At 35.7% G+C, this 225,549-nt stretch overlaps 5 protein-coding genes and 1 pseudogene across 9 annotated transcripts; 3 read left to right on the forward strand and 3 right to left on the reverse strand.

Annotated features, from left to right (window-relative positions):
* Window positions 1–14,238: 14,238 nt before the first annotated feature.
* LOC121322720 (nucleoporin NUP35-like) lies at window positions 14,239–20,578 on the reverse strand. Its single transcript, XM_041262964.1, has 9 exons — window positions 20,433–20,578; window positions 19,342–19,512; window positions 16,798–16,925; window positions 16,653–16,713; window positions 16,117–16,255; window positions 15,846–15,915; window positions 15,177–15,305; window positions 14,811–14,975; window positions 14,239–14,642 (listed from the first exon to the last, which is right to left on the reverse strand). The coding sequence occupies exons 1-9, from the start codon at window positions 20,443–20,445 to the stop codon at window positions 14,562–14,564; spliced, it is 957 nt and encodes a 318-aa protein (XP_041118898.1). The 5' UTR covers window positions 20,446–20,578; the 3' UTR covers window positions 14,239–14,561.
* Window positions 20,579–21,543: 965 nt separating this feature from the next.
* LOC121323580 (dnaJ homolog subfamily C member 10-like) lies at window positions 21,544–39,271 on the forward strand. Its single transcript, XM_041264718.1, has 23 exons — window positions 21,544–21,627; window positions 22,683–23,074; window positions 24,576–24,741; window positions 25,235–25,285; window positions 25,389–25,471; window positions 25,783–25,914; window positions 26,229–26,322; window positions 26,732–26,809; window positions 28,556–28,599; window positions 29,536–29,661; window positions 29,908–29,997; window positions 30,094–30,204; window positions 30,506–30,620; window positions 30,780–30,907; window positions 31,163–31,279; window positions 31,516–31,617; window positions 31,987–32,142; window positions 32,245–32,378; window positions 32,745–32,798; window positions 33,242–33,389; window positions 36,357–36,479; window positions 36,744–36,857; window positions 37,476–39,271. The coding sequence occupies exons 2-23, from the start codon at window positions 22,856–22,858 to the stop codon at window positions 37,485–37,487; spliced, it is 2,397 nt and encodes a 798-aa protein (XP_041120652.1). The 5' UTR covers window positions 21,544–21,627; window positions 22,683–22,855; the 3' UTR covers window positions 37,488–39,271.
* Window positions 39,272–62,699: 23,428 nt separating this feature from the next.
* On the reverse strand, window positions 62,700–68,035 carry LOC121323708 (secreted frizzled-related protein 3-like). The gene is made up of 7 exons (XM_041264919.1): window positions 67,778–68,035; window positions 67,190–67,671; window positions 66,467–66,526; window positions 65,494–65,559; window positions 64,673–64,877; window positions 64,487–64,550; window positions 62,700–64,145 (listed from the first exon to the last, which is right to left on the reverse strand). Exons 2-7 carry the CDS (start codon window positions 67,641–67,643, stop codon window positions 64,059–64,061), a joined length of 936 nt encoding a protein of 311 aa, XP_041120853.1. The 5' UTR covers window positions 67,644–67,671; window positions 67,778–68,035; the 3' UTR covers window positions 62,700–64,058.
* A 5,965-nt stretch (window positions 68,036–74,000) lies between these two features.
* Window positions 74,001–123,224, reverse strand: LOC121322962 (nck-associated protein 1). 4 transcript variants are annotated; one of them, XM_041263622.1, is made up of 32 exons: window positions 122,918–123,224; window positions 113,401–113,418; window positions 111,681–111,791; window positions 107,114–107,206; window positions 105,036–105,092; window positions 104,806–104,948; window positions 104,548–104,638; window positions 104,164–104,301; window positions 103,161–103,209; window positions 102,592–102,748; window positions 102,202–102,258; window positions 100,300–100,396; window positions 99,912–100,018; window positions 99,416–99,548; window positions 92,414–92,495; window positions 92,133–92,191; window positions 87,952–88,097; window positions 87,578–87,701; window positions 85,585–85,704; window positions 84,825–84,964; window positions 82,560–82,691; window positions 81,772–81,990; window positions 80,738–80,868; window positions 80,328–80,425; window positions 79,562–79,655; window positions 79,062–79,144; window positions 78,757–78,837; window positions 78,271–78,364; window positions 77,122–77,238; window positions 76,584–76,693; window positions 75,439–75,528; window positions 74,001–74,850 (listed from the first exon to the last, which is right to left on the reverse strand). In XM_041263622.1, the coding sequence occupies exons 1-32, from the start codon at window positions 123,023–123,025 to the stop codon at window positions 74,734–74,736; spliced, it is 3,396 nt and encodes a 1,131-aa protein (XP_041119556.1). In that variant the 5' UTR covers window positions 123,026–123,224; the 3' UTR covers window positions 74,001–74,733. The 4 variants fall into 4 exon arrangements, with proteins under 4 accessions (XP_041119556.1, XP_041119555.1, XP_041119553.1 ...); XM_041263621.1 differs by having other exon boundaries at window positions 79,062–79,141; window positions 87,578–87,710; XM_041263619.1 differs by having other exon boundaries at window positions 87,578–87,710.
* Window positions 123,225–124,367: 1,143 nt separating this feature from the next.
* LOC121322679 lies at window positions 124,368–130,005 on the forward strand (annotated as a pseudogene).
* Window positions 130,006–131,350: 1,345 nt separating this feature from the next.
* LOC121323547 (calcium/calmodulin-dependent 3',5'-cyclic nucleotide phosphodiesterase 1A-like) lies at window positions 131,351–223,591 on the forward strand. Of its 2 annotated transcripts, XM_041264662.1 has the most exons (18): window positions 131,351–131,590; window positions 160,906–161,050; window positions 171,628–171,738; window positions 176,027–176,053; window positions 211,327–211,440; window positions 212,920–213,102; window positions 214,408–214,474; window positions 214,708–214,821; window positions 215,220–215,360; window positions 216,220–216,320; window positions 217,174–217,299; window positions 217,889–217,990; window positions 218,091–218,211; window positions 219,342–219,423; window positions 219,938–220,058; window positions 220,373–220,560; window positions 220,888–221,163; window positions 223,455–223,591. In XM_041264662.1, the coding sequence occupies exons 1-18, from the start codon at window positions 131,413–131,415 to the stop codon at window positions 223,502–223,504; spliced, it is 2,247 nt and encodes a 748-aa protein (XP_041120596.1). In that variant the 5' UTR covers window positions 131,351–131,412; the 3' UTR covers window positions 223,505–223,591. The 2 variants fall into 2 exon arrangements, with proteins under 2 accessions (XP_041120596.1, XP_041120597.1); XM_041264663.1 differs by lacking the exons at window positions 131,351–131,590; window positions 160,906–161,050; window positions 171,628–171,738; window positions 176,027–176,053 and adding an exon at window positions 193,952–194,221.
* The last annotated feature ends 1,958 nt before the right edge of the window (window positions 223,592–225,549 follow it).

Below are 225,549 nucleotides of genomic sequence, written 5' to 3' on the forward strand. Positions count from 1 at the left end.
GAAGAAACCTAAAACCCAGGTGGAATTACCTATTCACCAACTGGACGGGGTTATTGGTCCGGTTGGTTTACATCAGCAATTTTGCTTTGGTGATTTGGTTTTTTGTTTGAAACCTTGTTTGAACTGTTTATTTTCTTTTGGACATTGCAATATAAGAGCCAGCTGTATAGAATACTGGAATAAAGACTTGCTTTGTTTTGGAAACTACTGCCTGTTTTCTTCGTGTGCACCTACCCGCCCACAATACGAATAATATCCTAATAAATTCTGAATATTCTATTGTGGTTGGTCACTAATGAAATTTTGTTTTGTGAGATTGCTAATGAGAATTTTGCTTGTTAATGAGATATCTTTGTTTGTTATTAAAGCACATATGCCTCAAAGCAAAATGCACTTCTGAAAATGAACAATCTGTGTAATATTACCTCTAATTAATGATTTTATTAAGTCTCCTTCTGTATAGTATAGTATTACAGTGTGTCACTAAATCAAGGTTGGCATATTTTAGACATTAAAGCTTTTGATTGTATTCTGTTTTAATTCACTTACCATACATTTGTAAACAGGGTAAGTATCCTGACATATTGACAGCAGATTTACAACAAGACCTTGCTCCAATAAAGCCCAACATAAAATGTTAAAGCATAATTAAAAGAAGCTGTGTAGATTGAAGGTACAACTCAATGAAAGACAACAAAGACACAACATATATACAAAGCACAGCCATTTCTGTCTCAGGGCAAGCAATTACAGGACCAGCAAATGAAATAAGACTGTGGGCTTTGATGAATATATGATTTTTTAAACTGATACTTGTACAATATAAAATCACAAGGCGATTAACATTTAAAAAAAAAAAAAAAACCTCCAAGACAGGTCAGCCATATACCATGTGATTTACTATGCTTAGTTTGAATAACTCAATTCCTTCTATACTTGTTCAGGTCAGACACAAAATCAAGTTTGGTAAATTTAAGGAAATTGCTAGTGAGCATCCTATAGAACAGGGGTGGGTAATCCTGGTCCTGGAACAAAAAACAGGAAGGATACCAGCCCTCCAGGAGCAGGATTGCCCACCCCTGGTATAGAGCCTCTTTTCAGCTGATTCACCCAGGGGAATAAAGTGCATTTACCAGTCTTGACCACGTTAGACATGGTTCTTCTGTCAGTATTACCCCCTAGGGAACTAAATCCACATGCAGTCAACAGATATGGTTGGGCTAAAGTGTTCATTGCTGACTCAGGAACATGCAATGACAGGCTTTTTATTTACAAAGAAGCTATTTTTTCAATCCCCCACATCCTTTCAAAGGAATTACTGCAGGCAATACTGAATAATAAAACTCCTACTTTTTCCCCTACTGAACAACCAAAACACTTCTTGGAGCAAAACATTTACAAAACACAATCTTGAAATCTGCCTAACAGTGCATGAAAGTTAGAAGGATTTACTGTATAACAGTATGAGCCATAATGGAGACAGAGATATTGCTGTGTAAGAAGCCTCTTCTATTATATTTCAGTGACAGTAGAGAGAAATTGGTACAAAAACAGCAAATAAAAGATAGACTTCGCCAAGCCTGGTATGTCAGTTTTTGTGACAGTTATCATGTCATACATAGTTATAGGTATGGGGTTAAATCCACTGCAATTGTTTAATCATAAACTGCAGGTACTAAACCCACAGAGTAGCACTGCAGTTTACCAACACCAGTATGTAATGCAAAGAAAACTAACAAGAAATATATCATTAGATCATCTAAAACCCAGTCAAAATACAAGTAAGGAATTACTTTTGCTCTGCACCCTGTCCTGCTACTTGAACTACCTTTTAAAGGTTTTACCAGAACAACAGAATTGAAACCTTATTCACAAGATCTATGTAGTAGGCAATCAGTATGCTTTGAAAATGTGATTGTGAAAGGCAGCCATGTTGTTACAGAACATATTATTTAGGTAGTGTGGATAGGGTTAAAGATATCTCTTTTTTTCTGCAGCAATTAGGTAATGACAATTTAAACGTACAGTATATGTGTATATAACAATATCACAAGGCTTTCATTGTGTTTCACAATAACAATCTTTGATCTGACTTGCATTTAACTGTTTTTGAGAGTCTTTGTAGAATTGCTAATGATGCAATTGTGGTAAATTACAAATTCGTAAAATAGTCCAAAAAGTCCTGCCTCCCTAAAGAAAGCTCAAGCTGCATCCCTAACAACAGAAACCCATATTTCTAATTATACTCTGGCTTCTCCTGAAAACCTTTATAGCTCTGAAAATAATCAATTGAACTTTCCTTCTGGATCAAGAATACCTCCATGTGCAAAAATAAACAATTTACATGTTCTTTTCTTGTACTAAACATAATGAGATTCATATGCAAGACTTAATGTAAAATGATAAAAAAAGGGACCCTGTGGAAGGGTGGTAGGCAGTTCACTGACATAGAGACAGAACTTTACTTGTAACGCCACTCACGCGCACTGATTTATTTTAACCCGCAGAGGGCACTGTTGTCCATGGCCTGAATACAGGCAACAGTAGACAGGACCACAGAGTTACCAATGTTGGTATGCAGTCCAGCACACATGCAAGTTCTCAGAAATAATAATGAAAACAAAAGGCGAAAGAAAAAGTGAAAATAAAACACAGTAATAAAACTACATAATAAAGTTGCTGCACTCGGCAGCGTTACCCCGACCGTCGCTATCCGCACGGCCCGGGTCTCCATCCTACGCTTACCTGTTCCCTCAACCTGCAGATCCTGTTCGGTTTCTGCCCAAGTTTTTCCCCCGTTACTAAAAAATTCCTTTTTTTTTTTTAATTAGTCTATGGTTGTGCTCGTTCTTCTCCGGCCATGCTCGGTCCAGCAGCAGAGCTTCCGCCTATGCTGGCTCGTTTGTCTTAAAAGGGCAGAGCTGAGGGAACAGCAGGACGTTATTTTATAGGGCCAGCAATCCCCCCAAGGCCCACCTCTCAGCCACTCAGAGAGAGGGAAAGCTTCACACACCCTCTCTCCCACCTCTCCGTGTCACTGCCATGACCGACAGACGGATATTGTAAGGCTGCAGCCCTCTTCCTGCAGCACTATGAATGCACCAGAAGTCAGCACAGATTTCCTCCTGTTATAGACCCTTTAAAGGTAAAATCATGCTAGATCACACCGTCTATGAAGTGTGAACCTCTGAAATGAGCAGATGAAAATTAGGTCTAGATTTAATCTTTAAATCAAGAGACAGGACAAGAACACAGCACGATAACTTAAGAAAAACAGAAGCCTTCACAACATTGCATTAACTCTAACAACATCTGTATAAAAATACTAGTTTTAGTCTCTCTTACGTACCTTGATATTTTATATTGACAACATTTACCTTCTCTCCTGCCCTCATCTGCTAAGGTTGTAGGTTATTTTTATTGTTCTGATTTTCAAATAACTCGAACTATGTCAGATGCAATAGGATTTACCTAATCCCCAATGTGGAATTGACTTAAAATAAGTATTTCTGGCTGTGTCTGATAAACCCATTTCTAGATTCTGTATAACTTGGATAAATACTAAATGTATCAGGGCTGTGTATTTGCAGGATACAAGAGTGCTCGAAAGCCCATTTTTAAGCATCAAAGATAAGCACAGTAGTCTGAGAAATTAAATTGCCTCTCAAATTCGGAAGGCAGAAGTTAATTTTTTTTTTTTTTCTATAGAATAACTGAATACTGGAATAAACACTCCCTAGAAACTGAGAAACCAAACCAATTAGTGTGGTTAAAACAAATTACTTTAAATATTCTTAATTGTGTGAAAATTACAGTATGTAAGTTTCTGTTCTGTCAGATGCTCATACTGTAGAGCAAAATATTATTATTATTATTATTATTATTATTATTATTATTATTATTATTATTATTTAAACTAGTATACTTGTTAAATTGTTACAAGTTTGAACACTTGGCCTCAAATTCTACTAAATATTTTATTTCATAGTATTATAGTAGTCTAGATACTAAAGAATTGGGGCAACACTTTTTTTTTTTTTTTTAGTACAGTAATTACTTTGTAACAAATTAGTAATCACAATTAAAACCAATAGCTGCTGTATACTAATCAGAGTTTGATATATAAAAAAAGAATGTAAGTGGAAACAATGTAACAGTTTATATGTAATACCACTGGGTTAGCATGTGTACTGGAAATGGTGTTTGAGCTCCAGGCTGTGCATCTCTGTTTTTTAGTATTTTATGCGCACCGTTTTATTTAGATCATGCTACTTTAAAACTGTGTGTGATTAGAGGGTAGCAGAGGTCAATGTGCCCATTGTGTATCTTTATTGTACCACAAAAAATCCAAAAGTTCAGTCCCATGGCTCCTTCCAAAGTCAATACTGATGCCTTAAGTAATACAGTACAAACCCACTGAGACTCAACATACGGTAATGCTAAGCTGCAATACCCCAAGGCAATTTGGGAACAGACTGACAGATATGCCTGAGATTGCAGCGCTAATTTCCTCACCCCAAAACTCAGCACCATACTGAACTTTCCCCATCACTGCTGCTCAGCATTCTACTGCTACTGTTATTATTTGGATAGGCATTATTTATTATATTTTTTTATCATTTGTTTATTTAAAGAGCCCCCACGAGATCAACCATTTCATTTTATCAGTAGGTCTCATGAGAGGCAATCATTAACATTACATATGCATATTGAAATATATTATATATTTTGCATTAGCTGTGTATTCAAGGGCAAGATACAAAGTATATAAGAGTAGTAGAATATATATATATATATATATATATATATATATATATATATATATATATATATATATTATTCTATCTAATATATATAAAAACGCTGAGACCGCCAAGCTGAGACCGCCAAGATGCCACAAGCTCGATGGCTCTATATACTTGTCCTCTATAGGGATGTGCAATGCAACCGATCCCAAGACCTTAGCAGCAATGGCTGCCAACCAGTGGTGTTGCTTAGATGCTGGTTGGTGGGGTAACATATTACAATACAGTCACTCCTCCAGCAGTGGTTTACTTCACAGGTATAAACCCCACAAAACAGTTGTCTTAGCAGCGTCACTGTGGAAGGTCCTGGTCAACCAACAAATGCTGATCGGAAGAAAAATGCATAGATACAGTAAGGGAGCAATAATCCAGCAGCAGCGAGTGGAATTTGTAGAAGTGTCTTGATGAAATGAATAAAACAGAAGAACACTTTTTATCAACAGGGTAAACATTGTACACTCTGAAGAGTGGAGACTTAAGTGGTGTCACACTTATAGGAAGTAAAGCAGGTCTATAGCAGGTCAAACGTTTTGTCTCCCTGCATGCTCAAAAGTGCTCTGTTTACTTTAGGTATGACCCAGTCTTGACATGATTAGCTGTTTGCTATCAGATTATACAATTCAGTACAGTAGCCTACGTGCTTGGAGCTTTGCCCAGAATGACTGTTTCACCTGAACAGTCTTTGTTTTTATCAAAGGGATGTATCCGTTTTTTTAATAGCAAGGCTGTAGGCTCCATCTGTTCAAAAACACAGAGGTTATTTATATAGATCGAGGGTGAGTGCACATTTGATTGATCAGTGAGAGATAGACTTCTGGCAGTTTCCCATTCTTTGGTCAATTCTGAGATAACAAGTTCCCAGGAGTAAAAGGGAAAGATATTGTAATATCTAGGCTCCGGCATAATTCTGTACGTGCTTTAAAGTCTGTCACCATTTTTTCAAACAACTTCACCACTTAGGACTCTAGCCCTTCCCTGCTGATCTTATCTTTTTTCCTGCCAGCTAATAATTCTTGCTTCAATATGTTTATGATTGCACTCACTTACCTGTCTTTTGAAGTGTCAGGTCATACGAAATGAATGTTTTTTTTTTTTTTTCAAATGGACACTGTGTACCCATTAGGTGTTCCATAAGTGTCTGCTGAAATGATTTGAGCAATGCCCCATGCCTTGCACAGTACTCTCCACTGTGCGTCAGTGAATAGCCCTTTCTTAAATCGTTCATATAAAATGTGAGGTTTCAAGAAATAGGGGGTGCCCAGTACATGCTGTTGCTAAAAGTAGAGATGCATTGATTGGATTTTTAGTAAAAAAAAAAAAAAATAGTAATTCCATCCCCCGGTTACATATTGCACATAACAGAAACTGACAAATAAAGACTTGCAAGCAAGGAACAGGGGCTTGAAATAAAGCTTCATGAAAAGACCCTGTAATTGTTCCATAGCACTCTTTTTTGTTGCACAAACAGCGAATTTGTTGGCGGCATTGCTTTTAAGGGTCCGGGGTTGTCCAAAAAAATACTGCATGGAGTTTTGCAATGAAAGTTCACTCACTTTTTGTTTAAATCATACCAGAGTTGCATACAACTAATGTGAGCTTTAAGTCCAAGCTTGAACACCAAACTTTATTGTCAGATGTTGGTTGCATCAGATTTTGGATTCACAAAATTACTTCGACACAGAAGCACTGTGCAGCAATTTGGTACAACAGGGTGGTTTGATGTGCTGTGATATCACAAAGGCTGTTGTTTGAGGCCCCCGGCCTTACTCAAAAACAGTGCCTCAATAGTTTCATTTAGTTTATTTTTTATTTATTTTAGCACCAAATGGAAATCTAGAAAAATAAAATCAAAAATCGACAGTATTCCAACATTTTAACAAACAGTGATGAAGTCATTAGCCAAAATGTTTGTCCCTTGACTATAATTCCTTCAAGCTCTGTTTCTGATCTTGTCTCCAAAATAGTAGTACATTTTTGCTTCTGTTTATCATTGCAGAACAAAAAGTTTAATTAGTCTACACTACAATATATAAGGTTGAATACCAAGATGGTGCTGGTCAATGTATGTGAAATTAAATTAGTTATATCACACTATATTAAATACACAGGAACAGCATTTTTAAATCTACATTAATGTACATGTTCATGCATTTGGGAAGATTCAGTATACTCATTAAATTAATACAGGCATATATTGTAAGAATGAACAGAATAGGCAATGTATTCTTTCCTCATAGCATAGTATATATATATATCTTATCTTATCTTATTTATTTAAAAAGGGAAGCGTGAACCTTAATGATTGTAATCACCAGATAGTATTATTGACTGACTTGCCTTTTCCATTGCATTCTAAACAAAGCATCTTCCTGCCCACTGTACCTTAACCAGCTTAAATAAATTAACTTTACTCATGATTGGAAATCAAGCAGTTGTAACTATTTTTTATTTTGGGTCTGTTGACATGTTCAGGACATGCACATTCAAGTCTAAATTGATTAAACAATAGGTTTATGCATTCTGCTGCTGTTCGCTTGGGTTTAATTCAATTTATATTAATAAACTCATAGGTTCTTTCAGATTTGCAATTGCACACCAGTCCATAAATTCTGACTCAATCTATTTAATATTAAATTATACTTAAATCAGCAGAAGGGCTGCATCCTTCTCTTTCTTGGATTTGTTGTGTCTGCTTAGCATTCTCAATCTATTTTGTACATTGCTTCACCCTGTATTTCCCATTTATTGACATTAACCGTAGTTTGAGTTAGTTTGTTGTACGTACTTAATTGTATTATGATAGCTGTGAACATATGAAATAATTGATTCTTACCGTATATACAGTTTTTTGTGGGCTGGTTATGTACAGTATATCCCTCAAAGGAAACTTTTCATTCCTTTATTGTGAACAGTGACCAGAGGACTCTCTAGAGTCACAGAAGCAGATTGACAAGGAAATAACAATATGCTAATGTAACATTCAAAGCATTGCACTGTATAAAACACAATATTTTCAAATGCCATATTCATGACATATTACAACTTGGAACTGACAATCTATGTATTTGTTAATTTATTATTTGATTTTGCTGCTGTCTAGTAAAATTAATACATAATACATATATTATTAATAATACAAATACTTATTATTATACTTTGCATTTACAAGAAGTAAAGTTAAAAATGTGCATTTATTTAATTGGAGTGCTTTTAGTTGTGTTTGCATGGTTACTAGGCTAACCTTTTCAAAACCAAAGCTGTTTAGGCAATCTACAGTACAAGTTTCACAAGCAATTTGAATTAGAACACCCAACAAAACATTGTTACATACTGTACTGTGTGTCCAATATAAAATTTTGTTTGATAAATCCTAACCCTCTCTATAATCCATTAAAATGTTAATGTTAATACATTTTTCAAGAACTCATTGTATCTTCACAAATCACTCTGCTATGCATCATGGATATAATTTGTTTAATTGCTCATCTTTCTAATAGTTTATGTTGTCAAAATTAAATCTGCAGTTTTAGCCATGCTTTGTGAGTCTGTAATTATCTGTGTCTTTAATTATATGCCCCTAGTCACTAGGCTGATTACAACCGAATCCTTGCACTATGTAATGTTTGAAAAATAATTTTAAGTTAATGTTATTAAATCTTTAATGCATGGTAGGTAATTGGAAAGCAAAATGGTTTCTATCCTAATATGGGATTTCGATTCAAATCCAGTCCATGCTGAGTTGGCCTGCAATGTTAAGTTGGTTGTTGTAGGGATTTCAAGCATTAGTTATACTGTGGCAATTTTCTTACTCTACTGGCTTTTCATATAAAAATAAACAAGTAAAATAAGAACAGGTTTACTATGCTTTCTCTGATGTGCAACACTTGTTTAAAACATTAAAATAAATATAAATTATGTTCATCCCATTGCTGCTACAGTACAGTATATGCAGGTATTTCATCGTTTTCATGATTATTCACTGGACCCCTGCAGGATGCAGACCATTTCCCATTGGCACAGACTCCACATGTTGAACTGGAATTAAACAGAAGCGGAGGGGGGTGATGCCACCTTGTGGATACACTGCTAGCTGCAATACATTAAATGGAACACGAATATAATTGAAATCTGTATACTTCTACACTTTGCAGTCTAGACTTCACAACAGAGGGGGAAATAAGTGATAATTTCCTAACTCCTTATACAGACAAAACGGACATAATGATCTTTAGATCATATTGCGAGATAAAACAGCATAGTGAGCAATTAAAAAAATCAAGGAACTGGTCGAAATAATGTATTGTAATGGAATAGCTAAAGCAGAGTGCAGTATGGTACATGTGAAACAGATGAATGTCAGCTGGTGATGTTTTAGATTGAGGATATCATAAAATGGGTCACACAATATATAACAGATGCGGTGAAGACAGTAAATAATATTCAGATATTTTTCTGAAAAGTTGCTAAAGTTGCATGCGCTGAATAAGAGGGTGCATGAGGCATTGTGGAAAAGAAACAATAATATTGTTTATAAGGTTGTTGACAGAACAGCCCCCCCACCCCCCAAATAAAACAACCAGTTAATCAAGAAGTATTATACTTTTACAATTCCAGAAAAATGTGCACACATCAATGATCCTATTACTGTGATCTGACACTTCACATCGGTTTCAAAGAAATTAATTCATGTTTCACCTCTGGTGACCAGAAACCTGTCACCTTCGGCACTGAAGCTCTCTCAAAGTTCCTTGCAGATGCTCACACATGTCTGCACCAGAGCTGTAAGTAGTTGCCTTGGGACCCACCTGATTCTGACCTTTCAAACAAAAACATGCTTATTACCATAAAGTATGTCTCAATTGTATACATTCACTCATTCAGATGGGGAAGTCAATAAAATAGGTCACCTTTACATTCTAAAAAAATATATTACTTTACTGATCCACCCCTGTAAATGCAGGCATATTCTTTCAAAGCAGAAAATGAACTGTTCCAAATATGAACTATACTACATCATTGGAATGATTCTTAGCCTCACAGAAGAAAAAAAAGATATATTTACCTGTAGCTGTGTGCGTGTTTAGTAAAACACATATTTACTTAGTATGGCGTAAAATCACGAAGGCATGGTTCACCTAACAATGCTGCAACGAGCCCTACTAAAAAAAAAAAAAACAAGGCCATATTAAATATGAGGTAATATGTGGTACAGACCTGTATACTTTAATTAACTTTTAACAAAAAGCATTTTGGCATTTGATACTTTTAACATTGGGTTACTGAGACCCTCTTTATAGTGAATAAAACAGAACAGAAGTTTATAACTTGTATAACCAACTACATGTTTAACTTCAGGGTTCCCTATCTTAACTTAGTGACAGCTAGATTTCATGGTTTATGACATATTTGCTATTGCTGCTTCAGTATAATCCGTCACATGTCCACCTTAACAATAAAAACGATATCAGAAAATCATGGCATGTATCAAGAGTTCATGCTGACAATTGAAAATCCGTAAAATGGGTTCTTCATATCAGAATCCAACTGATAGGATAAAGCAGCTCAGTACACAAAAGAAAACCCCTTTTTGCTTTTACAGCGCTTTTCATCACCTTTTCGTGTTCGGTCCACTGTGATTAAACCCATCACTCTAATAATTCATATTTTAGAGGGTTGTGACTTATACCCCCGATATTGTGTGCTATAACCTAACCTATACAGTTTGTGTCACCTGTAAAATAGTATCACCACTTGGTTAAAAAAAAAAAAAAAGAACCTCATTTTTAAATTTCTGTTTTGCCTTCCGAGTTATACAAACCTTGAAGGTGCCATATAAATACACAGACTTCAAAGATTTCTCCAGTGTAATCCGATAGTTCTGGGGGGGAAACAATATACTGCATATATTACAAGTAGAGGCAGACAGACAGCACATATTTAGTGTACTTCTTATCTATCACACTTAACTGTCATGGGGTTAAGGATTATTGTATACAATCAGCACAACCGACAGCAATACAGGTCTTGGTTTGACAAGGCAATAAATGAACAATCTAGAAACTAAAACTAGGATTCAAGTAGGATAATAAATGGGTATGGATTTCCATTTTAGGTTAAAAGAGTGAAGCATAATTATTAGTTATAGATTTTTATGTCAAAAAGACAAACAGCCTAAATGTACAGGTAGAGCCGGTCTTTTTACTTAGCATTTTACCTGATGGTTCACATCAGCACCTTAATTAAAATAATGGGTGCTGAACTTCATGAAGACAACGAGCTCAAAGCAATGTCTAATGTCTCGTATTTAAAAAATATGGAAATGTGGGGATTTCATATAGGTGGCGGTAATAATAGCAATGACTTAGTAGTCAAAAACTTAAAATAATGAATTGGATACGTATTTTATTTCCCCCTAACTGCACATACAATGTCAAAAATGTATAATGTTCTGTGTAATATGCTGCATTATACACCAAAATTAGTTTGACAACACCAGCTTTCATTGGCAAGGCAACAATCCACACCAAAGATCATTAGATAACCCCAGATCTGTGACCCAGTGAATAGTAAATTAGGAAAACTAAATGGCATTAAATCAATAAACATTCACAATCACAGAAATAAATCATCCCAATCTGTTTTCTAAGATGTTCATTTAATAACCACTGTACCTGGTTTGAAACGGACATAGTGCTTCTTTGTTTTTTAAATAATGAATTAACTCAATACTTGCTACTTTCCTGTTACAGGTTTGCAGCAATACAGTCTGAGCAGTCCAGACTCCAGAGGACACATTATAAATGCCAGCATGTACATGTCTACAGCTAACATCGAGGCAATTACAGCAGAAAAGGTGCGTTCTCCTTGATCCACCGTATTCCAACAAAATTAATTACGTCAAGTTTGTTTCAGGTTTATTGAAACATTCTATACTATTGACTTCTTAAAACCAAGGTAAATAGGAATGGATTTCAGAAACCAAATACCAGTAATTACCAACCTACATGAATCTTTCTTGAAATTGGGGCTAGTCCCTGACTGCCACTACCCTGGAGTATGGGTTGGCAGTGAACTGACTCATGTATAATATATATGCTTCAATTTTTTTTTTATTTATTTTTTTATTATTATTAGTTCTGCATGTCAGTGTGGAAGGGCAGAAGTAAACTATTTTCATATTCATATTTTAGTTGGGATTGGTAGAAAAGGGTTAACAAAACCCTCTCTGCCTAAAAACCATGTGAGAAAGTCCTCAAGCTTGCTTGACCACATATATAAAGGAAGAGCAGAACAACAGCTCCTCAGTGATTAGTTTTGAACACAGCAGCAGATGCTCTTCAGGCCCTTCAACAAGCTAGCATTGTTTCGTACTTTGTTGTTATTAAATTTGTTATGCTTGACTCCTGCCTTTGCTACTCCCATTGCTGGCCTGCCTGACCAAAATGCTACCTTTCCACAGGCAGTTAAAAGCTCCCTAAGTGTGTTTATTCATTTGGAGAAAAAAAAAAAAAAAAAAAAAAAAAAAAAAATGTTAATCGTTTTTTTCCCTACAAAAATAGTAACACTTAATGCTATGCTGAATTCATTAAGAATGTTGCATTTGTTTCAATAACACATGTAATTTCCATGGCAACAGTAACTACTTTTCATATACAGCTAGCAGTCTAGCCTTTGAAATCCAATTTGCCCAGTGATCCACTTCATTTTTTTACTGCCACCATATTATTGGTATGTTTAAAGTAGGGGTGTCGAATCATGGTCCTGGAGGGTCATTCCACTGTAGGTTTAACAGGTAAAATTATATAATTAACTCATTCAGGGTCTGAATGAGGGTTTCATTGGTTCAATTAAAGTTTAGAACAGGGTTGAAACAAAGATTGGAGGGGCCAACTTCAGACACCCATGGTTTAATTTTTTTTGCATTATGCAAAGGAACAAAAATAAAAAGGTGCAAAATAAAAATAAGACTTACAACAGGTTTGCTTGAAAGACCTGTGCCTTTGAGGGAAATTGTCAAAACAATTCCAAGAGAGCTTCAAGCTTATAATATACACTGGACTTTAAGGAGTGTAAAATATATTCACAATTGCGCCCAGCTTGTTCTAATCCTAAAATATCAAAATACACTAGGATTTCTTTACTTTGAAAACAGGAACCTGGTTTAATGTTATTTATTGATTACAAAATGGCCCTAACAATACTGAGAAAATTAATAATTTATTAATCAAAAAATACTTAGCTTTAATATATTCCACTGGTAAAAGTACAGGCTGTTAAAAAACCTTGCTCTTTTTGCAACTGCAAGATGCCGACAAGCAAATAAAGGTGATCACATAAGTTGACAAGCGACTTTGTAGTTTAGCGCCATCATAATAAAAAAGATGGTTATACACAACCCCCAAAAAAGCTTATATAACCAGCTCTCTCGTGTTAATCCAGTACAAATGTTGTTTAATTATGGTTAGTTAAGGTATTTACCATTTAAGCATTATATTTACATTCAACTGCACATGGAAGAATCATTTGTTTTGGGAACTATGGGATTCCAATGTTCTGATTAGGTTTAGAAGCAAGATCTTTAGAGTACTCATTCCTTACTAAGAGTTATGTGCAGCACATAATGTAAACAGGAAACCCATGCAGGGTTCTAATACCTGCAGCACAGGAGACTCGCTGTGTACCCAATACAGCTTTTTACAGTACAGTGTCAATCGAGGTGGGGACTTCAAGACGCTTGCTGGACATCCTGGTTTTTAAAAATGATTTCCTTAATAATTCTATGTGATTAAATAATTCAAACAAAAACAAGACCACCATTTACTTATGTAGCCCACAATTTATTATAAATCTTATAAAACAAATTTAAAAAAATGGAAAACTAGAGATAAGGCACATAGAAATAGAAAGAAAAACAACGCATATAGAAATAGAAAGAAAAACAACACAAAACAGAAAGTTATTTTACAGGGGGAATTCATCCCAGTAATGTGTAGCAAAAAAACAAGTTGCACAAAGATGCTCCTTCTTTTAAAATGTACTCAATCACACTGACAAATAGGCAGTTTAAAATACAAACACACACCTTTCACCTGCATTTGTTACTCACTTCTGGTCTTAATAGTAGCAATTTGTATTTTCTGTTTTTTTTTTTTTTTTTTTTTTTTTTACTAGAGTGATGCTGTTTCTTTAAAACTTATCTGTTTCATAGTTCACTATCAACGATGCTACGCAGATCGAAAGACCTTTCTGATTTTTTCCAGAAAGTAAAGGTCTTTTTTGTACCAAAAAATGTTATACCAATTATGTGGATACACCTTTACTTAAAATGGCTACTTATATTTGTCTACTGGTCACCTTAAAAAAAAAAAAAAAAAAATAATAATATATATATATATATATATATATATATATATATATATATATATATACACACACACACACACACACACACATACATACACACGACCAAATGTAAGTTTGCATTGATTTTAGCATGTTTTGTCAATTTCAGAAACAATGTACAGCCCAATTAAATACTTAAATTCTTAACAGTGTAAAGTTCATACAACTCTGTACAATCCAAACTAATTGCATGTAGTCTGTATCAGAAAGGCTTCAACATGTATTTAAACTGTCAATAGTGGTTATATAACTAACCAAGTACATGAGAACAAACCAGAGAAGTCTATAATGCAATTATCTCCATCTCTGCTGTACTCTGTTTTGGACCAAGGAACAATCAAGGGCTTTTTCTTATCAATACCAACCAAACATATATTCCATGGCTTTCGATACTAAACTCTCATCTTTCCTTGGGGTCTGTCTGTCAGTAACCACCTAAAAAGATACATTAAAAAAAAAAGCTAATTACGTTACAAGTAATCAATCTGTCATGTAAACAAATGTTTTTGCCAATACCTTTAGGATCAGAGTATTCTTTGCACTCAAAACAATTTGAAAATTATGTAATGTTAAATTAATCATACGTGTAGTAGTGTTATATACCTGATAGTCACTGCTGGAGGCTTTGTATGCAGCAGCCAGAGGCCTCATGGAGGTCGATCGAGGTGTATTTGCAGGATGGGACGGAGTCGCAATCATTTTAATGGGAGGAGTATACACTACTGAGGAGCCAGATGTTGAACCTTTATCAGAACTCTCCATGACACACTGAAGGAAAAGCAAAAACAATCAACTTGTTTATCACTGCAAAAACAAATGATAGTACTTTTGTTATTACACATTTTATACATATTTAAATGAACAGCAAATACAGTTTTGACATATTTAAAAGGCTAACTGGTTGTGGAATACTCTTGCATTATGCACAGATGGATTTCATGAATATAAAAAAAAATCATAACTGCTCACCTTGTCAATGCATGGCTTAACCCCAATCATGATAGCTTCTCCAAAGACCTTTCCATCTTTACTGAGTGCTTTTCTAGCTTGGAGTTTTGACTGATATTGCATGTGCATCCAATTTCCATTGTTAGACATCTACAGACATTTCAAATAAGAATGTTGTATAATTCAGCAGCGGCATGAATGTGTAAACGTGTGAGAAATCGACTGTATTATTTTAAAAGGAAAATAAACACTTTTTATATTTTAGAATGTTCTTGCTAATCATGCTGGTGGAGCCAAAAAGAAGTGGTTTCTTCTTGCACTAAGAAACATTGTCTACTTAAACAGAAGCCTCCCAATGATCAAATGTCAAACATTCAGGATCTTTGCTCACATTTACCACAATCCAATCAATGACACGTTTAAAATGTATCCTGTTTGAACACTAAGTTCATGCTACCTGTACCTGAACATTTTTACCTAGAATTCTTAGAGGATTACCTGAATTAAGCCCTGTGCAGTGAGATGGAAAACAATGTATACAGTTTGCTATGGAAAACTGATTCCCAGAACAGCATTCAGGAAATGGAAATGCAACTTCATATTTCAAATAGGGTTTCATTTTTTGCATGTACCGATTCAATAATTTCAATGTACAGGTTACATGCATTAAGAACAAATAATTGCACCTACCACATGTTTTAATATGTTTCCATACTGTGCAAACTGTAGCAGGATATAAGAAGCAGATGCTGGAGGAAACCTACAAAATAAAAAACGGGTGGAGTTGTTATTATATTATTGTGCTCTCTCTAAATTATACTGCCTTTTCCTGATAAAGAAAGTAAGTTATTTCACACACTCAATATTTTTTGTATGGAGTCTTTTCGAATAAACAAGCAGTAAAGGTGAAATATCCTAAATAAAAAGCTGCATAAGAGTTTACCAACAAAGCAATACCAACCCAAAAACTGTAACCCATTTGTCATCTAGATGGTCATCTGAAGAAAGAGCATCTCCTTGAGTGTAGAAAGGATCGACCTGAGCTGGAGAGAGGGTGGCTTTCCTCTGCTGCCCAATAGTAGGACTAAACACACTTGAAGCTAAAAAGACAAATTAATTAACCAATTATAAAAGCAAATCACAAATCTAAACAGCCACAGCATATCATCTTAGACATATTTTTTTAATAAAGTTACAACCCATATCAAGAAGGATCCCCAGTACTTCCATTGGTTTGAATATGGCACAGCATTTAACATATTGCCAAAGCTGATGGTTGTCTGTCTTGACTAGAATGCTGACTAGGTGTGTGATATGAATAATTAGTTTCAAGTATATGCAACAAATACATGCAATTTTACTGTGGCAGCATATGCTGAAACATGATCAATTATGCATGCAGTCACAATGAAGGTTAAAATAAGGATACAGAAATACATAATTTATGAAAAAAAAAAAAAAGTTATGAACCACCTATAACTTATTTTTAAGATTTACCTGTTCCTGGGGTGGTTGGAGTCATCCCAGACAATGGGGTCTGCATAATTGAATAGGCAGGCTGTGGGATAAGAGAGAATTAATTGCACCAAAATCAGGAGATAAACAGAATATAAACTCTAAAGTAAAATGATCAATTACTTACTTGTTTTCTTGAACTTATTGGTGTTAGACCAACCCCTGGACTTGCAAGTTCATCATAAATACTTCTAACTGGGGGTGCTCCACTCTTGTCTTTAGGAGTAGGGACAACTGGCTGAGGAGGGGAGATACCTGAATAGATTTTAAGGGTAAAAACAAAAGCCAATAAACAAACAAACAAACAATTCCATAATAGTATTACTAATACTAATACTATTTTAAATTAAACTACAGCTTGGAGGAGGGGGAAGATGTCCTTTCTTTATCCAATGACTTTCATCTCTCAGGCCAGAGTGAGAACTGGGTTTGTGTGTAGCACTACTTGTGAACACACAGGGCTCTGACATTAATCAACTCTACCTGGCTTCATCTTGTTCATGCTTTGTAAAATGCTTCAGGATACATGAGGTACTGTAAACATACTATATATGCAGCAGATTAATTTTATCAAGCCATGTCAAGTGTTACAGAACACCGATATTGTTGCAAAATAATCCCAATTGTTTTAATGTTTTTATTAAAATCTGCAGGAAACAGATCAAAATATAGTCCATCTCCTGAGTAAAAAAATATCAGTATAATAAAAGTAATAATACGCCACCCACTCGACAGAGGGTGTCAGGGTCCTCTATAAATCAAGGAACGCAATATAGCGAGACCCATAGATAAACAAATAGGCTAACAAATATTTTAGAACCACTCTCGTTTTATCGGGGGCGGCAGGGTCCAATATAAATCCTCTATGTTATAATGAGGGCAGCGATACATCGAGATACAGATAGTGTAACTGGAATACGCATTAAAATGCACTTTATTGTTTATCAATCAAGCTTTATTTTATATAGCGCTTTTCACAGTGGACCACCATCACAAAGCAATTTACAAGATACAGTAAAGAAGATCCATAATACTTTAAATAGAGGAATGCACAATACATGCTATACAGTAAAAACATTAAATAAAACACACAGAAAACAGGCAATCACTGTATGCTGCATGGCAAATGGTAAAAGTAATATGTACATGCTGCACCAGTATTGCTAAACAAAATTACATGAGCAAATCAAAAGGGCAGCTAAATGACCACAATTTCCCATTTAAATGTTCCATGACATTTTTTGTTTTCCCAATTACAGATTAAACAACAACTACATGAAATCAAAAGCTCTTTTTTTGCCACTATCTTCACAATACTAGTTATCCAGGACTCCAAAGCAGATGCTATACAAAGTTAACCATTACTGAATGCAGGGAAAATAAGAGAAATTAAAAGAAAAATTAGGTTTGTGTGCAAAAATGGATTTTCCATTTTCTCTGGTGAGCTTGAATTTTCAATCTCTTACTTTTCAGGATAATCCCAATGAACGACGATGTGAAGAGGAGGTGTTCAGCATATAACAGAAAATGCTTATTCGCAAGGCGATCATTATCAGCCATGAAGCAGGGGGTCCAAATGAATGTGGAGTGATGATAGTGTCAGTGACGATATACTATCAAATGACACAAACAGTGACATAGAACTGGATGATACCAGGGTCGAGCCGAATGTTGAAGATGTAATAGGTAATTTCAGCGAGGGACAGATATGGGTCAACACTGAAAATCATGACATCATATCTTCAGACTCCTGCCCTAAGCGACTGCTGCTCCCTTGCCACAGAGATTGCCTCTATATTATTCCCCCTTACCATCCTCCCCTGCCCAGTTGTCCTGTATCGATGTTAATTGTTGTCCATGTCTCAGATTCCTACATGTACCTTACTGTGTGTTGAGTGCGAGTTTCCCCTGAGCGAGCTGGCTTGTTGCCGTGTCTCCCCCCTCCCACTTACCTCTTGTTCTCCAGTCATTCTGTCTCTGACTGATAGCTAGCAACTGTAAGGGAAACAGTTCAGTCCCTGCTGACGTTTGGGCCAGACAATAAAATAACATTTCATTTGGCACCCTGTCTCTGTCATCTCTAGAACTCACAAGACTGGATTGTCATAATATTTTTTAGTTTATGCACCGCACCACACTATTTATTTATTATTCCTTTTTTTGTTCAGTTTTTTTTTTTTTTTTTTTTTTTACGAAATATAAAATCAATTCACTCGAATACAGCTTTTAAAAGTTTTATAGCTAACTATTTTAAAAAGAAAAGCAATGTATACAGCAGCTAACATTAATGCTACACTACATTAATTTGAACCATTTTTATTTTTTCATTTGTACTCTAATCATTGTGAGTAGAAATAACTTTTAATATCATAATGTGCATTTCTTTCATAGTGAATTGTTCTTAAAAGGTTGTAGAAATGTAAAAGCACATCGTTATTTTATGACATTATGGCAATGTTTTCACAATGTTCTGACAAGGTTTCCCCAACAACGTAATTCTCCAACTTTATGGCAAAGTTTTTCAAACCATACAAATTAACATTGCTGCAACATTGAATTCCAACGTTACCATAACGCAACATTCTCACAACGTTGATAAAAACGTAGAATTGTTAGCTGGGAAGTTATTGATGGTCCACAAAAGTAAGTTAAACTATGCCAGGAGGCTCACCTGACATAAGTGGTGACCTCAGTTCCATTCCACCGGCAATGGAGCCGCCGAAGGTACGAGGCTGAGGAGATGCAGGGGCTGGCAGGTCTCCCATTAGAAAACCAGGCAAGAACTGAGCACCTGTTCCGGGCTTCGGGGAGGTGGGGGATCCGAGTGCCATTGGTTCTGCACCTATTACAGCATAACAATGTAATCATAACAAGTCTTAACAACACGTCTACTTGCATTTCCTTCATAATAAATGTACCAATACAGCAGTAGAATGGAACCGGAGCACTTTTTATTCAAGTAAGAAAACAAAAACATATCCGTGTAAATTTAAAGAAAAAACAAAGAGAAAGTGTTTCCACATTCCAGTATGGCGATACTCAGGTATGTCTGTTAAACAAGCAAGAAAAGTTGTTTCCAACTGCAGACCTGTTTCAAAGTAGAACCCCGAAGCCTCTGTTAAAGGGCACATAGGAGTAACGATAATATATATTGGCTAAAAGTTATATGGGTGCGCGCTCACTTCTTGCACTGGGAATATCCAAAATTCCTCAGAACTTTATGAATGATCAACAGTTTGCTCGAAGATAAACGTTTCCAGAACAATGTTTGGGCATTACAACTATAACCAATCCCACTGCATTATATAAATCCAACTACATTAACTATTAACTAAAAGGTGATGGCTGGGATTGCAAGCCTCGGTCTGCGGTAGCAAGTTATTACCTATCCCCTTTCCTCCACAGAAATACGTATTTTAAACTTCAGGCTAGACCTAACACGTCTTCTAAAACCAACACAATATATTGCAGCCATAATTACACACACACACACACACACACATAGTAATCGCTCAACTTAAATTGTCCCCAGGCTCTACAGACGTCAATATTCAATTACATGTATGATTACTTTTCAAAAATATTGTAATGTTACATAAGATTGTCGTGACAATATGCATAAGGTTAAATACACGTACTTATGTAACAACTGGTCTTAAAATGAAACAGCGAGCAAGTGGGAATACTTTTGTATTACAACAATAGCAGTGACAGTGAGAGTTCCATGGTGTAATAATAAAGAAGACGAGACAAGAAACTCACCTTGAAATTCCATAGCGAGAAAATACAGATTATCTGAAGACTCATATACACGTGGAGAAACAATAGTACAATAAAAAAACTAGTCAGTTTTAGACTCAATTCAAAATTTCAAATAATGGCGGAAACAGAATGTGCTTTTCACTAACAGCGATGCATTGTGGGTTTTACGTCACTTTTATGGGGAAAGCAGCAGTGCAGTGGGGACGAAGCATCCGTTCTCTGCCTTGTTAGTGTAATAATAACTTTAAATGCACTCTGCTCAGTAAGTCTGCATCACTGCCATGCTGATTTCAAATTTCACACACACACATATATATATATATATATAATATATATATATATATATATATATATTATATATCATGTCATACAGTATTTCTTAAATTTAGATTTACATACGTCGGTTCAATATGTAAAAAAAGGAAGAACAAAAAACAGCGCTTCTCCATAGCAACTGGAATAGACGGCAGACATATCACACCTTGACACATAGTGAAAAAAAAAAAAACTTATCAAATTTGTATTTAACTGCTAATTTAAATGTCTTGTTCAAATGTTGCGTCATACTGATAGCTATAATTTTGTATTTATAGTGTAGTGGGGGTGTACTGTGATATAATAATTATTCAATATGGTATAACTACAGTCAAATAACCTGGTGCGGTGGACGGTGGTAGAAAATGTATTTTAAAAAGCTGGGTTTATTGCACATTTAATTAAAGCACTACGTATATTGTTGAAATGTTAAATGACCAATGTTGACTGAATCGCTAAAATAACTATGTTTTGCAGAACCGGTCGTGTGGCAAAACTTGTGAGGTCAGTTAGCAAGGCAAGTCTGAGCGTAACCAGGCGGGATAACGAGATAACACTTTCTCAGAAAAAACAAAAAAAAAAAAAAAAAACCTTTTATTTATATATACTTTATAACTCGTGTCTTCCAATGTATACTTTGTTAGGCCAAAAGGTGTCGCCAGTATTATTAAATTCCAGCTTGCTAGGTAAAGGGAAACTTCCTTCTGCAAATATCTTAGTCGCTTTCCTATTGGCTACTGCAACGGGGTTTGTAATCAACGTGGCGCTCAGAAAACGTACTGACGTCATGTCAACACTTTTTTTCAGTCAGTAATTCCCAGGCTGAAGTGGTAGTGTGACATCGGCATTGGAACAGGAATCAGGATCTGCATCCGGTTAGGTGTGTAAAAATTGTAATAGCTATGAACTGGTACAATAGTTTAACATTTCATTTTTAAGTTAAACGTAGGTCTGCAGGTGCAGAAAAATGCATGCTATGTGTTTCTTTTACCGTGTCATAATTCTATGGCATTGGATCCGGTACACGACTGGATGGGTACCGGTAACGCAGCATCCTCAATTGTCCAAGTAATGCGGTTAAGTTATTGTGTTGTTTTAAACGAGTGTCCTTTTAAGAATTTAAAAGTGTACCACTCAATATCACAACGCTGAGGGTGTTGCCTGAGGTTTATCAACAAAGATGTGCTTGATGTTTTGCCTTCATATTTCAAGTTTATGTAGATAGCAACAAACCAATAAATAAATAAAATAATGAAATTATGCTCGCTAACATCTCTTTAAAAAAAAAAAAAAAAAAGTTCTTTCTGACTGCTGAACAGAAGTGTGTTTTTTTTTTGTTTGTTTTTTTTGTCTCAAACGTTTAATGATGATTTTTATGTGTGCGTTGCTGCAGATAATGATCTTGTTTGATTTGCAAACATTGTGGATAAAATCTTAAAAAAAAAAAAATACTAATTTTGAACACTTACCAACTTTTTATTTCCTGTAGAAATGGTGCGATTGGGTTTCCTGTGTGGATGTGATGGTTTGCATGGGGGGTAGAGGAAATAAACTCATCTTAAAGGCCTTTGCAGGTTTCACTGTACTTAAGTAACAGGTTTTTCTTTTAAATTATTTTTTGGATTGTTTACATAACATTAAACTCCTCTAACAAAGTAGAAAAAGCACATCTATACTTATAAATGTAGTTTATTCACACGTCTTGTCTTGGTTAGCAATCAGTAGTCAGTATGTTTCAAGAAGCTGGCGTACTTGTTTTTATTGTAGAGCAATTGATAACTCTTGATAGATTTTTTAGCATCAGAGTAGTGAGATCAAAGGGTGATCATTATCCATTGAAGGTATTGAATTGAGCAATTCATTTTCCAAAGTATTATTGTTTATAAATGAACTGCATGTACTAATATGTAATCATTATTTTTGGTTTTTCTACAGATAGCAGACTGCAGGAAACCAGTTCATCTTAAAAGCTTGAAAACAAAGCCTAACAAGTCATTGTAAATGAGGAACTTGTATGCTGCTTGCCAATAAAAATAAATAAATAAATAAATAAAATTGAACTACCAACATCCTGAAGACTGCTTGAATTAAGCTTACAGAACTGCACAATGGAAAGCACTCTGTTTAATGCACATTCCCGTAGCTCCAACCAGAGACATTTAAACATGAAAGTTATATATCTATTTGTTGTGATTTGTTTAACTGCCATCGTTTACACTGATGAAGATTATTATAAACGTCTTGGAGTGTCAAGAGAAGCAAGTACGAGAGAAATAAGGCAGGCCTTCAAAAAGCTTGCCCTGAAGCTGCATCCTGATAAAAACCCAGTAAGTAAAAAGAATGACAGGTCGCATTGACACACATTTCCAGTGATTTTGTGACGCCTGCCTCCGACCTTCACAGATAAGTACTGTGGGTGTCTAATCAGTCAGTGTAATGTCAGGCAGTGTCTTCATTCTAATGTGTTATCCATATATTCACACTAGCGGCCCATTCACACGGGCACTCCTACCTAGGTTCGGACCTGGGTCCTGGCTAACTGGGTCACAGTCGTGCGTAGTTTGAAACCACATACCTGGGTCGCAATAACAAACAGCCATGCCTGTGGGAAAGTTTCACTTTTGCAAGGAATGTTTCTGTTTATTCTGTTTAGCCATATTTTTGTTGATTGAGACACAGCATGAGCCAGATTGCAGCAGATGTAGAAACATGTGCTGTAATTAAAAATGTGCCTGATGGTTCAGTCCAGAGAAGCTTGGATGGCAACGTTGGCAACAAGCTGCTTCCGGGGCATTGATACGCGCATTGTGCACTTGCGTCTGTCATCCAGGTCAACCCTGCTTTATGAAAAGCAGTTTGAAATCGCATAGCCGACCCGCATGACACCAGGACCTGACTCGGGTAGGTTCTGACCCGGGTAGATCATGCCAGTGTGAAAGGGCTGGTATACGCTATCTTGTACATGCTGCTTGCATGCATGCTGTGGACCAGGGCTTCCCAACCCTGGTCCTGGGGATCCCATGAGTCTTCTGGTTTTCATTACAACTGAGCACTCAATTATTTAACTAATAATAGGCTTAATTGGACCTTTTTAATTGTTCTCAGCTTGTAAAAAGTTGCAGAGTTAAAGTTACTTATAAAATGTTAAAGCTAACTTGACATCTGCATCTGTTTAAGAGCTGAAAACATGTAAAAAGGTATAATTAAGCAAATTCATAGTTCAGTTAAGGCTATAGTTAAGTTGGAATGAAAACCAGAAGACACAAGGCATCCCCAGGACCAGGGTGGGGAAGCCCTGCTGTAGATGCATGTAACTGTCAATACTTTCAGATTAACAGCCATCACTGAATATTGGATGTAGACCAGCTATCACACTGTAAAATTAGAATCGGTAGGCTTTTCCAGACAATATATGAATCCTAAATGGAATGTTTTCCATTCTCCAGGATTAGCGTTCATTTAGAATTAATTGATCTATTTGTCATATCAATCAAAAGCCTGGTTCTAACGTGACAAAATGTATCATTTTTTTTCGTGGCCTCACAAACTATACAAAAACTATAATAATTTAGTGAAGAGTGATGCTTCAATGCTAGATAACATCCTGTGTTTGTATCTGTATACAGTGAAAACATACTATAACTGTATTCTGTCTTTGGGATCTTAACTTTGAATGCAGTTATCACTGGTGGTCAAAGGGGATGTCAAATTGACACCCCTGGTACAGTAATTTATTTTTGGGGTGGGGGAAGCTTAGCCAACTACAGTACATCAGTAATAAGCGAATATGCAGAAAGGTGAAATTAACTTTTTTTATTATTTTACCAGAATGATGAAGAGGCACATGACAGGTTTTTGAAAGTAAACAGAGCTTATGAAGTTTTAAAAGATGAAGATCTCAGAAAGAAATATGACAAATATGGAGAGAAGGGGCTTGAGGACAACCATGAAGGAGGAAGATATGAAAGCTGGAATTTCTACCGTTACGATTTTGGTAAAAGATATGCCCCTTCCTAAATAAAATTGAAGATGTGTTTTGCATAGGGCAAAGAATATATAAACAATTGCACTACTTTAGATATGTTCATTGCGGTTTTCATATAAGCAGTGTTGTTGTTGTTGTTGTTGGGGGAGGGGTTCCATAATCACATGTCTTGAAGGTTCCAATCTGGATTCCAAGACTGGTGACATTCTGGAAAAAATGACAGGAAGTGATGTCACAGTTGAGTGAGCAGGACTGGGGACAGGGTTGGCAGAAACTTTGTTGATTAAAGCCTGGGGATTAGACACCCCAGTGTTTGTACTGTATGGTTTCTAAGTATTTTAAGTAATGCTGTCAGCCTCAGAATCTTATGTTTATAACCAGAAACCTGAGTTTTTATGTTTGATGTTTTCCTACCATTCCATTTCTGTCATTCTGGTAAAGAAAGTAAACTATTATTTCAGACAACCATATTAATTTGAAACCTCATTTGTCGTTTGTCCAGGCATCTATGACGATGATCATGAGATCATTACCTTGGACAGAGGAGACTTTGGTAAATACTCTAGTAATATTAAATTAAAATTGTCGTCAAAACAGTGTCTGTGTTTAGTTAATTAATTTTGTTTTCATGTTTTGATTGTATTTTGTTGGATCAGATGCAGCTGTTAACTCTGGGGAACTGTGGTTTGTGAATTTCTACTTCCCTCGATGTTCGCACTGCCATGATCTAGCACCAACGGTAATTTTATAATTTAACATTACTGTACTAAACTGAAATGTTCAAACATCTCAGGCATAATCATCAAGGCTATCTTTTGGTTAACTGTATACAGTTATGCTGTTATGTCTAGTTTATAATTCTACCTGTCTGTCTATTGTTTGTAAAAATAAATCTATATTTTGTTATTTGTAATTACCTCTGTAGAGCTGCACTGAACCACTTTTTTTATTGTACCTGTTCCATTTTCCAGTAATATACAGTATATTGTGATAATACATTGAAATACATACACAGCTAAATGCCAGTTTGTACTGTAATCTATATTACAGTGGAGAGAATTTGCTAAAGAAATGGATGGAGTGATCCGGATCGGGGCTGTAAACTGCGGTGACAACAGAATGCTCTGTCGATCGAATGGAATAAGCAGCTATCCCAGCCTGTACATTTATAAGGCAGGAATGGTATGTATGAACAATATGTAGCCAGGGCAATTGCCAAATACCAAGACACAATGCAAGTGCTTCTGTGATGTACCTGAGTAGTTGGTACTAGTCGGCCATAATTTAACATTTCCATCAATACCCACTTGGGAGAGCTTGGTGCATGTTTCTTGAATCTAAAATACAAAAGCATGATATTCTTGTGTGTGTGTGTGTGTGTGTGTGTATATATATATATATATATATATATATATATATATATATATATATATATATATATATATATATATGTGTGTGTGTGTGTGCACGGCAATGTTTTTTTTTTTTTTTTCCAGAATCCAGAGAAGTTTTTTGGAGACAGAACAAAGAAAAATCTTCAAGATTTTGCTATGCAGTTTGTGAAAAGCAAAGTAACAGAGCTGTGGGCAGGTAAATGATAATTCAGCAGAAAGAGATGCATCTCATTGCCCTAGTTAATAATTACTAAAAGAACAGAACCATTAAAATTATGTTTTTTTTTTTTTTTAGTTCGTCTAGAACATTTACTTGCCTTAATTACGTAGATGTTAATAAATATTATGCTAAATTGGCTCTCACTGTTAGTAAGAATGAAAGTGACTGGTGTAACAGCTTCCTAAATACACAAAAGCCGAATATTTGTCAAAGCTTTTTACTACAGTGTGCAATCTCTCATTTTTGAGGCAAAATGGGCAATTTTACAAAATTAATTTGCACTGTAATGTTGAAGTTTATCATGCTTTCCTCAGATTTATGCTCTATTTCTGTCTTGCTTTACATTGGTTAACCATGAGATTCACAATGCTTTACCATTTTTTAGGCAATTTTGTGGAGGCTGTCGAAAAAGCTTTTATTTCAAGAATTGGATGGCTAATAACGTTTTGTGCAGAATCAGGAGGTAATACTGAATATTATAGAATGTGAATTTTTTTAAAAAATAAGACCGCTCCCTTTTTGTTCCACAATCTGATGATTCACAGTTTTAGTTACTATATGGACTGGCTATCGTGACTGTAAATGCACTTTTTTTTATGTTTGTGTGTCTAGAGCAGGGCTTCTCAAACTCGGTCCTGAGGAGCCCTGGTGCCTGCTGGCTTTCGTTCCAACTGAGCTCTCAATTACTTAACTAGACCCTTAACCCTAGAACCGCCGCAGTTATACTTGTACCTGAAACCGCCGCCAGCAGTCATTGAGACGGTTACATTTTAAACAACATCAGTATTAAAATGAAAGACAAACTATCGGATACGACACAAAGGTTTTATTCAAGCACATCATATCAAACACCTGCATGGCCGAAACGCTGTATTTAAATGAACAATTAAACATAAAAGGGTTTATTTTCTAACTTGCCACAAACAAAGCACTATTTAAAAAAAAAGAAAAACTATAATAAAATAAACATTTAAAAAGAAACTAGTGTGTAAACAGATAAAGTATATGTAAATAAAATAATACACAAAAAAACTGTAAAAACTCATTTTTTTTTTTAAATTTAAAACGAAAGTAACATGTTTTCTCTTGCGTGTGGCACTTGGTGCAGCACAGAATCCAGGTTGAGCTGCAGCAGCCTGCTGCTTTGCAGGTTTCTGATCGAAATGCCAAAGCACAGTAGCTAGCGTTAATATGAAATCTATCCTACTGATATTTTTCCAGGTGCATTCCTGTACAAAACAAAGGAATTGATGGCTGGCAGGTCCAGTAGAGACAACAACAGGCTTGTATATATTAAAAAAAAAAAAAAAAAGGATATTGTAGGTTATATTCAAAATAAAAACATGTATTGTAAAAGGCAGTCAAAATGACTGCTTTGGTGGTATTAGGGGGTGGGATTATAACTTCCTTATTTTTGCGATCCTGCCTTTCAAACGGCATCAGGGTATTTAATACATGTATTTAGGAAAAGTCATAAACGGACAACCGCATAACTTTGAGACACTCTTGAGAACCCCTGCTCTAGAGGACAAGCGATTGAGTGTATGGACTGGCCATTATGTTCACCTGACCTGTATCCTATTGAATATGTGTGGGATGTTCTGGAAAGAAGCTCATTGCACAACAAACCACCCACCATTTACCCTTAGTGGTTAATGTATTCTGTAAAAAGTATATACTGCAAAGTTAAAAAGATCTTATAAAATGATACATTTTCACAAATTATATTAAACATGCTTTTGTTTAGTGTTGTTAACAGTTTTCATATTCTGTAATGTGGTGCTTGCTTACCTCTTTGTGTGAGCTTCACTGAACAGAAGAGTTTCATTTCCCACAGTAACAGGATACAGACCCACACTGTACTGATGAAACAGCCAAGAGCGAGATAAGAGACCTGCCAATGGAAACTAGGGGGCACTATGTGTGTAAAAGAAAGCCTACAAAAATAAACATACTATGTTTGGTGCCCACTGTACTGTAAAGAACATTTGCCTGCAATTTAGCATTCTCCAAACGTGTGTCAATATAAGGCAGCATACTTTGTGTGATCAGTTCTTATATGTACTATATGTGGCTCCAGCTAGTACCAGAAGCATTGTTTTTGTGTGTAATAAAGTTGTAAGCTCCTGAAAATATATGTTAATTAATTACTGTTGTAACAGTTTGTCTTTATGTTAAATATAAATAATATTAAAATGTTGTTTCTTAGACTGCCTGGGATCAGAAACTCGTCTCAAGTTAGCAGGAATGCTGGTAAGCAATACTACAGTACATTGAAATATGTTGTTTTTTATACTAATGGTCTAGCCAATAAACTATATAGTAAATAGGCATTGTAGGGGCTTTTTTTATTTTATCAGAGTTTTTACACTTTACATTTTTTTTGGAGATTGCATTTTTTAAAATAAGTTTTGTGTTCTAGAAATCAAAAACCCCTTTTGCCATTTTTGGCCTAGAATGCTGAATGCTTGTGTGACAGGGGGTGTGGATTATCCACTGACACGGAGAAACGTGGAGGTTGTAGTTGACAACGCCGCTCGGGTGCACAGCATTTGTTTACAGGAAGTACACAACCATGTGACGCTACTGGCAATTGACATACAACAAAACAGAAAGGCAAAAAAAAAAAATACGCTGAAAAACATAGAAGGATGCCGTGAATCCGACGAGCGCTACTTAACGGATGCCCTGCTTAAATAACTCGCTCCTGTACTTTACATGGGACCTAAACTAATCCCTATTCCTTATAACAATTAAAACCCCAATCCCTGTTGCACGCATGGTCATTGTCAGCTCTCTTACTCTTTAAGCTTCTACCCCCGTTGAAACACAAGGTGGTTGAATGAGTTGACTTAATCACAAAAGTTAAGATTTCTTAAGTTTCTTTGTCCGGGTAGCGGCTGCTCCTATGGCCTTGGAGCAGCCTCGGTGTGTAGCTGACCCCTTTTTATCCTAAGACGCTCTGAGAGACTCTCCCACCTTCTGGTTAGGGAACCGCAGTTGGCCAATCACCATAGTCCCGCCTTCAGTTATTCACAACAAAACTATTTGCACGATACTGTGCACAACACGCAAAAAACACAAAACCACAGAGTGAAAATAAACTAAACAAAAACACGCATTCTTATGTGCAAGGCCTCAGCCCTGACACAGCTTGGTTTTCACTTGTTTTCTATTGTGTTGTTGTAGGAAGGCCTGGTTAATGTAGGGTGGATGGACTGTTCTATGCAAGCCCAGCTTTGTGACAGTTTTGATGTCACATCTAGTACTACAGCTTATTTCCCGCCTGGAGCTACCCTTAAAGACGGTGTGCTGGTACGTACAGGTTTATAATGGGCTGTATAATACTATTTTCCATCTGGAACCGAGTCTTATTCATTTCCACTGGCAGCAGACAAGATGGGTTTGGTTTGAATTGGAACAGTTAAGAATGCAGCTCACTTTAATGGAGGAGTATACCAAATTTAAAATTCAGTGCAAAGGCCACATGACCTGTTAATTAAGGTTTAATTAATGTAAAAATGTACAAACTTAATACTATATACCATTTTCTTTTCTTAGTTTCTTAATACCCTTGATAGAATGGAGATTTACACTGAAGTTATGCAACATTTACCTGACTTGGAAGAGCTTACACGAGAAACATTTAAGGTAATGTGTTTTATTTTTATTATTTGCAAATAAAATCTGTGTTTCTTAGTTCAACATCTTCAATTTCAGAATTTTTAAAGTGCTGCTTTCCCCTAGGAGAAACTGGCCCATCACCGCTGGCTTCTGCATTTTACTTTTGGTGAGAAGGAGTCAGGCACACATGATTACAAAAAGCTTAACGCTCTTTTAAAAAAAGACAATATACAGGTATGTTGATGTTTGTGGGGGCTGATGGTCATGATATAAATACAATGTGCAAGCAGTTATGTTTTGCATTTTTTATTTAAATGTCTGATGTTAATTTGTTTATTCTTCATACAGTGCTTATTGTATCTATATTTAACTTTTGCTTCCAAATAAGCCCCTATGGCTTTAAAATCCTATCCAGTTATATACTTTTTGAATTACAAGGGCATATAGAAACCCTGTAGACAGTCATTTGATAAAGGAGTTGGAAGTTGAAAATCCTGTTCTGTTAAGTTTAAACATATTTTTTTGTGTTAACTAGGTTGGAAGGATTGACTGCCAGTCAGAATCAGATTTGTGTAATTCTTTATATATCCACCAACCAAGCATAGCAGTCTTTAAGGGCACCGGCATAAATGATTTTGAGATCCACCATGGTAAGAATCCGTTTGAAAATAAATTGTGACCTTGTGCAAATGCTTCTTTATAAAGTTCTCTAGTGTAGTAACTTGGCGAAAGATAACAACTTACTGTCTGGAACTTGAATACCTCTATGTAAGACCTGTTTTTTTGTTTTTGTGTTTTTTTTTTTCCAGGGAAGAACGTTTTGTATAATATTGTTGCCTTTGCAAAAGATAGTGCTAGTGCCCATGTTAAGACACTTGGACCAGAAACCTTCCCAAACAAGGAGAAAGAGCCTTGGCTTGTGGACTTCTTTGCACCAGTAGGTTTGATGCAAGCGTGTACACACACACACACACACACACACACACACACACACACACCACACACACACACACACACATATATATATATATATATATATATATATATATATATATATATAATATAATATTATATTATATATATATACATATTACATTTTTATTGTCATGTACAGTATTTTATTTGTATGTGGAGTAATATAATTGTGTTTAGCTGTGTACTTGTTCTTATTTGAAGCTGTAATCTCTTACAGTGGTGTCCTCCTTGCCGTGCTCTGCTCCCAGAGTTAAGGAAAGCTTCGAAACATCTATTTGGTAAATTGAAGTTTGGCACGCTTGATTGCACTATCCATACGGAGCTTTGTAGTATGGTAAGAATATTATGCAAACTGTATTCTCAAAAATATCTACAGATCACACTGTGTTACACAGCATGCTCTCACAGCAGCCTGTCTACAGGTTTGTGCATATTGATTAGTATGTGTAGGCAATTTTAAATATTTGCAGTATTTTATGGAAATTTAAATACTATTTACTGCCATTATATATTTTATATGACTATTTGTAACATGGAAAGTACTTCAACTATAATTTTTGTTTTTTTTAGTACAACATTCAGGCCTACCCAACAACAGTTATATTCAACCAGTCGAGCATTCACGAGTATGAAGGCCACCACTCCGCTGATGGGATTTTGGAGTTCATTGAGGTATACTGCAGATGAAGCTTAAGGGTTTTCTCAATTATATAATCAACAGTACATCAGTATACCAACGACGAGTCAGTAGACCAAAACCTGTGGTAAATTGCTTGAGCCCTTAATGATCCTCGGACTCATGACATATAAATGAATTCTGTTTGATCAACCTAGTTTCACATTTCACTTTTTATTCCTGACTTGAAAGATGAATGCCGGTCTGGTTATTTTAGGTTAATGTTTATTTTCCAAAATGTAGATTGAATTATTAAACAGTTTTACAGCAATGTCATACATTTTGAAAAATAAAGATTTTTTTTAAATACAAGAGCAGTGTATGGCAGCCCTTTTACACCAAATGTTTCCTCTATATTTCTGCAGGATCTTGTGAATCCCTCAGTAGTAACGTTTAACCCCGATACATTTGATGAACTAGTAAAAAACAGAAAACTTGGTCAGAGCTGGTTGGTGGATTTCTATGCGCCGTGGTGTGGACCATGTCAGGCACTGTTGCCAGAATGGAAGAGAATGGCCAGGGTAAATACAAAAAAAAGTTATACACTATACTGTCAGTATGTCTTTATTTTAAATATAGATGTGGATATATATGACTTTTTTTTATAATACTTCTTATTTTAGCTTTTGAGTGGAATTGTCAACGTTGGAAGTGTTGACTGTCAGAAGTATCATTCCCTCTGTCAAGGAGAAAGTGTTCGTGCCTATCCTGAAATACGCTTCTACCTACCAAAATCAAAAAATGGGGATGAATATCAGTATGTATTATCTATTCTGAAATGTACCAATTTATTATTTTTTTTTATCTTGAATTTAGTACATTTCTTCTTGAAAGTTGTGTAGCATTTTTACATTTTCTAATCTATATAACTTATGATTCACTGATGTTAAAACAGCCTAGTAAAAAAAAAAAAAAATGTCATTTTAACTTATTCATTATTAAATAGATATTTCACCTGAGTTTTCCTCTGTCGAGGGCATCCTGTCTGTGGAGGATAGTTTGACTGTCACTATCCCCCAGCCCCCCACCCCCATTTCCAATTAAAGGCAGACATTTTGTCAGACAAGTACAGTCACAGACATCAGCAGTGTTACAGTTCTAAACATGCATTCTTTTTTTACAGTAGCTACAATGGGTGGCACAGAGATGCAAATTCATTAAAAGCTTGGGCATTGGGGTAAGTTTGAGAAATGTATTTATGACTTTCATACCATCATGTCAATATCTTAAATTAATCAGAGGCCACAGTTTCATGATTTTTTTTTTTTTTTTTTTTGTGCTACTAAAAGTAGAAGGTTATTTAACATTGGTAATTTAATTGGTTTACAATGTGCGTCTTAGTTTACAGTGGGCATTTAACACTGAGGTCCAGTGGTTAAAGAAACAGGCTTATAACCAGGAGGTCCCTGGTTCAAATCCCAGCTCAACCACTGACTCATTGTGTGACCCTGAGCAAGTCACTTAACCTCCTTGTGCTCTGTCTTTCGGGTGAGACGTTGTAAGTGACTCTGAAACTGATGCATAGTTCACACACCCTAGTCTTGTAGAGCGCTTTGTGATGGTGGTCCACTATAAAAGATGCTATATAAAAAGAAAAGATGACCTTGTTTCTTTCTACAGAACCCTTCCTCGTGCTTCAGTTGATTTAACACCTGCAGATTTTAATAAGAAAGTACTGAATGGAGGAGACCACTGGGTTATTGATTTCTATGCACCTTGGTGTGGGCCGTGCCAGCATTTTGCCCCAGAGTTTGAACTTCTAGCCAGGGTAAGTTTCATGTACTGAGAGGTCCCTACTTGATGCAAGCATGTGAATACAAATTCAAAGCAATGGTGAACATGTTAACATTCATGTCATACCTACATGGTAGAAAACAGTAAGTAATGCATTTGTAAACACTACACGCTGTTCAGTATCCCTTTCAACTACCACATACATAATTTAAGTGTGCATGTTAGTCCGTACTATCAGCAACCATCAAACCAGGTTTTAACATGCTGTTCTTTACAAAACACATGTGTACCCCAAAGTACAAGTTACTGTAGCTTAAAAACAGTGTTTCTTCTCACAGTAAAGCTACATCATGCATATCCTGACTGCATAAGTGATTATGCCTAGCCATGTGTAGACAAAGCTCAGGGCATCTGTGTGGTTTGTTTTTAAGTTGATTGATCCTGCGATCGATTTATTTACCGGTGACAGATTCTCTGTTAACTGCATTATAAACTAATATGATTTCATGTTCTGCAACATTCCCACAGTGCCCAGCCAATAACACTACAATCGTGGAGTGGGGGGGGGGGCGGGGGGGTGGGGGGGGGGGGGGGGGGGGGGGGGGGGGGGGGGAGGGGGGGGAGGGGGGGGGGGGGGGGGGGGGGGGGGCAGAGGCACTCTTATCTAGTGCGAAAGCAGGCTATCCAATCTCCGTGTTCGAGGAGCTTACAGCAAAGGTGCCGATTAGAGACGACTTTGATAGTAGTGTATTTGTTATTTGAACATCTGTCTACAGGCATTAACGTAGACCGAGACCACCCCCATATGGATATTATATTCATATTACATTTTAGACGGTACCAGTCCAGCGATATTAGTGTGCTATAAGTTTGCTGGGTCTGCTTATGACTTTGTATACATTTATCACGAAGGTAGCCCACTCTGTTTGTCTGTTGTGGATCACAGCATCCTGGTTAATTTCCTGTTTACATTCTCATAATGTATAACTACTACGCATGCTACATGTAGACGTTTGAAACTTTAGCCAACCTAGTATATTGTTACAATATAAAACTTATGTGGTATTTATACATCCTGCATACCACTAGATGGTAAAGTAAATTATTTATTTGATCTGTTCTCTCTAAAACGTATATACATATTCTTATCTTGTATGTAGAACTTGAGATAATGGTACAGTGTACTTTAAACCAGGAGTGGCCAAATTTCCTCACCCTCCGAACCGAATTCCAAAATTTATATGGCTGAGAGCCGCATGACGCTGTTTTAAAAAAAAAAAAAAAAGTTTCAATTCTCTCGAACATTATAACATACTCTTGTGCAGTACAGTAGTTGTTATCTCTTGATGGCAGCAAAATGCACAAGAATAAGGGAGAGCATTGCAGAGCCTTTGAAGATTGTGTCATTTTTAATGTACTGTAGGTCTACAGTGTGTTAAACTTGAAATGTAACACTGGTGTTCTTCCATTATTTCTGTTTCTGTATGCACTTTAAATACAATATATTCAGTTATTATTCACAAAAACACCACATAGAAGGATTCTTTTTGACAAGCTCTTCCCTTGAAGATCTGAATGCTCAGTTGTTGTTTGTTTTTTTTTTTTTTTTTGTTTTGTTGTTACTGTATGACTGACGACTGCTGATTGAGAGCTTTGTGGATGACAAATGCACTGTATTTACAGTACCTGCTAGGCTTGTAACTATAATAATTTAATTATTTATTGATCTGGACCCCACGGTAACAAGTCGATGTTTGAATGAAATCTAATATTCTATGAAATTAAAAACATGTATATATAAATTTACTGTCAAGAACATAATCTGTGTTGTTGCTTCTAAAAGTTACTAAGAATATGCGTCTGTGAACAAATACACAGGATGATGATGCAGAGATGAAGAGTAACCTGCTTTGTTAATGTGTTTTATACATATTATTTTGTTTTAAATCCGTCCCAACTGTAGCAGTCTGTCTTGAGTGAAACTAATAATATTGAACATTACTACTTTGTCAGGTGTGCTATTTCAGAGAAAAAAAAGTTGTTTTTGTAATTTTTTTTACCTTTTTGTTTTGAAGCAATGCGCTATTTGCAACCTTTTTTTCTTTTTGATTGCTGTCTCAGTCTAAATGCCACTGGATCGTACTGTAGCTAGACATATGTGGTCCAATGAAATATTGCAGGTTGTACAAAATAGTTTGATCACTAGTATAATGCAAAATTATTGTGCGCGATCCACTGCAGTAATTATTGTAATTTTTTTAATTCATTTTGGACACTCGCAAAATGTTCAATCGCTTAACAATATCAGTTGAGATCTCCTAGGATACTAAACCTGCCCCAGATGCCCATATCTACCAATCAGTGATGAGAGACCAGAGTGGTTATTGGCTGCTATTGGCGGCTTCTTTTTTAAATTGAAACAAGCTTATAAATCACATCAGGAACCTGGACCGATACACATAACTTAATTGGATTTAAGTTCAGGCTGAAAGTACACAAAATCGACAAGGGTAGGCTACCTCTAATGTACTGCACATCTGGCTTTCACTTGAGCTGATCGAAATAAGCATGCGCCAGCGCATGGTGTCGAAGGTCATCAAGTGAAGAAATGTCCTTGCGGTGAAAATGCAGGCTCAAAGAAACTGAAGATAGAGAAGGGGAGATAAGAAATAATAATAAACAAGAATGAATACAGCTAACAAATATAATAAACTTGTGTGTTTATTTGTACCTTTTCTCTCTTCGTTTTTAATTATTCTTCAGTTCGTTTTTGTTTATTATTCTTTCTTCAGTTCATTCGAGCCTCAAAGTGTGCGTCACCCAACATTTTACCGGGAGCCGCATGCGCTTTGGCCACCTCTGCTCTAAACCATGCCATGTTTTGCCTGAATAACCGTAATCCTTAGTTAAGAAACTGCATTAAAATGTAATTTAAGCAAATACTTTTCAATTCTCTAGATAGAGAATGTAGGATGATTGATTGTTTTTCTTCTCTCTTCAGTCTGTTAAAGGACGTGTAAAAGCTGGTAAAGTGGATTGTCAAGCTTACCCACAAACATGCCAGGCAGCTGGAATAAAGGCTTATCCTACTGTCAAAATGTACCCCCACCTTGGGGAAAAGAAGGTAAGCATCGATATCAATTAATATAATTCGTGTTTCAAGCCAAACTTGATTTGAACCATTACGAAAAATCTAAGCAGTTGCTGCAATAAGTCATCAAAGACACAATACCACTGGTATTATTCAGCACAAAAACATGGATTGGCAACCCATTACATACACCCACCCACTCTCTCTGCCCACTTTCCAAAACATCATGATATACAATACAGTGGTAGCTGTTCACATGGTACTTACTGTGTATTTTCTGTCCTTTTTTTTTTGTAGACAAGTGCAGAGGGAGAATACATAAACAGTCGAGAAGCTACAGTGATAGCTAACCTTCTGAATATGCGGTTAAAACAGATATCCGCTCCATTACAGGACCAATCCAAACTCAAGGTAAGCCTTCTTATTATATATATTTTTTCCAGTACCATGCTTTTAAATCCTACCTAATTCATGGTGACAAGAGTATTGAAAGCAAAAAACTGAAGAAAAGCATTAGTCGTTTGTCAGTAGCTGTTTTTATTGCCTGGTGGCAGTTAATTTAATGTAAATTAGATGCCAGCACGGGTATAAAATGTGGGACCGGGTACCTATTGTGAAAAGTAATAGGTACCTGGGTATCCATTTGGATAATCAATACAAAATCAAATAAATAAAAAACCTTGCGTTCAATTAATCACAAATATTGATATTTGTTTATGTATAGCACACAGAATAAATTCTGTAACATTGAATTATAATAAAGTCATCCGAGATTGAATAGTTAATTGCAAATTCCATGCTTTGGGATTAATAGAACAATACCTGCATTGTTGAACGTTTTTTTTTCTGTTTTGTTTTGTTTTCTGTAGGTTGTCAAATTTTATAATAGCCGGGTCGTAAAAATTGTAAAGGTGTGACGTTTTAAATGCCTTATTGTTCCCCTTTTATTTCAATACAAAAGATGTGTTTACAATGTATTTTTCATTCACTTTTTTAAAAATTAATTATATGTTTTTTATGTTTTTGTAGGATGAGCTCTAACAGATTGGGACAACCCCCCCAGAATTCCTTCAAACGTTTGAGAGGTGCACCACCCAAAATGTAAAAACGAAAAGATTTCAGGACAAAGCAGATCTTGGATTAAAAAAATAAAATAAAAAGTTGTCTTGACATGATGTGGGATAGTTTTTACTTTCTACTTTAGAAAGGTGTTTTTCATTTATTAATGTTATGTTACTGGCTGACCAAAGGTTAGTTTATTGAAATGAATTTTGTAAACATCAGGAAAACAATAATCTGATTGAAGCATGTAATTAATTTTTAAACTGCACCAAAGGATTGAAATAGTGAGATTATTAAATGTTTTTGACCGTTGATAGAGTAATTCTACTAATATACACACCTACAATGGCCTCTTTAGGTAATTTGAGCAACTGTATTTCAAAATAAGCAAAACCTGATGGCAGCAAAGCATTGAACATTGTTCGGCAATCAAAAAATGATCTTGTTTCATTTATTAGGCTGAGAAATTAAAGTAATGCAGACAAATCATCATTTAGGCCTTTAAAATAAGCTTAATACTATTCTATAAAACTCCTACAGTCTTTTTTCATGTAGGATTTTTTTTTTTTGGTAAAGAGTTTTTTGGGATTGTAATTATGTTTTAGAATTATTTAGATTTATGAAATATACGGCAAACATTATAGGTAAATTACAAAATGTAAGCACACTAAGTGCAGAGTAATAATTGGAAGAGGGCATCTAACCACTTATTTTCTAAAGCAAAATAATTGTGGAGTTTACGGACACAATCGCTGTAATGATGTCTCCTGATCTCCTCTTCTTGTTAACCTATGGAAATTGGCTGCCACAAACTGAAAACAAAAGATGACTGCACTGTAAACAGTATTCGCTGCTGTCTGTTTGTTTGTTTTTACTTTAAAGAGATACATTAATGCTTCTCTATACCTTTTACAGAAACTGGTTTTAAAGTACACTCCGATTATATTTTTATGTTTGTTATATTGCCTTTTCATTGTGTAATATCAATTATTCATTCTGCCAAGTTTTATAGCTGTAATAAATCCTCAAGATTTTTTTTTAATAAAACAAAAACAAAAAAACTGATTTTCTTTTGTAAAGTGTGTTGATGAAACCAATTTAATCTAAATATATAGGCAATTTGCATTCATGAAAATGATAGAAAACATACTAAATAATAATAATTATGCATTTGAACTTGTGTGCGTTTAAGCTAGTAAGACTAGCACAAATGCTTAACTTCTATCTGTAGACAAAGACGGCAATGTTTTTTTTTTTTACAGTTTCCGCAACTGACCACTAGATGGCAGCAAAGTAAAGCAATACATGCCTAAACCAATGCTGTTCTGAAATGTAGTTTTAAACAGGCAGACTTCTGAGAAATAGTAAATTAATGAAAAGATTATATGTACTGCCTAATCATAAGTCAAGTAAATTAGGGCACCCTTTTTACTTTTATTTGAAATCAACTATTAGAGAATACATCTAATATGTGTGTATATGTTAAATCATGTCTCGGTGCTCTTGAGCTCAGAAAGATTTTCACACATTGTTTATTGTTGGTTTTTTTTTTTTAACCTGGTTTTTAAACCCACTGATATTTTACCCATAAATGTCATAGTTTTTTTGTTGATTTTAACTTCAAAGAATATTTAGGTGCCTTTACACTTTTTAGCAATTCCACCTGAGTGAAGCTCTGTAGCGCACAAACTTGCTGAATTAAAGGTATGATAGTAAAGAACAGGTGACATAATTTCACAGGTGTTTAAAGACTGTCATGTTTCTCATAAAAACAAAACAGAAATATATATATATATATATATATATATATATATATATATATATATATATATATATATATATATATATATATATATCCATAGGTATTTATAAACATTTAAGTGCACCAATAAATGCTTTGCAATCTTAGGTTTTTGTCAAGTTAGTCTTTTTGTCAATGCTTTGAAGACAGCAGTCTCCAGAAATTAATAGTCAGTAATGTGGCTGTGATAAGCCAAACTAGTACTGTATATTCTCAGTTTTTGTCACGGGATTTTTTTTTTTATGATTACAGTTGTGTAATATCACCATTTGCTTTATACTATATCTGAATAGCTCCCTTCACTCTTTCTACACCCACCTTCATAATAAAGGTGCTGTACTTTAAACTACCAAAGTTTCCAATTTTGTCACCAAGACTCCCAAGAGATGAGAGAATGTATTTTCCAAGCTCGTTTTTCAAATACATTTTCCAGGCTAAATTGTATTTATTAATTTATTTCACTATTGGAATAGAAATGTACTTTTTTTTTTTTTAACAGGCTCTGCAGTTCTAATCAATTAAATGTGTTGTAAACAAAATAAATCATATATTTCTTAATCATGCCCAGTTCTTTTGGTATCCATTTTTACTTAGGCAATTGATTTCAATTAGTCTTCATTCCGAAAATATTTTGCTACCTTTGGTAGTCAGGAGGTGGCATATGAGACATTGCTGAATAATTATTTTGGACTCCAACCAACATGCAATGCGCTGCTTAGTGACAAAGTATGACAAAGCTATGCAGAGGTGTTTGATTGTATGAACAAGCAGGCAAAGTGATTTTAGAAAGGCATTTTTCCCCCAGTGTTAGGGTTGTCAAGTTTATTTCTAAGAAATAATTCAATTCTGGAAAATGTCAAACTGGAAATGTACTTATTATTATTATTATTATTATTATTATTATTATTATTATTATTATTATATTATTATTATTATTATTTTATGAAACCATGTAGTAATATTTATAATTCATGTGCTACAAATAATTATAGCTTTAAGCAAAGCTGTGGTATGTACCCACAGTGGGCTCGTAAATAAACTTGGATCACTTTATTGGTTAGATTGCAGAGCTGAGGACATATCCCAATACATATTTGAAGGGACCAGCCAAACAATTTGTCTTGTCAGTAATTTTTATTATCAGGAATCTAAGCCAAATGCATACTCTTAAGTTTTTATTGAAGTTGCAGTAACACTGAAATGTATTATAAATGTAAAAGTACTGTGTCTTTTGAAAACTATGGCTGTAACTTTTAAAAAGTATTTACTGTACTGCAAAAGAGCTGCACTTGAAATCTGCATGTCCCACATCAGGGTATTGAGCAAATTGAAAATGCTGATGACTTGCATCCAGTTTGCTGTTCATAGGCCTGTATTATTGTCTCCTCTTTTTTCAGAATGGTTGACAAAGTGTTTGTGGGAATGTTGAAATCTGCAGCAATCACATTTTCTTGTACGGTGATGTATTATCCAACACCTTCACTTTTGTCTGCAAGGATAATCCATGATTTTTGCACTGCTTCATTGAAATGGCATTGATGTGTGAGCACTATGGCAATTCAAAATGCATCATAGGATCAGAAGTCCCACAGTAGCACTGAAATACAGTACAGGGATTTTAGTATAGATGTAAGTTAATACATTCCCAGTATCCTTTACACAAAGCTATTTGAACTCAGACAGTTTGTTTTATTCAAATTGTTCTGCGCTCAGGGGCCAAAATTATTCACACAAACAGGAAATATGTGTAGGTGAATTCGTATTATAAGGCACAATTTACAATAAGCGACTATTACATTTGTACCATGTAGAACATTCATAGAATCAGGAAAATAATTTAATCTGAGTTTGTTTTAATGAGAATTGGCTGTACAGTGCTTCATTTCGTCCTTGTCATAAAATAAAATACAGGGAGTACCTTCAAGAATCTCAGTGATACCTGGAGTAGAGTACATTTACAAGGCACATAAAATAAAATTCTGTTCAAATTTAATCTCTAACAATCCGATTCATGGCAATTGAGTAATGACAGAGAACTGGTAATCAGTCAAGTAATCTCATTCCTTGTATCTAATTTGGGGACCTGCAAAAACCATTTCAAGTTCATTAATCATATTACTGAAGTCTGACAAACTAGAAGCCTTAAAAACAAGCATAGTGACCAGGAGGGATTGACTGGACTAGACAGATCAATGGCACATTGAATTAGAAACAGCAAGGGCAGTAGACAATATACAAAGTAATCCCCTTCTGTTTTGGGTTCATTCATATTTAGCCATACTCATTATGTCTTTTTATTACACTGTTACACAGTCAGTGAGTTTAAAGGAGTGATAATAATAAAAATGGCTGAAAACAGATCATTGCTGCATCAATATATCATCTTTGTCCTCGCCATCGCCATGAGAACTGATAGCAACAGCGAGGGTCTCACCTTGAGCCCAATGGGCAGGACGCTGCAAGATTCTGGGTCACATATAATACTGCAATCATTTAATCAAATTCAAGTCAGTTCTGTCTTTTTTTTTTTTTTTTTTTAAAAGGATGAATGGGTCCTTTCAGACTTAAGGGACCACTGGGCTTTGCTTTATAAAGATTTCATATTCATTACAAAGCATAAATAAATAAACAGGCCAAAGGCTGGGTTTTTTTTCTTCTTTTTTTTCTCAAATTCTGAAGTGTATCCTGTTTGCTCCCGAATGCACCCCAAAGACTGGAAAGAGACATGGTAGAATAAATTGTTAGAAACAACAATAACCACCATCATTGTAGATGCAGTATAGTTATTGTAGTTTGTGACACTTTAAAGTTAGGCCAATAAAAGCAATCAAATGCTTGACTAATGCTCGATTAATCATGCTTAAACACAACAGCTAAGGTTATAAACATTGTCACGCAATTTTTAAGCTGTTATGGAAAATCTCTTTGCAGTCCAATAAAATGAGTTTGTAACGAGGGTCCCAGTAGCTCACTGTGAGTGCGTCATGAAAGTGTGGTTCGAATCATGTTTTCGCTGGATTTCCAATCTTGGGTTTGGACCAACAGGGAGTGCTGCATTGGCCTTTGCTCTTCTGTGAAGTTAAGGTAGAAAATTGAATGGGCTAATATTCGATCAACCAAAAACTACTGCATGAAATGGAAAACCATGTCAGATTCACTTTACATGAGGATTATATTAGTCGTGCTTGGAACTCTTTTTATTCCCAACAATGTAAAATATATATGAATTGTTTGATTGATTCCCTAGAACTCCTCTATATGCATATCATACATTTTCAGTGCTGTTGCACACTCATTTATTGTCTAAATAACCTAATCAAATTATAGCACAAAGATTGACGATATTGTACATGAAAAGGCTGACAGAAATCATGACTGCATAACAATAGTGTTAAATAATTTAGGGCTGCTTGTGAACATAGTCAATAAAATAAATTACAACATACCATCACCACACGATAAAGTCATTTAGATTTCACAGTGTGAAGGCACCCTCACTGGGAAGAACTCAGTTTAGAAAAGCAAAACACAGCAAAAAATAAGACAGGTTAGAGAAATAATGCTCTTTATTACAGTGTACCATATCTGTAAGAAAGCTCTTTAGTGAAGCACTTTAAAAAATAAAAAACCTTGATACATTTTTCATTTTTTCAGGAAGCCATTTAGCATCTTCAGTGAATGAAGAGCTTTTTTCTCTTAAACCCAACCACAAATCATCGGTTCTAAAACTATGATCCAAACATAACATTTGAAATTGCTGCGGTTTGTAACTAATTAATCAGTATGTTTCATCATAATGTAAACATTTCCCTAAATGTTGTGATTCCTTATATGTTTTTGTAGCTCGCAATATCTAAAACACTCTGCATTTGATACGGCTTCAACACATTGGTATGATTATTAGGTTTTTAAACTTAGCAGTGGAATACAAGTAATTTAATGCAGATGTTAATATTAAGTGTTATACCAAGTTTGACGTACAGTACTTAAGATTTCAACACACTAAGTAAGCATGATTTTACACATTTTTAAATCGCTGATGTAAAAAAAAAATCAATATTTTCTTTATTGCTTAAAATTTCCTATTATTTTCATTCTATTAAGATTTTGTTTATGTTGATTAAGATTGTATATATAAATGCATCTGAACTCATCCTAAACTAAACTACATTTAGGTCTATCTATTTACTCTCCCTAATTCTTTTAATGGTTCCAACATATAAAACACTTTTACAACAGTGATTTATGTATTGTAAAATATTCTTAAATAGAAATATATACAATCTAATGGGGTTTAATACATATTGTTAAGTGTTAATCTATTGATAATTATACAGATTTAACTTTAAGAGCCCGCCTGTTCTTCTTAATTATTTTACCCTTAATCAAATAGCTCTATAAACAATTCTTAAAAGTTATGTTGTCTTAAATTTAAATGTCTTTTATAGAGATCATGTTTTTATTTTTATATTAACCTTAAGATAGTACATCAACACCAAGTTTTCACCATGTAGAGATAAGTTACAATGCAATGAATTCTGAATGTTAAGACCGGTGATGGCAAATGAAGTTTCATTTATAACAACCATTACTTTTGGAAAAAGTAGTTTGATTTTGTTTCAAGAAAGATGAAGATAGACAGTACTTGTTAATTATAACACAAGATTAATATTTAAACTATGTGCTGTATCTCAACTTGTTCTAAGGAAATCAGTAGATATGATTGAGTGACTCCAAGTTTATTATAAGGCTTAACAAAATCCAGTAATATTCATATTGTTCGAAACAATTGTAATGCTTGTTATACTGAATCTGATTAAAGGGGCAACTATCTTGGAATAATTTTATTAACTCTAATTATCATAAGTTCTGTATCATTTTTTTTTTTTTTGTTAGATTTGTTTTCCAAACATAAGAGGTCCTAAACTGAAAATGATGCTCTGTTAGGGTCCTAACACCTACTGCACAAGAAGTAAAGGTATGTCTTAGTGAAAATAAAGTCTGCAAAACTTTTGCTTCTGAGAATGTTGTTATACTAATAAGAAGTTTTGTTTTATTCTCAATATAAGACATTAGGATAACCAAAGTCCCCTGTTGCCAGAAATTCAGTAAATTCAATTCAGTGAATCTTCAGTGCCCTTGGGGTTGTACCTTTATAGCATGTGGTTAATCAGTCTGAATGCTGCACTCGTGAGGAATGTTGTACCATTCCTACCTTAGTCACCGGCCACCGCCAGCTCCTGTGGGGGGGGGGGGGGGGGGGGGGGGGGGGGGGGGGGGGGGGGGGGGGGGGGGTATCAGGCGGGAAGGGTCCCAGCTGATCCCACAGGTGTTGGATGGATGACGAGTCAAGGGAATGTCAAGGCCATGGCAGGACACCAAAATCTTCCTCTTCTAATGTGTAGGACTACGCATACGCCCATAAGCAGGAGCTCAAGAACAGAGTTATCTGCTGTTTTGCCTTCTAAACAGTAATTACTTGGTTAGAAAACACAAAACTTCCATCCACCAATCACAAAGCTCCATTCCAGGACACCACCACTTGATAGGTGACAGCCAAAATCTTTGATAAAATGTCTAGCTTTAAAAAAACTAAACTGAAAAGGAAAATACATCTGTAAGAGATTTGAAATGTTTAAAGAATAAACAATAAACAATAAAGCTACTGCTTACCATTTTCTAATCGCTATAAAACTCAGCGAATTAGACTCTAATGTGCTCTGCCAGGGTTCTATTGCCTAGATAGAATGTAGTATATTATAAGAGTGTGTGAGGTAGTCTAAACCATTTAAAATGTATTGGGGTTACTGTTAAATAGCACCTTGGGCATACTCTAAAGTTCTGACTGCGAAAGTCTTTGAGTCTGGTAGTTTATTTCTGCCCCAAGGTTGAAAACCCAAACCTGGGAAGCTGGCAGTGGTTTTCAGTTGGCTGCGCACAGAGTAGTGCTGGCATCAGTGTGTCATGGTGACTTCTAACCTGAATACTGTTTTATTGGGAAAGTACCAGTACTGGACTCTGATAAATAATCATTATTAAATAACTGACGTCAGGGAAAAAAAAAAAAAAAAAGGATTTGAAACATTAATTTTATAACAATATTACACTGCTCTGAAACAATCATTTTTTCTGCCTTATGGTGCTTTTTTTTTTTTTTTTGCTGTTTACCTGTAAGTAGAGTCAGATTTGTCAGTGATCCAAAAGCATTATTTTATTTATTTATTTATTTATATTAACTAGAAAAGAGATTTGAATCTTGGTTCAAGCATCATTATCTTCCAATGTCTTAAAAAGAAAATTCATGATTTGTCTGTTTTTATACAGAATATATTAATTTTAAACATATTAATATGCTCAACTAGGAACATACAGTATGTATGTTTTAATGACAGTAAACCTTGATATTTTGTGGAATAAGATGTAAACTTTTTTTTTCGTTCTGTATACACTCAGACTGTGAATGTTACCTCACTATTGCAAAAGTACAATACATGCCCCGGTGGACTGATTGACAAGCATCCAAAGTTCAAGCTGTTTAGCCAATTGCCTCTTCACATGGTGAACCTAGGAGGGGGTGTTTCCAGGCTACTGAACCCTGGTCTCTGTCTGGCCTGCTTTGCCATCTGACCACAAGGAGTTGCTCTGGCAAACCAACCCAAGACTCTTTTCCCTCCCTAGTATGTGGAAGCACAACACCAGTCCAGTTCTCCATATACAGGCGATTATGAAAGACGTCCAACGTAACAGTGACATTTGGCTGCAATTATCGTTTTTCCCACCAGGTGTACATTCATCAAGATACAAAAGGGGGCGCTGTGGATTTTCTTTAAACACAAAGACACAGATTTTCTTGAGAATTGCTTAGTATCAAAAGTTTATTAATCTTATACTAACTTACAATGAATTATGAGCACTAAAGTAAACATTAATCATGGATAAATGTAGGTCACTATCATGATTCTGCACAAATGGAATTCTCCCGATCCCCTGACTCACTTGGCACTCCATGTGGCAGTGGGAACTTTTAAGCCATAGATTTAGAGTAAGTAGTGGGGTTCCGAAAAAATATAGTGTCCATGATCTGGGACAGAACACAAAATCCAGAAGACTTGCTTTAGAATGATTTAGAGGACAGATCTCAAACCCCAAGCGCACTAGAGCGGCCATTTTGAAAATAGCTTTGAAACAGACTTTAAAGTTATAAGTGTAAAAAGTTGTCAGGATCTTTAACAATGAATAGATAAATTCCGGGTATGTTATTTAAACAGTTGAAATGTCTTCATTAAATATTGTAAATGCTTCCTTCAACGATACCACTTGAAATCCCCTTAGTCTGACAGTTGACACCATTGCAAACCTAGGTAGACTGGGTTGTCTTTGCATGGCAACAGTCAAGTCTGCTTACCCAATCACGAAACTCAAACACTAAACCAGCTTTAGTTTTTGGTAAATCATCATGCTGTTTAATATTCGCTTCATTCTTATACCTTTAGTGAAACAGGCATTCTTATATCTTGGGTAACACAGGCATTCAGACTAGACATTATTAGAAGGCAAAAAGGCAACCAGACAATTAACATCAGGTCAAGTGTTTTTTCTTTAATTAGACCACACTTTGTAAACTGAACAATAGCACAGTTGTTCTTGAAGAGATTTGCAGCATTTCTGTATGGCTTTTGTCAGTTTGTGACATGCAGCTTATCTTGGACTTAAGCTACTATATAATTATACAGGACTTTCCTGAATTGCTTTTCATACGTACAGGCAAGGCTCAGCAGGTAACCCTTAGTAAGATGTCTGCAATTAGCAGTGTTAGGTTAAAGTGCACAGTGCTTTGTCTTTTCATTGACATCAATTAGTATGCATAAACTGGAGGTCTGAAGAAAACTCTTGCCAAGGGTTAGTGGTTTTTACTTTGACATTATGTGAACAACGTTAGCCTGTCGATTACAGGAGCCTGGATTTCTGTATTTTTGCCAGTGCAAGTTCCCCCAGCTTTGCTTGATTTACTTAATTTACTTGTTGGCACTCTTCGTTCACAATAGTTTTCCTATAATTATGCTGCAATTCTTCATTGTGTTTCAAGAGCAGTGCCATTCACAGCAGCAAGAAAACCCTTCCGGGCATGCAAATACATTTTTTGTTGCTTAAATGTCAGCGCATTCAAATGGACAATTTTGACCACTTCACATGCTATTTATTGAACAGACACATGACTTACCGTAAATTTCTACTTGCTGTTCAGCTCATTAAATAAAAGAATCCTAGTGGGATGAAAACTGGTAATGTGTTTTCAATCCACTCGTTCTAAACTGTGTTCTTCAATAGCAGGTTTTTCCTATGTTTCCATATATTTGAGTTCAAGGATCATTTAAAGCATCTTACCAAACATGTGTAAATTGTTTGCATGGTATAGCCATATGTCCTTTGTAATTAACTTTTTTTTTTTTATAACACTACAAACTGATAGTCTGTTATTATCATAAATAACCATCTCATATACAATATGGCATATATCAGGGTCAGAATACAACATCACAACTATACCTGAAAAGACATTTGCGATATACTGTATTTTTTATATGACTTTTTTTTCCATATGGCAAGACAAATTAACCTTTTGTATAATATTCCTCTTGTGTGTGAGTGTGCTGCTTTTTTTTTTTTTTTTTTTGCTTTGAGATCTGTGTGTGTGTGTATGTGTATATATGGTGAAATCATTTTATTTTTATCTGTCAGTATTTCCATATTTTTGTATCACTTAGTTTTGAATTGTTTGGAAAGATATGTCTTTTGGTGTCTTTTGGCAAAGGAGTCAGGTTTCTTAACTATCAGCACAGTATTCTTCTCATGTTCTCTAAATTGACGAGTGCTCATTCCGTTTAAGAGTCACATTATGTTCATGTTGGCAAGTAGAGATTAGTTGTCACGGCCTGTGGTGTATTGGCATGAATTACATCATCTTATATGGTTTGGAGCACATGCAAAACCATTTATAATTCATTTTCTAAAGACGTAGGGGATTAAGTGGTTTAGATTTACTAAATATTCTTGTTGCTTTATTGCTGTGGTTTAGGAAAAAAAGAAATATCTACAAAGACAAATTATACGTTCACATTGAATATCAGCATTTACATAACATTGCTTCTGTGTCATTGGTTTAACAGTGCAAGCATACAATTAGGTGATTGTGAATTAATTCCTATATGTATTTCGTTTACATTGTCTTGAAAATGGTAGTTGTCATGCACTTTCAGTTGCCATGGTAAATTATTGAAGTATCAGTATTATCTTAACATGTCAGATAACCACGTTAGCTGAAATAATTGTTCAGCATGGAGAATCCACAATGAATGAATGAATGATTTATTGACTGCAATGAACTGTGATGTGCTCTCAGGGCCCAATGACTGAGGCCTCGTCCATGGGTGCTCGAGGGCTACCTGCGCATGGCCAGCTGGAAAAACATGTTACATCCATCCCAGTGCCATTGATAGGAAGAGGCAATGGGCCACCTCCTCCCAAAAGACACGGCCTCACCTTTTGTTGTCTTATAGCCTGGAATTAAAATGCATTAAAATAGTTTTTTTTTTTTTTAATTTATCTACACATCCTACCCCACAACTTCCAAGTGAAAAAAATATTCTAGAAAATTGTAGAAAATTAAACATAAAAACTGAAATATCTTGGTTGGATAAGTGCCCCCCCCCCCCCCCCCCCCCCCCCCCCCCCCCCCCCCCCTTGTAATAGCAATCCTAAATTAGCTCAGGTGTAACAAATTGCCTTCAAAATCACACACCAAGTTAAACGGTCTCCGCCGGTGTTAAATTGTAGTGATTCACATGACTTCAGGATAAATTCAGCAGTTCCTGTAGGTTCCCTGGGTAGTGCATTTCAAAGCAAAGACTCAAACATGAGCACCAAGGAGCTTTAAAAAGAACTCTGGGACAAAGTTGTTGAACTTTTTCAGGGGATGGGTATAAAAAAATAGCAAAAGCTAGCACGGTCAAGATGATTATTAAGATGCGGAAGGTGTATGGCACCACTAAAACCATGCCTTGATCAGGCTGTCCCTCCAAATTGGATTGAGCAAGGAGGAGACTGATCAGAGAGGCTATTAAGAGGCCAATGGCAACGTTTCAAGAACTACAGACTTTTATGGCCAAGACTGGTCAAAGTGTGCATGTGACAACAATATCCCAAGCACTCCACAAATACGGCCTTGATATTACTCAGGAAAACCCACCTTGAATCCCGTTTGAAGTATGCAAAAAACACTTTCTGTAGAGATTCTGTAGCCATGTGGCAAAAAGTTTTATGGTCTGACGAAACTAAAATGAAAATTTTTGGTCTAAATGCAAAGCATTATGTTTGGCGCAAACCCAGCACAGTACATCACCCAAAGAACACCATCCCTACTGTGAAGCATGGTGGTGGTAGCATCATGTGATGGGGATGTTTCTCATCGGCAGGGACTGGGGCACTTGTCAGGACAGAAGAAAAAATTAATGGAGCAAAGTACAGCAAAGTCTTTGAGGAAAACCTGCTGCCCTCTGCAAGAAAGCGGAAACTGAGCAGAAGTTCACCTTTCAGCATGACAAAGACCCAAAGCACACAGCCAAAGCTACACTGGAGTGGCTAAGGAACAAAAAGGTAAATGTCCTTGAGTGGCCCAGTCAGAACCTCGACCTGGCGTTACTTGAAGATTGCTGTCCATCAACGCTCCCCAAGGAACTTGGCAGAGCTTGCACAGTTTTGTAAAGAAGAATGGTCAAATATTGTCAAATCTAGGTATGCAAAGTTGGTAGAGACCTGTCCCAACAGACTCACAGCTGTAATTGCTCCCAAAGGTGCTTCCACCAAGTATTAACTCGGGGGTGGAGACTTACCCAATTATGATCTTAACAGTACGGAGTATGGTGTGTAGATAAGTGGAAAAAAATCCTCATTTAAATTTATGAAACTCTGAGGCACTGACACAACAAAATGTGAAAAAAGTTCAAGGGGGTGTAGACTTTCTGTAGGCACTGTATTTGAAATTTTCGATGTAGGGGGAAACCTCAGGGAATCCGTGGCTGAGGGTAGCGCTTCTTCCAGACTCTAAGTGGTCAGCCAGCGTGTGACTGACAGGCCAAAACAAAATAAGCGACATGGGAGAATAACACACAGGGTCTTTATGCGCTTGCTGATGACTTGTTGGTTAGGGGCGGATTCTCTTACAAATAAGCAACCATGTTTACAATTCTTAAAAATAGACCAACAGAGTGCAAGAAACAAATGTATATCTTTATTGTTAAGAATGAAAAAAAACAAATTAACAAAAATACCGGTCAATGGATCTATGAACCTATATTGACACATTAGCTCAATATAGTGGTGACACAATGTTAATTTCTTTAATAAAAGTAAAATAAATCAAAGAAAACATTGGTCAGGCTTTTTATTTATGTATTTATTTCATGTTGGACTGTTTAAAGTTGGAACACTGGTATGACTGGCATTACACACTTGCATGATTCTTTGAAGGGAGCAGATTCCTGATGTGAAAAGTTTGGATGCAGTCCATTCAGTAAATTGAAATTGGTTACAATCTTGAAGTAATTGAAATTCCTGCTGACAGAGGAAATTTTACAAACACTTTCTGTAATGATCATGACTACCACTCTCCCACCCCCCCACCCCCCACCCCCCTCTTTTTTTTAAAGCAATTGACATTATTTACTGCAAGCAAATTGCTTATTGGAAAAACCTATTACAGAGTGTAACAAAATATTTACTTAACAGATTTGTTGTGAGCAAATGATTATCACTCTTAAAGCTTCTGTATTTGCTCTCATATCCTGATAAGATAAAGGCCACACTTTGTCCTTTCACCACTTGTCACTTCTACCTGAGTCATTTGTACAGAATAGATCCGCTGAGATAAAATGTGTTATTTCCAGAGTTGAGGAACTGAAGACTTTTAAAATTAAATTAGCCATTGAAGGAGAAGCCAGACCAGGGTTTTTGGCATTTGACCAGCACCTCGGCTTTGTTTATATTATTTGAAGGATGTCACCTAGGGTATTAACCTAAATTGGTCTGCTATCCATATACAAACCAGTTCCATATTGCATTTAAGATTCAAAGTTACAGCCTCAAATGAACCACAGAAGCACATGTTTCTAGCATTTTAAGAAATATTTCTCTAGTTCCTTGTCTTTTTGTTCATTTTGCAATTTTGAAATTTTTTTTAGGTAAATTTCCAATGGAGAAAAAAACATATGAAATATACCAAAACAACAAATCCAGTCAAAGGAAGGTTAAATTCTAAGGAAAAATGTTGATTTAATACTGAGACTAGAAATTTTAACAGCTATACTTTTGTTTAACAAATGGGATTTAGGGTTGGACCACAAACAATTGAAATGAAGCAGATAAACTTAAATAAACAGACAAACAACCCAAAAAGATTTTGGCTAAAAGACTATAAATAATACAATGAATTATTTTTCTGAAATTACTGTTGAGACATTTAACATTAATGAGATATTTAACTTTAAAACACACTTAACTTGTATATATCTTTTAGAACTGGAATATTAGGTGCTGTCTTAATGTTAACAAGGAATTGAAAGAGACATATCAATGTATTTAATAATTAGGATATATATAGCGTGCACGGGGGAAGGCAGTAGCAGGGCTGGTAGGTGACGTAATCACACACACAGACATAAGCCTGATATACGCTCCTTGTAAAGGAGCCAGCTCTATTGTACAGCGGTATCGGTGCTATGCTTAGTATGAGAGGTCCTGGCTTCACACCCGCCCACCGTCTGTGTGTGTGGATTGCCTAACCCTGTGTGATGCAACTGCCTGTGTTAACCAAGATCGCTACATCTGTGTCAGAAGTGAACTCAGGTACCCCAGCACGCATTCGTTGGACTGTAGCCTGGTGAGCAAGTCCAGGGCGGACTTGAGGCTGGCAGGGGAGAGTGTAATGTTCATGGGGCAAGGCAGCAGCAGGGCTGTTAGGTGATGTAATCACACCCAAAGACATAAGCGCGATATACTCTACTTGCAAAGGAGCCAGCTCTTTTGTTCAGCGGTATCAGCGCTATGCTTTAGTGCCCGCCCTGAGTGAGGTCACTGTCAAGATATTACAACAAAGTGAAATGATGACTTTTAGCAGAAAATGTATGTTTTTCTATTGCCTCATGTCAAGTGATAGTTCCACTGCTTCGTGACCTACCCCTGCAAATGCCTCAAGCAGCAATCAACACAAACATTGTATGCTGGCTAATTAGTACAGTCACATTTTAAAAGTAAATTGCTGTACCTGGTCATTTCTTGGACAGAGAAGTTGTGCTGGTTCTCCCCACTGGACTAGGCCATGAACACAGGTAAGTGAAACCAAGGTCCTGTCTCCTCCACTTGAAGGACATTTTATTTTTTTTATTTAAATAAAACAATGCATACTTTTTCAAAGTCATTTGGGGAGAACAAATATATAATATTGATTACACATTTAATAATTTAATGTATTTTATTTTATTGTGGCAAATTGACAATTTAAGGTTCTACCGTTTTTGAGTTAGAAAAACTCAATTTACAAACGTGGATTTGTATATTACTTTGTATAAACAATTCTCCTTATGTGTAGTCTTTGAACACAATAGACAAAAAGCTGATTGTTGTCTTTAACAAGTGGTTACATTTAAAGACTGGCTCACGTCAGAAGGCCAATTCTAAAGACCGCTTTGCGTGCAGACCTTAATTAACATTTCTTGGAATATCTGTATATTTATGTAGACATAGTTAAGCACTAGATTGCCCAATGGTACTGGAAAACTGAATTCAAAGCATTAGGTGTGAGTGCCAAAAAAAAAAAAAAAAAAAAAAAAAAGGAAAAGGAAAAACTAAATTGAAGGACTGAATTGAACTGTAAAACTGTAATCAACAAAGGCTTAGTCCAGTAACACAAGCCAATTTGAATAGAAACAATAACCTGCCCTAGAACATAGAAAACATTGACACTGGTTGTCTTAGAAATTATTTAAAACATGTAAGGTTTATTTTATTTAGGTGTCATCTGGAAACATGATAAACCAACAAATGATTTTGAAATTTTAAGCTTTAAGCCGCAAAAACAACAATGTGCATGTCATTCAGAATGCATCAACATATGATGAATTATGAAAACCGCAGTGAAGTTAATTCAACCTTTATAGCAGTAGAAAAGCATTTATGTTTTTTTTGGCTTCCACATTTCCCTCAAGAATAATGGAAACCTGACATTGCCTGAAAATATGTTAAAAGTTTCTGCTGTTTTTTAATTTTTTTTTTTTTTTTTTTTATGAGATCCTTATAAACCAAAACGTAAGCTTATGGATGTAACTCTGGTTCCCTAAAAGAGAAGACGACCACCAACAATACTTTTGGGATATACCTGCCACAGGTCAGGTATTCACTGAGCATTTTATGTCTGATAGTGACATCCTCGGTCCCATCTCCCGAGGGAACAAACAGTCACTCCACGGAGCTCACTTCCTCTTTTGCATTGAATCAGCGAAGGTGTCCGATGCAACCTCGCAGGTTGATCATTGTCTTCTCTTTCATGTAATCAGGGTTACATCCGTAACCTAAGGTTCCCTTTCAATTATCAGATGACCACCGACAATACTTTTGGGAAAAGTATACCAAAGCCGTCGCGAGGGAGCATGAGCAGAGACAGCAGACGAGGGACGTCTCAAGACTGCAAAACCTATGGTTAGCGGTGTGAGTTTGCAACCTCAAGGATCCTTGTGAAGGCATAGAAGGAACTACCACATTAAGGGTCGCATTCACTAAACAGCGGTAACGTGTTTTGCACGCAGTAAGCCCCATTTACTGCTTGCTTTGCACACCTTCTGTATTCACTAACCAGTGGCAGGCAACCTAGTACATGGAAAAAAGGGTGTGGAAAAAGTACAGCGTTCAAGTTATTTAAATATAACGAATAATGTTAACATGTTGAAATGTATGCAAATCATGTCACAAAATACCGCGAGGGAGATATTTGATATACAAACAAATTCACTTAAAGGCGTTAACTTTACAAAGCTTGCCAGGCTCCGGCCCAGGGCTTGCCCTTGGAAACCGAAGATCTGGAGCAGCTTGCATGAAACCAGGTGCAGCTCTGAAGCCACAAGTGGACCTTACTTCTTCCAAGAAGTCAGGGAACACTGGGAAAGGCTGGGTGCAGGGAACAGGAGCCTGTGTCTTAAAGACCAATCAGTGCGGTTCGTGCACTGCTATCCAAGGTACCTGTAGAAACTTGGAGGCCCACTCCATAAGCGCTGTGATCGAGCTTAGGAGAGGGGAAAGCTTAGCGTCCGAGGTTACCGTCCCAAAGGTCAGCTCCTGGACCTGTCCCTCCTCTTCCTGATGGAAGGAGCCACCTTCCCAGGAGGCCGCGATTGAGATTGTGTCCTGGTCCTCCTCAGCTATAATGATATCTGGCTCTGAAACATCCTGGGTGACCACAGCTGATGGTGGGGTTAGCTCAGGGGCAGGTGTTATCGGTGGAGCACTGGGATATCAAGGCGCCGAAGCAGTGAGGGCACCAAAGCTCTGAGGCTCCAAGGCACAGAAGCACCGAGGGTGACTAAACACTGGAGCAATCAGGTACCAGGGGTGCAGAATCATCGAGGACACTGAGTGCAGGTAGACTCTGAGGCACCAAGGCGGTGAAGCACCGAGGGAGTGAGAGCACCAAGTGCATTGAGGTTCTGAGGCTCCGAAAGGCGGCAAAGCACAGAGGAACGTCTGTAATTGAAGCACCGACGCACTGAAGTATGGGGGGCACCAAGTGCAGAGAGGCTTCAAGGCCCCATGGGTGCCGAAGCCCCAAGGGACCACGAGCAGCAAGGGCGCTTAAACTCTGGAGCGCCAAGCCACTGAAGGCACTGTGTGCACCGAGGCTCTGAGGAGCCGAGGTCACAGAAGCACCAAAGGGAGGTGAACAACGAGGGCATCTGATTCTGGAGCGCCGAGGCACCGAGGATGATGAAGCACTGAGGGCACTGTGTGCACTGAGGCTCTTCGGCCCTGAGGGCGGCGAAGCACCAAGGACACTGTGTGCACCAAGGCTCTGAGGCCCAGAGGGTGCCAAAGCACCGAGGGGCAGCAAGCACCAAGAACATCTGGGGAGCCGAAGCACCGATGGCACTGAGGATGCCGAACACCAAGGGAGCAAGCACCAAGGGTACTGGTAACAGACGCCTAGCCTAAACCGTGTGTAGTCAACACAACCGTAGTGTGTAGCATACCCTGGGGTGGATACACAGGCCCGATTGGCTGTGGTAGGCAATAAGAAGAGCAGTATAACCAGGGTGCAGTTACACAAACGGTGCAGCGCGTAGCATACACCGATGTGGAGCACACGCTCAAAAGCTGTGGTAGGCACAGGCTGAACGGCTAGTTTATGCATCAAGAAAAAGACAGTACTCTTTGTTTAGTTTTTTTTGAGGCCCAGTGCACCGAGGTGGGCGGGCTGAGACAGCTGGTGGAGTCTACTGAACAGCGAAGCAAGGTAGAGCCAGGTCCCGGTGGAGGAAGCACACACTGTCTAATTTGTATTTATTTATTTTAAACTGCAAGAGGAGTAAAAGAATAAAAAGCCAACACACACAACAGCCAAGCTGTGGGTTAGAACAGTCACCACACCAGGCGGGTGGGCTGTGGAAAAAAAAAATATATATATATTTTTTTTTCCTTTGGGGCCAAGTGCATCGCGCGAGCTGGCGGGCAGGCCGAGACAACCATCGGAGTCGACTCAACAGTGGGACGCGGTGGAGGAAATCATGCATCTAAAAAACACACACAACAGCAGATGCTCTGCGGGGTTAGAAAGCAGTCTGCAATGCAGTGCAATGTGCAGACTGATGAAAGAAAGAAAGATTTAATGAAGTGCAGTTGTGCAGCATTTATGGTTCACAGAAGCAGAGTTTCTGATTCCAGGGAAGTGGCAAGCCAACGTCCAGCAATATAACATATTGCAGGGGAACTGCAGAAAACTTGAGTGAGAGCTCTTTCATAAAGACTCAATCACAGCAACTGGACAGGTTAGTACCTTACCTTACCGCAGTGAGAAGCAAAAGAGGAAGCGAGCTCCATGGAGTGATTGTTTGTTCCCTTGGGAGGTGGGACCAAGAACGTTAGTCCCCAAAGGGGCCTATTGACAGCTCTGACATAAAATGCTCAGTAAATACCTGACCTATGGCAGGCATATCCCAAAAGTATTGTTGGTGGTCGTCTTCAAATTGAAAGGGAACCCTATATTTTGTGTACCTTATATTCATCTTGGACCGATTAAATCATTATTTCACCAGAAAATAATATAATATTAGTAATATTTATTGAAGGTTAAACAACCCAGATCCTCAATAAAGTGCCATGGAATTGTTCACAAATTAAAAAGATTTTGGTAAATCTGCACATCTGACTGACTCAAACAGCGGAGCACTCGCTAACAGCAACTGGGACGTTGGTTGAGTTCACAGACAGAGAAACAGTACTAGGGGGTTATTCAACTGAACTGAATGGTGCCAGATCAAAAAAAAAAAAAAACATTTAAAGAAAGGGGCTTTGAATTTTTTTTTTCATGTGCCTCTGCCTGCTGTCATTTGGGACAGTATTGAAAACAAGATAGGGACTGGGTTAGAGTCCATCTATAAACAGTGGGTCTTTCTATCCGGACAATATAACACATGAAATATATAACATTGACCACATATTTCACTATAGCCAGGCTGTCTTTAAACTGAGATTCTTGAGGTAGCACACCCTGAGCAGAGCAAGCATTATTTCCAGTGGGGTACATTTATTAGTAGACTACTGTGGTATTTCCTTTTAGGGTTCTAAATCACAGCATCCGACAGCATTTATATTTTCATACATGGCTAGGAAATATTTAACTTGGTTAAAAGATATCAAAGTTTATATGTCTCTTAAAACACATGTTTCAGATCCCCTAGCACTTTCTTTGTTGCCTCATTATTATGAAAACCAGCCCCCGTGCAACAGGAAATGAGAGGAAGGGGGAACCTCAAAGGACAACTATATTGTCAGCAGTTTTTCTGAGTGTAAAATATTGAGGTCAGTTATACTTATTGGCAGTTTCTCACTGTTGATTACTGAGGACAGTTATATTGCTGGCCATTTGCCATCCAGTGCAGAATTCTGAGGGATAAACAGAAAAGGTGATGATAACTTTAAAATATTTCATTAATTTGCTGCACAATATCCTGAGTTATACTTTATTGTGGTGTATTTTGTCAACTATTATGATCTGTGAGTCAGTGCAACTTGAACAGAACAGAAACCATTTCTCAGTGTTCTTTACTTAGAACTGTATTTTTGCCATGCTGGGTCAGTGACACACTAGACTATCATTACACTGGTACAGTACATGTTTTTCTTGTTAAGATATTGCTTTTAAAATATGCCAGCAAATACTATGCATTGAGATCAATCTTGGTACAGGAGTCAGTTGTACCAAAATAAGAAAAGCATTGTGTGAAGTAGGCAATATTTTATCAGAAGCAAAATAAATTAACTTAAAAAAATGTAGAAGCTCTTTTTATGAATGATTTAAAAATTGGCATTTCTGAATGTCTGCAATATGTGGTCAGTTTTAGGTTTTTAGCTGGAAGTACAATATAGGGTAATGCATATTTGTAAATGTATTTTGTATTTTATGAAATCAAATAAATATGCTGATGTTGACGGTACTCAATTTTGCGGAATAACAGTTCTTCAGTTTCTCAGTTATCATCATCAAGAATCAAGCAGTAGATATAATAAAATAGGTTTGTCATTATATTTGCTAAAATAATTAACAAGAATAGCACACTGTTCCACCTGCTTGCTAGATTTTGTAATTGCACATCTTCTGACACTTGACAGCTGTCGACATACTATATCAATTGTATAACATATTTTATCTGCCTAACAGGTAATGTCAATAAACACTATAGATTTCTATAGTGAATACTGTAGTTTGTTATATGAAAGTGCAGTGTTTTGGAATGGTAGTGTTTACTTACGGTACGTGGATTTGTGCAGGAAGGCTCAGTTTTGAAAATAGAAGTATGCATTTCAAATGGAGTAACAGAAAATGTGATTATTAAAAAATATCCAGTTAACAGTGATCTAGGTGTGTTACAAAATAAATAACAAAACTAAAAAAAAGGGAAAACAAACTGTTACTGTTACAAATCTAACAAAAGTATATTTAGATCCCTGAAATTAACACACATTACGAAAATGTTTTTTTTTTTTTTTTTTTTTTTTTTTTTTAATTTAGGAAAATGTGTGCAAACACAGCACTGTTTAATGGATCTGGGCTTTTCTCTAAAGTCTTACAAGTTTCTCTTTACTCAGTATTGAGTACAGTCACAGTTTTTGGCAGTTTGTAAGAGTTTTGAAAACTGAGGGCTTTTTCATTTCTCTGCCAATTTCTGTGGGTGATTCTGAGGCCTATTAAAATCTTGGCAGGTTTTTCCATTGCAGAATTTATAAATTTGTTGAGAGCAGCTTGTTTTTTTTTTTTAATTCTACCACTGTCAGTTTATGACAGTTATTCTTTGCACGGTCAGTAGTTATTCTAGTAGCATTAAAGGAAACCCAATTTATTCCGTCAGATTTAGAATGATGCATTTACTAAAGTAACCATTGCCTTTAATATATTTATTGACTCAGAAATAAACTTCTTGTACATCAAAACAGATTTTATATACAGCATATCAACAAAAGAAAGGTTGCAGGTTTGTAATAAAAACACAAGCTCACCTGCCAGTAGAAAAATAAAACATTTGAACAGTGCAGTATACTCACATATTACTTTGTACTCTAGTTCTCACTCAGCCATCGCTAGAATGGATTATATTTAATTACTGCCAGTGGCTGTACTTTAATATTTCAAGTGAAATCAAACCTTGTGAAGTCTTTGACATTTCATTCAATGCAATATGAAATGTTACACCAAGTTGCCTAAAGCTTGTGGAAGTACTTATAGAAGTCATTAAATATGATATGTTTTATGCTGCTAACATGACTATACAGTAAATCATCAGCTATTTTACATAATGGTTCACCAGATGCTGATCATGCACAAGAAAAAAAATAAATAAAAATGAAACTTAGAAACTCACACACAAAAAAATGATTAACATCTTCACTGGCGTGTTTGATGGTTCCCACATGGTACATAATTTAACCAAGTCAATCTGCGCATTTGAGGGCTGCCCTTTCCAGAGCCAAACTGATTAAGGAACCATTTTATATCATGTGCCTGGGCATTATGATATATTACACTGCAGCGGTCAAGATGGCTGCACAGAGCTACAATAAACAGATCCCACAGCAGCAGACCGAATTTATGTCACAATAAATTATACATTTGTGTTAATTTTCCTATAAACTCTACACACTTGATGATTGAGTTTCACCTTTTGCACATAAATTTTCCTCTGAATTGTTTAGAATCCTATCTCTGTCTGTGAATTATAGGAATTGATCCATATTGTTCAATATGGGAATATGGTTTGGGTTTGTAAACAGCTTGAACTTTGGAAATAAACAGAAAACTAATGAATGTATTGCTACAGTTTGCTACAGTATACTGTGTGGTACTGTATGCTGAAAAACAGACCGTAACATAGTGATATTATACTATACCATATGCCAATGCATGTCTGATTGTAAAAAATACCCTTCTGTACTGATTTAGATGTAACACTTTCAGGAATTGGAGTGTTTAGCCTCTGACCAATGTAAAGATTGCTGTACAGGATATGGGGGAATTTTCTGTCAATATTCTTTACCCAAAAATGCTTCAGAAACCATAGTGAACTTACATATTCATGACTTGCATTTCCCATTTTCTATTAAATTATAATGTTTATTTAATAAATATTATATTTATTTATTTTGAGAATTTGAGTGCGTCAAAAAAATTTAGAAGAACTTAGCAGATAGTGTATTCATTAAATACAGTCCTCCTTTTCAGAATTTGACTAAAAAAAGACATTGCTGGTAGTTTTGTTTTTCTTTCCTTTGACAGTATATTGTTTTAGTCATGTTTTAATAAATTTAGACTCAGAAACTTTTAGTCTGATTTGCACTGCTGTCTCAACATACAATTTGAATTGCATTACCGGTTAAGAGTTATACTTTTACATGCTCCTGCTAAGATCAACAGGCCTGTAAACAGTGGTTTAAAAGGCTGTCGTCATCGTCATCTCTCACATACACACCTTGTTAATCACTGATAGCTCAATTTGTCAAGGTCAAGTTTAGCAGCAGTGATGTATTTCAATACATGCCAACAAAAAGAAATGAAGTCGTATATCAGTTTAATATGCTTTCTGCATTTAATGTAAGACCATAAAGAAATGGTAGGATTGGAGGCAGCTTTCAAATTAGAACATGCTGCCTATACAGGTTTCTACTTTAATAGAGAACTGCTCAAGAATGTACATTTTCTGCAATGAAATAGAGTTACATTTGTGTTTACTGTCTTCAATTTGGACACCCAAAAAAACTGTAATGAAGATAATGTCAACTATCTTGTGCTTAACCTGTAAAAACATCAATCATCTTTTTTTAAATTATTATTATTATTTGGGGGAGGGGTCTTTAAAACGACCCCTAGGTAAACTGAAACCCCAGCCTCTGACCTACATAGACATTACATCATTGAAACACTGTAACACAATTTCAAATGTTAGGGGTAACAACTTACATGGGACGCAGATTTTTAAAAATGTTTGATTTTAAACTTAACCTTACACATCACTTCAGTCATTTTTGTGAACAGTAAGCTTAGTTTTCCAGCTTTAAGCACCACTCTATCTGTTAGCTTACCAACTTTGGTGACTTGCTAAATGTCACTGGCTGAAAAACTAAATGCAGTAGGTTTTTGCTTAAAATAAGTAAAAAAAATAGAACCTTAACATATATGGTTTCCATTGCTTTATCAGGTATGTCAGCTTAACTACAGTTCTATTCTGTGGCATTTCAAGAAGCAGAAAGGGGAGCCACATTGCCTTGAGGGACAGATGTCAGCCACATTTGTATATGATAACCTTGAAAAGATGTCTTTGATCTGCTGAAGGTTATTCTTGCAGAGTTTCTTTGCTTAGACAATACATTAAAAAAAAAAAAAAAACCTGATGAGAAGTTAGTAAAAAGTTGTGTTCATACTGAGCGACATGTATATGTGTGTATGCGTCAGTGTTTGACTTATGTAATGTTTCCTGTCTCAGATTGAACTAAGCTATTCTATTAAATTGAGCTTTTGAGACGCATTTCAGGAAATCACAGATTTACAGTAGCTTAGCTGAATTTGCTACTGATTTACTAATTAGTGGTATACCAGATGTAAACTGTGAATACAATAGCACGAATGCAATGACAAACTGCCATTTTCGAGCTTGGTGTCTTTAGGTACTATAGTATATGTAGTGTTTTTACTAAGTATTGTAAACTTGCATTTCATGGATCCGAATGCATTGTAAGTTGTACAGTGTTATTTGGGACTGAAGAGGTTTTATTTTAAAAACACTACAATAGTCTGTTAAATAATAATCTGAGTTATATGGTTGACAGGTTTTGGGAAGAGTTCATTGAAGCAGCTGGGTTTTACATGTATACAGTACTAATTCCATGCGGGACCAGAAATAAATTACAAATGATATGAGTAAACAAACTGTCTTCCAAACTCAAAACAGAGGTGTGGTCTCCTCATAACTGGCTAAGTACTTCTCTCACATACTCACAACACTGTATGTTATTCTTGCTTACTGTCATTCAATGCAGGCTATACAGATAGAAAATGTGAACATGTCTATTGATTACTTCCAAGCTTATGAGCCCCAATACTGTAGGATTGCCCTGGAATAATAATATATTCCCACATCCAGGCCAGGCATCTGGCACTACTTGACCTTTTATTCACTCTTAAAGCTAAAGAGAGTAGCAGTCTAAATTGGGTTATGGGTTCACTGACTGCTCCAACCAACTGATATGTATCCAGTGCAATGGCAGCATATTGACTTTGGCTTTTATCCAGTTTTATTTATGTTCCTTGTGGTTTAAGTGCCAATTATTAAAATGCACTCCAGGGAACGTTGATTCTAGGATATAGTTCAACAAATTAAGATTAAATATGACCAAAATGTACCATATTAAGAACATTATTCAAAAAGAACAAACAATATTTCAGGTGAAAAGCCACTGTTGTTTCTGGATTAATTACCCAATGTACTTTGAGATATGTATGTGCTTTTATTAAAGGTAATCCAAGCCAGATTTATGTTGAGGTGTAATAAAATCAAATACCAGATAATGAGTACACTAAACAAAAGTTTGCAAACCGAAGGCTTTTATTTTATAGCCCATTGCCTGATTAGCATTACTTGCTTGACAACATTTAAATATGCACTTGGTACAACATTTTTGATACTGTTTGCTGCAAAAAAAAAAAACAAAGAAACAAAACATTATTGTATACACAAGCAGCACTACGAAGCCAAACCCAGAAAATAATGAATATATTTTCTAATGACATGTTGCAATTGTTCTTCATGCATAATGATGCTACAACATTAGAACCATTATAACTGCAATGTGTAAACTTATATGTTCGATACCCTTGTCATGCTATGTTAAGTGTACTGCTGGTAACAAATGTATAGACATTTTACTACATGAACTGTTAACTGCAACTTCTTTCTAACCCCTGTGAAATTAAAAGGTTAGATCTCTATGTATGTCATTTTCATTTTATTAAGCATGTTTTGCAATCTATGAAAAGGTTTTCTAGTCAAAATAAAATATAGTCAATAACATTCAATATATATTTCAAATAACAAAGTGCAGGATTTTTCTAGAAATCAAGGCTGTTAAGTTTACAAACCAAATTGAACAAGGGATCAAAAACCGAAAACATCATGAAAGGCGGTTATTTTTGCAACTGATTATTAACACAGAAATTGGAAATACATTTGAATTATTCATGAACATCGTTATGCGTTATATGCTTTAATTAACTCCAAGGTGTTTAATACAAGCATGTTGAACAGAAAAAGAAGGCAGCGTTAACTGGATAACAACAGGTCTGTACAATTGACTACAATAATAAAGGAATCAAAGGTAACATAATAATAAAGAATGGTGGTTTTTATCCTCAAAGTCATTATACCCAGTCTTCTATCATCAAACCTTGTCAAAAAACTGTCCTTTTGTTTCACAGTGTTTGCTTACAAGTGTGTTACTCTGCTTACTAAATCTCTTAAGCTAAAATTCCACTTAGTTAACTATTGCACTGTAAGGCTGAATGAGCACAGACACTGCTGAGCTATTGTGTACCTGGTTAATTCTCCTCTAGCCACAGTTCCAATTCTGTTCATATTTGCCCATTCAATAAATATCCAACATTGTTCTTCATGGTATCATTGTAAGGAGACGTCAGATATTTGTTTAATGATAAATTTCACTTACTTTCCTGCAAAGCCAGTTTCCATGGTTTGTAGACAGTGCAGTAAAATAATCTATTTTTCGTGCAAAAGAATAAAAAAAACAAAAAAAAACCGAACAACTAAAATCAACTAAACTTCATAGTCAACATTAGAACATAAACGCTCAATAGTGCAATTTCTTCTTTGCTGTTTCAAGAATGCCATTCTCAATGTTTCGTCCATTTGATTCTGCATAAATTGTTGCATTTAGTGACGACTTTGTTTTGTGTTGGTTTTGCCAGAGGCTGATTCACTCTTTCCCCTTCCCGGGTTGCGAAGCTTCTGATCCCAGCGCTGGAAAAATTAAAAAGTGACTTTTTTTATGATATAGTTCAATAAACATTAAATTCTTAATACAACTAGGGCAACACATTCATATGTGCTTTTACATATTTGTAAATTACTGGTTATATCTTTAACAGGAAATGGTTTGGGGTTTCCTCCACTTTTTATTTTATTTTTAATAGTCAGAAAAAATGAAGATTAAGTTTTACAGTGGAGCTAAAGTTTAGTAAATGTGTCCCTTTCACTTTGAACTGTAAAAGAGAAAAACTATGGATTTAAAGAAGCGATGTAAAATGTTTAATATTTTCTGTATTATGTATTATGTACAGAATATTCATGTTTTTTTTTACCTTCACTTTTTTACCAAGGCGGTCCTTCCACTTCTCAGCAATAGAACCTTCAACCAAGAGTAACCTGAAAAAAATCAAGTAATCAATTAATTATTTAATCTTGAATGTGTAAACTCAGGTTCTTGATAAATAGAGATTTAAGCAAAATAAGCTGTAAGCAACTTGAGATTGCTTCTGGATTTGTACCTGGATTGTTCCTCACTCTCATAGCCCATGATGATGTACTCCTCATTGGCATTTAGTGGCGGGCACAAGCAGCCTGAGCTGGAGTAGAGTGTCACTATGTCTCGGGGAATATTCACAAGGGAGGACTTGAGGATCTCCTTCACCTCAACTACTGCACTCACATCATGGCATCTGCTTCTCACTTCCTTCACTTTTGCTCGAATGACTGTAAAAAAGAAACAGAAACTTATTAAGCAATTACACTGATAACACCAGGTCTATATGCCAACATAGTGAAACCTGCTAAAATGAGGCAACAGTGTACACTGATAAAATGATGGGTAAATATTAGGTTTCCACAAGCAATATCATTTGCCTGATTGAAGTCATGAAACACATAACTGACTAAATGAACTCTAACTCATATATAACCTAATATATATACAGTACACACACACACACACACACACACACGCACGCACACACACACACACACACACACGCACATATATATATATATATATATATATATATATATATATATATATATATATATATATATATATATATATATATATATATATATATATATATATATGGTAGTGCAAAGATGTCAACAATTACTTGTACCTGATAATAAATGGAATTAAATAAACAAAGCAGGAAAATACAATATCATAAAAATATTCCTCTGGCATATCTTTTATGACAGCTAATTTAATTATACAGAACACATAAAGGCAAAATGGGATGAAAAAAAAACTGCTTGTCAGATGGATCACTTGGATTCCTGGATCCCAAGCACACATCTCTAGTTTGATCATGATACAATCTCAACTCACCATAATTGTAATTGTTCCGTATGTACGTCTTTTGATTGGGTTTAATTGGTTTACACTTGCAGCGTTCTAAGAAATGAAATGGAAACAGGCCTTCAGAACAGATGACAGCAATCCCACAAAAGATTAAAAAAACCCAAATTGTGGATGTTTACTTAAATTGAGATGAACATCTGTTTAATTAAAATAACTGACTTAAATATATTAACAAGTCAAGGGATAATCTTAGTGTTGGGTACACACTAAAACAAAAAACAGCCCTAGTAACATTAAAACTGTGACATAAAATGTCTAAATAACTCAAAAAAGCAAAACAATAATCTAAATGAAATGGAATGCCAATTGAAATGTATAAAAGCAATAGCAGAGGACTTGTTATTATATACATGACACAGAATTGTCACTGTAGATTAAAATGAACTTGTGTTACAAATAACATTATGTTCACACAGCATTTACAACCACGATAAATTAACACCAGTTTTTCTCTAAAATGAAAATAAAAAGGTGATGTTTAAAATCTTTAAACAGAATACAGCTCTAAGTGTTTTGTAGCTAGTTCTGTAGCAGTTTGTGTTTTATTTTACAAAAAAGAAATGGTGCAAACTTAATGCAATGGTAAATTGTTCTTGACTATGGCCGAAAATGTGTTATTCTTAGTGATTGAAAAGAAAATGTGTGTTACCTTAACACTTTCGTCGAGATTTCATTATCGATTTATTTTGCTGGTACATTTATTTGTGTTGGCACACTATCTTGATAACAATTTGCAAAGCTCATTAAATGAAAAAAAAAATAATGTTCACTACAACACTATATATATATAACAACTATAATAAATATATATATAATATATAGAAAAATATATATATATATTTATAATTTGTGTGCGTATATTTTATATACAATAGCATAACCCTAAACACTTTAAAGCTCTGTTTGTTGTGTAAAGGGGATAAAAAAGAAAAAGAATTACCCGTGTTAGTGCCTCTGCAGTTACCATTGTGAGAGTCCATTGGGAAATCTGGCATTGATTCTTAATTGATTTAAAACAGCATAAGGTTAATACAGTACTTTCACAAGTGATTGGCTAACCACTAACAAACACTGACTGCCATCATGACTACCTTATACCGTCCAAAATTATATCAATATCACTTTTGTTCAATTGTTTCTGTAATTATAAGTTGTAGTGGTAAACTAATAGCTGGTATTTTCATATTGTTGAATGTGCACATCACTGACTATAATAATATATATATATATATATATATATATATATATATATATATATATATATATATATATATATATATATATTAATATTAGTATATATAATATATCGTAACATTGTAAAGTTTCGGTTTTATTTTATTAGAATACCACAGTTGCTGACTATCTTGAGACCTGTCTTAATAAACCTTTTTAAATGGTTATTGTACCTGGAGTCTAAACCATTTTTCATTTGCTTAAATCGGTGCAGATATTGGGAAAATATTGTTATAATTAAATACACACACCTTATAACAACTGAATTACTGCATTCAACATTATATTTGCACACAATATCATGTCAGATCAGACATCTGTCTGGTTACTTTTAAATAAAGTCCACTTTTTGAATTGTCAAGGAGGTCGATAGCGACAATATACTGGCACTAATATTATTCACTAAAACAGTGCCTCTCTCTTAACTTACCTGGTGCCTCTGCCGTGACTATTGCCTCCGGTGAGATGCATACCCCTCGATCATAAACGGGTAGATCCTCGCAGGCGAGACTCTCCGGCCATGTGTGATTGTATCGCTTCATGACAGGTTCGCAGCCACTTTTGGCCCTTTCGCAGACCGACTTGCACGGTTTAATTGGATCATGCTGGAAATCTATGGTGCAGATCGGTGCATACATAGCGCATAGAAAGAAAAGCAGATCCGGGCTGCATTTTATCCCCAGCAAGCCCTCGAACTGCTCAATTGCGAGGATAGCATTAGCCTGGGTGCTATGGTGTAGATGGTTCGGCATTTTTGTCATGTTCCAAGGCATCGACCTGCACATCGGGATTCTGATCGATTCACATGCAGCTCCGTGAGCGCTGGGCATTCCGACCAGACACATAACGGCAAGTAAGGAGAAAATCAGTTCATTGGAATGCATTGTTTTTAAATGTTCCCACAACCTGGTACTGTACAAAAAAGAAATTAAAAAAATAAAAATAAATAAAAAATACAAGTGATACTAATCATCAGATCGATTTAATAGGTTAATAATACTGGTTGATTAGTATATACCTGTTAAATAATTCCGAAGCGCGAATCTAAAAACTATATTTTGCTAAGATCAATGTTAAATATGAGAGAGAGAGAGAGAGAGAGAGAGAGAGAGAGAGAGAGAGAGAGAGAGAGAGAGAGAGAGAGAGAGAGAGAGATTGATTCTCTTTAAAACTATAAAATATTTTGTATCATAATTTAAGTAAGACGAAATTATTAAGGTTTCGTTCAGGAACAAAAAAAACAAAACAAAAAACAATTCAAATCCTAAAATCAGTAAGTTTTAATTTAAGTCATTCAAAATTGGGTTTCCAGGTACGTATTAAGAAAGAACCATGCAAACGTCGACATCAGACACCTCGACACCTCAACCACGGTCGTCCTCGTCAGCAACAATTTACTGAAGAGAAAGAGTCTATATCCAGAAAAATCAACCGTTTAGTTGGAAGGAAGAGAGTTCCCTCTGGGGGGGGGGGGGCGGGGGGGCGGCCTAAAGGTCTCGCCATTACGACTATAGCTGAGTATCCTCGTGAGGTAAGGAGGGAAGGTTCACACAATCCGTTGTCTACAATGATTTTACAAAATGTTTACTAACGAAGAGGATTAAAAAAAAAAAAAAAAAAAAAAAAAAAAAAAAACTTATTTATTTATTTATTTTTTTTTTTTAATGTAAGTTTTATTTTAAATAAGTTCTGCTTTAAATACTTCAGTCACGCTACGACTATAATTAACATACCTCTTTCACGGCAATTTCGGTGCGTTTATATGAGTGTCATTTTTTTTTTTTTTTTTTTTTTTTTTAAATGAAACTGTACGTTCATTAGGTATATACCCCTCCCCCACGAGTGTACGAAAAAGAGCAATGTACTGACAAACAACATCCCCTTTTCTGATTCCCGTCGAAGTTAATGTAAAGAAATTCGAAAGCAGGTTCTTTCGAGATAATATTCTTGTAGGAGCTGCAGTAACTTTGATGATAATTGTAAGGTTTTAATTGAAACAACTTAAAATAATTTGTATAACTTGAAATTTGATTCGTGCAAAATTGATGCCGCATAGAAATAAAATAAAAAATAATATAAAAAAAAAAACAGCAATCCATAAACGTTAACTTTTAGTGTGCTTAACTATCTACCAAAACTAGATGTGTATTAGCGCTCTCTCGCTCTCGCTCTCTCTCACACAATACTTGATTAAAGGCGGTGTGCAGTGCAAGCATGTCCACCTTCTCCCATTACACATTCTACATTTTAAAGATCTGACAGATTTCTTCAAACTACAATACTATTCACTTTATTTCACACAATTGCATGTTTTTGGAGAGCAAATTCTCCTAATGTATCAAGTGGTGTTTGAGGAGCTACCATTATATTTCCCACCTGTGTGAGCAACTGATTGTGTTCTGGAAGATAACAACTGTTTTCGGAACCACATAGAGAACCAACTACGATCCAAATGAAACTTCCCACAGTTCTGCATTGACAAGAAGTGTCATTTCGGGAAAGAAAAAAAAAAAAAAAAAAAAACACTTTTGTTTCTAAATGGCTTTCAGATAAATGCAGTTCTGTGGTGGAATGCAAAGTATATACTGTAATAGGAGGTTGTTACCAAGGTTGTTACCTTCCAACTGTAGTTGGGTCCACATGCCAAGTATAGAAAAGAGCAGGTGGAACGAACAGCTTTAAGAGGTCATAGTCAGCTTTTTCTACATAACTGTACCATATAAAATAAATTATAGTATATATATAGTATAGAATAGTGTGACGGTGATGTTGTCTGGGCTGTGCAAAGAGGCTGAACTTTGTTGGAGACTCCGAAGGGTGAACCCTACTGGCCAGACACTGAGCACATTCAGAGTGGATAAAAAGCAGGGCTGATCTCTGTTCTCCGGGATCAGTAGCCCGCCCACCTCTGCTCTGGTTTGCTCAATGTAAAAGCGATTCTGGTTTTAGGCTTGTGAGATTGGAGGATACTCATACACACTCAGAACGTCTGTGCTGTGTGGGGACTTGCTGCGGTGAGGAGAGAAAACATAATTGGACATTCCAAATTGTGGGTGGGGGAGGATGAAATAAAAATAATAATTGGTCAATCTAAAATAAAAAATTTTTTTGAACACTTTTTTTGTCTTAAAATGTCCGGTGACTTTGTCCGCCGGGGGGGGGGGGGTGGGAGGCGGTAGTCCTCAAAATTCTTGAAAGTAAAAGCTCTGTCTTGATAGGAAAAAAGAGCGGAGGTACCAAAAAGTACTCTGCAAGTACTTTTATGCCCTCAGAGGTGGACCTTTGATAGATCTTATTCAGGTTTCGGGTCTTTAAGAGATAAATACCCATACAGTAATGGTTACATTTTGTACTTGAAAGGGAACCAAATAACATTAGGCCCCAGGTCAAAGTGAAGGGCTGAGCTAGATTACATTTTTGCCCAGTGTATTTGTGTATTTGTATGAGATACAACACCTTGACTTTGCAGCTAAAACCTTCAGGAACAAAGGATGATTCAAAATAATGCAGCAGCATACATTACGTTTTAACCACTGCAGCTTTTAATAATTGTGCTTTGGTCACTTTACCTGGATAAGGTATTAAGATTTGTTCTAGATCAAAGGACTTGCATGTTATCCATGCCATTTCCATTACAAATCATTTACTTCTACTTGCATAACCTTATTGTAACAAAATAATAAAACTGGAACTTCTAAAGGTTAGCAGCTGACCCAGGTTTTCACATTAGGGCTTTAGTTTTTTAAAACACTTTGTGTAGAAATCTGTGTCACATGCCATTTCCACTGCAAGAAACAGACATTTTTGTTTGCCACTCATATGTAAAAATAAGATCTGTTGACAGCAAAGAGGCTACTGTACTTCGTACAACACAGTAACATACAGCATTTACAACCAGGTAAGAGCACACTCTAGTTTAGCCCTTCTTTTTGTGTAATTATGCAGGATTTAGGTTTTGCTACAAATTAAGCAATAGAGTCCATCGATGCCTGCTCAACCGTGTGGTAGATGACTGCGATTAGAATCATGCGTCGCGAGCCGAAGGCGCTAACAGAAGTCAAGGTCATCTACTACACGGTAGAGCACGTATCGAGAGGGCTCTGTCGCTATTAAACAATGATTTATTTATTTTCTCTTAAAAAAAAACAACAACTTTAAAACCTATATTTACCTTGAACTCCTGATATTTTGCTGTGTAACCTTCCACTGAGGAAAATAGTCCCTAACACAATTAGAATATAAAAACGACATACATGTGGAGAAAACGTTATTAAAATTATTATGATTTGGCTAACATATTTTATTCATTAGGGTATTCATTAGTATAATTTATCTGGATATCAATTGTTGAATAATCCATGTAGTATTGGCGTGTAGTGTAGACGGGGCGTCATTCAAGCTGGCAGGCAGTGGATTGGCTGGTGCGGGAAGAACTGAAACAGCGTTGACAATTTGACTGACTGCTTTTGAGGGAGGGTGTTGTTTGGATTTAGCTGATGACATAATTGTGGACCAATCATGTCTTTCGTGTTCAGTAGTTGCGAATTGAGACTTCCTTACGGTGTCCTGTCACAGACATGATTTCGCTTGTCTCTAGACCAGCATCAGAAAGTATGTTTAAGTTAGTTTTAATGTTATCAGATTAGCTGTAGATTAGAATGCTAAGGGGAGAAGCTGGTATTTATGGGCAGATTGAATTAAAATTTAATTCCTCAGTTAAGCACTTCAATGTTCCAGCAGGCAATTATGCAAAACAGAAGCTCGCTAGATCTGGAAGCTGATTGGCTATTCGCACTCAATCGTTTTCCAGTTGCAGTTTAAAGTAATTATAGTCTCTAATAATGTATAATGACAAAATGATCAGAGTTTGGAACTGATGTGTAGTTACAATATTCTATTGATCAAAAATAGTAAGTCTCACATTTACTTTTTCCTCATGTAGAGAAGAGCTTTTAAAATAAAATTAAATAAAGCATTCTTCAAACCAATTTACAGCCCTTTTAAGACAAAGATCATAACATATTCGACTAGTTTCACAGACCCACTTTATCACCAATATTGAACTTCCTAATCTTACCTTAGGTATGTTAATTGGCATCTGTGAAACAAGTCGTTAAAGACTCATATCATCATAAAAGCTTTAGATTTATAAATCAAGATTCAATTTACCTAAATTCTACATCAAACACAAGACAAAATATCAAAATTCAACCACATTAAGTGACAGCATGTTAAACCTTGAATATGATAAGAAAAATGGTAAATGGAACAGATTTAAATAGTCAAGACTTTTGCAAGTGCGTTTAAAGTTGCTTAAAGGGATGACTAACACAGTGTAGCATATAAACCTAGCATTGCTGCCATTTCTATTCCAAACGCTACTAGTGTACATACATTGGCATTTCCAAGAATTGGAAGTCTTTACAATGTCAAGGCTCAGAATTTTTTTTATAAAAAGCAAAATTACGTTACATAAATATTTTTTCTGTTTCACTTGCTGAGCGATCGATCAGTCAGTGGGGGGGTGTTAGGTGTGTATAGCTCGCCTTTGAACCGTGAGCACCATCGCTGTCTTTATTATAAATGTTTTCCTGTTAAAAAAAAATACATTGGCCTACTGATGGTATGAATTTGCATCTTGTACACAATAACAGTCTGCATTTTTTTAAATTGGTCCTCATGCGCCTCAAGATCAGCATTCGCTTCCCTCAAACCCTGTAATCGTTCCTCTGTAAGTTCAACATCCATTATGGACAGCTATGTTGTGTAAGCTTCTGTGAAGTGTATTGCAGTGTTACGGCACAGACATCCAAACATCGGAATCACATTTTGAGGATTCCAAATGTTTGCTCAATTACAGTACAAGCACATTTAAAAGGTATGATGAAACCTTTGGCGGGCGTCGTGGGGGTTAAACAGCGGTGTCAGTAGCCACCGCTCCAGTGGATATCCGTTGTCCCTAATCAATCAGCCTCTCAGACTGGCATCACGCTGAAACAAGTCATGAGTGGAGCAACAATAGTTTGTATACACGTTTGCGATGTAGTTGTTGGCATCACATAGGATAGGACACTACTTGCACGTTGACAGAATAGGTCCCCTTACGATTTACGTGTAAGTGCCTATCCTGTGTTGGTGCGCGTACTTTAATGCTACAGGCAAACAGTGCGCTCTCTGCATGTCTCCTTCCAGTTCAACCCAAAGCAGTTGGCAGATGTCAGTGTTTGTCTGTAAAGACGAAATTGCTGCATACATTGTGTGTCAGACAGGCTCAGAAAAGACAGATGACACTTAAATATTTGGGGACGTCTCCTCCTCCACTGTCTGGCCAGGTATCAATTATTATTATTATTATTTATTTATAGCAGATGCCCTTATCCAGGGTGACTTACAATTGTTACAAAATCACAGTACAAAGTATGACATTAATCCAGTGCACACTCCGCATTTCTTTTATTTCTCTTTCTCATTTCTTTGACTTCTTCCCTGGTAGTTTTACTGGTATTTATAGTCAACCATGTACTTTGCTCACAGTTTAGTCTACTGAAACACAAAAGCTGTTGATGGATTGCTAAAACGCTACATTTGTATTTAAATGAGGTCACTTCCCAAGTTCAGCCCATGTCAAGCGCTAACGCTAACTTACCAAATGGGCACAAAAACATGTGTTGCTAAATCACACGGGGGGGAAAAGTGTTTGCCCACAGGTGCGCCCGATTCTGGTGCATTAACTGTTTTGCGATTGCCTTAGGGGTTTGCAAACGTTGCTAAGTAGAACCCTATGTCTCTCTTTCACTCACTCATAAGGCTGTTTGATGTAATTGTTTCAACAACATTCTCACTAGCTCCGACATCTTTTGGACTCATTCCTTTGATGATGCTCTTGGCTCCAGGTTTCACTGATGTTATGATACAAGACAGATCATCCAGACGATCTTATTGGTGTACTAGGTCTGTGCCACAGTTTTTTTTTTTTACAATTGACCTACTATTTCAATTATAGTTTTAGAAGACATGTCACAGCCAATTAAAGTGCATGACACTGAATACTGCACCAGGTAATGCTCTTTGTGAGTTTGGAAAGACACATTTGTAACCACGCAGCAGCTCATACATAGCCAGTTGTGGTATAATGTAATACAGCCTACATGTTTCTGATCAGCTTTTACAACTAAATAAATACATTAATCACTACGGAATAAAATAAAATCAGGAAGCTTCAAAGGATATAACCTAATGTTTATTTTATGTTATGGAAGATACACAGAAGTTTCAAAAATTGAAAACATATAAAAAAAAAGTAGTTAAGGGATAGCAATTTATCAACATTCGATAAATATGTAATAATGTTTATCATACCATACAGAAGGGTACAATGGTGATGTTAATGCCAACAAGGCTCCATGAAAGTTAAGTTAAAAAAATTATACTATGCTTTGTACAAACAACATGTTCTGTTGCTTAGAATATTCTGTAGTTAACTACAATTCTGCCCAACATTGAACAAAATGAGATTTTATATAGGTGTCATAATTTGGCAAATATTTCAAAAGAAAAAAAAAAAAAAAAAAAAAAAAAAACACGAATCCACAAAAAAATACACATTATAACCCACACAGATGAAAGCTAGAACCACCAACTAAAATAATCACTATTTATCATTTAAGCATAGCTATCAATAAACAAGCAACATACTTAAAATCCAATCAAGAAATGAGTTTAATTAAAAGTAGTGTTTTCTAACACAGGTCCTTTTCAAAAATGGTTGTAGTAGTCCACTAATCCTTATCAACCAAGTTTATAGATTACTATAATCATTATAGGAAACAACTGGTCATTAATACAACTTTATGAAAAAGTGGTCTGATTTCACAAAATCATTTAAGACTACAATGTAAAACAACCCCACAGTTATGCTATTACCAATGCAATGATTATTCTGGTCATTCCTTGGCTCAAGTTCAATGATGATATTTATGCTGAAGATGTGACACTTTGCTTGTAGACGGCATGGTATGCATTCCTCAGCAGGACGTAGGGGAAGCAAGACTCCAACAAGTCCATTGTAAGGAAAGGAGACTCTTGCACAATCTGTAAAAAAAAAAAAAATAGTAATTGCCAAGAACCTGTCAAAACCACTGACTGCGCACCAAGTGGACTGAGCACCATACAGCACCACAGTAAACATGCCTGTTTGACAGGAATGAAAAAGGTTAAGTTAACAAACAGTGCACTGCATGCTCTTTCAATGACGTAGTATTTGTATCACTACATAGCTAGTGCAAACATCAATAGATTAAAAGACAGGCTGTTAAATGTTTGCTGATGAGCTCATGATGCTTAACTGCAATGTAGTATTTGTACTTATTTGGCACAATAAACTAGCAATACCATTGAAATTAGTTTCAAGTTAATTTTCAATTTGAAAACAGAGAGAGAGAAAGAGAGAAAGAGAGAGGATGTCTAGGCAACTGAGTGAGGTCACTGTCAAGGTACTTCAACAAAGTGAAATTATGACTTTAGCGGAGAATGTCTTGGTATTGTCCTCATGTCAAGTGGTGTTTCCACTGCTTCGTGACTTACGGCAGCAGGGATGTTTGCGGAAAACCCTTTGTTGACTCTACTCTAGCCCTATCCCCTAGGTTATGAGTAAAGCTTCAAATTTAACCAAAGACTCACCATATCGAGCAGCAAATAAACCGATTCCCTGTTCCGTGTCGTTGTCTTATCCGTCTCCTGTCCGATTTTCAACAAGCTGGAAGATGCGAGCTTTTGAAGAAATAAATACAAAATCAAATCAGCACACAAAAATACTTTTATAAACATGTTATACACAGTAACTAATCTGCCAGTTTTAGTTACAAATCCAAACCCAGCAATTTCTGCAGAACGAATATATTACCTCTATGACTTGGCTTTACAGACATTGACTTAACTGTAATGTCACCTTAATGCTATTTTAGTCTGCGTTGTTTATACGTTGGGGACATTCCTACTGAAACTGTGCCCCGTGGAGATTACAAAAAGTGTAGTTGGTGATTTCCTGATAAAAGCAGCATTACTGGGCTTAACAAGGACTGTGCTAATGGGTTTTTACCAAGAAATATTAAGGGCTATAATAAAAGATTTCAACTAGCAACCATAAACCAGTGTTGCTGGCAAATGCTTCAATAGTTCCACTGAAAATAGGGCACAAATGTCTTAAACAGTGCAGAAAAACTTTAATCTGTTCCAGGAAAAAAAAAAAATAATAATTGAAGTTAATAAGATTTAGAAGAATCTGTAGCTTTTATGGAACATTAAATGATAATAAATTTGGGGGAAAATAATAATACATGTTTCAAGAGTACGCTGTGAAGTAGAAGTTGAAATATTTTCAAAATGGTTCAACCATGAAAAACACATCAATGCAATGTTTTATTGTGCAACTTTTGTCAAAATGGTGTATCAGGTCATCTTTACAAATTCCAGTACAACAATATGTTGATCATGAGTAAATGAATTATTTTTACAGAAACAATATCAGAACATTGAGTTTATATTACAATTTATCATAGCATAATTCACGATAACATCACCAGGATTAAAATTATAAATTAATGTGCAATGTTGTCTGTTTTTTAATGCTTGTTTAGCATTCACAGCACAGCGAATACATACTATATTGCAGTTTAGTGTTGGCAGTGCCAGAAAACCTGAAAAAGTAAAAAATGCTGTTCACAAACTATTGGGTTTGAAGGTACTGCAATTCATGATGCAAGTTACTTTCGGTTTTTAAAAAAAAAAAACAGGTTTGAACACTTGATTTTGAGAATGATACTTACAGCTAGAAACTCTTTGAGACGGTCTTCAATGCTGCCCTTATGGATGGTAAACAATGCAGCAGCTATCTGGTTTATTGCTTTTGCCAAGCAGTGAATGTTGTTGCAGTGCCCTAAATCAAACCAAAACTGGATTTGTAATTACATAATATGACTCCTCAAGGTGCAGGTTTTAAAAGAAATTCTTACTTGTCAACTACAATGCACCGTACATGGTATGAGAGTTGATTATATTGGAAAACTCTCACAATTAATTTCATTAACATACATATTTTTCAGCAGTTGCTACAACTGTCTAATTATACTTAACACTGATTTACCACAGTAACACATTTGATTTCTTTTAAAATATGTAAAGTAATTGGTTTGACCACACACAATTGATAATATCTTAATACAAGAATACATATCTTAATAAAAGATGCCTACTAGATATAAATCAATAACTAATTAATGTTTTGATATGCTCTCCAAAATACATCACACACAAAAATAGTAACAAATGTTATACTTGCTTTGTCTTCTACAATTCTTAATTTACCTTCAATGGCAGGGCTGTATTGTGACATCACATTGCTGGCCAGGGTTGGCATTGAAACTGCCACAAAAACCATCAAGAGACAGGCTATTTTGTATTCTTCTTCTGGACTGATATTCTCTGAAAATAATAAATACATTTTAAAACTCTAGATTTTTTTTATACTTATTTCTTTTTCTCCAGGTTTATTGGTAATGTACATGTAACACACAGTATACATTTTTAATAACAATGATCATTTTTACAAGGTAGCAGAGCCAAAACAAACTAAATACAACATTTCAAAGTAATTAACTGTAAATTATATTAACAGTACAACATTTGGAAACAATTCAGAGGCATGTTTGGGTCAGCTGAGGTTTAATAACAGGGAGTATTTTGATACCAAACATAAGGGATTTATGTTAAACTGCAGAGGCATATAACAAAAATCTTCAACAGACCAGAGACGGGCCTGAAATCCCACAGGCTGCAAAAAGCTCTGAGTATTAGCAGTGTTGTTATTGCATGTGCTTTACAGCCCAGCAATAGGAGACTCAACCTGAAGATACTTTTGTGGCTGCATTTGCTGCACAGCGACTCCAAAATTACCCTTCTATTGCGTAAAAAAGCAAAACTGTCAACTAAGTATATATATGAAAATCTATTTACAGCAAAGTAGCAAATTCCTCAACTGCAATACATGTCAAATATAATTTATATTGAGGTTTTAAAGTTTGTTACAATTATTTCTAATTCTAACGCATCCCTGAATTGAACTACAGCAGGTCTCCTTTCTCAAACAAACATTCTCCAAGCCCTAGCATGAAGCCTTGCCTTCTTTCAAGCTTCCCTTTCTGAGATATCTTGTTATAATGCACTGCTGAAAATTTGACATTCATAGTATGTTTCTATAAAATGTAGTTATGTGGTTTTGAAGAAACAGACTCTTCAGCCCAACTAGACAAGATCTTTCACATATGACAAAACTTCCTACCTTCTTATGTAGCCAAGCCTACTGTACACTTATAAACACAAGCCAGCCCAAAAAGATAGGCATGGATACAAAAGTCAGTTTTGAGGTATTGTTTTATCATTTATTTTGGAATGTTATATTTTAAAGCATCTTGAAAACAAGTCAGGGATTGAATCTTCTACTGCCAAGTGACTTACCAGACTTCTGGGAAGATAATGCCACAACTAAGGCTGGGTCAATCTCACAGGGCAAGCCAGCAGCTGACGAAAGCTCATAGACGTTCATTGCCACCTGATGACAAACCCACAAAAGATAAACACATTTTACAAAAAAGTGAATAATGATGGATTACCAGATGCAGACTTCATATAATAAATGTCTGTGACTCTGTAGGTTTAATAAGGTGAAGAGAGCAAACCGTTGGGGTTATAATTAGATGTTGCCAATTCTTAGATAACATACTGTTTATCAGTTCCACCTTATTAGAGAAATATGCTGGGTCTAAAGAGAGCTTTAAAAGCAGGTGTGCCACAGACTTTTAATAATCTGTACAAATTTACATGTTTGTGTCTACACTCGTTGGTAAATTAGCCACAATGACAAATGTGGAATATGTCCAGTGAGTAGAACTTATTTTCTTAGAAATGGTAACACAAAACACTGTCAGTTAAATATATAATTACCTTCATATCCGTTTCCCTTGGTATGTGGTCCTTAAAGTCCTGAATTGAGCTTACAAGGAAGGGAATGTGACAGGACAACACCTGAAGAAGCATACATAATGTGGAGAGAGTGCAGGACAGAATTTTAAATTATTCAAAATGACTTGCTTACATAGACTTTTCATAAGGTTTCCCTGAAGTCATATAGTGCAAATAAGGTTATTTTGAGTGCTTAATCACTCAGTGCTCCAGAGGGGCACATATGATGGCACTGAATATGGCCAAACAGATAGTGACAACTCAAAATAAAAATAAAATGATCTTACGTCTCGAAGTGCTTCCTGGGCTAGCGAGCGGAATGAGAGAATTACACCAATAATGGTCATCCTTTTCAGTACACTGTCAACTGCTAAAATATAAAGGAGAAAAGCAAAAATGTTTTTAGGCTTGAATTATATTAAAAATAATAATAATAATAAAAAAAAAAGGATTAGGGGACCAACTCACAAAGCACAGAAACGATGCATGACTATCAAACAAAAAAAAAGTTCTATACCAACAAATAGTAATCTTTCACAGAGCTATAGACTGAACAGTGTAGGTGTTAGATAAATTTACACCATCTTAATTTAAGACATTTTCTAATCTGGACCTAAACAACTACAAATGGGAACACAGTCTATATAATTTATAACACATGATTATATCACAGAACACTGCAGTTCAGCACAATTTAAGTGCAATAACAGTTTATTGGTACAGAGTAATGTATTGAGTTGAACTGGACATTTCATTGCCAATGTTTGAGATGTTGCCGAGTACCCACATGATAATTTCTTGAACAGTGCTGCCATCTGTTCTGGTTTGTCAAAGCTGGTCCTCATTTGTGTAAGCACTTCAACATTATCCACCACAAGTTTCTAAAGGGAAGCAATGTCAGACACAGGTTCAATAGGGTAATAAGAATCTTTTCAAGCTGGAAAACAGGAGAAAGAATTTATGAATTTCAGATGTCCTTGGTAGCCAATGTTCTTGAAGAACGGAGATCCATGTAATAGTTCCTGATAGGTTTCTTGGCTCAGTGTAAGTAGTTGAACAATTGTAAATTATTTACAAAATATCAAAATTAGTGCCAGAGAGGGAGTCAATTTTGGGTATTCAGAAATCTCTTCAAAATATGTCACTCTTTGTTTTAATATTAATTAGAAAAATTAATAAGTGTTAAAACACAAAAATGACTTCAAGAAAGATGAAAAGGACACAGACAATCAACTAACAAAACAGTAAGACACATTTACTTTAACAAGGTTAAAATAACTTGGTTGATCAGTGAACTTTACCTGTGAAACTTACATAGGCTCTGTGGGAAATACCTCATTAACAATGAAAAGTATAACTTTAATAGGGTTAGCTTGGTTTCCAAAATGTCATTATTTTTTTTACTGGCTCTGTCTTGTCTTTTCATTGCCAATACAAAGTTTCAGGTTTAGACTGAAAAACTAATACTCATTTACACTGCTATGTTGCCCAGTCTTGCTCTTCATAACTGATATTAACCAACAATACTTGCTGAAATGGAAGCATAACCTTACCTTGAGTTCAGCCACCTGGGAAGAAATGTGCCACATCAGGCTTTCACTGAGAAACTTCATACCATAGGGACCCAGCAGCTCAGAAAGAGCCCTCATCTCTGCAAAAGAGAAAAATACAGCTAATGTAACACCAAGGTCTCGTAATACAAGATTACTTAAAGCAAGTAACACAGTATGAAACACAATATATAAATACAAACATGAGCTGTATAACAAGAATGTGCAGACAAAACTTTTTTTTAAATTTTTTTTACATACATTATATTCTAATGCTCATTTGGTCTCACGAATTCAACATATTGAGCATAGAGCAAAAATGTGTGGTTTAGTTTCTAGAGATTATCTGCTCAAAATGTCACTAACAGGTGGTGTTATAATTATGTAACCTGCTGCATATATAATTCTCTTACCTGAAATGTCTGAATATTCCTCTGCATTAAAAGTTAGCTCATTTTCTGTAGGAAGATTCACAAAGGCCTTCATTGCTGGGAAGTATGCAATGTGTCCATTGCTCACTTGTCTCAGTAAAGTTTCTAGATACCTGTATGTATATAATGCTTCAATGTTCAAAAAGATAGAAACCCACAAACCTAACACTGTTTGGACCTTGCATCCAGCCAATCACCCCTCTACAACATCCCTTTTCAATTACTTCACAATCAACCAATTACCCTATCAACAATTTATAAACATACTTAAAATATAAAAAAATGACAGAACATGCAAACAAATCAAATGTGACATTAAAAATCTCTTTGGGAATACATTTGTAAACCCACTTAATCTTAGAGGATGCACCAATTAGCTGTTTTGTTAATTGAAATCCTCTGCTGACGCTTTGGAATTTTATTAACAAGACAGGAGGTCTATCTAAGGCATCCTCCTCTCAACAGGGGTTTTACCTGTCTGTGTAACAAAGGCAGGCATCAGTGTACTACAATTAGTATTCATCAAAAGAAAACAAATAAATTCTGTTTGTGAAATGACGAACTAATTAAGCAGTGTAAACAAGTGCTTTGTCTGGGTTTGTGGGTTTTACTTTGGTTGATTGGTTTGTTTATTTAGGCTTATATTCTTATTTCCCACATCTTAATTAACAGTAGCATTTTATTATTGTAACATGCCACGATCCAACTGAAAATAGACCTCTTTACTCATTTTATGTCATCATAAATGTGACATCACAAATCACAAGGTTACAGTTAATATATTTTCATTGATTTAAAAATCTAAATTTACACTTGTTAGCTACAAGTCTATTTTCACATTTTGTGACGTGGACACACACCTCCTTTAAGTTGGAATTTGCCTTTACATTTAAATTAGTAAAACAACAGTAATTGTGCATGTCACAAAAAAAAAAGTTTAAACATTAAAAATAATTTAACGTAGCTAATGTTTCTAATAGAAATCGAATACATGACATGATTCTTTAGGCACTAACCAGTTGGTGTACAGGCTGGTTATTGTGGGCTCTCCATGACTATCCAAATGCTGGGTTTGCTGTAGGAGGACGTTGTTGAACACTCTTGTAATGTCAATTTGTACATAGTTTTCAATGGACTGTAGCACTGTCATGTAAGCCCTTACACTTGTCAACAGTTCAGAGGGCTTTGCAATCTCTTGTGTTGCCTGATTGTACATAGTCATCCCAACAATGGATCTGAAATGAATTTGTTTACATTATGATCTTTATTAATTAAATAAATAAATAAATAAATAAATAAATAATAAATACAAAAAGCTTATTTTATTTTACAAATCAACTATCGGGACATTTCGAACTATAAGTCCTCCATCGGTACTGTTTTTTGTATTCAGTCGATGAAGGACTTATAGTCCGAAACGTTCCGATAGTTGATTTGTAATCAATTATTCTACCTTTAAGTACCTAAAATATCCTTTTCTTTTTTCTTATTGATCATTTTGGCACGCAGCAGTCAACCGTTTTCTCAACATACACACACACATGTTTTTTTTTTTTTTTCACATTAGAAGATATTTCATATCTAACTAAGGTAAATCATTGCAGCATGTTTGAAAATAATGTAAAACATAGCAGAATCTTGTCAGAAAGAAATGTTTCAAATCCAAGTAAGAGCCAGGTACTCTTTTACTCTTTAAAAATCCCTATCAGAATTACAGGGATTAAAAACTATTTCCTGAGCATCTTGAATTGACAAGTGTTTAAATGTAATGATAGCTGTAACTACATAACCGAGTCTAACTTACTTGGTGAAGCGGATTTCCAGATGTGAAGTCAAATATTCCCTTGGAGTGAAGGTGTGCTCCCAAACAACCATGTTTGGTACATAATTGATAGAGAAACAAAGTTCAGAAAGAGCAGTGTGTAGTTTGTCCAAGCTAAAACAAATAAACACACACACACACACACACACACAACAACCAGCATTAACAAAAAGCAGAAGACAATTTACTTTGGATATTTGAAATGGTAAAATCAACATCAACATTTAAAATCATCCCTCAGAAATCATAGGAATAATTAATTCTCTCTCAAGCCATTATGGATTTTCTTCATTAAAAGAAAACAGAAAGCATTTCAACATCTTCATCTATGGATGAACAGCAAGATGCTATGCCATGGATGCCTTGCCGTTCGGCAAGTATACTTTGATACACACCACCCGGGTTAACAGGACTACAGTAACCCTACCTACAATCCCTCCATCCCTGTTATGACAATGACAGTCCTAACACGTCGCTGGTTAAATCAGCATCCTGTCTACTCCACCTCACCAAGCTCTGATTTGTGGGTCTTCAAACAGCTCACAAAGTAATCTTGCCAGGAGCGCTACTGGGTACACCAACCTTTCTCATTACCAAGAAATTAAGCTGCTATGGTGGTCTCTCCGACACCACCACAAGCTCTATTTGCAGCACACTATTTAGTATGTAACACAGTAAATATTCTAAGATTCATTAAAAATACGTCAATTAATGTTTTTACAGTAACATAAGAAAGGTTACAAATGAGAGGAGGCCATTCGGCCCATCTTGCTTGCTTCTTAAGCAGCTTCTTAAAGGATCCCAGGGTGTCAGCTTCAACAACACTACTGGGGATTTGGTTCCAGACTCCCACAATTCTCAGTGTAAAAAAGTGCCTCCTATTCCTATTTACTGTTTTGAATGAGGTCTTGCTAATGCATTTTAAAGGTTTAACATTACTTGCCTTGATTTAAATTCAACACTTTTTACTATATATCCAAGTATTTTGTTGGCTTTTACTTTACAGCATCCCCACATTGTCTAGATGAAGACATTTCTGAGTCAACATAAACTCCTAGATCTTCAATTTCAATGTCTCCCATATAGTATTTACAATGGAAATTTTTGTTGGCCTTGTGCAGTACCTTACACTTTTCCAGATTATATGTCATTTGCTATGTGTCTGCCCAGTTCTGAATGTTGTCTAGATCATTTTGACCTTTGCTGCTGCAACAGTGTTTGCCACTCCTCCTATTTTTGTGTCACCTGCAAATTTAACAAACTTGCTTACTATACCAGAATCTAAGTCGTTACTATAGATTAGGAAGAGCAGAGGATCTAATACTGATGCCTGTGGTACTCCACTGGTTACCTTGCTCCATTCTGAGGTTTCTCCTCTAATCAGTACTTTTTCTACACGTTAACCACTCCCTAATCCATGCGCATGCATTTCCTTGAATCCCTACAGCATTCAGTTTGAGAATTAATCTTTCATGCGTGAATTTGTCAAAAGCTTTCTGGAAATCTAAAACCATGACATATACTTTGCAATTATCCATTGTCGATATTGCATCCTCAAAAAGATCAAGCAGGTTAGTTAGACACAATCTCCCTTTCCTAAAACCATGCTGACTGTCTCCCAGGATACCGTTACCATATAGGTAATTCTGGATCCCAGTTATTTAAAACTGGATAGGAACAGGTCGACAAGTGGGGCATGTTGTCTGTCTCCTCCTTTGTAAAAACTTGTGAAAAGTAATAATTTAATATATTTACTATCTATGATGTTGCTATTTGTATCTTGGACATTTTACTTCCTCCTTGAATGTTCTTTTGCTGTTACAATATTGGAAAAACATTTTGGAATTGGTTTTAGTCTCCTTGGCAATGTTTATTTCTATCTCTCTCTTGGCCTTTCTAACTTCCTCTTTGACTAACTTGCAATGTCAAGTACTCTTTCTGTGCACTTTGTTATTGGTCCCTTTTAAACGCTCTGTAAAGTGCCTTTTTTCTCTGAAATGTTTTTTAATTGATCTATTAAACCATTTTGTTTTAAACGTGATTTGTCTACTTTTGGAATGTATTTGTTTTGAAAACAGCCATCCTCTCTCTGTGGATGTTTTCTCTATTTTACTCCAATTTACTTCTGTTAGTAGAACAGAAGACCCAGTAACACACAAGTTTGTCTTCCAGAGTCCAAGGTAAGTGTGTTCTTTTTAACCTTTATATTGTTAAATTAAAAGGGAACAATGGCAAGAGTTTACTCACTTGGTAACTAGAAGCCTATTCTTTCTCATGCTCTCCACTCCAGGCTTCTCTCGCTCAGGTTCTCCTTTCTTTCCAGTCTGTTTTTTCGACTTCTTGTTCACTGCCTGACTGATGGTTTTGGCGCAGTGTTTTGGCAGTAACTGCATTTAAGAGGAAAAGGAAAATCCCATAGAACAGTTGTTACATTTCCATAATAAAAATAATGGCTTTAGGTGTGTGTGTGTGTGTGTGTGTGTGTGGGGAGTGTCAGTGAGCATGAGTTTACTGACATGTTTCAGTACTGTTTAGATAATTTCAATCTCAATAATGAAATATAAAATGGCTTGGATAAATTAAATACCATGATTGGCTCAACAAGATCACATGACCATGGGGTTTTCCAGCCAAAGTATAGTAACTCATTTTACAGTAGCAGAAGGATATAAACCAATAAAATGTAATTTAAAATCATATTGTTTTCTTTCTATAAAATAATCAAACAAACACATTTTATAAGTGCAATAACCCACTCCAGGGTGTGGCAAGACCATATTTACTGCACTTCCCAGGCTTTGCATTGTGCCTCATAACACATCTGCGGCACACAGTAAGAATGTTTTAAGAAAGAAAGAAAGAAAGAAAGAAAGAAAGAAAGAAAGAAAGAAAGACCACATGATCATGAAGGAAGTTTACATTCCATTATTTTAGAAGATGTACAATGCAAAGTAAATTGCTGCCAGTGTAAATAGTTTTGAAGCAATTTCAACAATCATCATTTTACCTGGTCACTAAGAGTGCATTGTTCTGTGCAGATGTCTGTAATGAGATTTCGAGCTTGTTTTGCCATTTCATCCAAAAACATGTTACACAGAGAGAGACTCCGATCTCCAATATGATGTCGCTGCAAAAAAGATTGAATTTACTGTTAGTTTAAAAATGTTAAATTACTGTTTGATAGGTCATACAGCCCAGACTGTGATATACATGCCTTATATCTATTTTAGAGCTACCATAAGATAACTCATTACATGGGTTGTGTCTTTCACAAAAAAAATAAATACACATTGATAACAGATTTGTTTACTAGTTTACAGTTTTGAGGGGAGTTATCCGCCTCTGTAGAAAGAGTGTCATTATGCAAGACTAGATATATGGTTTTTAATTTCAGAGACTGATCACTATTTTCAGCTTACAGTTTCATTGAAGCACACATCCTGTTGTAGTCAGCAGTTTTACTTTTGGCTGAGAATGTGAAGTTTAACGCCACAGCAAAATTCACTTTTCCATGTTTTGTTTTCCTTGCATCGTACAGATCAATTTACAATATTATTAAATCTAAAAGACATTACATGCATAATGGAAAAGCAACATTATATACTGTACATAGGTACCAGTAGGCTGTGTCTAATTTTAACTACGGCTGAACATGACCTTTTCTGCAAACTTCCTGATCTTTACTGTTACTATAAATTGTTCTCAAAGAGATTTTTTGCCCTTGATGGAAATTTTCTTGGAAACTTTTAGTGCTTCTCCAACATAAATAAAGTTTGCAGCTGTCTAAAGCTGTGTGGAGTGGACATAGGAAGAGGAACATTTTAGAGACATGCTGAGAAAGGGAGTTGAATGTTTGAATAAGGGAAATCCAAGCCTTGTATGGCTCAATAAATCTCTCTTATTTCTTTAAGTGCTTTCAGATTCATAGCTGTGTAAAGACTTTTTTTTTCTGAACACTGACTTGCGCAAAAAAAAAAAAAAAAAAAAAGCACATTACAATGCTTTTTAGAGTTTTTTCATACCACAGTTAGCAAAGTAGTAATAAAAACAAGGCTGGATTACTACCAGGGTTATGCTTTGGGACACAACACTACTTCATGTTCCATGTAAGTAATCAAAAAGTTTGTAACTGCACTTTCAAATTAGTTCATACCCCCTAGTCACTTGCTGTAGCTTATCACTGTATTTCGTTTAATTGCCAATTCATTAAAGCCTGTTTTTCTAGACTTACATAAACTACAACTTCTCCAGCTGTGAAATTTTAGTTTAGTAAAACAGAATACAAATTAAGTATCTGACTTTGAATTACACAATGTTCCAGTTTCATATATTGGCTCTATTCCTTTCCCTGAGTCTCAGTAAAATACTTTCCTGCTCTCACAGATAGATCACCCTATCAGTTTGACACGAACAAGCACAGAAAGCAGTCCTTTCCCAGGCTGACATGAGTTTTTTGTAATCCCCTTTTTCTTTTTTTTAATGAATGTTTGACACCGTTTGAAATTTGTGATTTAAAAGACTGAAAAATAAAAGCTGCTCTGTAGTACTGGAGATTAACCATTTTCTTTTGAATCTACTTGTGCTGGAAAGGATGTATGCTCTCTAGAATATTTAAAACATAGCACAGACTGGTAGATATACAGTGCTGCCTTACTATTTTTTGATTGACAAATTGAGACAAATTTATGGTTGGGCCAAGCTGACTGTACATTTCATGATTTTTTATGTTGGTTAAATAAAGAAGGCACACAAATTGTATTTAGAAATGTGTGTTTCTGTGAACATAAAACAAACCACCCCATGTCAAATTATTAGTACATTCACTTGCATGACCTTGGAGGCGATACAGACAGCTTGTGGCTCAATCACTGGAAAGCCAAGACTACCAAATAAATTGTTGATGGAGACATATAGGAATTTAGCTTTACTGTGTAGTACAGTACAGGCTTATGGTAACATACAAACATGCATACTTCGGTTATATACTATTAGGTTCTTACCTCTTCGGGGCAAAGCTCGTGGGTACAACTCATGAAATGGGTGCAGACCAGTGGGAAAGAAATGGAGTATCTGGACTGTGAAGGCAGTTCCAAACACTGCTGGAACATCTTCTCAAAAGCACGACTGTAAAAGCTATTAGAGTAAATACATTTTATACTCTATGCAAACATCTAAAATTAAAAGATACAATTACTTCCAAGGTACCAAAGAAATTAATAAATAATTAATAAAATAACATGTCAAAAAAAAAAAAAAAAAAAAAAAAAAGCACTTTGGTTCCTTAGGTATCCACTCTAGTAATATTAAGATGTGTTTTATTAAACACTATAAAATGGTAGAATAAAAATAGATACATGTAATGTGTTTTTCTTACCAAAATATGGAGAGATCAGATGTTTCAACCAACATTTCCACCAATGAGTCCACCATTTTAGTATGAAAAATAATAGTGTTCATCATTTTGCCAAGTTCTCTGTGATCTGCCAAACCCAGTGAAGCCTTGGATACACTGGTGTAAGCCTATCCCAAAAGAACACAGCTGCAGTTAGCAGACTATACTAATACTTAATAGGCAGTGTTTGTATTTCAGTGTAAGTAAGACAACAGCTATAATCAATACACTTGAAAAAACAAAACTGCACACTATAGAAATTCAGAAACTATCTTGAATTCTTTCTTTTGCACACCAGTTTCGGGGATAACATTGAAAGGTCCACTACACAACAACTTTCTCTATGCCAAGAAAGTTGGTGAATTAGGTGACAATTCCTAACAAAATTGTTTTTTATTTTTTAATGATATTGAATTCTCATACAATTAATTTGCATTAAGCCTGAACATGTCAAGTAGAAACTGCACCTAGGTCAGTCAACACTGTGCCAGATGTCTGGAGTGTCAGAGAAGAAAGAAATGAAAGCAAACAGTTTCTCCAAGCTGTGCCACTTTATTGCAACTAGACAATGTGTTTCTGTCTGTGGGTAGACTGGATACACAATTTACACCATTTTTTTTTTTTTTTAAATTCTCAAAATAAATTAAATAAAAAAAGCCTAAGGTATACACTTTGCAAATCTGCAACCATTGCAAGGATGTAAAAGTAGCAAGGATGTTACAGGTGCCGGCATCACCATGGAAAATCGACCAGCATGGATGTGAAAAATCACGATTCTCAATAAAAATGTAACATATATACATGCAAAAGTTCCACTTTATTCATCTGTTCATTATTTAAACTATTTGAAGGCTATGTAAATAAGGGTAGGTAAATTGTGGTTAAGATTCCCAGAAATACAGCGTAACAATCCTTTAACAAAAAAAAAAAAAAAAAAAAAAATCACTCATTCCTTTGAAAGAATCAGACATTATGTCAGTGCAAAAAAATTAGCCAGTCGTTAATCAAACATGACCTACAAGAGCTTTAATTACTGCCAACTGTAGGGTTATTGCCAAGAATTTGCCACATGCAAAATTACATTAAACAGGTGCTGATACCATATACAAAATGTAGGTTTTTAAAGCTAAGCAAGTCAGACCTTCAAATAACAGTATTCTGTATGTTTTTTTTTCTGTTTTTTTTTAAGAAATGGTGGCAAGACCACTGTCCAACAAAAAAACATTTCAAACATTAGTCCTTTATACAGTGTAGGATCTAACCTAAATCACCATTTTAAGAAATGGAGATTAAAAAACATTTAGTAATGGCCAGTGTCAACATTGTATTCCCACCAAATACTGTACAGCAGACAAAGGTAAAAACAACTGCAACAGCAAAATCAACATTAGCTTGCTGAGTCAGAAAGAGAGTTATTACTAAACTATTGTGCCCATCTATGTAGAATTACAGTAGGCATACAAATGAGCACCACACAGGATGTCATAATCAAGATAAACCACAAAAATACAATGAGCTTAAAAAAAAACATTACAGAATCCTGTGTTTGTTATCATGTAAATGTATTCTGGATGAGGGGTGTGATTCATGTTGTTAGGACACAAGATATTACAATGCAGGTGCAATTTGCAGCACACTTTTAGTTAGAACATAAGCTGCATTCTGAACCATCTATAACTTGCACTAAAGTCCATTTGGATGACCAGCACATAAAGCTAATTAATTTGTTTAGGTCACAAAAGAGTGAACAAAGCATTCTGCATCAAAGGTGGTAAGAAAAGGCATTCACTGGCAATATTTAAAAGCCATAAAACGGAAACTTTATTACAAAATAAATAAAAAAAACAAGATATTCTTGCTCGCGAGATGTAAAGCTACATTGCAGTACGACAATAGGGAGTATTTACAACAGGGGTGTCCAATCCTGGTCCTGGAGAGGGCCAGTGTCCCTTTTGGTTTTTGTTCCAACTGTCCTAAATTACTTAATTGGACCTTAATTGTTCTAATTAAGTAATTTAGGGCACAGCTGGAACAAAAACCAGAAGGGGCACTAGCCCTCCAGGAGCAGGATTGGACACCCCTGATTTACACGCTTGTGGAATTTATATATTTTTTGTTTATAAATTTAGTATATCAGCAATTGATTTTACCATGTTTTTCCAATTCTATTTTTAGGCTCAGCTCACCGCTACCACCCCTGCGCCAACTCGGGTGCGGCGAAGACGAACACACACTGTCGTCCGAAGCATGTGCCATCAGACAACTGCTTCTTTTCACTCTATAGGCCCACCAAGCAGCCAACCCAGAGCTACACCGCAGCTCTGCGCAGCTTACAGGCAAGCCCACAGGTGCCCAGCCAGTCTACAGTGGTCGAGGATTCCCTGGCCTAAGCCTCCCCACCCCCCAGCGCTTGGCTAATTGTGCGCCGCCCCCTGGGAGCTCCGTCCATGGTCAGCAGTGGATAGTCTGGACTCAAAACTGCGACCTCCAGGCTATAGGGCGCATCCTGCACTTCACATGGAGCGCCTTTACCAGATGTGCCACGCGGAAGCCCCATGCTTGTGGAATTTAACAGAAATGCAAATTGTGTCAAAATGTAAAAAAATGCCTAAACACACAAAAACTCCAGAAGAATATGGCAGTGACCATAAGGATTTCGTTGTTGAAGACAGCAAAGGAAATAAGGTACAGTGAAGTGTGCAAGCACTGTCAAGTTAATACATATTGTGACAGAAAAAAAAATGCCTAAGCATTTTGGAAATTAACTGAAAACAATCATTACATACAGTATATAAAAAGCGAAAGCCCCCAGAAAACGTACATAAAACTCAAAAGCTAAAAATGAGCACTGAAAAATGTAATTATTAAAAACTGAAAAACAGAAGCCCTAATTATAACCATTACTAATTGATACCACTCTTGACTGGAATGACACTTTCACTTAGCTTGAAGACTAACTAACTTTGTAAATCAGTTAGCATGGATCATTTTTAAAATCTATCAGAGCTTCCAAAAATGCATCAATCTACATTTTATTTTGCTCACAAACTAATGTTACAGCTGTTCTCACATTGACTCAAATGTAGTGTTAAAAATGTTGCCAGTATCTCAATATTCCTTAAATTTGCACTAAGCACTAGCAAATAAAATGTATTTCAAAACACCAATAGAAATATTTAAATAATACTTAAAAACTTTAAATATTAGTTTTCCTTGTCCAGAGATCTTTGCGTTAGTAACCTGTGGTGAAACATGTCTGTGAATAAAAACACTGACTTGAGAAAATAGTTGTGCAGCTGTTATAAAAACTAGCCTGCAAGCTTTTTCCAAAAACAAAAATTGAAAACTCTTCACAGTAAACTGCTTCTGGCTGTTCTCTGCTTCTATCTCCCATGGCTGTTTTCTTTAAGCTAATGCGGTTTAAAAGATCAAACAATTCAAATAAAAGAAAAACATTCCTTTCCTTTTTTCTTCTTCTTTTTAAAGCCAGAAGTAATACTAGAGTGCATTGTGGTCTCCTTTTTCAATCAACACTGGTCCAAATCTGCCAGAAAAATGCCTGTCAGGCTTGTCTTAACTTTTCTGGGTATCATGATCTCAATTAAGTTTTAAGTATAGACCACGGGTTATATTCAATTGATCTAAATGGCAGCCAACTTTAATACAATCACTGTTTAAATAAATTGCCCAAGGTTATGAATATAAAGCATCTGACATTAAATGTTTTTTTTTTCACACACACACCAGAAGACTACCATTGGGTAAATCTGTACGTTGTGTATAACACTGACCAAAACTGTCACAAAAATGCCTTGGCAAAAGAATGCTGTTTTAGAGATTGCAACACAGCATTGGCCTTAATGGTGCCCATAAATCAGTGAATTTTGCTTTAGAGGTTTTTTTTTTCCTTGTCTTCTGAAAGTCTTATTTTGTGAAAGTCTTATTTTAGTCTATCACATGTAATACAATGTCCAGACAGAAGTCAGAGATAACAGGTAACTAAAGCCCAGAGACTCTGTATCAAATACTGTTTTTATAAAAGCACTTAGCAGCCTTGTGACATGTGACAGCCATTGACAAATAGTATTGATAATATACAAGGCAACATGATCCATGTCGGCCTTTTCAAGAGTTAGTGTCTACAAAGTTACATAGGGACTTACCTGCAATCTGAACCAGTCAAGCCTCATGCCTCTGAAATCAAACACCTCCCCATCTTCAACTGAGAAAATATATACAAAATTACATTTTCACTCAGTTATAAAGCATAACATAATTTCTCATGTACACCATGGATAAACTGAATCTGTTTAAACAAGAACAAAATAAGGACAATAAAAACTACACTGATCAGAATAGATATTAACTCACTGTTAAACAGAAGTTTTTATCATCTTTGACTGTAATTAAAGTATTGTACTGACATCTGCAGCATATAACAAACCTTGTTTTACACCGAGGGAAGTCATCGTGTTCACAAATGAAGACATGATGATTGATTCGTCTTCAGGGCAGACAGACAGATTCTGAAATAAACAGAAACAAATATATTTACTTTTTGAACCAACATTTGGCGAATGAGGATTTTAACCATCTCCCTGAGGTGTCACACATCCTCCCCCATGTGTGAAGTCCATAGATTCTCATCTTCTCCTGATCTTTTGTGGGGGTAGAGGATGGGTTGATCCCTCCGGCGCATCAGGGTGACCAGGGTGAGAGTTGTGCAGGCCGGTGAGCTGTAGGGAGCAGCAGTAGGCTGAGGCTTGAGGGGTGACCCCAGTGCAGCGAAGTCTGAGCCACCAGGGAGAGGACAGCAACAGGCAGGGGGAGCTCAAGTGACGTCTGCCGATCAACACAACGTCTGGGGCTTCAGGGTGAGCGGAGCAAGAGACCAGGTGAGAGGCTGTGTCTGGTGGTGCTCTGGACTGGTCAGGCCCAACGGCTGAAGGTCTGGGCATTCTGACCAGGTGTCCAGGAGTACAGGTTGTTGGAAAGCACTGTTTTGCGGCAGATGAGCTCAGAGGGGTGGAGGTTGAGGTTGTGGTGGCAATACAGCCCTCACCTTCTCCCCCTTGTCTGAAGCCCATGGTAACTGAGATGACACTGACTCAACTTCCTCTAGCTCCGGGAAGGACTTCTCCTCTCATTCTGGGTGCAGCACCAGGTCCTCTGGTGCAGGAGACCGAGGGGCTTCTCTCGACGACTCCTCCCACCTCTTGAGCAGCTGCTCCAGCTCGTCCAGCTCCTGTTTCGACAGCCACCTCTCCAGTCTCTATTTCTTGTTCTGCTCAATTTCAGCAGCGGTGTTCTTATTTATTTGATCAGTTAACTCTTTCAAATCCATTTTGCCGTGTGAGTCAGAAAGGTACTTCTGACACCATATGTAAACGAGATGCTCGCCACACAGGCTGGCTCAGGTTCTTTTCTCTTCCAAACACAACCCAACACACAGGATTGAAAGAAAAGCGCCGATGAACACTTAATACAAAATAAACAAAAACACCTAGTTTCTTTCAGAGCGCTTACTAAACATTTGTATCAATTTACTCAAAGCCTCCACTAGTGTTTTGTACTATTATAACGATTGATACAGGTGTCGTTGTCCATCAAATCAACAGAACGAAGGTCACTCTTGAAATCAGGACTTAAAAGGTTGTATTGCAGTAAGAATAGCTCTGTTAAGAAAGGGGAAAAAGACTAAAATATGTAGAAGAACACAGAAATTGGACAATGGAACAATGGTCAAAAGGTGCCATCTGCCCGGTACAGCTGAAACCAGGATTCATCCGGGAAGAGCACACTTCTCCAGCGTGCCAGTGGCCATCGAAGGTGAGCATTTGCCCACTGAACTCAGTTACGATGCCGAACTGCAGTCAGGTGAAGACCCTGGTGAGGACGACGAGCATGCAGATGAGCTTCCCTGAGACGGTTTCTGATAGTTTGTGCGAAAATTCTTTGGTTGTGCAAACACAGTTTCATCAACTGTCCGGGTGGCTGGTCTCAGATGATCCCAAGGGTGAAGAAGCTGGATGTGGAGGTCCTGGGCTGGTGTGGTTACACATGGTCTACGGTTGTGAGGCCGCTTGGACGTACTGCCAAATTCTCTAAAACGACATTGGAGGTGGCATATGGCAGAGAAATGAACATTCAATTCTCTGGCAACAGCTCTGGTGGACATTCCTGCAGTCAGCATGCCAACTGCATGCTCCCGCAAAACTTGAGACATCTGTGGCATTGTGTTGTGTGACAAAACCGCACATTTTAGAGCGGCCTTTAATTGTCCTCAGCACAAGGTGCACCTGTGTAATGATCATGCTGTTTAATCAGCTTCTTGATATGCCACACCTGTCAGGTGGATGGATTATCTTGGCAAAGTAGAAATGGTCACCAACAGTGATGTAAACAAAGAGAGAAATAAGCTTTTTGTGCGTATCGAAAATTTCTGGGAACTTTTATTTCAGCTCATGAAACATGGGACCAACACTTCACATGTTGTGTTTATATTTTTGTTCAGTGTGGATAATATATATACAGTGGTTTGCAAAAGTATTCAGACCCCTGACCAATTCTCTCATATTACTGAATTACAAATGGTACATTGAAATTTCGTTCTGTTCGACATTTTATTTTAAAACACTGAAACTCAATCAATTATTGTAAGGTGACATTGGTTTTATGTTGGGAAATATTTAAGAAAAATAAAAAACTGAAATATCTTGCTTGCATAAGTATTCAACCCCCACACATTAATATTTGGTACAGCCACCTTTTGCTGCAATAACAGCTTTAAGTCTTTTGGGGTAAGTATGTACTAGCTTTGCACACAGTGTTGGAGTGATTTTGGCCCAATCTTCTTGGCAGATTTGCTCCAGGTTGTTCAGGTTGGTTGGACGACGCTTGTGGACCGCAATTTTCAAATAGTGCCACAGATTCTCAATGGGATTGAGATCAGGGCTTTGACTGGGCCACTGTAGGACATTCACCTTTTTGTTCTTGAGCCACTCCGATGTTGCTTTGGCCTTGTGATTGGGATCATTGTCCTGCTGAAAGGTGAATTTCCTCCCAAGATTCAGTTTTTTAGCAGACTGAAGCAGATTCTCTTGCAGTATTTTCCTGTATTTTGCTCCATCCATTCTTCCTTCAATTGTAACAAGATGCCCAGTCCCTGCTGATGAGAAGCATCCCCACAGCATGATGCTGCCACCACCATACTTCACTGTAGGGATGGTGTTTCTTGAGGCATGGGCAGTGTTAGGTTTGCGCCACATATAGACCTTTTTGGCCAAAACTCAAAGTGCTATCTTGGTCTCATCTGACCACAAAACCTTTTCCCACACCGCAGCTGGGTCACTCTCATGCTTTCTGGCAAACTCCAGACGTGCTTTCAGATGGTACTTTTTGAGTAACGGCTTCTTTCTTGCCACTCTCCCATACAGGCCAGTGTTATGCAGAGCTCTTGATATGGTTGACTGGTGCACCATTACTCCACTCCCAGCCACTGAACTCTGTAGCTCCTTCAAAGTGATTGTTGGCCTCTCTGTGGCTTCTTTCACAAGTCTCCTTGTTTGAGCGCTGAGTTTTGAGAGCCGGCCTTTTCTTGGCAGTGCCTGGGTGGTGTGATGCAGCTTCCACTTCCATTATTGATCCAGCTGTGCTCACTGGGATATCCAAACACTTGGATATTATTTTGTACCCTTTCCCTAATCTATGCATTTGTACTACTTTATCTCCAACTTCTGTAGAATGATCTTTGGTCTTCATTTTTCTTCAGATGCACAGCCTTACCAATGATCCTTCAACAGTGGGGTTTTTATCCAGAAAATGTGACAGGAACTTTAATGGTTCACAGGTGGAGGCCAATGGTAAGGTAATTGTGTCCTCGTTTGGGCAATTTCTTTCATCGGTGCAAACTGGGAGCTTCCACAGCACAGGGGTTGAATACTTATGGAAGCAAGATATTTCAGTTTTTTATTTTTCTTAAATATTTCCCAACATATTTGGCTTGATTCATGCCAAAGCTGCCCGATTCCAGCCTTGCTGAAGCACCCCCAGATCATCACCGATCCTCCACCACATTTCACAGTGGGTGCGAGACACTGTGGCTTGTAGGCCTCTCCAGGTCTCCGTCTAACCATCAGACAACAAGGTATTGGGCAAAGCTGAAAATCTGACTCATCTGGGTGCTTCAGCAAGGCTGGAATCGGGCAGATTTGTCTTTGTGAAGGACGCATGAATCAAGCCAAGTACAAGGTTGTCCTGGAAGAAAACTTGCTTCCCTCTCCTCTGACAATGTTCACCAACTCTGAGGATTGTTTTTTCCAGCAGGACAATGCTCCATGCCACACAGCCAGGTCAATCAAGGTGTGGATGGAGGACCACCAGATCAAGACCCTGTCATGGCCAGCCCAATCTCCAGACCTGAACCCCATTGAAAACCTCTGGAATGTGATCAAGAGGAAGATGGATGGTCACAAGCCATCAAACAAAGCTGAGCTACTTGAATTTTTGCGCCAGGAGTGGCATAAAGTCACCCAACATCAATGTGAAAGACTGGTGGAGAGCATGCCAAGACGCATGAAAGCTGTGCTTGAAAATCAGGGTTATTCCACCAGATATTGATTTCTGAACTCTTCCTAAGTTAAAACATTAGTATTGTGTTGTTAAAAAATGAATATGACCTTATTTTCTTTGCATTATTCGAGGTCTGACAACACTGCATCTTTTTTGTTATTTTGACCAGTTGTCATTTTCTGCAAATAAATGCTCTAAATGACAATATTTGTATTTGGAATTTGGGAGAAATGTTGTCAGTAGTTTATAGAATAAAACAAAAATGTTCATTTTACCCAAACACATACCCATAATAGTAAAACCAGAGAAACTGATAATTTTGCAGTGGTCTCTTAATTTTTTCCAGAGATGTGTGTGTGTGTATATATATATATATATATATATATATATATATATATATATATATATATATATATATATATATATATATATATATATATATATATATATATATATACACACACACACACACACACACACACACACAAATAAAAAGCTCCAGTTGTGCTAGCAAGCATTAAATCTCATACCTTTCTTGCCTCAATCCTTACTCATTTCTCAAAAGTACTAAAGCTCTTGCATCCCATCTAGTGGTTTATATATATATGACAGAGACAGAGGGGGGGGGGGGGTGTCTAGGCAAATGAGTGAGGTCACTGTCAAAGTACTTCTACAAAGTGAAATGATGAATTTAGCGGAGAATGTCTTGCTGTTGTCCTCATGTCAAGAGAGAAAGAGAGAACACAACGTTGTAGTCAAAAGTTTACAGACCCCAATGGAAATTTACAATTTCTAAAAAATTTTCAAACAAAATTATAGGAAACATCTTTTGTAGCAAAAGCTTTGCTTTTGTGGATGAGGAAAAAAGTCATAAGCAATAGATGTCTAATTATTTATTTCAGCAATTTTTTTTCGAAAACTCAAAAAATGGCAATTAAAAAGTATTCATACCCTTTGATGCTAAGATGGTATTGTCTACAAGGTGCAAGAAATCTGAATATGATAAAGCGGAACCTTATCTAGAAAAGTCTAGAAAATGCTGGGTTTTAGGTGAACATTCTTAATGAGTATAAAAGTGTTAGGCATAGGATGATTCCTGTCATTGCCAATAAGTCAATATGGGAAAAAGTAAAGCACTATCTGAAACTGTTGTTTCTATTATCAAGTGGTACAAGACTCATGGTACTGTCACAACGTTCCCTCAGTCTGGAAGAAAGATGGCTCTTTCACCGAGAACAAGTACAAGAATTGTGAGGAAGGTTAATAACAATCCTAGATTGAATGCCAAAGATACTCAAAGTGAATTGGCTGCAAGGGGGACTGCGGTTTCCATTTCAACCATAGGTCGAGTGTTGCATGGTGAAGGTCTCAATGGTCGCAGGCAAAGTAAAAAGCCAATCTTAGGAAAACATCACAAGAACAAATCGCTTAAAATTTGTAAAACTGCATTTGAATGATGGATATGAGTTCTGGTCAAAGGTTTTGTGGAGTTGGGCTCCCGAATGGCGCATCCAGTATAGGCGCTCTGGGCGAGTGCAGGATATGTGCCCTATAGCCAAGACGTCGCCTGTTCGAGTGCAGGCTTTTCCACAGCCAACCGTGGACGGGAGTTTCCACGAGGCAGCGCTCAATGGCTTAGGTCATCAAGGGTGTCCTCGGCTCACCATGCACCAGCAATCCCTGTAGTTCGGCCGGGCAAATGCGGGTTTGCCTGTTAGTTGCCGGAGAGCGGCGTTGTCCTCCGGTGCTGTAGCTGGATGGTGAATCTGCAGTGTGTAAAGAAGTGGTTGGCTGACGGCACACGCTTCGGAGGACAGCGTGTGTTCGTCTTCGCCCTCCCGAGTCAGCGCAGGGGTGGTAGCGGTGAGCTGAGTCTAAATAAATTGGGCATTTCAAATTGGGAGAAAATAACAAAAAATAATTGGCTACATTAAAAATAAAAGTTGTGGAGTGATGAAACAAAAAACGAGCTGTTTGGTCACACCGATAGTCATTACGTTGGGAGAAAGTCTGGTGAGGCATACAAAGAAAAGAAGACCATAGCTAATGTCAAGCATGGAGTTGGTAATATCCTTCTATGGGGCTGTTGTTCCTCCAATGGCACAGGACATTTAGCTCCAATACAAGGTAAAATGGATTCCATAGCACACCAAAAGATATTGGCCATTCAACTGAAACCTTCCCTACAAAACTTGGTTTAAGGCACAACTGGACATTCCAACACAACGATCTTAAGCACACAACAAAACATATTTCAGAATGGTTAAAGAAGAATAAAATCAAGGTTTGCCTAGTCAAAGTCCCGATCTAAATCCGACTAAGAATCTTTGGTGTGAGTTGAAAAAGGATGTGCACAAGAGAAGTCCTCAGAATTTGAATGAACTGGAACAATTTTGCATTGAAGAAAGGGTTAAAAAAATAAATAAAATAAAAAAATCACTAAAGAATCATGCCAAAAGCTCATTGAAAAAAATCCTGATAGTTTAAAAGAGATTATTATTATTGCTAAAGGTGCCTCAACTAGCTATTCATTTAATTTTCCCTGTCAGGGTATGAATACTTCTGAATTAGCATTTTAGCAGATTTGCAAAAAAACTGCTGAAATAAATAATTGTAGACATCTATTTTTTGTAACTATTTTCCTCATCCACAAAAGCAAAACTTTTGCTAGAAAAGATTTTTCCTATAATTTGTTTAAGAAATTATAAGTTTCCATTGGGATATGTAAACTTTTGACTACAACTGTGTGTGTATATTATATATATTATATATATATATATATATAAATAAAAACAAAAACACACACACTTGAATACCAATTTTCTGAAGTAATTTATTAACCACAACACATAGGTTTGAATTTAGGATATCTTACCTGAACAAGTTCATTCAGTACAACAGCATCAAATCCAGATAAGTACTGCACGTAGTACCTCTGCATTACTGGTCCATATTTCCGCACATGTGCCCTCAGTTCTTCCATGTAAAATATCAATTCAGCAATATGCCTAAGAAAAAAAAATTACAAAAACACAATAACTGAGCACAATTCCTTTGAGCTAGTCAAGAATGAATACCTTTGATTTGCACGATGCGTACAACACCACAAGACAATGAATCCAAGAAATGAAAAAAACATTTAGAAAATTGTTTGTTTTTTTTACACTGATTCCGATTTTATTTTTTTAACACCGGTATGTAACAATAAGTAACTATGGACTGCTGACTGTTCATAATATGGTACCATGCATACTGTACTTGGCCCCACTACCTAAGTGGTAAAAACATCAACATGAATTAGACAATTTTGCAGATAGCAGTGTTTCAATACTTATGGGCACCACTGCATACATACATTTACTCCCACTTACTTGTCTATAAAATCATCTGCACTTTTCTTCTGGATGTTATCAGCATGACGAAGAAGCCAGATAATTTCATCTCGGGCAAAGGAAAGAGCCATAAATACAAAAAGTGCCTAGAAGAAATTAGGATTATTGTATTATAGTTACCATAAATGGAGAATACATTATGAATGACTAATTACATTTATATTTGGATTTAACTTTTAGCCTGTAGATTTTCTACAATATTCTCAAGTTATTTTGAACATTGGAAATTTGGTAACCAACATTATATTATTTTCACTTCATCAGATCAACAAAGTGCAACTTTCATACTACAGAAGGAACTACAAGCTGTTTTTATATACAAAATGTTAATAATTTCATGGCATGGGTAAGAAATAGACAATAGTACCTTTGGGCCCAATAATCCAGGTTGGTCAGCAAGAACTGTGGCTAGTTCTTTCAGCGCAGACCTTAAAAACTTGCGCCTTTCTCTGTGCATGGATCCACTTAAGGAATAATAATAATTTAAAAAAAAAAATTTGAGATCTATAGCAGAGTACAGTCACATATATTACTGCTTGTACATTATCTTTGAATTCTGCCTTGAAACACGGAATTCTATACATATACACACACACACACACACACACACACGTTGTTAAATGTTAATGACAAATGTTAATTACTCTTCCGTTGTAAGTCGTATGTCCATTTTTTACTTTTCCTAAATATATTAAATATCCTGACGGCGTTTGATAGCCAGAATCACAAAAATGATAAATTTATAAACAGTTCTACCTAGAACCGCCACGTGGGTCAATGTGACCCAGGCATTACAATACATGTCTTTTTAAAAAAAAAAAATTATTATTTTTTTATACATAAACGTAAGATATTCTATTATTTTTGTAAATTCAGCCAACAAGACAGCCCCCTCCTAGCACATGTGTTTTTTTTATTTTTTTTATTTCAAGCCTTTGTTTGTAGACCGAGACAGAGATTGCTATGATTGCGGATTTATTAAGATGCCAACTCAGTGAAAGCCTAGTTTCTTATTTTTCAATGTGCCTGGGAGACAATAATCCTTCGTTTTGTTCCACAAATGCAACCAGGAATATATCAGAAGGAAATATTTAATCTTGAAAGTAGTCATTTTGATTGGAATACAGCAAGCTGCACTCAGATGTATACAACAAACTGAAATGACAGGTAGGATAACAACTTATGTGCCTAATGAAACATATTTTATATATCTTTTTTTATATTACTTAAAAAAAATAAAAAACATTTCGGTTTTACAGGTATGTACCAGTTTACACAACAGTCCCTAAAATGAGTTTGAACTCTGTCGGAGCCAGGGCATTTAGTTGTAATACTCCTCATCTTTGGAACTTGCTCCAGATTTATACCAGGAATGCTAGCGCAATTGAATGTTTTAAATCCTGCTTCAAAACGTGTATTTTGGAGTCTATTTATTTGTAGCTGGATTATACATTTCTTTTGTATAGCGCCCCGGGAACGTTGCATGACGAGTGCTATATAAGTGAAATTCGTATTGTATTGTCATTGTCTTAATTTTTATCATCATCATCCAAAAAACAACCCAGCATAAAAAAAAAAAAATCTGTTGTCCTGTTTCAGAAATATTAAATAACCACTTATTTATGGTTTTATATTTATTTACAGAATTATCTGGAAAAACTCCAGCACTGGCTGTTAAAGTGTTTGAACCTTTACTGATGTTTTTCATTGCCATTTAAAAAAAAAAGTATTCTCTCTTATTACTAATTTAAAACTGTCTAAATAAAACAAAGCACTCAATGCACTCGAGAATATTAAAATGGTGATGCAGGGAATGAGTTCCGATATACTGTCAAGACAGAGGAGTGTGATTAACAAGTATTAAAAAAAAAAAAAAAAAAAAACAACAATCTATAGACACACACAGATATAGATAGAGAGGTAGATGGGATTATAAGCTACCACACTTTAGTCAGGTTGTTATAAATGTCATACAGAAATATTTTTTTTGTGGGCAATATTAGCTGAGGTTGGTAGCAAAGCTGATCTGTTAGACATACTTTTTGCTCTGTCTCAGGTAAAGATGACATCATCACAAAAACTATTTAATGCTCAAAGTGCAAAGTTAAATTGTGACTTAAGAAATCGTTATGACCAGTTCTAAACAAGTTCCAATGTTTTTTTTTTTTTTTCCTTTCTAAATGACCAGTACTACAGGTCTGTTTGTGAGAATTTATTTATTCATTTTGAATGCAACAAGATATACCAACATAGTGGAAGGCATACTTACGCATGTGCTAATGCAGCCTCTTTGCATTCTCTGATGTCAGTAATACGTTTGTTGTAGCTGGGGAAAAAAAAAAGAGAATACATCAAACTTTCATGTTGCAGACATTGCAAACTGAACATACATTTCCAATTGAACTACTCTAACAGTTTACAAACACTACCACACAGACATATTTGCAAGGAGTTCTCTAAATTACAAAAAGGTTATATAACCGGTTCAATTTTAATAACATAAACCCTACACTGTGCATAAATTGAATAACTGGACCTCAAACCCATAAACTAAAAGTAAACACTAAAGCAGCAAGACATTTAGACATACTGCATGCTAATAATTGTGACACGATGCAAAAGGGTCACTCTTTGGGAGTTATATAACTAAATGACTTACCCTCTAATGTTCACAAATAAATCTTCTGCAGATTTGTGAATATGGTAGACTTCATCTCTATATAGGCAGAGACAAGAGCTGCTTTGAAGGGCAAGCTTCCACAGACTAAGTGCAGCTGCATCTGTGTTCAGGACTCCATGACACAAAATAAACCCAACTAGGAAAAAAAAAAAAAAAAAAGATTTGTAAAATATAGTTTTAGTATTTCATTATCAAAATAACATTAGATCTTTTCATGTAAACTGTTTTAGTTTGTAGTCTATTTAAAAATCGCCACAGGGAGGCAGCACTGGACCACAGCATAGAAAACTGCATTACTTCTACCTACTCTTGCATCTGATGAAAATAAGAGATTGGAGGGTATCAATTCACGAATAATATTTACTGCATGTATAATGTAGACTATTTATATTTGCAGACAGGCACATTCTACAGATATCTTATCTGAATGGATCATCTTGTGAACAATTAGGCTCTTACACAATAATGTATTCTGCTGCAGTTTATTTACTCGTCCAAACAAAGACTAGTATGAAGAACCAGGAATTTTAAAAGAAGACTTTACTTACAAACAATCCACTTCTCCATAGCATCCAGAGAAAGATATTCACATGGCATCTGGAATGGAACAAAATTATTAGTCTTCACTATAGAATCTCCATGCTAAAGTGTTAAAACAATCTGGATGGACAGAAATCAAATATATATGCTAAAGCTTTAGCATGAATTCAATGAACCCCTTTTCAACTGACAAATGCCGTCTGGGCCACTAAGGTTCATGAAATATCAGCACTTGTTTGACAATGAATAAGTCTAATAGTTAGACACTGAACTAGCAATGACTTTGGTAACCAAGAAATGGCACAACTTGCTGTTCACCCCCCTCTTGGGGAACAGGACTTTTGCTCTCCCCCACTGCTCTTTTCTATCCCCCCCTGCTCTCTCCTCTCACTCTGTTGGCACTTTTGAGTTTCACATTGTTGAAATCACCTCCAATTGTTGCCACCTTCTCCTCATTGTTCTGTATCGCCCACCGGGAGCCGTTACTTTCTTGATAAGCTTGACTTCCTCCTCTCCTCCCTCTATCCCTGTGACTTCAACATCCACCTCTCCAACCATATCCACTCTGCTGGATTTATCCCCCCCCCCCCCCTCCACTGCTTCGCCTTTTGTCTCTCCTTGTCACCCCCCACTCACTCAGCGGGCCATCACCTGGACCTTGTCTTCACCAGGGACTGCTTGCCCCCTGCCCTCTGTCACTTGACATCTCTGACCACTACTTTATCATCTTCTTTCTGTCGCTCCGTTCTTCCTGCTCCACCAACCCCCACTGTCACCTTCGTCAAAACATCCGTTCCCTCACCCTTCTGATGTCCTCTCACACCTTTCCTCCATCGACTCATTTTCCCAACTCTGAAAAACTCTGTACAGAAACTTTACATTTCTGCTGAGGAAGACCGATGCCTCCAAATTGGGCATCAATGTTACACCGAGATCAGACTACTTAATCAATTAAGACTGAACAGAGCTGGAAACCTCAGCTAGTATGTATGGCAAGGAAACATGTCTTACAGTGTCTGATTGAGCAGGGTTAAGCATTGTGCTTGGAGCGCTTATAAGACTGAGTAACTGGGCATTGCGCCACTGATCAGCCGAGAGATTTCGCCGAGGATACACCATCTGAAGTGAAAGCAATGCATCGGACAAGGCCTGCAAAAAAAAAAAAAGTATTAAATACAGAGTACTAAAATATGATTTTACATACTGTGTGTGTGTGTGTGTGTGTGTGTATATATATATATATATATATATATATATATATATATATATATATATATATATATATATATATATATATAGCATATATATATATTATATAATATATATAATCGCTAAACCTTTGCTGCATTTTGCAACATTATTTTGAAGATCTTGCAGATATCAAAAGGTTTTTACCTTGTTATGGGGCACAAATTCTTCCATCATCTTCTTCAAAGGATTTTCATAGTCAACAATCATCTGTCCAAGCCTGGGATACTCTCGGTCACTGGCCATTCGAAACAGATAATAAATATCTTTCTATCTATCGATTAATCTAGACTTTATATGGTTTTGATTCTTGTGTGAACACAAATTTATTTTGCAAAACTAAAGCAGTACATGCTTTTAAAATACATGTATTACTAACAAGTAGAAAATGCAAAAAGGGTATACCTTGACCCGTGTGTCATTTCATGGGCATAATTGTACAGTCCAATGATTGCTTTTCGTTCTTCAATCCGAGACAGCAGCATCATTAGTGTAGTGTAGGCAACAATTAAATCTAGGTAGTTCTTGGTAAGATCAAAATTGACTGTCTGTAATAAAAAAGTAAAGAAGCAGAAGTTAGACAATCTGCAAACATGTGTTATGTATTTTACTGTAATTAAACTCAAACAACTTACAATGTCAAAGAAGACTTGGCAAGCATCAATAGTGTTCAACAGTTCAGAAACATGGTCCTTAAAGAAAAGGAGGAACATTTTTAGACAGAATCCTAGACATTAAATGTGTTAAAATGTTTGGGGTACACTGTTCAGAAAATAGTTTGTTTCTTGGAACTTGGATTGATATAAATTTAATAAATATGTAACTGTACTCACTAGGCTAAAATAAAGAAGTTAACACATACAAAACACACTGCAAGGTGGTGGTGGCAGGGGAGGAGGAGGCCAAACAAAAAAAAAGTGACATGAATGCAAGCCAAACTGAGTTTTTATGATGGTTGGTTATTATGTGTTGATTAGTGGGCAGATTCTCCTTCCAGAAATACAATAAAATCTTCCATTCAGTATGGAGAATCCGTAATGTGGATGATTTAAATTGCAATTGAACAGACAAATTAATGATAATGAATTTGGCAGGAGACCTTGTCTGAGGGTGCTGCGGATAGGAAGTGGCTCGTAGGGCCATATTCCCCCAAAAGACAGGGCAGCCAAACCATGATAGGAAAAATGCAGTGGCGCAATGCCACCTACGCCCAGAAATAGGAAAATGATGAATGAAAAGTAAGCAGGTGAAACAATGACCTGTGCCTCCCATGCATGAAATGCACTGAGGGAGAACCCAGCCTCTCCAGTCTACCATGCACCCTGCAGAAACTAAATACTAACCGCTCTGCCCTCAGGTAAACTCGCATGTAGGAGCAAACCAGGGAATCTATGGATGAGGGTAGCCCTTCCTCCAGACTCTAAAGACAGTCGTCTCCCTGTTTGACCTTGCCGTGCGTGACAGAGGCCAAACAAAAAGAAGCGACATAAATGCTAGCCACACTGAGTTTTTATGGCGCTTGGATATGATTAAGGCACTGCGAAAAATCACTGAAATTCCTCAAAATTCACGGCAGTGTTACGGGTAAAGTATCGTATTTCACAGAATGTGCACATAACTATTTTAGAAATTATGTGTACAGACTATTTTTTTAAAACATCAAATAGAGATAAATGCACAGACATCAAAGTTATTCAAACACTTTACAATAGCTTGGGAAATGGTGTTGTAATTAACAGCCTGTAAGTAAAGTGTATCTGCAAGGACAGCTTTCAGTTCTAGTATGTCAGATGCATGGTCACCATTTTTGGTCTTGTAAAACAAATATAATGGGTAAGCCACACTGATCTTGGGCTTCAATCGACTCGTCAGTGACCACTGACAAGCAACCAGACTGTTTTACCAATTCCATAATCTCTTGCAACTTTAGGTAAGTATTCATGTCTCAGCTGGGCTGATGAAAGAATCACTCCATCATTTGTACACTCAATCTAAAGAATTTACGTAACTTTTGGTTGTCCAAGTCTTCAAGAGGAATATTTGCGCAAACGCCCTGCTCAGGTCAAAATTTAATGTGGTTCGTACTTCATGGTTTTCAGTGGATGTTTGTAACATGGAAGTCACGGTTTTTTGTTTCTTTGCAAGTGAAGCAGTCGCAGTACTGCTCTGGATTTCCGCCTTTCTCTTTCGGTAAATACCTGAATCTAAATGCCTGTTAACAGCCAATTCTCGGTAGTGACCGTTGCAGGACGTACAGAAGAGCTTACCTCCATCACTCCTGCACGATACTGCTTTACATGATCTGTTGCAAACACATTTTTAGCCTTTTTAGAGACATCCATTTTTTGTTTACGGTGTGTAGTATTTTCATTTTACGCCTAGATTGCTTATACTCACATGACAATCACTGCACAGCACCATGTGGATGGCAAATAGTATATGCAGGCACACAGCACAGCTGTACAGTTTTGTTAATGTGATTTTTAAAATATAAAATACAAAATTATGAAATAATGTATTGATTTCTTAAGAATATTGTAAAAATCGTGGTATTGGGCTAATTTCACGATTTTCGTGCAGCCTGTGAAATCACAATTTACACAGGGCCTTAGATATGAAGTGTTAATTAGTGAGCGGGTTCTCCTTCCAGAAATACAACCAAGTTTTCCAGGTAAATTTTAACTATGCAAGTGCATGCTGAATTGGTACTTACCTTAAATTCCATGACATCAACAAAGGTGAAGTAATATAAAGCAAGGTTCTTTAGAATTTCTGACTTTTCTTTTTGTAGTTGTGCAAGCTGTTGCTGTAAGATAGATACAGATACAGCAGTAAACAGGTGTGACCAGGATTATACTGCAGCAGAACCAACAAACATATCAACAGCAACAGCAAAAAAAAAAAAAAAAAAAAAATCAATAAAGTGCAGGTTTAGATTGTTGCAAACACCATTAACAAGTTACCAAATAAATGGCCATTTTGTCGTATTTACAGTACCGTGAAAAAGTATTTACCCCGTCTGATTTTCTGCATTTTTTGCATATTTTCGACGCTGAATGATATCAGATCTTCAACCAAAACCTAATATTAGATAAACGGGACCCTGCGTGAATAAATAACACAACATTTTGATACTTATTTCATTTATTTATTAAAGAAAGTTATGCAACACCCAATGCCCCCGAATAAAAAAGTAATCAGTCTCCCACAGCGCCACAGAGGAATTTTGGCCCACTCCTTCATGAAGAACTGCTTCAACTCCGTGACATTTGTGGGTTTTCGAGCATAAACTGCTCTTTTCAGGTCCTGCCACAACATCTCACTGGGGTTTAGGTCTGGACTTTGACTAGGCCATTCCAAAACTTTAAATTTCTTGTTCTTCAACCATTCTGATGTAGACTTGCTTGTGTGTTTTTCTCGGATCATTGTCTTGCTGCATGACCCAGCTGCTATTGAGCTTCAGCTCATGGACGGAGAGCCTGACATTCTCCTGTAGAACTTTCTGATACAGAGCTGGTTCCTTCAATGATGGCAAGTCGTCCAGGTCCTGATGCAGCAAAGAGTCCCCAAATCACTACACTACCACCACCATGGTTGACCGTTTGTATGCGGTTCTTACTGTGGAATGCAGTGCTTGGTTCTCGCCAGGGCCCATATTGGTCAAAAAGTTCCACTTTCGACTCATCTGTCCATAGAACATTGTTCCAGAACTCTTGAGGATCATCCAGGTGCTTTTTGGCAAACTTGAGACAAGCATTCATGTTCTTCTTAGTGAGCAGTGGTTTCCGACTTGTTACTCTGCCATGAAACCCATTTTTGCCCAGTGTCTTTCTGATGGTGGAGTCATGAACACTGACCTTAGCCGAGGCGAGAGAAGCCTGCAGATCCCTGGATGTTGTTCTAGAGTTCTTTGTGATTTCCTGGATGATTTTACGCCTTGCTCTTGAAGAGATTTTGGCAAGATGGCCGCTCCTGGGAAGATTCACTACTGTCATTTGGACAATATGGCTCTGACTGTGGTTTGGTTGAGCCCCAGAGCCATAGAAATGACTTTGTAACCCTTTCCAGACTGAAAGGCATCAACGACTATTTTTCCCGGAGGTCTTCAGGAATTTCTTTTGATCGTGGCATGATGTGCCTCTAGAACCTGTGTGCTGATGACTTCACTCTGATGGTAAGGGCCAAATTTATATTGGGCAGGGCTGGCCCAAATCAGGCCTGATTGTTAACCAAAGTATTACAAACAGCTGACCCTAATTATCCCTTTAATTGGGTTGAGTTAACTAGGGGAGCAGTAACTTTTTCACACCTGAAGATTTAATGTTTGATTACCTTGCACACCAAACAAATGAAAGAAGCACCAAACTTTGGTGTCATTTTTTTCTCTCAGACTCTATATACCTCTATATACTACTACAACCCACAAAAAGATCTGACCAAATTCAATGTGAAAAATGTGCAAAAATGCAGAAAATCAGACAGGGGGCAAATACTTTTTCACAGTACTGTACTTATACCAGAAATTAACATTTAAACTGCACAATGGCTGTGCCAACAAAAACATAGAATAAAAGTAAACAGCAATGTTTTCCTGCCTGACATCACAAATGCCGCTGTGACTGTCATTTACTGTCCTGGATGTACCTTATTTGAGCAAAATATCTACCTGTGGAACAGGAAAACTGTACGTATTGAACAGCACTGTATGTATTAAGCTGTACGTACTAAAACACAAAAGACCTGCCTGTGGAACAGGAAAACTGTACGTACTAAAAACGGTATACGAGTTATAAGCAAGTCCGTTTTAACCAGAGTAATTCCCCCCATTAAAACCCATGCTGTTTGGCAGGGACACACCTCCTCAATACGTTATAAATGAAACAGGATCCATTATAAAAGGGGTGGACCTATATTAGATCTGTTATTATATATCTTGCAGATTACATTTTTCAAAGTTTCACTATTAGTCAGTGGTTTATTATGAAATAGAAGGAAGAATGATCAGCTGGATGAATTGGCGATCTGAGATGTTAGGCTACACTTTTGAATTTAGGAATCCAAGAACAAGTTTTATCAATTTAAATATTACATTTTGTTTCAGAAATCATTTTACCTCAAAATTAGCGTATAGTAAGTATGTTCTTTTCATAATGGAGAAATTAATTTCTAATTACAGGTGAGCTTGTTATCTTTGCAAAGAATGCAAATGTATAAATTCTTCTTGGATTTCCAATGATCAAGTAATAGGAGTATATAATAAAGAGTAACAATTAGCTTAAAAAAAAAATGTAAAAAAATCCAAAAATGTTCAAACTTACCAAAAGAATATCCAGAAAAAGCCAAGTTACGCATGCAAAATAAAATGTCGACCCAAAAACATAAAACAATACAGTAAGAGAAACTTAGACCAAGTTACACATGACGTAGCAGTAACGCATTCCAAATAAGCGGTTAAGTCATTAAAACACTATAGCATGAGGCACAAATGCATGTTAAATCCTTTAAACAAAACATTTCACATAAAAGCAAGCCAAACTGACAATACAGTTTACACCAACAGAAATGCATCAAATGGTTTTTAGAAAGATGTTCCTTTAAAACTGGGGTTACAGTAGGGACAGGTTGTTTTTTTTTTTTGTATGAATTGAAAACAAAAAACACTTTTGGTATATAAATCTTAATTTTGATAGAGTAGGAAATAGATCAAATTTTATTTCCAGGTTATCTGTCTCAATTGTGTTCTGAAAACGAAATCAGCTGCCGAGATCAGGAATGAGGTAATCCAGAGTGGGTGTATAAAAAGACTACACCCACATTCCAGGTCAAGTTACTGTGCTGTTCAAAAACTTAACAGAACACAGCAGAGGGCAGGATCTCTTTTGCTTGTTTAGCTATGGAGGATCGTAGTCGTAATCTGTCCTTTTCCAATTTGATTACCGATTGTGGGTAGTTTTTTTTTTTTTTTTTTTTTTTTTTTTTGGTCACACACTGTAACTGACAATGTTGTTAAGGCTCAAAAGTAGTAATTATTTAGAATAACTAATAATAATATGGTGGGTATCAACAGGATCCAATGAGTCCAAATTCATAATGAAAAGTAGAAAGGATTTCAATAAAATCTGAACAGAAATGTAATACAATAAAACTGATGAGGCTGGAGGTACGTACTGTAAATACAGTAGTTCAGTAGCTACTTAAAACCTCAGTTGTGCATAATTCCTAACCATTAACAAATACTGACTTATTTTTTAACTAATGTTAAACTATAAAACTATAGTTAGTGCCTTTTAGAAAAGCACTGGTATGCCAGATCTATTTGAAATATCATAAACGATAGAAGGTTGAGGAAAACACATCACAGGAAAACTTACGGTATACAATTAGCACTGATTTAACTTTATATATTGAAGAATTACATAGGAAACTTACTTGCTTACCTGATAAAAAGGTACTTACTGCTGTGGCACAGTGCTTAATGAAGCCATCCAGTAATTAAAGTTTACTGCACTGTAATATTGTATATTTGTACTACCACAAACAAACGTATGTCAACACTATTTAAACAATAAAAGTTGTACATATTAAATTGTTAATAATTGCTTACAGAAACAATAGTAAAGCTACTTTATATGCTAATAATTCAGCATATTCACAAGGAACATAGAGATTATACACATTGTAATGTACTTGAAGTTGAAATGAAATGTGTACCATACTATAATAACCTGGTTACATTTAATGGTGTAGCTCCTGTAGTATTAAAATATATTCCTCTCCTCCTAATTAGCATCAGTACAATTTCACTGCACCCTACAATGTAAAATAAATTGGCAAGAACACATTTTTTATACTGCTTCTGCACTTAGTTTTGTACTGACTCCAGAGCAACTGTTCAGCTATCACAGGAAATACAGTAGTGTACCCCAATGTGCATGGCAGTGTTCCTCATAGTCCACTACACACATTACAATTAACAAAAAAAAAAAAATTATGTTTATATATATATATATATATATATATATATATATATATATATATATATATATATATATATATATATATATATATATATATATATATATATATATATATATATACACACACCATACATACATACACACACACACACACAAAAAAAAAAACAAACAAACAAACAAAGCAAACAGTCTTTTGTAGTAGAGCACGGAAGAGAGGGGAGTACCACAAAATCGAATTTACTATATTCCTCATAGTAAAGCAGTCTAATACCAATAGAAAAGCATGCTTTTTTCACTACTTACATTGTTGTTGCGTGTTTCCACAGCTGGGAATTTTCTGACAATGAACTTGACAGCAGACTCAAGGTTTTTGTCTATAAGGTATGACGGCTTTGCTTTGGGGTCTCCACATGCCTAAAATAAGAGTAGAAATAATAAAAACAGATACAGATGCTATAGTAGGCAAACCTTTGTAAGCAAAGCTACAGTAATTACTATAGTACAGTAAAACACTGATTGGTTTTCAGTGGACAGGTGACAAGATGAGAAGGCAAGGTGCAGGGGTTTGTCACAGCTGGATATGCAATGGGAGAAAGACTAGAGACGCTCTACTACAGAAAGATACTGTATGGGAAGTTTCAAAGCATTTACAGCAACACAGCGGAGGGTGAAAAGACTCAGTCCTATAGGAAGAAAGGTGAGTTTTTAGATTATGTTAAAGTGCCAGCACAATGCTCCGATTATCTGAAACAATGCTATAAAAAATTGAACAAAGGTGCAATTGAGGTAGGACTGTGCATGGTTCATGGGATGCATGCATGTTGTGTTGTTTTGTGAAATAAATGTGGGTTTCTCTGACTACATTCCTTTCTTTTTCCCTCCAGTCCGCTTATATTCCTGGCATCCAAATGAAGGAGCAGAAAGTCAAGATTATTCACTTACTGAAATACCGTTTACAGAAAACTCTATCAATCATGTAACACTAAAGAAACGCAGTATTCTCAATGAAACATAGTATTCTCAATGCCTAAATCTCCTGCAAAAACTGTCCCAAAACACAGTTAAGGGAAGAGGGTTAATACAAGACCAGGTCACACATCACAATGCAGTTAATGTTTACTCATCATTTCTTAGTAAAGTTTAGCTGTTACCTAATTTAAAAATACCAATTTCAAGAAAGATGGATTTTATTTACAATCTCACCTTTACTTTGGTCTAAAACTGCTACCTTTTTGGAAAAAAAAATATATATATTATATATTATATATATATATATATATATATATATATATATATATATATATATATATATATATATATATATATATATATATATATATATATATATATATATATATATATATAAAATTGCCAGCTTTCTCTTGGCCAAACCACAGGACGAAGAGAGGGAAAAAAAAATTCTAAAAAGGCACATTTAAGTTTCAGTACTAAACTACCATTATTAAACAAATTACAGTGGTCTCAAAATACAGTATATTAACACACACAATGTTTTGTCTTTTATACAGTTTATCACTGCATTTATATTTGCAGGTGCCCATGGAGATTACCAAATTCCTAGTTCCTCTTTACAGGAATACTGTATGACACTCAGCTATTAAAGCCTGATTATGAGCAATATTATGCATGGATTAAGTTATACATTTGTTAAGAGAATTTTCTTTGTACTGTGTATATCCATGATAAGACTAAATAACGAGCTTACCATGGAGTTTACCTGGGACTGCTCATCTGTCAGGCAAAAAAAGATAGGACTGTCTTAGCTCTATTTACAATGTACTATTTAGCTAAGAATCACATTTTCTCTGACTGTATTAGCAGGAACTATTTCACAGGGCACAGTTGTGAAAAGTGTATTTGATCTGCCAATAGCCTTGAATTCTACTTCTGAATTGTGAATTACAAAAAGAGAAGTCATATGGAATGTGATACTGGTCAGAAAGTAGGAGAGGAGAGGGGGAGGGTTGGGGATTGGGGGTGGAAGGTGAAAAGCTTTGCAAACCTTCCAAACTTGTCCTTGCTGGGGAAGCATTGTAACAAAAAGAGAGAAAATTACACATAAACACAGGTTGCCAACATCTAACATGCATTTCTAAATGTCAAAAATTTAGCTTTGGAAACAAATGCATTACATTTAACTTTACTAAAGAAGGTAATTTCCAAAGCTCAAATACGCATATCATTTTGTTCCCACAGCTAACATACACACAATGCTATATTGATTATTGTGGCAGTTGTGTGTATTGATGAATTCAATTCATGTTTCACAGAGGTTCAGGTAGTATGCGATTAGTAAAAGGATCAACACATGCATGTAAAACAAAGGAGATCATTACGGTAGTTTTAGTCTAGGCCAATGAATATTTTACAAACCTAAAAAAAAAAAATGTTCAAAAGCATAAAAAAAAAAAAGAACTTTCATACAAAAGTGAAGTTTATCATAAACAATGCCATGCCTCCAACTGGTATTTCAATAGCTTGGTTAATGTCTGCCAGTAAAGACTAATTACTGTTTCTAACGTTATGCAGTTTGCTATGTCAATACACGAGTTCACATAAATGATATCTAACATGGCAGTTACTGATAGCTTAACTATCAGTTAGAGTAAGTAGCAGGGTTGCGATAAATATGGCGTTATAGGTCCCCACGTGTTGCTACAACTGTTTAAAAATGTACATGTAATATTTATTTTCATTGTTAACATCCTGACAACTTTTTACACTAATAACTTGCAAAGCTATTTTCAAAATGGCCACTCTAGTGCACTGGGGTTTGAGATCTGTCCTCTAAATCACTGCAGGAAGCGCAATAATTTAAAAAAAAAAAAAATCACCATGGATCGTTATTGCTGCGTTACCTGTTTGACTATGTGGGCAACAATCTAGTGCACTACAGCGGCCATTTTGAAAAGAGCTTTGAAACAGAAGTGTAAAAAGTTTTCAGGATGTTAATGAAAAGAAATTACAAGTATGTTATTTACACAGTTGTAGCAACACGTGAGGATGTGTAACACTATATTTTTCAAAACCCCGCTACTTACTCTAAGTAACACATAGTACAGTACCTGTAATAAAAGTCTAAACACCAAAATATTTTCATACAACTAGAGACAATAAGTCTAAGTGTGACTTCAATTGTCAGAAAACTGTCAGAAATACAAATTCAAATAAGCATACCTACTGTACTGTACCTACTACCTAAAGTTGTGTCTCATACTAAAGCCCCTTTCACACTGACATGCTCTACCCGGGTCAGAACCTACCCAGGTTAGGACACGGTGTCATGTGGCTCGGCTACGCGGTTTCACACTGCTTTTGATAAAGCAGGGTTGACCTGGATGACAGACTCAAGTATACAATGTGTGTATCAATGGCCAGGAAGCAGCTTGTTACGGATGCTTCTATCCAAACTTCTCTCGGTTGAGAGATCAAATATTGATTAGAGCAAACGTTACTTCATCCCTGCTGCAATCTGGCCCATGGTGCGTCTTAAGCAACTAAATTATGGCTAAACAGAATAAACAGAAATGTTCCTTACGGAAGCGAAACCTTCACGCAAGTGTGGCTTTTTGTTATTTCATCGGCTTATGGACGGCTGTCATGCATTTTGTCTCGCTCAACCCGGGTCAAAGCATGTCGACCTACACCGTGGTAGGTCGATGGGACCTGGGTACATGGTTTCATACTACGCAGGATTGTGACCGAGGTAGCCAGAGTGAAATGTGGCTTTACATTGTCATTTGCAAACATAATTCTAAAAATTGAAAAATCTAATGTTCTATAAAAAAAGCAGGGAAGACAAGCTCCATCACAACCCAGGAAATAAATTAGGCCTACATTTAAATTCATAGATCTCTGCTGTTTCCACACTGCAGGATTCAAAATGTCATATTTTCACAATTGATTTTAATAAACACTGATTATATTAGCCTTTGGTCTGCACACCGGTTACTCAGATAAATTATGTAGACTATTTTGTTTTCACTGAACAACAATCCTTTTCTAATCGAAAAGTTATGAAGGACACTAAACAGAATGTGTAAAAACACTAATGGCATTGAAAAAAAGACACTTGTTGAAACATTTTGTAGAATTGATTTAAAAATTTACTAAAAAACTTTTTTTTTTTTTGCTAGCCTACATTATAATAAAAAAAAAATATAATAATAAAAAAGAGGACTTGACAACTGGTTTTATTCTTTTAGGTCTAACCCCTATCATCTGGACAGTCCCCATGTAACATGTTCTGTTGTACCTTTGTGTCTAGTGTAAACAGTACAGCACTTGTACTGTATGTTATATATTAAAAAGGTATCTAATAATTACTGGACAAGTTTGTATAATTTAATGTTGTATTAATTTAAAACAAACAAGATTATTGGACATTGCAGTTTAAAAAAGTCAAATCATTCCACAAGTAATAGTCAACTCAAAATTGCATTTGTGGTCATTGAATGACTGTCATCAAACCACTGATAGTTCCTTTTTATACCACAATATTTGCATGAATGGCCAATACAGTTTTCAGGTTTAAACAACTATATTAATACTGTAGCCAGCTTCTTCTGAAGGTTTTGTTGTTTTAATGTCATTCCAAAACACCTAAGTTTTCGGAAAATGTAACAGAATATTCTGAAAGTCTGAAATTCAGCACCTAGAAATTGCCGATTAAATTCCGAAAACTAACAAAACGTACATCATGTAGACACACTTTGGGAAAACTTATTCCAATAGCGTACTACACATGTGCAAACTTTGACCTTCATTCCTGCATGTGGTTTTAGAAAAGATAAAATAATAATAATAATCTGTTGTCAGTCTGCACGCATCTATTTGTCTAGTTAGGGATAAAGTAATACATTTGTTAAAGTCTGTATGTATTTGTTAATAGCCCATCCTGAAGCAGCAAATGTTTTCCAGCTTTAAAATGACGTGATAATTTAAGTCTGGTAATATAGAAAAAGAAACTGGTAATATAGAACAGGATGAGCTGTTGGAAAGGCTGATTGCACATTGTGGGGAATCTGAATATTGAGGTATAGGATAGTAATCTTTGAATTTAAGATCTGACACTTCGATAAAGCACTATATTGGATTGGTCTCCATTCTATTGCAGAAATGTCTGGTCTTCAAATTGTACTTAGGCTACTGCAGTACTTTGGATGCAAAAATATCCTACTTCAAGGTATACCGTTGAATTCAAATTAGATTTTCTATCGTTAATCACGTAAACACAGAAAAGCGACATTTTAAGAAAATCAGCTTTCCGATTCAGTTTTCCAAAAAGATTAGTTTTCAGAAAACGCTTTGTCATGTAAAACGTATTGATTGTTTCCATTAACTTGTAAATACCCGTCAAGAGAAGGCTTCAAAAAGCTAGTTGATGGACAGAGACTGAAGCAGCCTGTCAGATTTGCAGCAAAAGGTCTGTAACGGGCCTTTTTAAAATTATCACGTCATTTTAAAACATTTGTTGCTTCACTGTGGGCTATTAACAAATACATACAGACTTTAACAAATGTATTACTTTATTCCTAGACAAATGGATGCATACAGACTGACTACAGATTATTATTATTTAATCTGTTTTGTAAAACCACATGCAGGAGAAAAGGATCAAAGTGTGCACATGCGCAGTATGCTATTTCAATCAGTTTTCCAAAAAAGGCTGTTTACATAATACATTGTGTTAAGTTTTCGAAATTTAATCGGAAATTTCTAGGTGCTGTTTTCCGAAAACTGACTTTCAGAATATTCTGATACATTTTCTGAAAACTGTGTTTGCAAGACTTTTGATATCGGAATTAGTTGTCCAAAAAATATCATAATTTTTATTCTCACGTAAACGCACTTATTGACCGTCACTAACAAGAGCGAATGAGTGTGCCTCTAGACCAGTGGTTCTCAAACTCTTTGGACTGCACCCCCCTTCCTATTGTCTGTGGTACTTTATGTGAAATGACCCCCCCCACCCCCCACCCTACCCACCCTACCCACCCCCCCACCACCACACATATGTACATATACCATTTTAAAAAAAATAAATCCAACATGCCACCAGCCACCAATCCATCGCAATAACAGCAAACTTAATGCTGCAAATAATAGTTTACTGATTGTTTCCAACGCTGATGAACATGTACATCACCAGGTGCCATCTAGACTTTTACTCCACAGCGCCTCCTGACATCCAACAGTTGTCAGCAGCAACACATTTGCATTATCATATAATATATATCTATATATATATATATATATATATATATATATATATATATATATATATATATATATATATATATATATATATATATATATATATATATACACACACACACACACACACACACACACACACACACTTTTGAAAACAAATTGTTCTAAATTATTTCTTTCATTTTCTGCTTAAAGAAATAAGGCTTTTTAACTTTCACATAGCCCTTTAATTCTCCAAAACTATGTGTATCACATTAAGAACTGACAGGACAAGAAAGACGATGCTGTATGGAGCTGTGACTGGTAAAACATTCAGTGACCAGTCACTGTGACGGGCAGTTTTTCCTAGCAGAAAACTACCCAATACTCTTTTGTTTTCAAACCGATGTCAGTCATAAGCTTGTGCTCACAGACCAAATTAGTTACAAGTACTAATCATATGAGGGGAAAAAAGAAAACAGGAAGGGCAGTACCAAATTACTAAGAAAAAAAAAACTTGCAATGATTATGAACAGAAATATTACTGCTGGACACTAACATTCAATCCAAAATGAAGGCCCTTTTAGCAATGTTTATATCAGCCATATTCAAGGGAACTTAACCTAAAATAAATAAATACATGTTCGTACCTCTCATTAGTATAACAACTGTCTTATGAGTCCCTTATTCTGTAGATGTTTACAGTAGTTTCCAAGGCCTTATTTTAACTTTGACTGCATTGTAAAATCCACTTAACCTGCATCCACACTGTATACAGGAGTCAAGTCGCTCCCTGTACTCCCTTTGCTGTACATAGGACTTTAAAAGTGTGTCAGGTGTGTGATGTTTATCTATGCTGCAGAGTGAATCTATGGTGTTGTAGTATGACAAATGTGATTTCTTCAACTGAAAATTTAATCAAATCTCCAGGCCAAATGTAGGGAAAATTAAGTTATTATGCTTGTACACTACGTAAGAAGTTAAAATCCCTTTTGGAAAAGAAACATTTAACATGAGAGATCTTACCAGTATTGTGTGTGTGTGTGTGTGGACAACTTTTTGGGTCTTCCAGTCCTGGGTCTATCAATTACAGATGATGTTTCTCTGTACATGTTGATTACCAGACCTTGAAAATTGAGTGATGCAATCTATTCCACGCAATGTTTTTCCTTCTTTATGCAAGTCAAGGTTATTATAATAGTAGAAAACACTAGTGGAGGCTTTGAGTAAATTGTTGCTATGCATAATGCATCGGAGTAGAAAAATGCAACATGTCTAAAACTTTTGCACAACAGAGTGTGTGTATATATATATATATATATATATATATATATATATATATATATATATATATATATATAGATAGATAGATAGATTACAAAAAACAGCAAAAAGTACACAAACCAGATTATGCATGTGCAAGCATAGTACTCTCTATGGAAAACTATCTAGGTCAAAAAAGTGCTGCTTTAGCACGAATGAGACTCTCCTGACAGAAAAATGGCAAGCAAGTAATACTGAAACGTCTTGCTTCAACAGTGCCCAACTTGCTGGAAATGTTAAATGTGTGTACTGATTTTTAGATAGATTGTATATATTATATTTTTTTTGTTGCGAATGTAATAAACGAGAACCAGAATGGTGAGTCTTTTTCCCCTTCATTTTACAATGACATTTTTCCACATTTGTTTCACTTGAAGTGTTTAAAGTTAAATTTCAGTTTTTGTTTGGTTTCATTCAACTACAATAAGGCACAAGTAAACCTCATGTTATTACTTTATGAAAACGTGTCGATGGCCACTGTTTACTGTGAAGAAATGGCAAGGAATGAAAAGTAAAAAATAAAATGCATTGTCAACATGTTATGTACTATTGAATAAACAAAACTTTTAACTTGAACTGCTATTTGGCATCCTTTGTTTTGTAGTTAATTCACTGGGGTAAAAGTCCTACACAACTTATAGTTTACTCATGGAGCATTTTTCTATTTTTATGTTACATATTGTAAGGTCTTCCTGTAAAATAAAGACACACACACACACACACACAGGGGCACGCCCCTTGCTCCTGCTGCTATGCTGCCTCTGCCTGTGTTCAGAACAATATAATGGCTTTTATTGCTTTTTGAAAAACGAATAAATATCCAAATGAATATTTTAATTATGAGCGAATATTCGAACATGAAAATCCTGCGTTTGTCCCAGCACTAACAAAATATCCAGCTAAAGAAGAAATTGTAATCCGAAACATCCTGATATAATTTATTTTTTATCAATTCATAGTTGTGTATCTACATTACCTTTTTCTTTTTAATTCTGCACCTTATGGTACACAGTAGTTTTCCTTTTTAAAATGACAGATAGATAGATAGATATAGATAGCTAGATACAGACAGATAGATAGACAGACAGATAGATAGAGACAGATATTATTATTATTATTAAGAAATTATAATGATAATAGAATTTTAAGGGGAAATACGTATCCATCTGCTGCCCGGCAAAGTGGCTGTTGACACCCAGCTGAAAAAACCTGATCCGCCAGTCTTGTAGATGCTACTGTGACTAACAATAAGGATTGACTTTGCTTCTAGCGGACTAGATTAGTTGCGTGTTGCTGGGTGAAAAAAATCTTGTAACTACATGGCAGCTGTGTTACGTCCTGACAGAACATTTAACCAATCAGAGAGTTGAAGGGGCGGGTATTCTGTGTTAAGCACGTGGAGAGGCTAAAATGTTAAAAATGACTGCTAATGAATGCCAATTATTTTCAAAGCAAAAATAGTAAATGAATGCAGAAGATCAAAATAAGCCGGCGATCGGCGCAATCCACCGCCTAATAACCAGCAGGTACCCAGTTGAAATGCCAGTTCAGCCACTGACTCATTGTGTGACCCTGAGCAAGTCGCTTCACCTCCTTGTGCTCCACCTTTGGGGTGAGATGTTGTTGTAAGTGGACTCTGCAGCTGATGCATAGTTCACATACGCTAGTCTCGTATCTTGTAAAGCGCTTTGTGATGGTGGTCCACTATGAAAGGTCCTATATAAAAATAAAGATGATGATCATTTATTATTATTATTATTATTTATTATTATTATTATTATTATTATTAGCGCCCGTTACTTTATTAAAAAAAAAATATTATTTTCAGGTATTAACATTGTCCATTTTTTGTCAGAATAGTATACTGTAAGGTGACATATAGTATGTCATAAACCATATTGTTGTGATATCATAACAACATGTACCCAGGTGCTTGTGAGAGATATTGGGGGTTCATATACAGACTGTACGCCTTTAAGAAGAAAAGCATGATGTGATATCAGCTGACATACAAAATGCTTAAGTGCAGAGGTGCTGGATTATTACACTCTGATTTCATGAAACAGATATGATGGTGACCAAAAGTGTGTGAGTACTGAAATTAATAGTTACATACAAAAAATGTAGAACAGCAAAAACAAAAATAGATGTGCATTCACAAAATGCCCTGAAAACTGAACAAAGAAAACAATTTAAATAAAGCAATAAGCTCAATAATTAAAGTAAAAAGGAAGTGAAAAGGCTACCTTTTTTTTGTTAACTCCAATAAACCTACGTTATCTTTCCCCAGTCAAATTGTAGAGTGCCTAAATAAGCATGGTAATTTACCATAATAAAAAACAGTTATGAAAAAGAAAATGTAGAGCACAAAAAAGCGCAACCAGATAGTCAATGAAAGACAACATATTATTCAAATTCTTAGTCATATTATATTTAAGGTAAGGCATGTTTATTTTTCTGTTAAAAGTGCTCTAGGCTATAGGCTAACATTCTGCCACCCAGCTGTACAGAATTCCTGGGGAGAACCCTGATACTGTGATGATTTATGACAGGCCTACATAAAATTCCTAGTCTAAATAACCCACCCCTATCTGACACCTTATTAAAATGTGGCTGTTACTTTACAAAAAGGTTTAACTTCACAAACTTAAACTATGTTTTCCAAATGTGGAATACAAAGCAAACCTCACTTACTGTACTCAATTTTAAAATCAGTCTGCATTTTGCACCCACTACTGAACATGTTTCAACATGGTGATCACCAATATCACAGCTGAGCAATAGAGACCCAGGTTATGATCTCTGTCACAACCAAAGTAATACCTGAGAATGTATGCTATTGCAGTAATGCCCAGACTGTTAATGTAAAAATTACACTGCACTAAAATAATAAAACCTACAAAAGCACCATAAATAAATCAAATGGTGTCCTCTGCTGTACTTTCTTCACCCTACCCACCCCCCAAAGTAAAGCCTGGCTGCATTTAGCATCTTATTTTTCACTCCATTGCATAGTAGTTTGACTCAGGCAAAGTTTTAGTCACCTCTGAGAGTAAATAACCACAGCTGAAGCGAAAAAGCTCAAGATAGCCTTACTTGCATTAAAAATTGGAACTTCTTTAATTCCCGTGTTTGCACCCCTGTCAAATGGCTTACCTTGTGTACTAAACAGACTGCCCAAACTACTAATTACAAAATCTTACAACTTAATATGATTTAATATTGAATTGAAATGGTCTAATTATATTAACAAGTACAGCTGACACAAAGTACAGCATGGGCAAAGTCTCTGAAAAACTCCGGAAGTACCTGAAATCCTAGCTTTCAGTGAGCTGGTTGGCATGTTAATTTCTAACCGATACTTTGCGGACAACACTACAGTATTGTCCACAAATTATCAGTTACTGGTATGTGGTGATAACATTCTTCAAGAGCTGTAAATTACTGATCCATAAATAGCGTGCACTATTGTAAAAAGACTAACAATGAAAAATAGTGTAACGTATAGCTAGTTTTGCTAACTGAAGGCTGTAATCGAGGCAAACGTCAACATCTTTTTCAAATAAAAATGTATTGTAACCACTATGTGCTGCAGCATTCAGTGAACACTCTTTTACACTGTGGTGGTAGTTACTGTAGCCCACATACAAGGTTTTACTACATAAATGCGCATAAGAATCCGATAACAAGTATATCCGACTGTAGGCTACTCCAAGATACGTTAAGAACGAACACACACACACACACAAATAAAATACAATATATACATAGGACATGTAAACATTTTCAGCTGTTTTTCACAGGCTGCCTATAGTGTCAGTAATACTATTTTCACGGCCTTGGCTGCATTTCTTCCCGTCTACAGCCCATTCCTAAATCCAGTCTCTGCACAGTCATGTTCCATGCTATAGCTCCCAATCGTCTTAAACAAAACGCTAATTACTATACCCGAAATCATTATTTCGATAAGGGGAAGTGTGTTCGTTTCCCCTCCACCTCACCTTTTTTATGTTGTAGATGCGGGTAAGCATCCCGATGCCCCTGTCGTTCAGGATGGTCAGTTTCTCCGCCAGCTTTTGCTGGCTAGGCTGCAGCACTCCCCGCGACATGCTGCCTGCTTAAGTGTTTTACAAAAAACGACCCCTCTAAATGTTCCTTCTGTAGTGTATAATGATGACTTTATATTAACTGTCACAATTTAGTGTTTAAATATTCCCATATTATGAGTAAACAACCTATCAAAGTCCCCTACTGTCCCTTCAGCGTCTCCCTGTTTTCTCTAGGTGTTGCCCTGACTCAGAACGAGGCCGTTTCCTGCAACACCGACGCATACCACGTGACATTGCTGGGTGCTAGGCGCTGGGCGAAGATATATAGAAGGCTTGTTCTATGATGCTAGGGCTGTTTTGTCTGTATACTGCTTAATTGTTACGGGTTGGATACAGATTTCAGTAGCATCACTTTGTTTTTTTTTTTTTTTTTTTTTTTTTTTTTAAATACATAATTAAATGCCAATGGCATAAAACAAATCCTAATTCACCTTGAAAATTATCACCAATGTATGGCAACAATAGCTCTGATTAAATATGTTTTGTATAATTCTTACAATAAAAAATAATTATTTTTTAAAGAAGTTTGCCTTCTGTTCTGATATGCACATGGCAAACGTCACCATGAGATACATGGAGGAACAATCAGCGGTCTGGAAGCCATTTAACTTAATCTCATTTTGAGGATTGTTCTAATTTTACTGCACGTATTATTGTACCAGATTAAATATAACGACATGTAGAGATTTATTTGGGTTCCTTCAACTGGGGAAAATAGTTTTATCTATACCGGTGCTGTATATATAAATATATATATATATATATTTATATATATATATATTTATGGGTTATCCGGTTTAATATATTATAATATATATATATCTAAATATAGATATATAACCGTGTATATATAATATTTGACTGTATAATAACACGACACTAAACACTTATATTGACCTTAAGGCTTACATACTCAGCTATACTGTATAACGTAAGACCAGGGAACGACTAATAATAATAGCAAAGTACTTCTTAATATGTATACATATATGTTGTTATTATTAATAGTAGTAGTAGTAGTTTTTTGTTTTTTTGTGGTAATATTGTTATTATTACGTCATGTGACAATGTTAAATTGCTTACACATGTACAGTTCTGGATACATTCATTCAGGAAAATTACTTTAACGAACCAAAACGGGGCCCCCAGCAACTAGATGGTGCTGTTCTGAACCTCACACCTTCAAATGACTCGAAGGGTTAACTTTTTTTTTTTTTTTTTTTTTTCTGTCAATTCTGCTTCAGCTATTACTAGCACTGCAGAATACAATGGAAGTCAAGTATACATTTAAGTGTGGACAGAGACGAGAGCCTGTTTGAAGCTGTTGGGATTTTTGTAAAAAAAAATTGTTGCTGTTACCTTGCAATTATTAGGGAAAACGTGGAAAGATTCCAAAGTCCAGCTTGTGGAAGAAGCAGCGCAGCCCGAGGGAGTTTGTGGATATGTCCAGGATCTCAGCCTGGACCTTCAAGTTGGAGTTATAAAGCCCTGGCTACTAATTGGTGAGATAAAAGTGTAATTGTTCCGCCTTAGTTTTAGCTTTAGAAATATGTCATATTTATTACGGTATTCTTCAGAGAAAGCGGTTACACTATTAACAGTAATTATTGCCTATGTATTACAGTAACACTCAGTACTAAACCAATATTAACACAACATTTTAAAACTCAAAATATGTGAAGTGAGCATAGTTTGCCTTACAGTCATTTAATCTCAGATGTGACAAGTGTATTGCTGTTGTTGTCTAACAATGTAGGACATGTGTTAGCTTGTGTCATTTGACGTGGTAAAGTTACAGTATCTGTCAAAACCACAATAATTAAGTTCTACAGAATTCTGTGTAATACCGAATTGTTTTTATATTAGTGTTGGTAATTCAAATGTAGTTACGTATACGTGATCTATTTGATTGAATTTATCATTAATGTTAGAAGTGTGAAAGATGCACACAAATTAATTAATTAATTAATTAATAATTAATTAATTAATTAATTAATTAATACACCCTTTTTCTTCTACCCTCACAAGACGTTGCTCAAGATTTTGATACGTTGAAAAAATTTAAGGTAAACATGTACACAGAATATATGTTAGCACTGTCATCTGCTTATACATTTTGAAATGATGGCTGCTTTCATAGACTAACGGACTACCTACTGGTACTTTAAATAATTTTTAATGAGTGTGATTTTTTAATTTTTGTTTTTACAAGAAGTTTAGTTATTTTCCTTTTTTGTTTTGTTTAAGGTTTCACATGTACTAAATGTTGCATATGGAGTTGAAAACACCTTTCCAGAGCAGTTTGTTTATAAAGCGTTTTCTATATTGGATCTTCCAGACACTGATATAACATCATTTTTTCAAGACTGCTCCAAGTTTATAGAGAAAGCCAAGGCGCAGGTAAATTCTGTACATGGTTTGAAATATGTGTGTCATATCCCATGTATTGTACAAATCACAGTCACCAAGTTATCCTGCCCAGCTTTTGTTTTTTTTTTTCACTGAACTGTGTTGACTTATAAACTAAACATCTTTGATCTCTGGATGGTGTGTTCATCACAGCTTCATCACAGCTGGTTTGTCTATGTCCCATCTTTCTTTAAGTCTTACCATTTTTTGATTGTTTGTTTGTGAAGTTACATATATGTACTGTCTTGGAGATCAGAAATGACAAAACGTAACTAGGACCACATAGAAGTAGCTGTGTCAAATTATTAGTAGTAAAAAGTAAATGCTATAGACCTGAGGAAAAAAAATGATAGAACAATATAATTAAATCAAAATAATTCTAAACTACAGACACCATTCAGCAGAAAATTAATTACTGTAGCCTAGGTGTTTAAAATTGGAGTGGGTATTTTGTTTGATTATTTTTTTTTTCAATTGGCAGATGTTTCAACAAGGAGAGAAGTTTTATGTAGATTTTATGATTGACTTTGACAGATCAGTTTAGGATCAGAGCAGGATCCACTGATGCACACCAAACCTGATTCTCTGTGTCGTATGTGCAGGGCAGTGCTAGATGTTTCACAATGTATTATTTAGTGTTGTGTAAAAAGATCATATCGCCACTAACCATTGTTTTATATACAGCCTCTTTACCAAGCCACAGGTATCATTACCAGCAACTTGACACAGTTGCATGAAGTGAGCTTATGTAGGTTTCTATTTACAACAGCAATTAGAAATAAGTTTCCACTCCATTTGCAAATGAGTAGTAAGCCTTTGCCACTGTTTTGCCAATGCATATTTCATATTAACAGGTATAATACACCTTTGATCATTAAAAATGTATGGCTTCTTAGCACTATCTACACTACCTCTGTTTTTTTTTTTTCTCCCTGTCATTGGAATACATTCATTCATAGTTATCTCAGCAAAGCAATTGGGGAACATGGTTTTTACAAAATACTTTACTCTGTTGCCACAGTTAAATATAACTACTGCTTCTGATAAAATTGTCTGGCTGTTGACTACATTGTGGTTATGAGATAAGTACAGCAATGCTAAGTAATGTGTTTGTTCATAAAGCTGCACTGTGCTCTCTAACAATCTAAAGTGTTAGAGAACACCCTGCAGTGTTTACAAAATACATGTTACTTTAACTGTTATGTCTGTATCTCAGTATATGTTTTTAAACATAATCCTGATTTGATTTGATACTTAGATTCACATGAGCCCGTAATTAGCTGGAAATATATTTCTCAAGTTTCTCTGGAGCATTCACCAGGAGAAAAACAATTTCTCTTTATGAGATCAGTTTATCCAGTTCATGCTCTGTCCTGCAACAATGCTGGTGGGGATAGCAATCTACCAAATAACATTGCAGGAGGGAACATTCTCTCTCTCTCTCTCTCTCTCTCTCTCGTAAAATTGAAGACATGGGTTCCCCAGGTGATTTACGACCCATGATGTGTGAATATAAACATCAAAACCATGAGATCATGTGTTAAAATAGATTGCTGCAATACAGACAAGATTTACCACAAGGGTAAAGTAATACGTTTCTTGTAAACACTGCAGGCTGTTCTGTACTCTTAAAACCTTGGCATTGTTTTTCAAGGCTTATGAGAATCATTCATTTCCGTGGTTTTAATTTTCCAGAATGGAGTTGTGCTTGTTCACTGCAATGCTGGAGTATCCCGATCTGCCTCAATAGTCATCGGATACCTGATGTCCACTGAATACCTGCATTTTGATGATGCTTTTCATTAGTGAAGAGTGCCAGACCTGCTATCTGTCCAAATCCAGGCTTTATGGAGCAGTTAAGGAAATACAAACCATGCGATGGAAATCAGTTCAGTGGAAATGTAGATCCCTGAAATAGTGCACAAGGGCTCGGGGTTATATGATATAATACATACAGTTTACAACATACATCTTCATTTATATGGATTTATTTAGGCTGCTTCTACTCTATGGTGCTTTTTATTTTTCCAGCAATACTCTTTAATTATACTTTTAATAACAATAATTCAGCTGGCCTTCTATATAATGTAATTGTTTTATTCCTCTCTGAAAATGACCCTTTCTTTGCCTTTGCATGTTCCTCAAAATAGAAGAATGTAAAGCATATTCTTACTTGAGTAATACAATTGCTCAACAATCCTAGTGATTATAGCTTAAAGCTTGCAGCAATAAGAAGGACAAAATGAGCAAAAAGAAAACAAGGACAGGATAAGCCTTTGTTCTTTCTTTATAAATGGTAAATGAATCATGCAAGCTTACATTCTGAATAGCATTCAAGTCCCTAAAGTAAAGTGCAGGCTTTGATTAGCCCTAATCTAGGACTGACTTACATAACATTAAGTATTGGGTTCTTGTGAAACCAGACAAATATGTATTTAATAAATGTTTACGTTTGTTGAGAAATGTGAAACATCCTAATTTAATTTAACTATAAGGGATGTGGGTAACTTAGCTTAAATGAAATAATTGAAATAAAATAATCAAATAAAAAAGTGTCTCATAAGGTGCAGATCAGGAATATTTGAAGTTTTACAGCTAGTATTGGTGCAGTGCTGCGTATTCTCATAAACAAGCAGCTGACATTGCCCTTGCTACTGTTGTAATATACATTACCGCAATTAAATATTACCACAAAATGGAAGATGTTTTTAAAGCACTTTACTCCAGTTTTTTATTAACAAACCTCTTAAATAATAATCTTTATATAGCACCTTTGTAGCAGACCACCATCACAAAGTGCTTCACAAGATACGAGACTAGGGTGTGTTAACCATGCATCAACTGCAGTCACTGAAAGACAGACAGAGTACAAGAAGGTTAAGTGACTTGCTCAAAGTATTGGTATCCATGACATTTTAAGTCTTCTGCTTCTTAACATTGCTGCTGTATTGTAATTATTGTAAAATGTTGTTTATTGTATATTTTCTCCTTTCAAAAAAACAAGAATTAATTAAAGACTGGAGTAAATGCTTTGGGTATGTCCCTATGCTTCTTCTAGTGGTCAACAACTGTAAACATAACACTGAAATAAATCCATTTATGTTCAGTAGTTGTAGTTGTTTTCCCACCACATAACATATTGATGTGTCAGGTTCCTGTGTATTGCTTATAGGACACATTATAAACATTAAAAAATAATGTCTGAAAACTGCTCTGAATTGGTAATTATAAAACTTAAGAAAATTCACCCAGGGAACTGCTGACCCCCTACAGAATGTCCCAGCTCATACTTTAAGCTCTCAGGATGCTTTTTTGTGACAAACTAAAGCATGATTTGTTGGTCCACGTCCAGCCATCAACAAGAAACATACACAAACAAAAGCATATCAATACAATGGGGTGGGCCCATGTGCTTTATAGTTCATTCTCATCATTAGAATAAAGGGACTTTTTACAGAAGGAACATTGCTGCACCCTGCTGGGAAACTATTTAATCAACTGTTAATAACTTCACAATGTGGTTGAACATTTACAAGTGTAAATTAAAAGAGTGGTTCATTTGTACACTGACTAGCATAAAAACTCCAACAGCACAATATATCAATCATTAAACAGCACTGGAGGTTTGCCTGGTTTCAAGGCAGTATTAATGAAGACTCTTAGGTTGTTTATACTCAAGCAAATATGCCAGGTCAGTAGTTCATTTTTCAATCCCATGCCTTATGTAGATTGTCAGTTTACTGTACAGTTGGGAAAGGAAAACAGAATGTAGCTTCCCCATGTCTCACAGGAATTGAACCTCAGCTATTTTCTTTGTGGTGCCTATTTCCTTTTAGCTTCATGTTTTCATAAAGTTCTTGTTCACTGTGGTTTCATGAGTCTAATGCATCAGCAGTATGTTGTAGAGACGGTCCCTCTGAATAATGGTACATTTCTACAAGTACAAATCTATAGTTTATTCAGTAGTGAAGAGAAATTTCCTGACCCTGCGTGCTCACAAACACACATTCTAGCAACGTGGTGATGTTTTGACCTTGATACAAGCACTGACAGGCTAAGGCTAGATGCAATGTGCACCTATCCCTGGAGTGGTATATAACACCACCAGATCTGTCTAAGAAATCTGTATTCAATATTCAGGTTTCTTTCTGCTTGTGTTAAGCTTGGAGCAAAAGCGACTTCTGATGAAGTGTGTTTTTATAAACAAGTCTGTTCAATACTTGGATGGAAGAGCCCCAAAGAATACCAGGTATTTTCTCTAGGGCTGAACTCAGCCACTACCCTCACATGGTGTCTGGGGACATTAGAAGACTAGGTTACAGCTCTTAAAACAAGATGTTGCATCTTCAATCCGCAGTACATGTGGAGAGCTATTGTGCAAGTAAATATTTGTTACAGATCCATTTTTTTTCTACACCCCACTTACCTTTTTATGATGTTTGCAGAAGCTGTACCTTGTTATTGGGAATGTTGCCATGCTTTTTATTCATATTCTTTATTTACAATTAATTAATTTAATTAATCAAAAGCAACATGGGAGGTAGGGCTTTTTCTTGCAGAGTTCCTAAATTATGGAATGCTCTGCCTTCGTTTGTCAGGGAAGCTGGGGCCTTTACAGTTTTCAAGTCAAGACTAAAAACGCACTTTTATAAAATGGCTTTCTTATCTTAGTGGGTTTTAATGTAACTTAAAAATTGCTGCTTTTCGGTTATTTGCATGTGTATGCTGTTATTTAAATGGTCTATTGTGGCAATTGTATCTGTAACATGCTATACAAATGTATTGTGGTGTGTTCTTTTTTCTGCTATGTACTGTACAATGCTTTGTGATACTTTTGTATAGAAAACGCTATATAAATGCAATAAATAAATAAATAATGTTAACTATTTTGTATTCAAAATGTAATGCTTTTTTTACATTAAAGATGCATGGAAAAAAGGAAAATATGCCAATGAGATTATTATTATTATTATTATTATTATTATTATTATTATTATTATTTCTGATGCAATAGAGTTCCTTTATAACACAGAATAATGAATTACCTTTGTGTTACGGAAATGAATAGCAGGAATGAAATCTGAATTAAAACTTGGATAAGAAAGCAACGTAGAAAAAAAAAAAAAAAAAAAAAAAAAAACATGAATATTGTGCCTCACTCAACTCCATTCCCTCGCACATACAGTACACTTTTTAGATGTAACCTACTATAGGCAGCTCTAGTAATGAATCGAAGACTGTACTGTACTAGATCACTTCACCCTCCTTCAGTCCAGGTCTCCTTTTGAGGTCAAACTGCCAATGAAATCTGTGCCAGTTCTAGCATGAATGTGTGATGTGTACACTTGTGCACCAGAGACTTGGCTGCACCCTTCAGAGCTACCCACACAAGCTGCAGGCAACCATCACAGCAGAATCAATCTCATTTACAGATTTCTCTGGTTTGGATGTGAACTAGGCCACTGCTTTCATATATATATATATATATATATATATATATATATATATATATATATATATATATATATATATATATATAGTTGTATATATGTCTCTCAAGCCAAGCTTGCCAAGAAAAAGTTGGAGGGACTACAAATTTAGTTTGAAGCGTTTGAGCGCTTAGAAAAAGCTACTGTTCTCAGTCTACAGACTAATATAGGGGTGTGAACTACTTCAGAGACTTGATGGTCACGCAGCACGTTCAAAAATGCGATTTGTTGGTCAAGTACTGTACAGTCTTCTTGATGAGCAGCAACAGCAATTGAAACGCACAAGACCTTGAAACTCTAGGGATAATTACCGTGCCTAACCTGTTATATTTTGTGCATTCATTAATTAAGAGCTGAATATGATTTTTTGCATCTGACATTTTGGATAACGCTGTCAGGAGGCAGACAGGTTGGAAGGGAGCTTGCAGTGATTTTAGAATCGGTGCAACAGCTGCACTTTAAGGTGCTTTGAGCGATTTTGCTTTCCACATGGGCACCGTCTCTTCCACGCTTTCGAGGAAAAAAACTGCCACGGTTTCTGTCAAAGATTTGAAAAAAAGTCCTTCATGCCGACCAAGTCTAAGGCACGTCAACGACGGACAATATGCTTTTAATAAACATGCAGTTCAAGGGGAGAACACACCAGACTCTATCATTAAGGAAGGAGGTAAGTAGCTATTGTGTTTAATTATTTATTATTACCATCCATTTTTTATTAATCCCAGTCTACATTCGTTTGAATGATTTTACTGTTATCAAATCGAAATCATTGATTTACAACTAACTCATTGAAGAAAAACGGTTGCTTATTTACTTTTTAAGGTTCATGAAGTGCTATTCTAATACATTATAGTACGTCGTCGGATAATCTGTTTTCGTAATATTTGGGAAATAGAGTGCATCAGGGAAGAAGATGGGTACTTATTTCAAAGTTCAGTGCAAAGGGTCAGAAAACTGCTAAAGTACTAGAGGACTTTTGTAGTATTTAATGTCCAGAACGTAATGTTTGGAATAGGCAATAAAGTGGTGCCAATGTCATCTGAAACACAATCTAAAAAGGAACCCTCCACTACATTACATTGAAAAGAAAACAGCCCGATTGACCTTATGTCGATGACATGAAATTATCCTTTAGTTTATTACCTTATGGTAGGTGCTAGATTAATTCTCAGTGTAACCTAAACCCCATATGTTCTGTTTATAACATAATTCATATTATTAATTAGTCATTTAGCAGACACTTTTATCCAAAGAGACTAGGAGGTGAAGGATGCATTACCATCTGCTGCAGTTAGGACCTTGGTTTTACATTTCATCTAAGAACAGAGCACCAGGAAGTTAGGTGATCTGCTCAGGAAACACACAGTGAGTTTGTGGCTGAGCAAGGATTTGAACTGGGATCTCCTGATATCAAGCCCTTTTCTTTAACCACTGGACCACCAAGCCTTCACCCTCTGCTGTGATCATTACCTGTAGATAATTGTTCTTACATTTTAGCTATCACGTTTCAGCGTTGGATAGTAATAGTTTATAATAATATAATGAGATTTTGGCTTTTTGAGGTCATTAGACGCTCACAAGTAATTACGGATATTTTAGGCCTCATTATCTCTTCAGGCACATAAACACACACTCAGTTACAACTGTGATTTGATTGTCCCAAAGTGCTCCAGGGGAGATTCCACTTGATTAATGGTTTGGGAGATTTATTGTTTTAGGAATATGTTTTAGACACCACCTGTGATGTCATGGTGCATATGCCTGGAACCTAGATATAATTATAAGGAAATAATAATAAAATAAAATAAAATTACATGTTTTTTTTTCAGTCTTAACATCTGTGTTGATAAATATTACTTTGTTGTATTTGTTAAGTGATCACAGGCAATGCAGATAGTTCTTTTTGTCATTACAATCTTTTTTTTTGCGTTAAACTATAAAATATGTGTACTTAAACAGCTCAATAAAGGCTTTACCTAGATACTTTATTTCATGTAGGAAAAAGAGACAAAAACTATATAATTCATTCTCTGGGCATTTGATTGTGCACGACAGATTGAAACCTAATGTACTTTAAAATGTTTTCTGTTGCCAAAGGTTTTTGGATTGCTGCAAGGATGGCAATTAAAGATTTTGTCTTAATGCCAAATGAGGAATAATTAAGAGGATTTAATTCAGCCATTTATTTCACAATCACACATAAGAGCTTAAAAAAACAAAACAACAAGAGTGGTAATTTGGTCAGTTTTTCAGTTGTTTGCATTCTGTGTTTTTCCAGGGTAACCAGGGTTATATTGGCAACATACTGCAGCTGGTTTCGACTGGGGCAGGATCCTGCTAATGAACATGCTCTCAGGCAATGCTTTTTCATTGCAGTAAGAGTGCTAGTTTTATTTTAACTCAAATCTCCCATCCTACTTCACCACAGAATGCCTGTTTTGTGTTAAAACATGCTTTTTTTTTTGTGTATGCTTTTTTAAAATATATTTTAATATTGCAGTTCAGAGCCTTATAATGGATAGATTTGCATATGAGAATAAAGTGAAGACATTTAGCAAATAGTTAACTAGTCTATTTCCCCATACCTTTAAAAACAAATCCTTCTTATCTGCACTGTTACTAATATTTACCTTCCAATCCCATTTTAAATACAATAACCCATACCAGCACACAAAATTAAACAATTGTAAATCAGAACAGGGACATATTACATCGTGTATACACAAATTCTGCAACACTGTGTACAGTTGGATTATACAGTTGTATTACCGGTCACCATAACAACCTGCTGCATTTCCAGCCCACTGAAATCCAGTGTTTTGTTTTTCTGCAGTTTTTAGAATATGCTTGGTATTAGCTCTGGCACTAAGCTCATATAAGGGAACTATTGAAAGAAAACATGAGGTGTTGTTATACTCTAGATGGGTAACCCAATTTTTTTCTATTCTGAAATATATATTTCGAATATATTGTGAATGTTTTATAAAGTATCATATGAGAATTCTGAGCTAAAAAAATATTAAAACAGAGATGTGTGCTCAAGTCTCTTGATGTACCACTCAGCCTCTTCATTGAGAATATTTTAATGCAAAATAAAGTGGGGGCTAAGTGGCTCAGTTGGATGCAGTATTCTTTCTCCTCTTGAGGCATGGGGTTCAATTTGGTTTGGGATACAGATTCAGTGTGTACAGTAAACCAGTCTCAGTTTAATAGGTCAAGACTGAAGATGGTAGTAGACGTTGTCAATAATAGACATTAGGCTGGATTTACAGAGTGTTAAATTTTGACTTATGCTTTTTGGTGTTTATTTGAAACGCTCTTTCTTTTGTTTTTAATGTTAGCTGATATAGTCATTCACAAATGTGTTGTTTCGCCTAAAATGAACATCGATTACATCATAACTTCATCATAACCCTGTTTTAGTGTCATATGGGCGTCGCCTCATTGATTTCCCATTACAGTGCATTAGAAAATGTTTCTGCTTTACGCCTTCATCAGAGTACAGTTGACTTCCATCGTGGGATTTATTGCAAGCTTGTAACTTAAATAACATCCTCTCAGCTCCAAGTCACATTCTTTTTTTGTGAATAAATCATTTATTTGTCTAGGTAAGTCAGTGGAGAACAGTCTTATTACAAATGACAACCTGACTGTGTTATGTCAAAGATTATTTATTTAACACTACAACAATAAACTTCAATTCTGCTGTACTTTATAAACCGAGCTTGAGTATTTTAAACCCCTATTAATTTCCATGTCTCATTTTTTAGTAAATATATTCACATTTAGTAAGCACTGCCTTATACTGTAAAGTGAGCATTCCCAGGTACCATGCCTTTGTCATTTATCCACATGCAATGTGAACATTTTTAATGAGCAGTGAACTAAATGACACGCTGATAGAATAGTATTTGCTCATAGAACTTTTGCCATGTGTAACTCTTTTTTTTGTGGATTTAAAAAAAAAAAAAAGTTCTTTTGGGATTAAATTAACTGAGTTTTGTACAATTCTACTCAAGATCAAAAATGTAATTATTATTACATTTTATTATTATTACTGGCTTTATATCAGTTTGCTAGATGATACCAGGATTTCTCACCTTGAAAACCTAAATAATTAATGCAATTATGATGAGGTTCTTACCATAAAAATTGCATGGTTTCTTAATAGTTTCAATGCACTTATTGTAATTGTGAGGCTGCATGCTTGGCAGAGTAAAAAAGAATCAATGTGTACTTTATGGATGTTGTTTTAGCAATTGGCAACCAGTCAAATACTGTGACAAGGTTTATTCCTTGAATAAATGCTTAGAGCTAACGTACTGTTACAACAATACTGTATGAAGTAGTTCATTATAAATATGCAAAATAGAAAAATAACCTCATGAAAACTGAGCAAAACCCTTGATTACAAAATTAAAAGGCCCCAATCAATGTGTATTCAGTCGACATTTATTCTGTGCTCCATTATATTGCTTAGAGTGGCTGGCATCAATTAAAGGATGCCCATAATTTAAACAAAACAACAGTTCATAACAGCATTCTGTTGCATAAATGAAAACAGCAGGCAATTTTAATCCCTCATTTTAATAATCAACGTCTAAATCAGGTAAGAAAAGAAAATATAAATAATGAGCACCTACATACTGTTCAGAAGTGGCCCTCTTAATCCTTACACTGGCTACTTGAGCATGCGCGCCATATATTGAGAAGCATGTTTCATCTGACCAAAACATTTCAAATGATTTTGTCACCGGGAACGCCACTGGAACTGGGCAAGACAACACTAACCCTGACAGATTCAGTCTACATTGTATGGGCAGCCTCAGTTGCCCTAGTAGGCTGGATAAATGTTGTCATTAAAACTCACATTCAAAATGCTGCTTAATTGCTTGGTATTAAAAACTACAATTTAAGGTCCTGCACAAAGGGGATTTTTAACATGGTATAAAAACACTTTCATTGAAGCGTTACCGAATGCGCATTAGGTAACATTGGTGCTTTTTAAAAGATATAACATACAAATTAAACAATGGCTTGGTTTACATGCATATGAAATTCGACTCTACAGTCATGACTGTATAATGGCACACAAATAGATCGTGAAACAGCAAAAGGACATCCTTTTGGCAGCGCGACTTTAAGGGCTGGGTCAATCACTTTCTCATGATAAAAATTATTGTAAAAACCTATGTAAACCGGAGCAGAAATCGTGCTTGTGGCTCATGAGATCAACAGTCCAGATCCCGTTATTCAGACATAATCTCACCTAATCTCCAGCAGAAAGGCCGTACAAAACACACACACACACACACACACACAACCGTCGGTACATTTTAAACATCATCAATATTAAAATGAAAGACAAACTATCGGATACGACTCAAAAGTTTTATTCAAGCGCATGATATCAAACACCTGCACAGCCGAAACGCTGTATTTAAATGAACAATTAAACATCAAATGTTTTATTTTCTAACTTATCACATATAATGCACTACTGCAAAAAATGAATAACTATAATAAACAAACTAGTATGTAATCAGGTTTCTGTACATACAAAACAAAAGTAGTTTTAAATCCAAAACGATAGTAACAAATGATTTCTCCTGCGTGTGTCACTCGCAGCACAGAATCCAGGTTGAGCTGTTGCAGTTTTCTGATCAAAATGTTTCTGCTGAAGCACTGTAGCTACAGATACCTACTGATATATATATTTCCCCGGTGCATTATTGTACAAAACGAAGGAATTGCCAGGTCCACTAGAGATAACAACAGGCTTGTGTGTGTGTGTGTGTGTGTGTGTGCGTGTGTGTGTGTGTGTGTGTGTGTGTGTGTGTGTGTATATATATATATCTATATATATATATTGTGTGTTATATATATATATATATATATATATAATATATATATATTATATATATATATATATAATAGATATATATATGATATAGCGGTTCTATATTATATATATATATATATATATAATATATATAGTAATAGCAGTGTTTTATAATTTAAGTTTACAAAAACGATATGTATTGTAAAAAGCGGTTCTAGTGTTAATACAATTTAAGATGTTACACAAACACACACACGCACAAATATAAATTCTAAGTAGTAAAACTTGTACTTAGTAGAAATTATATGTGTGTGTGCGTGTGCTTGTGTGTTGGAAAGGTAACCAGACAAACAAGTAGCTAATGCGCAGCGTTATTCAGAATTGCGCGATAACATGTTAGTTCATTTCTCTTGTTAAATGTTTTTTATCTTCATAGCAACGCATGAAGCTCTCCTCACGATATCCAGAGTCGTTCTTTTCCTACTTAGTAAGCAGGCATGCTCATTTAAATATCCCCTCCCCTAAATGACTATGAATTGAGTAATCAGCATTGGTACTGACATTTTTTTTTTTTTTTTTTCCTAAATCATAACGGTATAGCAACGCATTTCCAGAAAAGTACGGCAAACATGTTGTGAGGAAAACTGTCATGACTTTTGCATGTAAACCTGCCAATGAGCATTAAAGCACCCCCAAAACAATTATAGACAAGTGTAAATTAAGAACATAAAACCTTTAAGAAACAGATGTTTGTACAGTAGAACCTATGATAACCGTTCTTGTAAGATGCAATACCTTCTATTAACCGATGGACCTCTGCCATGCGTCATTTACACATGCAACTACTAACGTTAGGTTACCTACGGTAACCCTAGTTCCCTGAAAGAGAAGACGACCACCAACAGACAGGTATGCGATATTCCTGCCCTTCAGCTAGGTATCTATACCAGAGCTGCCAAAAGACCCCCTCCCGTGATGACGCACTCTGTCCCACCTACCGATGGAATAAAACCATCACTCACAGGAAGATCCTCCTGTCAAGACGGTATGGTAAGACCTCTGTGTTGAGCTGAGCGTGTTGATAGAAAAGAGCTTCTTGACTCGATTTGACGCACAACGCTGCCTAACCCTAGGGTTAGCGGTGTGAACTTACACCCTCAAGGACCCTTGTGCCTACAGAAGGCAATGAAGGGTCTACAACATTGATAGGGTAGAGCCCGGAGAAAGTATGCGGCGTAGCCCAGCTAGCTGCAGTACAAATATCAGACATCAAGGCACACTTAAAAAGGGCCAAAGATGTAGCCAACCCTCTAGTGGAGTGTGCGGCTCATCCATACAGGCAAGTGAGGCAGAGCCTTGTTGAGAATCCAAAAAAAATAAATAAAATGTATATCTATTTTTTAAATTTAACTAATTAATACGTAATATTACTAGGAGAGTTAAGCATGACATGTATACATAAGTTAACATAGTTCTACAAGAGGCACTGATCAGAACTCTCTGTGAAACGAGTGAAAGCACAGCGGCAGAAACCGGCAGATTTCAATGCTGAATGTGAGGCTTAACTAATACATCTCTAGCACAGCCTCGTAAAGCGGCCTGGGTTACCATGGTGACTAACACTCAACATGAGAGTGTGACGCAAATATCTATGGTGAATAAAGGGCAAACTGAGGCTCAGAAATATCTGTGTGCATTTCCGTTGCCTACCACACCATGAGAACATTACAGAGTCAATAGAGCGGGAATGTGAGGCGCTGAGTGCTGATTTGCAGCAGCAGCAGTGACAGTAGACCTACTGAGAACATTTTAGAAGATGGCTGAGGAGGAAAATGACTGAGTGACTAAAATAAAGAAAAGGGGCTTTTCTGCCAGATCGTGTAATTATAAAAGAAGGTAGGGAAATACCAGCACTTGGTTCTCTTAAGAAAAATGGCAAGACAACCTGACAATTTAAGACAAACTGGTGTGACGTTCATACATGGCTAACAGGCAGTGTTGTTACTAACAAAATATATTGTTGGCCTTTTTGTTGCTGTCAATGAAAACAAATGTTTGGTCTGGCGAAGGCTTCACAGACTGGAAGAATTTATCAAGAAGTTTAGCCTTTCACAGCTCATCGTAACAACACATTCGCATGTCTGTCTTTAATGAGTTTAGAAAGGGAAAGCAATATTTCTTTAATTGACACTTTACTTAGCGAGCAGAGGCGCCTTGCAGACTTGCAGCACATGAGAATGTAAGGAAGAACAGAGAGATTTTGAAGCAGCTTATTGACATATCTGTTGTTTTATCACACCAGGAATTGGTTTTTCGTGGACACCGTCAGACAGAGGATTCTGTAAACCAGAGCAATTTTAAGGAGCTTTTTAATTATTTTTCTCGTCATGACGAGGAGTTAAAGGATTACTGGCGGAAAAATTCTGCAGTTTTTTCAAGTCTGTCTGCCATCCAAAACGAACTGATTGACTGCGTGACTGACAAAATAACATCCTACATTGACCGCAAGATTGGAGAAAGCAGCTTCTTTGCTTGTGAGATAGACGAAACAACTGACATTTCTAAACTAAGCCAGCTTTCGATTGTGTTACGTTACGTGGATGGCAAAGGGAGAAATTCCTGGGTTTTAAAGATGTCAGCGCACATCGGAATGCAGTTGCCTTGAAGCAAGTGATGGATTCACAGGTGTTGAAATACAACTACAAAAGGAAACTTGTGTCTCAGTCATATATGTGTACTACGTACTGTGTCGCACTGTGCATAATCACACTACGTGGTAGAGGTACTAGCACAAGTACACTAGGTGCACGGTGCGTACTGAGCACCGCGTACACTGAGTACTGAGGGCACTAAATGCACCACATGCCGTGTAGCGTTATTGTGCACTACCTTAGAGGCGCTGCCACCGTGTGTCACTACTCTAAGCACCTGAGCACCGAGATAGAGGAGGGAGAGAAAGTACACATTCTGTAGAAGGCCCGGCTCACCTCAGTGGCGGGTCTGTAGTCGGCAGAACTACTCAACAACAGGGATGCGGCAAGGCCTAGCCTCGAGGACGACACGTGTACTCTCAGAAAGAATAGACAATCATTTGCAGATGACTACACAGACACAGAAGTCTTACCATACTGTCTTGAGAGGGAAAAAGTCAAGGATCTTCCTGTGAGTGACGGTTTTATTCCCTCGGTAGGCGGGACCAAGTGCGTCATCACAGGAAAGGGCCTTTCGGCAGCTCTGTTATAGAGAGCTCAGCAATACCTACCCGAAGGACAGTTATATCCCATACCTATCTGGTGGTGGTTGTGTTTGAATTGAAAGGGAACTGAATGGTACAGATGGAAAGTGATCAGTGCACATTTTGTTATGGGTCTAGTACCGTAACTTCAGCTCTTAGCAGGGCAAATGGACAGGTGATAGATGGTGTTTAACGTATGCATCTGCAAAAATATATTACATTCTGATTGGCCACCATCTGTATTATTGAAGTACAGTGCAGTATAGTGTGGGTAAAGGAATTTGGTATGCCATCATGTTTTATTGTTGAGAAGCATTACTCATGATGAGCTTGTATAAAGTGCATAGGGGGTTATTAGTAAGAGAGTGGAGGCTTTTTTTTTTTTTTAATCTATTTCATTTTATTTACCGTTTCATTTGTTTTCAAAAGAATCACTTCCCAGGAGCTATAGAAGTCATACTATCTGTTTATAGTCAACTTTATAGTAGAATTTACAGCTACAGATTTAGCGTCAGTACAAACCTTTTAGGCTGTTTAAATGTGCAGCTTTCTCTACACATATATTAAGTAACACCTGGGAGTGGATTAAACAAAGCTCATTCCCAATCCCAAACCTTGTTTACATTTTTGTAGGCATTAACACAATCAGCCACTAGAGGTCACCCTTTACCAACAGTAATTATTCCCAAATACTTCAGGACAGTTTATGGAGAAAAAAATGTTTTCTGAGCTTCCTCATGAAAACTCTTTAATTATTTATGGAACCTTTTCTCTTACTCAGTGGGCTTTATCAGTCTTCACCACATGTGGGTGTAGCCTGTTACCAGCTCACTGGTTTTGCTGCCACACCACCGCTTTTGTATATACTGTTTGAAATATTTAATGATTTGTTCTAAAAATTTTCAAAACAGTTATATAACAAATATTATTTAATTATTAACTCCACATATCCCCCTCAACTTCTGATAATATAGTTTATAAATGAATTACATGACATTTTGAAAAATGTTACTGAAGATTGTAATAATGATTCTAATTGAAAATCGAGCTTGATTTATACCTAGTTGTAAGACTATAGCATTAAAGGATGGGAATGCATAACTGGTACAATAAAATGAGTTATATAGTCGATTAGGGAGCTATTCTTTGACTATGGGTTTGAACATTTTTTTAATGGGTTTGGTGCATAATTTTAGACTTGCATTACCTTTGACCTTTATGATATCAAAGTTATTAAATAGATGTTTGGGGGAAAGTTTCTGTCTGAATTAGGGTTATTAGCACATCCCTGTGGTTAACACAGCTGGCTCTCTATGTGGATTTTTGTGTTTGGCTTGCTCTGTGTATTAACACCTTCAAATTTCACAATGTTATACAGTAATCAACTTCAGTCAGTCACCAACTGCTTCAGTTTGCATGTAGGTTTCCTTTGAAACTAAATTGTTGCCTCAGTAAATAAATCTTATCTGTAATGTTGGTTATAGCATCACACAGAACATGACAGTCTGTTCAGTAGATGCCATTGGAGCAGTGATTGCACCCCGTTGCTTCACCTCTTGTAAATCAGGGTGTTTATTTCTGCCATGCATAATATATTTGACATTGCAGCTTGTTGAACAGCCCTATTTTTTAAACCATTTACTTTTCACCCTCTGTATTTTCACAAACAGTATGACAATCCTTACGTTTTCATTTTTAAATGCTGTAGCTTGAAAGGTCAATGTGATTGTAGTGCTGGGTGAACTTTATTAAGTGGATCATTACTTCACAGTATGCATATTCCAATAGATCAGTAATTATATGCTGCCGTAGAGATAACTTATATTAGTCCAAAAATTCCAGAACAAGATTTTGTTATTTACATTGTAATCTTTGTATCTCCTACTATGTCATAAAAAGCGTAACATGATTTTAAAGAAATTAATACATTCATTTTATCCTTGAAATCTAAGATTTGTTTTTTGTGCAAGCCACAAAATACTGTTTGTAAATGCTTTTTTTTTGTGTATATCCAGTACTGTTTTAATTAATAATAACAATAATAATGTATTTATTTTTATATAGCGCCTTTCATAGTGGACCACCATCACAAAGTGCTTTACAGAGGTAGGCTGTGAACTGTGCGTTATATGCAGAGTCACTTACAATAGGACATTGATTTAACATCTCATCCGCAGGATGGAGCACAAGGAGGTTAAGTGACTTGGTTAGGGTTACACAATGAGTCAGTCAGTCAGTGGCAGAGATGGGCTTTTTCTATGACTAACATTTTTTTCAATGACATTTTTTTCTGTTGCTATAAGGAGGCTGTGTGGTCCAGTGGTTAAAGAAACAGGCTTGAACTGGTTCAAATCCCAGCTCCGCCACAGACTCATTGTGTGACCCTGAGCAAGTCACTTAACCTCCTTATGCTCCGTCTTTTGTGTGAGACGTTGTTGTAAGTGACTCTGCAGCTGATGCATAGTTCACACACCCTAGTCTCGTATCTTGTAAAACGCTTTGTGGTGGTGGTCCACTATGAAAGGAGCTATATCAAAATAAAGTATTATTATTACAAGAACAAGGTTGTACTGTGTTCAGTCATTGAAAAGACCTTTTTTCCTGAGGAATTATGGTTCCAAATTATTATTAGTTTTCTGTTTAAATATGTTTTGCTGGACCACAAAACAGTTGTATAGCTGTTTTGCACTAAAACATTAGCATTCAAACATTATTTAGATCATTAACTTTTTTTTTTTTTTTTTTTTTTTTGGTGCATATGTATAGCTATTATGTATTATATATCACCTTACAGTACAATAATACGATTTAAAAAAAAGTAAATAACTGAATGATAATACCCAAAAATAAAATGTATGTTTTTTTAATAAAGTAGCCTGCACAAATATAGTATTAGGCAGTGGACTACGCCGATCGCCGGCTTATTTTGAAAACCCTGCATTCATTGTCACTATTTTTGCTTTGAAAATAATTGGTCATTTTTTTAGCAGTCATTTTTAACGTTTTACCCTCTCAAGTGCTTAACACAGAAAACCCACCCCTTCAACTCTCTGATGGGTTAAATGTTCTGTCAGGACGTAACACAGCTGTCATGTGGTTCCAAGAATTTTTTTTGACACTTTTGGTGGCTGTTGTTTGGCACTGCCTGGTGGAATTTGCTACTAAAGATATTAGAGATAGTTGCTCTATTTCTGTGTTTAAATCACTCCTGTTCACTCTGGCTTTTGGCAAATTGGACTGTAGCTATCCGTTAAAGGAGGGTAGATCTTCAGAATAGCCACTTACTTCACAGATGTGTAAATATCTAACAATAATACATTCTGTAAAAAATGTTTTAATAAAGTGCAGATTCCGGTTTATGTATTTATTTCTTTATCGTGTGACAGGATACATTACAGCATGCATGGTTACCATGAGAACACTGAGTACATCCATGTACCTCAAAAGTTGTATTATGAGGTTACACAACACTGATAACAGACTTAAATAAGGCAGGGTTCTCTAGGCAGGCTTCCTGTATCTTGGAGGGGAATCATTTCTTTATACACTACTGTTTCAAAGTGCCCCGCCCTTGTGCTATTTATTTGTGCGTTATGTTGTATGTAGTGTGTTGATGTTGGTGTATTGTAGTTGGTACACGGGATATAATATGGGTTATGCGCAGGAGTGTTTAAACTGTATATTTGTATTTAGGCACAAGGATTGCACACTTCACATGCAGGTAAAACATAATAATATGTGAGCATGGGAAACTGCATGGGTTAATTCCCGTGCAATTGTACCGAGACTCCAATTGAATGACAGATTAGCAATCGAGTCTTTGTACCGCTGCATAAAAGCTGCATGTTTTCACTCACTAGGGGTTGTGTGTTCGGTGAGTGGAGAACGGGTGTGGAGAGGAGAGTTAAAACAAAGTGAAAGAAAGTAAAGTAAACAGAACTAATGTTTTGACTCACCGTGTTTGTTTGTCTATTCATCCACTTTTTGTTTCGTGTTAGTTCGTTGTTTGTCTGTTTTAACTGTTTATTTTACAATAAAATCACAGAGTCGCTCCAGCTGCCTGTACTGCCTGTCTCTGCGTACTCCTTTCTGGCCTAATGTCACCCTTGTTTTTGACGTCAGATAGAGCAATACACATGGATGTACAATACCAAGGTGAAAAATGCATTGCCGTGGAATTTTACAGTTTATATTGAGGAGACAGCTTTGTTATAGTGTCAACAAAACATGAAGAAGCAACCAAAACTAATGTCTACAGACAGTTCCAGTACCATGTTTGACCTTAGAAGTAATAAACACATTATCTAGCACTGCTGAGGACTGTAATATAAATATGCCAGTTTATTGTTGTGCACTGGTACAGGGATCACTGAGTGGATACGGTCAAGTAATTAATGAACTAACAGAGCTCTATTATAGATAGTAAAGCATTTGGAAGTTACATCCTTTCATTGTTCATTAATTTAATTGAGCTGCTATGTAATAAATGTCCAGCAGGTGGCATTGATGTGTATACTTACTGTATAGTTAGTTACCAAGAAGAGAAGTGGTTTGGTCAAGTGGTTGGATAAGATATAAGAGCTATTAGATCTTGCATTTGACTCTACGCTAGTATGTAAGGCGGGGGGGAATACGCGAGTGAGAGCAACGTCACAATGCACTGGATAACAGATTTTGGAAACCTGTATCAAGCGGTTTGGCTAACCAGAGTAATTTGTTTTCTAATCCAGGATCTACAGCTATGTAGGGTAAATTAAATAAACAATAGTCTCTACAGATACAACACATTATTGGAGCAATGGAATTGATTGTGGATACACTGAATGTCTTCTCTTTTCCATAGAATATCTGATAAGCAGATAGTAATGGATAAGCATCCTCAGTCATCCACCAAGAAAGGATGTGCTTAATCATTTCTGAACAGTAAGATAAGAAGAATCTGTAAGACTTCTGATTAATATTTAATTTCATCATAGAAACGACTGTCCGGAAGTTAGACATTTATCCGAATACTAAAATTAAGCTTCATTAGGAAATCTGTTCTTGCTCGTGTCCAGATTTTCAGCTCATATTTCTATTTACAGTATTGCTAAAAAATACATTCATATAATGATAAATAAAGTGATGGGTAAACCTATTTTTTTCTATTATTTTTTACACATGCTCAGGTATTTATACAATACATACAGGTGAACTGAAAATTCACTAAAAGTTTTGTTTTTCCGAACACATGCTTGGTTTTAGATTTTTCCTGCATTTTAAAATCAAGCATTTATATGTCTTACCTTGATCCAGCGTGTTTAAATCATGTTTTGTACTATACAGTACATGTTGAATTTGTATTGAAGGCTTCCTAACCTTCTGTCGTAGTAGCATGACATATACTCAACATCCTTCAATCATTAGGATTCTACAGATAACAGATAAGCTTTCACTGATGATAAGCCTGACCTTTCTGTTAATGTCAGCAGTCTTATTTTGTCCAAAAAGCTAAATGCAAAGTTCAGATGCTTTACAATTTAATGTTCAGTTTGGTTGGTTCATTTTCCAAATGCATCCGTCAGTTTATTTAATTTACACCTCTGGACATTTCAGTTTATTCCATAACTAACAGAGGTTAATATCAGGCTGAGTTGTAAATCAACATGTGATTGTTTGCAGTGCATGCATGCACTTTCTGAGCGATGTAGTAAAAAGGCTTGTCCTTCACTATTGGATCATAGCTGTTATGAAGCAGCGGTAACACGTTCACACTGGAGCCCTAATGGCCCATACTCAAACCATCATCCCAGGTATGGGGAAATGTATTACACTCAGCAAGAGCAATGTCTGTTTTACTTGCCAGGGAATCAACAACTTGCCCTGTAAGTTATTCATTTTATCCCCACACTAATCTGTAATGTTATCCTGGCATCTTCAGTTCCTCTTTCACATGGTTGGCTTTCCTCCAACCCCTAAGATGCAAAGAAGTGTCCATGACTCCAGACATTGGATAATGGTTTAAAGAACATTTACAACGATACTAAAAAGTACATACAGTTTGGTTTTCAGTGAAAAGTCGTTAACATGAAATACATTCACAAGATGATAATGGTTTTAATTTTATAACCAAGATATGTTCTAGTACTACTGAAATACAATGATTGAGTGCTTTGCCTTTACACAAAGGATATACATATGTAATAAATCTGATCAGTGTAGCACCAGGAACAACATCATTTGTTGTTAAACTTTCAACAATCTATAGTTCACTTTTGTTGACCCTTGGGGCTGCCGCTTTGCTAGAATACAGAGTTATTGCCATCAAAACGATCCTTTAGCCATAACAGTAAGAAAGTAAAAATGGAAATCCTATTACCTGTATGTGAGGTATCCAAATGGTTTGTGACTTGCCAAACAAAACATAACATTTAAAATACGTCTCAAGCCTCAAATAACCTTTTTTGCTATATAACCATAATTATCAATGATTAATTGCTGCACTTCATAGTTTGACAACTAGATAGCATTGTTAATATCATGCAGGAAACCAAGACTATATTTACTTACAGTAATAGAAGTTTGTTGAGAACCCTTAAGACAGGCATGCAGTTTTAACACAGTGTACTCACACTATTGCGTTTTGTCCGGTGGCAATACTACCATAGTATGCTTTACGTTTGACTGACAAATTCTCTAAGTAGAATTGACTAGTTTGTTGGTTTTGATCAGGATTTTGTGCAGATGACTCTGTTCTTGAAATAAAAGCTTGAAAAAGCAATTAGCAATGGGATATAGGATTTAACACTGGATAACGGTGTTTGGCTGATTGCTTTGAGCTATTTTCCAGGCTATCTGCCTTAGTGACCAACAGAGAAAGTGTAACAAATGAGTATGGTTTTACTGACAGTTCGTTGCTAAGATACATAGAAAGGCTTTTCACAGAGGTCTGTAAAATGTGTTAACTATAGTGTGTTACTTTCATTAGCTGTTTCCTGTTCATTTTTTATAGAGATATTACTCCACTCATTTCAATTGAAAGCAAATTATTAACCAGCAGAAAGTACTAGAAACAATTACGAAGTGTGTGTGTGTATATATATATATATATATATATATATATATATATATATATATATATATATATTACTATTCACTTGGGCTCAAACAAATACTAAACGCCAAGTTTCCAGGTAGTATCGCTGTTCTATGCAGTGTTTGATTTAACTGGGTTTCTTGGGGTCAGCAGTTAAGAGATTCTAGATGCCTGTCACATTGCAGCATCTGTTTTGTGGTTACAGTACTGTAAAATATAAACACCAGCTGCAGTGATACTTGAAGATGCTAACTTCAGAGCCAGCCTTGAAGGGCCACAGAACATGTTGTAAGGTTTGTTTATTTCTCAAAAATAATTACAATCTTCTTGATATGATTTTTTAAAAATAAAAACAGTTTAATTCCAGGAAAATCCAATGAAAACAGTACAGAACTGTGGCAAGGATGGCTTGTGGTGGCATCAGACCAGGAAGAGAGACACACATACAGTACCACAGGTGAAAGCGCTGATGCATGTTTTAATGATAAATAAAAAGATTGAACAAAACAAAACAAAACACACTTGTAAAACAAAACGACACGATGGCCAAAACAAACAGACACACAAAATAATGAATTCAATCAAGTATCTTGCTGAGATAATTCAGCACAAGTAGCAATTGCTTTTCTTTCTAGTTCTCTATAACTCACGTTTCCCATTTTTTCGCCCTGAACAACCAGCCCCGAGTGCAAGAACCATGACTATTTTAAGCAGCTGTGCCAGGACTTGAGTGCTAATCAATCATTCTATTGAGTCTATGCACAGTCTGCACATGAACTATGTGTGCATTGCACATTAACTATTTGTGCATTACCCATTACCAAATACAAATATACATTTTAAATCACCTGTGCTACATAACCCAAACCATACAAAATAAACAAAATACACCCAGGGAAGGGGGGTACCCCGTCACAAGAACGTAGTCACATACAAACTGCATGTACAAATGCTGAAACAAAACAAAACTGTAGGTCTGATCCTCTCTATCAACTGAAAAACCTTCAGTTAGGTTTGATAAAGACTGCAGACATACAGGTCTGCAGAGCTTAAATACCCTGCAAAGCTAGCCCCCATGGACAACACTTTTAGCCAAAATCTTTGTAGAGCAGAATCAGCTTCAGCTGGCTTGACTGTGTTTCATACTTGTAATCACAATCATTTTAATTAGCAAAGCAACTCATGCATAAACAAAGGGTGCTCTGCCTGAGGTCACAACCGCTCCCTGAATCATAAAATAACCCGTTTGCCTGCTTGTCTCTGAGACAAGCAGGCACCACTTGCTGGGTGCGAAGTTACAGAGAGAGCGAGAGAGAGATATTTAATGACCACACTTTTCTGACATCTAAAGAGAATTGTAAAATTGTTACAATTAGTACAATCTTACAATGTTTATGAAATCTGACGAATGGCCTACGTCATGTGTACAAATAGTTTATTTAATAAGATTCGCTGCAACTTCCATTTTTACTTGTTTTAACCTTTTACGTTGGCTATGAATGTTTGTTTTTTTGTCATGTATTCTGGATACAATAATTTCAGTGCCTTGTGTTTATAAGTGTGCATTTTAAAGCCCAGTTTGACCACCAAGTAGTCTGTTGTGAATACAGCACTGCCAGTACGAGTAAGACCTTTTCAGGGGGCTACTTGTAAAATAGAAAAATAGCCAAGAAATTGCTTGTGGATATCAAATTATACATACTAGTGCTGCTGGTAAAGGTTGTAATTTATTTTTGACTGAATGAAGCAGCTAAGACGTGTTGGCACAGGCAAGGTAGTCGTTACATCAGGCTTATAAGCTAAAAGGCGTTTGTCACATTGCTAAACAGTTTTGTTGAGACGAGTGTAAAAAACTTGCTATTAAATAATCCAAAAATTATCATTTTCGTCCTGTGTTCACAAAATTAAAACAAGAAAAAAAATTACAAAATTCTAAAATAAATAGTAAAATAACTCTAGACTAATAACAAGCCCCAAAATGTCGGAGTTGTTTATTTCTGGTTTGGTAATTTTATTGGGTGTGATTTTACTTTGTGAAAATATCATGCTATTGACGTTTTCGAGTAAATAGCTCAGAAACTGGCCCATGCTGGCTAAAAGGTATTAAAACATTACCCAATAAACAATCTATTGGATCAACATGAAGAATGGCAAAAGTCAATATTTCATGCTCTAAATTTCAATTAGCTGAATTAAGGTCATCATTTTAGGTCAATCATGTGGTGGCACACTGGGTGAGTTATCTGTAATAAGTGTAAAAAGAGCATCACTAGACCTCCAGCCAAAGTAAAGCTCTTGGGGTTTGCTGATTCCCATCCATTTAGACATGGATGCAAAATTACATTCCTGGACCAATTCTTGCAAATGTGACTTAAATATTTTGTAAAATGTCATCCTACACCCTTGTCAGGTCATGTTGTGTGTTATTGTTTGTCTGGTAATATAAAAACAACTCTGTGAACTACTATCCTCTTTCATTAATGCTGGGTTTTAATTTTGTGTAGATGTGCTACACAAACTAAACACAGAATAATGTTTTATTAGACAGTAGGGGGACATTTGAATATGTATTACAAGTTAGTAATTATTTTTCAATTTTAACCTTCCCCAGTAAAATAACTGAAACAAGTGAAATTTAGTTTGCTATTGAATTAAAGTTGACTTACTACTAATAGCTCATACGTTATACATTGAAACAAGAACTGATATATAATAGGCAATAATATACCTTTTCAAATACATTATTGTGCGATCATAAAAACATTACATTAACTTTATATGGCTGGTCTTATACCATAATAAAGTTAAAAATCATGAGGGTGAAAAGCAAGTTTCCTGGTCATAGAGGGTCCAATAAACAGTAAGGTTACCAGTGAGACAGGACTACATGTGGCCAGAAAGAAGCAGTGTGTTTCCTAAAGAGACCACACTTATATTTTCAAAGGTGTTCTGTGATTTTAGGGACTAGAAGCGACACTTTGCTACCAACATTGCTTAAACTACTGCTTAAATGCAGTGCCTGCCTACTACCAAAATGTCCTGAAGTTCCTCCTCCTCCTCTCCACCTCCTTTCCAATGGCATCTCTCTTCCAGGAGGTCGATGTTCCAACAACCGGCCTTGGTTGACCTCTGACAGTGTCAGTGTCTCATGTAAATTGAGGGCTGCTACTGGCGAAGGCAAGATACTGCTCCAAAACTGTCTAAATTACTCCACCAGTCTATCCAGGCAGTCATTCCCACATTGAGTCCACCATACCTATGTGAGTGTTGTGTCACCCTTTGAATTATTGGTTGCACACTATTACAGGACTCATTTTTAAACAATATATTTATGACTAGACCTCTCAACATTGGCACTTTAAGAGAGACAATAAAACGGCTCTGAAAAGGAAACTATTGGACGAGAGCAGGTCATCAGATCTTCTAAGTGGAGCATATTTTGCTTTAAAAGTGCTGATTTTTTTTTTCTCTTAAAGTATGACTTTTGCCATGTCCTTTGCAAACATGCATATCTGTTGACCCTGTGCTTGTTGTAGCATTCCCCTTGGAACACAATGGATTACCAACGAACAAGACAAATGTTGAAATGTGGTGTTTTCTCCGGAGTATGGTATCACTGTGTGTGACAGAAGGTAAATAGGACATATTTGGCTGTTTATTGATTGACCTGTATCTATTGGTAAGCCAGCATCCCTCTGGGCTTTTGTTTTTATGTCTGATGCCTGTCTGACTTTAATAGCTGTTGTTATCTGACCGGTCTGCCTTTCAGGAAAATTGTTGCAGGGTCCTCAACAAGTACAGTGGAAGTGCCTGTTTATTAACCAAATGACATACTCCTGAACAGAAATACATATTTTGTTCAGGCAAAAAAAAAAAAAAAAAAAAAACAAGCTTGTATGTTAGCCTGATTCAGTGAAATTAAAATTGAAGCAGTGTTTTGTGATTTTTTTTTTTTTCAGGTCTACTTGAAGTTAACATTAGTAATCACCAAGGATTCTAGGAATGCTGTGGAATAACGCGATAAAATACGGATTTTCTATGCTGTCGGAGAATTTTTAGTTTCACATTTGCAAAAAACATGCAAGGCCTTTTTAGTTCGTTTATAACAAAATCAATACACTTACATTATATAATCATCAACACAGGCAACTTTGCTTTAAATTTAGTAAACATACTTGTTCAGTAAAACTGCTTCTAGTGAATGAGACACACTCATGTCACATTCATGCTGAGACGTAGTTGCAGTTTATTTCAGTGTGTTTTTTACTTCTCAACAAGCTTTTTAAAGGTGCCGAAAATTATAAAAACCACCCCTAAAGATTGGGTCAATGAGTTTGGCAATATCCATCCAGGTGACAAAGACTAACTTGAGATAAACTAATATAAATACTATTTTTTGTTTTTTTATTATTGGTACTGTAATAACCGTCTGTTTATCGGCTACTGAATGGATAGCGTGCTGCTGCTACACCTACCTTTGTTTAAACAGAGTGTCCGGGATCAATTATAGTTAGGTTATTATAAAGGAGGAGAGAGTGTGTGAAAGTCAAGGCGCAAAGACAACAGGGGCATCAACTCTCTTATCCAGTGTGCTGTACAAGAGAAGGGAGTAGACACATCCACTGCAAACCTTCACCTGTGTAAAGAAAATACTTAGTAAACCACAAATCATGTAATGTGCTCTTAATATTCAACTAAAGTGATAACTTACAACAACTAGTGAAGTTAACAATGCATAAAGCACAGCAAACTCAAACATGCTAAGATAACCCCCCACTCAATTTGAACCTTTTATTTTGTATTTTATTTTATTTTTTTATCTGATAATTTCATTTTTTTTACTGCGGGAAAAGTAGGATCACTGGTAATCACTGTATTTTCATGATGTCTTGTAAGAATGCACTCAAGGCAGTAACATCTGCTGTATGTTTCTTTTCTGCACTTCACATACATTCTTAATGTCCAAGATAAGAGTACACAGAGGGTAATTTTAACACCTAATACAGTGAAGTGATTGTTTTAATTTATGTTTCAGGATAAAAAAGAACATTTGGTATTCTTTGATTAGCCTAATTTGATATAAAAAGACCTGCTGTGTATTGTATATTGAAAAACAGTATGAATTTAGTGAAATATGAAAAAAGCGCATTAAGTAATCATATGTCAATCCACAGGCCATGGATTAGATAAATATATTATAATTTCATTGAATGTAGCCATGCTAGATAATACATAAATAGATCGAAAAAAGGAGCTATTAGGCCACCTGCCAAATTCCAGTTAGAAGGTATTGATTAACAATGCAAGTTAGATTGAGAATTTTAGCTTAAGATGAATGTTATGACAGCTCTGATGTTAAAAAATTGCAAGCCCATTATTGTCCAGGATAATTTTATTTATTAGATTACATTTTAATTTATTGTATCGATTTGAATGAGCCATGAGTTACATGTTAATGTGCCGACTGCAGTAATATTTATCAGTCTATGGGTTTTACACACTGCTTTTGTTCATTGTATTGGCTACAGCACTCTTCCTGTCTACTCTGGTTAAATATCTACATACAGTGTATTTTGGTTACACTCTGTTCCAACAATTTGTTAGTTTAAGATAAGCCGCTCAAGAATTCTGTAATATTGCTTCTAATCTGCCTCAATTTAATTCAGTCTCATTGTTGCTGGCATGTTTTCATGAATGATTTCTCTTATATAAGTTATGGATAGTGAAGTTGAACTTTTTGGGCTAGTAGTCACAGTGGTTATATCCAGAAATCATGTCCACTTTATGTAGAACATTCTGTTCTAACTTTTAAACAAAAGTATGGATGATGACGGTAGAAATAATGGCCCCTTACATAATTTATACATAACTCCCTTCTATATTCCTGAAGTTCATTACTCAGGGTCTTTTACACCAAAACTTTTCTAGACCGTGTCTTTATTTTAAGCATAATTACCTGTCAAAAGGCTGACTGTTGTGTTTTACAACTACCCTGTAGTAATCAGTTTAATATATATCTGGCTATCTATCTACTCTTCAGGTCATCACTCCCTGGTAATGTGTTACTAATGGCAAGATCCATTATTTTTTCCTATACCTAATATGATTTATTAATGTATATGCCATAGTTACAAAATGTATTAACCCATAATCAGAATGAGTTTAATGAAAACCAGATGCATCAGTGGGAAAACATAATTATTTAACTATAAAATAGGTTATTTGTAGAAGAGGTTCTGCGTTCAATCCCAGCTCAGCCATTGACTCACTATGTGTGATCCTGAGTAAGTCACAACCTCCATGTGCTCTGTCCTTTGGATGAGACGTAAAACAGAGGTCCTATTGGAATTGACTGCAGCAGCAGCAGCTGTGATGCATAGTTCACCCCCTAGTCTCTGTAAGTCACTTTGGATAAAAATGTCTGCTAAATGACCAAATAATAATAATAATAATAATAAATAAATAATAAATAATAATAATAATAATAATAATAATAATAGAGGACTTTCCTGATTTTTAGCTGGAAGTGCATATACCGTAGAAATCGATGCACTTAATGGGTATGATTCACAAAACATTTTAGGACTGTTTTAAGGGATGCTTTCATGAACTGATAATTTGATTTGAATAATCAAAATGGGCTTTAAAACCAGTCCTTAACAAAACATTCCTTAAAACAGGGAATAGGGCCCAGAAATCACAACTCATCATCAGGACAATGTAATTCATGCAGTTCTTACAGCAGCACTATTTACAACAGAGCTATTTACATGATTTAACAAATCCCTCAATAACCTGTATTATCATCAACAGCAGTCACAATGAGTAAACATTTTAATTTCTAAATAAAAAGGGAAACATAGGAGTAACACTTGAAACAGAAATTAACCAAAGGGTTGCAGCAAGGGCATTGGAATCGGAGATTGCCTGTCTGTCTTTGATGGCTGTTATATCTGAATGTAATATACTGACCCATTTTACTTATCTTTGGCAAGAGTGGCAGTTGCTTTGGGATTTCAGTGGTACAATTAGAATTTCAAATGATTTTTTTTTTTGGATGCTTTTAAATGTTCAAAGCCACTTGCCTGATGCAAGCCATAACACACTGATTTGTTCCACTGCATCAGCCTGAGTTAGGAAAGAATGTAATGTCACAGTTGTTTCTAAACAGGAAAAGTGTGATGTTAATTGAAACAAGAACCATCACACCTGCCGCCCCTGTGCGTCCTTACCTTCCTTCAGTCTGTAGAGATTCACACTCCACAGCACCTCAATAATTACCAATGCTAAAATGATGTTACTATTTACTTTTTTATTTAATGAAATTTGGCATTCATTTGGCAGAATGTATTGGCATTTATACCTGTGAAAAATGTTTAGTGCAGGAGTAGACAACTGTGGACCTGGAGTTCCACCCCAGGCATGAAAAATATAATTAACTGGTTCAGTTTGTTCAATGTAATAAGTTAATGTATCCAGGGATTTTTGTTTGCTGGAAGACGAGTGACCAAACTTTTTATGAGAATAAAAACAACAACTGGAAGATATTTGTATTAAATAATCCAGTAGTAACCTAGTTACTGTTTGTTTTTATCATTGTCTCAAAATTGCCCATTTGAGTTGTATATAGAACACAGAATGACACCTACTGTAAGCAAATACACAGTGTTGATGGCTTTATCTCTTCTACCTCCATTTTGTTAAATATCAGCTCTGTATGAAATAACACAGTCAGCTAATGTTTTCACCTTGTATAGCATCATCAGCATATACTGAACATTTTTAAAACAAATAAGTGAAAAGAACTCCTGTGGCTTCAATACAGCTCTCAAGCAGGGTCCCTAGATTGCTCACCCTGTAAAGGCACTGCCGCGCATAGATCGCAAGTTCGAATCCTGGTTGTGTGAGGCAGCCGCTCTTCGCTGGGGACTCTGGGTTGGGATTGGCTTTGGCACGTTGTGGTTGGGGAGGTGGGATCTAGCTTAAACTGTTTCTCCTCACCACTCTGTGGCGACCCCTACAGGCCAGGCGCCGAGTGAGCTTTGGGGTGGAGATTTGCTGGGCTGGTCTTTGTCCTCCAGATGCTGTTAGCCCGCAGACATCCACTCTCTCGTTCCTGGGTATAAAAAGATGCTGATTGGCTCGTGGGATTGGAGGACACCCACTGAGCCTTGGGTTCCTGAGCTGTGTGGTGATTGCCGCGGTGAAGGAGAAAATTAATAATAATACTTGGGCATTCCAAATTGGGAGAAAATTGGGGGTAAAAATAATGGGAAATTCTAAATTAAAATAAAATAATAATAATAATAATAATAAATAATAATAATAATAATAATAATAATAATAATAATAATAATAATAATAATAATAATACGGCTCTCAAAATGTCTTTTTTTCCACATTTGTTGTATGAGATTCTACCTGTTTTACTGTATGGTCACTGGCATTCACTCTCACCTATCACGCATTGCGTGGAATTGATCCCCCGTTGCTATACTAATAGGAACCCGCCTACAACAAGCAGCTGCTTTTCACAGAGGAGCAAAGGTGGTGGTGGGGAATGAAAAGTAGAGTGCGAAGAGAAATGCACTACATTAATAGAGGGAATTGAAAAGACTTTCCCAGGGAAGAAACACAATCTGTAATATTATGTGACAAGGTTTATTTAGTCCATTTCTCTTTAAAATTGATGTTCAGCGAATAAGACAAGGGGGTAGTGAATTGCCCCTTAGTTAATCTGCTTCATGCAAAGCTTAAGTGCATGCAGTTATATGAATAATTCCTTTTCATTCAAGCAGAATTTAATGTAACACATTTTTTGCAAGAGAAATGACTAATTTCATATATTTATAGAACTACAATTTACCGAATGAATTAATCAATCAATCAATTTTTATTTTATATAGTGCCTTTCATAGTGAACCACCATCACAAAGATGCTGCATGTTGCGTGTCTAAAAAAAAACCCGCTGGATTCTAATAAAACTGGTAAAAAAGCATTCTTCTGTTTGCTAATGACTGCTCAAGATGTGCCTTTTCACATTGCCCAGTTCCTAACTCAAAAAAGATTAACAGGTAAATTGTGCATGGATTTAGTAAGATTTTATGAGCTGCTACTTTTGTCTCACTAAGGTTCATTGGTCTGAAAAATAAATCTCAGTGAAATTCACTAAACCTCTGCTATATTGCTCAGAATGGCATACGTTCCACAAATCTCTGGAGAGAAGAGGAGACTATGTTTACACAGAGCACAGAATGGTTGTGCTGAGAATAACAATTGTATTGTAATGAATGAACTTGATCACCCAAACTGTTGTAGGACAAGAAAAAGGAAAACATACACTCTGCTTAGCGAATAGTGAGCTTGCCTTCTGTTACTGTTTTGTAGTGCCTGAAAATGCGTGGCCATGCTATCAAAGGTCCAGATTTTACCACATGCCTATGAGAGCATCCTCCTTATTCCTGCAGATCCGGCCTTCTTTCAGATGTCACATGACATGCGACTCATGTATTATGGAGTTAATTCCCAGACTGTAGTAGCCAGTGCCCGGTTGCATAAAACACCTTAAGTGAAATTTCCTCTTCAGTTTTCCCCTTAAATGCTCTCTAAGTTTAAGTGTGTTTCATAAAACAAAGTATGGGAAATCTCTTAGTGGGAACTTAAGTAATTCTATTAAGTACTATTTGTAAAAAACGGTAATGGCAACGTTTTTGGAAATTGCAGAGGGCAGAGCCACACTTGACAGAAGGATTTTCAGAGACAGAGAAAATCCTTTGGATATAATGGAAGACAATCAATTAATAAAAAACTATAAATTTGACCAAAACTCTTATCTTTCAAATGTCTGCAATGCTGGAAGCAGATTTACAGCCACAAACAAGAAGTTTGTTCTGTAGATACTGGAAGCAGTTTGTTTTCTCGCAACTGGTAACTTCCAAGCAGTTGTTGAAGATATATAACATATACACAAATCGACTGTTAGCAGAATAGTTTACAAGGTTTCCAATGCGCTATGTCGAAGGGTTGGACATTTCATCCACTTTCTGAATAATGACATGCAAAAGGACTGTGCTGTGGATTTCCACAAAGTCGCTGGATACAGGCACCACATGAATTTGAGGAAACCTATGTCAACAGAAACAATTACCATTCAGTTAAAGTACAATGCATTTGCGATTCATCTGTCTAATTACCAATATCGCTGCCTCTTGGCCTGGGAGTACCCATAATGCGAGAATTTTAAAGGAGAGAAAGATCGGCAGAGATTTTGATGAAGGGAGAGTGGTTACGCTTCCCGCCCCTGGCTGATGACGTAATTTCTTAACCCTTCAAATCCTTCTCAGGTAACTTTCAAGTTGTTTTAATTAACACAGCTACATATTAATGTATTTACAAATCCAGCGACTTTTGTGAAATCCACAGTATTATTCCGTTATTCGGAAGTGAATTCTTGTTTGTGGTTGTAAATCTAATTCCAGCATTGCAGACATTTAAAAACACCAAACAAAATATATTATTTATTAATTGCTTGTCTTCCATCATATCTAAAGGATTTTCTCTGTCCCTGAAAATCCTTCGCACAAAATATGTGTTAAAAACAACTCATAATGTGTTGTTTTTTTTACACATTACTGATTGTGATTAAGGACAACACATTTTGTGAACATTTTAACACAGGCTCTGTGTTGGAATATATTAGGAGAAACACAGTATCCTACACAGACCGTGCAAAAAGTTACACAAAATGTGTCAGTGTTATTAACACATATTTTGTTAGAATTCATTTTAAGACTGTGTGAACTAAGTATTTTAGCCTTATTTTCATGTTTAGATCAGAGAAATAAACACAATGAGTTTTTTTTTTTTTTTTGTAATTAAATTAAATTAACTAAATAACAGTTCATAAACCCATGTTATGTATTGCATGTTAACTGATTAAAAAGCACTCTTTTATGATACTAAAATGTTAACAGATATTACTGAAGTTTTAAATTGTACTTTTAATCACAAGAGGATGATAAACATCATTCATTGGTTTACTGAAACGCATTATTGGTCAGTTGCATTTGGGGAGGAAATGAACAGTTTCCCACTTGTAATTAATTCATTTATTTTGTCGTTTAGAATGATAGATTATAGATTTAAATTACTTTTTTCAATTTCTAAGTTTTTCTATTTCTAATTTTATTTTCTGCCTCTCTAAGCTTAAAACTTCCTTTTGAAGATTAGTAATTTCTTCTCTTGATGTTTTCAGTTCTGCTTTGAGTTCTGCTTTGTCCACCATCTTTCCTGATCTCCCTGTAACGTAATAAATGACTGGTAACATACAGTGTAACAATGTGGGCTTGCCAAGCGCACATTTACAAAGTAAATATTATGGGATTAAATTGACAAAGTTTGTTGCGAACTATTGGACACTCAAACTAAGTACTCTATACCATTGCCTTACAGTATTGTCTGTTTATGTATTGATTACACTTGTAATGTACTGTACATGTTTCCATTGTACGTTAGTTCTCACCATAGTCTCTCGTTGCTACCTTCATTAAATGGTATCTTGCTTTCCATACCACCAGGAATCCCGCTTTGCACTTCCTTTCCCAGTGCACCTGGCATTATGCAGATTAGTCTTAAGACTTTCCAAATTGTCAACAAGAGATTAATTAATTAGAGATTTAAGAAACAATGACAACGAATAGTTTCAGAGGAAGAGTTAGGGTTTGCTGCCAATAATATATTTTAGACTAAAAGCATTTCATCCCCTAACATTTAATATAATTGCAACCCTTAATGTATTTCAAATTGAAGATTTAGACAACATGATAACTAAAGCCAAAATATATGATATCCACATTTGTGTTTTTTTTATTATTAGATTAATATGTGTGTGTGTGTGTGTGTGTGTGTGTGTGTGTGTGTGTGTAATCAGCTGACAAGTGTTCTGCTGATATCCCATCATGCCTTTATTCTTAAAGGAATACAGCCTCTATACATGAACTCCCAATATCTCTCACAAGCACCTGGGTAATTATTTTTAGGATATCACAACAAAAGGCTTTTTCTTTGTTTTTTTTTTTTGTTTTTTGGTGCATATATGTAACTGTTATGTACTATATATCACTGTACAGTACAATAATGACAAAAAGTGCACTTAATGATAATACCTGAAAATCTTAACATTTTTAATAAAGTAGCCGCCGCAAATATAGTATTAGGTGGTGGACTGCGCCGATCGCCGGCTTATTTTGAAAACCCTGCATTCATTGTCACTATTTCTGCTTTGAAAGTAATCGGTTATTTATTTTAGCAGTCTAACATTTCAGCCTCTCGAAGTGCTTAACACAGAACACCCACCCCTTCAATTCTGTGATTGGTTAAATGTTAAGGCAAAACGTAACACATATGTCATGTAGGACGGTGCGTGATGCTGTAATTTATGGGCAAATCGTTGTTGCGGTAAAAACAATCTGTTGACTGTCAGGTTTGAAATTTGTACCCACATGATCCCACTGGCTGTGTGAAAGGGTTAAGATGGTACTATACTGGCATAGATTGCGCAGTTTCATGCTGTGTGAATGGGTATTTTAAAGAGTTTTTTAAACGGCTCTGAGATGGCTCATTAGCTGCATTTGTGTGTGAAAGTGGCTCTAGAGTGATAAATAGCCTATATATAAATACAGTTGTTACATACTGTATTACAGATTTTCAGTAGCAGAACACATTAGTCAGTCTTGTGAGGGAACATTTACACAAGTTGTTTCTTACAAGTTTGGTCACATAAATTGGTAACAGTAGCTGCAAATGACTGTCAGGTGTAAACAGCTGGGCAGGTACCTTGAGGTATTGTATGCCTAGCAACATAATCCTACTGAACTAAATCTCCAAAAACACTGGGGATGAAGTGCAACCCACACATCCAGAAACATCAAATAAAATGTGCATTGTTATTCAAATACTATTTTTCAGGGTTAAATCCGGTACTCCCACCTGAACTTCACTGATTTTGATTACAATTGCTTTCATGCTTTTTATAAAAACATTCTCTTATCGTTCTTGGTTATAAACATTCTCCTTAAAGATGCAGTTGTTTTGAAGACTATATTACACAGCATGGATGAAATAATTCCTCACTTTAATATTCATTTATTTTCTGAAGTGTTATTGAAAAGGAAGGGACATGTATTGTTATTCACAGCTATGCCCCCACTCTCTTGATGCTGACTCTCATAATAATCATTGTTTATGCCATGAGCAGTGAGCAAATGGAAAGCTAAAATGTTTGATATCAAAGAGCTATTTTAGAGAAATGATGTACAAAACAACATGTTTACCTCTAACATTTGATGTTGATGTGTATTTCCTTACAATTTTTTTTTTTTATAATAAAACCATGCACTGTATATTCCTGTTGAACATACTATTAACATTAAGACTATTTATATACATTTATTTCCCCATGAAAAATAAAATATCATGCATGACCACTGTTGTGCCCATGCGTAATCTTTCTCAAGTTGTGTGTACTTGCTTCAGAGCATGAATACCAGAGTGGCTTCTTAGCAACCACTCAAGTGATTCAAGGAAATGCTGAGCAGTGCTCAGAAATGTAAACAACTCTGCTAAAATTAAGATGTAAAACATGCAGTCTCGTGTTATTGATTAGACAGCATTAATCTGAAGTGTCTGATAGATTCACAAGCAAATCGGCATTCTCAAGCAATTTAAAAAAAAAAATGGAAATGAGATATATTTGTTCACAATGTCTGGCTGCATTTCATGTTTACTTGATATGCACCTAATCTTAGAGTGTTGTCTACTTTTCTACACAGAGTCCACCAATTCAGTATCTATTGCCCAATACAAGTTTAAGAAAAGGCAGAACAATGCCCAAAGAAGTAAGAGCCTTCGGATGGGGAATCATGTACCAGCATGTAGCTTCAGTGACTCTACCAGTGTGAGAGACTCAGTATCCAGGTAAGGAGGCAAACATGGAAAGATTAAGCAACTTAAAATTACATTGTGCTAGTTTTTGTTACTATCTGATTATCTTTTTTGTCATTCTGAGTATCATTTATTGCAGTGTGGTGGAGTGTCCTGCCCCACATAATTATGTGCTCTGCATTATTATTATTATTATTATTATTATTATTATTATTATTATTATTATTATTATTATTATTATTATTTCTAATGTATGTATTTATGTTTTGTGCGGACAGACGAAAGCCGTCCGATTTATTGTCTGTTGTATGAGACCGGCGAGAAGCCGGTCTCATAATATAGTCACATGAATAGGGTTAAAATCTCCATTCATAAAAACCATGTGCAGAAGGTGGCCATCTCCCGAGTTAATTAATTGATTAATTGTTACTAATCAGGAGATGGTCACCTTTATAAAAGCCTACAGCTGTCTGCATCGGGGGTAGAGTGTCAAAGGACAGATGGAAGTCTGTAGAAGAGGTAGTAAAAGAGTAAACAATTGCTATACGTACTGGGTTATACACCAGCACGATACTTGTTTATTTGTTTATTCATTTGGCCAACCGTCGTTTATTTTGTGAGTGTTTTGTTTTGTTCAAACTTTGTTTTATTGTTTATTAATAAATATACTGAGCGCCATGGCGTCTCAGTTTTCACCCGCCATTCCTTGTTTTGGAGCCTGTGTTCTTCCGGTTCTGACGTCACCACTACAGCCATCCTGTTCACATGCAGTTACTCAAATAGTTATTTCCTTTATTGAGTTGCTTACACCAAAGTGTCTTTGTAGAAGGAAGAGTCAGTGACATCAAGTGATCTTCCACTGTGGATCAAGATTGCTTTTGTTTTGCTAACAATAAAAGGCTGTGTGCTAGATGATGCTGGTACTTTGGCTGATCTAGTTTATGGCAGGCTACTGAACCGAAGAGCAGCTCCAACAATGGTGGTATTATTTCACCTGCTTCAGAATGTTGTTTTGTGGTGCAGGATTTTCAAAAGGCTAAATTGAGGTATTCTCTGAAGAGAGTTTGAGTGGTTTGCAGTGACAGTGCTTTATATTATAAAACTGAACATGTTACAGTCGTTTTCCTATATTGGTTTGAAACGTAATGAAGGTCTCCATAGCAACACATATGGTATGACTCCAGAAGACAGGCACTAGTGTCCAGAGTAGCGAGAGTACTGTGATAGAAAATCATGGTGTATGCCTAATTATGTAATTGTAATCAATGAGGCCCTTTGCCACAGATTTTTTTTTGTTTTTTTTAAATAGTCTTTTTCCAAGTCCAGTGTAAACAGTATAAAAACACTAACCCTATATGTGATCTGAAGCTGTCATATACAAACTAGTACAGAAAGGGGGTATGAGATAGCAAAAGAGACAGCTCAAGACCTTCAGTTTTGATGAACAAAGCAAGGCAAAGGTGAGCTTGACCCTTTTGTTCAGAAAATATTAAACAGCTACCTGCTCGTTCAATGTCAGCAGCTATGAATGAATTAGAAAAGCAGCCCCATTTGAGAGGTCAGAAATCAGACAAGTATGTGGTTTGCAGATGTTTTCGGGTTTGTTGTTGAATTAATGCCCAATATACAGCATACTCTAACAATATTTCCTGAGTTTCCTCCTCTAGTTTTATAATAATATTGAGATCAGCTATTTTAACCATTTTATTTATTTATTTGTTGCATTTTCATCCCTGTACAGTAGTAGCCTTGAGTGTTTATTTATCCTGGAAACCACAACACACAAGATGTGGGCAACAGCTCTTACAGAGTGGAGGAATGCTGAGATTTTGCCAGGACATTGGGGTTAATAAGTGCACTTTATAAACTTTAAGTAATTTTGTGTCATTAGTTATATTTGAGTAAATAATGTATTCGTGGTACGTATATTGTTTATTAGCACTACACACTGAAAATAATACATTAGACTTGTTGATAAGATCATTGTATTACTTTATTCCACATGTGTTTAGTCTCTTCAGACAACATATTATTTTTCAATATAACTAATCACTTTCATATAACTTACCCATTATTGCTTTTGCAGTGTGAGTTTTATAAAAACTTTTATTTATTTTTTGAATGAGACCCGGAAGGTGCTGTAAAAACAGAAAATAGAGAGTTTTATAACTCTAGTAACTATTTTAAACAGGTTTTTATATGAACACAAGTAATTCTTTACCAGAATCTGATACTGGATGTGGGCACAGCATACTGTACATAGTGTACGCAGTTATTCCAGTAAAAACAAAACTCTATTTTATGGTGTCTGCTGGTTTTGAGATATTGTCTGAGTACAAAGCTGTGTTCTCAGATTCTCTGTCACCTTTAATTAGTATTGTAATAATAATTAAGAGAGTGTTAACCGGTTTCTGTTTTGTAATAGTATACAGCACTGGTTAAATAAGAATAGCATTGCTTCTTTTTTTAATGTTTTTTACAGAAAGGAAGGTTTGAGTTTTTCAATTCATATTGATACATCGTTTGAAATTAGCATGAACTTTCACTCTATTTTTGTATGAGCACAAACAAGCAGTTATCTGGTTTTGACTAATTGCTGGAGGTAGTCTCTGTTCCTTGACTCTTGTGTGATGACTTTTAAATGGAATATTTGCAATGACATATGGATTAGTTAAACTGCTATACATCATGTACATGTCAAATACAGTGAACTTAGCCCAGCATACACCAGGAAACATGTTTCCAGACGCAATGTTTCCTCGTGTATGCTGTCTGTTTCCATGTGTCCTGAAACCAGGAAACATGTTTCTAGAAGTAGATCTGGATTCTACTTTGAGAAACATTTTTAGGAAATGTTTTGCCTTTGGCCAATCAGGAGACACTCTGGGAGTTCATTGGTCATGTGACTTTGCAAGATGGCGACTTCTTCTTCAGTCTATGGAGACCAACATTGGTGCAATGTTTACATTATAGTAATGTTTAGCCTAGCAGAAGTGAACATAACATTATTCAATATAAAAAGTGTAGTTTATTTTAAATATTTAAGTTATTCTTAATGATACTGTAGCAATCTTGGTTAACGCACATCACACAGGCAGAGGGCAGGCGCGAACCCAGGACCTTTCTCACTAAAGCATAGCACCGATACTGCTGTACAAAAGAGCCGGCTCCTTTGCAAGGAACGTATATCGGGCTTATGTCTTCATGTGTGATTACGTTACCTACCAGCCTTGCTGCTGCCTTCCCCCATGCACGCTACAATACATTTAATTTCTGCTCTAGTCGGGTGACAGGAGCGTGCATTACTATTTATGTGAGCGCTTCTGAAAGAATTTGCTCCATATTAGTGTTTTTAACTATATACCAGAGACTATGATGTAAACAGGGATGTTAAAGCGATTAAGTGAAATAAAATGTTTTTCTTTTGAACCTGCCGCACCTTCTACAAAGTTTTAATGCAATTATAAAGGCAGCATGAAGTGCAATAAGGCTTTCATCCATTTTGAAGTGTGGGGCAGGAATGACCACATGCTGCTTGAAAAAGTTTCCTGTAATGTTTCCTGATCATTTTTCCTTGATAATTTTTGAAGAAAGATGTTTCCTCATGTATGCTGGGCTTAGGAGCATCAATAGAAAAATGTCTATCCATGTGTGGGTACTTTTTTATTTTGTCAAATAGTTGTATCCTTGGATCTATTGAGAGTGTGGGTTGCCTGGCTATTTGATGTTTCATAATAAAAAAGAAAAATCATCTTAATCTTATCTGAGCTCTTTGTCTCTCATAAAGCTACTATCAAGCAGGCAAACACCAGTCCCCACTCTAGTCAACAGCGACCCATGTTAGAAATACATGTTCTATCAGTATCATTCTAAAATCTTAAATGCATTCCCCTTAATATCTAACCTCACCATACCCATAGCATATCTGATTCAAAATTATCCTACAAAATGGGTCCAATTAGAGCTAGTAAATTAAAGTAAGGTTAAATAGTATCAGATTATGAGTCACCTGGAGGTCTGACCCATTGTGGAAGCCTGTCCGCTTCTATTATGTCTATATCAATGGCACAATTCTTCATCTGCTTAGAATGCTAACAGTGCTGTATGGTTAATGATGCCAAGCAGATGGAACTGAATTTAATATGTGTTGTTTACAGTTTTAAATTGGGAAGTTGGAACATTCTGATTTTTTTGGAGATTGAGATTTTATGTGGTAACATTTGCCAGAGATCTATAGAGTTATTGCAAATACTTTGTACAAAACAGTGCAACATTTTAATAGCAATTACACATAATAGGTATTTGTGATGTTGTGTGAAAAAAGGAGAACTCACAATGAAACATTTGCCTGTAGGTTTATGTGTTGGTTTTCAATAGGTAATGCTTGTTTCAATTATTTTTTTGCTTTGCCCATCCGATAAAATCAATGACTATGGAAGAAAAGCCTTGAAAATGTTTGTGTTTCATGTGTGCTGAAATAACTGAATGTTTCCAAGTAAACACAGCATGCCGAATCTTTCTGTTCTAATGTTACTTATTTTTTGACAGGAAATTACTTAGTCAACCTTAGTTGCATGTGTCAAAAAATAGAAATCTCATGCTGTAGTTCATGATTATTTATTCAGCTTCTATATTGTATTGTGTACAGCTTAGCAATGCAATACTAAGTATTGTTAATGTTTAATATCTAATTTAAAAGATTTTTTTTTTTAACTTTTTATTATTATTAATTTAATATACCAAAAATTGCAGGCTGTGTGATCCAGTGGTTAAACTCACTGACTCACTGTTTGACCCTGAGCAAGTCACTCAACCTCCTTGTGCTCCATCTTTCAAGTGAGACATTGTTGTAAGAGACTCTGGAACTGATGCATAGTTCACACACCCTAGTCACCTTGGATAAAGCTGTCTACTAAATAATAATAATAATAATAATAATAATAATAATAATAATAATAATAATAATAATAATAATAATAATAATAATAATAATAATAATAATACTGCATGTAGTTTACACATTTAACAAAAAAAATTTAAACGTGACAGACTTAGCTGAGTTAGATAAAACGTTCCTTAAGTTCATATATTAAAAATTCTGTTGTAACGCAGAAAATTCCACGATCAATCTCTGAATCTGGCGATGCTGTTTTTTCATTTTATGACTACTTTGGCGCCATTCCTGTTTCATACATTTTGTTTGGTGTTTTCTGGTTTTAAGATATTAACATACATGTACATTTTCACATATTTTAGTAAGTAAAGTGTCTAAAAGGACTGGTGAATCTGTTTCCAAACACATCACTTGGCAACCGATTGGATGTATTAATGAACATTTTACTGATTTGAGCTTATCTGGCTGTGAGAAATGTATTGAAATTCATGGATTGTCCTGCTTAGATACAGTCTCAAGGAAATCTTGATGTAGAGATGTATTTATTAAATCCTAATTCTGTTGATCAAATGCAATTGTAATTAACTCATTCCCTGCAGTGCAGGTTTAATAATGTTGTAATTTTTAATACATCACAAAAGTAAACACAGTGTCTTCCAAAATTTAGATTCAAGGTCATTTTTTTATTTATTGCAAACTAAGGGCAGGTTTCCATGGAAACTGTTACTGTTAAGGAAATAGGAAGTCTGGGTCATGTGATGTTTAAGAGAGCCTAAAGGCTGGTAGATATAAACCAGAGAGTAGTCATGTTAAAATGCAGCCAGTCGAAAAACTGTGGTATTACTGTATATTTAAAGTGTGTGTTATATTCTATACTTGTCGTGACAATCAGACACACACTACATTTGATTGTTATTTAGAATCAGTGCCTCGTGGATTTTAATTTTACTGTACTCTAAGTAAACACACACTTTCACTGCAAAAAGATGAGATTTGTGTGTGTTTTTGATAGTTCATTTTGTGTTGCTGAGGTTCAACAGCTTGAATAGCAATAAATAACACTGGGGTGAACATTACATGTGATTTGAGGTGAGCTAAAGTGACTTTCATTCCACATCCTCAAAATGCACATAATATACACGGCAGTGTCCTTTATTGCTTAATTATACCTTTTTTTAAAGAGCGTAACAGTTAATGTGTTTGCTAAAGTTATTCACCCAACCATTTGCCTGAGGTTAATGTGATTATTATAGAATATTATATTACAAAAGATTAAGTCTTTCATCGCAATCAAGTTTTCATACAATTAAGGGTGTGTATTCATGAAATACTAGCTCACAGTATCAGAATATCAAACAACTTAATTACCTATTCAACTACAAACAAAGCACATTTAGCCTTCAAGATAAAGATGTGATTGGGATGTTAATGAGAAAATTATTGAGAGAATAACAATAAGATTATTACTGGCCTACAATTAACAATTCAAGTGTTTAATTTACATTTATAAACTAAGGAATATAAGAAAATGTTCATAGATTGTAACAAACTTAATGAAAAAAAAGTCAGGGAAACCTGAAATCAGGCAGCATTGGTTTTTATTTTGAAGTTTCCTGTGATCAGTAACTGTATTTTGACCCCTAAGGGCATAATAACATTAGCATATATTTAATGGGACCGTAATAACAACTTTTTGTCTACTTAGACTGTGTTCACGTTGGGTCCATTTCAAACAGACTTGGTCTGGTTCGTGTAGTTTGAAACAATGTATCAATGTGCTTGCTGTTCACACGTTTCTACGTGCAAAGGGACCGAGTTCTTTTGGATGCGAACTTAAGTTTTTTTGTTTTTTTTTGGTCCTTTTCCATTTTTTTCCAGGACCGAGTCCATCTGTGTTCATAATGCAGTTTTGAAGCGAACTCGGTTTGTTTATGTGGTGTGTGAACCAGATGTTTCCAATATCCTGCAAGGCAGCTATTGATGTATTGCTCTGGTATTAAATATTGCATGTTTTAGATCAGGGGTCTCCAACCCTGGTCCTGGAGAGCTACTTTGGCTGCTAGTTTTCATTTCAACCAATCTTTCAGTTAGTTAATTGAACCAATTATTGGCTTATTTAGTCAAGATTAACAGGAGTTCCAGATCTTTAGCCACTGATGTTGTAAAGACACCTATAAAACCTGCAGGATAGGAGTTCTCCAGGACCAGGGTTGGAGACCCCTGTTTTAGATTATTACATATTGCTGTGGAAGAAAGCACTCAGGGAGCACTTCGCTAATTTAATTAATACAGGTATTGAATGCCTACAGTAGTAGAATAATGCAGTTTACATAATTCTGCACAGTTCTCCTAATGTCTGCATTAAACAAAGTAATTTAAGAAAAGTCTGAATATAGTTTTACTATTTTTGTTAGTTTTGTCCAGTTCGGAAACCCTCAAACCAGTGGTGGCCAAACCCTCAAAACCAGTGGTGGCCAATACATGGATTGCAATCCACGGGTGGATCACAAAAGATTTTTGATGGATCATGGGACAAATGAGAACAAGCAGTAACATATAAGCATACAACAGTTTGTTACGGCTGATGAGGAGAGCCTTCTGTGTCATCCAGTAGCAGAGATGAAAATATCCCTACAGTTCCTGCATAGAAGACAAAACAATTGCTTGTGCAAACGTACATTTTAATTTTAACCTCACAGTCGGATCTAAACTCTCATAGCTCAACCATAATGTATTCTGAGAATGTGGTTTATTGGTGTCCACTGCCCACTGTTAATCACACATTAAAAACTACAAATCCCGTACCCTGTCAATTTCACTGATGTATCAGTGCCATGGCAACTCGTTTCGAGACAGTTTGAAAACTTGCCAAACCAAAATGAGGAAAATAACAAATTATTTTCATGTGATTGGAGAGGTTTCAAAAGAAAACCACGATGAACAAAAAATGAGCAATGAAGATCCACCAAAATGGATCACAGGGTTTGGTGTATTGGCTAACTCTGCTGAAACAGTGTGAACATAGCCTTATTTTATGTTTTGTTTATTTAATTATTAAATCATACAGATAAAAAGTCCATAACGTTAATGGTATAGAGAACCTGTTTGTTCTAAAATCAACTTGTCTTTCGTTATTATAAACACGTGCAGTTTACCTGCACAGGTAAATATAGTGTTCAGTCATTTAGGTATTTGATCAAATGGAAGTTTGATAACTAAGATTTACAGTGACTGTGTTAAAGTTGCCCAGGCTCAAGTTCTAAGATAAATAATTCTCTTTTATTTGTGATAAAGAAAGTTTTATTATTTCCTCCCTGTGTTATCTGATTGACTATCAGATGTTGGTATTTATATAGTAACTAAATGCTTAAGAAATCATTGCTGTGCACAGAGCAATCTGCAATTAGTGAAATGTGTTGCTTTTGCATCATGAGAGTTCCAAACTTAAAGAAACAGCAGTTTTTATACTTGGGAAATCAAGACCACCTTCAAGGTTTCGGCTACATGCACACCCCAAGGTGTTTGCATATTTGCTAAGGTAAAATATTACAATCATGGCCACTCATACCAACGAATGTCCATAAATAGCACAGTGTCCATTACCACCAAACACTACTGCAATAACATTTTCACAAAACAGTGTGAAATATAGTAGAAAGAATATTTTAATAGTTGGATTTCAGTTTTCTAAGTTGATCAAGTCTGGATCCACTAATGACAGTACAACATTAATGTAAGTACATTTTAAAGCTTAAACCCTAACAAAGTCACCTAAAATCCTGCAGTACATTTCTAGCAGGCTGGCTTCTAGATTATCATTTTTATTTGGATAATTTAAATTAAATACGGTTTAACCCTTTTAAGCTTCTAACTGTTAATGGTGTTATTTTATATGTTTGTTTTTATTGACAAGTCAGACAGAAAAAAACAAAACAAAAACATGTATTATTTTCCCTTTTTCTGGTGAAAGTATAATTCCTCAGAAAAATTAATTACAGGAAATCTTACTATTGCAAACAATGTTTTCCTGTAGCTCAATGCTCATTCAAAAATGATTAATCAGTGTGCCCTAATACAATGTAATATAATAGAAGGCAGACCTTTGGGAGAGAATTAGCACTAACTGCAGAAGAACTGTTCAGAGCAGGAATGTAAGACAAGTAATCATGTCGATAACCTACTTTAAATAAGAAAACAATAACCAAGCAGGCTTCTCTAATATATATATATATATATAGATGTGTGTGTGTGTGTGATGTGGTGTACATTTCACAATGGGCCAAATAGGGTGTGATGGGCTTACAGTACCTAGAACTTAAATAATTTCAACTTTTTTTTTTAATTCAACTCCTGGGCATCGGTCATACCAGCTACGAAAAGGGGGTATTTTGGCTGAAGTACAATAGTCTGAGTATGAAAAAACCCTGTCCCCCCATCTCCTTTAATTCTCTTCCTGAGATATAACTAAATTAAAGGCTTCAGGCTGCAGCCCTGACATTTCAAGCAGAACGATTCTGTGACAGAAAATGTAATTCCCACTGGTACATTTTATCCTCAATCGTGCATTTATGTTATTCATCAATAATCAGTAGTTTTTTTTTCTATCAACATGTAAGTAATATTTTTTAATGAACTTATATTTTAAAGCGACTGCTTGTAAGTACACTGTTATAATGTATAATCAAAATGTGTTCTGTTAATCATGCTGTATGCTTATTTGCTTTACAAACAGACATGCCATTTTTGTCAGTCTTGTTCTGGCAGCAGCCTTAAACACAGGATCGACATTGATGAGTCTGGATTTGCAAGGCACAGCAAATTTGTCTGCAGAGATGAGGAAACCTTTTACGTTTAAAGGTATTTTCATGGTACTGCTGAAATGCAGATCCAGATTAGATTGTGTTTTGCCATTGCCTAGAGGATAAGCAGCTGCAGATTATTTCCACTGTTTAATTGACATTTACCTACTATGCAGGGTTGCTAGGAGGAGGTGAATAATCATAAATACTGCATTAGCTGATGCACATATTATTTAAATAGCTGCCTATAGCGTTCTATAAATGACTAAATGGACTTCTAATTTTTTTTAGCATTCTTGAGATTAATATCTGTTTGTATTGTTCTTCACAGTTTGAAGGGATGAGATCTATATCTCAGCCTCCAGTTAGATCGCCTCTTGTAAAAGGATGTGTCGATCAATATGTTCTTGGATAGTGGGAGGTGCTGATGCTGGTGATGGTTGATACCATCTGCTTTCCTGTTGAGATCCTCCATTGAATTTGTTTCAAATCAAAGCTTGAATGATTACTGCAGCTCATTTCTTTGGGTGTCCCTGAACCCAGAGCGACTGGAGGAACGCGTGTGTGTGTGTGTGTGTGTGTGTCATTGTGCAGACTGCTATAAAAAGCCACCTGCGCGTGGAGAGCTTGAGTAGCCAGCCCCTGCTAGAAGTGTATTTGCTTCACATGTGTGTGGATTGCACTTGTGAGCTAAGGAACAGCTATATTCAGTACTGTGTGCTCAGGGAGCCTCATTTGAACAGTAGGTCTCACAAGCTGAACAGCTGCACTGTTCAAAAGAATTTAATTGCTTTATTAAACTGATGTCTCCTGATAAAGAGCTGTCAAATGCATATATCTCATGAGATTCACAATGGACTGATAAAGAGGGTTTGAACTTACTGATGCAGAGGCTGATTGTTACTGTTTCACCGTAGGACGTTTACAATGGATTCTTCTGTCCCTGACACAGAGGAGGTGGAAAACAATTCCTTAAAGTATCTGAAAGCCGAACAGACTGGGAAAATGTGGATACGCCTCAGAGGAATGTAAGTTTCTGTGCTGTTGCCTAACTTCAGATGAACCAGTATGTGTTTGTGTTTGAATTGTAGAAATATAACATTATTCTTTAATATATGTATTTTAAACTTTGGCAATAGTGTAACATTTGTATTTTAATAAAAATGTATATTGTCTTATTTATTACAAGTACCTTTTTCAAAGCTCAAGTGTAGAAAACGCTGCTCCTAAAATGCATGTAGAATCTAGACTGCATTAGTATTTTTCTCAGATTAAGTAATTTTAATAAAATGAAGAAAAAAAAACTCTTAAATGCTTTATACATGTCTTATTGTAACATTTATAATATTATTCTGCCTCGGATTACACTTTTCAATCTTTTTTGTTTTTAAATACCATAATATCTGTTCAGTTAGCTTTGTTGTCCTCAAGAAACAATGTTACCAATCACCTGAATACGTATACCTGAACCATCTGTTCAGGATTATTTCTTTTAATATTTTAAAATAGTGCTTCTGGCATATTTAGCTTTTTTAGAAACATAACCTCAATCCAAAACCAACTATTGAAATGTGATATTGTGATCTGCTGCACTTCTTTTAAGTCGCTGGTGTGCATAGTAAAACAGAATTGCACTTCCAATGTGTAGCATTTCCCTTATAATACTGGAGTCACAATGGGCTCTATTCATAAAGCGTTAACGCCTGTCGAAATGAGAAAACAGGAGTACATGATCGCATTTCGTCCACAGTCGCCTATTTAACAGCAGTTGCTATTCATAAGAGGTAATTCAGATTTCCGCCTATGAATGCATGTTTGTAACGAATTGAGAGAAAGGTTAATGATTACCTCTTTATCATTAAGTTTTCATCGATCCTGAGCGTCAACCTGCTATTCATAAGAGTGAAAATACAAAATGCTGTCGATAACTAGGAATTATTGAACGCTTTCTGCAGTCAAATCTAAACTCCAAATCTAGAAACTAACAGACATATGTTATTACTACACTTGCTCTGTTATACAGTTTGACATACCTGTGATATCACTGTCTATTTAAAAAAAAAAAAAAAATTGTAGCTTTATATGAAAGAAAATGTTTAATATAAATATATACTCACACAAGAACATATTCTCTGGCATAATAATTTTTAAATGGCTCTGTGAAGCGAAGAGCAAGTGAAGAGACTGAGAATAGACAGTTTTTTTTTTTATTATTATTATTTATTTTCCATGATCCGCGGCTGACAGCGGTCCTTTTCTTTTTATCTCTTACCGGCGTTCACAATAAACAGCTTGGATGAATACTGCCTGTGTGAACCTGTTTATTTTCATGGAGCGTTACAATATACAGTATACCAGTGCTGCTGATGCAGTCGGTGGGAAATTTGTGTTTGCTTTTTTTTTTTCACGCACCACAAAACGATCCATTTTGTGTACAGTGTGCAATACGGTGTGATACTTAGCATTTAAAGTTTTCAAGATTATTATTATTATTATTCAAAACGTCCTCCTGCAGTGCTTTTTGTGGTCCTGCAGTTAAGAATGGGAATCTTATGTGTGCGTATGGAAATGTGTTTACCAGCGTTGCCAAACAAAACCAAAATACTAAGTATTTATTTAAAAAAAAAAAAATTCCTAAATTATAACATGTCCTGAATTTTTGGCAGATGTGATAGGGGCAACGGAATCAGGTTTTGCAAACTGCCCGTGACTGGCAGCTGCAGACTCGGGTTTCAGTAGTACTGTCGGTGGATTCCAATTTTTCTTTTTGCAACAGCTATTGACGCCATCCAGGGAACATTAATAATGCTGATGATGTCATCAAAAATAGGCGGATTTTCATTCTTGAACGACTGTATATGCATTCATAAAGTGCTTTGCGACAGTCACCTGTATTTTCAGATCAATTTATGAATAGCAATATGGACGATTTTCGTTAGTTTTAAACAAAATCATTTTTATTACGGCAGTCGGCAAGTACTTTTATGAATAGGGACCAATGTCCTGTCAAGTTTTAAACATGCACATTAACTGCAAGTAAAATTAATGGGGCAAGCTAATTCTGCATTGTGAAGAGAGAAGGAGCATCTCATGTGCAGTTTTGCTTTAAAAGTTAACACAGTGTACAGATTCCTTCTGCAATTAAAACATTCAGCCACTTGGCAGGATTAACAGAATTTCTATCAAAAGAAACCTCAATTACAACACTTGCCCACTGACTGGCACTGCATGCTATTCAAAAAGATAATTTAGAGGTAGGGTAAAAAAAACATTACTTGAAAATATTTCTAACAGATCCACAATGGTAATACATACACAATAGGGGTTGTTGATGTAATTTACCAATCCCATCTGAAGTTTTAGAGCATTTGTACAGAACTGGAGAATCAAGTTGGATAGCAACAACCACCTATCCATGGTTACCCAGAGTTACCCCTAAAAATAAACGGTTGATGTAATCCAGATGGATTCCCAGGTTCTGAAACATATGTCTTAAACCTGACAAGGTATAGGTTGAAAACCAATCATTTTTTCTCAGAAGCTGTAGTGGAGGATATAAAATCTCACCATCTTCAGTATTTTTCATTTGTATTTTCTAATTTCAAGCTGCAGTGCTATAAAACAACTTTTTTTTATTCTGTGAAGTAATCCCTTTGCTCTGTGCGTTTTGTGATATACAGAAAAAACAACTACAGAACAACAGCAAGTAATTGACTGCCTATTTCATACAGTGTAGTGTATACATGGCATGGGAAAATCAATTAGTTTGAATAGTCTACAGCAACTGAACGGTAAAAATGTTCATTTGACTCTCCAAATCTAGAAACTTCAAAAAAACAAAACAAAGAGCAGGACAGGTCACTGGAGGGCTATTTGGGTACCAGAAAAGATGGTTGAATGGTATCACTGTTTTCATTTAAAAACAAGAACATTTTCCACATTATGAAGAATAAATAATGAAAATGACTTTTTTGCTTTTCCTATGAGTGCAGACCTTTGTTACATTGTTTTGATTTGATATTCATTTTTGGGTCGACGCAACGATGAGTTAAAAGAGAAATTTGGAAATTGAGCGTGGTGGTAGTTGTTGTATAAACACTTATGTCCTCCAAATGTATTTCCAAATAATAAAAAAAAAATGTGCCATACATGTTTTTACAACAGTTTTAAATTGTTCATTCTGATATTTTAATACATTTTTAAAAATTATTTCTTTGAATCTAATTTATTTCTAAAAATCTTTTTGCTTCCCCTATACACAGCTCCATCCCCCAAAAACACATATGAAAAAAAAATTTAATTAGACCATTTAAGAAAAAGAAAGTTTAATACTTAGATATATGAATGAAGAAGTGGGTATCATTTTAAAAAAACATATTTTATTTCTCATGTCAGTTTTTTAAATCTTTTGATCCATTGTAATCCCACTGATTTCCCCTCAAGAGACAGTTATTATGTGTTGCTAAGAAATGGCTTGTATGTACCAAAAAAAACAACCTCTCCCATTAAGCTTCTGAGCCAGCAGTGTGTGGAATTCATTTGCTGGCTGGCTGTAATTTCAAGGCCAATATACTGGCAAATAAGCAAGACATTTAAGATCTCGCACTATTACAATCTTCATAGGTGATCATGGCTCAGATGTTTTGAGGTTTTCAGGACACCCAGAAGAAGCCTTGTGGTGAACATCCTGTATTATGCATGCTATGTTTTCCCTTTGATGATATTTTTCTAATTACTTTCATATGGTAGCCCTACATCAATCAAGATATGCTGAGTACCCCACTGTGCTGAGAAGAATTCAATTTGGAATTTCACTAAATCAAATATGATAAATATCTAGCCTGCCAGATACAGACATCAATGGCACATCATAATGACAGATAAAATCTACTTGATTTCAAGAAAGTTTGCCTCTCTTGCCTTACTGAAAGTGTTTTTCTCCCTGGGCTAGAACCCACCTAGTTTTTAAACATTATGGTTAGGGTTACCATATGACTCCGTGTACACATGGACAGTTTGGGACAGTTAGGGCTTTTCAACTCACATCCCACTGCATTCTAGTAAGTGTAATCCTGCTGTAAAAGGAACCTGAGTCAGGTAAAAGAGTGCATTCTGATGTGAGTTGAAGTAAGGGCTGTGCTTACCAAATTGGAGCCTGTGTATCTGCTCTGAGCATTGACATTTGCTTTTCTGCTTCCTTCCCCCCTCCTCCTCCTCTACAACACTGTCTCCCTACAGTTATTCTATCAAACGTAAAACATTTTTAATTCATTTGGAAGTTTGTTAAATAGATTTTATCTGTTTTTTTTTTTTCAGGCAGAAATACAAAAACACCTCCCAAAGGTAAGTCAATGATATTAATGCTCTTTATTCCTATTCATCTAGATTCTTTACTGTTAGTAGTTCCAAAAAACAATGTATTTTACATACACACACAAACACACACACACACACACACACACACACACACACACACACACACACACACACACACACATATATATATATATATATATATAGAAAGAGAGAGAGAGAGGAGAGAGAGAGAGAGAGAGAGAGAGAGAGAGAGAGAGAGAGAGAGAGAGAGATATTGTAAAGGTGACATCTGAAAGAGTGGAATGTAGATGTTTTGAAGTGGCAGTGTAAATATGCATGTCTGAATTAGGGATGTTAATGCAGATGGCTTATCATATAAAGAGGAGGTTTTATTTATTCATTGCCAAAATTGGATATTTTGTACTTTACATACAGTATCCATATTTTTTAATCAAATCTGCCGGTTTGAGTGTTTCTCTTGTCTTGCTCCAGTCCTGAGGAATAAGCTAAGTTTTTCTATGTACAATGTATGTCTGTATGTATGTGTGCATGCATACATGTATTACATTAGCTGTGTTATTGACCATTGTTATTGAGCCCTACAACATTTCTTCCCCTGTGATAGATGGTTGATTAGCATGTTTTTTCTAGCAAATGTGCCATGCTACAGATTTAGAGATGGAACTTGTGCAGTTAATGTGATAACAATATTAAAGAACATAATGAATAGTCACAACAAAAATATATAACATTAAATTATAAATGGTTTTATAGGTCATAATTTAAATAAATATGTGGTATTTGTTATTCCTGCTACCCATAAAAATGGCACATACTGTAGTGCTATCTACCCACTTAAATGACACAAGATATGAAGAAATAACTGGTGAAAGAATGTATAGGATTTCGTTTTTTGGTCCTCCCAATAGCTGTCTGCTTTAAAGCTGAAGAAGCTATACCATTCAGATTTTATTCAGAACTTTTGAAGAGGGAATAAAAAAAAAAAAAACAGTTTACAATTTTGTTATCTACCTGCTTCTCTGATCTGATGTGTTTTTCAATTCAAGTGTCTGTGATTACTGAGTGTGTAATATACGTGAATGCAGACCACGCTGACGTATTTGCTTTGCAGTTATTCATTGTTTCTAATTCAACTAGATATTCCGTCAGCCCTTCCGGTTTGTCTGAAACACTCATTAATTAGCAGATTTGGCCAATCTTCTGCACCTCCCAGGGGGCCCCTGTAGTTTTGCATCTTATCCTGGCCTCACATTCTGCATGAAAACTTGCGCAGACCAGATTTGTTAAGAATAAACTAAAAAAAAAACAAGGAACCTCCAGCTGTCTATAGAGTTCAACTGATCTAAACAGCAACAGATTCAATTATCACCCCTGAGATAATAGAACTGAATGTACTGTGGTTATGAATATCAGACTTCTACATTTGCTTCACTTGGTGCATTTCTGTTTGTAAACACATTAAAAGCACCAGAAGGGTTCTATTTGGCCATTTAAAGGAATGTAGTATTTACTGTAGATCTGCCATTGTTTAGATAAATTAAATCTATGGCTATGGCCATATGGCTTTTTAGTGATCCCCATTGAATTGATTTAGATTAATTACAGACAAAATGTGCCGCCATTGCCAGTTTCACCCCAAGCCAGCTCGCTGTAAGCTGTTAGGGAGCTCTAACTTGAATGGCATCACAACCCATTCAGTACACACATAGCACTCCTAAAGACAATTTGCCATCTCCCACATGTGTCAGCCTGGCTCTGGGGGTGCAGAATTATGCATTTGTATATAACTAATTGCACTAGTTATTCTTCTGCAGCCAAAAAATGTAAAGTAATCACTGGGTAAAAATGGAATATCCTGTTATTCAATACTCTGAAAATTTAAACTGTCAGAAATTAAATCTAATCCTTTACCATTCTTGACATTTGTACTTTTCACGGTTAAATAATTCTGATTACAATCATTAAAAATACATGGGCCTGTCAGAATGCAATTACAATGAGCTTCTGTTTATTTTGCTGCACATTCGTGACTTTAATGTGCAGTTTGAAAATGCCTATAGTTTGTTTTGTTTTTTCATCGTTGCAATCTGCCCAAGGCCAGAACAGCAGAGCCCTCCAGTTGTAACCCTGTCCTTGATTAGGGTTAGACAGAAATCGTGATCACATTGTTCACAAAAGCAATGACAAAAAATAAAGCAAACGTGCTGGCAGGGTCATAATTTGTAGCTAATAAAATAATCCCATAAATAAATGAGTCTAAAAAGAAACACATGTTATAGCACATATATATTTTAATAAAAAAAATATGGTATCTGTTAAGAGAAAAAATGTGTTTTTCTGATATTTTTCTGTTTTATGTGTTGCTATGCTTTGTGTATTTCCTTAAACTCAATGTGAAAGGAGGGATGATTATTAGAATAGCAATTTCATTATGTATACATTATTTCATAATGTATTTTTACAGCGATTTTGAATGATTAATTAATTAGTAATCTTAGGCCCTGTCCACACTGCTTAAGTGATCTCGAGAACCACAAAAAAGTTTGAATACAATTCCTAGCAGTACAATGGACTGTGAGACTTAATATGACATTATCCCACTATGCACTGTATTTTTATGTTTACAACCCAGCAAATATGGAACCCGTGCCGACGGAACACATAACGCTTCTTAGCATGAACGTTATGGCTTTATTTCATAAAAACACAAGGTAGGCCTACATTTTATCACAAAGTGTGTCCGTTTCATTTTGAACTCTGGGGATTCTCCTTTACCGATTTCATTGTTTCAGACATCAATGTACTTTGATTTCAGTATCTGATCACATCGCTCCATGAGCCACCATTTTAAAACAAGCTTCAGAAATTGTATACCACAGAGCAGTATTGATAGTCATTCTCAATTCCTTCAGGCACCTGTTCTGAGTACTGTTTTTCTATCTTTATGCGCCAAAACATATCAGAAAGCATTTGGGGATATTATAGGATACACAAAAAATTTAGTTTGGTATTACAGCATCCACACTTTTGACAAACAGCACTACCTGATGCAATCTGATTTAGAACTGGACTCGAGACTACCCCCTGAGGTAACTGTATTTAACACTAATACAGTTTAAAAGCATAGTGTGGGCAGGGTCTTAATTACAAATGATAGCCCTGGGCAGTGATACAAACATTCTGCAGCCTGTTGGCATCTGAAAGAGGTTTATTTGAAGTCCCATTCAAATATATAATACATCTGAAGTTTGAAGTGTAGTATTGGTAGCCACCTTTTCCACAGACATTTCTCAGTTAGCCAAGGTCTATCAAAGCTGTGGTGTACTGTAATACAGTTTAACACAATACCATCAGACCTCAGTACAAATCAATAATCATGCAGTATACATAGTATTGTGCTCTTGATATTTCTAGCAGTCAAACTTGCAAGCCAGAAAAATAGTAGCTACAGTATATCATGGTACGTTAAAGGCTAATCTTACCTGAGAGAAGTAGCTGTGATGATGAGTAATGCTGTGGTAAATTAGTGCAATTTCTGAAGCCACAATGCTGTTTTTTTTTTTTTTTTTTTTTTTTTTTTTTACAAATTTTTCCTCCAGATAGTCACTGGATTTGTGAGCCTGAAAAGCCTGTTTGTGATGGTGTGGCAAAGTGGCTGTTGATTATGAACAGGTGCAGAGGTGATGCAGTGCAGGAATAATCACACACAGACAATTTGTAATCCAGTTTGGAAAAGGGACGTTTATTTTTATAAATCTTGGCCTGGCGACCACACAATAAGCTCTGGCTACACACACCAATGTGTAAAGCACAGAGATAGAAAAGACAGGGATTGCAGCCCAAATAATAAATACCCGTTATCTGCTTCACAATAATACTAGCCACGTTCACCAGTCCGGGTGTGTGCAGTAGTGCTCGTGGTGGATGGTAACAGTTTATTTGTGACTGTAGTGAAGTGCTGTTCTGGCTTTGTGCTGGCCCAAGGCGACAGCTCCGGATACATGTTAGCTGTCTGGTGGGTTACAAACAAAGACAATTACTAACAGTCACAAACAAACAAAACACTCACGAATATTCTTTTTAAAACAGTTGTTACTGTGTCTCTCACTGTCCTTCTAGTTTTAATGCAAAACCAAGAAAAGGAGTAGATTGCGATTCTCCAGCCCCTTTTATGTCATCACGCACCACCCCTTGATAAACAAGTATAGCTGTCTCTACAATCTGGAGCTGATACGTCATTTCCCTTCCAGGTCAATACGTTCTTGTAACAGAGTCTCGCCTTCTTCCAGGCTGACTGACTTCCCGACCCTGGAAACAAACTGTTGGGCCAGCCTGTCCAAAGGACCTTACTTTCGCTGCTTAGCGCCCTCAAAGGTCGGGAGGGAGATTTACAACCAAAATTCATTATATTTATATCACAGATGGTCAGAATCATTTTACAGCCATTGTTTCATAACATTATTAATAGATGTTAAAACTACACCACTATAGTTGTGTGTCAGTAAAAGAGACAAAAAAAACAGACATTAGGGCATCCAGGCTTGTTAATTCCTGCCTCACAGATACAGATGCCATTTTCTGGACTGTCCGGGCAACCCAAAGTATTTAATTAAAAAAGTAAAAAAAAAAATATATATATATATATATATATATATATATATATATATATATATATATATATATATATATATATATATTATTTTTTTTTTTTTTTTTCAGAATTCTAAAATGATAACATATATCACGTTTTAGGTATCATTACAATCCTAATCTATGTTTTTTAAAAAGTAGTAATTCATCTCCACAGGGATGCATAAAAAACCTGAAGCTTATAGCTGATTGGTTTTTCGAGCTGAGTAGTTTTTCGAGATTTACGATAGAATCGTAAATCTCGAAAAACTACTCACTTCTAAATCTTTTGTAGTCATTTTTGTATTACTTTAGTATAAATGTTAATTTGGATTCATATGTTGTTTTTTTCTGACTTTATGTGAACGAAAAGACACAAATTTGCCCGTTTTCTCATTGGAAATAGTGATATTTTGAAATTTACCTGTCCTGGTCACAAAAGCAAAGTTTGTGGGGATTAATAGCCATTTTCTATACTTTTGAGGCATAAGCAATTAGGAAATAACACTTACCACCCAGGAACAAAAATTGTGTTACGTAGTGTAATCTATTACGCATTTGCACCAGTTGCATATACAAACACAATGTAGCTTAATTCAACATATAATTCAAATGCTTCATAAAAAAACAGTCCATTGATTTGCAGTCTCATTAAAAATCATTTAACTGAGATGTTTGTACTGGTACATGCTCCCTTTAAAACTCATTAGCTTTAGAATCACAGTCATTTCTCCTTTTATCCTTGAAGAGTTTCCATTTTTAACGTTTTTCTTTTGTACAATTCTCAAGTGAGCAGGCCCTTTGCCTTCATGTTGGATTCTTGTTCCATAGTTGTTCAACTCAAGATGCTTTGTGCTAGACTAGTGTCAATGTTGCCTGAATTGTGGCTTGTAGAGCTATAATTCCTCAAAATAATCTGCTTGACCCGGTCCTTTTTACTATGACATGGGTTTACAACAAACTCCTAAGTACGTTATATAGTAATTAAGGAGGGGCTATAGTAATATGTCCTAAGCATCAGTCATAAAAAGAACCATACTGTAAATTAAATTTGCATTGTATTAAAAAGGGTGCTTACAATGACTTTGCAAGATGTGTGAATGATATTGTAGACATCTTATACATTTACTTACTTACCTAATCGTGGGCTATCCGGGTCACTGTAATATGAATACATTTCGACAGCTTTAAGTTCAAACAAAATATATCTGATATGCGATTTGTAACTCCAAATCTATTCTGTTAAGTACCTTTGCGTTAAAATACTTGTCTAGAAAAGTATAGTACGATAACGGTGTGATTATATTAAAATACTAGAAAAAGAATGTTCCAGAAGTTGAAAGCCTAGAAACAAGTAAATATAGAATAAATTCCATAATGTGTTTACAGGCCATCTGCATATTTACTTAAATGTATTCCTCCCTGTTTACAATAACTTCGTTGTTTTCAACCTGTAGGATGAACTGAAGTTAAAATAGTCAAATTAAGAACAATTCATTGATATGTGTAATGGGTTCAATTTAATTAGAACTCTTTAATTATACATTTCTTCCTTACGAATTCAAGATTGTCGAGAAACAATTCAGCAATAAATTATATAACACTGGTATATGAATTGTAGCAAGAAAGTTCGAACATTGGGGCATCAACTACCTTGAGAATTCAAAAGGAGTGACTGGATTAAAATGAGGACCTCAAGTTCTTACCACTTGTCTCCATGGAGACCACAGCCAGTCTGGTCTCTTAATCACTTATTTGTTATAATCTAAAGGTGCTTTTGCAATTTAAAAATACTCTTATGATCCAACATAACTGTTAAGGTATGTATAGAGTCATAGTGGATAACTAATATATCTTAACTCTAACCTTACTCTTCTTAACCCCAAACTGATAGTATCCACAGTGAACTCTATGCTGAAGTCTTATTTCTACTTGCAACCCTAATATAGGCAGTGTGGTCCAGTGGTTAAAGTCCAGAGCTTATAACCAGAAGGTTATGGGTTCAAATCCCACTGCTGTCTCAGTCTTTGACCCTGAGCAAGTCACTTCACCTCCTAGTGCTCCATCATGCAGATTAGACGTTAAATCAATGTCCTATTGTAAGTGACTCTGCATATAATGCACAGTTAGCCTACCTCTGTAAAGTGCTTTGTGATGGGGGTGCACTATGGAATGTGCTATATTGTTATTAAATACATATATTATACATATTTATATGGAACACACAACCCTGCAGTAACACTGCTTTGTTAAGGGGATGAAATGGCACATTTAAAAATCTTGAAACAGGTGTGATTGGAGGAATGCTTACATTCATCTCTGTGTTCTTGTATCACAAAAAATGTTCTAACATACAGAGGCAACGTGTGGGAAGGTGGATGAACCATATCCACATTGTGTATTAGATGAATAATGTTATGTCCTTCATATTTTTTTCTGTTGTTCCCTCAAATAACATTTTCACAGTATTTATTTTTGTGTCCAGTTTCAGTCATTAGGCACAGTAAGTGTTCTTGACCCCCATGATACTGACAGATGTGATGCTTTTGTCAGTGTTCCCTGGCAACTGAATTCAATAATAAACAGCATTGTGTATTCTTTAAGGGAACATAACATCACACTGCCATAACTGATTATTCTTTTCAGTGGCTTGACATATCATGTGGTAATGAAAAACAAGCAATTACTGAACGATAAAAACCTGGAGCCACATTTTTACTTCCTGGTAAATGTGTTGTTGAGGTCAACTGCAGGGTTTGGGGTTTTGTTTTGAAAGAGAACTTTCATACTAAATTGATCAGGACTAATGTTACAATGAACCTGAAAGTACATAGTAAAGAGTTTTCTTAGTGAATGATCTTAGTAATTCAGTCTCTCGGCGCTCTAATTGAGACCTGTTTAAAATGATCAGGACACGTACAGTACCACCTGCTATTTCTCTGATAGCAAAGCCTGAAATGTAAACAGGTACTTAAAATGTTTACAGGTACTTCCTAACAGCTGTTTTAGTTTTAGTCTTTCCTTATTTATATTAATATATTATTGGAAAATCACTTGTTTCATTCATGATTCAGCATTGGTGACCTGTCTTTTCATTCCTATAATAATGTCCTAATATATTAGTATTGTTGGACCCTTTAGAATTAATAAATGAGCTTTGGAATCACTGTGGACATACTTACATATTCAAGCTTATTTTATTGGACATGTGTATATTGTAACTTCTGTGTATCTACATAACTATACAACTATACAATGTATATATTTCTTCCCTTGTTTCATAAAATGCACTCTAATATGCAACCCAGAGTTGCAGTTAGTATTTGGGCTATATTATATGCATTTGAAAATTAATACATTATGTCTGAATAGAAATCCTTGGGACTTTCTGAAAATGATTCAGTTTTAGTTTGAAATACCATAAAATGTATACTGAGCAATCTCTCACCAGAAGAGATATATAATACATTATGAGGAATAAAACAAGTCGAGGTTGGGTTGATGAGTATTATTAGTAGCATTAGCGGTAGTAATAGCAGTCATAATCATTTAAAATTAATTACCTACCAAATAATTTGTCTAATGTGTTTTTGTTTTTTTTTCCCCCCTCAATAAGAATTGTAACGCTTAAATATTTTTTGAAGACATTGAAAACTGGACTGTTTGTTGTTGAACTTATCAAGTTTCCTTTAGCATTGTTATATTTATATAATTCTAAGTGTTAATTATGTATACACTGGAACATGGACAGGTCATGCTATGCTCTGAATGAATGGATGTGGGTATAAATGCCTCTAAAGTTTCTGTGTCAGCAAAGGTACCAATTGATTTGCTGTTCTACAATTACAGTGTGTCGCTATTTGCTTAGGCTGCAGAATCCAGCATCTTTTGCAATTCAGTAGTGTTGCAAGAAGTGCTGTGAGCGTGACAGAATATAAACTGCTATTTGTAGGTTTCAATTTAAATTTTTTCCAAGGTTATCACTTACTGGCCAAAGTGAAAGGGTTTGTGGGAATTCAATAAGGTGTGAACATACTTCTTTAAAGTCAAGCAGTTCACACTATAACTTGCATGCAGATTGAATCCATAAACACAAATATTTTCCAGTATTTCAGCGCAGTTTCATATTTTATTTTTGTATTTTTTTTTTAAATAGAAGTATAATATTGGTATGTAGAATGCAAGCCAACACCAACTACAGCTAAATATTTATTTTAAATCCCAGTGAATCTAAGGTGTTAATGTGTATATGTGTGTATGTGTGATATATATATATATATATATATATATATATATAGAGAGAGAGAGAGAGAGAGAGAGAGAGAGAGAGAGAGAGAGAGAGAGAGAGAGAGAGAGAGAGAGAGAGTGTAAGGGAGTGTACTATCCTACCAAAATTCAGAGGCTTTAGGACCCTGGAGTTAGGATAGGACACTCCATCTTATTGTGACCGAAGGTAACAGGAGGTCATTTTGGTAAAGACCTCCTAAATTGAATAAGGTACTGATTAATTAAGAGATAATGGAAAATGCTGTGACTGATCTGATAAGTAATAAAATTAACCTCAGTTGGGTTATTCAGTGTGGGAGTTTGTTGAGGCACCTTTAGCAATAACGATTAGAATATTTGTCAGTGAGCTTTTGGCATGATTCTTTAGTAATATTTTACCATTCTTCAACATAAAATTGTTCCATTTCATTCAAATTCAGTGGACTTCTCTTTTGCACAGCCTTCTTTAGCTAATACCACAAGTCTTATACGTCTTGATAACAGAAACAATAGTTGAAATAGGAATACTCAAATGCTTTTAAATCTTCTAGTATCCTTCTCCAGCTTTGACAATAAATAATTTTCTAAAGATAATTACCTTTTCCCTTACTGACTTATTGGTGGGTGGCAGGGTGGAGTGGTGGTGCCTCACACCTCCAGGGTCCTGGGTTTGATTCTGACCTCAGGGGTCTGTATGTGTGGAGTTTGCATGTTCTCCCCGTGTTCGTGTGGGTTTTTTCCAGGTACTCTGGTTTCCTCCCACAGTCCAAAGGCATGTTGGCTAAGTGGATTGGCCTCTCTAAATTGTCCATTAGTTGATCTGCAATGGACTGGCGTCCCATCCAGGGTGTAGTCCCGTCTTGCACCCCAGTGTCTGCGGGGTTAGGCTCTGGTTCACCGCAACACTCTATAGGATTAAGCAGTTACAGATGATGGATGGATGGATGGACTTATTGGTAATGACAGCAATCACCCTATGCCTAACCATTTTATATTCTAAGAATGTTCACCTGCCATCCAGCATTTTCTAGACTTTTCTAGAATTAGGTTCTGCATTATCATATTAAAATTTCTAGCACCTTGTAGACAATAACATATTTTTATTATTCAATTAGATATGTTTAATTTACAATACGCAAGATGAACAATTTCAGCTAAACCATTGGATTGTGCTTGATCTAGTACTGTACAACACATGGTGTGATTAGGTACCAGGACACATCAACATTTAATCTGTTATGTTATCTTTAAAATATCATTGCAAAATAAAAGCAAATAACCAAAAGATCCTCAGCAGGAGAAGATGGAACCAGTGATTATATGGCTAGTGCTAACAAGAGGTAAGAAAATGAATCTAAATACCTTGTTAGCACGCCTTTAACAGTATACCGTAGTTATTCCTATGTGATTCTCACTCAGGGGATACCCAACATGACTGAACTGTCATGCATTACATTCCTTGTATAATGCACACATCGTGTATACTTCCCTATCAAAAACACAATAGAGTACTATATAGAATTGTTTACCAGACTACACAATGCATATATGTATATGTATATATCGCTCAACTTGAGTATAACAAGCAGAGATTAGGGATGTATTTAGAAAATTATAGTCTCTAAAATATGGCATTATATCAATTTGAAAAAAAGTGGGATTACAGTAAGTGCAGGGCGGTTTACCGCGTTTTCTGTCAAGAGGAGCGAGACCGGGCCTTTTTAATGTTCTGATGAGGACTTGAACATTAAACAATGAGAAAGTATTAATGAAAGTGAAAGAAAAAGAAAGATAAGGTTTGGAAACAGTATAGGCATGGAAACAATTGTTTAGCTGCCATTTGTGATATCTAGGTTGAGCACAATTAATCTTTTATGACTCAGTCTTTCTCAGGTGATTAATAGTATTGTAGTCTTGCATGCACTTGCTTTTCTACTATAGCTAGTATTGCAATGGCAACTGTGATGCAAATGCCATGTAATTCTTATGCTTTTTGTTTTTACTTTTTATGTATTTATTTGTCTATGTAAAGTGTGAAAATGAACACTTTCAGTGAAGTGATCTTCACAAAGTACCATGGTTTTCAGGACTGAAATGATTCAGGTTGGGTCCTCTTCATTATGGAAGCAAATTGCTCAGGGAATTCCTGCTCTTCATGCTACTGTGGACCGTACTGGCCAGGTGCTCAGTGAGCTCATGCAGATACTTTCAGGTTGGCCTTTGTCCTCCAGAGGCCAAGAACTCAATGACATTGGCTCTCGAACTCCTGGTTGTAAAGATGCATTCTGCTTGATCGTGGGGTTGGAATATGCCCATTGGCCTTCAGTTCTTCCTAAGCTGTTGAGGAGAAATACTTTGGTGAGGGCACACAATTGGGTATTCTAAATTTGGAGAAAACTGAGGGTAAAATAATTGAGCACAAAAAAAGAAATCAAAATAATTCAGACTCAATAGGCTGAAATCTACTGCGGTGGTGTCTAATGCTGAAGACTATGTTTTCTGAAACCACACACAAGGCAAAGACATTTTATGACAATTTCCATAAAATAAGTCAATTACATTTTTAAGATTTAATAGCCACCACCAATGCTAATTTGGTACTATCTCTGTCTATCAACATAGCAGTGCAGATATTGCTTTTCATATAATACCAAGAGAAGTTTATCAGTGCTTCCTCACTCCTCACTTCAGTGAACACACTCAACTTGTCTAGAGTGCACATCTTTAGTGGGGGGAGGCTCCAGCTGCCTGTCTGGGACTGACATAGTTGTGTCTAAGACTTCAGGGCTAGTACATAAGACCCAGGTACTCTAGTGAGGTACAGGTCCAAATTTGTTAGGGTAGCAACTTAAAAGGTCATTCTAACTTGTAACTTGAATTTATTTGAAAGAAAATCACACACTGCTTTAAAGCAAAGCTTAAAATCAATTTCACTGTGGAAACAGACAGAAAGGAAAGCCTTTCCTATCGATGTAAAATCTCCGATACCTCAATTGTAACCATGGTGACATGATGATCTTTTTTTTTCTAATATTGATTATATATTGTGCATTCTACAGTGTATCAGAATATACAAAGATAAACTGACAAGAATCACATTTAAAAAAATCAACCTTGAGGTGTGAATGGCATACATTATACGATTGACTCAAAGCTAGTATTTATTAGAGACCATAGAATATGGGGCTTTGCAGAACTCTTCAGAAAGCAAGAGCTATGCATTCATTCATAATTGTAGAGTAAATGTTAACATCCAGTAATTTCACACAGAGATTTCAGGAAACATGTTCATTATTTTAATATTGATAGTCCACCATTACCTGTCCTTTTTTAATATACAGTAGTGTCCATTAATCATGTCTGAGGTCAGTTTTGTTGCTGCTCGCACTCCATCCACCCATGCACCAAAGAGATGGTTCTAGCTTCTGCAGAAAAGTGACCTACAAATATGTTACCTACACATGACCAATAACAGCAGACAATGAAGATATAATCAAATTATCTAATTGCAAATTATCACTATTTGTTTATGGTTTCTAACAGTTAAAGCCTGTCCGCTAACTGTCTATATAAACTGTACTAGAGTGTGCCACTTGGCATTAATTTGTTTTTGTTCTCTCAAACACAAAAGGAGTTGTAGTAAAAAGATGCACAGGTGAGATCAACTATGGAATTGCAATTATTTCAGTTTGACATTGGCATTGCGAAACAAGTTAACTGAACCAGACGTATCATAATGTTGCACCACTCGCATTGTGTTTAAACTCATTTTCAAAATTCATATCTGAACTGGACTACATAAGATGTGTATTACTTTATTTTTGGAACAGTCAGAAATGACTTTGCTGCTCAGTGTAGACTTAATGTAAAGAACATATGCATTTTGGATCACTAAAATGAACAAACACTGCACTGTATGAGTTAAATAGTCTGGACTGGTACTGCACTTAATTACATATTTAATATAAGGATATGTTGGTACTTTATAAAAACATTGGGAAAGCACATGGTAGAACAATTAGAATGGCATCCAAATATAGACTCAAACAAATTCCATGCACCACAGCCAATACCAATATTCTTCTGGCACAGACCCAAGGCATGTTGGGTTGTGCTTTAAATATAACCCATGCTGAATAACAGATATAAAGTGCCTTGCAATGGTTGCCGTTTCAACCAATCAAAAATAGACCCGCCCCAAGTGTAAAACACTCTCAGACAGCATAGAAATTCAGTGTTTTTCTGTGTCATTCTGCAGAAAACGGATTCCTAGGATCCCTGGTTATCAGGTTCAAATTGCCAAGATTTTTCATTTACTTTTTTTGTTCAGTTTTGACAGCAGCATGCTGGATTTGAAATATTTGTATCCTGTCCAAACTTAAAAAAGCAAGTGAAGAACTAAATGAGCTTCATCACAACAGAAAGAAGAGCAGTGTTACTGTTAAAGGGAGACTTTGTTAAATGGATCATTTTATACGCCTATGCTACCGTAAACATTGTGTTTTTGTATGGTGTTTCAAATTTGTTTCCACCACAGTTCCACACATTTCAAGTCACAGTAGCTCTAAAGCAACTCCAGAGAGCCACTTGAGAGTAGTGGTGGGCTTCACAGCGTGTAACTGTTTACTCCTGTACTATTGTCAGCAGGCGGCGAGAGCTGTAACCTAGTAAACCCTCATTTCTTTCTGTTCCCAAGCAGTAACAGAGCTGCTACTAGACCCATTGAAAGACAAATTCACTAGCCCAGAATTTTGAGTGTCCGCAAAGTGTCACACAAAAGTCAAACCATGTTGCGAGTGAAACATGCATGCTAACTTAGTAAACATTGTTACCAGTGTATTGTCCCATGGTATCATTGCTTTATCTGTTCTCGTATAGATAGATAGATAGATAGATAGATAGATAGATAGACATTTCTGATACTACAAATATTAATAAATCATATAAATAACATGTAATGTTTGTCACTTAAGGCATCTCAATCGTAGAGAATATGCCATGATTATACGGTACCGGATTTGACTTTTATGGTCTAATAAAATAACTCTTTGAAGAGACCGACTTACTGGTCCAAATAAATTTATATATTATATATATATATATATATAATATATATATATATAGATATATATATATATATACCACACACAATCAGCACTTCGTATAATAGCAGTCGTCATAATATTTATCATATATATATATATATATATATATATTTTACAAGTTAACCTTGTTCAATATATATATATATATATATATATATATATATAATATATATATATACATATATCAGCACGTTGTATAATCAGCAGTGATATATTAGTCGTCATATATATATAAATATATATATATATATATATATATATATATATATATATATATATATATATATATATATATATATATATATGCACTTACCCATCACCATTGTTCTGATACATGCCACAAATCAGTCTGTTTTGAATGTGCAGAGTTAAACAACGCTTCCTCCAGTTTCCCATGACAAAAATGCAGCAAAAACAAAGTGAATGAGACAAACTATGATAATGTAAAAAAGTTAATCATTAAACAGTTTTAAATACAGTGGTGCATTTTCAAAAACAATCTGTGATCTATAGTTGCTTTTGTGCATTTTCATTTGCAAGTGAACTGTGAAATTAGGGCCTTATCGAGCACTATATTCTGCAATTTTGAACACTGACTTTGGATACTGTTTTAAATGTGCCTTTTACATTTTATGCAGTTCTGTGAAAGGGTAACATTTTGACTTAATTTTGCTGTTGAGGCGTTAATGGGGAATTGTACATACTTCTACAATACGTATGTGTTGTAGCACTGAGCTGCGGGGTTTCAGAGATATATTGAGACAGACAACAGTTGCGGTTCAAAGCAGTAGGAAACCGCTGCATGTATTCTTTTTTTTTAGCTTTTACTGAACAATGGCTCTCTTTCTCGCCTCTCACTCGTACACTCAACCTCTTCTCTCAATTCTCCCAATGTCAGGTCCTGCATCTCTCTATCAGAATGTCATCTCCACACACACCCCAAGTCCCTCCCTGTTCCTCACTCATTGGTCTAGCACTCCCTATTTCTGACTGGTCGTGTCAAACTTGCTCCCACCCCCCTTAGTGAAACACTCACACACAGGCAGTTTCAGCTGTGTCACACAAGCACCAAAATACACTACCAGATCGGAACAAAAATAACATAGTTTACAAACACACATTATTTACAGTCCCATCCCCTTCCCCAGTCCATAATCAGGTCTATTCCTACATTGTCTTGCAAATCATGCCCCCGCTACAGTATATATTGCATTACAGTCCACGTGTTGTCTCTTTTGGCAAGTGTATTTTTAGACTCATATCGCCCTGAATTAAAATACGCCGCAGCGTTTATTTTAAATTGATCAAAATGACCAGGGCGCTTAAAAGAGGGAGGCCTTTATTAATAATACTACAATTTTCAAACGCTTGCAATATTGTATTACTTGATTTATCACATTTTAGAAGTATCGCGGTTGCTTATTTTCTGTAATATGGTAGCCTACCTGTATGAAGCAGGGTGTGTGGCTAACCTACTTTGACTACAGTACATTTATCAGTGACAGTTACCGAGAGCCTATTAGGTGGGAGTCAGAAGGTCAGAGGAGTACTGTACCAGCCAATCAGGAGTGTGTATTGGTTGTTAAGGGGCAGGCAATGCTGATGTGGCAATTAAATCCAAGAGTGTGAAGTAGATGTTATTCTGCAACAAAAATTACCTCAGAGTATCAGTTTGATTTCTGTAAAAACTACAATATATCTTACTGGGTTATTATTTTTTTCTCACTGTAACTTGCTTGTTTGTAATTTCTCTGCGAGAGAAACCGAAACTAAATATTCTCATAGATAGTAAGCACGTTGTTTTTATTTGTACGGGAATTACAATTAAACTAAAAACAAAACAACAAAAGCACCTATAAGAACTTCAGAAGGACCTCTGTTCTGTACGTTGTTTATCTTGCATTTTCTTTCAGAACTGTCCTACCATAAAATAAAATCTGCTTACTGTGTGTGTGTGTACATTAGTTTGTAATGTACGTGCTAGATTGAGGCTCGCGTCTCTTCGGGGGCGTTACATGTACATCGTGTTGCACATTTATCTGTTTACTGTGTGTTTTTTTTAGTAGGGGGAGAAAAAAATACCTTAATGTTTCTTTATTGATAGAGGTGTTTTTTTGAGGGTGGCCTCTATTATAAAGCTGATCAATGACTGCACCATCAATATGAGGGTATTTCAATTCAAGGGCGTTAATTCGGACAAGGGTTGGTTGGAACGGGCCAAAATGAAATAATCAGATATGCGTCAAACTCGTTTAACTGTCACTGAAGTGAGTGCTGACTGTAGCCCTCAATCAAGAAAATAGGTGGGGCAAGGTTGGATAGTAAATATAACTTTATATATTTTGTTCAAAAATAGCTGATACAGCATATGTAAATAAATAAATAAATAAATAACAGAAAATGTTTTTTGAAGTTCATACTATAGTTTTTCTCTGTCTCTTTCTGGTTTGCCGACTCCTGCGTAATCCAATTTATATCCCGCCCGTCATATTTGTTTACATCGTCGAGTTGAATTTGTTTGAATTTCAGAAAGTGACAGTGATGTTTTAATCAGCATTTTAGTGTTTAGAGCATCTTTCTTTTGTAGTGTGTTTTGTAATTCATTTTTCTGTGCAGGGGAGAAAGGCATTCCTTTAAAAAGGGGTGGGACTGAGTGATGTGAACCAATAACATGACACACCAAGACCATTGACCTGCCTGTGGTGTAAGGATGTTAGGGCAATAGTTCAATCTATTTTTCTTCCTGTGACGGGGTTTTAACCAATCACAGGCCAGGGCTTCCAATCACTGATTCATATGTGTGTGTGTGTGTGTGTGTGTGTGTGTGTGTGTGTGTGTGTGTGTGTGTGTGTGTGTGAGAGAGAGAGAGAGAGAGAGAGAGAGATAGCGTGCCTGCTACAGCCTGAGGGACACACAGTGAACACTCTGCAGGATGGGGGGGGTAGTTTGTTTTATCTACTAGTGTTCAGTGTTAAAATTCTATATTCCTACTTCTTTATTTAACTTTTCATTTATTAAATTTTATTATTGTTCCTAATGTTTGTATTGTACTTTGTAACCCTTTGGCAATACCAAAGCAGTTACAAAGTACAATACAATGTTGTCATGTCAATAAAGCACCTTTGAATGTGAATTTGAATTTGAGAGAGCGAGAGAGAGAGCTAGAGAGAGAGAGAGAGAGAGAGAGAGAGAGAGAGAGAGAGAGAGAGAGAGAGAGATTTTTTTAAATTTGTCCAGTGAAATAATGAGCCTTTTTATTATATTTCCTCCTGACTGGTGGCTTACAGCATCTATAATCGATGCACTATTCTCTAAGTAATGCAGCCTTCAATGCTAGCACTGTTCTTAGGTATTTTAACTCTTTCCTATAATAGATTCCACATGCAGTAGTGGAACCTCTTTTGTAGACGGAATTGAAAAAAATTAAATCTACTGTTGATTCTATTATTTTAGGCCTCTTCCGGCATCATTAGCAGTGCCAAAAATGATGAGCTCTACTTGGTTTTGCATAGCTTGATCTAGACATCATCCACAGCGAATAAAAACCAGACTGTGAAATAATTACAATTTCCTGACGTGTAGCCAGCCTTACAGACCAGACTTATAGCTACATTCATTTATGTACTCAACTTCACTTTTAACAGCTTTCTCAAAGTTGTCACATGGGACCTCTATAACAGTTGCATGACTTTTACTGGAGAAATGATAAGCAGCTTTCGGCTTTAAAGCTAACCTCTCTTTTATAGTTCAGGGTTTCATAACTTCAGTGTATGGCAGCGTAGTTCACATGACTACAGTAATCTAACACATTTGTACCTGGGCAGCTCCTGGCAATGTGTCAGACGTCTCTTGCACAGTTCCTTTCTCCTGCCTCAACTTGTCTCCCAATGCTTTACGCAGGCAGCTCTGTTTGGTGGTGCACAGAAGTGCCTCTGATGTGGACTCTATGGCCTTGTTTTACTAAGCTGTCAGAGAGAGAGAGGGAGGCTCTCCAGACACAAAAAGTACAACCTCTGTGCTCACAACGATGTAGTCGTAGTAGTAGGAGGAGGACAGCTGTTTTGTACCAGGCTGCTGTGGAGTTGCATCCTGGAAGAAGAAACTTTGCTTTCTCTCACTTTTAAATGGACTGTGTTACTATCAAGAGGAAGTTACTCCACAGACCCATCTTTAGGTAAGTGACTTGCAGGGAAGTTTGATAGGAGAAAGGGGGAATTCATTTAAAATCTTCTTCACCTTTTCTTGACATCTGATTCCTATTATAAACCTAATAACCAGTGCGATATAGTCTTGGTTGTGAGACTTTTCAGTAGCAGTAATTCAGTAAAGTTGTTAAAACTTCAACAATAGTTGTTGCAGGGCTGTTTTTTCCTCTCTTATCAAGTATTTTATTATTAGCTCTGTACTCTGAACAAGTTGTAAAAGCACTTGAAACATTTGCAGACATTGGAGGTAAAAAGGCTATTAGATGTGGAACATTGTTTTTTGGTTCACTGGACTGAACAGTATTGCGAGGGTTTAAATGTTTTATTTGGTTTCTTTTTGCATATATGATGGCATTCAAAGCTGAGCAGCAGCGGTTGGATATGTTTTGCAGTGTTAGTCACCTAAATGTTTCTCAGAATTTTTTTAATGAAACACTTGTTGACAAGAAGTAGTTTCAAGTCAAGCAGATCAACTTAAGGATTTGTTTGTTAAGACACAGTTCAAAAAGAATGTTGTTTTGATGTTGCTGAAATGAAAGGAAATTGTTGGAAATCATATGGGTGGCGTGCAATTGTTGTATGGTTTTTCCAGATGAGGAGGCCAGCTTTCTCTATGTGGATGCTTAGCCGTCAAACGGGGGGGGGGTTGGGGGTGGGGGAGGGGGAATGGTTGAGAGTCTGATAGGTTGCTGCTAGAAAGCCTACATGAGAATAACATTTTTCTGGCAAGGATTCTGTGGCTGGAAAAGGAAAATATTGCTCCGGCTATCTTTTGTTTATAACAAGTGACATTTTAAGCACCACTTAAATTCCCATTGGACAAGACTTGATGACATCTGCAGTGTATCATAGCTGTGAGCTTGATATGATAAATACACCAGTTCAAAATGGGAGGCATTAGTGAATAGCCCATGCTGTCACCTTAACAACACCACTGTCCAACTAAATGGGGCCTAATGGTTAATTTTTCTCAAAAAATCTTAATACAAATGGATTTGCAATCCTTATTCTTAGAAGTGGTTAACACATACAAATTAAAGAAACTCTCAACTTACATACATACATTTTATTTTGATTTGTATTTCAAAATTAACAAAAGCAGCCTGTTATGTACTGATACATGCCAAAGGTTAGTTGTCAGTCAGGGGTATGGGACTAGATTTGCAAAGGTTTAGGTTTAATATTTTAACTAAAAATGAACTGTTGTTTGTAGTGTGCTTCTACCTCTATATTAGGTTTTAGTATATATAACACATATATTCACTTGTATGGTACTTTGTTTATTCAACATTTTTATATACTTCTTTTCCATACAGGGCACAATGTGATTCTTATGTTTTCTGGGCCAATGAAAATAAATGTGGTTAAAAAAATAAAATAAATTGTGGGGTTAAATACATGAATTAAAACTCTTTTTCACTTATCTTGTGTGTTGGACACTGCCAGGTACCAACCATGATGAAGACTTTCGACATCCTATGAATCAAACAACTTCTTATGTCTTCAACGACACCCTCCTATGGCTTGATATATAGTTAGAGTATGTAACAAAAACAGATGGGTTCTCTCAGCAGTTTTAAGGGATTAACACAGGGGTGGGCAATCCTGGTCCTGGAGGGCTGGTATCCCTCCTGTTTTTGTTCCAACTGTTCCTACTTAATTGGACCAAGTAAGCTTCTAATAAGCACATAAGAAGTAATTTAGGGTCCGGTTGGAACAAAGACCAAGAGGGACACCGGCCCTCCAGGACCAGGATTGCCCACTCCTGGGCTAACACTTCAAAGCCTGCTCTGTGTAATGAACACATTTTTTTGTAATACTGTATATAAACATACCCCTAAACAAGCAAACTCATGCCTACTGTATACTTTAAACTATGCAACCAATAATTATTTGTGAGATGAAAATGTAAGAAACTATGGTGAAGCAGAGAGATATATTATTTGTCTGCTGAGACTATTGTTCAATCCACAATATACTGGTATGTACTTTAGCAGAAGTTATTAAAATACAGTCTGCGTCTGGAGGTATGCAGGCATCTGTCCTGAACATGTTCAGTCCCGTTCATCCCCCATATTATATATATATATATATATATTTTGCATCTAGGGGTTCTAAAAATGTTCTTGCTTCCCAGACCCAGAACCTGGGTTACAATGCTTAATAACTTGCGTAATAGATTTTGGCTTCACATTTATGAAACCAATGATTATTATCAGTTCAGGGTCTGTTGGCATTTCTGTTGTGGTTACAGTGTGTGTGTGTGTGTGTGTGTGTGTGTGTGTGTGTGTGTGTGTGTGTGTGTGTGTGTGTGTGTGTGTGTGTGTGTGTGTGTGTGTGTGTTAATGTTAATGTTTGAACTATGTTTGGGTTGGATTGAGTCGATGTACAGTATGTGACAATGATTCTCACCCACCTTTCTTCCAACGCTACCCCACCATTGTCTGAAGGGCCATTCCATGAAAATGTTTGTTGAACTGAGTCATCTTGTCCAGTCTAAGATTATTTTGGCAATGGATCACAGAACTTGGGTAGTCTGATTTTAACAATGTAGCCAATGTCTACATTTAATTGTATTGAATGGCACTCAAGCCTTCATTGGCAAAATATAGCAAAAATACAATTTGAGAATAAACACATGAACTTAACTTCAACCTACTAAATGTTAATTAACAACATGCTGTGTATACAGCAAGATTCCTTTGATATTGTTGCAGTATTATAAAGACTAATGTACTGCAACACCATTACATTACATCTGTAATACATCCACACTAGGCTGTTTGCATTCATTTTTTAATGAAAATGCCAGAGTTATAAAGTAATTTTGTTTCAATACCCAAAAATGGATGATTCCTGGCTTAGCTTTCTAGAATGTTAAAACACTTTAGCATTGTAGTATTATAAAAACATTTGTGTTGTTGAACTTGCCCACATTAAACTTAAATTACTTTAACAGCAGTGCCTATTTCAGGAGGCAGGTTATTTCAAATTAATTTGTTTCACATCAATCTTGTTAAAAAGTGTGATTTTGTTTTAAATTAGACAGTTACATAACCATAACACAATTGGATTCTACAAATAATTGACAGTGGGTAATATTTTTTCATACCTTAGGCATTCGTATGACGACAGCACCAGATGTATAGTGTTTGGATGACTATTAAGAGAATTAATATTTGTCTTGTTAAAAGTTAAGTGGTTTGGTTATTCATCGTGTGTATTCTTTTTTCTTTTACTTTTTTCTTCAATTTAATCATTGCAATCCAGATGGTTTACAGAAACCAAAATAATGAATGTATTTATAATCATCACTGTATGGAAGCCATATGTGCCTCTGTGGTACAGTAGGCCAGATAACGATATCAAAATAAAAAATAAATTGGTAGAATATAAAGCATATTTTTGTCATTGTCCTCATACTATGAAAACAACACAGTCTAGTTGTGAGCCAGTTAAGCACTGAAAGTAGCATGTTCAAAACCAGGGCCTGTGTTGTTTATGATTAATCCTGGTTCAGCCTTATTTGCTATGTAGTTACATAATAAGACCTTCATCCATTGGTTTATTTGACATCCAAGAAATTGTGTCAAACTATATTTTGGTTTTCAGTAAACTTAGCCCATCAGTCATCAACAAATACAGACAAAAATGCAGTTGCCTGGCAGAGACTGTAGTCTGTGTTTTTTTTGTTTTACTTTTGAATGTTTATGACAGAACACATTGACATGTCTAGAGAGATATTTGTAAAGAAGTATACACGTCTTTGAACAACATACAGCTACAGCCAAACATGTTGAATCACCTCAAATTTCAGGATTGAGACATAATTAAAAAAAGAACGTATGAACATAATTTACATCATGTAATCAAATAAACTACAAAATAATATGGCAAAAGTCTACCGGAAGCCATAATAATAGTACAGTATTTCATGTTAGATTTCGAAATGTCAAATTTTTCAATTTTTGTCAACTACAAAGCGGTATGTAATCCATCAGATTTCATTTGATTTTAGCAAAATGTGTTAATTCTATAGGGTGATGCAACACTTTTGGCCATAGCTGTAGATGGAGAAAATACATTTTTAAAAAACCTTTAAACTTCGATTAAACAAAAACTTCAACTCAGACATCAAAGAAGACTTATTTTGTTAAAGGTGTGACCTTTTTTGTTGTAGTTTTCTGAAAATTAATAAATCACTTTGACAGTTGTTAAGTTGTTTTTGGAACCTTTTCTTTTTTTTCAAAACTGCTGGGCAAAAGATGTGAAATAGGAGACACCAACAAGAACAGATGTCACTCTAGAATTATATATTATATATTATATTATATTATATAGTCACTAAGGAATGGTCACAGATCCCTCCAAAACACAAGTACTGTAAATACATTTAATCAGCGCTGTCCTGGTGTACCCTATTCACAGTGTTACAGAAAATGCTACTTGTCTTTTTTTTTTATCCAAGCCTTGTAAGAACTTATTTCTAGAAATAAGCAAACACACTTATATACAATAATTGTTAGGCACTATAAAATACTGCTATTATTGCAAAACAAGATCAGTTCATATTTATCACTAGCTTGCCTTTTCTAAATTATACTGTTTTGAAGCAATATCCGTCATTGGTAGCACAGTTTCCAATTTCGTGTCTTTGAAACTGTGTTCTAAAATGGCTATACAATGAAACACTGGAGAAGGAGCAGAGGAACAGGAACAATTTAATCATGTTTATTCATGAGAACTTTAAAAGTCAAGTCACATGTTTCACACTGTTGCCATCCAAGGTTATGAACACTTTAGCATCAGTGCCCAACAAGCCAAAAGAAACACATTTGTTAAACAGTAACCAGTCATTTTATGGGGTCAAATTTATCAGAAAATACAGTTGAATCCATAAAAATATAACTGACAAAATAATAATAAAAGAAAACAATAACAACCTGTATGACTATTTTCAAGGATTTCAAAGTGTGCTTACTTTGTTTGTTATTAATAGTTTTTATTTTATAAATGTTGGAAATTGTATTTTGGTGTTTTGACCTTGATAAATCTGCCTCAGGTTGCTCATGGAGTGCCATACAACCTATTTCAATAAGTTTCTTGTGTTTAAGTTTCTCCAGGATGCTCAGCCATTTCCTGCTAGTGTGAATATGCAGAATAGAATGCTGGTAGTCATTAAGAATATCAGTGTGTGCTGACCATAGTTCTGTAGGTGACCAGGTACAAATTACAAAGTTATCAGTAAATTATTATTATTTCAGGTGGGAATACATACTATATAATATTGTCTAAGTTTAGAAAAAAAATCGTGAGACGTGCTGTACAGTACAGCACTTTTAAATAATTGTTTCTGGTCAAGGAAATTAAAATTTAAAAAAACATTTAAAAAGCTGCTTTATTAGCTACACTTGTGTAATTTGCATGTACTGGACTCAAGTTTACGAGTGCTTTTCAGAAACAGTTTTTAAACCGTAGGTTTGTGATCGTGTTTATGTGTTATCGGAATATACGGTAGTTCCTGATTAATAAGCTTAACTTTTTGACGGTCACCCTAAGGATCACTATCAACAATCACCAATCCAAACTGTATTAACCCATGATGGATTCCCTAGTATGAATCTATAGAAACATTCTTAACTTGCCAGCATGAGTAACTTTACTCAGACGTATTTAATGAGCAAGCCCAATTGGCTGTTTTTGTACATGAAATGTTTTTGGTAAAATGCATATAGTATTGAAATAATGCAATATGGTATGTAAATAGGGGTGTTTATTAAATAAACGAGAGAAATCATGGAAAGGTTTGAAAAGTTCCAGTAGTTAGCCATAGGAATGTTATACATTTGGAGAGTTAATGATTAATGACACATTCACCTGGGTTATTGGCATTGTCTCAGGCTCAACAGGAAGGGAATTTTAAAAACAGTTTTCTAAAATACATAGTCTAAGACCGTTGTCAAACTGTGCAGTTTTAACTGAAGAACTGTTTTTCGTACTGAATCATTAAAGTGTTCAGTAATTTTTAAGTGCTGCTGCATTGAACTAAAATAATTCCAAAAATCTTACCATTCTTGCACTTCCATTTGTTATATACTGTAGGGCTTGTGTATAGTTTTGAAAGAAACATAGCATGCTGCTGAATACTAAAATTATGCTTTCCATCCATTTCACTGTCTGTCTGTCTTTCAAATTTCATAACTCACAACCTACATAGGTTATAGAGGTCATTGTCATGCAGGTAGAGTAAGACATATACAAGGAATGTGGGAAACCTTTGATTTTTGACCTCCAGGTCAAAGTGGCAGAATTCTAAGTCACTTCTCCATTTTCGACATGCTCACAACAGGAGTAGAATCGATGGTCTGATTTGGATAATATTTTTTAGAATTAAACAGTTAGATCTGAACTTAGTTCCTATTGTAGATGAAATAGCCTCTGTTTTTACTTTTATCAAAGTACAACTGACCAAGAACCAAAACCATTGATCTAACAGTGTCCAACTAAGGGGTCTCATATATCGAAATATTGGACAGGAGTTTCTACCATACTCTGGTCATCACATGTGATGATATGTAGGCGTGCATTCAAACAAACCACTGCATTGAGTTGCCTAGAATTTAGGAAATATGTAACAGTGATGGGAGAAAGAGAACTGTATGTACTGTAGCAGTAGGGCTGTGTGGGCGGCTGCTTGTTGCACCTGTGATTGTTGGCAGGGACATATTTAACCCCATCCCTGCCAACCTTCCATTCCCACACACACACTATTTACATTTTAGGGTTTTCGCCCTGCCACACTTACATTTGTAGCCACACAGGTTTAAAAAAGTTGCATTTTATGTATCCACATAATACTGCGGTAATTTGCAGGTCAGATTTTATTTCCCAGACGAGTAACTTTGAAACCACTAAAAAGGAATTGTTTATCCACAACATTTTCTTTAATATTCTTCTTGCCAATTCTATCAGACCATGACATCGTTAAAAAAGTCCCATCTTTAGAAAATAAGCATGTCTAACCATTCCACTTGCTGGAAGGACTGATCTCCATCCCCTGCCCTCTGGGGGTCATCTCTGGAATGAGGTGACAGATCCAGGGAGTTTTACAGCATAAGGGCACCAGAAACTCATGGGAAAATGCTTTCTATATATAACCTTACTTCATTTCTTACTCCACTGCCTTTTTTGATGTTGCGTCTGTCCTTCCAATTTCCTTTATGCAAGCCTTGTGCACATTAATGATAAAGCATTATAAACACTATGCAGTCTTTCAAGTTTTAAAATTGCAGTCAATGCATTATAAATGCATTTCATATGAAAATACATCTATTTTTTATTTAATTTTTTGTATAATCGCACCTGCATCTAAAGTATTTATTTGAGATGTTTGCTTGAAAAGTATTCACTGTGGGTGCACAATTATATGTTCAGTACATCAATTCTTTAGCATCCTAATCTACCGCTTGGGAATAATCTTTAGAGTGGGTTCTAGGGTGTTTAAATATAACATAATTTTTTTAACTGTTTTTCTTATATTTACACTGAGGTCATCTTGAGAAAAATAAATGAATAGGAAAGACCTTGGAGAGTTATGAAAAAAAATAAACAAATCTAGACTGTATAATAGTGGAAAGAATGGAGTTAACATGTTGGATAAGAAATCTTAGGCCTTACAGGGTGACAACCCTTTATCAAAAGGATTCTGTCTTAGTATCCAAGCTTTACTGTTAAAGTTAAACTGCTCAAGTTCATAGGACGTAATGGGCAGTTTCTATATTTAGCTTTCTATGTAACTTACCAGATTTGAGAAACTGTACACATAATATTCCTACCTATTCCCTGATATGATTTGATCATTTAGGTTTATATTGCAAAATATATATTCATTCTTAATATATATTAGTGGACATTTTTTAATGGACATTTCCTTTTAATTATGTTTTATTACCAAACTTAGTCCAGAGATGATAGACAAAGAGAAGGAGAAGTGATACCTTTTATTGGACTAACTAAATAATAATTACTCACAAGCTTTCAAGATCCTCAAAGGTCTCTTCTTCGGGTGAAAGTAGGAAAGAGGGACTGATGTTCATTGTACATGGAAAACGGTTACAGCAGTTAGTGTTTGGTCAGATAAGGCAATAAGTCACAGACTGCAGCTATGGCTAATTTGTTCATTTTATGACATGCATGCTTCTAGCATTGTTTTCATTTATAAGTTGTATGCTTTTCCTTAAGCAGTGGCTTCCTTGGTAGAGGAAGGGATTCAAAAATCATGCTAATTATTTCTTTAGAAGGTATTAGACATCGTCTTGTTAATGTATCAGACATAATGACTGACTTTAAACTTGTGTGTCAGCAATTGGCACGTGAAAGGCCCCATCTTGCTAAAAGGTTTTCTTTGAGCATGGTAATTTATGTTTTCAAGCAACTTTTAGCCAAGCCTTGAATGTGTAATATGCTATATATTTTTTGCACTTAGTATAATTGCACTTGTTATTGATTTACTTGTCTAATTCAGAAAGTGCCTCTTGCAATCCGTATTAATGTGTCAACCAATGTAACTGGAAAGGGATTTATTATCTCATTGGAATTTAATTAGATGAAAATTTTTACACACTTTTTTTTTGAAGAACTATAAGAACTACTGTTTAGTTTAGAGCTCATATTATAAAATATTAATGACACGCATACATGTAATTTTATAAATAGCTAGTTTACATATTCCTATAAAACTGTATTGCTGAAGCTTCTTATAACATGTATAACATGTTTAAATAAAGTGTTTACTGAAGACTTCACATTTCAGAAGAGAACAGTTATCTTATAATATACATAAAGTTTACATTTTTTTATGTTCTGCAAAAATGTTCATGAATTAAGTCATTCTGATTATTTTTTCCCCATTGTGAATCATGTAAATACAATGTGAAGTATGGAAATGAAATCATAGATTACAATAGAATATATTGTTGTCATCTCATGCAGTACTTAATGTGGTAGATATTTAAGAACCGTTTTTTATGTTTATTGCTGGTAAAGCTCAAAACACAGACTTGCAATGAACCATTTACTAATGTTTTACCTGAACAGTATAATAATTTGTTTTGATTATGTAATGATTGTCTAACTTTGTATCTTTACAAATGCCACCAAGGATACTGATGCCACCAAGGGGACAGAGGAGCATTTCAGGTTGTACAGGGCAAGCATAGAACTAGAAAAAAATAAATAAATAAAGCAAAATGTTTTAGATACCAGTAACGGAGGACCTTACTGCAAGACCTTATTGTGGGCCCCCCTCCCCAAACATTAATTGAACCCTTATTTATAAACATCAAACATACCAAAATCAAGTGTTCAGTATTTAACTGTATTTAATTGTCAGCATGTCAGCATGTATGAAACAGTATGTAATAAGAACGTTTTCTACTTGCCTGCTTTTTAATTTTGCGCACATCTTTACATCCAGCACTACACTATTTTTTAATCATAAACGAAAAGGTTTAATCACTAACCATACCACGATTCCCCAATTCTGCGATCACAGAAATTGTTACAGAATTCACAGACATTTTCAGAAATTGTCTAACATAGGAAAGAGTTTTTTTATTATTATTATTTTTAAATCAGAAATACAGGCATGTTAATTTGTTGTAGTTTATTTTGGAGCCCGCAGCACCTCCCTACAGCTTCCATCTAAACTACAGGTTGAATTGTGCACACAGAATATAACTGCAAATGTCTGTGCTGAATAGTACCCCAAGACCTTCCTTGAAGACGTGCTTCACACCAGCCTCCGGGAGGAAAAAAATTAGGATAACTAAGACAATAGCAATACCTGTTGAAATGAGGGAGGATACAATCGGAATTACTGTGTTACACCTGCAAATATAAATGCAAAGGATATTATCATTATTCAAAAATAAATAAATAAATAAAAACTTTTGACCCCCTCGGGGCCCATGTGCAGCTGCATCTTCTATTGCTCCGCTACTGTTAGATACATATTCACACACTGTAAACACAGGCCAGGATGAAATTTATATTAGAGAAACTTGTGCATTGTTTTTCTGCTTTATTATTTTTTTAGGTTTAATATTATTCTGTTGGGGGAGTTTTCATTTCTTACAATTATGTTTCCCTCTTTGCTCTCCTTGTGACAGAGTACAAAAAGGAATTCATACTGTGTTTCTTTTCGTTTCCACTGATAGAGTAGCCATTTCTGATAACATCCAGCACAGCCACAATTGCATTCTGCACTTAGCAGCCAAACATGAAACCTGCATTGTGTTATGAAACTGTTATCAGTCATTTTACACGATTATTCCAGCAGTCTCCACAACCGGCGTGGTTTAAGTCACAAACACCCCACACTTACTGACATGAGGTAAAAATAAACACTGAGGGTGTTTGTCCCTTAATTAACTATCCGAATAGCAACGCTATAGAGCATTGTCAATGTGATTTGTGATATGGTTTGCTAACGGCAAATCTGCATAATGCTTAAAATGAATCCTTCAGTAATATTCCATATACATGGCTTTCTAACACTGGTCTACTTCTGCATTGCCTGTTTATACGATTGCTGTTAATGGCTTTGTTAGAATAGGAATTAGCAGCATAGCTTACAACAGGTGTGGTGTTCACAGGTCAACTCAAATAAAGAAATCTAGGGCAGAAGTCCAACTGCCTGAAATTTTTCCCAGAAATTCACAACATCATATTAACTTTAATTGACCCAGTCTTTAACCAGACACTTGAAAACCAGACTGAGGTTTATATTCATAAAATGGCACAGAATGCAAACATTCCATAACAGAACACGTTGTTCTCTGCATGCTTTACAAATTAATCATGAAAAGCTCATTTATTTATTTTGAGTCTCTGACAGTATTTTCCCATATACACAGACATCCGGATTGATTGTTTTATTTTATTGAAGTGCCAGCTTCCCAACATGTTGGTATTAAAATGCCCTTTTCAAGGGAGCTAAGTTAATTTGTAGGTTTCTGGTGGTCATATAAATGTACAGGATATATATATATATATATATATATATATATATATATATATATATATATATATATATATATATACACACACACACACACACACACACACACACACACACACACACACACACATATACATACATACATATATATATATATATATATATATATATATATATATATATATATATATATATATATATAGTAAATATGGACTGGAGAGGAGAGCTATAGTGGAAAATTATTACCGGCAGGCAACCTGGAGGTAACAATAGTCTTCCCAAGGGGCATTGCATTTTCCACTATGAGCTGAGTCTGCAGTACATATTTAATATATGAATCAGTCAAACTAATAAGAGAGGCATGGTTGGATAGTAAATGTGACTTTATGTACTGTAAAGCAATACATATTTGCAAGCCCTTTATTATCATGTTTTATTATGCGTATGAAAAAAAAGTAAACAAATATATTTGTGCTGTACATATAATTAAGTAATATACTACTACCACTGCAACAAGTCATCAACATTTCTGGAGTAAAGTAGGTTTTATGGATATGATTCGCCAAGTATTTTGGTCGCAAATATTTATGGCTTTACAGTATTTTGTTTAAATATAGTTGCAGCACAAGTAAATAACTAAGTAACATAAATAAATAACAGAAAATGTTTTTGAAGTTCATACCACACGTTTTCTTTCTTTCTTTTGTAGTATGTTTTGTAATTACTTGAAGTCACAGAATTGCCTTTTCGCAGTTTATTCATTCAGCCATTTTATCTTGTTGTTAGGCGTGGAGGTGGAGGGCGTTCCTTTGAAAAGGGGCGGAGACTGACAGTAATGTGAACCAATCACATAACAGATGGAAACTATTACCTGGTGATATAAGGATGTTAGGGCAATAGTGTAATCGCTTTTTCCTCCTAAGATGAGGTTTTAACCAATCACAGTCCAGAATTTCCAACAACTGAGAATTTAAAGAAAACGTAGAAAATATGACAATGCAATAGTAAGCATGGGTCTCAGGCCAGCGTAATAAAGATAACGTTAAACAAGCTTAAACCTTTTCTTAACTGACAGGATATCAAGATTTTATAGAAAACAATAACACACAGCAAGGGGCAAGCACACCTCAATAATAATAAATGTGGCAGATATTCTTCTCAGGAACTAAATCGGAAAGAAAACATAAACATAACAAAAACAAAAACATAACAACATCCTGTTGGGTCAGTGATAACTTTGTGATCAATTTTACCATGTGGCTTCCAATCCAGATCAGAGCCTTTCACGGTGCAGCTTCTAAAATGCCTTAAATTATAAAATAAAATACTGCAGCGTTTTTAAAGCACAGTGTTATTAATAAAGGCCACCCTCGTTTAAGAGCCGCAGTCATTTTGATCAATTTAAAATAAACGCCATGGAGCCAAATTTGAAGTACAGTTGTACCACGTCATACAACCCCCTTTATAACGCCACCCTCGCATACTTCCTAGGGATGGCAGAAAGGGATCAGAAGGTTGGAATCCGTGTCTGACCTATCAAAGCAAAGGGTTTTTAAGCAAAGGGTCGAAGCCTCATCTATATATATAATGAATAAATGTAGTGTAAAACAGCGTAACTGTAAAAATAGTTTGACAATAGGCGACATTCATTAAAACTTTTTCGAATTTATATGCAGCAGTATCACATATGTTTATAGATTGTTATACTTGGGAGACATAGGATAGCAATTCGCGGTCAAAGCAAGGTATATATCAATTGTATTGTAATGCAATAAAAAAAATTAAACACATTTTCTCACTGATTTGTCCATATTTCATTGTTAAATTATGATCTTTAACAACATGTTTTTGACACGAGCATGAAGGAAATTCTTGTAATGCCATGTTTGCTATGTTCCATGACTAAACCTGTTCGTTCATTCAGGGAAATTTCTATTTAATCTTATTATTATTATACAGGTTATAATTGGATCATATATTACCATATCCATATACCCTATCAATGTGCATGTGTGTGTGACACAATGAAATACCTACAAGCAAGGGCATGACACTGCCTCCTGAACATAGCTAACTGGTGTACTGTAAAGCATTGATTTAAAGTATCTTCTGACCAGAAAAGCAATGACATTTGAATCATTATCACATGCCAGCGTATTACTGGGGTTCGTTTCAGCTTTGAATGAAGCAAACAAAACAAAGTTGCCTTCGTGAAATGCGGCTGACACCTGTGATTGGTTCGCCGTAGCTGAAATGAAACACAAGATTCACAGAAAACCCCGAAGTAGGCAGACAGCGGTTTGCTTAGTTTCTAAGTCGCTTGTATGAATTACCATACTCCTACCCGCCATCAGATGTCAATGTTGAGCATGAAGCTCCAGTTGCTTCGAATCAGTGAACCAATTTTGAAGCAATTGCTTCAAGTAGCTCCTTGCTTCAAAAAGCCAAATTTTTCCCATCACTAATACCGCCAGCTATGCTTTCTGAACAAATGTCACTAATATAAAAACAGTGCCATTTTTACCCGCTATATCGCCACCCCGCTGTCCGCCAGCTTCCCAAATAATCATGGCCAATTAAAACAACAAATGTATGCAGTTAACCTTTGACTCGCTTTACTAATTTGTTGTTAACTGAACGTTCATACCAATGTCATCAACAATCCAGCTCCCAAAGCAAAACGGAAAGTACAAAATGGCGAGTCGACCCTACATTTATTTAACAGTAGAGCAAAAGAAACAAATCAGCATGTGTGCATCTGAAAATAAGAAAGCAAGACATCACAAATGTTTTCTCGCCTAAGTGAGACATATTGTTAATCGAGTGAGACATACTGTTAAATGCATATTGTATTTACAGAGGTATCATGCATACCAATTATTATGTGTTATTATATTAAATTATGTAGTATAACTCTATACATCTGTTAAGCTATTAAGTACCAAAGATTTTTTTCTGAAAAAATCAGAACACCAGCTGTATTTACATTATTTGGTACATTACATTTAGACCAGGCAGTTAAAAAAATTAGAGTAAGTTATCATAAGAAGACAGTTAAAGAGAAAATTGAACTAACAGGTAGATAGATGCCAGTTAAAAATGCTCCGAAAAATCACAAAGTAAACTGTCCTCAAGTGAGGACAATGGCACTTAATGGTTTAAGGAAACTGATTCCAGTGCAAAACAAAAGCACCCTAATACAGAAGATCCATTTTAATATTTGTAAACTTACATACATAAATGTATGTTATCTGTTTTATAGGCACGTTTTGGCTGTGCATCAGTGGACACACATCACTGTATCTGTTTGCCACTGGGAGCGATTTTAAATTCCTTATTGTTACCTTCATGGAGACAGAAAGGAGAGCCATCCTGTATTATACTGTGCTGGAATTATTGGAAGTAGGGTAAAGGAAGTCATAAATTATGAAGAAAGATGTGATAGGGTCTTTGACCTTTAAGTTTTAGTTGCAGATTGGATTGTAGACTGTAGATGGAAACTGAGCTGGCCCAAGTTTGGTATTAGAATAAGATGACTGGTTTCATGGCAAAGTTAGAAATGTGAGGAAATAAGGCTATTTAATCTTCAGTCCTCACACACAGGAAACAGGAAAGACTGAGCCCTAAATATGACATTCATTCAGATGTTGAACATTTCAGGATGGGAACAAGTCTTGTTACCGAATGGCACAATACTAAATACTAAAAGTTATAACCTATTGCATGTTTTTTCTTGCTTGTTATTGCCTAAACAAATAAGTGTTTTGTCCCCAAGAGCCAAAAAAAAAAAGGCTTTTCTATTTTTATTAGCTCCGGGAAGTAATTTGGGGTTGTTTGCTGGTTTTCCACTGCTCTCCAAACAAATCCATCCCACTCCCAGGGGTAGATTGTTTGTTGAAAGTAAGACGGATATATTCTATCCTTTCCTCACTGCTAAAACAACCCTCAATGAGAGGAGGTTCATTAATTGACTATCATCTGAGGACCAAATCATAATTTTCACAAACTAGGCCCAAATACATCCTTCTAGAGTGGGTATGTCATTGGAAAAAATAAAAAAAAGGCAGACAGCGTTTCATGTAACTTAAAATTATTGAAATTATTATTTTACTGAAATTATTATTTTAAAAAGTTAGAGGTGGTGATAAGACAAATTACAATATTTTTATACACACTGGATTAACACAAAAGTGGTATCTGTGCATTGAACAATATCTGTGTTTTTATTTAATGTGCTACAGCCTAGGGTAGTATGATTATGTGACATTATCAGAGGTCAAAGGTCTTGTTTTGAGTTGTTTTTGGACCTTTTGAGTTTAAATGGCTCTCAAATGTATTACACCTGAGCTTGAAGTGTAATGAAGACAATAATAACCTCTGTTTTTTTTTTTCTTAAAGCTCTGCAATATTCAATAATGTTTTGTTGGCATTGTATTAAATAAAATCTTAATTGTCAAAAATGATGTAATTATGGTCAGTAGGTCCTTTGACCTTTGTTCTAGCTTTTCTTCTGCGGGACCAGTAATGCCTTTTAAGGCTGGCAGAGGCATCCGTTGTGATTGCTTCATTAAGCTAAATTGATTAGATATGTTGGTAATGGGGCATCAATTCAAATGTGGCTGATAGGTATTTTATTACTTGTGGCTTTTCTTTTAAACTAGTTTGTCAGTGTGAAATTTGATTAATAGTGACATGGAGGACGGAGACAGCAGATACAAAAAGGTGATTTTGATAATTATTGTAAGATGTTAGTGCTACTGTGGTAAACCATAGAGTGAGTTTCTTAAAACTAAGTAAGCGCAAAGGCAAATTTTCTAACAGGAATAAAACAATGTTAATGTTATCATACTTTCAAAAAACAACAAGTTGCAGCTATTGTCCTGAGTTTGATCTTGTTCATGTTATTTTATGCCTTTACACTTGCTACACAATATAAAGCAGTACACATTTCTGTGCCTAATAGGGACACTATTGTGAGAAGAGAACTCCAGATAAGTCTGTTTACTTCTCAAAGTCTTGTGCAGAAGAGGTGGATAAAACAAGTTCACCTTTCACATGATCAATACAAAACTATAGCACCTTCTACCAGGAATTGTACAGAATGCAAATAAGAACAAGGCAAGCAATTTGCCAGCAAAAGTAGATGGTAAATGTGAATGATTATGCATAAAAGTCAGAGCAATCCATAGCTCGTAATTATGATCTAAATAAAGAAAGGGCCATTTGTGTGCTGTGTCATGTCCTAAATCTGTTTTCTTACCTAAAAATTAGGGTGCTGTTTTTTTTATTTTTTGCTTTTTTTTTGTCTCACTACACAAGTGATGATGTCAGTTATTGTTGACAGGAAGACTGGTGCATATAATCTGTTGTTGTGTGCAGTGCAGTAATGAGAAAGTCAGTTTCACTGACAACCAATAAGCCCTGTGCAATATTGAAGCATCTTTGCAATAAATAAAGCTAGGTTATCTCAGCTGTGTACCAAAACAATGTACATTTTAGACTTCAATATAGCACCCATTATGGAATGTCAACATCTTATCCTTCAACTTAAAAAATGTCATTTGTTAGAGACTCTTATTATCCACTAAGCCTTGGGCTAAAACAAAGGGCTGTTAGATCTATTTTAATCTCCTTACCATTCTATCTTATTTAGTAATGGAGCTGTCCCTAATATAGCAGCACAATGAATTGGAGAAGAATAACAAATGCATGCTCTTAAAGGTCATTTTAATTATGTATTAGTTCTGGTTTACAGAATGAGCTAAGTAATTCTCATTCATACAGAAATTTTAATCACTCTTCCTTGATCGTGGATTGCATGCATTAGAAGTATAAGTATCCTAAATTTGGAAAATACCAGAATTAAGTTTGATATCAACCAGGTCTACAGCAGATCAGTCACAAAAATCCCTACTCAGAATTTTTATCTACCAATTTAGGAATATGAATATATCTCAATCGTTTTTGTTGTTGTCTATGTTTCTTTAAATAGGGTCTCCAGCATTCAAAGGTAACTGAATGACCCAACAAAATCTGTATTTTTATTCCTTTCAGATTAAGATGTCTGGTGAAGCAGCTGGAAAAAGGTGAAGTGAATGTGCTGGACCTTAAGAAGAACATTGAATATGCAGCATCTGTTTTGGAAGCCGTGTACATCGACGAAACAAGGTGAGACCACATGTACGAGTTAGACTCAATGTTTAAGACATCAAAGAACCCCCACCCTCCAAAATGAAAATGATTCAATCATTGGCCATTGTCATTACAACAGCAAAAATGTGAAATCAGTAAAGACAGTGGAATTCAAAACAGTAGCATTCATAATGAAAAGCTTTAGAGTGGCAGGTGGTACAGTATGTATTGTACCAGAAAGGCAAAAAGCGACGTGGATGGCAATTATGCTGTAGATTTGTATAATTGGTGGGCCCAATTACTTTTGTTCCAGTTTTTCAGTGTAAAATAACCTAATCTGGCTTTCAAATATTTATGGTCTAAATTTGTGTGGACCACTAAGTTACAAGAAAGTGAATAACCAGAATCTAAAGTCGAGTCTATTTAAATTTGTAAAAATATTGGATTACTTTGTAGATGAGGGAATATAAATTAATAAATCCTGCACGGAGCTTCCAAATCAAACAATTTGTGCTGCTGTTCATGTTTATATTCTTTTATAATACAAAGTTCAGCAAATGTTAGGTAGAATTGTGCTTTAAGTCTTTCTCAACCTTTTCTTTATTTTGCAACAAGCCTTATTACAACCCTCTCTCCAGCTGTTCTGGATTTTGTTTCTTATCTAACTGGCTTTAGTTGAAAAATAGAATCACTGTAAAGCAAAGTCTGATGATAGTAATGTCATCACAATAGGTAAGAAACAAAATGACATCACAATGCTCCTCAACTGCACTGTAAAATATAGTTAACTTTTTAAAAAGAAATAATATAACAGCAAAACAATGCAGCTGACAATTTATATGACCTTGGGAGAGGTACTGTACCTTTTTATAACACTGTTCCAATACTAATAAATAAGATATAATATGGCTGGAGCACCAGAGTCACCTCAAACTAGCCAATTGTTTGTTAAGAAGACCGACACAATGTAAGCATTTACAAAAGTAGTTTATTTCTTTTCATTTTAACAATGTAGGCTTTTATAAGTACAATACAGTATGTGTGTTTTTAATATAACTTTTTGACCCTGTGAGATTTCAAACACAAAAAAAGGTAATGCAGTAATGGTTGAGTATTGCTTAACATCAGTATTTTATTAAATAGATATACATATTTCAGGGTGGCGGCAAGCAAATAGTATGATTTCATTTTTTTTAACAGACTAGAAGTGACAAACGTTGCAATTTTCGGTGCAAACAAACCATTCAAATCCAGACTGAAAAAAATAGAATTATTCATTGCTAGCCTTTGTTTTGATTTGTCTAGCTTTTCGATAACTGTTCATTGTAATAGCATGACATATGACTAAAATGCAGTGCTGCCTGAAGTTAATAAATAATTCCTCGAAAATGAAGATCAACAGGCTGTATTGCTTAGTACACGCTGCTCCACCTGATCTCATGCCAATAATCGTTTCTTATTGAAATTATTAATAGTTATGTGATTTCATATTGACAGACAGTATTAATATTGCAGACAGTTATTGGACACTGAAGACGAACTCGGTGAGATCCACTCTGATGCGGTCCCTTCGGAGGTTCGAGATTGGTTGGCCTCGACCTTTACCAAGAAGATGGGGGTGACTAGGAGGAGGCCAGATGAGAAGCCAAAGTTTCGCAGCATTGTCCACGCAGTACAAGCAGGAATTTTTGTAGATAGGTAAAATTAAAATCTAACGGCACTACCACACAGGCACGCTATTAAATTGGAACATTGAGGAACTTGTTGAAGAGCAGTAAAATAGCCTTAAAGTTCTTCTACTTTAAATCTGCTTAATATTGGTCAATTAAAGTACAACTGCTTGAAAAGTATAGTAATACAATACCATATTTTTAACAATATTTTAGATTTGTTTTTAAAGACAGGAAGTAAGGATGGTAGTACAGCGCATCAGTGAGACTTTCTTTCCTCAGACTACTATATGTTCTAGTGTGTGTGGGTGTTGCAAAGATCTAATATGCCATGGCTATTTCCTGTTTCTATGGAAAATATAAACCGTAGTACAAAAATATATGGGGGGAAACAGAAGACCTTTCACAGCTACTTTAAATGATAGTTATGTTTCTTATAAACAGTAAGTCTAATTATACCCCCCATCAGATCTCTGATAAACAACAGCTTTTAAAAAAAACTGACAAGTAGTTGTGGCTTCCACATTATACAGTAGCAGTACCTTGTACAGCAGCAAAGATTTAAAGGGCCCTTGCTTTCCAATACACCTTACTTTAAAAACAAATATGGGGTGTAAATTCACAACTGTACATCAAATCTGAAAAAAAAAGTAAAGTACTAGATGCTTAAAGTACTCTCTACAAATATATGAAAAGGAAAAGAAAATATATAAAGATCCATTATATGTGCTATTGTTACATATACTCATGCAAATAAGCATAGAGAATTTACATAGTACACCTAGTGCTCGTGATTATAAAGGCTTATTAGCTCCTCGGGCATGCCAGATCCTTGATTAATGAGTCATGGCTGCTGATGAGTCTTACCTCATTAGTCGATTTCTACAGGGCCACTTAGCTGGTTCTGTTTTTTTAAGTTCAGCGTTTCCAAGGCTTCTGTCCTGTAGCAATTGTTTCTAAACACAGACAATTATATTGAAATCTGGCTTTGGTCACAACTCGTACAGTAGTCCAGAATCACAGGTATACTTTACATGCATGTAAAAAAAATATGAAACAAAAATATTGATTATTTAAGAAAAAAAAAGATTATACAAGACAATTGACTTCTTTTGAGAAGGATATTTAAATTGATTTTAATGGTACGATTGATTTGATTGTCAAATACTATTGAGAAAACAATAGAGATGGTGGAATATAAATTTGTGTTTGATCAGACAAGAAAAGGCACTATACAAGTTTGTTATCAAGTGATAATATTGTGATATCTGAACACTGCAGGGAGAGTAACTCTCTTAAGAAATCCATTGACAGAGATTTATTGTAATCATAGGATGTTTCGAAAAACCTCTGTCTTGGTTGGGCTAACATACCCTCCAGCTGTTGTTGAGATTTTAAAGGTGAGACACTATTTTTTAAATTATTATTTATTTATTTATTTTTATGCTGCTACTAGAGAACTGTGTTTGCATTATAGAGGCACTTTCAAACCTGTACCAGCTGGGCATGTGTCCTGGGCTCTTACTGTTCACCTCTGATAGCCCTTTATAAGTGAACCTGGTGTAAGATCAATATGCTGTTAATATGCATGTTTTATAATCATGCTTGTAAGCAAATGTTTTGTACTCTGCAGGATGTAGACAAATGGTCTTTCAATGTCTTTGCCCTAAACGAAGCGGGAGGACATGCCTTGAGGTTCTTGGTCTACGAACTCTTCACCAGATACGAACTTATCTCTCGATTCAGGGTCAGATATGTTTTTATGATCTTAAAACATAAAATAGTCTAACAAAGAAATCCTGACTATTCAAAGGGATGGAAGAAAATGTGTACATGTTTCAATGTATTTTATCAGGAAAACTGTATTTGAAAGAGCTGCCTGCAATAGGTAGAGCTAACTTTTTTTTGTTAAGTCAAGCCCCCTTAAAACAAATACAAATGAATAAAACAGAAAATATTATACACTGTATTATGCACAAGTACAATTATGTTTGAAATTTTAAATTCTTCACAATTCATTGCTATGGAAGTTCTTGCGTGAATACAGTAAGTGTGAATTGCTTCCCCCTTGTGGAGACATTTATTTAGCTACTGTTTTTTAAGATTATTCAATATCAATTCAAACACCTTGTTTTCCCCCTCTAGGTCCCCATAAGCGCACTTCTCAACTTTGTTGAAGCATTGGAAGTTGGGTATAGCAAGTACAAAAACCCTTACCACAATCTAGTCCATGCAGCTGATGTTACCCAGACATTACATTATTTTATGGTTCATACTGGTTTGATGGTAAGACAAAAATATAGCTAGCGTATGTAACACTTTCTATACAGCTTACTAATTAATTTACAAACCAAAAATAATGCACATGAAATATTGGGATCTTGGAAACCTATACAATAACGAAGTTCAAATTGGGATTATGTAATACTGTGAGCATCAGTACAATTGATTTGTTGATGAATTTCTATTTTCTTACTTGTTTTCAGTGTGAAATCAGTTGCACGCTAATCAAAACTGCTTCTGCCTCAACTTCAGTCTTTTTTCAAAAACTAAAATGAATTAGGCTCTGCTTCTGGATGATGAAATTAAACTGAACTTGGATTTTAAGGCACTTGTGCTTCATTATATTGAGTATAGATTGTTTGTCTTTAAACCTATAAATACTTTTTTTTTTTTTAAAGAACGTTTTTTCTTCCTAAAGAACTTGACGTGTTGAACTGGGATCTGTGATTCCTCTACAGATCATAGCGCTTTGAGCTTTAAGAAGCAAATCAGGGTGACAATCAAGTGTGCTTCTGTTGTATATTAACTGAATTAACAAAACTGGTATTGTTTGAAAAAAGCACTCTGCAGAATTTTTTTGCATGAATTTGGGAAGCATGTGTAGCGATGCATTTAGTATATGGGTTTATTTTTTACCAGTCTACAGCTTTTTCACACATTTCTGTGAAGTTACAGTATTTTAAAAAAAGAAGGCTGCAAAGTTTGAAAAGGAAATCTATCAGTTCCACTGGGTGGCACTATATCCCAGTTTAAGCATTTGTGCTGCTACAGCTAGGTCATAATATTTATATTACTGAATCTTTTTTGCATTACATTGGACATATTTAAATATAAATTAATGTCATACCATCTTATTTAACAGCACTCCTTAACAGAACTGGACATTTTTGCAATGGTTTTTGCAGCTGCCATCCATGATTTTGAACATACAGGGACCACAAACAACTTCCACATTCAGACCAGGTAAACTTCTTATCTATCGTGGTTTTACTTTGTAGCGTGTCAGTATGAAATTGTACTATTGTGGTTTAATGTTAATCTAATTTCCTGTAGCATCATTTCTTATACAACAAAGACATGTGTAAATGCAGTGAAAGAAAAAAAACAAACTATGGTAATTTAAGAAAATGACCTACATTCCAACGCATGTTTTTGGGTGTCCCTGGGTAGAGAGCTTATTTTTACTTTGCTTTCAGTAAACCGTAGTTCAAGGGGTTCTGTTCCAACAAGTTTGGCATTTAGTTTTCATCTAACATAAAAGCAGGGGTATTCTATCTGATGCTGAAGCCCTGTGCAGCCATTTCTCTAAGTAGTCCTGCTGTAAGGAATTGCTTTAGCCAAAATACTGTACTGCACTGTTTATACGTCATAGTTTGAGGGGATTCATATTCACCCTCAGAAGTCACATGTTCCACGTCAAACCCACAGCAACACATGCACAAGAAAAAGGAAAACATTGTTTAACTGCATTTATGGCTGCAAGCTTCTTATAACATTGCCGTTAGAAATGTAATTGTTTAATTGCTACTTACTTATGGAATGTTACTTTGCTCATCACTGTCAGAATGCAAAATATTCACCAGCGAAAGCTACAGAAAGTTGTAGCAGCAGCATAAATGAAAATGATTGACAGCACTGTTCATCTTATCTGGGGTCATTGCCAAAAGATGACTTCAGTGCATTATTGAAAACAGCATTACCAAGCTATCTGTGACATTAGCAATTGTAAATACGAAACTATCTTCAAAGGGATTTTTAACAAGAAAATGCTAAAAAAAAAAAAAATAAATAAACCCAATGCTTTCTTTATGTGTAGGTCAGACGTTGCAATCTTGTACAATGATCGTTCTGTCCTTGAAAATCACCACGTCAGTGCTGCGTATAGACTCATGCAAGACCCTGAAATGAATATCCTGGCCAACCTGTCAAAAGATGATTGGCGGTAAGATCTGTTCAGTTTTTAGGGTCTAACTTTTCAATGTATGACAGCTGCATTGGTGAGAGAAGTGAAGCCAGTAATTGACATGCATCCAAGACGTTGTGTAAATTGACAGTTACTTGTAGTAAACAGCCATAATGCACCTGAGATATCTGCATAGAAAAGTGGCAGTAATTAAATTATATGTATATTTCTTTTCATTTCAAAACCAGGTGTTGTCTGAAAACACCTTAATTTTTTTTAACAGAATTATTGAAAATAATATGTCCTACATTCAAAAAAACACATGACACAGGACAGCAAGTCTTTGTGGATAAAGCTCTGTGTGTTATTTCAAATCAGATAGTGTCATTTATCACATATAGTTTCCAAAAGACAAGATAGTTGAACTAGCAGTGCAGAATTGTGCACCTCATTAATTAAACATACAGTGTTTTGAATGTATTCATTACAGGAACAACAAAATGTGAATTACAACATGGATTAAAAGCCAGCTTCACCCAGTTGTAACTATTTGCAGCTGCGTCTCAAACCGCTGTGGTTTCTTTTTCTTGCCGATAATATATATTTTTTTCTATATTGCCCTACACAGGGAACTCCGTACATTGGTGGTCGATATGGTTTTATATACAGATATGTCTGGCCATTTCCAGCACATTAAAAACATAAAAAATTCTCTGCAGCAGCCTGAAGGGTAAGAGTGTGTTTCCTTGTGTCCGTACTCTAAATACAGAAAAAAGAGTAGAATTGGTGCCTTGCTTGTTAGCTAATCAGTACTTATCTTTGGTTCACAGAGTAGACAAGTCAAAAGCCATGTCCCTCATGCTGCATACAGCCGACATAAGCCACCCAGCAAAATCGTGGGACCTACACCACCGATGGACAAAGGCTCTGATGGAGGAATTTTTTAGACAGGTGTAGTTTTAGATGAAAATAGTCAATACATAGAGGTCATTGCATGAAATCCAAAAGTTAGATCCATTTTGTGGAATGACTTACTGAGATACCAACTTATGATTAATTAAACACAAGATTCTTCATTTCTTTCAGCTTGGTATACTTGGCAGCCCTCTCAGCTACCACATTGTATATAACAAATGCTTTACTGCAGGCCTTGTCCTGTGACGCGTCATGAATGGCAAAACTGACAGACTCACTTTTTTATTTGCTGTACTTTTTTTTTATATTTGTATTAATTATTAATTTAATATTTATGAGGGATAATTGTTTTTATTTGTGTACAATTTGTAAGACTTAAGTATCTTAAAACTATTTTTTGCAAAGCTCACTTTTCATAGTGAAAGGTTTTTTTTTAGTTCAGATTCTTTGCTAACAAGGCACTTTTCTGAATTTGACATGGTTTATGTCATGTAGTTAAACCTACCCAAGTAACTCTAAACAGCTTACACCCCTTTAGTCAAAATGTTTATGTCAGGGGTTGAGCAGCACAACAACTTGCTCTGGCAGGCACACAGTATTCATTATACAGTATTGGGACAGCAGCGATTCTAAATGGCAAATACAGTAATAATTAAAAATGATGTGCAGTGGAAAGTGTTTATCCATACGTTTAAATAGAGGGTGTCCTGGTATCCTGATATCCCATAATTTCAGAGTCCCTTTATTTTGCTTAATATTACCATCGGTATTCAGGAAAAGTTGTGGTGGAAAACTTGTGTAATTATTTATTTATTTTATTTATTTATTTAAAATAAGAAGCACGGATAGGTTTTCTAAAGAAAATGACATTGTGGGCTATCAGGTTTTTCCAGGACACCCCTCAGATTCCATTATTGTAAGTCTATGATTACATTTATGTAGAAACAATCTTTTGTATATGTACTGCGTCTTTTATTTTGGAATACATAATGACTACTTAAATACAGCTTTTGTTTAAATTTAAACATCATTGAAAAAAACTGTATTATTTTTGAAAAAGCACTGATTAATAGGGTTTGTCCATAGAAAAAAAAAAGGATTATCACACTATTCTTACTGATGTTTCTAACTGCTGTTCATGTCTCTATTTCTGTGTGTCATTTTAGGGAGACAAAGAAGCTGAACTGGGGCTTCCTTTCTCACCTCTTTGTGATCGCAAATCTACAATGGTAGCCCAGTCACAGATAGGTTGTGTTCATCTTTCTTTCTTTCTTTCTTTCTTTCTTTCTTTCTTTCTTTCTTTCAATTGAAGTGGAACTTGTTAGTAGCTGCCTAGTTTTCGGTAAATGCATATCAAAATGTATTAATACAGAGCTGTATTGTGCCCCTTGTGGTTTAACCAAAAATAGCTAATTTAACTACTTGATGATGTCATTGAGGCAATACTACATTGTAAACATGATTATTAACATAATATGTCAGGGCATCGTGTGTTAGATAGCAGAATAATATGTCTAGTATTGATAGATAAATAAACATTAATTTGGGTTTTACATTAACTTTATTCAGAGCATTGTTGTACAATTACGTAAGGAGCAATTCAAGGTCATTTCTATGGGCTGTTTCATACTGGCTGGGTGATGCAAAGGCTTTTTTAAGTCATTCTTTTGTTTTTAAATGGTGATGTCAGTCCAAAAACAAGTACATAAAAAAAAAAATTGTGCAGATTTAACTAATATGTGAATAACGTTGTTTTCTACAGGTTTTATTGATTTCATTGTAGAACCAACTTTCTCTGTTCTGACTGATGTGACGGAGAAGATAGTAACTCCTCTTATAGAGGAACATTTCCATTCAGGGGGCTCTGGGGTCCAAAAGACCAGGTTAGTGGGTTTTTGGTTTTTTTTTTTGTAGGAATTATGTTTATTTGTGGAATTTTATTATATTTAGAACCGCATCACTGAAGATGAATACATACATCAATTGTGTTAATATAAAAACAAAATTGAGAAACTGCAGTGAATGATATTCAAAAACAGGTGTCCAATGTTTTTCATGGCATTCTTTATAACATAATCTGGAGTGCTTACTCCTTAACAGAAACTTTACCCATTTAAAATAAGTTCTTATTTTAATAGGCTTTATTTTTAAACAGCTCCCCATTGATATAAATATCCAGTACTGCCTCCATTTTCAGCTTGAACAGTGGGGGAGCAGGCGGTGTTGTTGAATCTGTACAAAAACACAGTAAAAAGGTTTCCACAGAAGATCAAGGCTCTTCCACAGACTATTCCTTGTCCAGCATTGATCTGAAAGGTTTCAGGTGCAACTGGGTGGATATAATTCATCAGAACAAGGAGAGATGGAAGGAGTTAGCTGTTCAAGGTATGGATTTTCATTAGGTAGTGCTTAAGCAGATGTCAAATAAATACAACAAGATCCGATTGGGGACACAAGTGTTTTTAATGTACCAAAAAAAAGAAAAGAAAGAAAAGTCACACTTTCAGTTATCATTATCAATAATGTGATAACAATTAGAAAAACATCAGTCATTTAAAATGTGAAGCAGTTTGTAACCTATGGCTTAATATTTAACCACAGTTTTTCAAGTGCCCTGACAGTATTATAAGTCCAGGCTTTTAAATTTTTTTGTCATTCGTCAAATCGTTTCCTTCATTTATTTCATTTATATTCCTTGTTCTATTTTCAAAGAACAAGCAAGAAAAGAAAGAGAATCAACCAACGACTGCAAGCACAGTGACAAGAAAAGTGACGTCACAGAAATCAAATTAACAAGGACCGATTCTGAGAAGGACAGTGATTCGGTGTCAGAGTTGAAGTCCCCCTGTGAACTGAACAAAATTTCTTGTAATTCTTCCCAGAACTCTAGTTCTAATTCTGCACCACAGAGGACACAGCAACAGGCTGGCTCATCAGTTTCTGATTCCACTGTTCGGGAATGTATCTCTGACAGACCCCCATGGAATGGTAATTTCTTTAACAATGATTCGATTTTAGCAGAGCCAAACCACTGCCCGTACTAATGGAGTGCTGTGGCAGTGTGGACGTCTAGAAGCACATTAAATAATGGATTCTGCCCAGGGGGCAAAGAGTTGAAATCAAGCCAAAGTTCTGTGCATGATATTTAAATTAGCCATGTGCTATACAAGTAGCTGCCACACTTCTCAAAAACCACAAGGTGGTGCATGTGAGTCACAGTTGTGATGCAGTTATGGTGACAACACTGAATGCCAAGACAAGTATCACACCAACTGCTGTTCCAGTAATCATTTCTTTGGGAAAATTAAAACAAATATCCCAACTTGTTAATTTGCATTGGTAATAAATTAATAGCATTAAGGATGCCACTGCACTTATGGGAGGTCTTGCTTATTAAAATATATTGTAGGTGTGAATTCCTTAAAAATAGATAACATTTAGGGAGCCTTATGTTTAAAGATACATAACCTAAGGTTCTCTTTCAAGTACGAAATATTATTCCATTACTGATTGGGATAGTATACCCAAGCTGTCATAACTGCAGGACTTGCAACACTTGCAGATGTGCTAAATGATACACCAGGAGACTGCCCTTAGTTTAAAGCCCAGGTTTGGGGAATATATGACATCTCGTGTATGGAAACTAGAGACATATTGAACGGTAAACCCACACTATGATATAATTGTATCAAAGAGTAGACTGAGTGGCTGCCTTTAGCACTCTGTTCCCAAAACCAGGGTCTTGGGGATCTAAGACGTTCAGTCTATAGAGCCTAATGACAGTATGGGGAGTCGACCATAATACAACACTGCATATGTCAGAGACAGATGCATCCTGAAATAATGGCCAAGAGGTTGCAAGGCCTCTTGTGGAATGTCCAGTAACCTTCTCTGGTAGGGCAGGATGGCTAGATCATGAGAAACACGTCACAGGGTAACTGAGGGATAGGTTGCTGGGCAGACTCGCCATGCTTGGACCACATGGCTATACTATGTGCAGTATTGCTGACAAAAATTATCATACGGGACGTTAGTGATGGTAAAACAAAGGTGGGGCGGGGGTGGATATTAAAACTCAGATAAACATGTATAGTGGAAATTTGGGGTTTATATTTCTTGTTTCTCCCACTGAACACAAATACAACTTTATGAGGTGTATATCAGCAAGTGTTTTTTTTTTTTCCCCATTGTATTTTCATTTTCTTTCTCTTTTAAACATGTCTTTTAAATTCTTCTGCATTTCTTCTTCATTGTTTGTGAGTTCTCTGAGATAGTTTGGTTGAATGTCGTGACTTTATTTTCAATATATTTTATTCTCTGTTGTACTGTGCTTGTTGTAGCGAGGGTGATAATGGCAGCTGGTTGTTTTTATATGAAGCTGCTGTCCAGGGAGTGTCATGATGCAGGAACGAGTATATTTTAAGATATATTTTTTTGCACATGCCTATCTATGTACATGAAAATTCCAATGTATATATTTTTTCAATATAGTGTTCTGTTTCTATGGCAACATTGAATATTTTAACTTATTATAAATTATTAGTACTATGCACAATGGCATCTGGATATATCCATGCTGATGACTGATTTCTTACATGTTTTTATAGTTTACTTAATGTACTATCTCAATACACGGGGCAAGGATAAAGGCAAGATCTTATAACGCAGGACATTTAATTAACATGCACATTTTCCTGTCTGTCTTAATGTTAAAGCTGTTTAAACAGCCACACAGTGAGGTATTTTGGCATCAGAATGTGCAATTACTAAAGTAGGAAAAGTCATCAGCCATCATGTGCCTTTCGGAATCCAGTGAACAGAGTGTCAGTTAACTGTGTTACAAGACAGCAAAGAAACTGTTCAAAAGACTAAACGCTCAACTTAGCAAATTTTACCTTGAAGCCAGTGCCATTTGCTATGCTTGATTGTTAAAGAACGAGAGACAGCATCGCTTGTTGCTTGCAAAGGAAGCGGCAGAATCATCTGATTCTCTCTGGATTCATGCAAACTAGAAATATGATAATATGAAGGCTTTGGTTTTTAATAACTTACTTTGACCATAAGTATCAACTTTCATGATATGTTTTAGACAAAGTAATGCATTGAGTTTAAAATAGACTAAATGGACTTACCACTGTACTAGCTTTTAAAGAGATTTAATGCTGTGTTTAAGGTGCTGTAATCATGACTTCATCAAATGAAAGGAATGTGTTCTGTACTATTTGTTTTATTGGTCCATATCTACTTTTTTTAAGCCCTTCATTTGTTATTTCTTCTAGGAGAGAAAAAGTCATCTGCAAGTATTGAGGACGACACTGAGAAGCCTTAAACTGAAACTTTGCATCCCAGATTTATTCTTCATGTTTTAATGTAATGTTATTTATTAAAAGTGGGATTTATTCTCCCCTTTATAACACATTTCGTCTTGGTGTGATTTTTTTGTTTTATTTTTTCAAACATTTCCAAACTGCAATACTGCTGCCTCAATGTACAGGGCCAGCTTTGCTGATCATTAACAGTTGATTTTTCACTTTCTTTATATTCTGATCTGTCCCAGTGGTCTTTTTTTTAGCATAGATATGCTTAGAGCATGTGTGTTTATGCTTAATTTACCCACACTTAGACCCTGTTTACAAAATATATTGGTATCACAGAATAGATTGTTGCCCCCATAAAACATATCCCACTGCCAGTTGTAGCTCATGTCTAGAAAATGTGTAATATTTTGAGAGATGGCCAGCTCATCTTTGAGCAGTTAAAATGGGTAACCAAGCACCACAAACCAGCCAAGGTGTTACAATACCTTTTCAGGCCTGAACAAGTAACTGTAAGGCAACTGAATGATTTCATGACTTAATTTGTATTTGATTTTAAATGCATTGTAGAACAGATTTTCATGTATAATACAATGAATAAATGAAAGTTACCAAAGTAGGCTGTATCATACTGCTGCTACAGAATGTTCTGATGAACAGCGCAGGTATTTTAGCCTACAAAGAAAATGAACAAGCAGATAATGTGTTTTAATTTAAAATGTTCGATAGCAGCTTTGAAGATTGCTCTTTCACGAAACTCATTAACAACTAACAAATATATTAATATAATACATTGTTTAGGATTCTGCTTCACCCCAAAAGTCTGCTATTTGCCAATACAATTACTTGTAAAAGACAAATCAAGAGCAAATTCTGAAAATCACCATTGAATAACAATTGCCCTTGTTCTTAGTAATGAGCTTGACTGCTTGTCTGTGATTAATGAAGTGTTTATAAGCCATCAGAACAGTTGTCAGCATGCATGGATTTACCACAGGTGTAAGAAATGGTGCTGGTCCACTCAGGTTTAAATAATCTGAAAAAAACAAGTTAACAATTATATATCATCCTTACCGGGAATTACTTACCTGAGTATATTTTAATTGCATCATCTGGGGACCCCTGGGAGGTGAGATATTCACTGAGCCTTCTGCCAGTTACACTTTACACAGGGCGGAGATATTTTGTATTGTTTAATCACACATGTTGTGGCAACGAATGTGTGAAACTGCACACTTAGCATCACATGATGTACAGTAGATGCTCCACCTGCTTTCTCATTAACATGGACTCCAGGATCATGTTTCAGATATGCTCTGCAAGAACAGAATCTACTACTGAGCAATCCGTGAAGGAGTGACCAACGATCCTCTTTACGGTGCGTATCACAAGTGTGATGTTCAGTGACCAGGCAAAAATAAATTTAGCAACGCCAAGCAACATGAATTGAGGAAGACCACAACTGGTTGTGAAATCAGGACATTGAGTTTATTCATCTTTTTCAAATTCTACATACCACATTATATATAGTACATTTTAATCTGTCTGCCAGAATGCATTCCCTTGGGGTCTTTCAGCGCAATGACAGAATACTTTATTTAAATAAAAAAGGATTTGGTACCACTCAAGGAAAAGTATAGATGTAATACGATATACTTTCTGGTTGAATTATTTTTCATACAGAAATTTGGCTCCTCTTGAAGTTGTCTAACCTTCAGTCTTTTAAGGCAGATGTGTCTTAAAATCTCTTCTGATTTTCAGTGCTGAAATAACTAAAGCATATGGTTGTGTGATTACCCCGGTAAGGGGAATTTATGCTCGAGGGAGAATGTAATGGGATATGGTGAATTCACCATAAAGGTCTATAGTAACAATATTGACATGCAATTTGAAACCACAGCTCCTGGTTCACAGTAATTATCTGCTAAGGCACAACATGAATAATCTCTTCTACCCAAGCTCACACCAACAAATAAATAGACAACAACTATCTGGACAATTTACAGGTTCTATCCTGTTAATATATTATTATTTGTAATAATGATTGAATTTAACAGTA

Source organism: Polyodon spathula, chromosome 11, assembly GCF_017654505.1.
Source record: "Polyodon spathula isolate WHYD16114869_AA chromosome 11, ASM1765450v1, whole genome shotgun sequence".
Taxonomy (NCBI): Eukaryota; Metazoa; Chordata; class Actinopteri; order Acipenseriformes; family Polyodontidae; genus Polyodon; species Polyodon spathula.

What these genes read in the sequence shown, in the direction of transcription:
- LOC121323547 (XM_041264662.1), top strand. Translation starts at nt 131,413, where the DNA reads ATGGGCACCGTCTCTTCCACGCTTTCGAGGAAAAAAACTGCCACGGTT. An exon ending in AACTTATCTCTCGATTCAGG is followed by an intron (nt 214,822 to 215,219) that starts GTCAGATATGTT and finishes TTCCCCCTCTAG; the next exon opens with GTCCCCATAAGCGCACTTCT. An exon ending in TGGTTCATACTGGTTTGATG is followed by an intron (nt 215,361 to 216,219) that starts GTAAGACAAAAA and finishes CTTATTTAACAG; the next exon opens with CACTCCTTAACAGAACTGGA.
- LOC121323580 (XM_041264718.1), top strand. Translation starts at nt 22,856, where the DNA reads ATGGAAAGCACTCTGTTTAATGCACATTCCCGTAGCTCCAACCAGAGA. An exon ending in TTTCTACCGTTACGATTTTG is followed by an intron (nt 24,742 to 25,234) that starts GTAAAAGATATG and finishes TCGTTTGTCCAG; the next exon opens with GCATCTATGACGATGATCAT. An exon ending in TTAAAAGCTTGGGCATTGGG is followed by an intron (nt 32,799 to 33,241) that starts GTAAGTTTGAGA and finishes TTCTTTCTACAG; the next exon opens with AACCCTTCCTCGTGCTTCAG.
- LOC121322720 (XM_041262964.1), bottom strand. An exon ending in TCCAACCACCCCAGGAACAG is followed by an intron (nt 16,256 to 16,652) that starts GTAAATCTTAAA and finishes TTGTCTTTTTAG; the next exon opens with CTTCAAGTGTGTTTAGTCCT. An exon ending in CCTCCAGCAGTGACTATCAG is followed by an intron (nt 14,643 to 14,810) that starts GTATATAACACT and finishes GTATCTTTTTAG; the next exon opens with GTGGTTACTGACAGACAGAC.
- LOC121322962 (XM_041263619.1), bottom strand. Translation starts at nt 123,025, where the DNA reads ATGTCGCGGGGAGTGCTGCAGCCTAGCCAGCAAAAGCTGGCGGAGAAA. An exon ending in AATTTGTGCCCCATAACAAG is followed by an intron (nt 104,302 to 104,547) that starts GTAAAAACCTTT and finishes TTTTTTTTGCAG; the next exon opens with GCCTTGTCCGATGCATTGCT. An exon ending in AATAGGCTTCTAGTTACCAA is followed by an intron (nt 82,692 to 84,824) that starts GTGAGTAAACTC and finishes TATTTGTTTTAG; the next exon opens with CTTGGACAAACTACACACTG.
- LOC121323708 (XM_041264919.1), bottom strand. Translation starts at nt 67,643, where the DNA reads ATGCATTCCAATGAACTGATTTTCTCCTTACTTGCCGTTATGTGTCTG. An exon ending in GAGAGTGAGGAACAATCCAG is followed by an intron (nt 64,551 to 64,672) that starts GTACAAATCCAG and finishes GATTTTTTTCAG; the next exon opens with GTTACTCTTGGTTGAAGGTT. An exon ending in GCCTTGGTAAAAAAGTGAAG is followed by an intron (nt 64,146 to 64,486) that starts GTAAAAAAAAAC and finishes TAATTTTTCCAG; the next exon opens with CGCTGGGATCAGAAGCTTCG.